This window comes from Trachypithecus francoisi, unplaced genomic scaffold (genome assembly GCF_009764315.1).
Source record: "Trachypithecus francoisi isolate TF-2019V2 unplaced genomic scaffold, Tfra_2.0 Lachesis_group3, whole genome shotgun sequence".
Taxonomy (NCBI): Eukaryota; Metazoa; Chordata; class Mammalia; order Primates; family Cercopithecidae; genus Trachypithecus; species Trachypithecus francoisi.
In genome coordinates, this window is record NW_022681468.1 from 45,812,869 (window position 1) to 46,101,226 (window position 288,358).

The 288,358-nt window shown below is 39.8% G+C and overlaps 1 protein-coding gene and 1 pseudogene across 4 annotated transcripts; one reads left to right on the forward strand and one right to left on the reverse strand.

Annotated features, from left to right (window-relative positions):
• Positions 1 to 10,462: 10,462 nt before the first annotated feature.
• On the reverse strand, positions 10,463 to 194,217 carry DAAM1 (dishevelled associated activator of morphogenesis 1). Of its 4 annotated transcripts, none has more exons than XM_033187876.1 (25): positions 194,060 to 194,217; positions 118,900 to 119,119; positions 91,494 to 91,583; positions 66,487 to 66,558; positions 60,905 to 60,999; positions 58,219 to 58,552; positions 57,498 to 57,608; positions 57,282 to 57,385; positions 56,008 to 56,074; positions 55,668 to 55,785; positions 55,100 to 55,238; positions 54,756 to 54,814; positions 51,377 to 51,564; positions 50,555 to 50,854; positions 50,142 to 50,249; positions 41,862 to 41,968; positions 34,113 to 34,197; positions 29,110 to 29,216; positions 27,783 to 27,871; positions 26,723 to 26,891; positions 22,643 to 22,750; positions 20,962 to 21,022; positions 18,067 to 18,198; positions 14,253 to 14,423; positions 10,463 to 13,194 (listed from the first exon to the last, which is right to left on the reverse strand). In XM_033187876.1, the coding sequence occupies exons 2-25, from the start codon at positions 119,080 to 119,082 to the stop codon at positions 12,985 to 12,987; spliced, it is 3,207 nt and encodes a 1,068-aa protein (XP_033043767.1). In that variant the 5' UTR covers positions 119,083 to 119,119; positions 194,060 to 194,217; the 3' UTR covers positions 10,463 to 12,984. The 4 variants fall into 4 exon arrangements, with proteins under 4 accessions (XP_033043767.1, XP_033043769.1, XP_033043768.1 ...); XM_033187878.1 differs by having other exon boundaries at positions 193,914 to 194,176; XM_033187877.1 differs by lacking the exon at positions 194,060 to 194,217 and adding an exon at positions 138,348 to 138,515.
• A 53,524-nt stretch (positions 194,218 to 247,741) lies between these two features.
• Positions 247,742 to 249,508, forward strand: LOC117071166 (annotated as a pseudogene).
• Positions 249,509 to 288,358: the final 38,850 nt, after the last annotated feature.

Consider the following 288,358-nt stretch of genomic DNA (forward strand, 5'->3'; position numbering starts at 1 on the left):
TGTCGGTGGGAATGAAAATTAGCACAGTCACTATGGTAAACAGTATAGAGCTTCCTCAAAAAATCAAAAATTGAACCACTATATGATCCAGCAACCCCACTGCAAGATATATACCCAAGAGGAGGGAAATCAATATATCAAAGAGATATCTGCACTTCCATGTTTATTGCAGCACTATTCACAACAGCCAAGACTTGGAGTCAACCTAAGGATCCATCAATAAATTGATGGATAAAGAAAATGTGGTGGCCAGGCACGGTGGCTCATACCTGTAATGCCAGCACTTTGGGAGGCTGAGGCTGGTGGATCATGAGGTCAGGAGTTCGAGACCAGCCTGGCCAAGATGGGGAAACCCCGTTTCTACTAAAAATATAAAAATAAGCCAGGCGCGGTGGTGGGCGCCTGTAACCAGCTACCTGGGAGGCTGAGGCAGGAGAATCGCTTGAACCCGGGAGGTGGAGGTTGCAGTAAGCTGAGATGGTGCCACTGCACTCTAGCCTGGGTGACAGAGCAAGACTCCGTCTCAAAAAAAAAAAAAAAAAATTTGGTACATATACACATTGGAGTACTATTCAGCCATAAAATGGCCATGTCATTTGCAATGACATGGATGAACTGGAGGTCATTATGTTAAGTAAAACAAGGCAGCCATGTTTTGGAGATAGAAAGTAGTATGCTGGTCACCAGAGGTTGGGGAGGGTAGTCTGAGGGGAGGAGAACAGGGATGGTTAATGGATACAAAAATATAATTAGATAGAATGAATAAGATCTAGTATTTGATAGCACAATAGGGTGATTACCATCAACAATAAATTAATTGTACATTTAAAAATAATTAAAAGTATAATTGGATTATTTGTAACTCAAAGGAAGGGTACATGCTTCAGTTGATGGATACCTCATTTACCCTGATATGATTATTATGTATTGTATGCCTGTATCAGAATATCTCAGGTACCCCATAAATACATACACCTACCATGTGCCTGCAAAAATTAAAAATTAAAAAATCAGTGAGAATTAGGAGGCAAAACCTGACTAAATCTGAAAGAAAATGGAAGCAAATTAATCTAAGGGCATTTTTTGTGGCTACTATAACCATACTGAAGAAGAAGGACAAAGAAAAAAGAACAAATTCAAGTAACTTATGAACAGTTTTTAATTATATAATCCTTGTTCTGGACCAGCGTGGGATGTGGGGAGGGGATGTAGAAGGGGGAAGAAGTACGAACAAATCCTGAACTTTTTTTAGTAGGTTAGTTTTTAGTAGTGTTACACAAGAAACGATTTTGAAACTCTTTTAGATTAATATAGAACTGAGCAAATGAGTACATGTGTCGATGTGTTTGGAGTTAGGATTCTCGCTGTGAAAGAAGGAACATACAAATATGGAATGGGGTAAGGCAAGGAAGAATGCTGTAGGGATGGGGTAGAATTTGAGGTATCGATGTGAACTCATCATTCCTAAAACATGTACGTAGGTGTATGCGCATGTATATATGTATGTGTTTATATTTGTATGTATGTTATGTGTATATCTACACATATATAGATTTTCTCCCTCTGTGGAAAATGTTAGAAGCAAAGTTAATCTTGATCTTTAATAACATTTTCCACTAAAAGGCATCAGAGTTCCTTGGAGAAGTGGCTGACTCCACTACCCTGTGGCAGGGTAGGTATAAAATAAACCTGGAACCTTTTGTTATGCCAGACAGTGAGAAAATGCTTTTCTAAAGATGGGGGCTTATTATGAAGATACAGGAGAAAGCTTGAGAGGGCTCTGCCTAGTCAAATCTAGAACCATTTGAGCATAAAATAATTAAGACCATGAATGAATTTTAAACTCCTGGGGGAGAAATTCACGAGCTGAGGAATTCATAAGCCCATACTCATAATAGGTAAATTAATTAATAGAGGAGGTGAGCGGGTACTCACTGTAGAATGCCAAGGACCACTCGGTAATTGTGGAGAGAGTGTTGGAGCTGAACAATCATCATTTGCAGCCATCATAGTAAAGATTGGTTTGGACAAGAATCATCAGTGGATGCTAAATCTAGGAGAAGTTTTAGATGAGGAGCAGACCACGTGTTAATTGTAAGAGAGAAAAAAAAAATCATGTAAATCTACACGAAAGAAATTGGGCAACACGTTGACTGAGTGATCAAAATTTATGTCACCTATGGGAGACAGATGAAAATTGTGTATCCCAAGATAGGACACCCTGATACCACCTCTGCTGTATTCCAGCTGAGAATGCATAACTTCAAACTAATAAAAAGAAGTATCAGACAAGCACTAAACAAGGAACATTAGAGTTTAAAAAAAGATGGCAGGGAGGACTTGTATTCCTTGGCTCGTGGTCCCCTTTGCATCTTCAAAGACAGCACTCACATTACTCTCACCTCTGTTTCCATCCTCACGTCTCCTTCTCGCCCTCTGACTCTCCTGTCTCTTTCTCATAAGGCTCCTTGTGATTACACTGGGCCCACCTGGATAATCCAGGATAATTAATCTTCCTTTCTCAAAATCCCGAACTTTGTCACATCTGTAAAGTCCTCTTTGCCATATAAGGTAATATATTCACAGGTTCTGGGGATTAGGACATGAACATTTTTGGGGGGCCATTATTCTGCCTACCATTGGACTATAATTCAAAAATGTCAATGTCATGAAAGACAAAGAAAGCCTAGAGAGCATGAGAGGCTACAGAAATATGACAACTAAACGCAATATCTGATTTTGATTAGATCTTTTTCTGGAGCAGGGGAAACACTATAAAGAATATGCATTATTATACCAATTGACATAATTGGAACATGGATGGTATGATTAGATAAATGTATCAATATGAATTTATGAAGTTGATACATGTACTAAAGTTGTGTAAGAGCATATCTTATTCTTAGGAAGTGTACACTGGCGTATTTAGGAATTAAGAGCCATGATGTATGTAACTTACTCTCAAATGGTTCCAAAAAAAATTATGTGTACACGTACACACAAAGGAAGAGTAAGAGAACAAATGATGAAGTAAATGAACACAAGTTTAAAAATCAGTTTTATCTATAGAACAAAAAAGTGTATCTGGGAAAGTAAAAGGTGTGTGTTGTGCTATTTTTATTTTTGAAACTTTTTGTGAGTTTGAAATTGTTTACAAATAAAAAGGTGTTTTTTTTTTTTGTTTTTTGTTTTTTTAATTGTGTATGCAAACTTCTACATAGCCCTAAACTTTGGACAACATCCCTGATGTGATAGATGGTCACCCCGTATTGGGCATCCAGTCTAGAGATGCGGACGTCTCTAAGGAAAGGGTACTCAGTATCTTATTAGGCAGCCTGTTCAATCGCTGATTAATTTTAGGAGTTTGAAATGTCTCTACGGGTTAAAAAAATGAAATCCATTGGTTGGTGACTTTTACCCATTGATTCTCACCCTGGCTTCTGGTGAAATACAGAATACGTTTTCTTTCTTTTCAAATATTTGAGAAGAGCTATATCTTTGTAATAATTTATTTCGCAGGCTAAAAGTTTCTTGTCAGTGGATTCTTCTGAGTCTGTCTATAAACCTCCTCACCAGGATGCACTTTCATTTGTCAGCACTGCTCTTAGAACACGGTATCCGTGAGAACACAACACTCCAGCTGTGTTCACGCCAGTGAGGACAGCAGTGGGCCCATCCATTTAGTTTGATTTGTTCCTTCCTCTGCTTCCAACCACACTCTTCCTAGGTCACCACAACGGCCTCCACAGGGTAAAGCCATATTAATATTATACATTGATTTTATGACAAAATCAATGCATTGTGGTTTTAGTGCAGCCCAGATGAGTCCCCAAGGATCAGCGTTACCACAGCTACCTAGTAAAAGGAAACTCTGGAATGAGCCTCATTACTGTTGTAATGTAACGTGCTCTAAGCAATTGCCCTTCCACCTTTCCCCTTCCCAAACAGCCAGGGCAAGAAGCCCGAGTTCTTGGCTGTAGCTGATAAACAGTGTGATGAGAACAGTTTGTTTAATTCTTGTTAATGAGTTGGCTGCAGTAAATTCCCAGCAACTAAGGATTGAGGACCTCAGAGGCAGGGCTATAGCATCCTTCAATGGGAAGTTTCAGGGCTGCTCTGTCCAGCTTCTAAAGTGTGAGGAAAAGATGTGTGGCAGACTGAACAAGGGTCACAGCTCATGTCTGATAGCAATACAGGCAGCTCTGGAACTTGGGTCCTAGTGTGTTACTTAGCTGTTTGTGCAAGACAACAGAATAGGCAGATGGGAATTTGGGAGCCGGCTTCTGTGGCGTGTACTTTAATGGCTGTAGATAGTTTCTGGATTGGTCAGGGTCTCCTTTACACAGTCCAGTGGGGGAGAAGTCAATGCCAATTGTCCTACAAGCATTATGTGCTAGAGGATTCTCTCCCCATTGCATTAATTCTTTAGCAGTGAGCCGGGTAAGATAGTAGGGCCTGCATGACCCCCCCCCCCCCCCCCCAGCAGTGCCTCTGGCAGACATTGGAAGCCAGCTTTTAGTGTGAACTCACCAGCCGTAAAAATGTCAGGTCACTGAACAGCTGCTGCTCTTCAGGGTCAAATAGCTCACATTCAAGGCAGAAAGAGAGGACTGTTTTCTGTAAAAGGCATTTTAAGAGAATTCCTAATAATGAGGTCTTCTGATGGGAGAGTAACTAATAAAGGTGGTTTGAGGGAAGGAAGAAGGGGAGGTTGGGAAGGAAGGAGGTCGAGAAGGAGGGAGCAAAGTCTTTTCCTGTGAGCCTTCTAATGACAGTCAACTTGCAAAAATTATCTTAAATTGGAAATCCAAAAGGCTTATAATCTGAACTGCCTGACAGTGACTAGCTCACAAGTGACATGCCCTCCTTATTATTTCTGCCCTCTGGATTCTCAACAGTTAAGATATGATCCTATTAGTCTAAGAGTTAATCAGAACGTTTTAGGGCCAGGGCTGAAGTCTTGAATGGTGGCAGTCTGCATGGAAGTCCAAGGAAGTATTGTGAAAAGCCATCCCATCGAGCTGTTTTATCAAGATATATCCAGGTGTGAATAAACTGGAAAAGTCTAAGGAGCATGAAAAGTTACCAGAGGGAGTTTACATGAGGCAGCCGGTATGTGCAAAGGAGTAGGATGACTTGGCCTGATTGGGTGGGAAGGTTTCTTGGCTACGTATGTAGGGACTTTTCCTTCTTAAGTAGACTTTACATTTTAGAGCAGGTTTAGGGTCATAGCCAAACTGAACAGACGGTACAGAGATTTCCCACAGACCTCCCGCCCCCGTACATGTGCAGCCTCCCCTGTTGTCAATATCCCCAACCACAGCAGTCTATTTGTTACAATTGATGGACCAACTACCAACACCTCATGATCACCCAGAGTTCATAGTTTACATCAGGGTTCAGTCTTGGTGTTATATATTTTATGGGTTTGTACGAATGTAAGATGACATGTAGAGAGTATTTTCACTGCCCTGAGAGTCCTCTGTGCTTTTCATACTCATCCCTTCTTCCTCCTGACCCCTGGTAACCATGAATCTTTTCCCTGCCTCCCTAGTTTTACCTTTTCCAGAGTGGCATGTGAGTGGAGTCATACACTATGTAGCCTTTCCACATTGGCTTCTTTCACTTGGTAATATGCATTTAAGACTCCTCCATGTCTTTTCATGGTTTGATAGGTCATTTCTTTTTAGCACTGAATAATATTCCATTGTCTAGATGTACCACAATTTATCAATTCGCCTAGTGAAAGACATTTTGGTTGCTTCCAAGTTTTGGCAATTATTAAGCTGCTATAAACATCTAGTGCACATGTTTGTGTTGACATGAATTTTCAACCCATTTGAATAAATTGCTAGATTGTATAGTGAGTATGTTTAGTTTGATAAGAAACTTCCAAACTGTCTTTTAAAGTAGCTGTGCCATTTTGCATTCTTACTAGTAATGAATGTGAGTTCCTGTTGCTGCACATCCTTGCTGGCATTTGGTGTTGTCAGGTACTGGGTTCTGGCCACTCAAATGAGTGTGTAGGGATATCTTGTTGTTGTTTTAATTTGCCTTTCCTTGATGACATATAATGTGGAGCATTTTTCTCATATGCTTATTTGCCATCTATATATCTTCTTTGGTGAGGAGGCTGTTCAGATCTTTGGCCCATTTTTAATAATTGAATTGTGTTCTCATTGAGTTTCAAGAGTCTTTTGTATATTTTGGATGACAGTCCTTTACCTGGTATGTCTTTAGCAAATTTTTTTTTTCACAGTCTGTGGCTTGTTTTATCATTTTCTTGACTGTGTCTTTTGCAGGTCACAAAAGTTTAATGAAGTCCAGCTTATCAATTCTTTCATGGATTGTGCATTTGGCATTGCATCTAAAAAGTCATTGTCAAACATAGATGACATTACTAATGTCATCTAAATTTTCAATTTTCTCCCATCTCCAGGAGTTTTATAATTTTGTTTAAGTCTGTGATCCATTTTGAGTTAATTTTTTATAAAGAATGTGAGGTCTTTGTCTAGCTTTATTGTGTTTGCATATGGATATTCAGTTTTTCCAGCATTATTTTTTGAAAAGACTATATTTGCTCCATTGTCTTACCATTGCTCCTTTGTAAAAAAAGCAATTAACTATATTCATGTGGTTTTATTTGTGGGTTATATTATTAGTCTATTTTTTCACAATTACCACACTGTCTTATTTACTGTAGCTTTATACTATGTCTTGAAGTAGGGTAGAATCTGTTCCCCAACTTTGTTCTTTTCCTTCGATATTGTGTTGGCTTTTCTGTATCTTTTGCCTATTTATACAAATTTTAGAATCAGTTTGTCAATAAAAACAAAGTAACTTGCTGGGATTTTATTGGAATTGCATTGAATCTGTAGATTAAGTTGAAAAGATCTCGACACTATCGAATCTTCCTATCAATGAATATGAACTATCTCACCATTTACTTGGCTCTTCCTTGATTTCTCCCGTCAGAGGTTTGTTGTTTTCCTCACACAGATCTTGTATATATTTTGTTAGATTTATACCTAAGTATTTCATTTTGGGGGTGTGCTCATATGAATGGTACTGTATGTTTAATTTTCAATTCTGCTTTTTCTTTGCTGGTAAATAGGAAAACAATAGACTTTTATGTATTAACTTTGTATTCCGCAAACTAATTTTCCTAAGCTGCTAGTAGTCACTCCTTTCCTCCCCTGTTTTTGTCTTCCCATGTCATTGCTCAGCATCACAGTCATCTCCTCTTCAGACACCTCCTCCCATCCTGGAAAGGTCAGCATAGCCCTCAACTTAATTAGACTTAGGAAAGGTTCTCTACACTGGAAGTGACGGGGGGAATATTAACAAGAAATGTTCATAATTATATGAAGGACTGCAGATTCCTTTGCCACAGGAATGTCCTCACATGACCATAATGGGTGTGAATGAGATGAAATAATGTTACTGAAATCAGTACCATTAAACCATTTCCTTTCTTCCTTCTCCCAGCAAAAGAAGCAAGAGAATCAGAAAAATGCTGTATTCAAACAAAATAGAAAAAAATGATATATATTTCTTTTTCCCATGAAAAATGAAAACATATTAAGATTTGATACAAATACGGATCTTCTTTGTCTGAAAACCCTGGGGCGCAGCCCTGTGCTCATTTGTCTGTTTGATGCCATGGAAACGCGCAGTTGATTGCCGTAGATAAAAGCACGTTAGGGAAGAGATCAAAGGGCAGGCCTGAGATTTTCCACAGGATTCAGATAAAAAATAATTCGGATTGGTATTTGCTATGAAAAACACAAAATCCTTATAAACAAGAAACTTGTTCCTCCATGGGCCCCAAACTTTCTCAAACATAAATAATTCATAGGCGGGACACGATGGCTCACGTTTGTAATTCCAGCACTTTGGGAGGCCAAGGTGGGAGGATTGCTTGAAGCCAGGAGTCTGAGAACAGCCTGGGCAATATAGTGAGGCTATATTGTCTCTAAAAACATTTTAAAAATAAAAAATAAAAATAAAAAAGAAGTCAGATTTTAAGTCATCTCTTAATTATAGACTCAAGAGGTTTTTAGACTTCAGTTATTATCAATAGGGGCAACAGGGATATAGAGACTTAAAACAGTATATAGACCACACAAAAAATAAGCACATAACTCGACAGAGTGATGGTTTATAAACACCCCTTGTGAGAAGCCCTAGACCCCTGATTTTAATTCTCTCCATATAGTTCAGTGGTTCTCAAAGATATTGTTTATGGAATTAAATGGTATCAAGTAGCTGTTAAAACTTGGAAGTTGCTAATTTAGGTTTTCCACTTGATAGGAAACAGCTGATGTTATTAAAAAACAAAAACACTCACAGAAAGTTTTACCTTCCAGAACTCAGCCTTTTGAACACAGTAATGCATCACATAATGACGTTTTATCAACTGTGAACCGCATATATGGCGGTGGTCTCATAAAATTATAATGGAGCTGAAAAATTCCCTATCACCTAGTGACACTGTAGTGCAATGCATTACTCATGTATTTGAGGTGATGCTGGCATAAAGCAAGCTAAGCTGCCTGTTTTATAAAACTATAGCACATCCACATGAACAGTACATAATACTTGACAATGATATGTGTTACTAGTTTATTTACTACAAATGTGTTATTTCGAAGTATACTCATTTATTTTTTTTAAAGTTAACTGTAAAACAACCTCAGGCAGGTCCTTCAGGGGGTACTCCAGAAGGCATTGTTATAACGGATGACAGCTCCATACGGACTACTGCTCCTGAAGCCTTCCAGTGGGACAAGATGCGTAGGTGAAGAGAGTCACACTGATGATCCTGACCCCATGTAGGCATAGGCTAATGTGTCTTAGTTTTTAACAAAAAAAGTTTAAAAAGTTAAACAAAAGTTAAAAACCAAAAAAAGCTAATAGACTAAGGATGTGAAGAAAATGCTAATACTTTTGTACAGCTGTTTTAAAGTTATTACATATCAAAACGCTAAATAATAAAGAGTAAGCTAAGTTTTATTAAAGAATTTAAAAAATAAATTTAGTGTAGCATAGATGTACAATGTTGATAAAGCCTACAGTAGTGTATATCCTAGGCCTTCACATTCACTCACCACTCACTGACTAATCTGGAGCAACTTCCAGTTCTGCAAGCTCCATTCATGGTAAGTGCCCCATACAGATGTACCATCTTCAATCTTTCATACGGTATTTTTACTGTATATATATTTTTCTATATGTATGTTTAGATACACAAATACCATTGTTACAATTGCCCACACTATTCAGTGCAGTAACATGCCGTGCAGGTTTGTAGCCTAGGAGCAATAGGCTCCACCATATAGCCTAGGTGTGTAGTAAGCTATGCTGTCTAGATTTGTGTAAGTATACTCTATGCTGTATGCATGGCAATGAAATCACCTATTGGCACAATTTCTCAGAATGTGTCCTTGTTAAATGACACATGACTGTAATTGTGTCTAAACTACAGCATTTTAATAAAGGTTATCCCTTGCCTAACAAAAACTCCACATTATAGAAAACGGGCAAAGTTCTGGATGGATCACAGAACTTGACCCCTCTGTCAGAAGCACATTTCCTTCAGTGATAATTGTTTTGGGGAAACTGAAGACACTGAAGCATATGATCTGAAAATTTCACATTTCCCCTCTTTCTATTAATACACCAAGGTCAACTGAGAATCTAGGTGGTTCTGTACATAATTCCACACCCAAATATACAAATAGGCCGGGGCTGAGTTTGTGGGTTGGAATAGAACATTCGTCTAACACGCAGAAGGGTCTCTCCTATCAGAGTGTCAGCTCCACAGAACGTTGTTACTATGAAGTTATGCAGTGAGTTGATAAAATACAAGATGGTCAGCTATTACAAGAACATCATGAGTTCATTCCAAGGATAAGAAGAATTAGTGTTTGGCCTGCTTGGGTATTCTATCAACCACTGGGGCAGTTTGTTTCCAACTTGACCTTAAATTGAGTTAAGGCAGCAAATGTGATGTAGGACAAAGGGAAAGCTTCGACTTTCAGAGGATACTGATAAAACAAATTTCTTGATCTGTATGGGTGCCATTTCCCAAACTGATCCGTATCAAATTAATTTTTAATAAGAAAAAAATGTCTCAAAACAGAAAAGCCTTTGATTCTAGAGACCAGAGATTATTTTCTCTACTCCAGTTGAGTAATTTCACTAGTAGCCCTATCATATATAACAAGAAATTGTATAACTCATACATAAACCAAGTGTAGAAAGAGGTGGCATATGATAATGTGAACATACTGAATGCTGCCATAATAGAAAATTATATTCTTCTAGGTCCAGTAAGTACAAGTTTAAAAACACGTATATATTTCTGATTCAGTGAACAGTTTGCAAAATTGAAATTCAGTAGTGGAAACTGCGAAGAAGTTTGATGACGCTGTTTTAATAATTCATAGAAAGACATATGTACACCCAATGAATTCATCTCTTTATTGCATATTGCTATTTTTAAAAAAATGTACAGTCTCATAACACATACATTTTTTTTCTCAGTACTATCTAATGACAGTCTTGCACCTAAAGACTAAGTGGTTCCAACTACTAAGCTAATAAGATACAAGACATATAATTAAGTTCACAAATTATGCATTTTCTTTTTGGCATTAATTTAAAAAAACAAACAAACAAAGTTCAAAATACACACCCAAGAGAGAAAAGTGGCTACTTACACCAGCACCAATCTAAAAAGTAGAAAGTAGTTTTTGTTTTGTTTTTCTTTTCAACAATGGCACATGGAATTACCTGCACACAGTTTTTGGGGAAAGAAAGCAAAAATGGAAATGGCAAAGGAGGCCCGCCAGGATGGCCGTATCAAAGGAGGATGATTAAAAGGGGCAAGAGGGACATGCTACACAAACTTGCTCCTTCATGTGACTTTCCCTCCACCTGTCTATTCCTTAAACTGTAAGACAAAGCCATTTTCAAAATACAGTTCCAAAATTGAGCCAGACCAAATTTCTCCTGCTACAAATAGAAAAGAATCTACATAGAGGCACTTGAGTCAAGGAACAGACAACACCATCATTCCATCCCAATCTTCCTCATCTCCAAGCCTTTCTGAGTCAAGTCTCTATCTGCACCTTCAACACGGTGTTATTGCAGACCTGGGTTAACTCGGGACTGGGGGAGGGCAACCTCTGCTTTGTATTTATGACTGTTTTATTTGCTAGTCATTTATTTCCATTTGATGTGTAGAAAGTCACTAAATTTGCAATGAGGAAAAGATGTAAAACCACAGCTCTTGACAACTCTTAGAGCACTATTTCACAGCTTTCACATAGCGCAGATACCTTGCCGTCTGTGCTAAGTGTTATAGTTTATACAAATTATTTTTAAATAGTATGATTCCTGTACAGTGCACACATTGGTATTCGATTCATCCCTTAATATCCCCATTAGAATTTAAGCCTTTGGGGGCAGGGACTCTGTCTTGCTTACCATTGTAGCCTTACTATGCCTGGTACATAGTAGGAACTTAATAAATATTTGTTAATTGATGAAAAACTCAATTTAGTGAGTAAATAATGTTCTAGTGCAACAGGACAAACTACTCTCTCCACAGGAAACCCAACCACAACAGGATTGATAGAAAGAAAAGAGAAAACGTTAGCCCCCATCCCCGACTACAAATAAATAAAGCAAAGCAAGGAAAAAAAAAAAAAAAGTAACAGTCCTCTTTATATATCACATAATTTAAGGATATTAAGAGTTGGTAGGTTAATGGTAAGCATCTATATTTTATTTTCTAATGTTCATTGTTTTTATTCATGTCTCCCTGAGAGCTTTATTTTTTTGGACTGAAATTTTACAGGTAGCTTTACTGACACACAATTTTAAAATGACAACATATAAACAGCAATCACTTCAAATATACTTAGAGATAAATAGATCTGGGCATCTCTGCTGATGTTGACATTTTGTGCATTCTTTATGTGTCCTTTAGTCCAGACCTATATTTACAGAAAATGCAGCTTGTCCTACAAAACAGAAAATAGAAACTATAACAAAGAGGCACCCCATTAAATTTTTTTTTTTTTTTTTTTTTTTTTTTTTTTAGTAATCTTTATCCCTTCAGAGAATTATTCCTTTAAGTTTTGGGTGAGATATTTTATTTTTAAGGTTTATATATCTATAGTGTTAGAACAAGCATACTCTGGCAATGTTGTTCTTTAAAAAAAGCATGGATTGCATTTAGATAGTGTTTTTTCCAAAAATCTGAAGAAATTATCAAGAGCACTTGGCAGAGATAACTTGATGAAATTAGGGGAGAAAATTGATGTCCAACGTTTAAATATACAAAAAATTCTGACTGACATTCTACATAATTCAAATTGTGTGCAAGATGTTCTCAATAAACATTTACAGACTGTATCCTCACACCGATGTCAGAAATCCGAAGCTGGTCCTATCACTGATGCATCTACATCACAATGTCAGCTATCGAAAACCATTTTATATCTGTATTTTTCCAACTCCAGTTCCATCAGTGAAAATAATTTCAAAGGATATCAAGCTTGGAAACAATACAATATTTTGCAAGGTTTTTTTTTCTCCTGTTTTGTCTTTGAATCTAGGGAATGTCTCTGTCATCTCTTTCAGGAGATAGTATTGTGCTTCTGAACAGTCATGGTGTTCGGGGAAAGAAAATGAGCCACACTCAAGGTGAATGCATACACGAAGGGTTTCGGAGCACATACATTAACATAAATCTTTTTAACCATACGTAGAGGTCTCCAGACAACATTCAGACATCTATATACATTTTTTAATATATACACACATACATTTACATACACACACATTCACACATTCACTCACAGATGAAGGAAAAAATTGCCACTGTTTGGATTACAAGGCAGTGTAATGAAACGTTCTAGTCACTTTAGAGGGCCGCTAATGAGCTTTCTAAAATAAAGTATTCATGGAAGATTAGAAATTAAGTTTTGTGACTGGTCTCTCTCTGCTGCTGTCAGTCATCTGGTTGGTAATGCGTTTGCGATTCCGTTTCAATTTAGAAAGGTCTTTGTCAAACACTTCTCCTGAGCGTAAAGCTGAAACAAGGTCATCAAACTCTCCGCTTTCTTCACTATTCTCTTTAGCTTTTCTCATTTTACGTTCCCTTTCACGTTGTTCTTTGAGCTGCAAATAGAAAGAAATAACCTCTTAGAAACATGTCAAAATGTTGCATTTTGTTTTCAGTAGAGATGAATTCTGTGAAACATGGTAATGCTCCAGACACCAAGCTGTGCTCATCCTATAACCCCTTTGGACATCACAAGAAAGGGTAATTGGAACATGGAGTCTCCATTGTGGAAGCAATGGACAACAACAAAAAATAGCCACTGCCTTGTGGTTAGACCCTCACCACCTAGATTCTAGGGAAACTGCATGATATTCTAGTTAAAATAAGAGCAATTGAGGCAATTTGTGTTTTTGCTAATGAAAAAAAAAAAAAGGTATCACTATTACATAGACCCCAAATAACTAAAGCAAATGGTCATCAGGCCATTTTCCTTGTATCAAAGGCTTAGCTTGCATCTACTGTGGAACCCTGAAACCTGATACACAACAGTTACTGTTATTAAAAGCCAACTAATACATGCACATTGTAGACAATTTGGATAATTCAGATAAAAGGAAGGTGGGGGAAGCATCTTTAATTCTACTACTGTGAACTTTTTAGAGGTTTATCTCACCACTATTATTTTCTATATGTATTAACACATCTTAAGAAACAAAACAAAAAAGATTTCATGTAGAAATCACTTTGTAAACTTTTCTGTATCATTATTCTTTAAATACATATCTTTTAAGGACTGCGTAAATATACCATTATATAGCCATTACAACATTTAGAACTCAAGCCCTATTGGTAAACATCTAGGTTGTCTTTAGCTTGGGGCTATTATAAAGAATGCTGCCCTTTTTTGTGTAAATTTATGATTATTTCTTTAAAATAAATGCTAAGAAATGGAATTCCAGAGCAAAGGATGTGGATAATTTTTTTTAAGGCTTTGAAATACACTGTTAAATAGCCCAAGAGAAACAACACCAATTTAAAGTCCCACAGCATTCTAGAAAGTACACTGAAGCCTGCCTTCCTGCCAGCAGGTCAGAGTGCTCTCTAAATACTTTTGACTGGGCTGCAGCCATAGGACTTCTAGGAGGTGGAATTGGTCAATTAATCATCCTCTCACCTGAGCTTCCATGCGAGCTCGACGTTCTTCTTCCTCCTTTTTCTTTCTCATATTTTCGTTTTCTTGTTTGGCTTCTGAAACAGCTTGAAGAAACTGATCAAAAATGCCAAAGAACTCATCTGGTTGTATTTTGCCAGCCTCTTCCCCAAAGTGCTTCACTGCTTTAGTGAACTAGAAAAAAGACGGTTCTAAGAAGTCAATGTTTCATGAGAATTCCATAATCAAATATAAATAACTTTAGAAAGACTAAAGCCCAGATTGAGTCAAGCATAAGTTTTGTTTGCTCATTTATTTTTATTTATTTATTTTTTTTGGAGATAGAGTTTCGCCATCACCCAGGCTGGAGTGCAGTGGCATGATCCCAGCTCACTGCAACCTCTGCCTCTCGGGTTCAAGTGATTCTCCAGCCTCAACCTCCCAAGTCGCTGGGATTACCGGCACATACCACCACGCTTGGCTAATTTTTGTAGTTTTAGTAGAGTAGGGGTTTTACCATGTTGGCCAGGCTGGTCTCAAACTCCTAACCTCAGGTGATCCACCCACCTTGGCCTCCCAAAGTGCTGGGATTACAGGCGTGAGCCACCATACCCGGCAGTTTTTCTTATTTTGTTTTGGTTTTTAAGAGATGGGGTCTTACAGGGTTGCCCAGGCTGGAATGCATATGTTATTGGTTTTTTTTTTTTTTCTCCCAAATTTATAGAGTCTTACATGTTACTCAGGCTGGAGTTTACTGGCTATTCAAAGGTATGATCACAGCAAATTACAGCCTCAAACTCCTGGGCAATCTTTCCCCTTAAGCCTCACGAGTAGCTGGGACTAAAGGCACGTGCCACTGCACCCGGCTGAGTCAAATATAACTGAGGGATTCTAGCGAGCCTATATTTATCTTCAGCTGCTGAACATGTCTATTGATCATTTCTAAAGTAAAAAATTTAATACTCCTTAGCTTTTGAAACCATTTATTCCTGTCTACCTCATTTGAGCTTAACATGTATGATGACCTCCTATGACTTTTTATTAACTAAACAGTAGTAAAAACAAAATATTGTAGAGCACAGCACCCCAGACATAAAACTAACAGCAAACTCAGCAGGGGGAGGGAAACTTGTACTTTTAACTTTTCTTTGAAGTAGTTTAATATCATTTACTGGTGCCATATGGTCAACATAGAAAGCAAATGGGAGCCAGTGCCTCTTAGCTGCTTTTCCCAATCATAAATAATGCTGCTATTGTTGGGATATTTTCAGGGTCTCAATGAGAAAAGAGTAACTGAGTATGGAATCTTTAATGCAACCCAGTGTATGACTGAGAATACAATTTTATTCCAAATTCTTTGTTTTAGAACCCCTTTCAATGCCAATCTTTTTTAAAAAAGTTTTTTTTTTTAAAAAGATATGGGGTATTGCAATGTTACATTGCCCAGGCTGGACTCAAACTCCTAGGCACAAGTGACCCTCCTGTCACAGCCTCCTGAGTCTCTGGGACTATGGGTACATGCAACATGCTCTAGTGTCAATCTTTTTAAATGGCCAGAATGCAACACACCAAGGAAGAAATTTATGAAGTTAGGTAAAAATATATGTATACAGTAACAATAGTATATCCAGTCTCATTTTAGTTCTTCCAGGGGTTATCTTCATAACTCAAGACAGTATGTTTTCAATAGTCTTAGCATTACAACTACCCATATAATATTCAATGTCAAATTGTTTGCTAAAATTATACTTCCTTCTGTAAGGATCTAATGCTATTACTCCTAAGCTACTAAGGATAGTGTTCCTAGCTTCAAAGTCAAATACGTTTTTCCCTATGCCCAATCAGCTACTTAACATTTTCCAGATTTTAAGTTTTCTTCATATTTAGACCACGCTGTGTTTATGCAGTGCCCCCAAACAGTTTATAATTGGTTTTATTTTTATTACTTTACTTGTCTTTGTTATATTGTTAGGTTCTTCTGATATTTCAGTGACACTATCTACCTAAAATATTTTCAACATTTATTTTTAAATAAAACAAGTTTTGGCTTATATTTATATATATATTTTACAGTTACTGTATCTTTAAATTTGTAATAAAAGTGTCCTTTTTACCATTTCTGTCTTCACTGAGGAGTTTTCAATGTTTTACTTATTTGGAAATATTCTATTAGAAAAGAGTTCTTCGGGCAAAAAACATAACATTCTTCAGACACCATATATAATGCTCTAGCTTGCTCCATGGTTTTATATGGTAATTTAGAAAAGTTCTGGTATGAACAAAATAGCAATAGACAGTCTACAACTGGATTTCTAAAACATTCAGGTTCACGTACTTCAAGCCATCCTGAGTGATCTTTTTATCAAGGAATTCTAGTGATCATGATGTCATGTATATTGAAATCGAAAACCAGGCCCAGATTAAAGGTCCACCCCCTACATACACACACACACGCCACAGTCAGTGTGCGAGGGGAAATTTACCAGGTCTTTATGTTCTGCTAGATGATCTTCAACATCAGAGAAGCTTGACGCTGGCTACTGTGATGAACAAGCTGACAACAGCCAGTTCACACACAAAAATGTTTGAGCCCCTTGATGAAGTAGGTGCTATATTGCTCAGGTGGGATATCAGGACAGGGGGAATCTCTTCCTTTATGAAGCACAAACTCTAAAGTGGTGAGGCATACATAAAACATAGATGGGGGCTTTCACAGTGGAGGTCTGAATGGTGGTTGCTGACATCAGTTGACTGATTTCCACTGTGGGATATCAGAGGTTGGACCTCTGATAGCAGCCATTTGAACATATATTATCATTTATTTAATAAGGTTAGAGAGGAGGTTTAATGTTGAGATTAGCTAACGCATGTGAACAGCCTACTCCTGTACTTTAATTGGTATGTGTGTACATTTACGTAAACAATCATCCATATCTACAACCAGACAGGTGACCAGAGAAAAAGAACATCCATTTACCGAAGTTTTGAAACACAAGACTCAAGTAAAAGAGTGTTGTGGCAACTGAGAGATGGGTAGAGTAAAAGAACCAATGGAGGGGGGAGGGCGGGGAAGGGTGTTAATATACTTTATAAAGAATGAGAAGAGGAGAGAAAATGAGAGACTCTGTACATGTCTTGTATATGAATGTGAATGCATTTTGGAAGAGGAAACAACCTGGGATAGAGAGGAGTGAGGTGAAGCTGAGGAGCTAAAGGTCGTGGTTATGAATCAACAAAAATTTCTCTTCTAAGGGAACACAAAATGTGAAATAGCAGAAATCATAAAAATAAATGTCTTACTAAAAAAAAAATAACTCTTGCAATGAGACTGTGAATTAAAATGCATCTTTTTTAACAAGTTCTGCTGGAGATTTATACAGGTAGCATCCTGTCCTCCAAGGCTGTATCTCAGATGAGCATATTACGTAATAAGGCACATGGCTTTAGTAACATCGAATTGCACATTTGATTCTACCCCTGGTTTTCATCATCTACTCTTTTCTGGCTCCCAGAGATAAGTACTTCAAGCCAATTTCAACCAAGAGAGAACTGTCAAAGTATCTGCTGGTCTCATACCATTCAAAGCTTTCAAGGTCTTTCAACATAGGCCAGTCAGACAAAAACGGTGTGTTCAGATTCATCACAGTCTTGGAAATGAAAACACACCTATGTCATACAAAACAATGGAATCTGGAAAGTAATTATCTACTACTTTATTTCCTGCACCACGAAGTTTAGATCTCACTCCTGCTATTTCCCGTACACAATAATAACTGAAAGTATCACAACGAAGCCCAGTCCACTCAAACAACAGTCAGTGCACAAGGGGGAAACTTACCAGGTCTTTAGCTTCTGCTAGAAGATCTTCAACATCAGAGAAGCTGAAGCTGGCTACTGTGATGAACTGGCTGACAACAGACACAAACTTATCTCCAGGCTGTGGGGGCTGAGACTTCTGATATTCCAGCTCCTTAAACACAGGAAATGAATAATGTCAATGCAGGCTTCAAATACAGACATGAGACACACCTTGTCTCATATTTCACATGCCTTAAATTTAATAAATGAGAATGGTAAACGCATCAAAACTTGTTCTAAAACATTTTGTTATACTCTAGTGCCTCTGCCCTTCCTCCCACCATGCCAGAGCCATGCCCATGTGCACACGCATATTTGCCAATAGCAATTTACCAACAATCTAAGTACTTGATCTATTACTCTTTCAGACTTTAGAAAGCAAGCAGATTTGCATTTGGATAAAATTAATAGAAGTTAAACAAATAGTGGGGGCAAACTGAACTCTAAGGGCTTGTGAGTGAAAACAAGAGACTCTGCTTGTCAATATTCCATGCTTAGAATTCTGGTGCCTTGATTTTTTCCTTCTTTTCCTCTCAGCCAAGTCTATTTACTTCTTAAACCGTGGGATATGGGTCAGCAGAATTTTGGCTGCAGCATTTGGCACCATAATCTTCTACCATTTTTCTCTTGTCCATACCATATTGGTTTTTGTAAACAGGCTTGTAGGGGAATTAGTCTCTTGCTAATTATCCATATTCCCCATTACCACAGCAACGAACACAGATGATCCAAATCTAATGTTATTAGTTAAGTTAATCATTGCCAGATGCACATTCTTATTTAAAGTTCACAACATCCCTATAAGTGAGGGATCACTAGTCCCATTATACAGATACATACATTAAGGTTTGAAGGGATATATTACTTGCCCTGAAATAGTGCTGACCAGTGACAGAGCCAATTTGAACTCAGGCCTGCCTGACTCTAGAGTCTTGGTAATAACTATGTTGTACACCAATTGACTTAAACTGGATGCTCCCTTATTTTCTTGCATTGGCAGAGATCTTCACAAGCAGGAGTGTAGTCATCACAGTTTACGGGTTCTGACTCAGCTCTACCACTGATTTGGTTCTTAACCATGGTATGTTGCTCTGGGCCTCAGTTTATTGATTTTTTTTTAAGGGGGCAATATCCACATCATCACTAGACTCAAATGAAATAACAGAAGTGAAAACTCATCAATTAGGGAGCTGGCACTGATTGGAAGAAATTGCCATAATTCTAGTACTTTAGCCTGGAAAGTAAGTGTATCTGTGTTCAGTGTGGGGATGGGAAAGGCATTTGAAAGTGTTTCATTAATGTATAATTTCATAAATATTCATCTTTGATACCTTCAAACAATATAATTAATTTGTGTAAAGCACAATTAGAAGACATATATATTTGGCCAGGCCAAGCTCTGCCCCCTGCTATTTTATTAAAATACCACACCTACCTCCAGGGGTAGGGGAGGCTTCTATATCCCCTTTCCTATAAAAAGTGTGATACAGTGTATATGACAGTATATATAGAGTGATTTCAGCAAAACTATCCTTTAATAAAGCAGCAACACAAAATTTCCCCAGAAGCCCCCACCCCAGGCCTTGTTTTGACCTGGCTCAGAAGCAGGGGTCAGAGCCAGGCTTCAGGGTCATCATAATGACCATGGACCCTCTGACGCTGGGAGAAAAAGTTCAATCAGTTTATTTTTTTTTTAATACTGCCCCCCACTCCCTACATTAAAAAAAAAAAAAAATGAAAAAAAACCTCACAGGTTCCTTAATTTATTGAAAACAAAAAATTAGACATTGTGACTTTAATTTTTATTAGACATATGTCTTTAATTAGTTCAACTACTTTCTTTGGCAGTTTTGTGATTAAAAAAAGAAGGGAGGGTTCTCACAGCATTACTGATAAATGATCTGAGATACTTATGAGAGGCACCTGTCCAAGCTGCCTGCCTATCCATCTCCTTCACCCAAAGGAGGCCCGAGCTATGTCTGCTCCGAGCACGGTCACAGGGACGCTGCTCTGCCAGCCTGTTCTCATCCCTGCCCCCTCTCTCGCTGGCAGCTACATCTGCACAGTACCCACAGGGCACTGTGCCAAAAAGCACGTTTCATCCTACCAGCTCGTCTGCCAGCCTGACCGGTTTTCCTTCCTCAAAGGCCTGGGCCCAGGTTGTCTTGTATGCCTGGGATAACCTCCCTCTATGCACCTAAGTTTACCCCACGCTCCGAAGCCACAGCTCAAACAACTTCTTTTCCAAACGAGAAGTTTCCTCTAATAGGGGCCAATTGTTCCACATGTCTCCAAAGTACCCTCAACCTGCTGCCTTCCTTAAGGCACCTCTGTAATCACTCTGCTATCTGGACACGGCCAGGCTGAGGGAAGTGGCTGCTCACATTATTGCAACACCTGGAGGACAAGGATTCTGAGTCATCGTGACCCTCGGCTAGAGCATGTACTACAGTGTCTGCTTAGTAAATACTACCCAAAGGACCAAGACAAAAACAACAGAGAAGTTCTATTGCTCTACCGAAAGTGAACACCATATATTAGCAGCACTTGGAAATTGAGAGGGTCGCTGAAGACCATCTAGCCCAATCCACTCATCCTGATGAATCCTGCCTCACAGATAAATTGGTGGCACGCTAGGTCCAGTTTTCAGTTCCTCCTGCAGTGACTCACCCACGACCCCTGCTGCCTGCAATCAAGTTGCCAGGCTGAACATAACCTGCCTTTGCTTCTTGTGGTGGTGGTTCTTATTTTTAATCAACAAATGTTTATTCTGGGCATACCACATGCCAAGACAACCAGCAACTCATCTGCTGGAAACCACCAGCACTAGAGATAGTGAAGAAACTAGGAATTAGAACAAAAAACAAATACTCACTGTCTCTACTGCTTTCAAGCCACTTCTCAAGGTACTTATTTCTTTGTCCAGCTCAGTCATGCTGTTGTAAATAGCAATGTTTTAGCAATCAACATGTGACTTACACATATTAAATATAAGATGGGTTTAAATATTTCATGCTTGGAAGTCCATACTAGTTTAATTTAAATGTTTAAAATTCCCTTCCATGCTCAGATCTCAAAGACAGACAACAGTATTTTAAACTCATGAAATGTAGGTATAAAATTACGTTTCTTGGCTGGGCGCGGTGGCTCAAGCCTGTAATCCCAGCACTTTGGGAGGCCGAGACGGGCGGATCATGAGGTCAGGAGATCGAGACCATCCTGGCTAACACGGTGAAACCCCGTCTCTACTAAAAAATACAAAAAACTAGCCGGGCGAGGTGGCGGGCGCCTGTAGTCCCAGCTACTAAGGAGGCTGAGGCAGGAGAATGGCGTAAACCCGGGAGGCGGAGCTTGCAGTGAGCTGAGATCCGGCCACTGCACTCCAGCCCGGGAGACAGAGTGAGACTCCATCTCAAAAAATAAAATAAAATAAAATAATGTTTCTTGTTTTCTGTAGCCAGCAGGTATATTTTATAGGTCAAAAATAGCAGAATAGAAATATCTTCCATCTGTACAAGAATATTTTATGTTTCAAACTCAAAAAAATCTCACTTCAGCAAATTACTCCATGTAGAAATAAATCTCTTGCTATACTTGGCTCCCTTTGAAAACAAAACAAAAATAAGTTCATCTGCAATCATGTTCACATTGTACTCTATATAATCAGTGTTCTGCTTTTCACTAAGGCCCCAATAATATGAACATTACAAGGTAATGGCTTAGGTAGTAATCAACAATGATTTTTCTTATATTAACTAGTTTTTATTTTCATCTTTTTTTTTTTTTCAATAGAGAAAGGTTCTCGGGCTTCTCCCATACATAACACTTTGTATTTCATGGCTTTTAAACATCAGAGCTTGAAACTGAATTCTCCCAGATAATTTACAACATATAAAAAAAACTCACCAGTACTTCATTTAATTTCATGCCTTATATAGTATATTTCTACCAGATTCCATGAACAGAGGGAAAAAATAAGCCTGCTCATTATACTTTTCAAATTCACTGCAAAAAGATGCAGTTTATGTTTTAAAAAAAGAGCCAAAAGAGGGAGGGAAAAACAGCAAGGAAAATTGCCTGCTTCTCAGTCTCTGAAACGTGGTGTGAAGTTTGTGGTAAAAATCTGGCAACTTTCCATTTTATTTTTAGTTTCTTCATTTGCATAAAGACTGCTTCCCATTAAAGAGCCGCCTTGGTTTCTGGGCATATGTGTGCACATGTGAAAATTATTAGCAACGCCCTGACACTTAGGTCTTCTATTTGCTTAGTCATGCATCTTTATTTAACTAAGGGTGCTCTTACCTGTGTTTAAAACACCTGCCCTTTAAAAGTATGAAAGTTAAAAATTTCATGCAGTATTCCAAAGAAGCTAGAACAAACATATATTCAAAAATTTGTAACACATTTGAGTGATTTGGATGAGATTCAAACTTTATTTCATACAATGTTCAGGGGAAAACAAATAGAAAGACTGACTTCATGCAGTGCTAACTACCTCAATGGCTAACACACAGTCCAAGTGATTTAAGAAGCTAACACTCACTGTAAGTACTTACTTTACTTTCGCAGCTTGAGGAATATCCCGCAATTCTTCATTTAGATTCAGAACACTGGGGTACTTATTTTCCACAATAGTGATGAGATAGTGCAAAAGGGTAATGTTTCTACAATTGAAGAAGAGTATTAAACATTTAAATTATTTTCATTTAAAGTACATAAATATATGAAGAGTTAATATCTGCATATGATTTATATGCTCAAATGGTAGAACCCACAATAATGCTATATTACCTGCATTAACGTTAAAATTTGGAGGTTCATGTAAGGCAGGGATTCTCAAGAGATGAGAATAATGGGAGAGCCTCCACGGGGATTACATAGATATATGTCAGTTTCTAAAAAGAGGGTAAGAATTACATTTTGGGCCCATAATGAGCATCTTTCAAAATCTGGGTAATGGGATGGGTGGTCTAAGTGAATCTGAACCACTGCCAGTGGAGATAAGCTCAAGTTTACCTTCCCACTAGATCCACCCTAAAATGGGGTGTGCCCTGCAGGTTCATAACTAATAGGCGGTGGAGTGGAGTGGGATGGGGTGGAGAGTGAGGGATGTTTATTCCACTGAAAAGGGCAGCTATTCTTGAGTCTAAAGTACAGAGCAGCAACTCACTGATGACAATTATTGATACTTTTTTGTTTTTTTGAGTCGGAGTCTCTGTTGCCCAGGCTGGAGTGCAGTGGTGCAATCTGGGCTCACTGCAACCTCCGCCTCCTGGGTTCAAGTGATTCTCCTGCCTCAGCCTCCCGAGTAGCTGGGATTACAGGTGCCAGCCACCACATCTGGCTAATTTTCGTTATTTTCAGTAGAGACAGGGTTTCACCATGTTGGTCAGGCTAGTCTCCAACTCCTGACCTCAGGTGATACATCCGCCTCTGCCTCCCAAAGTGCTGGGATTACAGGTGTGAGCCACCGTGTCTGACCTATTGACACTTTTTAATAAGGTTTCACCCAAAGGGTGGTCAGAAAGTTAGAAAGCCCCCTTTCTCGGGGCTGAACCTGGAAGCGGGCCATAACTGTCACCATGTGATATCCTCGCAACCCTGAATCCACTTCCTAAATTAGCAACACTTCAACTCCTAACTGCATAACTCTTAGTAGTTAAAACAGTTGGTTGTGCCAGCTCCCTCTCTGGTGGTGACAGGGCTGAACTCGGACTGACCTGGATTGAAAAGGCGAGCACGTAGGAAACAGTATCTATTAGGCAACCTGTGTTCCTCTGATCCCATTGTCACTGACTGCTACACATTCCTATCACCTGGACTCCAGATGCCTGGGCTAACCCCAGAGATTCATTTAATTGGAATGAGGTGGAGGCAGGCATGGGCATTCTTTAAAACTCCCTGTTGATTTTATCAAGCAGCCAGGATCAAGAACTACTTGTCTGTTGAGGTTAGAATTAGGAGGGTAAAAATACATTCCTTTAAAAAACATTTCCATAATTTAGGCAGTTTGCTAATTCACAGTGCTAAACCCCAGTACTCCCACTCATCTTTAACCAAAGGAATCAGAGTTTTCAAACAATTTCTTTTCTATAACAATGAAAACCATTTCTAGTTACCCTTGCCTTTCATAGAGACAATGCAATCCTATAAATCCTCATTTTTCTCACTCTCAGTCTCTCAATAATTAGAAAACAATTGCCCACCAAAGCAAAACAGTGGCCAACAATTTTGGCCACTTATTTTCATATGTTCATGTGCATCCTTCCATTTCATTTTTTTTTTTTTTTTTTTCCTGAGATGGAGTCTCGCTTTGTAGCCAAGGCTGGAGTGCAGTGGTGGCGATCTTGGCTCACTGCAACCTCAGCCTTCTGGGTTCAAGCGATTCTCCTGCTTCAGCCTCCTGAGTAGCTGGGACTGTAAGCGCATGCCACAACACCCGGATAACTTTTTGTATTTTTAGTAGAGACGAGGTTTCACCGTGTTAGCTAGGAGGGTCTCCATCTCCTGACCTCATGATCCTCCGGCTTGGCCTCCCAAAGTTCCGGGATTACAGGTGTGAACCAGTGTGCCCAGCCTCCATTCCAATTTTGCTCTTCACAGAACCTACCTGTCTGCCCATGTGATTCTTCCCTAAGGGGCACATGGAGCGAGCAAAATGCCAGCCACCATCACAAGAAAGAGTGAGGCTATTTTTTTCATTTTTTAAAAAGAAATGCTTTGCTATTGAGAGACATTTCAATTAATTTCCTTAACCATACACGCCTTTCTTGCTATAGAAAGGTTTAAGATGACGTCTGATCTTCCATATTTGTTTGCGATCCAAATAATACCTCTTTGAGTAAATGCAAATTCTTAAGGAAGGAACAACAGCAGCCACACATTTGATTCTTCCCTGGTCATTACTAGTAACTGAGCCTTCAATGCTGAGTGAATGCACCCTTCCTGCTGACTGTCCCACGATCTACACTATCTGATTAGATTCAATGGAACAACGTTCATGGGTGACTGCTTACAGGCAAAGCACTTTGCTAGGCATGCAGGTGTATAAGGCATGGGCGCTGCATTTGGGGACCAAATACTAAAGGCAGGAAAAAAAAGAGGAAAAAGAAAGATCAGAAATAGTTGTAGATTGTTCTTTTGAAAAAGCTTGTACATTATATAAATTCTGTAGTAACCTCAGTAAATAAGCAGATAATCATGTAAGTGCCAGGTTATTGGTAAGTACTGAGGGTAGCTGATTGCTTTTGCGTGTGTACAGTTGAAGAGAATGCCCTTCCTTAAAAAGGTAGCTGGCTCTTTAGGCACAAATAAGATCTGCTATTCCCCACTACAACCTCCACATAAGATCCTTCTGTTGCTAATAGAGCTGTGAATGGACCAACAACACAGGTGTCAAATACCTGTGAGGCCGAATACCTTGCTTGTTGTAACCATAGGCAAGCTGAATGAGCCACCTGACCCTGAGTCAGTTTCTTACCTGACAACAGGTGACAACAGTATTTGGCTTACGTACTTCACAAGCTAGTGGGACAATCAAATGTGAAAGTGCTCTGAAAAGGATCAAGTGTTTACGTTAAAAATAGGTGGCAGGGCTATCACAAGAGCTGCTCTTCATTAATCTATCTCTACATGATGCAAAAACAACAAATTCACACACTGCTTATTTCTTCTAGGATGGATTTAGGGTTGCCAGAGCACTATGCTTCACGAACCCTATAGAAAATATAGGGTAAAAGCCCTTATTAGTTAGAAATAATTAGGGTGAACAGCCCATATTTCTAAAAAGAATTTGGGTATGGAGAAGCTTACCTTAGAAACAATTGTGCAAGTTCCTTTGAAGTCAGTGAGAACCTCAGAGAAACAAAGCTCTCAGGGAAACTCGAGTTAATCTGCCTAATGACCCTACCCTGTTAATGACACAAGAACGTTTTCACATCTTTAGTGAGAATCTGTTCACCTAAAATGCAGCATTGAACACTTTCTAGGAAGCATTTTAATGAGACCTGCAATGAGCAACTGAGTATTAATAGCCAAAATGCATTTATACCTAAGTTTTTAATATAGTTGCCAGCTCCACTGTATAAGGAAAAATATAACCTAAAAACCCCAAAAGCTTCATATTCTAGCACCAACTATCAATTTTTTTCTTTTCTGTGGAACACAGTTTTCTATAGAGGGGTCATGGGGAGATGTCGAATGCTGGTAACATTCTGTCCTTGAGCTGGGCGCTGGTTGCACAGGTGTGTTTAATTTGTGAAAAATCATCAAGCCCAACATTTGTGATGACTGACCTCTTCTTAGTATATTATACTATAATAAAAAGTTTACAAAAAACTAATTTTTTAAAAAGGCAGGACAAAACAAAAACAACAGCAAAACTTAGAACAGATGATGTCCCTGTGGACCAAAAATGGATGAAGGATAATTGGTCCAACAGGAATATGGGAGATGCCTGCGGTCATGACAGAGGTTAGAGAAGAATCAAGGTCAGAGAAGGGAAGAAAGCAGTGAGAAAGAGAAGTTCTGACTGAAGACTGCAATGTCATGAAGGCTGAGGAGGACCAGAGGGGCACAAATCTGAGCCTGGACCTACATACCTGGCTCCCCCAAGTGTTGGAAGATCCCATACTTACTTGTCGATGCTGGATTTTGTGTCAGCAATTTTGTTTAGACTAGATATCTTGAAACCATATGCATTCCCTCTTTGACCTTTATTCATATAATTTCCAAATGCCAAAACCACCTCCAGCAACTGCTTGAGGGCACTGCTCCTAAACACCTCTTCTGAGCCAGAACGAATTGCTTCAAAATAAAACACATAAAAACACAACGATTACCAAGTGTTTCGTTGTTTGAAATCAAGACGTTTCAGTGATACCCATTCTAAATTCACACACCTAATAACAGATATTGAAGATGTAAGACTAAGTTGTTGGGTTACCCTGACCACTTTCAAAATGCTTAAACCAGAAGCAAAAACAAGGATAGGGAGAGCCAACTCAAGTTGTTACTAACACCCATAGACAGCTGCAAAATCCTATCCTTTCTCAGGCCTTTTTTGGCTGACTCATCAGTCATAAGCACTGAGGAATATCTAGAATAGCAATCCCATCTCCAGTATTTCTTTACAAACACTTACTTGTCTGGTATGAGTCAGGTTAACAGGAGTATTGATCAATTCCACTGATAGAAAACTGGTCAAATGTGTTACATGTTATAGCTTACAGGTGTCATAACAGGGATCAGAGCTTAGGCTGATGCATGATTCCAGCCTGCATTCTGTGGCTGTGCTCTTCAGTGGCCTTGCCCACATTTCAAACATTTAAAATTTTAAAAATCAAACCACACAACAGCCTCAAATCTTCCCTTTGACAAATCTACTCAGGCTATGTTGTAGGGAAGCTAATTACAGGTTTAATGCTAATAGCAGTGAGATTAATTCCTCACATCCTTGTAGTCAAAAGCCCAACCCTGTAGAGGAGACCAGGAGGCGTGCTGTGAGCTCCCGAGATTAGGGCAGTGCATCAAGCATTGACCTTAAGTAATCATCCCTCAGAATTTTAAAAGATTTTGAGCCAAAAAATAAAATAAAAAATCACCAAGGGGATCTTGTTTACTATACGCACTTGGATTGCACTTTCAAATGCGTTGTAATAATGAACATAATTTCCAATCTAGGCAGCTTGACTTTACCTTCCACTTTAGGTTTCACTTCTGCCACACGCTCTGCAAACTTCTTTTTGAAGTACAGCGATTGCAACCTTTGCTGATAGTGATTAATTCTGTAAGAGCAAACATGTACTAATTGATATTCATTTAAGATATCTAGGTTCACTTAGTGACATATGGAGGTGGAGGTACCTGGAAGCACCTCCCCCAACACCCACCCACACACATACATTAGTTGCTCTCATGGACAGGAACACAGGACATGAAGCCAGCTTTGTCTGGAGAGCCCATTTTGGTCTGACCTACAGGGGCTATTCGGCCTACTGCAGCAGAGTCCTTAGCTCCAATCAAGGCAACTGCTAAAAGAAAGTGGGAGCCTGCTGCTGCTGCTGTTGACTAAAGCCCCTCTCTCCTCCCTCAGAGTCCCAGGAACTCTTTTGAGCATAGAAAAGATAGAAGGGAATGAAAACATAAAGAACATCCTACTGCAAATAAAGGACAGTTCCCTACACTTCTCCGAAATTCCAAATTTCTTAACTTTCCATTTTACTTTCCAAAGTAAAAACTGGTCTCCAGTATCCTCTTCCCACATTGTCCTCTCCTCACTCCCATCTGCAAACCTCCCTCTGTCTTCACAGGGAGGACCCTCTCTGCTCCCCTAAAGGAGAAAGCTGTGCCTTGAGGTTCACTGAGAGTTTCAGGACCACTGGTCCTTCTCTAATGCGGAATCAATTTTCTAGGCCTGAGATAGCAGATCGACTTAGCTCATATGCCAAACCTAATTATGAAGCTGTGGCTGCCTCAGGGCTTTCTGGAGAAGGGTTCAGAGAGCTTGCCAAGGCTCCGTGGGAAGAGTGCCATGATCGATTAGTGATGTCTGCATGTGTCATGATTTGACATCTAGACCCTGGTTGTTCAGTTACATGGGCTTCAGACTGACATTGTCAGAATCTGTCCATATATATATATTTTTTCCTTTTTTTTTTCTATTTTACAACCACCTTGCCATCCTAAGCTACTTGGAAGTATGAGACAATATCCCAAGAAATCAAACTGGTGAGGAGAATGATACTGACTGGAATCAAGAAAAGTTATTACTTGATAAGGCCAAAGGGGCCCAGAAACAGAGATAATTGTGAAAAAACCCTCACCCTGGCTCATCCACAGGCAAGAACTGACATAAACAGAACAATGAAATTCCACATCACTCAGACTTGAGAAGATTTTTAGAATGAAAAAGCTTTCAAGTTAAGCCAGGTTAATTAGCCCAAACAATTCCACATGAATTGAAAATTCATGAAGCTTAGAAAGGGAAGGGACATCTTCACATTCTAAGCATTTTCAAACTCACCGGCTCATCTCAAAAAGAAATCTATCAGCCTTGGCCATCCGATCCAGTTCGTGTCTATGTTCCTCCAACAGGTCAATGTCACTTTTTTCGGGAACAAATTTCAAGAGCTGAAAAGTACACATGAATATTAAAACCGGGTTTATCACTTAAATCCATGTAGTAATTTTTCACCCTTTCAGTTAATTTGTCCAAAGATAAAATGTTAACTCTTGTTGAATTTATAAGCTCTGCTCACAGGTTAAGATACAACAGAAATGATGAAATCTTTTCATTTTTACTTGAAAGTAGTTAAATGGGTATAAGATTCATCCCTGGCACTTTTCTGTTCTCTACTGCCTCTCAAATCAGAATTGTGGGAGTTCTCTACTGGAACCTCTTTTTCACAGACCACTAGAAGCACCTCAGAGAGTCAACCTCATCAGAAGATGATACAACTGAGGTCCAGAGAGGGTAAGCCACTCACCCAAGATTACAAAGCAAGTTTGTGTAGTGATTAGAAATAGAACCTAGGTCTCTTGACTCCCAGCTCTACGCCTTTTTCTGTTACATCATGCTGGAATGAATAATTCCATTTGTAGTTTCCATTCCATTTTCTTATTTTTCTGGTTTATCTAATTCAATCTTTTTTTCCCCCTTCCACGTAGAGGTGGGTGAGAGGAACACAGTGGGATTTGATGTTTTTAATTTCGTAGTTTATTTTGAAGGAAGAAATGAGCATGGGATGTGGAAGAAATAGTAACAATATTTAAAACTGAAACAGTGCTTCTGTATGTGTCTTATTTCCTTTCAAGGTACACATGTTTTGGATGTGTATGCAAGACCTGTGGACTCAGGCTGTTTTGGAGATCAAATGCCCTTAGCTTTTTTTTTTTTTTTTTTTAAACATGACCTTCTTGACTTTGAGGCTCTCCCCAGAATTTGATGCTGGAATTAGATGATCCATTTAGTAACTTTTCAAATGTTTGTTGGATTTAACTGAGGGACCTCAGAAAAGTCAGTTAGTCAGGGTGTCATCAGCAGAGAGGGAGAATTGGAATTACAGGCAAGTGTTCTGTGAGGCTAGAATACATTCCAGGCAGAGGGTATACTGTGTGCCGGGGCCTGGAATGGGCAGCACAGCACTTATGCAGGTAGAAGGGCAGTGGTAACATCAGTGGGAGAGGGCAGGGTAAGCAAGGGCAGGGAGTAGCAAGGCCTTATAAGAAGTTCTGTCTTTACTTTGAAGGCACTGGGACATACCTTGAAAATCTCATGTAGGAGAGTGAGTTTACATTTTTTAAAAAAAATCGCCGTGCTTGGGGGATGGAAAAAGAATTAGAAGAGATTAAAAATGAGAGGGGGTCATGATTAGATAGTGGCACAGTAAGTAATCTAAGTAATCTGGATAAGAGATGATAGTGGCCTGGATAGGGTGGAGCTAGTGGACAGATTATAAAGCTATTTATGAGACTTGAATGGAACTGTCCTGACTTGATGGATTGTAGTATATGAGGGAGGAAGAGTCAAAGATGACGCCTGGGCTTCTGGCTTAGGCAATAACATAACTGGGACCCAGGAAGAGAAGGCTGGAGGTAGGGTGAGCCAGAATGGGGAGGAGAAGGTGAGTTTAATGTTCAAAATGATTGCATGGAACCAAGTAATGATTTCTATTAGGCAGTTGGACAAATGGGTCTGAAGCCTTAGGAAGATGCGTTTGGAAGCTGAAGCAGGGCATTCGTTTTAACAGGTAGGTTACTGAAGGTGCGGGTGTCAGTGAGATTAGGAAAGGTGCCGTCAAGAGAAAAAAAGCAGGGCTGGAGAGAACCAGTATTCAAGGGGCCAGGACAAGAAAAGGAAAAACCTTTAAAAGGAGGCCACGGAGATGCAGCCAGAGAGGCCTGCATGGCTCACAGGGCCACGGGAAGGCAGCATTTCAGCATGCAGCAAGTGGCCATGGGTGCCAACACCCCCAACAAACTAAGAAAAATGAGGACCCTGCAGTGTCCCCTGGCTCCAGCAACAGGGAAGTTGCAAGTGCCCTTGAGAAGAGCTCTAGGGAGGGGAGGACAGTGCAGCAGAGTGGGTAGAAAGAGAGTGTGGATGGTTTTCAAGACTCTGGCAGTGTCAGAGAGAAGACAGTAGCTAGATGGGGATGGGGAGTCTTGAGAGGGACATGTATATAAGATGTGTATGTGTGTGTAATGGGTGTGTGCATGAGGGTGTGTGTGCACAGTATGTGTGTAGGGGTGTGTGTAGGGTGTGTATGTGTGGTATATGTGTGTAGAGGCTGTATGTAGGGGTGTGTTTATGTGCTAAAGGCTGACACTTGAATGAGCTAAGAGTAGAGAGGGTGGGGCTGCAGATCTAGAAGAGGGGGCAGTCAATCCAGCTGGGGTCCTGACTAGAAGGAAGGAATGGGGCCAGAGCAAAGGGAAGGAACATCCCCTCCTTCCTAACGGGATGGAAGTGGGGGAAGATGGAAGTAGATGCCAGGGAGTTCATAGGTCTGGGGGCCTGATAGCTTCTAGGCATTTCTGCTCCTGAGTTCAAACGGTGACACTGTTCAGGACGTATCTTGTTCTTTCTCAGTGCAGGGAAGGAAGGGAGGAAGGCAAGAAGAAGGGAAGAAAAAGAGAGAGGAAAGCATCACCCCAGCCTCCCTCAGCTTGGATTTTTACAACTGGGCAAGGAAACTGAGTTCTAGCCTCAGGGATCCTTTCACTAATTTGCACAGTCCCCTCTCTCCCTGCAAACTTGTTGTGCTGAGCCCACTTGTCCCCTGTTCAGAATAACACAGTCAGTACATCTCTTTTGTTACCTAAAAGCGCACAGGAGCCACACTAAAACTCAGTTCTCTCTCAAAGGAGAGTTGTGGAAAGGACTGTACATGGGTAGTTTTAAGAGAGGATGGGGAGTCAGGCAAATATCTGGGAATAAGGATAAAGATATGTGTTCCAAAAAAGAAGAGAGCATAGCTCTCATCTGAGATCAGAGCTCAGCAGCTGCAAGCAGCAAGAGAGGAGGGGATGAAAGCATCCACCAGGCACATCCTAAATAGGAGTAAGGAAATGCTGGCATCAACACTTGTCTGGGAAGAGTGTTGTATAGAGGAAACGGAAGTAAAGAACAAACAGTAAAATGGGGAGGAAAAGAAAGAGCGTGGGAGATGATCAGAGAGCAAGACACACACAGAATTATCAGGAGAGGCCAGGTCAAAAAATATCCTACTTGGCCAGATTCTGCTTCAGTAGACTGGTTTTCTCTCTTGCATTTATTTGAAGTACATTCTATTTGCACTGCAGGCCCTTTTGGCAAGATTGTGAAATCCTTTCCCTCAAGGAGGAATTTTGCTGGATGCAATTCCATAGTAAACAGATCTTGTGGAATTTTAAAACATACGACCTTGTCAATAGCAGCTGAAGGCAGGAGGACTAAAGTGGCTTTACACATAGTCCTTCACTCTGGGTTAGCACATTGGGCGCAGCAACTTGAAGGCCAGGGTTACCTGGGAGGGGCAGAGGGAGCTAGGCTCCACTGTCCCAGAGCAAAGACTCTGTGTGACTGGTCTACAGCGAGGGAGGGAAAGGTGTATGGAGGAGCTAGAAGATGCTCTCAAAATAAATTTTATCCCAGGGAATACTTTTAAACCATTCATACACAGAGCACCCCAAGAGACTTGATAACATAATCATTAACTATTTTGATAATTAAATAAAACCTTTAAAGGACAGTATGAAGAGTTTTTCCACAGCAAATGTGAGGATTTTCCCCCAGGACTATTACAGCTGCAGAGGTTGCAAGGAGCGGGCAGGTCCATTAGGGAGTGACTCTGCAAACATCATTCCTCCCTGCATGGTGTCTGAGACCTTCGAGACATCAGTGAGAACCATGGAAAACACACATGCAGATAGACAGGCGCTCTACCCAGAGCAACTTTGCCACTCAGGATTACTGTTAACAACACAAAATACCCTTATTCTCTGCTCTTGGAGCAAGGCACGCCTACAGATGCAACTGGAGTTCGGTCTAGAATCCTAGTTGCTTGTGCCCACAGTTGACCTTAGGTACACCTGGCTCTAACAAATGTGGACTTCTTGACCAAAACCATTCAAAATGTGAGCCCATCCCCAAAACAATGAGACAGAAGGATGGAACAGTCTGACAGCATTCTGAGACTATCATCACAGAGCACAGAAAAGTTAAGGCCCAGACCAAGGGGCAGAGGGCAGAGACAGGTGAAAATCCCTAGAATATGTGCGAGATCAACAACATTGTTATTTGGGGACAAGTAGACAAAGAAGCCAAACAGCCCATGACCCAGTTGCAGTGGCTACAAAGAAATGCTATAAAAATACTGGCTGCTTGGTCATGGATAACAAAAATTATATCAAGATACTATGGGCAAAGATGTATACTGACTGGGTGTAAATCCCATTCTTGCTACCCCTGGCATTTAAATTTACTGCTATTTATGACACAAGAGGGTGCTGTACAATGTACAGAGGTTAGAACTTAGCCCCAAGACATTTACAACTGCCTTGTGACAAACATGTTTGTTCAGATACAGATGACCGTGTGCGGCTTTAAAGTTCATTTTCATGGCTGTGGGTCTGGTGACCAAGACACAAATTAGATTTAGAATTTAGTAATGAATCAGCTTTTGTAGTATCGTTTGCAATCTCACAGTGCTAGTGAGATTCTCAGTGTTCCTGTGAAACACAGACTTTCTTCTAGAGCTAGATTTATATGATTTACTGAGGTATAATGACATAATTGCAGCTTGAGGGATGCTGTGGGTCTCAGGCATTTGACAAACGCGATCTTCCTTCTCACCCATCAGTTTGGGAGGCAATGAGAGAATAAGGTCATTAAGTTTCCTAACACAGTCACATGGGAACTTGGTTCAGCCACCTCATTCATAGATGAGGAAATGATCCACTAGCAACAACCGGATGTTCTCAACATCCCTCTCCCTGTTGATGGTCGCTTTTCACTTCTGCTCTGAGATACATCTGGTGGCTCACCTGTTCCAACATGTCCTTGGGCAGATCTTCCTGTTCGTCCATTGTTAGAATTGCCCGTTTGATTTCATCATTGGATAATTTCAACCTGGAGAAAGAATATTGTTATTAACCATATTGGTTTGAGTATTAAAATTTAACATAATTCATTTTGCTACGCCAGCTGCTGATTTTCAAGTACTTTTTTCTTAAAATCTCTCAGTGAAAGCTTATTTCCTGACAATATTGCACCTAAAAATAGGATTTTAAAACTGCTTTTACATTCTTTCAGGGCTTTGTAATGCTCTGCTAACACAGAGGACAAAGCTGCTATGTTCTATGATTTAGTTTCCTTAAGCAAAGCACTGGAAGATTAGAACTAGGGAAAATACCCACACACAATTGTTTTCTTTTACATTTAGGATCCATGAATTGCAAGTGGGAGGACAGAACTAAGTTTCTGACCTGTTTATAGGTCAGGAGTGTTTAAAGTTTGCTATCAGGTAAAAAATGGATTTTGAGAAGGTTAGAAACTACATGTTATTGTTAAAAAGTTGAGCAACAGATAATATGCAAAATAAAATGTATAAGTACTTCATAGTTAAGGCATTTTTTTAATAGACAGAGAAACTGGGGCCCAGAATGGCCAAGTGATTTTTCCAAGATTAAACATAAAAAACGACAGTAACCACAAACCCACAACTCTTGACTGCCAATCTGAAACTCTTTATATAAAAATCCCTTATCTAGTTAATGTTTCATAGGGAAGGATTTAAGCAAAAATACAAATCTGTTTCCTCATTTTCTGTCTACCATCAGCTTAAATGATTTACTAATTTAATCAGGAATCTGTGTCTTGATTTTCAGAACAACAAAGTATTGACTGTAAAATATAACATATAATGTTAAAATGTATTTTTATTAGATATAACAATAGTCTTACCCAGGGCAAAAAATCTTGATCACATTATTAGCCGCAACAAGAGAATCACTCCTTTGTTTAATTTGTAAGCATTAGACCCAGACTTTTCCTTTTTTTTTTTTGATAGAAATGGGGTCTCACTATGTTGCCCAGATTGGTCTTGAATTCCTGTCCTCAAACAATCCCCCTACCTTGGCCTCCCAAAGCACTGGGATTACAGGCGTGAGCGACCATGCATGGTCTAGACTTATTTTTAAAATCTTACTTCCTTACAACCTAAAACTAATGTGGCATATTAACATGACTTGATTTGTTCTTTGAGTCTATGCTCTTAAAAAAGCATCATCATATTTAGGACTAGAGATAAAGACGTAAACACACAAATACAGAGCAAGATGTACACATGTCACATGCAACTTTTGAAGGTAGGGGCTTTGGTGTGAGACAGGCTGGGTCCGAGTCCTGTCTCCGATACTTCCTGGTCAGTGTGACTAGAGCAAAAAATTTTTATTAAGCCTCAGTTTCCTCATCTGTAAAACAAGGATAATAATAACTACATAACTGCATCCCCCCCTGCCTCCCCCCAGAAAGGGTTTGTGTTTGTATGTGTGCACATGAGGATTAAGCAAATGAATGCACGTAAAGTGCTTAGCAAAGTTCCTGGCCATAGAAAGAATGCAATAAACTATATGTACGTTCTACAAGGCAGAATTTTTTATACTAGAAAAACAAAGTAGCAGTACCTTTGTATCCTTAATGTTCATATGCAGCTAAGAACCCATTAAACAGTGCTTAGTATGGTAATTATGATCACTTTCTAAAGCACTGTCATACCCATTATTTCACCAGGGTTTCCTCTCTGTGTATGACACCCATGAGGCTGAGAGTATTAAGAAGGAAATAGAAGATGAGGTCCTTATTTTAACAGTGATTATAGTCATTGGGAGAATCAGATGATAAGCCAAAATCCTCAAGACACATGCAGATCAAGATGACGGCTGAATAGGTGAAAGCATGCACTCAAAGGCAGCGAAGGAGAAGAGAAGCCCCAGGTGAAGCTGGATGAGGCACCCCACCAAGGATGCCTCTGGCTTGTCTTTTTCTCTAGATTTGGGACCTAATTATGTTAAAACCATCCACCTTGCTATTTAAACTGAATGTTATTTCATGTGCCATTAGGTAGGGAAGAGAAGGAAAAAATTTGGGAATCCTACTGTACTAATACCATTCTCTTCTATTTCATGTTCTCAAACCCAAATGAAGCATCTAGGCAAAATGCAAAATTATTTAAGGTGACAAATAAGGCCCATTCTATCACCTCATCTGAGCTGTGGTGTCGTTATCACCCCTACGCCGTTACAGGAGCCCTTGCCCTGGCAGACTTCTTCAGATGGTTTTTGTCATTGTTGGGACAACCATTTTCTCATGAACATGTTCCCCAGAATATCGTGTTAGAAAATTCCCCCTGCTTAAATGGAACAATTTAGCTAAATTGGCATGGGTAAAGTACACAACAGGGAAAACACCGACTCGCAGCATCAGGGCCTCAACTGGGTAGCCCTAGACTCCAGGACACTAGAAGCCCTTGAGTCAATTTAAGTCCAAACACCATTGTGCGGCCATGCAAGGCCAAGGAATAGTAACAATAGGGAGGGCTGAAACTGCCACTAATGAAAACCAACTGGCTGTGAAAACATCTATAATCATGAGGAGAGCTCTGCTTATAAGAAAAAAAATAAATTAGTTCTGTGTCCTTTTCACACCAAGTTGAAGAAACCATTTTATGGTGTAGTTCTGCTGAGTCCTTCTGTTTTGCATTTAAAAGAAAAGGAGTTGAAAATCAGAGTGAGAACAATACTTGAAGTATCAGATTTGCATTTCATTAGCTCCCCATATGGAGCACAGAACTTCTTGCTTTTGAAATTGTATATATTTATGCTCCTCAACCCCCAGAGGCTGTCTGGACTAAACACTAGCTCTAATTCAAAACAATTTTAGTTTCTCTTAATGTGGCCCACAAAGAGACTGGAGACTTTAATGGCTAGTACTTAAGAAAATCTACCTGTCAACGTAACCCCATGCATGCGGCCTGTTGGATCAAAGAAACCCTACCTTAAGGGAAAGGGAAGAAAAGTATCCCGCCCTCAGCGATGGTTCTATAGGTTGCAGAGTTCTTAGTATCATCTGTCATCCACAGAATCAGTCTCTAATCTCTGTAATTAATTGCTTTTAAAGCTTGGCAGTGTTCTGAAGTGCTGAAGGGTGGCAACTTTTGAGACATGTACTCTAACTTTCTTTACAAGGCAGGAAACAAACCAGCCATCTTAAAACAGTATTCAACTTTAGGTTGCTCTACTCAAGTATTTCAAAAATTTGCCAAGAGAATTGGAACATCCAGGCGTAATTAAAATAAGTTAAGGATGGATGGCTAGATCAGCCTCAGCTCTGCTTCAGTGGATTTAGGCCAAATCCCCCTACTTTAGAGTAGCTTTTTGTGGTTTACTACACCCAGGCTGCCGTGCTAAGTGAGCATCTGGAAAAAAAGAACGGCAGAACACTTCATAAAATTGTGTTTTAGGTGGGTTCATTTTGCAATATAAACCTGCTTCCAAGTTGCTGTCTCCCATACCCCGCCACCCCCCAGCCTTTGGCGGAGAGAGGTCTGTTTTAGTATGTAAAACAGAGTAAATTTTTAATTGCTACATGTCACCCATACACACATAGACAGTAGAAAAGTTGCTTATTCCCTGAGGACCTGAGGAACAAATTCTCTAAGATGTGCCCATTCTACTCTCTTCCCATGAAAGGTACGGTCCCTCGTGCCTGTAGCTCTCCATTCAAATGCACACCTTTTAGGCCATCTCTTTCTGAGAGCTTCGAATGATTTGGTCACTCATGCTGCAAATATCCTACTCACTCAGGCATGGGGAATGCCAGCACCTCCTCCCTGCCTTGGCCTCTTTCCAACTGCCTGCTTGGCTCCAGACAAAGCTGTGGCAGGTGCCCCTGACCTAAAGGTCCACTGACATTTGTAAAATATGAGGAAGACCTTTAAGGTATAATCTTAAATACTGTGAACACAAGCGCTCATTAAAATATAGCGCATGGAATATGCCACAGGCTTTCACTGTGGTGAACTTTGGTGTAATGATGGCATTGCCAGGAAATAAATCCCTAGACAGCAAGATAAGAAATAGGGAAGTTCACCAGCCTTTGGGAATGAAATGATCAGGAAAGAAAGATAGTAAGTGTGGCAAGGTGGGAAATGCTGACATAATCTTTGAAACATTCCTATTCATTGTCCCTAAGCACAAAATCAGCCTTCAAGGGCTTCTTCATCTCTCTCTAGGTTGTCTGTCAGTCATCAGGTCTCACCTGGACAACAGAGACCCTTATCTGATGGCTGCCCTGGTCCAGCTGTTAACCCCTTCTAACCTGTCCTGCGACACCAAAAGACCAAACTAAAAAACCTTATTAAACACACAGTGTCCTCCTCCTGAACAAACGGCACCAGTTCTGATCCCATGGATACATAAACAGGACACTGGGCAGCTCCCATGCAGGCACCCTTCCCAGGGCTGCACACATCCTGGAGGAATTCTCACAAGCCGCTGAAGGGCTGCTACCTTCATGACCTTCATTTTATAGATGAGGAGGTTATGATGTGATCGTGGGCTGACTTATGCTCTTAGAAATGCACAATGCCTGAATCTCGGGCTCTCCTGCCTGGTTTCTTTCAATCCAATTGATAATTCTCTGCCAGGATTGCAGGGCTCTCTTTACTAGCTGTGCTTATGTCCCTCCCACGTCTTTGCTGCTCCACTCCTCCTTGACACTGCCTTCCTGACCCCACCTCTCGTTATATAACAGTCCTTGCCTTTGAGGCCCACTTTCTACAATAAGCCCTGCTAGTGCCCCTCCTACATGGCTGAGCTCCGTGTCCTTCAGTCAGACCAGTGTAAGCCCGGAACTGCACAAAAATCTCACAGGTGTCATTTTTCTTCTCCAATTAGCCACGTGCTTTCAAAGGCAGCAACGTTATCTTAACTTTTGGTACGTCCTGTGGCACTCAGCACAGTGCTGGGCAAAAAAATGCTCCAAAGTGGTGACTAAGGGAATAAGTATTGAAGACGTTTTCATATTTCTTTCTCCTTTCATGTCCCCAGCTCCTTTTCTGCATAGTAATAAATTGCCAACAAAAAGGGAAGAATGAAAAGTAAACTGCTGATTGGTTAAAAAACTAAATAAAATACAAATTATAATTAAATCTGCTTAATTTTTTCACTTTTACCACAACATTTAACTTGTCGTTCTGTGCTTTCCTGATGAGAGAGTAAAACAACTGACCGCTGAGCACAAAAGGATGGGGCACTGAATCATCCATGGGAGAGAGGGCTTCAGATCCTGATCAATGCAGCCCAATGGCCAACAGGTCAAATGGGACTCAAAATTACTTTGTCACACACACTTTTTAATTGTGCTCACTGTAATAACACTTATACACCAAACTGGATTTTACTTGATAATCTGACAGATATGAGGTCAGTTCTTAAAACTGTCTTAAAAGAGTTTAAATACATTCAAGTTCTAAGTCACCTCAAAAGTGTCAGCGCCTAAGGCAACAAGGGAATTTACATACCACAAATATGAACGACTTCCCTCAATAACAGAATGGAGAATCTGCCAGAAAGAGATGTAACCTTATCTATAGCTTGTGTAACTACCCTGGTTGGTACTTAGTACTACTGAATAATCTGTCAATAAGGAACGAGGTCACTGTTTTTACTCTAAAGGCATTTCAACACTACAGAAATTCTGGGCCAGGCACGGTGGCTCACGCCTGTAATCCCAGCACTTTAGGAGGCCGAGGCAGACGGATCATGAGGTCAGGAGATCGAGACCATCCTGGCTAACATGGTGAAACCTGGTCTCTACTAAAAAAAATACAAAAAATTAGCCGGGCATGGTGGTGGGCATCTGTAGTCCCAGTTACTCCGGAGGCTGAGGCAGGAGAATGGCGTGAACACGGCAGGCAGAGCTTGCAGTGAGCTGAGACCGTGCCACTGCACTCCAGCCTGGGTGACAGAGCGAGACTCTGTCTCGAAAAGAAAAGAAAAGAAAAGAAAAGTAAAGAAAAGAAAAGAAAGAAATTCTGTGACAGCTCCCTTTGCCAAGCGTTTTAAAGCATTCATCTGGATGGCACAAGCATAAAATACAGAGAGAAATTCTAGGATGTAAAAAAACTCCACAACTTTCCCAGTTAATTTAGTTTTGCTACTAGGAATACTATTTATAAAAAGGTAACAAAACAAATTGTTTACACTGTACAGCAGTCTTCCCTTATTGGAGGAGAATATGTCCCACGATCTCCCAGTGGATGCCTGAAACTGTGGATAGTATTGATCTTTACGTAGACTATGTTTTTTTTCTATACTTACATACCTATGGTAAAGTTTAATTTATAAATCAGGCACAGTGAGAGACCAACAATAACTAAAAATAAAATAGAACAACTACAACAATGTATTGTAATAAAAAGTTATGTGAATGCAGTTTCTCTCCAAATATCTTATTGTACTGGACCGTGAATAACTGAAACTGCAGAAAGTGAAACTGTGGATAAGGCGGGGACTACTGTAGAAGAAAAATAAGCAGACCTTCAAGTTGTTTTCAGTGGTGTCTTCCTGAGGCAGATAGATATTTTATCTAGCCTGAGCATAGTTCATGGAATAAAAGTCTGAATAAATATAGGGTATGGCCATTTACACAGCTTTCAGCCAGAGCCAGAAATAAAATGCTAACAGGATGGTTCAGGTTACCTTACTAGCTGCATTAAAATTCAAAACTCTCACTAAGGTTAAATTTCTCTTCACTGAAAGAAACATTTGCTCCCTGAAGTAATACATATCTGGCTAAGAATCAACTTCCATGAAAACCAAGCAGCAGTTCTTTGTGTTAAAAGAAATTCATTCTAAGAACATCTAAATAATAAGGACTACTACGTTTCCTCTCTTCATTCTCCCTGAAAAAGAAGTCGCCTTATACCAGCCTCAGTGCATACACAACATTCCTTCCAGAATGTAACTCATCTTTAAAGCCTCAACATTCAGGATTTTTACATCTTCACTCACTCCATAAGCATTCAGGGTCTTTGCCTAATGTGAAAGTTCCTTTTAGAGAAAAGAAGAAACTAGATACAGAAAAGCTATTTGAAATGCCCAGAACAACCTGACAACATTGCCCGAAGCTGCAATCAGATTCCAGGCTCCCAAATTTCCTTTCTTCTTTTCAAGTTCCAAGGCTGTGATGGTTCACTAATTATGAGAAAGATTTCTGAACAGGGCTGAACTGGATAAATTAGCATTTCATGGAGGTTTGAGATTTACATATCCTTTTAGCTATAAAAATGCTCAAAAAGAGCATGAAATCATATAACCTTGAAATGTAAAACGGTGACATTAGAAAGCAAAATAAAACAAAGAGTCTTCATCTGTTGGTCCTGATTCTGTGACAATGCTACTAAATGACCAAAATATCTCTAAGGCCAAGAAGTGTAAATAAAAGTCAAGTCCATTTTACAGGCTTTCTGGGAAGAAAAGATTGACTTATGATGTTCTGCCTTTAAATTTAGAAGTCTGTGGAAATTAAACTTTGAGAAAGAAGGCATCCAGCTCTGATATGTTCCACTAAGAAAAGTAAGCACCAAGAGCTGTTCTCATTTTAACAGAAGGGGATCCAAAGAACTGTACCTCAGCAGAGTACAATTAAAACAAAATCACTAACATGTGGTTTTGAGCCACAGAATGGAAATGTTGGTCCTACTGGAAATGTTTATTCAACATCAACAATACCTCGACAGAAGGATGTTGCAATTCTGAGCTCTCCGACCATCAATCACCGAAAGCTCTTTGACTTTAAGTTTGGAACTCAGAGTGTCATCAATGGCATCTGCTTCTTTCTGTAAAGAGCACGAAAGAAATCCATCAAAGTCCAACAGGGACCTTCAGACTTCAGACACACACTTTCCATTTTTGTTCACACACACATGCACACACTCTACACATACACACATGGGCAAAGCTGAGGTGGTGAGGTGGGGAGTGTGGAGAGATGGTGGAACTGAAACAAAGGCTACAGTCTAGTTGGTAAAGGGAAATAATAAGAAAAGCTGACCACCCACATTTGAAAAAGCATTATTTGGAAGAACAAAGTGCTTCTAAGTTGAAGATGCTAAGTGTGCATAAATTATCAGTGAGTGGTGCCCTCCCTTTGTCCCTCAAATTCCTATGGATTGCAGACAGAAGAACTGTCACTATGAATCAGGCTCAGCTGAGGCTTGCCATTGCCGGTCCAGCCACTTGCAAGGCCCATTCACCCCAGAACCATTTGCATCCTGAGCACTCAAAAAAGCTAAACGATAAAACCTCCCAAACATCTTCATGTACAACAGGAAGCTCCCAAAGCCAGATGGTACCTTTCATTACTCAGGAGCCTGATGGACAATGGGAAGGGGCAGTTTGAGGCATGAGTTCAGTTACCTGAACTAACAAGAAAACACTACTTGCATATTCTGTTGCTGTACAGAAATCTATAAGCTATGATGGCCAGTTATAATTTCAGGTGGAACAGACAAAAAATATATATAATATACTGTTAGAGTAAACTGAGCTTCAGGGGTATTGGTAATAATAAAAAGTTCAAGGCTAACTTGATAAATAACAAGTTTGATTTCATTAGCAGTGAGAATAAATTAAAAAGTTACAGTGTTTTAAAAATGTAAAAAAACTGATTATTAAGTAGCTCTTTCTTTTACAAAGTTGTATCTATATTTTACACAAAGAAAGAATCTTAGCTGAATTCTTCATTCAACTTACCTACAGAGTTTCCTCATTTGATGAGGAGGCTGAATTAAAGTAGTATCTCTCAAGTCTGTTTAAGTTCTAAAAATTCTATGTACTTTCCTACCAAGCAGCGTGAATTTATGGAGAACAGCAAACATTATTGGTTCTACAAACTACAAAATCTTGGATCAGACTGCTGTTTTTAACATGAGTCTGTACTACTGTTTAAATTTTTGCAGTTTAAAAAGAAAATGAATTTGTAGTGACGTGACTGCAATCTGGCTTGCTCAGACACCACGCCTATCAAGCATCGAAATTCAACTGCAGCCTATGCGATCTACAAAAAGTACTTGATTTCTATCAGAAGACAATAGTCCAAGTCTTATATACACCATCAAGCCTTTTTCAGATATTTCCCACTCAGGAATTAGGAGGAAAAAACCAAACAACTATATAAATTATTATAACAATAACAGTAGCATTAAAAAAAATAAGGAAACCAAAGAGCTCTAGAACTGTGTACCAGTTCAGAAAACAAAGGCACCATGGAATTTATCATATGAGGCACAATGTGATCGAATGTCAACTGTCTCACGCTAAAATTTCAGGCGAATCTCTAGATATTCATTTAAGAGTTGAAACCCAAAGTGGAGTTACCTAGACATGAGATTACACTATGTAAAAAACAAAAACAAAAACAAAATCCTGGATAACGAAGAGATTTCAAGCTTATAGTGAGCCAAGGAGTTATATTAAGCAAGCTTTAGGTAGTAGCTCACTTACCTGCTTGGAGTTACTGTTCACAAAGAAATCCTACAGCCATGGCAGAGGCATGGAAAAGGCAAATCAGATATATGCAGTTCAGAAGTCACAGCAACAAATGGGGGAAAGTCAAAGCAGTCAAGGAAACAAGTGATGTAGGGTAAGAGATGATTTACGCCCCTGGGATCATCAATGAGAGTTGATGAAGATGAGAAAGTTTGGCTGAATACCATGAAGAGCACAATACTAAGCATTCAGGGTAGAGAAAGACGATGACACTTGTCGTACCCCATTTTCAATGGTGGAAAATCAAATGCAGAAAAGACACGGCTTAAAACACCTAAGAAAGACCCAAGCTGGGAAAGGAACAAATCCTCTTTGAAATGACCACTGGCTCCATTTATTCAACATGACGATTTTACTTGAAGCAGGAGAATGTCAATCAATCCCATCAACTTGAGGAAACTATTCCTACTGTTAATAGGAAAACCAAAAATATATAAATAAATAAATAAACTTTTTTTGATGGAAATAATCTCCTGTCATCTTATAAGGATGGATTGAGAAAAGACAGGTTGAACAACTCAAGTCAGTAATATTAACCCTCAGCACCCCTATAAAGTGCAAATAATGCCTGTAGGTGCTACAGGTAGGTATGAGGAAAAAGAACATGCAATTAAGAGAAAATCAGTGATACATGTGTTCTGCAGCCATTGGTGGCCCTGTCCTAACTGCCCAGGGCTGTTCAAGCATACAAGGTCAACAGTCTTTTCTGGAAATAGTTTTTAGAAAAGACTTGGAGTGAAAAAGGGAATGAGGAAGATGTAACTGACACGCTGTGAGAAAGTTACAGCATACGTTGCATATTTTTGCAATGCTGAAATGAATAAGGCTTTGGTGTGCAAAACACGCCCCAGTTTTCGGGCCAACAGCTTGCACAACCAGCATTTGCTCAGCAGATTCCTTAAGGTCTCATTGGTCTCAGCAGCACTGCCAAGGCCAATTTTACACAGATGAGCTGTTTCACATAATTCCTCTAGTGGGAAACAGAATGTGTCCTCCCCTTGCTCTAGCCATACAAGGAGGGGCTGCTTTTCTAGAATGGTATTTGAAAAACAATGGATACTCCTCTGATATCCCAGTTTTCTTTTGTCTCTATTATAACTGCCAAGTTGTCTACTCTGAAGCTCCTTAGGACTCTTCCTGTAAAAGCAGTTTCCTTTCAAGGGCAAAAAAGACTATGGTGAAGTGAACTCCATGAAGTCATCTTAACCTATTTTTTTTCTCTTAAAGAGAGAGTTGCTAGTTGAACTTAGATTCTGCTCTTACTGTCTGACCCTCAAAGAAGAAACTTTTTTGAAGTTCACTGGCAACTCATCCTATTTTATAAGTTCCCAGTGTCAGGAAATTAAGACTTCTGACTTCTAGTGTAGAGGCCTGTGGAATCAGGCAACTGTTATTTACTGGGTGTGTGGCTTGGGGCTCAGTCTGTCTGTCTGTAAAATGTGGTTAATTAACAAATGATTGGTGTGAAGATTAAACATGACAATCATGTAATGCATTGTGTAGAGTACCTGACACATAGGTACCTGACACGTACGTATGAGCTCAGTACTTGAAAGCTACAATAATACAATTATTTCATCTTTCAGGCTGATGATCAAGTCCACTTATTCCCCTTTCACTCTGTTTTCAGTTGAGCTGAAAAAACAGCTGGTCAAGATCTCCCATTTGTGACCACCATCAGCAATAAGTATAACAGTTAATAGCTATGTAATATATTTTCTTTCTAGAGGTGAGGATGAAGAATACCAAGCTAGAGTTTCTTCAATTATTACCCTAAAGATTTCACTTCTTTAAAAGTCCTTTACTTGGCACATTAGAAATAAAATAATAAAGCTTACGAGTTCATTGAAAGGGGCATGTTAGAAATAATGATGCTTCCAGGCCTGTTTCAAGAAAGTTAACATTCTTTTTGAAAGCTTATTCACTGAAAAATCAGAGGGAAATAACAAAAGATACTTCTAATTGGCTTGGGTCAAATGTGGTAGAATCACTTATATTTGGCTTCACCTAACGGGATGTCTGGTTTTTCCAGGCAATTTCTAGCATAAAGCTTAGGGCTTGGAGTATAAATAGGAAGTTGGGACTTGCATTTTCAGGAAGCAGTGCTGATAGTGCTATAGATTGAATTCCACAATGGGATGATGACTCAATACTTTAGAGATAATCATAATTCTGATGTGAATGGTTTTTAATCTGTTTGAGAATTTTGTAAATCTGGTAAAAATCAGAATCTCTATCCAGAAAAATTCATACACTATATTTATATAAAACCCTGCATCTGATTAACTCTTACTGTGAGGCCCAGTTATAGAACTTACATTTGGTCTTAAGAAAAAAAACAAAAGACAAAAAACACCACTATTTATAATTCTCTCTTCTGTTTTCATGTGCCATGGCTAAGGATCAAGCCTATTGAAATAAATATCTTAAATCATAAAATTTTTCTATGTGAAAATTATATCTATAGAATAAAAATTGTAAAGGGAATAAAAAAGGAAAATGATAATTTACAAAAAATCAGAAGATATCATTGAATGCTCTAACTGGAGCCCCCAAAATGTCTCGTGTATTACATATAAGCAGGAGAGGTTGGATTCTGGAGCCTGGGACCACAGTTATTCTTTGTTCCTAACCCAGAGCAGAGGCTTTGAAAAGTTTTACAATGTGATGACAATAGGATCCTTAAGGAAGGGCTGTCCTCAAGCAAAGACCAGGGGGAAGGAAGAGATAGTGAGCTGTTAATTTGTTGCTACAGAGATATGACTCCCTTTAGGTAAATGTAGTCCCTTTAGCTCATTTCCCCTCTATTCAATTGTATGGATAGAGAGAAATTAATTTATAGCATCTACGGATGAAGATTTCCCACAAAATGGAGATGAATATTGCTTAATTGTATCTGAAAAGTACTGCTATGCAATGTGCTACCATTTAAATCAGTCTTTTGTGGCTGACCTGGAAATCATGTATAATGTAGTTTCAATGAGGAAAAGAGGACCTGAGATTCAAGACATTGATTTTTCAAACGAACTTTTGGAATGTGAGTGGAGAAATAACTGCCTGCTATTAGATCCCATTTTATGTGGCACATAAGTTTACATCATCAGCTCTGCACATCTCTGATATTTGCACTGAAAAAAAATTCTGAATAGGAATAGTCTTGTTCTTAAAGCTGGAGTTAAAGAAAATCCTATACAAAGTCTGATATTTATAATGAATAAAAACCATGGGGAAGAACAAAGTGAAACTGAGAATTATGTCCCTTTGGAGTCACTAAATACACACCAAGCCATATTTTTATTATCTATAAAATACGAATATCTACTCATAGAGTTGGGGGTGAGCATTAAGGAAGAAAATAAGTATAAGAGCTCCTTGAGAACTAAATCTTAAGGTTGATGAGACTGGGAACTGTGTATATCATACTTGTTATCAGGAATGTACTGGATGCTGAATATTATCATCTTGTAGTCCATATTATAGTTATTTACAGCTTTTTCTCATCTCTGCTTTTATACTATAAGTTACACTGTGGGCCTGTGCAAAAATTTAACACATTTTCGTTCTTTGAATTACTTTGTATACAAAGCAGACAATATAAGTTCTGATTTTAATGATTCCTCAAATCAACTAGATATATTTTATGCAGATATGTGTAAGCGTATATGTATATGTGTGTGCATATACATGTGTATTTGTATATATCCCATAAGTGTCATTTCTCAGTATTCATCTAAATTATACTAATCCGATATTACTGAGATTTTTCCAAAATCTTACTCTGTGCAGGGTTCCTGTTGCATGCATACAGGTAATGGTATTCATGCCATTACCTTTGTAATGTTCCTTTGCCTCTCTGGGAATTGTATCTAGCCAAAAACTGGCTGAAGTCCAGAGAGTTTGAACAGGGTGTCATGACTCTGGAGGGAGGAAAGAGGAGACATCATGGAAAAAAACAGATCTCCAGTATTCATTTGGGAGCAGAAAAGAGAGCAGTTCAAGTGAATTATACAATGCACTGCGAAGACTGAGATGAAAATGCATAGGTCTTGAGTATTCCCATTGGTCATGAGATAAGGGGACATTCAATGACAGGTGCCCCATTTCCTTTACTGTGTCCTATATATTCCAACTACAGTGTCCACATCTTTGGATTTTCTATCAGAATTCAGTAAATTCAATAAAATGGCTCAAATTATCCTTATTTAGAAAATATATTTATAGTTTAAAAATTCTCATTTCAAATTCTTGTACCAAAAGGGAAAACCTACTTGAATTACTCAAGCTGATCAGGAATGCTGAAATTTTTCTCCAGGAAGTGCTATTGAAAATATGGTCACAACTGATTCTACTTACCGGTCTACTTAGTGTTAAGTATAACTGAAATGTTCTGGACTCTCCTGACTGGAATGCCTACTGATTACTTAAACAGTGTTGGTTGCTAGGAGACAATTACCCAATTGCTAGGCTTTCTGCAATCTTGTCTCCCAGAGCTCTTGAGAACTGTCCACATATTTGTCCCAGAGCATTTTGGCAGTATCCTTCTGCACCTTCTGCTGAAAGCCAGTTAATTATGAGTCTTGTAAACTTAGGTCTTTCAACCACCTGCCTTTATAATAAATGCAACCCACATGCTCAGACTTGAATAGCATCATTTGGAACAACTGTTGCTTTTCTTTCCTTTAATTTACTTCTGAACGTTCTTAAATCTTCATATTAGGCAACTGGCACGGAACAGTATCAGTGATCAAAACTGAAGTGGGAAAGCAATGGGACACGTAGCCAGGTTAGAAGATTATTTGAATTATCAGGAAATTTGCTACAATGGCTCAAGATTCCATGTCAAGGCCAAGGAGACACCTTCTCAGGACAGCAGACAGACAAAGAGGCAGCATGTTGCAGCCAATCAGGAATGAGTCTGGTCACAGTCCCTGCCATACGAGGACTCTAAAGACAACTTTTGTCCTTTGAAAGATAAATTGTTTTGCTTTCTATTGGCCAATGCCTTATCTCCATTGTGTTTTTTCCATTTTCCCTTATTTGGTGTGTATAACATTACCCAAGTTTGCCTTTCTACTTACAGTAGGGGTGGGCAGCTGAGGGCTCCTGTTTTAAGGGTTCATGTCACTATGGCAGGCAACTGCCTCTATTTTTGTATTTTATTAAACTAGCATAAAACACATTACAGAAAAGCTTTCCCTTTCTTAAGGGAAAATGTTCACTTAAATATTGGCTTCCTCCCCCCGCCCCCGCCCATTTCAGATGTATCAAAGGCCATTTTGAAAAACAAAACAAAATGAAAGAAAAAACCCTTAGTTTTTGTTCCTCCCCCTAGCCTGAGTCCATCTACTCTTTTGGTGCTCAGTACTTCTTTTCTGATACACTCTTTCTTGGGGACTAAGCCAAGGAAACCAACTAGGAAGTCTGCTGCTTGTTTAAGGATGCTCCACCCATGATTCATCTGGGAGTTAAGGGCCTCTCAGTAAAGCCCAAGGAAAGCCCCGTAAGAGGCCCAGCATTCATGTGTTCCTGTTTAGGATGAACTCTGCTCTCCCCATCATTCCTCTTCTTCAGTCATACTTAAGAATCTTTCTTCTCACACTACTGGACTCAAGTTTTCTCTTCTCAAGACTTTGATGATTTGGGATCCTACTCCACCTTTTCTTTTTTCTTCTGAAACTCTCCAGACCTGGCCACCCTGCTGCATTCTCTTGTGGTCTAACTTTAAGAGGCTCTATCACAATGCCCTCTTGAAGAGCAAGAGGCACTACACAGATGTGACCAGGACTCACATAGTGATGCCTGTCAACGTGGAGCACCAGCAGGCACCAAATCACATGCTTTTGCTACTATTACAAAAGCTTTGCTCACTTTTCAGTAGCGTCTCTGGTCCTATTTGCACCACTGCCATCTCCCCACTTGTTCAGCCTTTACAACCCCACTTCTGTTCATGACATATAGTAAAAACTCCTAAGTTCCATATACTGGCCAAATTATAGTCATTTAAAAACCTTCGTACTTCTCAAAATTCCATCCATTTCACAAAGCATTCTGCTTCAAATGGTAACCATTTGATATGTATTTTTTAAAAATTCAGATGAACCAAAATAGCTTTAGATACAAACATTGTGGGGTGACAATTTAAGTCATTTAACTCTTCTACTTTCTCCTGGTGAACCATTTTGACTAAATACAAGTGACAGCATACAAAATTCTTTACACCAATAGAGACAAGGTCTTAGACATATACCAGATATGAAACTCCCTAACAAGGAGCTTATATACCTTCAACTGTTCACATACAACTGACAGGCACTTGGACAGAGACATGGACATGGACAGGATAGATCCAACAGCCTAGAATTCATATGCCTGTCACATCATGGCCATGGCTGATGGGCCAGGGATCATGCATAAGACATGATTTTTCTACCTTTTTGGTGTCTGGAGGGCATATGCTGTTACCTGCTGTCTTTGATAGGCAGAGAAGGTTCTTTCCAGGTCTTCAAGATCTAGAATTTTGAAGACTTTTGTATCATCAATTTCGGTCCATACTGTTCCTTCCAGTTTGTTCTAGAAACATCAATGTAATAAGTGCTATAGTTTACAGTTATACATAAAAAGAACAGGCATGGTTATTTAAAAAGTGCTTCTATCCCAAATTTTTCAGTCTACCAGACACTTAGAGTGAGTGGGTTTCAAACAATGTGTCATTTATTTCAGAAGCTTTATCACTTAAATATCTGAGCTAGTGAGAACCCTGGGTCCACACTAGAAAATGAAATCATTGAACAGTCAGGGCTGTTTTTCCTTTCAGTGACAACACAGTGAGCTGCTAATGCTATCCATTAGAGGGAAAATTGGAACAAATGGCTTACCTCAGGCAGTTTAGACCAGTTGAAGGATTTCAGGGCATTTGTGGGCTGAGGAATGCTTTTATTCTTGAGTGCCAGGCCCATTGGAGCACCAGGAGGTGGCATGACTGCCCCTAAGGGAGGAGGCCCTGGGGGAGGAGGAGGGCCTCCTGGAGGGAGGGGAGGCGGTGGAGGGGGAAGCATCTCACTTGGTAGAGGTGGGGGTGGTGGGGGAGAAAGGAGAGATCCAGGCACAGAGGAAGGAAAGGGCCCTCCTGGTGCTCCAGGTGAGGGTCCACCTGGGATTGAAGCACAGATGGCCCTCTGAAAAGATAAAAATAGGAAAAGAAAAGATCATTGGAAGAAGTAAATTCATTGAATAATTTGAGAGTCTGTAACTTTGCCTGAAATGTATATTACAGAGAAATTCACCCTTCTGAGAATGTTTAAAAGATCGGTAAAGTCGAATGGACTCTTTTGGGCCTTCACGGACTCCATTGCGTCAACCTTTTGTATCTGACACTCAAGTACTTGTCTGGGATGCATTCATATCTCTCTCACTTCTTGCACCATCACAGACAGTCTGGTTTTCATGAAGTCAGTTTTCACTTTAAGAAGCTAATACAATTTCCTTTGCGCTTAGATTTGTATAGTATTTTAAAATGCACCCCCCAAACCGCCTCCACTGCCTACATGATAGCAGAGGGAGTGATTCTCCTAATTGGGATTAATCATGAGTCATTTCAGATTTTATTCCCCCAGTATGAAACTGTCTACTTAAGGGTGAGGGGCTCTAGGGTCAGTGAGGCCTTGGCAGCTGCCCGTGAGCTGAGCGGACGACCTCACCCTGCTGAGCTCATGGAGCTGTGCTGTGAGGTCCGCCACCTGCTGCTTGACTTGCTTATGCTCAGTAGTCTCCTTTTCAAGTTTCTCTTTCATTTTATTTAAGGTCTGCATCATCTCTTCCTTCTCTTGAGTCTTGGCATCACATTCTCGTTCTTTCTTTTCCAGTTTCTGTTGTAGCTCATTGTGCTCTACACGTGAAAACAATTGGACAAGAAAACAGGAGAGTCTTCAAAGCTGAAGCATTTTCTCTAAAAAAAAAATTGACTGAGGATGATGGCAGAGATTATGAGGATCTTTACTAGGTAAATATTATTCCTCTTCTCCATCAAAGGGAGCAACTCAAGGCTAAACGATGTTTGTACTTTGAGTAAGCTTCGGATGAACAATGTTATTAACTACGTTCTGTAAAGAGACCGAAGAAGTCTATACTCAACAGTTCTAAATACAAAACAGAAGTCTGAGTGACTACTTGTGGAGGAGAATGGTACCTATTTGGTAGTTGATTCAGAATCTTGTCATTAAAATGGTTCTTTAGCAATATGAGGAAAAAAATAAATATTCAAATGGCCTCTTTTCACAAATTAGAAATGAGACAAAGAGTAGTTTGGCTTTTATGAGTTAGGTTTGCCAGCTCACGTCCAACCAGCAGAAAGGCTGGAAGGGAGGATCTTACCTGTGAGGAAGAGCTGCCATCAGACCCAGGGTTTGTCCCCAGAGGGAGTCACTTCTCCCATCTCCCCTCAGAAGGCTACTTGAAGTAAGTGTTTTATGCTTTCAGTAAACAATTATTAAGACATATGAAAGCAAATGTTATCTCAGTATTAAATATCTTAAGGGGAGTGGTGTCAGTAGAACGCGAGAATCATGGTAACATGGGGGAGAAAAACATTGACTCTCAGCTGTAGTTTTACTGACTTCCTCAATCCTGTTATAATAAAACAGGGCATCCAATTCAGCATAATGCATATTCACATTGCCAATGAATATAAGCTTGCTGAAAGGCGTGATGAATTTTGGAAAAGAGAACTAACAAAGTTTAGGCTGCGGATTTTTATTTCAAATACATGGCCCCAATTCCTATTCTTTTTATATCAATAAATCCACTAGAGGTATAACCCACTGGGGCAGAGCTACACTAATAGAGCTGGTCTCTATTTCTGAAATTTGGTAACACATTTAAATTCTTGTTTTCTCTATCTCTGACCTTCTCTCTCCTGAGTTCCCCCAAATTAGAGTTTACAGAGAGGAGTTCAAGCCACTAAAATCCCTGGATTTTGCCAACAATCCACTTCTACCACTCTGTTGCTGCTTCCCTAAGTTCTCTAGAAATACATCTAAAAATGACGTCTCTAGATCCCATTTTCCTTCTTCTATCTCCATTTCATTCTTCTTTCACAATTTCAGGACTAGAAACTTGCCTTCCTCTCACTGGTCATTAGCTTTTGATGAAGCTGGCTGTATTTCAGAATTACCTGAGAAGTTTCAACATTTCAAGACTCCCCAGATACTATTCCAAGAAGTCTATTTTGTATGTAGATGATAGGGCTTAGATGATCCTGATGTATGCCAGGTTTGGGAAGCTCCAGCCTAAATGACTCTCTCCACAAATGGTATCTATTTACCACTCAGTCACTAAGCTTTTATTGAGCACTTCCTGGGTGTGCTGCCCTAAAGAGAATTCTCCCCAAATATTCTCTACCTTTTAGGTCCACAGAACTTCTGTCTCCTTATCACTTCTACCCTTGGACTACTTTATCAAAATATGCCCTCTTTAATACAATTTTGTCACCTGAAGCTTCTAGGAAAAAAAAAAACTAACGTTTAACTATAATCTTTCCTCTTTTAGACTCTACCCATGATTTCACTTTAAAACATTAAAACAACCTGTTCCTCCCACTGACATTGGTGATTTTCTTTTGCACCATCTCAGCCACCTAACTCCTACAACAGTGGCTATCATTTATTGTGCAACTAGTATGTGCCAGACACTATACTAATGTTCTTATATTTGTTTTGCCATTTAATCTTCACAACCATGCTGTGAGTCAGGATTAATCCTCAGGTTGCAAAGGTGGAGACTGGGGGAGAAGAGAGGAAATGACTTAGCCCATCCACAGTTAGTAAGGGGGAGAGTTGAGACTCCGACCCAGAGCTCAGCACAGTGTCTGACACACGCATTCAACAAGTATTCACCGAATGAACGAATGAATGAATGACTCGAAAGCTTACATCGTAAGTGCTCTCCTCAACCTGCACACTTGAGTCTCCATGCTCTAGAGTGTATTCCTAAAATATCCACTCATTGACTATTTTTCGTTTAATCCCTTTACACTGATATTTAGTCAATGTTTCTATTATTTTTGTAGCGGTTTCTGAAATTTATTTTTAAAAATGCATGTGCAGTATCACTTATTTGAGAGCAATCTGAATACATATGAGGAACTTGTAACATAACAGCAGTTAGTTCACATTTGGTATTTTCTGATATCAGTTATGGCCCTGCTTTTCTGCTCAATGGAAATGTGATGAAAGAAAAGGAAATGCTTAGGCATCTCTTGGACCTGCTTTCCAGCACATTAAATATTGGGGTGAACGTTATTGTATTTCATTGGCTGTGAGTGAATAACTTGGAAAAGGAAAAGGAAGTCAATTAACCAGTATGGTGAGAGCATGGTGGCTGGCAGTATGACTGTTTCCACAAAGGCGCCAACTTCAATTTGCTAATATTTTAAAACAGGAAGGAAAATTACATACATTTCTCTGTATGGCTGGCACATTGATGGACATAAATGTCTCTCCTATCATTTGATACTGAGGATTAATATCAAAGACATATTCAAATACACACTAATAGCTGGCCAGCTAATGTTTCATAACACATATCTCAGCAATGGTCACTGGTTTTCTGAATGACTTCTCTTTTTATAACTGGTACCAAATCAAGGTCATGGACAGAATTGGATTATTGAAACCAAGTGACCTGTTCTTCTCTTTGAAAATTTCGGATAATCCCTCAAGTCCCTTATTATATTTCTTAAAACCCAGTATGATTTAAAGAGCCATGACGGATAGGGGAAGGGTTTGGATTATTAGTAGTTAAGAAAATTTGACTTAAGGAATACTGAACAGCAAATGCTATAAGCTTTTCAAAACATTTACATGACTATAATAAAAGGATAAGATATTTGAGAATCAGTATGACAACTAAAATAGCTCAATTTAAGAAGCCCAGTGCAAAATTCCCTTAAAAGATGGAAAAAGAAAGGCTGCTTGCACCAAGTCAAGAAATATCAATGTAAATTTTCAAAATATATGGAAATCAAGGTCACCCAATAACCAATAACACAGCCTCTTCTCTTATCAGGCCCTTATTATTTACCTTTTCTCATTTTTTCCGCTTGTTCTTTCCACTGCTTAACTTCATTTTCATTAACCAACCTGTGTAAGAGTTCAAGGAGCATTTATTACAAAAAATATAAAAGGTCCACTGCTAACTGCATTCTCCCTAGGTACAAAAATAGTCTACTGCAGAGAAAATTGTCAGTGCATGCTTAAAACCCATTTAAGACCAGATGTTACTTAGATATAGTGCAGGTGTATAGTAACTCATATTTGACCCCTAGAACATTTCGGCTCTCCCAGCTGTTACTCTGAAGTAGGATAAAATAAATATCTTACATTGTCACCATTATCTCACAGGCAGCAGAACAAGAGAAGACTTACATTCGTACGACATTCTTAATATTAAAGTTTTCCAAAGGTGTGGAGTCAGGGTCCTGTCCTTTGTCATTTTGGATAACTATCTGCTGTATAATTCTATCTAGTAGTAACCAGTACTGAACAGTGTTGCCACTCCTCTTGTCTAAAAAAGAAAAGAACAGTGAAAAAAAATCTTCAAGTTGTTTCTAAGCTAGGACAAATATTTGTTAATGGTGGTCACCCTTTAGAGCCACCGAACCAGAGAGATGTTTATAACATCTGCACCAATGCTTCCCAAAGTATGGAATTTTGACATGCAACGATCATTTATTTGATTGAGAGGCACCCTCTACCCCTTTCTAAATGGATTGTAAGGCATACTTTTTATTTTTAACATCAAAATTTTAATTTGTTTCATTGAAAAAATTTTGTAACAACCCTTAAGCCGTGTAGACACACATACTTGGCTGTCATAAAACCAAGGCTTGGAATCCCTGGTGTGCATCCAATGTAATCAGCACTGTGCAGGAGCCAGAACCCTTTGGCCAATGTCCAAACATTCAGCACACATGTGAGTCACAAACACACTTACAAGGCATTTGGAGGCAGTGGTGCAGGATGGACATGAAATGTGGGTAAGCTTCACTATGTGTCAGCCTCTTCCTGGTCAGCTCAAACATCTGAGTTGCACTTTTTGTGTCTATGTGAACCTATTTTATAGGAAAAAGAAATCAAATCAAACATCTAAGTTCCTCAATCCCCCCAGTGTAAAGTAAACTCAAAGCAAACAGAAGCTAATCCTGCCACTTAGGAAACAAAACAGAGCGTTGATTTTGCTTTTAGGTAGAATTGGTCCATGTGGACTCTACAACACACAAAAAGAAATAATGTGAACTGATGAGTCAAACCAGAATAATTGTAAGCATACGTACCAGTTCAAATCTTTTGGCAAATTCTAGTTCATCTTCATTTCGGAGCATTTCAAAAAAGTCTAAATGCCTGAAAAATAATGAAAGAAAAGTTATTAAGTAGAACATCCTACAAACACAGGTGCATAAGACCGAGGACATTAATACCAGGGTTTTTCCTGACTTTTCAGCGATATCTCAAAAGAAACAATGTAATAAAATTTGAATTCTTCAACTTAACCATGTTCTTTCTAAGAAAAAAAGATATCACCTGAGTGAAACAGATCACAATATGAGAAAAATTTAAAAGTCTAGGATGCCTAGCATATAGTAAGCAATTATTAAATTAAAACTAAATTTAAAAGCAATCAAGTTCAGATTCCACTATGGATTCCCTTTATAGAAAAACATGCCCATATACCTATACTTAACTTCCAGCTGAATTAAAGATCACAAAAGAAATGATCATGCCATTCATTTATTCAGTCACATATTTATTGAACTCCTACTATGTATTCTACACACCCAGGATACATTTTATGTAAAGTAAATAGAAAATGATGGCAGGTGAGGTAAATAATGTACACACAATGGTTAGAACAGGTCTCTCTCCAGGGAACTAAGGAACAAACAATTTGGACATCTGCAAAAGATATTTCGAAGCTGAGGAAATAGCAAGTGCAAAGGCCCTAATGCAAGAGTGTTTTTGACATGTTCACAGAATATCAAGGAGAAGAGCATGCTGGTGTATATGAATATACAGGAGAGGAGAGACGTGGTAGAGAAAAGCTCTGAAAGCAAGTTGGGATAGCTTAGACATAGTGAAATGAGAGCAAACAAGGAAATGAACAGGTAGTGGAAATTAACATTCACAGAATGCCTATCAAAGGGGCTAAGTGATTCCATAGGTTTTATAGTCAGTTCTTACAACAGTCCTGGAAAATAATTGTCATTATCATCATCACCACCAGCACTATTTTTTTGCAGTTATAAAAACAGCAAAATTCAGAAAAATTGAGTAACTTCACCAGGATACACAGGAGTAAGAGGCAGGACTAGGACAGGATATGAATTCAGGTCTAACGCTAAAACCCACATTAAGTTCTCTACATAATGTGCTGCTTCCCTCATCAACAAAGTCTTACTATAAAGACATCATTAGCTGAACTAACATTCTGATACAAGCTCTTTACGTTACAGACAGGGCACAAGTAACCACAGGCCAGCACTTGATGAGGCACTGCATTACACAGATGGAAAACACCGAAACTTTCTCACATCATAACAGTCTGACTTACCTATCTAATGTTGAATTTTCGTGTTCCCTTAATTTATCTATTACAGGTTGAATTCCTAACATCAGAAATTCATAGCGAAGATGAAGTCTAAAGTCCAAACTCTCCTGAAAATAAAAGGGCAATAAAATATGTATTTGTGGTTTTTAGACTACATAATAATCACTTTTTATAAATTATTCTTTACTAATATATTTTTAATTTGTAGAAGGTTCTTACCACTCCTGCACCTTGGCTGAGCACTGCATTAATGAAGGACATGATGGCAGTCTTGAGACTCACTTCATCTCGATACCGCCCAGTGCTTTTATCCAAGTCGTTAATTAATGTCTATCAAAAATATAAATATAAAAACAAAGGACTGAAACATTACTAACCTTATGTTCATTTTATGAACTTTTTTATACTCAAAAATTAACTTTTAAAATCTTATGTTTAGTCAGGATTACACTGACCCATAGAAAGCCACCCTTTTTCTCCTTAAGAACAGTCCTAAAAACTCTAATTTCAAAATTATTACATGATACATACATGTATACAAAAGCCTTTGCTTCATTACCTCTGCTTGCTTTTTACATCTGAGTAATATAGTGAAATATGAAAAATTATTCGTATTGATCCTAATTCAAGAACGGCAAGCTATAACATTTTCAGGAAACACTCAGTTTGGTGGGTTCAAAAGATGTGTGCTGTATGACATGTAGGATGAAAGGCCACATTTTCAAGTTCTGCAAATCTAAAGGCCCAGATTGATCAACTATTGAAAGTATACTCTATTCTCTGGTTCTTAAACCTAAGAAGGGAATGTTTAAAGTCACACTGTGAGTAATCACCACAAGGGGACATCTCAAGTAATGTTCCCCCTTCAGGGACAGGAAAAGCACGTGTTTGAGCAGACTTTAAAGAAGGGGTGAGTGAAGAAGGCCGAGGGAACACCCACCTGAAAGCGGGTCCTTTCGCTGGCATACTTCTGGTAGTGCAGCATGGCCTGTAGAACCTTCTTGTGGCCCCCGGGAACCAGGCACACAGCGCCCAAGATTTCCAGCACGGCCACCTTTGTTTTAATGTTCTCTGTGCTCAGACTCTGAGCGATTACATTAATACTCTCAGAATGAGCCAGGACATGAGCCCGGCCTTGAGAGTTGTTCATTAATGCCTTTATACAGCCAATGAGAGAAGTATGTATTCGAGACTCTGAGGTCTCATAGTCCATGGTCTTTAGAAAGTTGAGGATACACGACAGGCCATCCAAGTCGATGAATCTGGTTACAAACCTGTCACGAAGAGAAGCGCACCACACTTAAGTGCCTTTGGGGTTTTATAATAGCCCCTAATAGAAAAGTCTGGAGGGTGGGGGAAAGAAAGATTTAGTTCCTAAAGTGCCAAAAGCCTTACACTGATGAAGCCTTTTTCATTCTTTGCCTCTTCCTTGGCACAGACCCAATGGTCAGGTCTAACCAAAAGTGTGAAAAAAAAAACCCCTCCATTTGTGATAAACGTATCTCAATGGGTACAAAGAACCAATCAGAAGCAATGCAGTGAGCCGAGATCATGCCACTGCACTCTAGCCTGGGCGACAGAGCGAGACTCCGCCTCAAAAAAAAAAAAATCAGAAGCAAGAGAATACTCAGAAAACATATCTTGTCTTAGATTAAAATCATCTGCTGCTCCTGTGTTATTCAGTATATAGTTCTCATGCCCCCTTCCCCCATCCTTTTTTTTTTTTTAAGAGAGACAGGATCTTGCTCTGTCATAGCTCACTGTAGCCTTGAACTCCTGGGCTCAAGTGATCCTTCCACCCCAGCCTCCCAAGTAGCCAGGACTACAGGTGCAATCCACCGTTCCCAGTCAATTTTTTTTAAACTTCTTTTTTTTTTTTTTTAAGAGATGGAGACTTGCTATGTTGCCCAGACTGGTCTTGAACTCCTGGCCTCAAGCAAATCTCCTGTCTCAGCCTCCCAAGTAGCTGGGATAGTGAGTGACCATGTCTGGCCCATGTGCTTTTATAGGTTGACTGCTGACGCACTTTTAAGTGCTGATCACTGATCCAAACACCCTATCGATGAAAGTCAAAAGCTTCCTTAAATTCCAGGATATTTGCTTGTTGAACAAATGATAATCTACATCCCTAAGGTTTTGTAACAAAACTATTCTCTTATATGACATGCTACATGGAATCCCAATATTCTGTGTACTGAATACAATAATAAAGCAATACTTTATTGTTGCATATTAACGTTATTAGTATTTCTTACACTTACTGTTAATCAATGAGACTAACTCACAATGCACATGTACATATTAAAGCCATCGAAAAGTTCAGAAGTAACATAACCTGTTTATGTGATAATTTTCCAAATGTATTTAGGCTTGGATATCGATTGACATCTGAGAGTGCAGAATACCATTGAGACAAATGCTGACACAGTTAGGATAGTCTAGATCTCTGTCATATAACTACATAGTATTTTTCATGAATCAGACTTTTCTTAGTTTGCATTTTATAGTCAAATAAAGAAAGAGAATCTTTATTTTCTAGTCTTTTCACCCAACCACATGACCCAGACATAGCCAAGCTTGTTAAACCAGTTGGCTTCATTCATAGTACCTGTGCTCATGAAACATAAGAATCCCAACACCTCACCAAATCCTAGTGGCATTAAAGGAATGAAAGTGCAGGAGGCACAACACAGAAGCTGATTATCAGAGAGGAAATGAATCACTATTGCCAGAAAGTCTATCCATCTTTAAAAAAAAAAATAGTTGTATTGAGAAATAATTCACATGCCATAAAATTCATCCTTTTAAAGTGAACAATTCAGTAGTTTTTAGTATATTCACAGAGCTGTGTGACCAACAACACTAGCTAATTTTAGAACAGTTTAATCACCCAAAGAGAATATTTTCCCTACTTCCTCAGCTCCTGGCAACCACTAATCTACTTTCTGTTTCTATGGATTGGCCTATTTTGGAAATTTCATATAAATAGAATCATACAGTATGTGGTCTCTTTTGTTACTGGCTTCTTCCACTTAGCATATTTCAAGGTCATTTCATGTTGTAGCATGTATCAGTACTTCATTCCTTTTTTTGTAGCCAAATTATTTTCCATTATGTGGATATATAACATTTCATTTATCCATTCATCAGCTGATCAATATACGGGTTATTTCCACTCTTGGCTATCATGAATAATGCTGATATGAACATTTGCATACACGTTTTTGGGAGACATGTCTTCATTTCCCTTGGCTATATTCCTAGGAGTAGAATTATTGAGTCATATGGCAACACTATATTTAACATTCTGAGAAACTGTCAAAACCCTTTTCCAAAGTGGCTTCAAAATTTTACATTCCTAGCAGCAATGAATGAGGGTTCCAATTTTTCTACATTCTTGCCTACTAACTTGCCATTGCTAAAGTCTCTTTTTTTTTTAGCCATCCTAGTGGCTGCCTGCATACCTTTTCACAGAAGAAAATAACTATTAAATGTTAATGATTAAAGTATGTTATTCATGGTTTAATTTTATGGTTTTAACTTAAGACTTCCTAGAAGGTTTGACTCTTGCAAAAAAAGGAAGGATGGAGAGAAAAAAAAAAAGGTGCTCTCCAAGGGAAAATTACCTCATTGGTTTTGTCCTCAGTGCTGTCTTTAAACTCTCTATAGTTTTACTTCTCTCTTCTTCTTCTTCCTTCTCTAAAGCCAGCAGAGATTTTCTCTATGCAAAGAAAACAGAAGTTACTTCTTCAAATTCTATTTTTTAATTACAGTGCAAACAAGACAAACCTACAGATTATTTGCTACTATCACTTTAAATATAAACAATAAATCTATGAGTAAGTAAGTTAAGTCCTTCAAATTTTAAATAAAGCTTTAGGGAAAAGTTTAGAAATCTTAGTAGAGATGATGTTTCCCAAATGTTTGTATAACTATTCTATAATTACCCTTTGATGTAGATACTACTATTTGTATTTGATAGAAATAAGACTGAACCTGTAGTTGGATACAACATTCTGGCAATTAAAGATAATACCATCACATTATTAAAAACACGAGGTGGGCAGCAGTCCTCCCATGCTACCATTCCTATTCCTCAGCCAGAAAGTGTGATCAAGACCAAAGGGATTTTGTTACATCAAATTATTTTTTAAGAAGAACAATTCATTTGGAGCTATTACTAGGATAGACAATTCCTTCAGAGTAAATGCTTAACTTCTAGAAATTATTCAATATCATTTAGAAATCAGGATATGGAGTGTGTGTGTGTGTTTCTACCCAGGGATCTGCTAGAGCAGTGCTTCTCAGACTTTAATGTGTATATGAAAATCACCTGAGGATAATGTTAAACTGTGGAGCCCGGTTTTGTATGTCTGGGGTGAGGTCTGAGAAGTTGCATTCCTGACAAATTTCTAGGCAATGCTGATGCCGCAGGAGCAAGGTTCTATGTAAGACTGTGGTTGTTATTATAAAATTGTGAATGCCAGTAAGGTGTCTAGTCCTTTTCATTCCCTTTGACTCTGTGATCACCCGGTTGTACTAAAGTACCCCCAGTCTTATGACTCCAGGATCCTCCACTCATGGAGCTCCTGGTCCCTTTTCTTCATCCTGTTCTGAACACATGCTTGTCTAGTTTAATCTTTTTACCTATTACAAATTCTGATAGAAATGCTTGGCTGGGAAACAGACTGGGGTAACTGTATTGAAAAAGAAAAGCTTGATTCATATCCATGGGTCTCAATGACCCAGTCTTAGCCTTTCTTTCAGGACCATAAATCATCAAGGGTGACAATCAATAGTATCAGCATTAAGTAACTAAATGTTAACTAAAACCTAAATATGATTTCATAATGAGAAGAGTAAACGTCAAAGCAAAATAAATATAATACACCAGTATCATTTATGGCAACTGAAATAAAACCCAGTAGTTTTTCAGTTTTTAAAATCTTGTGGCCGGGCACGGTGGCTCAAGCCTGTAATCCCAGCACTTTGGGAGGCCGAGACGGGCGGATCACGAGGTCAGGAGATCGAGACCATCCTGGCTAACACTGTGAAACCCCATCTCTACTAAAAAATACAAAAAAATAGCCGGGCGAGGTGGTGGGCGCCTGTAGTCCCAGCTACTCGGGAGGCTGAGGCAGGAGAATGGCGTGAACCCGGGAGGCGGAGCTTGCAGTGAGCTGAGATCCGGCCACTGCACTCCAGCCCGGGCGACAGAGTGAGACTCCGTCTCAAAAAAAAAAAAAAAAAAAAATCTTGTTATTGTTTCTGTAAAGTTGTCCTCTTGCTGGTGATGCTCACGGACAGCTGTAACCAGAGGATGGTGAGGAAGGAAGCTGGGTGCAGAGACAGCCAATGAATTCTCCCAAAGCTCCCAGAGACCCATCCCCTGGAAAATTCACACAAATCCAGCCAAGAACATTTAATCTCCAATGATACAACTGAACTCATTTGGACTCTTATGAAATCACTTTGAATCTGTAGCTCAGAACCAAGCCTTTTATGAAGATCATTCCTTGTTGCTAAGCTTAATGACACAAAACTATTCCCAAATTAATGACTACACATTTTACTGTGGGTCACTAGTACAAATAAAACTGCATGTATTTATCCTTTTAAAAATCTTGGAGAGGGCGGAACATATGAATAGCAGCAGTCTATATTAAGCTTCTCCATGCTAGAGTTGGGAGATTTATGAAATGTCAAAGAAAATTAAATTGGAACTTCCTTTCCCAATACTGTGTAAGGAATATAACCTTTCTCTCAAAACAGAAGAGACGACAACATTTTCTATGTGTGATATATTTTCTATGTGTGATACATTTTCTATGTTCAGATTTGGTTCTGAGGTTATATTTATTGTGGTGAGACAACTCAGGATATGTAGCTGAAGTTGATGTTCTAAATGTGACTTTTCAAAATAAAATAATTTATACAAAATTTAAAGCTTTCAAGCCTCACATTTAGGAAGAAGGTTTAATTTGCAGCTTTTAGGAGATAAGGGAGATGCCTACATTTCTGAAGATGACTACTATGCCAAATATCTAGTATGTGCAGGCCTTGTGGAGGCTTCTTTGAATGCTCTATGCACTTACTAAACACGTGCTCACATGAGAAGCAGACAAAGGACAAAGTGCATCCTTGCAGAGGGTCTTTCTGTCAAAGCTGCTGAGGTGTACATTGGAACACGCAGGTCTGACAGAGATGCACAAATGTGGCCCAGAAGTCATTCCTGCTGGGAGTCTGGAACTTAGCTCCCATTTGAATAGTTTCTTTGGTGGGAAATCAATAAGCCAGCCCACTAAGCATACTGAACTTCACCTCACAGTTTTCTTCCTTGAAAAAGCATGGAGAAGCCACATATAAAGAAAGCCGAGGTCCTTCTAGATGTTAGGTCGCACTCCTTTATTATACTATTTTTCACTCTTTAAAAGTCAACAGATCACTCAGGGGTCCTTTAAAGAACAAAGCATTCTTGTAATGAGGATTACATAAAGTAATTGAACTTGTTCCACAAAAGGCTGGCTTCACAGACTAGTAAGTGCTGCAGTTCTCAACCTGGACTGTGTATCAGACTCTTAAGGCATTAAAGAAAACAGATGCCTGTACCATCTCAGAAAAGTCAGCCTTGCTAGGCCTGGGGGTGGGGAGAAGGTGGGATAACCAGGCCTCTTTCACATGCCACAGGGTTTCAAAAACTGAATTAGTGAGAGGCAAACTGGAAAGGAGTCTTTGGGCTCAGACAGATAGGTTTAAATTCCCAATTAGATGACCACCTCCTAATTAGATAACCTTGGGCAAGGTAACCTTTCTGGAGTCTCAGACTCCTTGTTTATAAATAGCATTTACAGCATAGGATGCTGGTGGGACCTCAAACAACATATAAAGTGCCTGTTACCCTGCTTGTCATGCAGTAGTTGCTGCTGATTCTGCAGACAATGGGTGATGACAATGTGGACAAACACTCCTTCAAGAATGCCCTAAGCAGAGAAGCAGAGTCTAGCTGCTGGGCCATGAAAGGATTTGGAGGACTTGTGTGCCTTTCCATGGCCCCAGGTACAATATTTCAGGACTTCTGCTGTGTGTTATCAAGAATTCTCCAGTACAGACATCATAGTGATTAGCCAGAACTATGTATGCAAGGCGGTGGTGGCAATTAGAATGTTGAGAAAAACAGAAAACCCAGCATAGGGTTTCTGGTCTCATCAGATCTCCTTATTTCCTGAAGTATGCAGGAATTTTGAGGCCTCATTAATTCATGGACCATTAATGCCTTTTACCTTTGACCCTGGAAAGATGCTGGCTCAGTCCTAAAAGGAACATTAGAAAGCTTTCTTAGGTGTTTGACACAAAAAGTGTAACAAAGTCACTGACAATTTAATAGACTTGTGGTGCTCTTGGGAAGGATTTTGGATTAGGAACCAAACACACAGCAGTTAAAATGTAGATCACTCAAGAATGTGGCAAAGAATTGTCCAAGGAGCTGGATGGAGGAGAGAGGAGGCTCTTAAAGAAGGGCCACATGTTGGCACATCACGGACCCTGCAGCACACAAATGAGCCAAGTCTACTCCAGACAAGGCAGGGGTTAAGTCACTAAAGGACAAATTAATCTAACTGTCCTATACTTGAAGAAAGGAAAAATCCACATAGAACTTAGTATTTCCCCATTTATAGAAGGGAATTCATTAACAAATAAGCAACTTCTCTTGTTAGATAACAAACAATGCAGATTTAATTAGAAAGAGAAACAATTCTTTTTTTCCTAACAACCAGGAGCAAGAATTCAGAAAATAGCCTTTATATGCAGGAAATATAAATGGCTCCAAATTATTATTGCTTAGGCAGATGCACAGAAAATCCCTGGTGGTCATCACAAATCTCATGTTCTGTTGGCACATTCACACAAATGCTGAGATCACCCTTTTCTCATCTTTGGCATTGTGTGAGATGCCTTGAATAAGAAGGATTTGGTGGTTATTTTCTGTCCATTTCTGCTATGCTTTTAGATTAGAAACCCTTGGGGAAAAACTTATGTAGTTTCTTCTACAATTTTTATATATACATATATATATTAACCAGGCTGTTTATTATTCATTGTATGACAACAGAAGAAGCATCTTCTAAGAAAAAAGCTAAAAAAGAGGAAGTTACTAAAAGTCAAGACCTCTAAAAGTTTAGGAAACGTGTGAACGATTCACATATTCTAATCAGTTTTTAACTATTCCAGCAGCAGGAAAATGTTATGAGACCATTTAAAATGCTTGTTTTGAGTGATAAGAAATTTATTCTCCATAAAAAGGGAAGGCAGGAAGGAGGTAGAAGAAAGTATTCTCGAAGCTATCATCTACTTGCATGTTATAAACATGAATATAACAGACTGACTCTTAAAATCATGAGTGTGCCCACTGAGACAAAGACTGCATTCTACTGTGGGCAACCTCTGAATCTTATCAGCAGGGATGGGATTTAAGCTACTAAGGCTCAAAGGTCCATGACTTATTTTCTGCTGTGAATTTTAGCTGTGATGAATAGGTGTCCCTCAAGCTGCTGGCAATGCTGACATCACAGACATCCATGCACTTAGAATTCATATTTTAGGCATTGAGAATATATATTAAGCAATTACTGAACCAACAATTCATGTACTAAAGACTTTCCAAGGACATCTCAGCACTACCATTATGATGCCTTTTCATTAAACCACTTACTTCATGAATTCCTGACCTATTATATGAGTAAAAGAGTACTTGGTCCCCTGTAAAATCAAGAAGCCAGGAAATAACCAAGTTCTCAGTAAGAAAGAGAATGGGAGGAATATAGTAAAAAAAATCGCTTAATCATATTATTTTAAAATGGTATTAACTTTTAAAATAGTGTGCCATAACCAAGCTGCAAGTGACTGGTAAGAGCAATTGCAAGTTAAAGTTGAACACAAGCCAGATTTCAGACTACATTTTCACTTACAACATTAAACTCAATTATATTTTAGTGTGTGCTGATTTTATTTAAAACATACTGGAAAAATCACTTTGCCAAGTATCCCTCCTACCCTCTTTCCTTTCCCCAGCATGGAATGTTTAGGATGGAGTTTGGAAAGGTACTGACATTTGGTAGGTCATACTCAATCGAATTTATTGTGCAACTGTGTACTTTGTACTATACTTGCATTTTAAATGATGTGTCAAAGAACATAAAAGTCTACTTACAGCAGCCATGGAATTGAGCTGATCAATGTAGAATTCAGGCCAACTTGTAGCTCCCTTGTTTTCTTCTTGGTCCTAAAAAGGGGGGAAAAAAGTGACATACCACCCAACATACACACACAGCACCTAGAAACACATCCGACTTCCAGAGCACCCAGACAATGACCCACTCAAGCCTTGAGAAGACACAAAGGTACGACATACTTATTTTTAAATGTTGGCTTTAAATGATCGGACTGCCTACTTGACTAGGGTGGTCTTCCCACCTCAATTTCCACAAAGAATGCTGAAGTGTGAGTTAGGTGTAACAAGGGGACGTTTTCTGAAGCGTGGATCAAGAAGAATTTCAGTGGTGTAAAGTTGTTTTCCTTCAGGGGCTATGTCACACTGGACAGTACTGTTAGACTACACACCTGGATGGAATCCATGAGAGAAGGAAACTTGCCTTAAAGGTGACCATAGGATTCAGCCAGTTATTAACCAAACTTTCCCCGTTAGTGTATTCAGACTCCAGCAGGCAGTAAAAACTTGAAGAAGGGTTTCATTTGATGTAGCAAAAAGTAAGTACTGCTTCAGATGAAGAGGGAGAAGAAGAAAGCCTGACACTGAATGGAAGGTAGTAAAATGAACTCACATTAGTCCGAGGCGCAGCCCTCATGCTGTGACAGCTTAGGAGTTTTGATAGAAAAGGTAGTGCCTCTGAGTGGAAAAGAACTGAAACCCAAAGAACTCAGGCACCAATTCCTAAACTGTCCCAGCTAGCCTTGCCTCTTACAGAGCAGGGTGACCTGGAGCCAGTCCCTAAGCTCCCCAGGGCTTCTGTGGATGGGAGATCTATGCCAACCTGAAGCCGAATCTCAAAAACAACAAAAAAAAATCAGTTATCAGTTGGCTGTGGCCTCTGCTCCACCTGAACACCAAGCCCAGCAGAAGATGGCACTGCGGTCAGGGATTTCTATGTATGTTTGCACATCTATGTGGCTGTGAGTCACTTGTGTGATCAAACAGACCTGAAAAGGAAAATTTTGGTTCTTTAGCTTCACATTCAAAGAGCACCTGAGGACAATCGATATCCCATCCCAGTGGAGAAGATGCTGTGCCATGTACACGCAGCTGCTGTCTCATAATGAAGTAGTGACTACCTCCTATGTTTTAACATCTCTTTTAGTAGAGCTCTATATCCTGATGTCAGAATCCCAACCCTCAGGAGAGTGGTTTCAAGGTGGGGCATTTAATTTCAGTCCTATACTGTGCCTCGAAAAAACACTTTCTGTAAGCAAATCTTTCCAGACAGGTCTACACAGGTGGAATAAAAGAAATGTAATTTCAAAACTATTTTTTAAGTAGTCACAACAAGGGGGCAAAGTCGCTTACAGTGCCTTAAAAGCTGGCAGTAACTGATACCTCAACTCAGGCAGTTGTGTGAATTTCATCTGGAGATTAAACAAGCCAGATGATGGGGACTAAGGCTACAGCAGAGGCTTTGAAGTTAGACTGGATTACACTCCCATAGTTTCAAAACATTTAGGAAATCTGATGAGTTTTTAGAAACAGGCCTTGATTATACTTTAACATGTTAATAAAATAGCTATAGTGGTAGTATAAATGCTAAACCCTTCTTTCCTCTTAAAAGGGAGTATTAAAATTAGCAAAATCCCACTCTTACCAATGTATTTAACAAGCCAAAACTCACAGTGATATTCAATGGTATTTGAACCTATAAAATGAAGTAGAAGGTGCCAGATCTCTCCATTCCCCCAAAGTAGGGCAAATTTCCAAAACTAAAACAAAATCAAGTCGCATGTCTGAGGTCCCACAAGAGCCTGTCTGTTGTAAGCTTAATATTTAACAGTTACAGAAGAGAGATCATTCTTGAAACTGAAGATTGGTACACAGAGAGAAGTCTACAGTTTGGAAATGTTTTAATAATGCAAATAGATTAACAGTGCACGTAGATACTGTCATCAAAATAAGGGGAAGAAGGCTTCATTTTTATTTCACATGCCTCAGTGCTGAGAAAACCAAACAAGCTAAAGTATGTGAATGTTTCTTGTAAATGTACTAATGTGATCCTCAAAGTTCTGAATTTGGGCAATGTATCTCCAGTTTCCACTGTGCAATACTGGTTCCTGCATACAGATATGTGCTGCAGGAGCCATGTGAAACTCCCATCTCTGAACCAAAACTCTCTCCTCCTCCTTTGTGAGGCGTTAAGAGTCTGTAGCTCTGTAGAAACATAGGCCAGAAGGAGATGAATGCAATTGTTCTCTGGCAGGAGGAGAGGAGAGGGGGGATCTGAACATTAATTTTATTATTTCTCTAATCCAACTCTTCTTTTTACCTTAGGAGGTTGATAGACACCTATAAGAGAATATTCATGGACAAGATTTCCTGCTGGATGCAATTCACCTTGACACTTCTTGCTCTCAGCCTGCACTAACTACTGTTTTAACTTCTGTTCCAGATTGTATACTTTGCTCCTATTATCCCAAATTCTGTGAATGGGAGAGCCCTTCGCCAGAAAAGAGAACTTGTACAGTACAAAGTGCCTTAAAGAACACTAACTTTTGTTTTTTTAAACATCCAACTCTTTTAAAAGATAAAGAAATACACAGTCTTTCTAGTTTCACCTCATTTCCAAATAGCACATTTTTCATTCCAAATTTCTGGTCAGTAGCTAGTAAAAAATTCTAAGAGATCCTCTCTCATCCTCTTTAAATGTACAAGGATGCATTATTTTTCTCAACATCATTTTGCCCATAAGAATAAATTTTACGTTGTCTCTTAGTTCTCCTTCTTACTGAGGTAGACATTCACAGCTATTTCTGGGACTTCACTATCATCTCTATCACCTCCAAGATGACTGTGATACACTTCTTTCACCACCAATAGCATTTGAACCCTTAGTTACTCACTAGCTGTGTGACTCTTAAGTAACCTCTTTGTGACTCAGTTTTAGTTTCCTTACCTGTGAAATAGGTGCCTGCCTCCTCATAGCATCTCTGTGAGAACTTAAAAAGTTACTACAAATAAAGCAAGCACTGGGAAGAGTATACACAAAACACGCTCAATAAATGCTAGCTCTGACGATAATGATACTGTTCCAGAGTCTCCAGTTATAGCCATTCAGTATCCTTGTAACTGGGACTGTAAAAATTACAGCAACCAGTTTGGAAGTAAATTTTGGTAGTAATTGTTCACATTTAAAATCCATATAGCCTTTGCTCCTGTAAGTTTACTTTCAGGAATTTAGCCTATAATTACATGTTCACACTTGCACAGATATATAATCACGAAAATTTTTCACTACAGCACTGTTTGAATTAACAAACGATACAAAGGGGAACAAATACATACAGAGAGGGGCTAGGTGCAGTGGCTCACACCTGTAATCCAGGCACTTTGGGAGGCTAAGGTGGGAGGATCACTTGAGGCCAGGAGTTCAAGATCAGCCTGGGCAACACAGCAAGACTTCATCTCTCCAAAATAAATAAATAAATAAAACAATTAGCCAGGCTTGTTGACACAGGCCTGTAGCCCTAGCTACTCAGGAGGCTGAGGTGGGAGGACTGCTCGAGCTTAGCAGTTCACCAGCCAGGGTGACATAGCAAGATCCTATCCTCACACACAATAAAGAAAAGACAAGTAAATATATTGTTGGGGAGAGAATGTTTTAGAATATCGTCTTTCCCATCTATAGGGAAAAACATGTATACACTACACACAAACATTTCCAGAAATATTAAAAAAACTTAACAATGGTTACCTCTGGATAGCAGAAGGTTTTTTTTTTTTTTTTCAAACTTGTAAACTTCTATATAATGTAAATTTTTATTTTACCAAGAACATACACTATTTTTACAATTAAAATAGAAGTTAAGTCCTAAAGCATTATGCACTGTCAGGACAACAGCTTTCGTCTGTCTGATGTTCAGGGTGACATGGAACGCATCAAGACCCTTTGGCATCTGGAATGTCTCTGTCCTCCACTCCTGGGGCACCCCTCCACCTCCCACAGCAAATAATTTAAACCATTTCTCTACTAATTGTCTTCTCTTACTGGATTTCTATTTTTAAAACTCACCATAACCTCAATATCAGCTGTTTATGCAGAGAGAGAATCTCTGATTTGGGACAAGATTTGTATACCCAAAGCATGCTAAAATGTTCAAAATATCTACGTTCATATACTTAGAAATTTGTGTGACAATTTCTTGGTAGCAGCTGAAGTCTTCCATTGATATAAGTGAGACTCAAAATACAGTTAGAAAATTAAGTCTTTAAAGAAGAATAACTTCTTCTGAAGTTAGCACAGGACACTTTCTTAATAGGGTCATTTCCCAAATAATAATATAAAAGTATGTCAGAGAATTTTTTTTTTTTCAGTTTAAGATGCTCTTAGTAAGGCCCGAAATAAGCTATGCAAAAGGTCAATCAATTGTAAAGGACATGCTCTGTGGTTGTTCACTAGACCACAAATCACAGGCTGAAGCAACATTCATTTGGCCAGCTAAAGCCATAAATCTCTATGTGTGCTGTTACGAATCGAGGAGGTTCTTAGATAATATCTGTCAAGGAAGAAAGACACAGTCTTTAACTGTCTAGACTGGCTGAAACTTTCTAGCAATGTATAACAATACCATCATCTCAAATATAGTAGAGATATACTAAGGCTTAACCAAACAAATGTCAACAGCAGGAGTATTGTTTCGGTATGACACAAAGTAAATATTACTGTGATCATTTTCATTACAGGGGAAAGGCAAATAATTGCTAATAAAAACTTGTTCTCTTCGCAAAGAACATGCTTTTAGAAATTTCAAGTGAACTGTAATCATACATAGAATGAAAAAATTCTATCCATTGTTAATAAGCAAAATAGTCACCTTGTTTATTAATTAGTCACTACTGGTCAGGCACGGTGGCTCACACCTGTAATCCCAGCACTTTGGGAGACGGAGGTGGGTGGATCACTTGAGGCCAGGAGTTCGATACAAGCCTGGCCAAATGGTGAAACCCCATCTCTACTAAACAAACAAACAAACAAAAATTAGCTGGGCATGGTGACACATGCCTGTAATCCCAGCTACTCAGGAGGCTGAGGCATGAGAATCGCTTGAATTGGAAGGTGGAGGTTGCAGTGAGCCAAGATCGCACCCCTGTACTCCAGCCTGGGCAACAGAGTGAGACCTTGTTTCAAAAAAAAAAAAAAGAAAGAAAAAATATGTCGCTACTATTCTAGGTAAACACCAGTCCAATCCCATATACTAATGAATACAACAAACATTAAGTAAATTCACTTTACCCCTAACATTTATAAAGAAACCTAGGCAGAAAAGAGCAGATAGGCCAAAATAGTTTATTCTGTTAGGTTACGTCTCCATGATGTGTGGCATCTAAAAGAACTCTTATGTTAGAGAACAGGTGCCAACATGAGACCAGGTCTAAGCAACAGGGAAAGAGGAGCAGAGAGGATGAAAGATGTAAAAATATTTGTGGGAGGCCTTGCTAATAATTTCTGCTAACTTCCCCCTCTGGCTCATAACAGTATAAACAGCATCTTCTCGAAGATGGCTATGATAAAGTGTGGAACAATCTGAAATAACCAAGGGTCGCAAACTTTTCCTGTAAAGAGCCAGACAGGAAATATTTTAGGCTTTGCAGACCACACAGTCTGTTGTAACTATTCAACTCTGCCATTGTGTAGTATGAAATCAGCCACAGAGAACACTTGAATGAACAGGCAGTGCCACATTTCAATAACACTTCCTTTACAAAAACAAGTGACTGGCCAAATAACCCCATGGGCCATAGTTTGTCAACCCCCGTGAGCTAGATTAAGCTTGGCTCTCAAGAGGGCTGGATTATATCAAAATCCTAACTTGGTTACCAACTATTTTTCATGCATCAAGCTGCAGCTATAAATTAAGATAAGCTCATAAAGTGTTTGGAATTTGCCCAGTAACCTGAACTTTTTCTAGAGAAGCAGTGACCTACCATGCCTGTGACGTGTACCTTCTTGCCAAGCTCACTGCTCCTTGAATCTATATTTAATCCTACTTTTTGAAAACAGCATAGCATCATTAGGTTCTTTAAATCCTGACATTTGCCCCCAACTCTTTCCATCTTACTCTTCCTTTTTGGGGCAAAAAAGTAGTAGGAGATTTAAAACTTGGAGTTTGGAGACTTGCTTTCCTCACTCCCTCCAATACCTAACTTTAACCCCTGGTGGTGGGCAAAACTATATTCTATATCTGAAGTTTGCCAAAAGAAGGGCAATTGGTTTCAGAAAATAATTCCTGTGTTGTCACATTCCAAGATAGCCATGTGGTCCCTGGGACTGCCAATCCTGGTTACATTTTTTGGCTACTGCCACAACTATATATCAAGTACGTCTGTTGCCAAAATCCGGTTGGGCCCACACAAAGAATGATTACAGAACAGTGGCTTCTTCATCTGCCAGGAAATCCAACACCTCCTCCTAAGCCTCAGAATGTCAGTCATTTTTCTGGAAAGACTGAATGATGACTTGCAATAACAGTGGCTTTCACATGTAGCAGGAGAAATCATGGAAGAAAGAGTAAACTTTCTCCATTATTCCTAATGTTTTAATAAAACATATGCATGTTTTTAAGCAAAGCCATCATAGGATTATACAACTGGTCTTTGACCTTAGAGACAACCTGGGCTGAGTTTCCTCTCACAGGGGTCCCTTATAAGGTTACCAGCAGGTGATCCATCATCTGCTCTTGAGAAGGCTTCTAGAGGTCCACAATCTTCTGGGACTAGCACTCTCATGAACTGTGAAAAAATTCACCCGACACTGAATTGACAGATGTCTCCTTGTAACTTCAAGCACTTGTTGGCCTTAGTTTGGTCCTTGGGAACTACATGGAATAAGTCTAATCTCTCCTATGAACAATGACCCAGCAAATATTTAAACAACTTGAATAAAGTGATTATATCCTTCCCAAATCTTCCCTTTTACAAGCCAGAAATTCTCTACTGGCTGTATAACACAAGTTTATCTTCCTCAATTAATAAACAAATCTCAAATTTTCCATATATTCATCATACCCTCATGTCCATTATTTGCAGGGATAACTTTAACAAACATAACTAAGCTCCTATAAAAGGACTATTTTCACATATTTGTATTAGTATTCATAGTTCTATACAAACTCTACTGAGAGGGAAGATTTCTATCCAAAATGTCTCTCCAAGAAGAACAGAACAAGCTCTCACTCTCCTGATAACATTATCTCACAGATAACATTTATGACTTAGAATAAAAGACACGTCATATTAAGTGGAGGGAAACATGTATAGTCCTTGCTTTATTAAGTATACATATTTTAACAAAGTTGGTCATAAACTAAATAGCAAAATGGGTTTTCTCATTATAAGACTGAGGATGCTTTACCTCTAAAATATAAATCTAAGTTAACAAAATTGAAACTACATGAATAGGACCTTGACTCACCAGCTGTCAAGAAATTTGGAGGGACGTTTAAGTCCCTTTAGAGCGTTATTTTTCACACCTCCAGATGACTTTTGCTATCTCCGCTATTCTCCTGTATAACCATCCATTCACATATCATAGGAATTTCTTCCATGTATGCATATGAAACCTGATACCTCCTCTGACCCTCAGGGCTCTGCTCCTTCCTTTTCTTTGGTTTATGCACGTAGAAAGACTAGTTGAGCCAATAAAAAATGCCATGTTTGCCCAGAGAAAGCCTCTTGCTACCATATCACATATTCAAAAATAAAATATACTTGAGGATTTCAGATCACTTAGAATCAGCTCCCTCTTTATCAATTCTCTAAGTTTAAAATTCTGTATTGGTAAAGAATAATTGTTTAAAAGCATGGCATGAATCCATGTCAAATATTTTACTAAACTTGCTAATAAATCAGAGAACTAGGAAGATGTTACAACTGGTTCAAAGGAGAACCCAAAGAGTAGACTTATGATAAGCATCATGATATTTGAAAGAGTTTACAAACAGATGCAAAACTGGCCAAGAGGGCAAGAGTCAATTGTATCAGACTCAATTTGCCTATCAGGGATAAGAACCATTGGAAGTGCTATCAGGTTTTTAAAACAATAATTTACAGATTTGTGAAAGAAGCTTGAGACAAAAGTAGAGATGAGTCTGAAGAGTGCTATAGACAGGATATTTAGTCTATCTGATATTTACTCCATTTCACTATAACTGCAGCTTAGCAAAACAAAAGATGCATGACTAGTACTTCCTGGTTAAAGAAAACACAATCTATAAAGGTATAAATGCAGAGGCCACACTGCATGACTAACACTCTGCTCTAGACTCCTTGCATCTAAATTACCTAAATGCCCAGGCTTGCCCAAAGCTCTTGCTCAAGAACATTTATTCCATTCTGACCATTACACGTCAATTCTCTTTATTTCTGTTGCCCTGCCTAGGCTGCATGGTATGGTTTCTATCTGTGCATCACTGAGTCTCAAACTTGAGACCACTGAGGTCCTGACCATTCCATTCCATCTCCCTTGGAAGGGAGCACTTGGTCCTCTATCCCCCTCAGGAATTTGTTGGTTAAGTATTTGGGGTATGACTAAGTCTTCCTGCACTATTGATTAAAAATAAAAAATAAAAATAAAAAAAAGCTGTGAACTCAGTGACGTTAGACCCTCCAGCCAGAAAAGAGGCTATCCTCAACTGCTGCTCCCTAACAGTTTGGTCTAGAGCTGGATGCCATGTTAGAGTAACACACAGTCTACTAAACCTCCCAAAGACATGGCAGAATTTTAAAATCTAAATACTTGTGTAGACAGTCAAACTCTGTGGCAGCATTAATACTACACTGCTAAACATAGGGCTTCTCAAGGGCAGGATAGGAGCAGAACTGTTTTCACTAAGCTCGTATCTACAATGCTGAGTGGAATCTAAAATGACATTTGCTTTCCTTCTCATTCCTTTACTCATCTAACAAATATTTATTGAATTCTATTATATAATGAGCTAAGCACTATTCTGGGTGTTGGAATACATGAATAAAAGAACAAAGTTCCCGGCTTTCCTTGTGAGTGATCCCTGAGACAGACTTAGCAGTTCCTAGACTTACACATTTCTGAACTTTAGAGTTGAGAGGTTCTGAGAAGATTCCAAGTTGACTCCGACAATACGTTCTAAGTCTTTGCAAGTATAGCTGCAAAAAAGTATGCCTATTGAAATACTTCACTCTCTCATCATGTTAAAAAAAACAAAAAACAAAAAACAGTCAAGTGTTCGTTAACTCTTCTGCCTTTTTACTAAGCCCTGGTTTTTACCAATGCATCTTCTAACTTCAAAGTAAAGATACGGTGCCAGCATTCCTGAACTCCCCTGGGAAAAATCCTTTGAGACATTTCCCTGATAGCACAAAATGTCACATTAATATTTTCCATATATCACAAACTTTATTTACACTGGTAAAAATCATCGGAGCTTCTGAATGGCCTGAATGAAATAGCACATAGCTATTATTTTTGTTCCCCCCAAAATCACACACCCAGAAAAGCAAGAGAAGAGTGCCACTTTACAGAGACGTAGTCACCCTGTGGGGAAAAGCAGCAAACAGAAGAGCAACAGTATCACCACATTTCTGTAAGAGTTCAGGAGCCCTCTGCTCCAACACCTTCTTTCCTGAACAAGCCTCAGCTGACTTTACAAGGAGTTGTGGGGTGGTTAGAGGGGATGTGGGGGAATACATTTTATGTGCACCTGGTATATCTAAGAAAGCAGCCACAAGCCTTACCTAGAACTAAGAACTGAGATTTTACAGTCCACTTCCCAAACTATGAGACACTTACTTTATTTATTTTAACAAGTCATTACTTTGGCAAAGCACTTCACAGCATGGCATATGACTGAAGCCTAAAATTCTCAATCAGTACAACTCCAACATCTGAAACCAATTTGTATGACAACTCCCCTTCAGTTTCATGGCAAAGAAAAAGAAATATTCTCCAATTATTATTTTCAGAAATGATACAACCCCACATTTCCCTGCAGGCAGGCACTGTGCCTATGACACAACAGTGTGCAATGACATAAAACAAATTATTTCTACATAGCTTGTTAAGAGCCAGATCTTTGATCCACATGTGTCACCATGGAGTGCTATGGACCCAGGTACAATGTGGTCCAGTTGGTTTGTAAATTAACGTATTTGGACACACGCTGCTAAACCCTTATGCAGTGTGCAAATTCAATCAGTGGTGTCAATGGCCTTTGCTGCCTCACATCTTGCTACCACATTTGTAGCTACCAAACCCACCTTTCAGAATGTCATAAAGCAGGTTTTGATGTTCTGGAACCAGCCCATGGGAAAACAATCAAAGTGTGTTTATGATTTCCAATATAATGTTTAACACAAGGCTATAACAAGAGAGGACCCTTTGGAAAAGAGTAATTAAGCTAAAAGGAGAATCGGGGTTAACAGTAAGCACATAAGGGCATATTCCATTCAGGGATGCATCCTCAGAATGAGAAAAAAGTGCTGATGCAAACCCCGAGGACAGTCAGAACTGTATTTCTAATTTTAGACCATTATAAACTCTACAATGTACTCCTGAATTAATGACAGCATTTGTGGCAAAAGAAAGAAAGAAAAGCACTAGTTAGAAGATACCACTGTATCAGAAACATCTCAATATGGAAACATAGGGAAGTACCTCTTAGAAACTGAGAAAACAAAATGCTTTTCCTTATGTATGGGACAAATAAAAGGATACTGCACAAGTCAATGTTGCCCTGTACCACACTGAAGAATAACAGAATTTAAGACTGTAACTTTAGGGTGGTTATTCTTTGGTAGACTCTACTGTAACCATTTCTAGTGCCACAAGTTACCAGGTTCCTAAAGTATAAGGAGTTTTGAGAATCCCAAATTATTAGTGGCACATTCTAATATACAAGAAGCTCAAAGCTTCTCCCTACTCTACAAAGAGGAGGAATTCTGAAATGCATCAAGAATGAAATGATTCAATAGTATTCGGCGTGCTGGAGCTATTAGTGAAAAAATAAATATATATAGGAAAGACACAGGAAAAGTGTTTTTGTTCCTCTTTGATATACCTTCTAAAGGGGCTATTTCTTTCCATATTGATGTCTTTCATAATCCTATCTCCTAGAGTTGGAGTTGGTGAAGTCAGGCAGCCTTGGGGCAGTCTTTCTGTGAAAGTATGGGCCATACCACTTGGAGAGTCAACCGAGAACCAGAGGGAAGCTCAAAGGAAAGCCAGCATGGAATATGCTACTTGAATCTGATTATAATCTAGTGGCAAGAGGAGCTTTCAAGGACAGGGATAGCAAATATTTCCCACATAAGCCACATTCTCCACCATCTGTCATGGCAGATGCTGCTATTTATCTTATTTTATTTTATTTTAGAGACACAGTTTCACTCTGTCACCTAGGCTGGAGTACAGTGGTGCAATTTTGGCTCACTTCAACCTCCTCCGCCTCCTGGGTTCAAGCAATTCTCGTGCCTCAGCCTCACGAATAGCTAGGATTACAGGCACACGCCACCATGCCCAGCTAATTTTTGTATTTTTAGTAGAGATGGGGTTTCGCCACGCTGGCCAGGCTGGTTTCGAACTCCTGACCTCAACTGATCTACCTGCCTCAGCCTCCCAAAGTGCTGGGATTACAGACATGAGCCATCACACCTGGCCGTATTCTTACTGAGATCATTCACAACCTCTGGATGTTTCCCAAAGTGCTCTAGGCATCCACCCCCAGTTGTTCAGAGCTAGCAATCAAAATAAACCTTTATGCCAGTTTTGCTTGAGGTTATTGGTACTCCATTGCTAACCAGGGCAGGAAGCCACAGTTCTAAGGAATGCTGTAACAAAAGGTGTGCATCAATCTAGCACATCTACTGTGCTGTATGTCCCTCGAGGGACCACTGGGCTGGTGGTAACCAGAATGAACAGCTACTTGTGGATTCTCAGACGTGAGATATACATCAGAGACTATTTACTCAAATGACTGAAACTATTTGCTCAGACTCTCTAAAGAAACTCACTCTGAGTTCCACAGGACACTACAGGAGTTCATTTTCATGCCTAGTGAAATTCTGCACTTGCAGATTGAAGAATTTTGGAAATAAAATGGAGCTATGCCCTTGTTCCTCAACACGCACAGGCAAGGTGTTCAAAGGGCCTTGCACAGTCACATTTAGAATTTTGGTTCCACCAGAGCACTGTTGATAAGCATTCTGTGACAACCATGGATGGCTCCAAGACAGTCACAGACTCCAACCTCAGCAACTGACACACAGCCAAATTTGTCCTGCACCAGCTGTTAAAAGGAACCTGCTTAAGAATAACTTAGGGGCTGGCTGGGCATGGTGGCTCACACCTGTAGTCCTAGCACTTTGGGAGGCCAAGGTGGGTGGATCACCTGAGGTCAGGAGTTTGAGACCAGCCTGACCAACATGGTGAAACCCCATATCTACTAAAAATACAAAAATTTGCCAGGCATGGTGGTGGACACCTGTAATCTCAACTACTCAGAAGGCTGAGGCAGGATAATTACATGAACCCAGAAGGTGAAGTTTCCAGTGAGCCGAGATTGCGCCATTGCACTCCAGCATGGGTGACAGAGTGAGACTCCATCTCAAAAAAAAAAAAAAAAAAAGAAAAAAGAATAACCTGGGGGCCAAAGATTGCTGTTCTGTGGCAGTCAAGAACCACTGTCCTCCAGGACTGCCATTCAGAGCTTATGTTCCAAGTCTCCTCCAGGACTTGGAGCCAAGACAGGAGCATTCTTCCTACTGTGCAATACCAATGCGGGCATGAGTGACAAGCCCTGAGTGAATGCTGAGGGAGTGGCTTCTCTAGCCCCCACCTGAGAGGGAAAAAGAGAGCTCCACAGGACAAACTACCCTCACGCTCTCCATGACTCCCCATTAATTGGGTTGTCCAACCAATCTGTCTTACTTTTCCTCAGCTGTATATTGCTAACTTATTTTTGTTATGGTTGGACTACAAGTGAATACAAACACAAGGACATTCTCTTTCATTCTCTTCCAGCCTGGTGTTCCTCAGTTACAGGGAATGCAAGACCTTGAGTGAAGGGGTGTTACTCACTAAAGAAATACAAGTTTGGGTTAACTAAAGTGCTTGGATATTTTGGAATTGTTTCAAATTTTGGATTTTTTTCTTTTAGATTTTGGAGTATTTGCAGTATACCTACCTGTTCATCTTTCCTAATCCAAAAATCTGAAAATCTTAAATCCAAAATGCTCCAATGAGCATTTCTTTCGAGAGTCATGTTGGCACTCTCTTTAAAAGTTTTAGATTTTAGAGTTTCAGATATGGGATGCTCAACCTGTAGTAGAAAGCACAAGGAGAGATGGATCCACAAAGCAGACACATTTTTCACTGGTTTTACAATTCCGTGAAGAACAAAGTATTTACAGGCTAAGGAATCAACAACCCCCAAATCCACAAATTGACTTGTCTGTAGAAATGAGCTCAAAATTTAGGAATGGGGGATAGACAGCAAGTTAGACCTCTCAACTTCTGAATATCCAAAGGAATCAAGGAAGAGGAGAGAGTCTCAAAATTTTTATAAAGAAATGCTCAAGATAAAGTTGCTCTGGCTAGAGGAAGAAAGGGCTGATTGCGTGAGTTCAGCAACAGTCCATCTGCTTGCTTGTGCAGATGTGCTGATTCTGCACCTGCACTTTAATCACCAACCAGGGAAGTGGCAAATGCCTCAGAGGAACTTCCTGTGCTCAGTGATGGCAAGTATCAGTCAAGAGCTTGCTAAAGATGGAAACACAATTTGCCTGGTCTGGAAATCAGGGTGCAAAGAGGTCTAGATGAAAGGAAGAGTAAACTGTACACAGAACAAACCAAATAAATATTGAGCGAATTGTTCATCTGAACAATATGAACAATATGAATATTTGAACAATATGAACAATTCACTCAATATTTATTTGGTTTGCTCTGTGTAGGGTTCACTCGTCTAGACCTCAATATACTTGTAATATTTTGTACTTTTGTACGGCTTTGTATGTATTTGAATAGAATACTTTTCATGTTCTAAACCTTGAGTTTTTTTTTTTTTTTTTTGAGACGGAGTCTCGCTCTGTCGCCCAGGCTGGAGTGCAGTGGCCGGATCTCAGCTCACGGCAAGCTCCGCCTCCCGGGTTTACGCCATTCTCCTGCCTCAGCCTCCCGAGTAGCTGGGACTACAGGCGCCAGCCACCTCGCCCGGCTAGCTTTTTTTGTATTTTTTAGTAGAGACGGGGTTTCACCGTGTTAGCCAGGATGGTCTCGAATTCCTGACCTCGTGATCCGCCCGTCTCGGCCTCCCAAAGGAGTTTTTGTTTTTAATGAGCACTTTATATTACAGTAATTTTTACATCATTTGTGAGACTTATGGGGAAAAACTGAAAAACTTTAATGACAGTTTCTTATACTGGAAACATGTAAACTTTTATAAAATGATTGATCAGAGCAATGAGATATTAGTTTCCTTCCCTCAGACAGTATCAACTCTTCACATGGCTGACAACTAATTCACTGCAGGTATAAGTTATAGCTATTTTGAAGAGCAATTAAAGGTGAAAATGTTCATATCAAACAACTCAGTAACTACACGTTAAGGTGTCTATTCTAGATAAACTCTTGAACATATGCACAAACATGTTCATCACAGTATTTTTTAAACAGTAAGAAAAACTGAAAACAAGCATGGTCTAATGGGGATAAAAATAATTAAACTGTGGCATGTTCATAAAATGGAATACTATACAGCAGTTATAACGGAGAAAGAGCATATATTGTTTAGGAATAAATGCACATGGAGTTAGGCTATAAATATATGGATAAGTAAAAGACAAAAACAAAAACCACCTTCAGAAGAGCAGTCACCTTTGGGCTTCAACTATATTTATGTTTTATTTCTTTTTTTAAAAAAAATCTGAGGTGAATATGGTAAAACGTTATTAGCATTTGTTAAATATGGGTATTTATTATATTCTGTACTTTTTTGTACATTTAACGCTTTCACAATAAAAATTAAATAAACAGAAAGAAATAGTTTATCTCATGAATTGAGAGGAAAATTATCAGAGGTTAGTTTTTTCTTTTAGAAATTTTCAGAGTGTCAATTTATTGGAACCTAGACTAGTTGCTCTGGTAATTAGGTTTAAGACTTCTAATAATAACATTATCTCCAAATGTGCTGAAACGTTATTTTATTATCTTCCCGACACTGAAGTTTTGTTTTGTTCACTTCAGAAATAACACAGCTAGAATGCACTATTGAATTACAATGCTGCAACTTTGAGCAAATTTCATGGCTTAACAGGGTATTTGTAAATCTGGCTCACTCCAACCTAATAACTTATTTGTAAAAATTGGCTTACTTAATGAAATATTTTTGTGTCGGGTCCTATAAACGGATTTTCCCCCATTGCAAACAACAGCAGCAGCAATGTTTTCATCAAAAAATACTTTTATTTCAAAACTCAAGATATTCATCAACCACCTACCTTTTCTAGACAGCAGAGTGGAATTTAAATTTTATTTAAAAAGTAGCCAAACTCACACATACCCACTTTCCAGACTTAACTTCAGTTGGTGTTGACAACTGCCTGCCAAGCAAACCCACTCACGTGAGCTCCTCCATGGGCTACACCTGGTCAGTAGCATGCTGAAGGACTGTGGAGGGCACGTGGCTAAGAGGAAAAAAAATTCAGTGCAGGCTGACTTTCTCTGGACCGGAGACTTCCCTAACATAAATTAAGGGTGTTCCTTAATTCTGGAAATCAGGTCCAGGGTCCCACCCAAAAGCCAACGGACTGCATTTTGTTCACCACTGCCCTACAACTTTTGCCAAATGAGTCCTCCTTTTACCAACTTCTGGTGCTGAGCATAGTGACTTTCTCGGTCTCTTCCCTTATCTATAATAGAACCCCCTAATTTACTATTTCTGCCTCTGAAATATCCTGCAGTTTAACACTTTTGAAATTATCACTATTGTTCTGAGAAAAGCAGACATCAACATCACTCAAGAAAAAGGAGATTAATCCCAGGTCAGCATATGGGTGAATAAGCAGAAACTCAGTTCATACTACTATTACAAGCATAGTCATCACTGTTACCATTGACTATGACAATAGCTAATGTTACCATGCCTCCAAGCTCTCTGATAAGTACTAAATCATATTATCTCATTTAATTTTCACTACAACCCCATAAAGTTAATCTCATTTTACAGAAGAGTGAGAAATTAGAGAGGTTAACATGCCCCAGGTCATGCAACTAGTAAATGGATATATCCTCCCTTCTAAGATTACTTTTTAGATGGCTTTTAACTATGCAAAGTATTTATTTGGCTTCTATTTATCTTAGAAAAAATTGTATTACACATACATCATACTATAGTTTGGCACAATGATGAGGGACAAATGTAATTCAGGAAAGCTACATGAAGATCCCTGGATTGAAAGGCTTTTGGAGAAGATCCATCCCCAAAGAGGACGCTACAGAACCAGAATGTTATACCCTAACAGATGGCTCCAAAAGTTTGTCCACAATTTTGCAGATTTATTCAATTCTCCATGCACCAAAGAGAAAAGACAACTAATCTTTTGGTTCAGCCTATGAGTACATTCACTTACTGCTGCTTTGTTAAGGAGAATGAGCATCTACGGAGAAGCAACATTTATGAAAATGCACACACTGTGAGCACAGGACCATTCTGGATACACAAGGCAGGGGTGGTTGTAGGGACACAGCTGGAATGACACAAGTGGTAAAGCTGACAGGAAAACAAAAATAACGCCCAACACTGGTATCATTAAACAAAGGAATTAGAGGAAGGAGGCAAATAAATATTCAAAAACCAATTGCCTTTTGTTAGACTATAACTTTTTACTCTTTTGACTGTCAGAGGCAGAGAATCTTTGAACAGTATTTCACACTTCACATCTAAAATTTGGTGTTCATTTTAATAGTGCTGACTTTTGCAATAAAGAGGGAATAAAGAAAGGAAATGGGTCACTAGCTTTGAGATTATAGCACTTAGGAATGCAAAGGCAATGAGAAACATGGCCTCAATGGGTTTCTGGGCAGAAAACCGAGGGCATCTCATCAGGACCACATCACTACGTTTTCAGAGTCACTGCCTAAATAGGTAAATGGTGCTAAAAAACTGCGTGGTTTATGGATTAATCTTTGTTTTACTCTCTCTGGGGAAGAGTAAAAAGTGAAAGACAATGAGCGAGAGAGATTGAACTGGACAAAGAAAAATATGCCAACAATGTCTTGACAACACAAGCATTGGCTGCATTTTAAATATTTATTTTTTCCTCCTAATTTTAATGGAAATATGTGGTGGCTTTGTAAGGTTCAAGCTGGCTAAGCTGAACCACATCCATTGAGACAGAGAGAAACAGACCATGTCCCAGTGGTCCTGCTTCTCTGGCTAAAACCTAATATAAAATACACAGCATGCATTTTTAAACAGAGCAATTTTATTTTTTGCAACCAGGAAAAACTACTTTAAGGTAAGAGGGAGAATAATATGCTTCATAAAATTTGGAATCACCCACAATCTAAGCTCACAATTATTTTTCTGTCCACCTACCTCTTTATATACACTTTGGCAGACATTTGATTATACTAATTACAAAGTTTTACACATTAGTCCCCCCTTATCTGCGGGGGACACATTCTAAGACCCCCAGTAGATGCCTGAAACTTCATATTGGATAGTGCTGAACCCTACATACACTTTTTTCCATACATACATACCTATGATAAAGCTTAATTTGTAAATTAGGCACAGTAAGAGATTATCAAGAATAATAATAAAAGAGAACAGCAATGACAATAGACTGTAACAAAAGTTATGTGAGTGTGGTCTCCCTTTCTCTTTGTCAAAATATCTTACTGTCCTGTAGTCACCTATTTTTGGACTTCAGTTGATTGCAGGTAAGTGAAACTGTGGAAAGCAAAACCACGGATGGGAGGGGATGAGACTACTGTATCTTTTTAAAAATCTTGCCATTACACACTGAGCAGATTCCCACGTCATTAAAATTTCTTTAGAAACATGACTTTTCACTGGCTACAAGATGCTCTGCTGTCTGCATGCATAGTGTGACTATGGCTATAGTGTAGCTATACTTCTCTAAGTTGCTTACAGTCATTGGCTTTTAGAGACAACATTGCCAAAAACTTTCTCACACATAATTCCTTTTCTGCATCTCTTATCACTTTCTAGAAGAGGAATGTTCCAAGCTCTGGACACACATTACCAAATGGCTTTGGCCAACGTCTGCAGGCCAATGTTCAAAATGTTGGTCAACCAGTATAACAAGGGGATCCATGAATAATAAGACCAGTGATGCTGTGTGGGAACAGGGCAGCAAAGTTCCTGGCTGTGCCATGCTGGGAGTTAGCCCTTCAGTCCTTAGAATCCTAGGGGAAGACTGGTGGGCCCTTGGGAGAAGGGCCAGATTGGCAAGGTGGTTTTTACTGGGAGGGCTTGGGGCAGCTCCTGTTGACCAAGTGGAATCTGGTAATATTTTGACCAATAATACAGTTCCACTGGAGCATATCCACTGAACCAGTAGATGGAGTTTCCATCTGACTCTCTCTTTCTCAGAATAAACAAGCTTCAATTATTTTAGTCTTCCCCTGCACTGACTTCATTGTTCAAAAGTTCAAGCCTTTTACAGATTTCCTAACAGGCTCTACAAATTGTGTTTAGTAAATATTAGATTCGGTCAATAGTCCAAACTTGACCTTTGAAGCAATGGCAAAAGGGACAGAGAACAAGATAGAAATCAAAAGGGAAAGTGTACAGTACATGGGAACACAGCTCAAATGTTGAAAAGGGAGCCGGTTTCTAGATGATGGGATCAAAGCACAACATCAACTCTCACTGCTGTAACCAATGGTGGGTCAAAGTGGTCAAGGAATGGTTGTCTTGGTCACACATACCCCTAGAGGTTGGTTTCTCCTTCCTCTGTGCCCCAGAGCCTGTCTGCTTACCCTTTTATGGAGCTTATGACAACACTTTATTAATAATTTGATTCTATCTGCTTCTTCTACCAAGACCATCCACTCCAAGAAATTTGGCTTATTTTTTTTTAATCATCCTCAGAATCTAGCCAAGAGTCTAGATTCTCTGTCTAGTTTTCTCTGCCCCAGAAAAGATACTCAATACACATCAAACAAATCACACACTAACTTGCCTTACCCTTTACCAACTGCATTGCTTCGGTGAGTAAAACACCAGATACTCGAAACTTGTTATTTGTTACTGTTTCCATCTGGGCTTATACACAAATCCTCATCTCTCAATGCCAGGGACTACGTAGATAAGACAGAGAATTTCAGAGCCTGCAGAGTCTAGAATGCTGGTTGTCCTGCAGCTACTGTGCTTCCCTTATATAGTCTTTAGAGAGGTAGGGAGGAAAGGCAGACAAATTTCTTTCTAATCATTGCTACTTCTGCCACTTTCTATAAGTTCTTATCACGTAAGAGTACAAATGCCAGTTTGAACCCATCACTGGAGTTAAAAACTCAATTGCAGAAGACCAAACCAGGTACTTCTGAATAAGTCTAGTAATATTGTCACTGAAGTCTAGTTTTTTCCCTTTTACTGGTTCCCTCTCCCAAATCTCCCACCTAACAAAGTGGGCACCTGGAAATCCAGTGCTCACTCTACTGTATATTTAATCAACCACAGTAAAAGAAAGAAGAGGACATGTAACTTATCTTCCCTCTCACATCTTTAGGCCCAGTGCCCAGCCATTGCCTCCCTTCCCAGTTTACCCCTTTTCTCATTAGGATATTGGAAAGAACTAGAAGACCAATGTCTCATCTCATTTCCTCATTTTCCAGCTACTTTGTGTAGAAAATGGATGGTTTCTTTTGTCTTTAATTCCACTACTTTAACATATGTTTCTTTAAATCTGTGTAAATCTGTGTTTTGATCAAGCTACTGCCTCTCTAGCACTGCAAACACAGGAGGGCTTCAGCTCTCCAGGAACTGAAAGAACTGCATCCCAATGGCCACACACAATACAACTTTAATCTTTTTGTGCATGTGGTGAACGAATTCCTTTTTGTGGGTAAGAGTCAGGAATTGATCCAGTCAGGGTATACAAACCAAATTAAGGAATAAATGAAAAGTACTAACTGAACTTTCAGCCACTTTCCCTAGATGTCTTCAGTGTGTACCTAGCACCAGATCAACAGTTTGCAGAAATCACGATAGCTGAGCTGCAGCCAGGATAGGCAAGATTACTGAATGATTTAATTAGGCTAGAATCAAACACACACTCGGCAGCAGAGTAAAAATTCACCTTCCCCAAAGTAGACCTCAAAACATACAGAAATGTAGTATGAACAATCTAATATCATTTACTTAGGCCTTGGCTTTAGAGATCAGAAACAAAGCAGGAAAAATTAGGCACAATCATCAAATCCTGATCTTTCCCTCAAATATCTGCTGTCATCACAGTTAGCAGTGTCTACATCCCCATTTACTTACTTGGCAAACTCTGAAGCCCAAGAAGGGGTACAAGTATTTTCTGGATACTAATAAGGACTGGTTAAGTGATACAGCTTGTACATTTGCTTCTGGGCAGAACAGCAATTAAAGATGATTTCTTCCTGTGCTGATAAGATTGCTGTCAGCATAATACATGTATACACCCACTTTATTTTCTCCTCTCTGAAGACTTATTCCTTACTGTTCCCAGGATTTAAAAATCATGTTAACAATAAGCAAATACAGCATGGCCAGATGCCTTTTGTGGTCAGATGGTTCATTGTTTAAAAAGCTTCAGTTTAAAATCCAAAAGATTGTTAACAGATGCAGTTTCTGGCTAGAGACCGGGAAAAACCTCATTTAAACAAAAGAGTATGTTGTGATTGGAACTAAAAAGGGAATTACCTTTAAAGATAAGAAACACAAACATTTCCTATTTGAAAATACCCCATCCCAACTAACAGAACCCTTTTTGGACCTTTCATGAAAGTTAAAAAAAAAAAAAAAAAAAAAGACAGTGGATTTGAGTCTATGACAAAGCAAAGATGACGAACCAGTTGCGGTACGTTTTAGATTTGTTTGGACTTTCAACAAGGCCTCAACATCCATCTCTTATGCTCCCCCCAGATTACTCAATTAGACAAAATTCCAATTAACTTCTTTTGCATCACTTTAGTCTGAGAAATATTTTCTGCTTTGATTTTGGCTCTGGAAATAGGTTTTCAACCAGGGATATAGAGAAGTTTCATAAATGAACACTGAGCTTGATAAGCAGATAGCTGCTGCCGGGACTCAAGTCACTGTTGGACAGGGAAACAGACACTTGGCTGAGCCAAAGTTGGCCCTGTCTTTAGGTCCCAGGCTCATTGGCCTTCACAATTTCTGTTCATTTTTACATGGAAAATTTGCTTTTCACCAACTCACGCCATCTGTTTCGGTTGGCTTCAGAGGCCCCTTACTCTATGACTTTACTATGTGTGAGAATGTCTGTAATGCCCTGTGTTCTAATCTTGAAAGATGGGAAATGTGACAGAGCCCCGGGAGTGTAGCTTTCCTCCAGTCTGAGAAATGGATGTGGCTTGGCTTGCTGGTGATAAGCCTGATTTGAAAAGGCTATGCGAGAGATGTTCCAAGGAAAATAATCTGTTCTTAATATTAAGGATGGCCACCACGGGGCTCTATTCTGAGAATGGGCAACCTGTCCTTCAGGAAATTACATTCTCTGAAGAGAGGTAAACATAATATCCTTCTCCTGGTTCAGTTTTCGTGTTCTCATATTCATTGTGTATTTCCCAATTTATTGCAGTGCCCAAAAAGTTCAGTTTCAGACCAAAGGCACAGTAGAGTTTTAACAGTGTTAGAAGCTCAAATTAAGAAAATCTTTGGTCAAGCAATGCTATCATCCATTTTAAAGTGAGGCAAATCTAGAACCCATGGGATTCCCTAAAGAGTTAAAATGACTTTCCCACTGATTGCTAAGTCATATAAGGAAGGCAAGCTGTTGGAATGAAGCTAGTAGAAGTGCATTCTCAAAGGTTTGTGCAATCCAGCCAGGTACTAACAAGAAAGGCCCATCAGTCAAAAAGTGGGATTCTGAGGCCAGTGGCCACATCCATATCCCATCCTCCTACAAGAAGCAAACCCCTCATCATGCACACTTGAGATGAGGTTTTCAAGGGGATTCGATAGGTGTGGAAATTGAAAAATGAGCAGCAGCTGCAAGCCCGAGGTCATTACAATTCTCCAGGGTTTGCCTTTTCTAATCTAAGGGGCAGTAGTTTCCATGATTAACTTTCTATTGCTGTCAAGGGTGTAATAAAATCTGGGAAAGAAGAAAACTTTCCCCTCGGTAAGCTGCTCCCATTTTCCTGCCCTTTTCTTTCCTCAAAAGTGAACATTCTCAATCCCTCCTTTGTATTGTTTCCTAATTTTCAGAAAAAATCTACACTAGAATGAGCCAAAATAGACAATGTCCTCTGTGTATACCCGCAACTTGAGGATTTATCTTTCTCAGTTCTAGCAGCAGGTTATTTATTTATTAATTTATTATTATACTTTAAGTTCTAGGGTACATGTGCACAACGTGCAGGTTTGTTACATATGTACACATGTGCCATGTTGGTGTGCTGCACACATCAACTCGTCATTTACATCAGGTATATCTCCTAATGCTATCCCTCCCCTCCTCCCCCCACCCCACGACAGGCCCCGGTGTGTGATGTTCCCCTTCCTGTGTCCAAGTGTTCTCATTGTTCAATTCCCACCTATGAGTGAGAATACGCGGTGTTTGGTTTTTCGCCCTGGCGATAGTTTGCTGAGAATGATGGTTTCCAGCTTCATCCATGTCCCTACACCAGTTAGAATAGCAATCATTAAAAAGTCAGGAAACAACAGGTGCTGGAGAGGATGTGGAGAAATAGGGACACTTTCACACCGTTGGTGGGACTGTAAACTAGTTCAACCATTGTGGAAAACAGTGTGGCGATTCCTCAAGGATCTAGAACTAGAAATATCATTTGACCCAGCCATCCCATTACTGGGTATATAGCCAAAGGATTATAAATCATGCTGCTATAAAGACACATGCACATGTATGCTTACTGCGGCACTATTCACAATAGCAAAGACTTGGAACCAACCCAAATCTCCATCAATGACAGACTGGATGAAGAAAATGTGGCACATACACACCACGGAATAGCAGCAGGTTTTTAAGATGGCAGTGCGAAAAGTTCCCTTGTTTCCAAAGGCTATATAATACCAGTTTCAGAACTGAGCACATTTTATTCCATTTTAAAATTCTTTCTCAGTGTATTATATTTGTTTCTTGAGCCATGACAATCAGTTCAATAAAAAAGAGGTTTTCTAGTTGTTGCAATGTATACAAAGAGAAACAGCAGAAGAGGAGAGGAAGACATTTATTTCACAATGATATTTTACTGGTTACTACTGGATTAAGAATTCTTAAGGCTTCAGTTTGGAAATAACCTGATAGAGGCTCAGAGATCACACTGAGAGGTTATGGCTGACCACATTTCTCAGAAAAGGCCACCAGAACTGAATCTGACACCCAGTTCTACCAATTACAATTGCTCAGGTGGAAAATTAATGTGCTTTAAATTTTTTGACAGTATTCAGTATAACTAATGACAATGCAGTGGTTCAGTCATCATGCATTCATTTCAAAGTGTCAGATGCTGGAGTTACAAAGATGGATAAGACATGATGCCTTTTCATCAGACGCATAAAGTCAGGTGGAGAGCCACTCACATAGGCTCACTGCTAGAGAGAGAATCCCTTTATTGAGTAATGTAAGATGCTCCCAGGAGAGTGGCACAGGGCAATTACACAAGGTAGCAAAGGGGGCAGGCGTGCTGATAGATGCCACATGGGAAAATGGAGGTCCCAAGCTGCAGATTGGTTTCACCTAGTGAAAGGTTTCCCTCATAGTGGTGTCTTGAAAAAATACTGGATTATTGTATACTTTGTTCCTGTTTCCCTGGGTCGGAAGTGAGTCATCAAAGTGTCCAATGCCTGTTGGAGAGTTAGGTGCTAGCCCTGCCCTTCCCACGACCCCATCCTGGTTTAAGTCTCTGCTGGAACAGAAGGGAAAATGGCAAAAGGTGGCCATGAACAGAATTAGTCCCAAAAATGGGTGTAGGGATATCCTCAGAATCTGCTACAGGGTTTAAAAGATGGCAAAGTGCACTCTATTTCAGGAGATACAGTCACCATGGAGTGGTGCCTGGCGCCACAGACACTAGGGAATTAAGGAGAGTTTTGCTATTCACTGTCCTCTATATCCATTCTCCCCATCTCCTGAGGTAATAGAACCCCCAGATCTTAAATGGGAAGTGACTGCCCACAATAAAGACTTTGGTCCTTTCAGTGGATGTGGCCATGCAACTAGCAATGGGATACGAGAGGGAGTTAGGCGTGTAACTCCAGGAATGTGCCCCTCAAAGTGGGAGCGGGGGAGCCTGTGTCTCCTTTCCTTTCTTCCATCATCAGTTTGGAACATGAAGGGGCTGGAGAGTGACCTTGGTGCGTGGGATGGGGCCACACCAGAGAGATGATGAAATGGAAAGTTGTCAGAAGGTGGTTGTAGAGGGCTGTGACCCCCATACCTGGTCCTAGACCACCTGTATACAGACTGCTGTGTTAACAGCAGGGGTGGGGGGAATTTGTCTTGTGTAAGGAAACATTATTTTGGGTCTCAGTTACACATGACTATGAATGATGGTTACAGGTGGAAAAGAGCCCAATGAAGTGTTGACAAAAACAATATGCAGAGAATTGACACTGGCTACATGTAGCACCATAGCCACAACACAACATATTCAACCTGGTTTTCACATTACAAAGAGCTGTCCAATTCTAGTGGTGAAATGGAAAAGCAAATGGAATCAATGATTATTTTCCAATTAACCATAATCACAATGAAAATCTTACCTTTTTCTTGCTACAGTATATTTGCCATTTTTTCTCAGCTGGAAGTGCAAACATGGCTTCTCTGTGTTTGTCTGTGAGGTCCAGTTCATCCTGAGAAGAAAGAAAATAATTAGTGTTTCATAGGTTAAACGTTATTCCTGTAGGGAACGTTATCAGTATCATCAAAGAAGAAAAAAACCGAAAACACCAACACATATTTAAATGAACTTGAAAAGTCAAGAAGCTAAGTTAGGTATGTTTTTTCATCATGAAGAAAGCATGTCCCTGGCAGGGGGCTAGGCATGGGGCACAGCAAGAGGGATAAGGCACAGCCCCACAGTCACCAAAGGTCAGGGGAGAGTGGACCAAGCATGGGCAGAATTATCCTGAGCTACTGTCTACTGTTGACTATGGTCCATTGAGCAACAAAAGGTGTCAAACTTCAGGAGTTTAGAAATATTGGTCACGTTAAAGATGAGGGTTTGCTGGGATGGATTCACAAACACTAACAGGCTGGGCCCTGAAGGACTTGGACATGAGGAGGGGAGAAACAGACAAAGGCTGGGTGTGGTGACAGACAGTGTGTATGTGGGACAATGGTCAGCTTAACGGAAGTACTGGGTTTCTGCAAAGGATCATCAGTTTAAAGGTTGGAGAGGTAGGGAGTGAATAGCGGAAAGCTTTAAATGCCAGACTAAGGAGGTTATTTTCTTGAATGAATTGAGACAATGAAGTTTTGGGCAAGGTAGTGACTCCCTCATTGCATAAACACCAACTGATATTTACTCAGTACACTATGTGCAGGCATGTTCTCATTTACTATAGCTCTCACAACAACCCCAAGTGGTCCACTCATTGCTACATCCACACTGATATAGCTTGCAAAAGTTTAGGCTGAAGATTGGCCACACCAGTTATTCAAGACTGCACACCTAGCAAATAGTGGAGTTGTGTTTTAAGCTTAGAATTGTTTAACTCCAGAGTCCAGATGTTTAGCCTTTCAGATCAGTGTTTGGAAGCATTAACTTTATAGTTATGTACTACTTAGACTGAACCCTAAAGGAAGGCAATTTTAAATGTTAAAAAGTATAATAAAAAAAAAAAAAAGAAAAAAGAAAACACAGCCAATACCAACGTGGAGCCTAGCAAGATGAACAATGGAGAAATAAATTTTTGCCCTGTTTATTCTTTCTCTCTTTGGTTTAATAATAGCCTTACTGAAATATAGTTTTCATGCCATAAACTTCACTCTTTGAAAATTAAAAAAAAAAAAAAAAGTAATGGATAACAATAACAGAATCATGAACATGAAGAGCTTAGGAAAAAGTTATTGGTGTTTAACAAGAACTTGACCCACAGTCTGTTATTTTTTTTTCTACTTTTACTTTAGGTCCAGAGGTACACGTGCAGGTTTGTTACATAGGTAACTTGTATGTCACTGAGGCTTTGTGTACAAATGATCCCATCACCAAGGTGGTGAGCACAGTACCTGAAAGGTAGCATTCCTGCCAACACCCCCACCACCTTCCCGTTCAAGTCCCCAGGTTCTATTGTTCCCATCTTTGTGTCCATGTGTCTTCAAAGTTTAGCTCCTACTTATAAGTCGAAACATGCGATATTTAGTTTTCTGTTCCTGGGATGGTTCACTGAGGATGCTGGCCTCCAGCAGCATACGCGTTGCTACAAGCGACATGATCTTGTTCTTTTTATGGTTGCATAGTATTCCATTATATACATCACATTTTCTTGATCCAGTCCACTGTTGATGAACATCTTGGTTGATTCCATGTCTTTGCTATTGTGAACAGTGCTGCAGTGAACATACAAGTGCATATGTCTTTTTGGGAGAACAATTTATTTTGCTTCATATATATATCCAATAGTGGGATTGTTGGGTCAAATGCTAGTTCTATTTTAAATTCTTTGAGAAATCTTCACACTGCTTTCCACAGTAGCTGAACTAATTTGCATTCTTACCAGCAGTGTATAACTGTTCCCCCTTCTCTGTAACCTCACTAGCATGTGTTGTTCTTTGACTTTTAAATAATAGCCATTCTGACTGGTATAATATCTCATTGTGGTTTTGATTTGCATTTCTCTAATAATTAGTAACTGATATGATTTGGCTCTGCATCCCCACCCAAATCTCATGTCAAATTGTAATCCCCATGTGTCAGGGGAGGGGCCTGGTGGGAGGTTATTGGATTATGAGGGCAGATTCCCCCTCACTGTTTTTGGGATGAGCGAGTGAGTTCCTATTAGATTTGATGGTTTAAAAGTGTGTGGTTGGGCCGGACGTGGTGGCTCAAGCCTGTAATCCCAGCACTTTAGGAGGCCGAGGCGGGCGGATCATGAGGTCAGGAGATCGAGACCAACCTGGACAACACGGTGAAACTCTGTCTCTACTAGAAATACAAAAGATTAGCCGGGTGTGGTGGCACACGCCTGTAGTCCCAGCTACTCAGGAGGCTGAGGCAGGAGAATCACTTGAACCCGGGAGGTGGAGGTTGCAGTGAGCCGAGATTGTGCCACTGCACTCCAGCCTGTGTGACAGAGCGAGGTCCATCTCAAAAGAAAAAGAATAAAAAACAGTGTGTGGTACTCCCCCCTTTGTGCGTGCGCGCTCTCGCTCTCTCGCTCTCTCTCTCTCTCTCCTGCTACCATAGGAAAATGTGCTTGCTTCCCCTTCTGCCGTGATTGTAAGTTTCCTGAGGCCTCCCAGTCATGCTTCCTGTTAAGCCTGCAGAACTGTGAGTCAATTAAACCTCTTTTCTTAGTAAATTGCCCAGTCTCAGGTAGTTCTTTGCAGCAGTGTGAAAACAGAGTAGTACAGTGATTAGCATTTTTTCATATTGGCTGCATGCATGTTTTCTTTTCAGACGTGTCTCTTAATGTCTTTTGCACATTTTTTCATTGGGTTGTTTTTTGCTTGCTGATTTCTTACAGATTCTGGATATTAGACCTTTGTCAGATGCATACTTTGCAAATATTTTCTCTCATTTTGTAGGGTGTCTATTTACTCTCTTGATAGTTTCTTTTGCTGTGGAGAAACTGTTTAATCAAGTCCCACTTTTCAATTTCTGCTTTTGTTCCCATTTCTTTTAGAGACTTAGTCAGAAATTCTTTGCCAAAGCTGATGTGCAGAATTGTATTTCCTAGGTTTTCCTCTAGGGTTTTTATTGTTCTAGGTCTTAGAGTTAAGTCTTTAATCTATCTTGAGTTAATTTTTCCTTATGTGAAAGAAAGGGGTCCAGTTTCAATCTTCTGCCTATGGCTAGCCAGTTATCCTACCACCGTTTATTGAACAGGATGTCTTTTCTCTACTGTTTGTTATTGTCAACTTTGTTAGAGCTCAGGTGGTTGCAGGTGTGTGGCTTCATTTCTGGGTTCTCCATGCTGTTCCATTGGTTTATGTGTCTGTTTTTGTACCAGTACCATGATGTTTTGGTTTTTGTAGCCTTGCTGTATAGTTTGAAGTTGGCTGGTGTGATGTCTCTGGCTTTGTTCTTTTTGCTTAGGATTGCTTTGATGGTCCATGTTCCTTTCTGGTTCTATACGAATTTTAGGTTGCTTTTTTCTAATTCTGTGAAAAATGACATTGGCAGTTTGACAGGAATAGCACTGACTCTGTAAATTGCTTTGGGCAGTATGCTCATTTTAACAATATTGATTCTTACTATCCATGAGCATAGAATGTTTTTCCATTTGTTTATGTTGGCTCTGATTTCTTTCTGCAGTGTAATTCTCATTGTAGAGCTCTTTCACTCCCTTGATAAGCATATTCCTAGGCATTTTATTCTTTCTGAAGCTATTGTATATGGAATTTTGTTCTTTATGTAGGTCTGAACTTGAATGTTATTGGTGTATAGAAATGCTACTGATTTTTTCACATTGGTTTTGCATACTGTAACTGTACTAAAGTTGTTTATCAGTTCTAGAAACCTTCTGGCAGAGTCTATGGGGTTTTCTAGGTATAGAAACATATCATAAAGAGAACAGTTTGACTTCCTCTCTTATTTTGATGCCTTTTATTTCTTTCTCTTGTTTATTTGCTCTGGCTAGCAATTCCAGTAGCATGTTGCATAGAATTGGTGAGAATGGGCATTCTTGTCTTATTCCAGTTCTCAAACGGAAGGCTTCCAGCTTTTGTCCATTCAGTATGATGCTGGCTATGGGTGTGTCATAGATGGCTCTTGCTATTTTGAGGTGTGTTCCTTTGAAGCCTAATTTGTTGAGGATTTTTTAACATGAAGGGATGCTGAATTTTATCAAAGGCCTCTTCTGCATCTATAGAGACGATCATAAGGTTTTTATTATTGTTTATGTGGTGAATCACGTTTACTGATTGGCATATGTTAGACCAACTTTGAAACCAGGAATAAAGCCTACTTGATTGTGGTGAATTAACTTTTTTTTTTTTTTGAGACGGAGTCTGGCTCTGTCGCCCAGGCTGGAGTGCAGTGGCTGGATCTCAGCTCATTGCAAGCTCCGCCTCCCGGGTTTACACCATTCTCCTGCCTCAGCCTCCCAAGTAGCTGGGACTACAAGCGCCCGCCACCTCGCCCGGCTAGTTTTTTGTATTTTTTAGTAGAGACGGGGTTTCACCGTGTTAGCCAGGATGGTCTCAATCTCCTGACCTCGTGATCCACCCGTCTCGGCCTCCCAAAGTGCTGGGATTACAGGCTTGAGCCACCACGCCCAGCCTTGAATTAACTTTTTGATGTGCTGCTGCATTTGGTTTGCTAGTACTTTGCTGAGGATTCTCGCATCTATGTTCATCAGAGATATTAACCTGAAGTTTCCTTTTTTTTCTTGTGTCTCTGCCAGTCTTTGGTATTAGGGTGATGCTGGTTTCAGAGAGTTAGGGAGGAGTCCCTCCGCCTTGAATTTTTGGAATAATTTCAGTAGGATTGGTACTAGCTCTTCTTCATATATCTGGTAGAATTCAGCTGTGAATCTATCTAGTCCAGGGCTGTTTTTGTTTGGTCAGTAGGTATTTTTTTGTATTACTGATTTAATTTCAGAACTCATTATTGGTCTGTTCATGAGTTAAATTTCTTCCTGGTTCAATCTTGGGAGGCTGTGTGTTTCTAGGAATGTATCCATTTCTTTGTGCACAGAGGTGTTTGTAACAGTATCTAAGGACTTTTTTGTTTGTTTCCATGGGGGTCAGTTGTAATGTTACCTTTGTTGTTTCTGACTGTGTTTATTTGGATTTTCTCTGCTTTTTCCTTTATTAATCTAGCTAGCCGTCTATAAATCTTGTTTAATCTTTCCAAGAATCAACTTTTGGCTTTGTTGATTTTTTTGTATGAATTTTCACATCTCAATTTCATTCAGTTCAGCTCTGATTTTGGTAATTTCTTTTCTTCTGCTAGCTTTGGAGTTGGCTTGCTCTTGTTCTTCTAGTTCCTGTAGGTGCATCATTAGGTTAACTTGAGATCTAACTTTTTGATGTAGGCGTTTAGCACAACAGATTTTCTTCTTAACACCGCTTTAGCGCTGTCCCAAAAATTCTAGTATATTTTGTCTTCGCTGTCATTAATTTCAAGGATTTTTTAAAATTTTTGCCTTAATTTCATTCTTTATCAAAAAGTCTTTCAGGAGCAGGTTGTTTAACTTCCATGTGTTTTTATGGTTTCGATAAATCTTCTTGGTATTGATTTCCATTTTTATTCCACTGTGGTCAAAGAGTGTGACTGGTATGATTTTGATTTTTCTGAATTTGTTGAGATTTTGTTTGATAGCTGAACATGCTGTTCATCTTAAGAGTATGTGTCATGTGAGATGAGCAGAATATATATTCTGTTGTTGCTGGGTGGAGTGTTCTGTAGATGTCTATTAGGTCCAATTGCCCAAGCATTGAGTTTAAGTCTAGAATATCTGTTAGTTTTCTGCCTCAATGATCTGTTTAACACTGTTGGTAGGGTGTTGAAGTCCCCTAGTATCACTGTTTGGTTCTCTAAATCTCTTTGTAGGTCTCTAAAATCCTGTTTTATGAATCTGGGTGCTCCAATATTGGGTATGTATATATTCAGGATAGTTAAGTCTTCTTGTTGGATTGGGCCTTTTATTACTATGTTAATGACTTTGTCCTTTTTGATCATTGTTGGTTTAAAATCTGTTTTATCAGATACAAGAATAGCAACTCCTGTTCTTTTTTGTTTTCCACTTTCCTGACACTTCTTTTACTTTGAGCCTATCAGCACCAATACTTGTGAGATGGGTCTCTTGAAGGCAGCAGACAGTGGGTCTCGCTTCTTTATCCAAAGTGCTACTCCATGCCTTTTGAGTGGGACATTTAGCCTGTCTACATTCAGAATCCATATTAATATGTGAGGATTTTATCCTTTCATTGTGCTGTTAGCTGGTTGTTATGTAGACTTGATTGTATGTGCGTATGTAGACTTCATTATCATGGCAGGTATCGTTCTTTTATTTCCATATTTAGCACTCCCTTTAGGAGATCTTGTAAGGCAGGTCTAATTGTAATGAGTTCCCTTAGCATTTGCCTGTCTGAAAAGGATTTTGTTTCTCCTTCACTTTATGAAGCTTAGTTTGGCAGGATATGAAATTTTTAGTTGGAATTTCTTTTCTTTAAGGATATTGAAAATAGTCCCTGAATCTCTTCTGGCTTATAAGGTTTCTCCTGAAAGGTCCACTGTTAGCCTGATGGGGTTCTCTTTGTAAGTGACCTTCCCCTTCTCTCTTGCTGCCTTTAAGATTTTTTCTTTTGCATTGACCTTGGAGAATCTGATGACTATGTGTCTTAGGGATGGTTACCTTGCATAGTTTCTCATACGAGTTCTCTGAATTTCTTGAATTTGCATGTCAACCCCTCTAGTGAGTCTGGGGAAATTTTTGTTGCCTATATCCTCAAATATATTTTCCAAGTAGCTTGATCTCTCTTTCTTTCTGAAATGCCAATAAATATAGGCATTCACATAATCCCATATCTTTGAGGTTTCATTATTTTTTTTACATTCTTTCATTCTTTTTTATTTTTGTCTGCCTGTGTTACTTTGAAGGAATGGTATTCAAGCTCTGAGATTCCTTCCTCAAATTGGTCTATTCTGTTGTTAATGCTTCCAATTGTATTTTGAAATTCCTGTAGTGATTTTTTTCATTTCCAGAAGTTCAGTTTGGTTCTTTCTTAAAAATGGTTATTTCATCTTTCAACTCCAGGATCATTTGACTATTTTCCTTGGATTGGGTTTCAACCTTCTCTTGTATCCAAATGAGCTTCCTTGCCATCAGATTCTGAAAGTCTATATTTTAGCCATTTCAATAAAATATGTAAATGAAACACAGTAAGATTTAGATCTCCACGGAATATTTTAAAAGTCCCCCTCTGAATGGCTCTTGTATATATCTACAGTTCTATAATACTCACGGACATGTAGGCTTAGGATACTGACTTCACATCTTATATTCCTACCTCTATTTAGTCATCAAGTCCTGTTATTCCTTCCTTGAAAAATCTCATTTTTTTCCCCTTTGATTTTCCCTTTGTTTCATTCTCACTGAAACCACCAACACTTATGTCCTAATAACTTCTCCTTGGCTTCTGGCTACAGCCTCCCAGTGTTCCTCTTTGTCTTTCCAATCCTTCCTGCTGAACATGGGCAGATTTCTCCTAAAGAAGTGGTTTTCAAACATGAGCAAGCATCAGAATCACCAGGAAGGTTCCTTAAATCACTTATCATCCAGCATTTAGGATTGAACAGGGAGGAAAAGGTACAAGAAATTGCATTTTCAGTAACTTTCCAGGTGTTGCTGCTGGTCCTAAGACCACATTTTAGAACCACTGCCTTAAAAAGGGAGCACCTGTGCTGTTTTGAGCTCCCAGTTCAAAAAACTTTATTAGTTCCACATTGCCTACCAAATTAATTCTCCACTCCTCAGCCTGCCTTTGAAGTCTTCCATTTATAACCCCAACTGACTTTGCCAGGCTTGCTTCTAGTTATCACCTTACACAGTATCTTGTTAACACCCACACCTCCAGTGCCTAGCTATGGCCTAAAATATGCTAGTTCCCTTGGGAAGTTCATGATCTTTTTAAGCCTCTACATCCTCATCTCCAGGAGAGGTACATCATTTCCCTTGCAAGGCTGTTGTGAGGATTGGCAAAATCAACTAAGCATGCAGTAATGCCTGACACAGAGGTGACACCTGTGCTGTTGTTATTTCATCATTTAAACACAAATCAATTGCTACTTTCAAGGGCAAGGTAAACAGTTATGTCACTAAAACACACACAGACAGTATTACTCCCTAACCACAAAAACTAGCTATTAAGAATTTAAACACAATGAACAACCAGAGAAGTAATGAGGGATTTTTACAGAAAATTCCATTATGAGGGAACATGTTAAAAATGTTAGAATTTTGGCATACAGCTATTATATATGTGAAGTAATTATTTTTCTTCCTTTTTAATTTCCTGTTATTCATACCTGCTCTTAACTATTGATGAATGGGAAAATCATGGTGACATAAATCACTTCTCAACAATCAGGTCAATTATTCAAACAGCTAATAGTAACTTGCTTAGTTTGGGGGTAACGTTTGGTTTGTGTGGGAGAGAACTGTACTATTAGTAGTGTATCCTTTACTACACTATAGCACAGTTTTTGTTAACTGAGCAGAGGTGTAAAGAAACATGTGATTCCTAAAACCTAGACATTCAAAGTAAAGGGTTTTTTTTTTTTTGAGACAGAGTCTCGCTCTGTTGCCCTGGCTGGAGTGCAGTGGCCAGATCTCGGCTCACTGCAAGCTCCGTCTCCTGGGTTTACGCCATTCTCCTGCCTCAGCCTCCCGAGTAGCTGGGACTACAGGCGCCTGTCACCTCGCCTGGCTAGTTTTTTTGTATTTTTTAGTAGAGATGGGGTTTCACCGTGTTAGCCGGGATGGTCTCGATCTCCTGACCTCGCGATCTGCCCGTCTCGGCCTCCCAAAGCGAAGGGTTTTAATATAACTATGTTTTGCTGTTACAGGTGGATAACTTCTGCTTCTGCTGAGATGCAGAAATGACCAATTGTGAATTGAAAGAACACATACAAACTAGGAATTAGGGGCAGGTGATTTCATGCAAGAAGATAATTTTCATTGAGCAAAAAAAAAAGTTACTGTAGGGTCTCTGCATATAATTTTTGATTACAGTAAGAAAATGGAAAGGAATAAATGGGTACTGCTAACAGTAATATCTAACAATTATTGAGCACTTTCTATTTTCTAAATAGTAGTGTTTTATATTGATTAATATACTATATCCTTACAACAATCCTATAAAGTAGGTCATATTATTATACGATTTTCTAGAAAACTGAGTCAGAGTGGATTAAGTAGCTTGCTCAAGGCAACAAAGCTGGTAAACAGTGGAGGAAGAACTTGAGTCTAGACTGTCTGGTTACACAGCCTGTGTTCTTAACCACCACACTGTTCATTCTGTCAACACAGGTAGGTAAAATCACGACACTGATACAAACATGAAAATGCATCCATTTACTGAGTGTCTCTTAGCAAAAAGAGTGGGGGTTTGTTGTCAGATATTCCTGAGTTCCACACCTGGCTTTATGGCTTATGTAACCTTGCACAAGTGACTCAGCCTCTGAACTTCAATTTCTTCATCTAAAGACAGAATAGTCATATATTCCTGATAGTCATCTATCAAAAAAAATGTTGTTGAGTATCTATCTGTTAAATTCCAGGCATTGCGATAGGTGCAGGATTCAAAAAAGTATGGAGCTCAATCCTCATTCAGACAGAGGGGAAAGCAAATAGTCACACTAACTCAAGAATGATCAACACAATGAACAATCAGGGAAGCAATGAGGGTTTTTTACAGAAAATTCCATTATGAGGGAACATGTTACACACTAAGTTTAGTTCTGAGAACCCACTTGTTATGGGGAAAGGTGGGACAGTGAAGAGTTTCCCCAGGAAATGTACAGAGCTTAGAGGTAAATAGGAAGTAAAGAGGTAGAAAGCACTGCAGACAATGAACAGTAGCCTTGAAAGCCACTGTGGACTTAATTCTTTGTCCTAAGAGCAATCTGGATTGGTGGATTCTAAGTGAGGAGAGTGACACAGATTAAATTTGACAATAACTGGGAGAACCTAGGCACAATGACCAGGATGTAATAATAAGACCCCTACCCCTCCATTCCAAAAGTATCTCTGCTTTGACTCATTTTGATTTCATAATACGGCTGAATCAAGCATGTAACACTTTAAGAGACTATCACAGCCTTATGAGATCAATCAACACTTACTCACTGTCCTACCCATTCCAGGACCAGAGCCAGACATTATAAAGAATACAAAGATGAATAACAGATCCTGATTTCAAGGAATTTATAATCTAGTTAGGAAGACATGATGATAGAAAGCTTTACAGGTTCCCATTCTTTTCAAGATAAAGTCCAAATTCCTTAGCAGGTAAAGGCCCCTTCACGGCTTTTGCTGAACTTCCCACCTCCCCTCCTCCTCCTCCAACAGCAGCACCTTCTAGTGTATCCGAAAAGCAGGTTAATTGTTCACTGCATGTAAAGTCCAATTAACAAGAGTGAGGTCTCATAGAAGGCAAGTGAATTTACTCCGTAGCTAGCTTGGGGAAGGGGCACAAAGCATCCTGGCTTTAAATATGCCACTTCACCTTTGGAGCAGAAAGTGGACACCTTTATAAGGTAAGGGGGTAGTGAGCAAGGGCAAGGGGTCCCCCTGCTAGCCTGGTGTCTCATCTACTGAACAGTTGAGTTGGTGCCTTTCTGAGCAGAAATAAGTTGTAAAAGTGGCCAAGCCGGCATGCTTTTGATATGTCCTTCTGGTAGATGAAAGTCCCGAGGCAATCCCCAGAGGGTGAAAGATCTAAGGCTATTCCCTAGAGGTGAACATTCCATAGCGGGTGTGTTTTGGTTTGCAAGTCGACTGTCAACTCTTGCGGAGAAATCTGTCTTGGGACAGAAAGTAAGAAGAACTCGTCCTGCAGGAAATGTCTGGTGAGGGGAAGGTGACAGGTTATATTTGCATTCTGAATGGCTAATAGGAAACAGGGAAGACAGGGAAAGAGGAGAGGAGGAGAGAAAATTAAAAAAAAAAAGTAACTCATTCCCTTTTTCTTAGAAAAACATGATAGCACTTAAAACGAGTACCTCTGATCACAAGTTACCAACTTCTGAAAGTTTGCACATGCTGTTCCCTTTTTTCAAGGAGCCTTTCCCACCATGTCTAAGAGGCAATCCTATTCATCCAAGCTTTTACAGGGCATCAGCTATTCCCTCCAGGTAGCCTATCCTGCCTTTCTGGGGATGAGCAGCTCCTCTGTGCTTTGTGGCATTTATCACATTGCTATAGCTATGTTATTAGTATATCTGACTCTCATTGTGAACTCATTCCCAACAGACATGAACTCAATTTGTTCTATTCATCTTTGCATTAGTTGCCAGTACCTAAAGCAATCTGACATAGCAGAAATGGAAAAAAAAAAAAAAAGGAAGGTGTGCAGAAAGTAGAGAAGATGGGGAAGCTGGGAGGGAGGAAGGGAAGGGATATTGTAAGATATCGTGATGATTACTTGATTACTTTATTGTTTAGAGATAGGGTCTCTCTCTGTCATCCAGGCTGGAGTGCAGTGGTGTGATCACAGTTCACTGTACCCTTGACCTCCTGTGCTCAAGCCATCCTCCAGCCTCACCCTCCCAAAGTGCTGAGATTACAGGCATGGGCCACGGCACATGCCCAGTGCATTTTAAAGATTAAAGCCTATTATTTGAAGTAAAATGCACATACAATGAAATGTACAAATGTTAAGTATACAGTTTCTGAGTTTGGCAAAGGTATACACTGAAGATGTTGTAACACTTAACACCTCAGAATCTAGTGGTACCATCTTATACTCATGTCAACAATACATGGCAGTTCCAGATACTCCACATTCGCATCAACATTTGGTGCTGTTTTTTTTAAATTTTAGCTCTTCTAGTTTCTGTTAAGTATGATCTCAATGTAGTTTTAGTTTACATTTTCCTAATGACAACTGGTGCTAAACATAACTTTTCACATGTTTACTGGCCATTCATACATATTCTTTGTGAAATATCTGTTCGAATCTTTTGCCCATTTTTATTGAGTTGCTTGTCTTATTTTTACTGATTTAAAGGAAGTCTTTATATATCCTGGAAACATGTCCTTTGTTAGAGGTATATATTGAGAATATTTCTCCTAGCCTGTGGCTTGCTTTCTCATTTTGTTAATGATGTATTTTGATCACCACGTGTTTTTTAAAATTTTAATGAAGTCTAATTTACCCATTTTTAAAATATAGTTAATGATTGTAAATCTTCTCTAAGAAATTCTATACCTTACAGGTTAAAAAAAAATTGTATGTTTTTTTCTGGAAGCTGTACGGTTTTAGTTTTAGCTTCTATGTTTGAATCTCCAGTCCCTCTCACAGACCCTTCTTCTGGATAACACCCAGTATTTCTTTAGTTACAAAACAGCTGGATTGTTTTTGCCTCATCTCTTCTAACTATGCATATTCATTTAGATAGGTTGCCAGGCAAGGAGGGCAATGAAAGCAAAGTTGATGGGAGAAGAAAAAAATAATGGATACGAAACAATTTGAAAATCATTCTTCAAATTATTTCAAGGTAATATTTCAGGAGATTTTACATTTTGATAATTAAATACTAAAGGAAGCATTCATGAAGAATAAAGCAATTAGTATCACTATATCTCAATAGTATCTCTTTACATGAATTTCTTAGAAAAAGCAGATGCATAGAGGCAGAAAGCAGATGATTGGGGCTACAGCAAGGGCAGAGATGACAGCAAACGGGCACAAGGGGAGATGGGGTGCTGGAAGTGTTCTAAACTATGGCGGTGATGGTTAACAACTATAAACATTTATTAAAACTCAAACTGTACAATTACAAGAGGCGAATTCTATAACATATAAATTATTCCTCAATAAGGCTGTCCAAAAAAAAAAAAAAAAATCAAGCCTGCTTGTTGGAGCCCCAGGAAAACAAACAAAAAATTCTATGTAGACAAAGTAGAAAAAATACAGCCTTGTATAGATAGTAAGAAAAGAAAATTCTGTTTGAACATTAGATAAACCAAGGAGTTGGTTTAAAAGAGAAACTGATTTGGAAAGAAGCATATGAAGAAGGAGGAAAGAAAACTGTGTACCCCTTTTAAAGTAAGTAGCTCAATCTGGGAAGTGTTACAATTTCAGACACAGCATTCCTTTGAAATCAAAGATCACTTCCTTAAAATATCCTTATCCTTTCTTTGAAAGTTACATAAATTCTATTAGTGTGTATTCCATTTAGGCCAAGTGACAGGCAATGTTTCCCCCAAGGTTCCTTAGTAATTAAGTGATATGTTAATATTAACAAGAAGTCCTTAAGAACCTTTTCAGTTTTTTCTGTTTTCCCCCCAATACTGGCACTACAGAAGAGTACAGTAGTGCTCTCTTATTCTCTAAATCCTGAATTCGCTTTCTGCCATTTCAGTTACCTCCAGCCAACTGTGGTCCAAAAGTATAAATTAAGAATTCTAAAAAAAAAAAAAAAAAAAAAATTCCAGAAATAAAAAATTCCTAAGTTTAAAACTGTGTGCCATTCTGGGTATTGTGATGAAATCTCATGTGGTCCTGCACAGGCCATGAATCACCCTTCATCCAGCATATTCAGGCTGTATACATTCCTTGCTCGTTAGTCATGAATATCTAACCATTAGCATCCTCATGGTTCGAAGATCCAGGTTCACCTGCAGCAGATGATCCTCCTCTTGACACTTCATCTCAAGGTCAGTAGTAGGCTAACACTACCTCTTGATGCCTATGTCATTCACCTCACTTCATCTGATCACACAGGCATTTTATCATTTCACATCATCACCAAAAGAAGGGTGAGTACAGTAAGATATTTTAAGAGAGGAGGAGACCATACTCACATTAACGTTTATTACAACCTATTGTTACAACTATTCTATTATTAGTTATTGTTGTTAATCCCTTACTATGCCTAATTTATAAATTAAAGTTTAACATAGATATGTATGTATAGGAAAAAAACATAGTATATATAGAGTTCAATACTATGTGTGGTTTCAGGCATCCACGGGGGAGGGGAGGGTTTTAGATGGACCATATCCCCTGCTGGTAAGGGAGGACTACTGTACCAGATATCTGTGAGTTAACAGCCACGTTTTTCACTATGACTACAAACAGATGTAACTACTCAAACCCCAGGAAGTACCTTCGTTGAGTATAGAATCTAGGTCTTACTACATCTTAGACTTGGGTGGCCTAGCTCCTTTCATTCGTCACAGAATTTTTTTTTTCATGTTATTCTCTATGGATAGAGTTTTAAAAGTCAAAGGAAAATGATTTAGCAAGCGGTAAAAGGAGAAACCTTTGCATCAAACATCATGCGTCTCCAGAGAAAGTTTCAGTTTCTCAAAAACTAAAACCAACAGATTAAAAGGCTTTTCTTCTTGGAGATGATATTAATTATGCTTTTATATATTTATATGTTTTACGTATTTATAATATTTTGGAGAAAAGATTTTCTTTATTATTAAGAAGAAAGGACCTCTGAGGGAAGCCCCGCTGTGGGAACTAAAGTTCTAGGCTTCATCCGTAACAAAGTGCATTATTAAGCCCCACTTCTAAGAGATTCTGTACAAAGAAACCTCACCAATTCCACACTGTAGAATAAGCAGGCAGTTCTATAGAGAAACCTACTTAAATCAGAAAACAATTGGCATGGTACAAATCAATCGAAGGAAATGGATTGATTTGCTAGATAAAGCAAGGGAAGGAATTTTGAAATAATATACAACAAGGGTCTTGAATGAGTTGAAAGACTAACACTCTGGAACAAAAAGCTCTTTTCAGACATTTTAGCTAAACTGAAATATGGGATCATTTATAAAACCTCTAAAGCAATATGTAAAGCATTTATTATTTGAAATCTAATCATTAGATTTCAATGAGATAACATACAAGTTTTTGGCTAATAAGAGAAGTCACCAAGAAATTCAGGATATCTATTTCTAATAAGTTACCTAACTCTTTCCATACATACAAATATATATTTAGAGAAGGTCTGAGGACATTCAAATAATGCTTGAGGTGGGGGAATGGGTGGGAGGACTAAGAAAAACGAGAGAAAGAAGCTAAGACAGGCCCTTGAGGTTAGTCTGCCAATCAACTCGCTATTTGTATGTGGTTGTGTTTGGGGGTTTTGTCTTTTGTTTTTTCTTTTGTTTTGCTTTTTAATGGTCCTTGATAAGGTACCTGTCCATCTGACTCAATGTACAGAGTTCACAGAATTACCAACCATTTTCTTACTCAGACAAGTCTAACTTGTACTTTTCAAATTAGATACCTCAGATATTTGTCCAGAATAAACAGGCCCAATTCACCTATCCTAACTCCACCCAGAAAGGGTTTCCCACAAGTCCAGCAGGCTGCAAGCCTCCTGTTCATTTCAAGGATACACTCAACATTAGCAGTGCCTTTTCTGAGTTTATCCCTCTCCTCCCACCCCACAACTCAACACTACCAGAAATAAGTTAAGCCCCTGGAAAGGCACCTGGGCAGACCTCAAGTCACATGATGTGGTGATAGTACATCATCAAGGGGAAGAAGCTGTGACCTAAAGACACATGACATGGTGATAAGTACAACATCAAGAGGAAGAAGTTAATGGCAGATTGAAGGGTGATGCTTTGGCAGCAAACAAACAGAAAACATTTTTATAAAATGCATGGAGAAAATGTACTATAAAGCTATGATAATTCATTAAATATATACACATCCAGCCCCATTACAGCAAATGACCATCTCATCTGGCAGTCATGAATTGCCAACGAAGCACTTAAAATTTAACCACAATGACCCTGAGAAAAATATTTTAGTATGATGGTGCTTAGAAATCTGAAAGCTAGATAAGATTTTTGTCAGTTTCCATAGAGGTGCATTCAGTGAATTATTACCTGCTCCTAACCAGTCAGGAAAAACAGAAATGGAAAACAAGAGAGAGCTTTAAGCCCTAAAAGGGATTGGTAAACACAGAGAACAAACCTTGGAGGTTTTCAGCCTGCAAAATTTCTGCCAATATTCTTAGTCATTACATGAAATACCACAATATGACTCACCACCACCTACACAGTAATATTCTCTGTGTCTGATAGACATGTTTTCATTCGATACATAATAAGAAGTGAGAAACACCGCAAGCAAAGGCTGACTAATAGAAATAATTTCTAGTTTCTTACTACCAGCAGTTAAGTGTTTTACACTATTTCCTTTTTTCTCTTAATAGCAAGCAATGCAAACTATATTCAGTTGGCTAGACAAAGTCTGCAGCTAAACACATAGGCTTTTTGTTCAGCTTTTTTACTGTTCAACTAGAAACTCATTAGAGTGACTTTAAGTTTTAATAATCTGCATCACCAGCAGTTTTCTGGTAATCTAAAATAAACTTGCTTCTAAACATGTTAGAATCATCTCCCAATATCAACCCAAATTTCCAGTATTTACACCTATAATCTAGTACAACTTCAGCTGACAAGTCTTACTAAATTTTTTTAAAACTTTTAAGTTCAGGGGTACATATGCAGGTTTGTTGTATAGGTAAACTTGTATTAAAGGGGTTTGCTGTGCAGATTATTTCATTACCCAGCTATTAAACCTAGTACCTATAGTTATTTTTTTCTGATCCTCTCCCTCCTCCCACCCTCCACCCTCTGATGGGCCCCAGTGTCTGTTGTTCCTGAAAGAGAGAATTTCTAAGCAGTGTTTTCCTAATTGAATGGAAGTACTTCATCACTGGGGATATAGCACCAGCTGTAAAGTGACAGACAAGAAAGGCACCCTAAGTCCCCATGGGCAACCAGCCATGAAGCCAAGTTCCACACATGGCCACCTCCTTCGATAGCACCAGTACTGCTCTTGCCGGCCCAGGGCCCTCCCACACCCTCAAGAGGCTTGTTTGGCTGCTCATCTGATACTTTAAAGCTTTAATTGGGTCAAAAGACAATCTACCACAAGAAGTCTTCCCACATTGGAGCTATTTATTTTACCACGTAATATACAGTAGAGAGACTTTTAAAGAGAAAGAACATTTCTTAAACATTATCACCCTTATCCTTTTAATCTGCTAACTTTCATGCCAGCCACTTTGGTGTCCCCATTGTAACTAACATTTTAATGAGAAGGAAGCGTAAAACAGGATGACAGCAGGTGGATAGGGTGCAGGCAGAGTATAACACCAGCCCAAACTTATCACCACTATGAGAATATTAAAATACAAACCCAACCTCTGCAGGATTTAGCAGTTATTAATTCATGCATGCATGCATACATTCATTCAAATACTTATTGTGCATCTCATGTGTTATGTTTCCGTAATTAGTTATGCGTCCATTCATTCAGGCGCAAAACATTCATTGAGCACCTACTCTGAACCAAGCACTGCCCTAGGCCCCCAGGATCCTGAGCATGAGAAAGTCAGATATAACACCCGATCCATTCTGCTCTCTGAAGGTGCAAAGGTGCATATATATAGTGGATTAACACAATGAGTTATTCATATGAGAAAAAAAACTATCTGATTGTTGAAAAGATGGCAAAAGATTCTGACTTTTCCTTCTACGTCCAAGAAATGCCCATTTTTCCTGAAAACAAGTCATATAAATATTATATATATAACATAAATATATATATCAAATATATATATACATGTCATATATATTCTGAGTTTTCAGTTATTGGTTTAATTTAGTTCTTAAATATTGCACTGAGTAATGAAATAAACAGCTAGCAGCTTTCAGATCTTGCCAACAAATTCATTTAAAACTGAACATAAGAAAAAATATTGCAACTTTTTTAGGAATCTGGTTTGCCAAGGAACAAAACTTCTAGTTCTTCACCCATAAGCCAGAAAATCGTAACTAAAAGATATAGCTGGTCAATGAGCTCTTGTAACACGCACCAAGAACAGCTTGAAATTCCAGAAGAATTCTGGGAATTGAAGGTTGGGGTGGGGAGGATTCCAGACACAGCGAGTAAAAATATTCAAGGACAGTTCAGATCTGAAAAACACCATCCATGGTATTGAGCAATTACCTCCCAAAGGCCATGTCACATGTGTTTTCTGAGAGCAAACGATGGTGACTAGATAATTCCCAGAGCATCAAGATATATTCTTATGTACAGTTAATTGCACAAACTACCAGATCCTTCTAGCCATTACTCAAACACATTTTTAAAATTACGTTTAAAAGCTTACCTAAACCACACTACTTATGAAGATCAAATTATTCCTTCAGCCTTTTGACACTTATATTGGCTTATATGAGGACATATAGAGAATGGGAATGTCAGTATACTATATCAACTTTGTATAATTTGCACATGGTAGTATAAGGACTAAGTTAAATAGTCAGATTTTAAATTATAGCTAAAAGCTAAGTAGGTCCATACTATTCAGGGTCTCTTTGGGATTCATTTTAATGAAAATCATCAGGACCAAGAGGATCCATAGCCATTCTGTCAACAGCATTATTAATTCAGAGATGGTTTTATAGTACCGTATTTCTATTTAAATACAACATTTTCATGTTTCTTTCCTCCATCTCTTCATGCCCACTCATTTCAGTCTCCTTGACCTAACATTAAGATAGACGAAGCATCCAGAAATAAATAGTTGAAATGGTACCAAAATAATATGAAGTCAAAGTCCAAATTTAACAGCCTGTAGGAAAGGATATTTGCAATGATCTTGGTAAGATAAAATATAAATTTAGAATTAGAAGGAACAAAATGGTTTTATGGTTGTACCTTAAGCTTTACTGGATGTGTTTAATGAATCAGAGGATTAGAAGGAAACTTAAGCAATCATTTTTACCATCTTACTGTCTCTAAGCAGAGGGGACTTCAACCAGTACAAAGAAATGTATAATGCCACTGAAATCAGTCTACTGCCAACCCTACTGTTTTAGGAACAAAGCAAAGTTCTATTCAGAAGTACAGCAGATATCAGCAAGCAAAACCACTTATGTCAACATCAGCCTATATCATAAACCATCAGTTGTTCTCAGGGCCAAAATAACTGATCAAGTCCTAGATATGAGATCATTTTCCATCACTTTTAAATTGACTGTATCTTGGCAGCAGTTCACATTTACTCCATAGGAATTTTAGCACTGCACACATTTAAGCCCATATCTACATTCCAATTTTTGTTTGTGACATACAGCATATCTTCATACTATTCTGAGCATTTTCTTATGGCACCAAAGTCACCAAGAAGTGCCCCACTGTCAAAGGAAGATCTCTCTCCCTCCCTCCCTCTCTCCTACATATGTACATACATATATATACACACACATATACATATATACATACATATATATGTGTGTGTGTGTGTGTGTATACATATATATATATTTTTTTTTTTTTTTGAGGCAGTCTTGCTCTGCTGCCCAGAGTGGAGTGCAGTGGCCCAATCTCGGATCACTGCAACCTCCGACTCCCGAGGTTCAAGCAATTCTCGTGTCTCAGCCTCCTGAGTAGCTGGGGTTACAAGCATGCGCCACCATGTCTGGCTAATTTTATTAATAGTAAAGATGCGGTTTCACCATGTTGGCCAAGCTGGTCTCGAACTCCTGGCCTCAAGTGATCTGCCTGCCTTAGTCTCCCAAAATGCTGGGATTACAGGTGTGAGCCACTGTGCCCTGCCCGTCACTGCACCCGGCCAATATATTTTAATTCTCTGTCAACTGACTATTTCCTTTAGCTAAACAAAAATTTTCTCTTTTTAAGCTTTATAGGTTTGTCAAATAAAACCAACTTTTAATCTCATGGAAACAGAACAATTTTAATATCAATTCTCTCATTAGATTCTGAATTTTGGCTTCCAGATAACTGAATACTTTGATACTATTGTAGACATACATCTTTGAAGTCTTATATGGTCCAATTTTCTCTGCGTAATTACAGAGCAATCCTTTACACTCTAATAAACAATAGATTAAAACTACGACTCTTTACAACCAGTTTTTTTTTTTTCCTTCTGTCAGTTTAAAATGGAATGCTCCTACTATGCAATTTTTTCATCTTTCTTGGGGACTGGGAACTAAATAGCTCCTGTAGGTTACTTTCTATTGTTAGTCATGGTCTTCACATATAAGGCAAGTTTTAAAAATAAAAAGATAAAAATTGTTAAAATTTTCATTGATTTTGGTAACAACAGAAGTACTTTATTATTTAAGAGAGCTTAAAATAAGCCTCAGTCATAACAGAAATTATGCTGACAGCCTGAGAAAAGGAGTAACAATTCACAAGGCTGGTAGAAGAACAAAATGTGTACCCTGGTAAATCCTTAGGACTAACTTGGGTTCCTGTAGCTCCTTTCATACCAAAGCGACTTCAGAATATATGAAAAATGAAAAGATTACTGATGTAGGCTCTCAAGTGAATTCATTTGGCACAACTTACCTTGACTGTGAATTTATCTAAATCTGATAATATCATCTAAATTCTTTCATTTCTACTATCTTCATTTCTCAAATTCTATGCTGATGACTAATCCTGAGAATGTCCTCAGTACTTAATAACATAGGCCTATAGTAATTATATTTATGATTATATTTTGATGGAACACATCTTATCATCATCCTACAGTATCCACCATCACTACCTTCTCATTGGGATTTTAGTTTTCCTTTTAAATTTTCTTGGTAGTATAAACGGTGGTTTTGTGACCAGTGATGAATTTCACAACAAGTTTAAAATATTTTACATTTCCTGGAAGGCACAGCACTCTATTATCCTCAAACATCAGACCCACTGGCCTAATAAATGGAAGTCTAAGAATTGGATTTGAAAGAAGGCAGATTAACTAGAAAATAGTATAAAATGGAATTGGAAACATTTCAGGCTTAGAAAAACTTGGGTTCATACTGAATATTATTTCCAACTAGCCATAAATTTACAGTGATGTAGCGTATTAGAAATGAAAGCTCTCCTCTAAAACTATGAAATGGATTCCAAATATGTGTGTTGTAAGAGGTGAGACTGACTACAATACACTTCAAGAATAATAACCAGACTTGTTTTAAACCTGGATTTCTTACCTAAAATCTCACACAGGAAAAGCAGTTGGACATTTTGCATGTTTCACCCATTAAAAAAGCTGAGGGTCACAGAAACAAACTGTGAGAAAGACACCCCAATTCCAATACCACTGTTGCTATGAAATATTCTGTAGGAAACCCTTATTCTTGGGGTATGCAGAAGTCTATTGCAGGGGGACTCTTGGTAATTCTCTTTGTCCTTTTCTACTTCAAAATTAAAGTAGCCAAAGGAGGTGCGTGTTGTAACAAAGAGGCACCTCACATCAACTATTGAGCTCAAAGGAAAACACATTCAGAATTGCTATGGTTTGGATGTTTGTTCCCCTCCAAATCTCATATTGCAATCTGATCCCCAATGTTGCAAGTGGGGCCTAATGGGAAGCGTTTGGGTCATGGGAGAAGATCCCTCAAGAATAGATTAATTTCCTCCCTCAGGGTTCTGCTCCATTAGTTCCCTGGAGAGCTGGTTGTTAAAGGAACCTAGCACCTGCCACCCCACCCCCATTGCTTCTCTGGCCACCTGATATCTGCACATGCAGGCTCTTCTTCGCCTCCACCATGAGTGGAAACAGGCTGAGGCCCTCACCAGATTGAGATGCTCAATCTTGAGCCTTCCAACCATGAGAACCATGAGTCATAATTTTTTTTCTTTATAAATTACCCAGCCTCAGGTATTCTCTTTACAGTAACATAAAATGAATTAAGATAAGAATCTACCCAGGGATACATGACACCTATCATTAAACTTACCAACACCTCACAAATACCGAACAGAACCATGGTTATTTTTGTAAATTTAACCAGACAGCAAAATATTTTGATGTACCTCATTATATTTGGTTCACTGAAAAAAATCTGTAAGCAAACAGAGGCACTTTTCTCTGGTTCAAGGAAGAATTTGATATATATGTTTAAGTCAACAATATAATCATCCCCAACACACCTTTCCCAGGCTTGTCTCTCAGAATCTCCAAACCCTGTAGCTTCCTGTTTTTTATGTGTCATCTAAACTGAACTTCTTTCAGTTACCTGAGCCTTCCATGCCTTCTCTCACTCTCTAGCACTTACACATGCTGTTCTCACTGTCTGTAACACTCTTTTCTTTCCTCTGTGCCTGTGCCTGAATGACTCCTTCTTGTTTTTCACGCCTCACATTAAGTCACTTTCCCCAGGAAGCCTTCCAAGACCCTTCACACTGGGTTAGGTAATCATGGGGGTAGGCGTGAGTGAACAGCACCCTCCTTCCCCAGCAAGGGAATAAGCTTCCTCCCAGACAAAATGTACTGCTTGAGCAGCACTCCCATAGCACTTGATCACTTTGAAAAAGATTGCACATTTAGTTGTCTTTCTCTTCTGCTAGACCTTCAGCTCTACAACATTATCAAGGATAGGACCATGTGTGTTTTGCTCACCAGTTACCTCAGGATCGGCAGGCTCTTAATATGCACACATCAAAATAAACCATCAGTCGACTAATGACTCATTCTTCTGTTCATTCCAAGGTAAATTGTCTATTGCTAATATTGAGATGAAAAAAGTTACTTGAATAAGGATGATTTATAGAGTTGTCATGCTTACGACTCTTCGGATAGGTTGCTTGAGATAATTTAAGACCTTTAAAAATCTGTAGAAAGGAATATCACTGAATTTTATTTTAATAGGTGAGTGTTAAACCTCCTATTGGTTATATTTCTTTATTTTGACTGAGGCAGAGAGCAAAGAGGAGGACTGGAAGAGGGGAGGAGGTAGACATGAGAGGGAGAGGAAAAAGTAAAAAAGAATTGATTCCCAAAAGGTATAAATTTTATGGTTAGCAGAGATTAAACAGACTCTTAGTTTTATTTGTAAATATCCCAAATAACTTAAAAACTGTTAGCAGGGAGACTTTAATTCTATTTGACAACTCACACACACACAATTCCCGAGTTATTTTGTCCTCAGTTCTTTAGGAGCTGCAGAACAGCTTTAAAAGCAGTTGGCTTATCAGTTGGTAGGGGGTGAATAAGAACAAGTGTTGGCAAAGATCTGGAGAAACTGGAACCCGCACACATTGCTGGTGGAGATGTAAAATGGTGCAGTCCCTTTAAAACAGTCTGAAAGTTTCTCAAAAGTTCAACACAGTGTTGCCATACGACCCAGTTAATCCCGCTCCTACATATGTACTCACAAGAATTAAAACATGTATCTATGCAAAAACTTACATATGGATATTTATAGTAGCTTTATTCACAAGGGCCAAAAACTGGCAACAGCCCAAATGTCCATCAATGATGAATGGATATAAAAAATGTGGTAGGGGCCAGGTGCAGTGGCTCACACCAGTCATCCCAGCACTTTGGGAGGCTGAGGCGGGCAGATCATGAGGTCAGGAGTTCGAGACCAGCCTGACCAACATGATGAAACCCCATCTCCCAAAAAAAATGCAAAAATAGCTAGGCACAGTGGTGCATGCTTGTAATCCCAGCTACTCGGGAGGCTGATGCAAAAGAATTGCTTGAATCTGGGAAGTGGAGGTTGCAGTGAGCTGAGATTGTACCACTGCACTCCAGCCTGGGTAACAGAATGAGACTCTGTCCCAAAAAAAAAAAAAAAAAAAAAAAAAAAAAAAAAAAAAAAGTGGTATATCCACATAATGGAATGTTATTAGGCAAGGAAAAGGAATGAGGTACTGGTACATGCTATAAGGTGAATCTTGAAAACACTACATGAAGTCAAAGAAGCAAGTCACAGAGGACCACATATTGTAAAATTCCATTTATATGAGCTATCCAGAGTGGGCAAATTCTCAGAGACACAAAGAAGATTAACGTGTTAGGGGATGTTGGGATTAGGCATGAATGAGGAGTGATGGTTTATGGATTTCGAGGTTACATGCTAGGGTGATTGCTAAAAGTGATTTTGGCAATGGTTGCACAATTCTATTAATATGCTAAAAGCCACTGAATTGCACACTTTACATAGGTGAATTATTTCTCAATAAGCCTGTTTTGTTTTGTTAAGTTAAGCAGGATGAGACTAGGAAGACAATGCTAAGTCCTGAGGTAGGACTAATTCTGATTCCCCTGCCTACTGCAGGGAGCCTACTAGAGAACAAGGTGCTCCACGCTGCCCACCTTCTTCAAAGATTTACACAGCTGACCTCCTAGTGAGGCTTGCTTTATTAATGAGGTGATACGGTTTCAGTAAGCAATTCTGAAAGAAATCTACTTGGTATCACTTTTAAAAACATCAAATGAGTGACTCATCAGATGAGGCAAAGAAAACTATCTTACAACAACCGTGATGAGATGCTTTCTAACAGATAGGTTAGACCCACATCAGCCCGCTCACACCAGGGCAGATTTACTTTCAAGAAAAGGAAAAACTGAAATATTTGCTTAGTGTTGTGTCTAGAAGACACTAGAATTATCTCTCATCCCTCTTGCAGTATTAGTCTGTGGGGTGTAAAGCATCTATTAGGTGCCAGACTTTTTAAAGGTTATCTTCTTTCACCTCTACACCAACCCTATCAGCAAGATGGTACTATCTCCATTTTATAGGTAAGTAAACAATTAAAATTCAAACAGAAATCATCTTAAAGGAAGATTTCCTAGGCTACAGAGCGGGCATTTGGGGAAAGTGTTTGACTCTAGAGTCCGGGCACTGTCCACCACCACATGTGGCCTCCCTCTGCTGTACCAGACCAGAGGCAGAACTGCTTCAGCTACTACTCAAGAGAACCTGGGGCAGAGGCTTGCCGCAGCTTTGAGCCTACCTCTCCTGGCCAGGCCACCCCTGACAATTGGATGGATTTGTGGTCTTAGTCCCTGAAGTCAAGAGTAGACAAAAATTCATCCTTCACTCACCAGGACAGATACAAACCTCAAGATAATTTGTTTTCCAATGGTTTCAGCTTAAAGTTCTGGTTTGGCATTGGCTTTCTCACAACTAGCAGCTGTAGGCAATTTTCACACAGAATAGAGACATCAATAAGGCAGACAGTGGAATTTTCTCCCTTATGAATACAGAACAATGAGCTGTCTTCAAGATATACATGAAGCTGCCACCATATGGGCTCCTCGCTCTCATTTTGGGAGACTGACAGAATATGACTGAAAGGACTGTAGACCTGGAATGCTTTGAGGATGCCAGCTCTGTCTACCAGCTCCACTACCACTGAGGGCAGTCGCTAGCTATCAGCAACACCTACGTCCTTTGGTTGACTTTTTTTTTCCTTTTTTTATCCAAGCACCAACTTGAACCAGAGACTTTCAGTTTTAAAACATTTTAAGTGGGAAATAAAACCCTGCCTGTCAATGCATCATTATTGTCCTTCTTGATTGCTATCTTGGTAGATGATTCACTGCCCTCCCTAGAAGAGAACTATGTGTCATCTGCCTGCCCCATGACCTCAGACTTGGCCACGTGACTTGTGGCGCCAGTCTCTACAGAAGAATGATGCCTCCTCACATGCAAACTCAGATGTGGCCATGTGATCTGCACTGGCCAATGAAATGTGGGCACAAGTGACATCTGTTATTTCCAAGCATAAGCTCAGAGCCTATGAGTGGTTTGCCAGGTTTGCCTTTCCTCCTCTACCCTGCCTGGGTATTGGACAGAAAACAGGAAGGAGCAAAACTACAGCAGACCCACAGTGGACACACAGCACAGCAAGCAATAAGCCTCTGCTGTTGTAACCACTGGGGTTTTACTATCACAGCATAACCTAGTTTAAGATGACTGAGACAGTCATTAACATGAATCCCCCCAACTTTTCTTCTCACCTTCAATTCCTGCTGACAGTTCACTTTCTCCAGAAAGTCTTCCCTAACCACCTTCCTCATCTCCTTGATCTACACCACACAACACATATTACACACCCAGGTAATTTGTGATTATTCTTTTGGTGCCACCATATCTTCTTCGTAATGGATCTCCTTTTACTACTGTCAGATCTTTGGGGGGCAGGTTCTGGCTTTTCTATTTCAAACTTCCTTGTTAACACCTGCAACAGAATTATTCATGCAGTGGAGATTCAGAGAAGGAAGAGATTCCTTAAACATGGAAAATATTCAAGATCATACAGTTGGACACATGGGGGGAAACAACACACACTGGGGCATGTGGCAGGGGGCAGGGGGATGGCGGAGTGGGGAGAGTATCAGGAAGAACAGCTAATGGATAGCGGGCTTAATACCTAGGTGATAGGATGGATGATCTGTGCAGCAAACCACCATGGCACATGTTCACCTGTGTAACAAACCTGCACATCCTGCACATGTACCCCAGAACTTAAAATAAAAGTTGAAGAAAAAAAAGAAAGAAGAACTAACTCCATTACAAAATGCCAGTGGTGATCAAGGCAGGATACAGTATTCATGTAACATTTATTAAGCAAGTTTAAAGGCCAGGCACTGAGCCACTCCCAGTGTGTACTGTTCTCACTGAAACATTATATCAAACCTAGAAGATGATGTTTTTTTCTTCAGAAAACAGGATCAGAAAAAGAACATGATTTTTTACAATTATGAAAATAAAGTCAGAGCAGTGATTTGAACCGAAGTCTTCCTAATTCCTAAGCTAGCTCCCTTTAAACTATGCCATAATATCTTCTGAAATACAGAATAGAAACACCAACTGATGCTTGAAAAGCTAAGCTGGAGAATGTACATACATCTCTTGATGAATGGGTCCTGCACTAGATACATCCTTCATTTCAGTACACTTGATTCTAAAATATGATAGTATCTATAAAAAGATTCCCACAACAGTTATTATTCTAATCCTATCACTAGGCTAAATAATGATGCTGTACTTAAGTAATAATGTCTTTCACCAAAGGATCAACAATAGGATGGGAAGTATGACTAATTTTTAAAAAAATACATTAATACTGTATATTCGGTGTGGGGGTAGGGGAGCATTAGGGAATACCGATAGGTGTGAAGTAAATGAAGGATATGCATACATCTATAGACTAAGGATTGGGATGGAGACAAATTAAGAAGGGCAACTTAAGATGCAATACTGCCACATATTTGAAGAACTGAAGGTCTAAATCCCTCCACCCACTTAAAGCACCAGCAAAGCACTTGGATGTGGTAATACTACCCTCTTCTAACTCTTCCTTCTCCATAGGTTTAGTGCTGACGTGAGGGTGCAGACATAAAGATGAATGGGGGCCATTTCACTGAAAAGGAAAAGTCCATGTCAAACCAAACCAACTCATTCACATCCTCTCCTCTTCTCCTCCCCTGGCTCCCCACCAATGCCAGGATAGAAAACTAGGACTCACCACCAGTTCACTGAACATGACATCCAGCTCCTCCACAGGGGGCATGGGCAATGCTGGCTCCATGGTCTGAAGCGCAAAGTTGCTATCGTTTCGCAGCCGATACGTGATTTCTGGGTGATCACTATTTCGGAAACAGCAAAAGATGAATGAAATACCTCGTCCACCTCTCTTTCTTGGGGCCATGGTTGAATTCTGTTCTATTTCTTGATGTGACTAAACTCTGCAAAAAGAGGATATGACTTGGTTAAGAGTACAGGAACAGACAAAATGGTTTTTAAAAGGCCAGACCAACTCAAGAAAGAGCTCCGTGTGCCGGCGACATTGTGTGCACCCTGCAGGGCACAGAAAGAACAACACCGAGTGGATTTAGAGTCCAGTTGGGCAGAGAACACACACCCTTCTATTCATTTGTTGACTGTTTCCTGCAATAACTGCTGAGCAAACAGGACAACTCCAGCCACTCTCCCGACAACATACACTCTAATTACACTGAGCTACTGTCTGTTCTTTGTACATCACATTCCCTTTCCTGCTGACCTAACTTGTTCTCATTACTCTTCTTGAAAGAATGACCTTCTCTTCCTTGCCCCCTAGGAGATCTCCTTCTTATCTTTTAAAGTCTGATTCCAGACTGACTTAAAAGTCTCTTCCCTAAATAGAATTAATAACATATATGCTATGACATATATATCCATTCTAGCATGATCACATTCTAAGCTCTTTATGAGTGTGTCTTCCTGTTAGACTGTGGTAACTGAAGTCAGGGGAAGAGGCTGTGCATCAGGTATTTTGTGGGCCTAGTGCCCTGCACAATGCCAGGAAGAGAGAAGGCACTCCATAATGTTTATTGTATTAACTAATTTAAATTTACAATAAAGCCAGGACTTGAGCTAGAAGGGCCAGAGATTTTCAAACTGAAAAGACAAAATGAATTCACCAATAAGGAAAGGAAATGGTTAAATTCCCAACCCCCCCCCCCCCCACACACACACACTCATCTAATAGAATATTATGCACTAATTTAAAAGAATCAAGGCATTTGTGTATGTAGATATGGGAAAATGTTGAAAATGCTACAGGAGTACATGATTTAAAGAATATGTATTTATACATTGCCTGCTACGCACCCGGACTAGGCTGGGCGTTGGTTTTCCTCCTTGAATTTGGGTGGGGAGGGTGTCCTGGGGTGCTGTGTCTGCACTTGTGTTGCTCTGAGGTCAAGTTGTGGCCCCGAGTCCCTGTCCCTCTGCCAAAGTGAGGGTTTGCCCATTTTCAGGTCAGATTTCCCTTGGGTCCGGGCCTCTAGGAGTGGGGGGCATTCGAAGGGGGCGTGAGCACGGTGGACGCGCGTGGGCCTCTTCCTCTCCCCTCAGCTCCTGGGCTGTGTGTGAAGAGCTGCCCAGCGGAATCACCCTCCTGCCTGGTGTTTCATTCACCAGAAATCGTTCTCACTGTGGACTCTTGAGTCAAATGTAATCCAGGAATGGAACGTGCTGTTGCTGGATGCCACACACAGCATCAGGAGCCTAGTTGGGGATTCTATGATCTTACCCCACACCTTAAAAGTAAAGACTAGAGTTGTCAGGCCTCTGAGCCCAAGCCAAGCCATCGCATCCCCTGTGACTTGCACGTATATGCGCCCAGATGGCCTGAAGTAACTGAAGAATCACAAAAATGGAAATGCCCTGCCTGGACTTAACTGGTAACATTCTACCAGAAATAAGTGAAAATGGCCAGTCCTTGCCTTAAGCGATGATTTTTTGTGTGAAATTCCTTTTCCAGGCTCATCCTGGCTCAAAAAGCTCCCCCACTGAGCACCTTGTGACCCCCCCACTCCTGCCTGCCAGAGAACAACCCCCCTTTGACTGTAATATTCCTTTACCTATCCAAATCCTATAAAACGGCCCCACAGTTAACTCCCTTCGCTGACTCTTTTTGGACTCAGCCTGCCTGCACCCAGGTGAAATAAACAGCCATGTTGCGCTCACAAAAAAAAAGAATATGTATTTATAAATATATGACAGAAAATATTAATCCTCAAAATAATCCTCAGTAATCCTCAAAATAAAAACAGAGGGTTGGAGAATTACTCATTTTTACTTTTACTCTTTTGAATCCAAATTTTCACCACAAAAATATGTTTTTAATGATGATAGACAGTATGTTTTAAGTTACAACCATATATATTGCCTTGGAAAGATTTCCAGTTGATACTGTCTATTGAAAAAAACCAAGTCAAAGAAGAACAATAGGCATAGCATGATGCCATTGTGTCTTTTTAAAAACGTCATACAAAAAGCCATACATAAACATTTATTTCCACCAAAGGGTCCAAAAGGATAGACAACAAATCCCTAATTCCTCTCTTCTGAGAGTAAACTAAGATTAGAAAAAGGCAAGAAAAAGAATGTTCTTTTCATGCTTTTTCAAGAATAGTGGACACATTTAGATGTATAACTGTTATAAGTCTTCAATGTTTAAAAAGAGATGAGGTTAAAAGAAAAAAAAGGTAGGATGAGAATTGATCCTTCAAGAGATGGAAGGGCAGAGGAGGAAAAACGTATCTTGGTCAGGGAAGGTGGTAGAACAAGGCTGTGAATGCATTATTTATACACTTAAATATAGAAGTATACACATAGAAGAAAGACTAAGGTCAAGTTTGCCAACATTTAACAAATCTGGACAGTGAGAAAATAGATGCCTTCTTTGAACTTTTTTTGTTCTTAAGTTTTAAAAGTAAACTCCAACCCATTGACTTATGGCATCTTCCAAATCAGATAATCCAACTCCAAAATCTGTAGCCAATTTCTTGATTTTGTAATTAATACTACTATGTAAAGAAGTAAAAGCACTCATAAACAACTATAATTTCCAGAGACTTCTACAGTCTAGTCCTCAGCTGACTTGAAGTGAAAGTGGTCTCTACTGTTAGGAACTGGGAGGTTCTGTGACGGGGAGGGAGGGAAAGGACAAAAGCAGTGTGTCTATCACAGAGTCCACAATGATGCTCTAAGTGGCTCTTAAACAAAGAATAAGTCAAACATCCAACGTCCTGTTCTGTTGAAGCATATGTCTTCTGGCCTAGGGTGTACTTGTGCAAGGTCACACTGAGACATATGTCATAATTGGGATTCCTTTGGCAAATGTGCATTAATACCTACTATGTAGCAGGAATGACAGTAGTCGCCTAAGCATATGGAAATGAACAGGTCACTCACTAGAAGCTCATAATCTAGTGAGAGACAGTAGTTCACCAGATAGTTATACAAAGGTAATATGCCAATAAGTGCCATGTAAATTGAGCAGGAATTACCTAAGAACCTGGGGGTGGTCCCTGATGGATGAGTGGAGTTTTGACAGAATATGTAAAACAGGGTCTTTAGGCAGAGGGAATAGTACAAGCAAAGGCATGAGGTAGGAAGGAGCATGAAGGATACAGGGAATGAGTGGTATGGTACAGACTGTGCTGTATATATCACCATCTTCTCAGAGCAGAGCTCTGGCTCTCACCTCCCTGCTGAAAATCTGCCAATGGCTCCCCAATACCATTCTAAATTGGCTTTCAGTGGATTTCAGCTCAACTTTTGTCTTTCCTAATTCCTCAAAAATATCCTACACTTTACTCAACAGGCATTTTGCATGCCCCGTAAACATCTTACACTCCTCTCACCTTCCACCCAAGTAGATCACTCATTCCTTCTCGCTCTTGCCTTTGTCTAGCAACATCCTCCCACCCCGAAAGTACCAATCCTGAGAGTACACCCACTGCTGCTGATAGCTGAAATTCAGTTCTACGTTTCCGAAGGGCAATTTATCAAAGTCTTAACGTGGTCACACATTTTGACCTAGTATTTCTACTTCTGAAAAGGTGTGCTTAGGAAATATTCAGAGACATTATCAAAAATGTTTTCACAGAAGTTTCCAAAGCATTATCTATAAGAGCAAATAAGGGCACAGGATAAGTGCTTGTAATGAAGGACTATACAGAAAAGGTAAATAAATTATGGTACAACTAGATAACAGACTACCAAGCAGCCCTTTGTAAAAGAATATTTAATGACATGCAAACACGTAAAGAATAAACAATACAGTGTCCCATTTTTATGAGAAAAAATTTACATATATGAGCAGGCAAAAAGGACAAAATAAATAAAATGCAGGCAGCAGTTAGTTCTGTGACAAATGTAGAGATTACCTTGTTTGTTTTAACAAACAAAAAGATTCTTCTGCACTTCCTAAGTTGGCATATTGAAGACATACTACTTTCACAATAAATAGAGATTTTAAAAACTCATTGATATGATTATCTGCTTATATTAGAGGCGGAAATGAGTATGAGTATGCAAAAATGTTCCTATCAAAAATATCCAAGTTAGGTTAATCTACATACCAGCTTTTCAAACTATCTGTGGTAAAGGACTAGTTGTTTTCATCCAATCTGTTATAAACTGAAATATCTCAGCAATGTCAAATTGCTGTAAAAGTTTACATGCTTAATCTCAATTCATTTTTTTTTTTTTTTGAGACAGAGTCTCGCTCTGTCGCCCAGACTGGAGCACAGTGGCGTGATCTCGGCTCACTGTAACCTCTGTCTCCCGGGTTCACGCCATTCTCCTGCCTCGGCCTCCCGAGTAGCTGGGACTACAGGCGCCTGCCGCCACATCCAGCTAATTTTTTGTATTTTTAGTAGAGACGGGGTTTCACCATGTTAGCCAGGATGGTCTCAATCTCCCGACCTCGTGATCCACCGGCCTTGGCTTCCCAAAGTGCTAGCATTACAGGCGTGAGCCACTGCGCCCAACCTAATCTCAATTCTTGTACCCAACACAGGTAGGCAGCAGCAGTGCTGATGTACATTAGGACATGGGAGTCATGACCTATCTCATTAAAATATAACTGTTAATATTTGTCTCTGGTATGTGTCCTCAGAGCAGGGACCACATCCCACTCGGAAGCCCGGTCAGTGTCACATATCTTATCCTCGGTAAACTAAAGAGAGATCATTCTGGGACGGTATACCAACAAGGTCTGTATGACTGTGGGAGATGGGGAAGTGTTCCCCAGGAAGACAGGCAGGAAGGCAGTGTTCAGGCTACTGGGAAATGAGGGCAAGAAAATAAAGTAGGCTAAAATAGGCAAGGGCCAGCTCATGGTCCTATGGCCCACATTCAGACTTCAAAGCTCATTTCCAGCCATCTCTTTCAGGCAGTCTTGCTAATCTGCCTAACTAGATATGGTCTGGGCTCTCTTAGCATTTTGTGACTTCCATCATGTACAGCCAACAGTTACTGTAAATAGAGGTCTGGGTCTTTATTTCCTCACTGAAGAATCAACTCGTGAGGAAAACTGACATGGTACATGTCATTTAGTGTTTTGCACATAGGGGTACAATCAAAGTATTTACAGAATAAACAAACATAGCAACAGTTTTCCTTTTGCATGTTACAAGTTTCACTTAACCCCAAGTTATATTACATTCTGGCTGTACTGAGGAGGGGTGAAAAGTAGGGGGTAATGTTAAGATCTAAAAATCAGTCCAAAGCATTTTCAAGTCTTAAAAACAAAATCCCAACAGTTCTATAAACAAAAGAATATGAAGATCTTGGCTAGTAGTAAGACACAGGGTCTACTATATTTAAGAACCTAATTGAAATCCTTTTGATAAGTACCAAAATATTGCCTTTGATGGTAATTTGTATATGGAAGCCTCAGTGAAACCCAACAGCCAAGTTTTAATGCTGACTCCTCCACGGATCCCCAAATACAAGGTCCTTTCCTAAACCCATCCCTAAACTGTAGATGATGGCATGTGTTGGTGATTTTCAACAGGCATCCATTTTTTCCCCATATATGGAGCTCCACTATTCCAAGCCTAGTCTCTTAGATATAGACCAAAACAGGAAACAAAAGGAATCATTCCACTGGACCCCTCAGAAGCACCTGCCCACCTTAACTACCCTAGCACTTCACTAACGAGTGATCCTAGCAACTGCCCTGTATATATGATTTAATACGCATATTCGCACCCATCACTTCATTTCATCATCCCCATTTCACAGGTGAGACTTAAGATGGAAGGAGGTGGGCCATCAGGAAGACAGAAGTTTGAGGGGCCACACACTGGAGAGAGGTCTCTGCACTGGCCCTTAACAACTTGATTTTCCAGCCCCCATCTCCCAATACCCTGAATGCTGCCCATGCCCTTACACACTTGATTTGCTGGTAGAGATGTTTATGCAGAGAAGCCCATACATCATAAAAGTAACAACAGCTGCCCTAGCCCATCATATCCATCCATTTCATCATTAAGTCAAATGTTTATCAAGTAAAAATTATGAGCCAAATATTCCAAACACTGTGCTGGGCACTAAGGGAAACGGGATGAAAATGAGAAAAGATGCCTGTGTGCTTTGGGGAAGGCAGGAAAAAAAAATCAAGAAAACTAAAACGTTATTCCTGAAGTTGGCTCATGTTACAGGGGATGCAAAGAAGAAAGTGAAGGGCAATGGTGGTAGTGGTGGGAGGGCAGCTCCTTCAGACAGAATGATCAGGGAGGGCCTCTCCTGACCACAGGCATTTAAGCTGAGACCTGATGGATAAGATGGGACCAGTCCTGCAAAGTGCTGGGGAAGAGGATTCCAGGTTAAAGGAGGTATGTGTGAAGACCAGGGCGGGTGGGGAGCCGGCACATTTTAGTCACTAGGGAAGACCAATGTGGCTGAGGCCTAACGAGCCATGGTGGATGCTGAATCGTGGGGGTGCTAGGAAGGAAGAGGCTGAAGACGGCAGGGCCCAGACCAGAGGAACTACATGCTGGAAGGCGGTCTCTGCCCTGGCCCTTGCCAGCTTTATTTTCCAGCCCACATCTCCCAATATCCTAAACATGCCTCATATGAAGGCATGCGCGTGCACTCATCAGACCTCGGCAATAGTCGCACTTCTTAGCCCACACGTCTACAGTGTCCTCAGCCTGGGGTGTCTTCCTTATCTGACTCTTCCACTCACCATTCAAGATTCTGCTCAAATACTGCTGCTTTGTAGGCCTCCTTCAGTTTCCCAGAACAGTTACACATTTCTTTTTACACGTCTAGCATGATATACATACTTGAGTGTCTTTTTCTTTTTTTTTTTTTTAATGTCCATTTCCCCCACTAGTCTATGAGATCCTGAAGGCAGGGACTAAGTTTTAGGCAATCCCTGGCACGTAGTATATTCTCAACAAGTGTTTGTTGAATGCAAAAGTATAAATGCCTAAGTGAACAGATGGTCTTACCTCTGAATGTCAGAGAAATGTGACTGGGTATTCTTCCCATAGTTGTCTGCAGATCTGTTTTCAAACCCACCAAGACATTTGAAGCCAATTCGATCATCAAGTTCTCCTTAGGCACTTGTCAAGCTTTCTCCTGCTGATAGAAGTCTCATAAATGAATTCCATCCTTGGGATATTTGCAGCTTTCCAGCTTCCCAAGAGCGAGGAGTTTCTGGCCAGACTAGCTGGTGCATGGTTTTTCAACTCATTCCCAAGTAAGTGCCATTGAAAAGAGACTCACTGATAAAATCTTTTAGACATTTCCCCAATATCTTATATTCAGTCAACATTTTGCCCAAGAAAACATTCACTTACTCAGCCATCATGATCTGAACTTCTTCAATACACCCATAGAGTGTTAGGTACTGGAGACACAGATTAAGAAAACTCAAAATGCCATTTGGGGAGATAATAGACTAGTGCAGACATACAGCAGGGAGGGGAGTTGGTCCTTTTCCTGTCCGATGAAGAGGAAATGCATAGTTCCTGAAACTAGGGACCTAGGTTTCCACATCGGTCTCTTTTTAATCAGATCAGCCTGAGGAAGAGGACTAATTCCACCATGACAGCTGGGCGCTGAACCAGAGCACATCTTCTAATCTCAACTTCTGGCATTGTTGCAGAAGAAGAAGTCACTTCTGGGACATCCAAACTGCAATCCATTTGTAACATTACAGATGACTATTGCTATGCTGTGCACAAGGAAACAATTTAAAAAGCTTCTTAAGATTCTGGAGCAGGTGCATTTTCCTTAGCAAAGAGGAAGAAATCCAATCCATCTGTGGCCTAGCTAGAAGTCAGAGTCATTTGTACCGCTCTTTAACAAAACAAGCAAGACTCTCAATGTAGCAACAGTCAAAAACTGAGGCCAAATTTTAGGGAATGTGGATGATGATAATTATGATGGTAAAACTTGGAAAACAACCTGTAGTCCACAAGAAAACCCTCCCTAACACTTTCCTTTGATAATGCCAAGTCATAATATATGTGATATGTAAAGTTTGTTTTCCACAAAGCAAGACACAATCAGTATTTAATACATGAGTGAAATGTTAAGGTTGTCATAACAAAACAGATTTTCGCTGATACGCAGACTATTTTAATTGGTTCATCAGGACTTCTGCCACACATTTATAAGATGACTGTCCAGACTGAGGAATCCAATTGCCAAGGTTTTCCTCTAGCCGGAGGGGTTTAGGGGAAATGGCAGTCAAGATATGCTGGAGGAAGGGAGGGAGGGACAATGAGTTCCTGAGAGCCACCAGCTTGGTTAGAAGTTGTGAGAGTTTTTACATCCACTTGCAAAGGGCAGTGGGAACTGTAATTGTTCTTCCCCACTTCTATTACATGAATCAAGATGGACAGCATTTGACATTGAATTTTCCTAAGAATTATAATGCCAACACTAAAATGTAGTCATTGTTCTGGTACTATAAATGGTCTCTGGAATTTCTGAAACAATAGAATTCATGTCACAACCATAAAAAGAAGGACAAGAAAACAGAGTTACGCAATAAGAGCAACTTTAAAGAGGAAGGTTGGGGGACCCTCCACGTTAGTTGCCACACCCATGTTTTCAGAACTGCAGTTTACCTCACATTTTGCAATTTTCCAAAGGGCCCTGATGTGTAATTTGTGTTGCAACAACACAATAATGTTAACCCAAATTGTCTTATCAAGAAAAATGTGAAAGGAAAAAAATTGCTTTGCTTCTCTCCTTGGCCATCCCTCTCCTCTCTCACATTCCTCATGTCTGGTTTCATTTTGCAAATACACCAGATGCCAAATACTATTTGGAGCTTAAAAAAAAAAAAAATCACGAGATGTAGTCTAAAGCTTATAGGAGAAATGTCTGAAAGGGAATTGTGTTTTCCCCGCAGGTTTCAACATCCTCTCCATCAGGAAACGGAAAGGGCGTTTCTCAGTCAGTGTGTCAGTGGAGGGACAGCCCTGCCCATACACTTGGTCCCAAAAGGATGTTCTAATAGGGCACTTCTTGGAGTGGCTCCTGGAACTTCATCCAGCAGTCGATCCTCTAGACCCAGTAACTTTTCTGAGGCAAGAAGAAAACAATGAAAGCATCTATGGACAGGGAAACCAATATGTAAATGTTCAAAAAAGCCATTAGCACCCTGAAAACACTTTCTACTTCTGTCTGCTCTCTCTGCCTCAGTATAGGCAGGGGACACAGAGTGGAAGCCAGAACTGCCCACTTCCTTCCCCACTTTCTCCCTAGATAAGGGAGGAAGACACCCAGGTGAAGTCCGTGCATACCCTCAGGCCAGACCAGGCCTCAACCAGCATGTAATTAACAGTCCTTCTTCAAACCCTACCAGAAACACTATGCCCAATCCCGCATGTAAACAGCAAAGAAGAGGACCTCCAAGTTTTGATCCTAAAAAGCTGGCAACAACTGTTCTGTGTCACGTAATACCATAACCATGGGTTTAGGGTATAAATCCCTAAAGCCAATATAACAAGGTTCTCGAGTTAGGAAGTTTGTGCTGTTCACGTGACAGAAACCAGAGTGTGGAAGCCAAGACATCTCGTCTAGATCATCTGGGAGAGGAGCCAAATCCAAAGTGTCCTTGGAGCACCCTGAAGACATCACAGCTCACAGAGAGCTGTGCCCTCGCCCTGCTGACCTGTTGCTAGTCTGTGAGTTAAGTCAATAAACAACTGTAAGCTGAAGTCAAAAGAAATGCAAATAATTTTCTCCCTCTGGGTTCCAATCTGCCTCTAAGGGATCCACTCAGATACTGTACAAAGACAAATTTAAATTGTGGGGGCTACAAAAACATAAAACATTACAACTCCACTGCCAGCTTTGTCACATCAAAGCTCTCCCTCTGATCTAAGAGGCCAAGTTTTGTTCTTTACAAATGTACAAAAGAATGCAACTTTCCTGAATCACCAGCAGCTCTTTCAAAAATCTGAGAGTAAGGCCATCAGTCATGGAAAAGAGTACTTGTATGTTGCAAGATACCGGCAGTCACCTGTACCCTACACACACTGCTCCTCTGTGATCCAAGTGTATGATCCCTAAAGTCAGTCTTCACAAATATAGGTGAATGTGGCTGCCTCTGAAAATGTCCCCCTGCCACAACGACCACACTTTTGGTATTTAAGGCTTCAGATCTTCCCAAACAAGCAGTCAACCCTTTAGTGCCATCCACATAGAAAATGCAAATAATGTTAAAAGACATTGTTTAAAAAAGAAATATATTATTAGGCATTTTTTAACTTCCTCACAATTGAAATAATGCAGGCGAATTTTGAGATGTGAAGTTGAACACATATATACTTAATTTCAACAATTATGTTTACCATAACTTGAAGCAAAGTTTACTACGGATTAAAGAAGATACTGGAGGTACTCTGGGCTGAGGGCTCAGAGTCACACTAAGTCCCTCTCCCTGGTGAGGCCTAGACAGGGTCCCCTGGGGAAGTGAGTACTGCTCCCAGTCCTCACAGCCCCAAACCAGATGCTGTTCAATCTTGTTCCTTCTCAAACATTGTAACTGTATTTTATCATGGAGGCATTTTATTGCCAAGGAGGTATAATTTTTATTTCTACATAGGCTTCTGTGGAGAAAAATGGCTCTTGGCATACTTGGTAAATGACAGTTTGCCGAACTGAAAATAAAGAAATAACATTTTGCCCAGGGGACTTTATATGTTCATGTTTAGACTGAAAGCAAATTTTAAAACTCACTAATTACCTTCCTCTTTTTATGTTCTTCTACTTTTATGCCAAGATTACTTTAATACAATTGCAACAGGAGAAAATGAAACATCACAAAGAACAAAGATTCTTGCTTAAAATTAGCCTCACTCTCTGGTAACAATTAAGAAACCTCCAACTTCTCATGCAGATGCCTGTGCTTTCCAGTTAGGGAAAAACTGATAGACACAATATCACATGGGCAGCCGCAGAATTGCAACACAGGTTCAAATAACAGCTCCACCATTTCTTTCTTGGAATGACTTTAGGAAAGAGACTTACATCCTCTGAAACTCAGTTTTATCATCTGTAAAAATAAAGTTGTACATATTTTTGCCTCCCCTCTGTTGTAAGAAAGTGAATTAAGATGGTTTACAATGAAAACAAATTGAGACCAAAATTTTAACACAGAATGAAACACAGAAAGTCAAGGTGGGAGAAACCCAGGGGGCTGTACATGAAAAAAATCTAAGAGTAGGAAAGCTAGAGCACAACACTTCGGTGTGAGCTTCCAAGCAGCCCATGCACAAAAAGAAAATGGATGGATCATGTAGCTCTTACCCGCTAATTAAACGTGCCAATTCATGTTTCATGCCAAGGGGAAGATTCCTTCTTAGCCCAGGCAGAAACTGTTCACAGGCGTAGTCTAAAGGCTAAATGAGATGCTCTGTCTCCTCACACCATCTAGCACCCCGAAGTACTTAAGAAATGTCTGATAGCTTTTGAGTGGACCCTATAAAGGGAAGTGGGAACTACATTAAAAAGTTGGGGGCAAGAATTTATTTGTTAACTACTGTTTGGTGGAAATATGTTAACCAGATTCCTTTCTCTGACATTCCTGTGTGTATCAGCAGAGTAAATTCCTGGCATGAGACTGGTTTAATCTCTATAGGGCAGTTGTCATCACTAAATCAAGGGCTCTGCAGGTTGGTCAGCTTATCTTCAAATTGTGGGAAATTCTCTGAGGGTTTCTGGAGCAGGATGGGAAAAGGCATTTTTTTAAAAAAGCTTTCCTGTATATTTTGAAGAATTCAGCAGGTTTAATATTCCAATCCAACCAATTGTACAAAAACTCTCACATTTGCATACCCAATTTAGTTACTGCAAGGACACTGACATTTGCAACATTGATATGATTCCCCTTGATATCCTGAGTCACTGATCACATCTACTTATCCTTCTACTTTCTAAGTCTGAAGGTATCTTCTCTGGCCAAGAAGCGATTGTGAACTGATTACCAAGATAGAAAATCTACTGCAAACCCTCAAGATATAAGCACCCAGGGCCACTGGCTTTCACACTTTTTCCTCAGAAAGATAATTCTGAACACATGTGGACACTGCCACAATTTGCCTTTACAAATATAAAAAATGTTTAGAGAGAGCTAAGTATATGGTGATTCCTGAGTTTAAAATCACAGTGTGACAAGCTGTTTATTAGAGCTTGAGTCTCTCCACAATGCCTGCTGCTCAGAGGGGCTCATCTGGGGCAGCACACTGAGCTTTGCATCACGGCCAGCACTATACCACACCTCGGTTCCAGCTTTTCTTAATGCGTCCTGCTGATGATGTGGCAAGGAGAAGCCACCCAGAAACAATGACAGAATCACATTATAAAAACTGCAACTCCCTTCAAAAGCAGCACCCTGCCCTTCGTAAAAATTCTACTTACAAATTTTACATAATGGATGTTCAAAAGAGCCATATGGAAAGATGATGAACGCTTCAACTGTATGCAAGATGAAGTATAGAAATAAGGCAATAGAGAGGAGAGTTGCCTCTAATGCTGTCCTGTTTCAGGTGTTGTGTGGCTCTAGGAGGTATTGCTACACATCTTCTCTGATGATTAAAGTAAAGGCATTAAGTTGGTATGTCAGCCTATAAAATTTCATTCCAAAGACACAACATTAAAAAGACTTAGAGAAATAATGCCTTGACACAGAACTTCCCCAACCTCCCTTCATGTTGGGAACTTTCATAAGCATTTAGATATACAACCCACCAAATATACAACAAACTTAAAGAAAAAAAAAAAAAAAATCACCACAGAGTGAAAGATGACTGAGGGAAGAACCTCAGCCCCACAGTAGGCAATCTCATAACCTGTGGATGGGAAAGTCAATTGTATCACCTCAGTGGAAGGCAATCTGACAGTGTCTGTTATTATTTCAATGCCCTGGCCCTTTGACCCACATTTTACACTTTCTAGCTACATGAAAGCAAACTTTCTAGATTGCTTATCTAAAAATTTGACCTACAGATATATTCATACACAGGCACCAAGATGTATCAACAAAGGTGTTCATTACAACCTTGAAATAGAAAACAGGTTTCCTAACTTGTAATAGAGAATCATGTGTCTTTTAGGAGGGGAATGTTTTAATAAATGTTATCTCATTCTTCAACAACAATGCTGTACCACACACCAATAAAATCGGAATCTCTGGTGTTGGGGCCCAGGCATGGGTGTTTTTCCAAGCCCCACAGGTGATTCCAATGTGCAGCAAAGTTTGAGAAATAGTGCTAAAGAACCCTATGCCCGGGGTTACAAAGAACATACTAGGTCCACAGGACTGAGATGAAAAAAATGAACATATTCAGAAGAAAAGACAGAGAAGAAGAAAGAAAGGTTTATAACAATATATATGTAGCACCATTATGTTTAAAAACTGTATTTGCAGCAATATGTATGTACATACCTATATATGGGATGCATATAGTTCCAGAACTGTTTCAAGTATTAACTGAAAGACAACTAAAGTATTTAACCAAGTGCTTAGCCCCCACACACAAGATGTTCAATAAATGTTAGCTATTATTTCCATGTGTACCTAAGTTTGTCTCTGTGGAATCTATATGGAGTTTCAAGTGGCGAATGAACTCTCCTGAGTGCATAATGCAGGTGACAGTATCCTACTGAAAAAAGGGTGTTTGCAAGCCTTCTCAATAACCCCATTAAAACTCTAAGCATACACCTCAATAACTCCTTAGTTGTTATATTGACCCTTTTGTTTAAAATTACAGCTTGCTTTTTGTGCATACTTGAAATTCATGCCCATAAATGCAGACAGTTTCACTGTCAGTATTTTACTTATTTGTAAGTCCACCAAAATGGTCCATTTAAAAGTTTCTCTATGTTAGCCAACAAATTTTAAAACTTCAATGTAATGTTAGATGGAAACTTGATGAAATACAGAGAGGAAGAATGTTCCCAAGGTTGCAGGCACCAGCTACAGGGATAACAATGGGACAGACTTTTAAACAATGATTTGTTTTGTTTTAAATTCTGTATGTTCCAAGAAGTAATTTTAAGAGACTCTGGTTCACTAAAGCCATTATGCCAGAAGTTCTTCAAACAGTCTCAGGGCCAGTTAGAAGGGAACATGGGGAGTTCTACTAATTTTTTCCTTTTATTGGACTTTGTTTCAATTCTAGTTCTATTTGTGGATCAGAAATCATAGTGGTATCACAAATATACCCAAGAGTAAGAGATTTTAGTATGTTCATAAATGAATGAAACTTACTACCTGGCACATTTTAAAGATGCAATCAAATGTATTTAAAATTTATATTTTTATAGGACTGAATTCGGTATAATTTCCAAAACTCTCCTCTACTTCCAGGTACTGTAAAAAAAAGAGTGCATATAAGCCACATTTTATCCTACTTAGACACTGAATGTGTGGCTGCAGCAATTTTAAAGCTGGTTCCCAGTAATTTTCTCAAGTACATGCTCCTAAAGTTCTATCTTTAAAGGGTAAAATGTTTGAAGTTCTCCTTACCAATGAATAAAAAAGTCGTCACACTGTTTATAGAATAAAATGAAAAATGGTGACTGATTTTACAAAGGGAAAGAGATGGTCTTTGAGAATGAGAATGAACTTGTGATTTTTATCAAGAAATATGAAATTGAGGTCTGAATGCTAACAATAGTCCTATAAGATCTCTAATTACCTCCTGAATACACTTCCCAACTTTATGTAGTTGCAACCTAATTCCCTCAAATATGGGTACTTACTATTCATTACAGACAGTTGGAAAGGAAATCAATGATTTTGAGAACAGCAAAATATTAGCAGTTTCATGGTATCAGTCCCAGTGAAATAAAATTGCCTTTGGAAGCAAATACCCATTGAAAAAGAACAATGGATTTTTCTGAAACTGTTACAAACTTCTAGAACATAAGTACACAGGGCTCCCAGGACAAGGATGCCAATGGAACACGTCTATCAAGCTTTGGAAAAATACCTAAGATGCCAGGAATTTGTTCTGCTATGTTAATAGGCTCCTTTGGCAACTGAATTCCAAGTGACTTCTGGAATGACCTAGGAAGAACTGGGTAATGATGTCATTTCCAGGTAGGAGGAAGTCACACGAAAGCAGAGCCTTGAAGAAATATAAAACTGAGGGATGGGCCAGGCATGGTGGCTCACACCTGTAATCCCAGCACTTTGGAAGGCCAAGGCGGGCGGTCACGAGGTCAGGAGATCAAGACCATCCTGGCTAACATGGTGAAACCCCGTCTCTACTAAAAATACAAAAAATTAGCTGGATGTGGTAGCGGGCGCCTATAGTCCCAGCTACTCGGGAGGCTGAGGCAGGAGAATGGTGTGAACCCAGGAGGCAGGCAGAGGTTGCAGTGAGCAGAGATTGTGCCACTGCACTCCAGCCTGGGCAACAGAGTGAGACTCCATCTCAAAATAAAACAAAACAAAACAAAACAAACAAAACAAAACAAAACAAAACAAAACAAATGAGGGATGTACTTTCAGGAAAACAAAGGAGTTTCCTTTTAATCTTCACTTTAAAGCTGCCTACCCTATACAAAATAAAAATAACGCACAGACCCTGAGGATGGAGAAGGGGTAGAGGAAAGTTATAAGACTAGCAGCCAAGAACACAAAAGCACATGTGTTGAGTGGGTAAACTGGTCACATATATAATCTCTTTTCATTAAACAAAGCTAATCATCAACCAAAATAGAAATTACCAGCAGCAGCAAGAAAGAGTGTGTTTTCTCACTGGGGATTCCTCTCCATGTGCTAAATATCCTTGGGAAGTTATTCACATAGCTAAACAAACACTTCTGAAGCTGCAGGAGCCAAACAATAAGCAAAGAAAGATCTTTACTGAATTTTAATTACTGTAAGTGGATTACCACACTCTTTATTTAAGCCTGAGTCAAACAAAACAAAACAAAAAGTCATTCCATAGTCATCAAGAGGGAAATGTGAAGGAAGTTGATACTACCCAATGTGTCCTCTCCACCCAACTGTAATTTTCTAAATAATTAGGTGTGAACACTAATTGCTTTATTGGATAATTTGAGACAACTAAACACTAAAGAGACTGCCTCTCTTGCAAAATTTTTTCTAAGTGAAATAACATGGAAAGTTCTATTTTAAATTATTACTCCTACTCACTTACCAAGCCGGAGTATTTGGATAGAAGTTAATATCTAGACTTCAGATTCTGAGGAATATTGTTAAACAGGCAAAAGTCGTCAGTGGCTAAATACGGGAAGCTTTCAATACAGTACTGCTTAAATGATTTAGGGTACACTCAATTAAAAAATCTTTTTTGGTATGTTAGAGGAGTAACAATATTAAAAACAGTCCAAGTTGCATAACATGGTATATGATAAATGTAAAATGGATATACTTATTTAAACATGCAAAGACATTATTTAGCATGTGATAAAATAAGATACCAAAACCCATTAAGAGTGTCTCCTTCTAGAGAAGGAAATGGAAATTGCTTTCATTGTAATTCTGTTTTTTTTTTTTTTTTAACGTGAGCTTGGATTACATTTTTTCTCCTTAATTATCAACCTGTCTCTGAAAGTTGAGTGGTTTAGCTAATATTTGTTTGTAAACTACTCTTTTTAAAAATTAAACTAACGTTCAACCAAGAAGGTGAAAAGCTTGTACACTGAAAACTAAAAAACATTCTGAAAGTAATTAAAGAAGACACAAATAACATCCCACGTTCACAGACTGGAAGACAATATTGTTACGATGACAACACTATCTAAAGCAATCTACAGACTGAAAGCGATCCCTATCAAAATCCCAATGGCACCTTTGGCAGAAATAGAAAAATCCATCCAAGAAGCCATATGGAATCTCAAGGATTTTGAATAGCCAAAACAATCTTGAAAAAGAAGAACAAAGCTGGAGGCCTTGTACTTTCTGATTTCAAAACAGTACAAAAGTACAGTAATCAAAACAGCATGGTACTAGCATAAAGACAGACACAGAGACCAATGGAATAGAATAGAGAGCCCAGAAATAAACTCTCAAATATATGATTAAATGATCTTTGACAAGGGAGCCTAGACCATTTAATGGGGAAAGGGGTCTCTTAAACAAATGACTGGGAAACCTGAACATCCGCATGCAAAAGAATGAGGCTGGACCCTTATCTTACACTATACATAAAAATTAACTTAAAATAGATTAAAGACTTAAACATAAGACCCCAAACTATAAAACTTATGGAAGAAAATAGAAATAAAAATTTTATGACATTGGATTTGAAAATTGTTTCTGCTACGGAATATCCAGAACCCCTACAATCCAACCACAACAAAAAAATAACTCCATTTAAAAATGGGCAAAGGACTTGAATAGACATTTCTCCAAAGATGACATACAAATGACCAACATGCATATAAAAAAGACACTCAGCATTACTAATCATTACAGCAATGCAAATCAAAACCACAATAATACATCATCTCACATCCATTAAGATGACTACTATCAAAACAAAAAAACAAAATAACAAGCGTTGGCAAGGATGTGGAGAAACTGGAACCCTGTATAGTTGGTGGGATTATGAAGTGGAACAACCGTTATGGAAAACAGTATGGTGGCTTCTCAAAAAATTAAAAATATAATTCTGCATGGTCCAGCAATCACACTTCTGGGAATATATCCAAAAGAATTAAAAGCAGGGTTTTGAAGAGATATTTGCATGCTCATGTTTATTACAGCATTATTCACAACAGCAGAGAGGTGAAAGGAACCCAAATGTCATCAATAGATAAAGAAATAAAATGTGGTATATACATACAATGGGATATTATTCAGCCTTAAAAAGGAAGGAAATCTTGTCACATGCTACATGGGTAAATGTTGAAGACAATATGCTGAGTGAAATAAGCCAGACAAAAAAGACAAATACTGTATGACTCCATTTATATGAGGTATCTAAAGTAGTCAAATTCATAGAAACAAAGTAGAGTGGTGGTTACTAGGGGATGGGGGAGCAGGAAATAGGGAGTTTTTGTTTAGTGGGTATGTAGTTTCAGTTTTACAAGATGAAAAATTCTCAAGGTATGTTTCACAACAATGTGAATATGCTTTGAACTATACACATAAAAATGGCTAAATGGTAAATTCGAAAAATAATTTAAATAACTTTAATTTATCAACCCTCTTCAACATTCTAGGCACTTTCAATGCACTTCAAGTCCATTAATTATCTCAATTAATCAGAGATAAGCAATGAGTTCTTCGGCGTCTCATTTTGTCTTTCTAGAAACACAGGCCACTGTCAATGAATAGCTATGCTCTGAAAGTAATTAAAGAATGGTTTATAGAATGCTCTCATTGCTGCAATTTTCCAGTTTACTACACTCAACTCTACAATTGTTAGTCCTCAAAATGAAAACAATCTGTTCAACTGTACAACACTAATACGAGCAATGACTTTCTTCTTTTAAATTTGTCATCAATTTACAATGGGGTGATGGGGGAAAAGCTACCAAACCATTCACTAGAGACAATTCTGTACGTCAGTGTCACCCCAATTCATTGCTTAGTGACAGAATGCTAGCTGCTCACTTTCACCTAAATGGTATAATTTAGAATTTTCTTAAATCCATTGTATTCTTTTTTGCTACAGAAGTAGATATTACTATCTTTATCCTTAGAACATCTACTTTCTGGGTGGTGGCCCCAGGAATATTATATAAAAGACTAAAAGTGTCTAATTAGGGAATATTTTGTTGGATATTTATTAGAAAGTTTGACTCCACAGGAATAAATTCACTTGGTAATCTCAAGGTCCTGTTTCCTAAAGGCAGATTCTAAAGCTACTGAAATAGCAATACATTGTATCCTGTCACATTCATGGCTTCTGACCCAAACTTAAACAAGTAAGCAACACAGTAATGAAAGCATAAATTACAAAAGGGCACCAAATGGAAACACAGCAGCTGATCACAAACAATAAAGGCAAAGGACACGAAAGTTAATAAGAGGTGATATGACATTAAAAGAGACCTCAAAATAACAAAGGGAGGAAAATTAGTCTTTGCATTTCAAGGATGCATTCGATCTACATGAAGTCACAGTAGAAAAAATGCTTAACTCCTACACATTCATTTCATGATTTCTACATACGTCACCTTTCCCCTGGGTCCCCTGTCCTTTTCCCTTCCGAGATCATCAGCTATCTTACAGGTGCCACTTTCCTTTCCACAAAAATCATCAACCAGGACAGCTGTTCTTCACTGGGTCTTCTCCTACTCATCACCAGCAAGCAGAGCTGTGACAAATGTTCTTGCTAACCTGACTACTAGCCTTTATGGATACTCCTCTTAAAAACACTGCCCCACCTCACTGGGTAGTGTCACATAAAAGCCAGTCCCTTTGTGGAAAAGCATGCTGTTAACAACTGTACTTGCTCATACTGGAAAAGCAACCAGGACAGTGATGCCAGATACTTCACCAACCTAAATACACACACACACCACACGTACACATTCACACAGCTGTCAAACTGGTTTTTCCTCAAAGGGTTGGCAGGCAGTTAAGAATCTCCTCCTGCCCCCAACACACACTCCCAGATTCACAATTCTGCATGTGTGTACTAATTTGTATATTTCCATTCATTCATTTAAGAAGCCAGTGGTGTCCACTCCCCTGTTCATTCTTGGGATATAAGGATAAACAAAAGAGATGTGTGCTTTGCCCTCACAGAGGTTATAATCAGTTCACATCCACATACACCCTTGGCTTCTCAAGCCATCTCAGCATTCCAGGTGCTATGTGAGAAAAGAAACAGTGTAGGAATGAGTGTATGTTGTAGAGGGGGTGGTCTGTTTTTCCATCTCATCTTCAACAAGCAAGAGCAAATATTCTGCTTACTTCAAATACTGTACTAGTCTGTTTTCTGGCTGCTGATAAAGACATAACCAAGACTGGGCAATATATTAAGAAAAAAAAAAAAAAGAGGTTTAATGGACTCACAGTTCCACATGGCTAGGGAGGCCTCACAATCATGGCAGAAGACAAAAGGCATGTCTTACATGGTGGCAGGCAAGAGAGAATTAGAGAGCCAAGCGAAAGGGGAAACCACCCCCATGATTCAACTATCTCCCATCGGGACCTTCCCCAACACATGGGAACTATGGGAGCTACAATTCAAGATGAGATTTGAGTGGGGACACAGCCAAACCATATCAAGTAGCAATTTAGTCTACCAGTAACTTCCATGTTCCCTTAAATAGGGAGCATCAAATAGAAAGAAGTAAAAGGAAGCAAAGGGTGATATCTGTGGTCTTGAGAAACAGGGACATAGAGGTATCCCTGGGATACTAATGTTTGGAACTTCAAGCAAGATGCCAAACTTTCACTTCCAGTCCATGAAGGATTAACTACTACAGGAATTGCTCTCCCACTACAAATAATTAATAAATAGGCAAAATATATGAAACAGCTGTATTCAGTCACTGGACAAAGGTATTACAGACCAGTGATTGCTGAGAGAAAGGAAACATGCAGTAAGGCAAGCCCTAGGATTGCCCTTACTCCAGGCTGTTGTGCAGAAAGACGAAATCCAAACCAAGTTCAAGGGTCTTGTTGAACTGAGGGATCAGAGATAAAAGTTGAGAGAATCAGAGGCAGCCATAGCTCTTGATATTTGTAAAGGAGTTGCCTCAAATTATAGGCTGAGTACTGATCTGCACATTGGATGTGGGGCTCACACAGGGCTGGAAATGACTGGCATTCCCACCAGCCTGAGTAGAAGAACCTTGTAATACATAAACATCAGGAAGAGTATTCAAAAGGGTCCTAGACTCAGGCTGCTCTAGAAAAAGCTTAAAAGCAGCCTGAAAAGGATCTGCGCACCAGAACAAAGTTCAACACTCTCTAAAGAAACTTCTTCAGGCAGAAGGAAATAAAGACCAAACAGAAATCTGGACCTACAGAAAGCAGCGAAGAAAGCTGGAATGACTGATCTATGGGTAAATACAGAATCAGATACTGCCTGGCCTCTGAATTTCCCTAGCCACTCACCTTTTGGATGTGCTTTTATAGGAATCCACCGATGACACTAACCGGGTCAGAGCCCAGGATCAAAGTAGTTTCCAGCCCTACCACTAACTATCCCCCTAACCTTTGTGAGTCTCCTTAAGCTCTCTGAGCTGTGGTTTCCTCAGGAAAATACCATCCTTTATTGTCATCACATTATATAATGAATATGAAAGTGCTCTGAACTTCAAGGATTCACTCTTTTGCCAAATATTTACTGAGTACCTTCTACATATATTTCTAGGCTCTATATTCTGGCAGCCCAATTTTCTCATCTAGAAAATGAAAATAATAATAGTACCCTGCACACAGCGTTTTTGTTCAGATTAAATATATCTCTGTAAAGTACAAATAATAATGTCTGGCCGTAGTAAGCTCTTCTATAAGTGTCTGTTGTTGTTGTTACCATTATTATTACTCTACCCCTGCTGCTGCTTCTAACACTGCTACTAGGCATATAATAATGGAAAAGACCAATTTGGTTCTTGCCTTCAGAGAGATTATATTTGAGATCTATCATAAAGAAAAGAAAGCTGTTGGGATAATTTGTTAAATTTTTTCCCGAGAAAATGTGGATAGCTGGAAAAAAAATATTACTAGTCTAAAGGGAAACCTAGGCTCTAGCCCCAACTCTGTTCCTCTTAGTAGCTCTGTGACTTTAGTTAAGCTACATAGCCTGTTTGAACCTGTTTATCCTTAAAGAGGCAGGATGAGAATCTTCAAGGTCTCTTCCAGTTCTAACACCTAATGAAATAAAAGATAATCCATTTTAGAAGCATATTATTCCTGCATTGATTTGAGCAATTTCATCCTTACAGCATCAAATCCTTGTATAAGTAACAATTAATTTTGAGGAAGAGGGGGGAAAAAAAGAGAGAGAGAGAGAGAGAGACAGTTTGTGATTTAAGAAAGCCAGAAGAAATAAGCCCCGGATCTAAGATTAGTATAAAAGTCTACATGTAATTCCCAAGTCTAGAATGAAGGTCACATGATTTATCCCTCTTAAAACAAAGAATGCCATAGCCCAATTGTTTCTATCCACTGCTGAGTAAACCATTTTGATCCTTGATAAGTTAAATAATATAATTAGAAGACACAGGGAAGCTCTTCCTTCTGCTTCTGATGTTTGAATTGGGTGCAGTAAAGCAGAACTAAGGGGCAAAATGGCAGTACACAGTAGAAGTTCCTTATGCAGAAGAAATAACAAGAAATATGTAAACAGCTAGTTTCTTCTACCCTTTGTGTATACTAGCATGCACCACAACTGGTAAGCTATCAACTACAAACACAAAAACTCCCACAAAAGTAATTAGTTCAAACTTTAAAAAACACAGATAATTTTAGCCAAGTCTCAAAAACCAATGTTTTCCTTTTCACTCTACTTAGTTCAAGAGGTCCCACTGGAAGAAATAGGAAATATCTGAACCATAGGGCTGATGTTCCAAAAACAGTTGTGAAAGGACCTTTTCTAAAATGTTCCCAACACTTTGCAGAAGACAAGCCAGACCTTGCAGAATTTTATAAAGTAAAAATCCCCTAGTAATTTTATTGGAGAGAACATGTTGTATAACATTAACTCAAAAAAAATTTTTTCCTGTACATACATACAAAATGCAGTATATGATTTCAGGAAGTTCTCATCTCCCCTGCAGTACACCACAGGCCTCAGCAGAAGCACACTGAGATTAAAGTAATGCATAACCATAACATACTGAAGATGTCCTTGAAGTACATATGCATGTACACACATATACACACACACAGTAAAACGTTACAGCCAGCTGTATCTGTCTTTGGGAACTCTGATCACTAGTTCTAATGGACATGTCTCTTACCTAGTTGCCTACTTTACCTACCTATGGGAACTAGTCCATCTCCTTCACCATGTGATTCTAATAAAGTGGTTAATCAGGTGGTTCTTCCTCTCCATCTAGAGAGGGGCACATGGCATTGGCTTCGCCAATCAAGTCACTCCATCCCCTGGACAGTGACTGATCTAGGGATGGCACACAACACAAAGGCAACCAGAGGTCTTTATGTGGTTGGATGCTACAGATGAGAGGGTGCCTCTTTTTTGCCTGGAATCATGACATATAAGCACCATATAACACCAAAAATTTACAATAGTTGCTTTTTCCACCATGTGTTAGAAGCTACCCCAAAATGAAGTCAGCATAGATAAAAGCAGAACTGAGAGATGGGACAAGGGAGATGGGGAGGTGAGGAGGTTTTGACGACATCATTTAACTACTAGAACTTTCCATTGAGTGATTCAATGAATTTTTTTTCCCTTTAAGCCAACTTCAGTGGGATTTCTGTCCCATACGGATTTGAAGAACCCTGATTCATGGTCCACTCGACTAAATGAAATAGGAACTAACACTGCCTGAGCACCTCTCAAAGGTCAGAGACTATGTGGGGCCTTCCACAAACATCGTTTCCGCTAATTTGCATACTCATGCTAGGGAGACACCATAGCTTCACAACAAAGAAACATCACGAGAGATGAAGTCATAACAAAAATCCATAGCACTAGGAGCAGTCAGCAAGGACATAAACCCTACCTGTCTCATCTCAAGCCATACCCTCCTCTAGCCACAATCTCACATCTTTCAAGTTACAGCATTATTATTTTCTAAGAATCAAATTAACAGTGAACTGAAAAATCGAGCCATAAATCCAAACACAAATGTCTTGTTTTACAGAAGGCTGTATTGGTTTTACTGTTCACAAATTGACACGAGTAATGTAACACCTCCTTTCTCAAAGGGTTCCCACTTTGGAAACAAATTTTGCCAGACTGACTTTCCAGGAGTCTTAAATAAGCCTATGGGGGAATCATTCCTTGGAGCTTGGAAGTAATTCAAGTCTCGGTATGTATGGTGCTAAAAAGATAAAGAAGTTGCTAGAATGTAAAAGTCATTACTGTTGCTGAGCAGGGAGCTTTCAGAAATAACATTACTACCCGTCCTGGCCTCCGCCCTGTCATTTTCTCAAAGATGGCCATAATCTGAAACTTCAGCCATTCAGGTCCAACTCCATCCACAGCAGAATTTGAGGGAGACAGGCTCTGTGGTAGGGAAGGAATATAACAAGAATAGGGGTGGGGGCGCAGAGGGGAAGCATACAATGTAAGAAAATGTCAAGAATCTAAAAATTCTACCATTGAAACTGTCAAAGAAAAAGAGTACAGGTAAAAGAATCAGGCTAGTTGGGGCAGGGATGGAAGAAACCGATGGAGAACCTGGACTAGGTAAGAGCGTGGTAAATAAAACTGAGTATTCTGCTCTTGACTTAAGATTCACTAGCTACACCTCTCTCTTTTTCCATCTAGAAAAAAACTAGCGTGACAATAAGGAGACTGTGTTTAAGCATTATAATCATTTTTTGCAAGATTTGGGTGTGACAGGTGGAACAGCCAATTGTCCTAATTATAGGTTGGATTACTTATTTTACATAACCACAAAAAAAGTAAGTGTTAGCACCATAGGGCATTACCCTATTTCACAACAGCATAATAGTATATTACCTTCATAAAGTAATTTATGGGTTTCTAAGTACTTTTGTATGCACAGTATCATTTTATTTTCCCAACAACCCTGAGAGAAAGAGAGACAGGCACAGGCAATTATTTATTGCTTTTATTTCTACTTTACAGCTGAGTAACTATCTGAGCACTTATGTGACCTGCATAGGATCACCCACTCCTAAGCAGCAGAGCAGGGACAAATTTATGCTGTCCTTTTTTTGATATTCTGCATTGCCTGACAGCCAGCCCATCTTAGAATTATCTAATAAAGGTTAGCCTTAGGCTCCTTCTCTGAAAGTCTCTGATGTAAGAATACCATTCAAATTATGTTTGAAATAAATGATTACCATGTGTCAGCAATACATTTAATGGTTTTAAGAACAATACATTATCCTTCCAGGAGGTGTCTAGAGAAGCAAAAAAAAAAAAAAAATCATTCAAAAGTAATATTATAGTGTTTCATTAGGTCAGTTACAGCTTTACTCACTCTGTTCATCTAAACAGTCAGCAAACCGCTATATGTCAGGGGTTATACGTGAAGGATCAGGAATACAAAATTGAATAAGCTATACTCTGTGCCTTTCAAAAATCAAGAAGATAAGAAGAGGCTGACCTTGCTTAGCTTGCTCAGGAGTGATCAAAATACACTTTTTCAACTTTCAGTTCTTAGAACTATTTCTCTTAGTATTTCCACAATCCTACAGTACTTACATGCTTGATCAGTATTTAATTTTTCAACAGCTCCTAATATGTATTCCACCACCTGCGGGATGTATCTCTTTTGGAATGTTTCTATCTCCATCATGCTACAAATAGTTTTCACTACACATTCTCTTCTGACAGAACAAGAATAGATGTTCACATTTCCCTAGCTGAAAACTAAATGAACTGAGCTTGTAATCAAGACAACCACTCTTCCAATCTACCCTTTCCACATATATTCCACGATGTGTAGGTTTAAACTGACTCTACACTAGGGGTGTGCAAATTGTGGCCCAAGGGCTAAATGCCAAGTGCCCCCTCACCAACAGTTTTTGTAAATACAGTTTTATTGGAAAGCAGCTAGTCTCCTGTTTACATATTGTCTGTGGCTGCTTTCCGAGTATTTGTCTCAGAGATCTTTTAGCCCCCAAAGCCTAATAAATGTACTTTATAGCCCCTTACAGAAAAAAAATTGCTGATCCCTGCTCTCCACTAAGTACATGAAATAAGAGAGGTTTGGGAAAGTTTTCAAAACCACTTATATTACAAATAAATTTATTTATTCCACAAACTTACACCGAACACCTTTGGGCACTGTTCTAGGTGTTGGAGGCCCAGCAATGAACCAGACAGATGAGCGTCCCCCACCCTGAGTCATCACAGAGGTCACAGTTCAGTGAGAGGAGACAAAGATAATCACTCTAATTTCAGATGGATAAAACAGGATATTCAGAGAGATTGGCCAGAGATGCTAAAGGAGGAGTGATTCTTTAGAAAATGCAAAGTCATGAAGATAACATCTGGGAAGATGCCACTGAAATAATATTGAAATGACAACAAGAAGACAGCCATGCAAAAATCTAAGAAAAGAGTGTTCCAGCCAGACAGCAAATGTTTGAAGGGAGAAAAGGTGAGGTATGCTCAAAAACAAAAAGGCAGCGAATGTACCTGCAGCAGAGTGGACAAGAGGAAGAGGCAAGAAGCCAGGTCACAAGGCTTAGCAAGAGCCAGACCATGTGTGATAAGTAGCAGAGAGCATTATAATTCTAATGATTTCCCATCTTCAGGTCCTTAGTTATTTAAAAAAACAAAACATTACACCTACAAGATAGAAAACTAGTCACTTTGCTACAACTTCTTCCCTTTGATCTACTAAAAATTACCTGAAGCTTCAAAAGCCTAGCAGCTTAAGAAAGAACACTGTTAAATGACACCTCATACTAAAGAGGCAATTCTCCAAAAATAAATAAATAAACAAATAAATAATAAAGTGGGCTCAAGGGAACAAAACTTAGGGCTCTTCTCATTACAAAGCCATGGAGTAACCATTTAAAATGTGATTTTTTTTTTTTTTTAAGAAAGGGAATTTACCATTATTAAGCATATCAAGTCTATTTTCCTAAGTATACCAACCTATTCATTTGACGAAGTGAGGTCTGTCTCCACTCCACCTCTGTGCACCAGCTGCATGCGTGTTCCATCATAACACTTTCAAAGCAGTTGGCTGGTTTGGATGAAATGCAATATATTCACATACCAGAATCTTTGGGACTCAGCTAAAGCAGTGTTAAAAGAGAAATTTATATAACTAAATGCCCACATCAGAAACCTGGAAAAATCTCAAATCAACACCCTAACATCACAATTAAAAGAACTACAGAAGCAAGAGCAAAGAAATTCAAAAACTAGCAGAAAACAAGAAATAACTAAGATCACAGCAAAACTGAAGGAGACAGAGACATGAAAAACCCTTCAAAAAACATCAATGAACCCAGGAGCCGGTTTTCTGAAAAAAATTAAAAAATACATAGACCACTAGCTAGACTAACAAAGAGAGAAAAATCAAATACACACAAAAAGTGATAAAAGGGATATCACCACTGATCCCACAGAAATACCCACTACCATTAGAGAATACTATAAACACCTCTATGCAAATAAACTAGAAAACCTAGAAGAAATGGATAAATTCCTGGACATACACCCTCCCAAGACTAAACCAGGAAGAAGTCAAATCCCTGAATAGACCAGTAACAAGTTCTGAAATTGAGGTAGTAATTAATAGCCTACCAACCAAAAAAAGCCCAGGACCAGATGGATTCACAGCTGAATTCTACCAGAGGTACAAAGAGGAGCTGGTGTCATTCCTCTGAAACTATTCCAAACAACTGAAAAGGAGGGACTCCTCCCTAACTAATTCTATGAGGCCCACATCATCCTGATACCAAAACCTGGCAGAGATACAAAAAAAAAAGAAAACTTCAGGCCAATATCCCTGATGAGCATCGATACAAAAATCCTCAATAAAATACTGGGAGACTGAATCCAGCAGCACATCAAAAAGCTTATCCATTACGATCAAGTTGACTTCATCCCTGGGATGCAAGGTTGGTTCAACATACACAAATCAATAAATGTAACTCATCACATAAACAGAACCAATTTAAAAAACCACAATTATCTCAATAGATGCAGAAAAGGCCTCTGATAAAATTCAACATCCATTCATGCTAAAAACTCTCAATAAAGCTAAAAACTCTCAATAAACTAGGTATTGATGGAATATATCTCAAAATAATAACAGCTATTTATGACAAACCCATACCAATATCATACCGAATGAGCAAAAGCTGGAAGCATCCCTTTGAAAACTGGCACAAGACAAGGATGCCCTCTCTCATCATTTAACACATTATTGGAAGTTCTGGCCATGGCAATCAGGCAAGAGAAAGAAATAAAGGGTAATCAAACAGGAAGATAGGAAGTCAAATTGTCTCTGTTTGCAGATGACATGATTGTATATTTAGAAAACCCCATCATCTCAGCCCAAAAACTCCTCAAGCTGATAAGCAACTTCAGCAAAGCCTCAGGATACAAAATCAATGTGCAAAAATCACAAGCATTCCTATTCACCAACAGACAAACAGAGAGCCAAATCATGAATAAACTGCCATTCACAACTGCTACAAATAGAATAAAATATACCACAGCTTACAAAGGATGTGAAGGACTTCTTCATGGAGAACTACAAACCACTGCTCAAGGAAATAAGAGGACACAAACAAATGGGAAAACATTCCAGGCTCATGGATAGGAAGAATCAGTATCATGAAAATGGACATACTGCCCAAAGTAATTTACAGATTCAATGCTATTCCCATCAAACTACCATTGACATTCTTCACAGAATTAGAAGAAAACGAATTTAAATTTCATATGGAACCAAAAGAGAGCCCATATAGCCAAGACAATCCTAAGCAAGAAAAACAAAGTTGGAGGCATCACGCTACCTGACCTCAAATTATATTTCAAGGCTACAGTAACCAAAACAGCACGGTACTGGTACCTAAGCAGACATATAGACCAATGGAACAGAACAGACCTCAGAAATAATGCCACACATCTACAACCATGTGATCTTCAACAAATCTGACAAAAACAAGCAATGGGAAAAGGATTCTCTATTTAATAAATTGTGCTGGGAAAACTGGCTAGCCATATGCAGAAAACTGAAACTGGACCCTTTCTTACATCTTATACAAAAATTAAGATGGAGAAAAGACTTAACTGTAAAACTCAAAACCATAAAAACCCTAGAAGAAAACCTAGGCAATACCATTCAGGACATAGGCATGAGCAGACTTTATGACTAAAACACCAAAAGCAATTGCAACAAAAGCCAAAATTGACAAATGGGATCTAATTAAACTAAAGAGTTTCTGCATAGCAAAAGAAACTAGCCTCAGAATGAACAGGCAACCTACAGACTGGGAGAAAATGTTTGCAATCTACCCATTTGACAAAGGTCTAATATCCAGAATCTACGAGGAACTTCAACAAATTTACAAGAAAAACACAAACGACCCCATCAAAAAGTCGGCAAAGGATATGAACAGACACTTCTCAAAAGAAGGCATTGATGCAGCCAACAAACATAGGAAAAAAATCTCATCATCACTGATCATTAGAGAAATGCAAATCAAACCCACAATGAGATACCACTTCATGCCAGTTAGAATGGCGATTATTAAAAAATCAGGAAACAAATAGATGCTGGCAAGGCTGAGGAGAAACAGGAACGCTTTTACACTGTTGGTGGGAATATAAATTAGTTCAACCATTGTGGAATACAGCATGGCGATTCCTCAAGGATCTAGAACTAGAAATACCATTTGACCCAGCAATCTCATTAATGGGTATATACCCAAAGGAATATAAATCATTCTACTATAAAGACACGTGCACACATATGTTTACTGCAGCACCATTTACAATATCAAAGACATGGAACCAACCTTAATGCCCATCAATAATAGACTGGATAAAGAAAATGTGGTACATACACACCATGGAATACCATGCAGCTGTAAAAATGAATGAGCTCATGTCCTTTGCAGGGACATGCATGAAGCCGGAAGCCATCATCCTCAACAAACTAACACAGGAACAGAAAACCAAACACCACATGTTCTCACTCATAAGTGGGAGCTGAACAATGAGAACACATGACACGGGGAGAGGGACAACATACACCAGGGCCTGTTGTGGGGTGAGGAGCAAGGGGAGGGAGAGCATTTGGCAAATACTAGTGCATGCAGGACTCAACACCTAGATGATGGGTTGATGGGTGCAGCAAACCACCATGGCACATGTATACCTATGTAACAAGCCTGCACATTCTGCACATGCATCCCAGAACTTAAAAGAAAAGAAAAGAAAAGAAAATTTTGAAAAAAGAAAAAATAATGCAATATATTCCTCTAAAGCCTGTTGACATACACTACGTGGCTTATTTTATCATTCCAAACTAAACGGGACTGTTTCAGGGTACAGAATTTCAACATGTTGGTAAACAGCCACCATATCCATCTCCTTTGTTAATGTCCTTGCCCCTCTGATTTTTTAGGGGATTTACAAGTCTGAAAAGACAACTTTGCATTTTTAGATTCAAGAATAAAGGAAGTCAAAGGTCTTCTGCAGGAAGGCGAAGACAGAGGTTCTCTGACAAAACCATGACTCTCAGTGACCAGTATACATTTAGGAAGAACCAGTAGTTAGACAATATTCTCTGGAGGTGTTACATCCAACTGGCCTTCACTAAGACTTGACAATGCTTGGGTCTGCAGAACAAGCTCTCCTCATGGTAAATGCTGTGTGGTGACAGGTATGGGTATTTATAACCAGACTTGAACAGGCTATACAAAAACAATGTGAGAAATATGCTGAAGTGCCAACCTTTAAGCAGCAGCACTACTGGAGAAATCCAGCGCAAAACTTCCCAAGAGAATTAACTTGCTGTCCGTTTCCTCTCTGTAAAGTGGGGATAAAATAGTAATACCCCTCAGGCTGGCGCATACTTTACTAAGTTCTCAATAAATAGTGTATTTCTCAAATGCGACCACCACATCACATGCTGAGTCCTCATAAAATTACCTCCCAAAGACTCCACCTCCAAATACCATCACACTGGGATTAGGATTTTGACACAGGCGTTTTGAAAGGACACATTTAGTCCACTGCAGAAGTCCATTTACATGCTTTGATAGACTTGCTCAGTGTTGACCAACAATACACTGGCTAAAGTTTGTTAAGTGTGTACTGTATGCCAGGCACTGAGATCTTCTAATGGATTACCTCATCAAGTTCTAACTACAAGCCGGTGATGTGATTTGTATTACTGGCATGTTACACAGTGAGGATCTGAGCCCCAAAATTAAGTATACTGCCAAGGTTGCACAGATAATAAATTGTACAACTGAGATCTGAACCCTGACTGTCTGACTCTAGAGTCAACCTCTTAATCACTAGACAAAACACTTCCCTTAAAAAATAATAATGTGGGCTGGGTGCGGTGGCTCAAGCCTGTAATCCCAGCACTCTGGGAGGCCGAGACGGGCGGATCACGAGGTCAGGAGATCGAGACCATCCTGGCTAACACGGTGAAACCCCGTCTCTACTAAAAAAAAAAAATACAAAAAACTAGCCGGGCGAGGTGGCGGGCGCCTGTAGTCCCAGCTACTCAGGAGGCTGAGGCAGGAGAATGGCGTAAACCCGGGAGGCGGAGCTTGCAGTGAGCTGAGATCGGCCACTGCACTCCAGCCTGGGCGACAGAGCTAGACTCCGTCTCAAAAAAATAAAATAAAAATAAAAAAATAATAATAATAATAATAATGTGTTTTTAAATGTGGTTTTACTGATTGCCAAATAGCTAGACTTTCATTCCCAAGCATCAACAAATCTGATGCTGAGTTTGCCATGGTCCCCACTACTCCTTACCCTTTCTTAACCTCAAGTCTAGAGGTCATTCACTATTTTTCATCATTATTGCTTGCACTTTTCCTACTTAGAAAAATTAGAAGTAAAATATTTCTTGTGCTTGCATTTGTATCAAAGGTGGGGAAATAAAAGATGGTACGCCACATGTTAGTTTGATATAATCATTCTACATTGTATACATATATCAAAACATCACACTGTACCCCATAAATATATACAATTATGATTTGTCAATTAAAAATATTAATTTAAGTGGGAAAATATTATGCTGTGCCATATGTTTGAAGAAAAAGGAAGTGGAAATGAATATATTCTTGTGTGTTTAATACACAAAGTGATATGTACTTTCCTTCCCATGCTCAGTACATCACCTGCCTGCTTGAAATATCTGAATTTCATCTGTCTTAGTGTCTACATAATTTTAAGCAGCAAAAGACACTGACAGTAAGTGCACAGTTGTTCAACAGAGAACACTTTAAATTCTGGCAACAAGGATAATGGAAGGAATCCCACATGCCATATTATAAGGCTTACAAACTTTTTATTTTTAATTTTTGTGGGTACATAGGTATACATATTTGTGAGGTGCATTAGATATTTTGATACAGGCATGCACTGTGAAATAATCACATCATGAAGAATGGAGTACCCCTCCCCTCAACCATTTATCCTTTGTGTTACAAACAATCCAATTACATTCTTTCAGTTATTTTAAAATATACAATTAAGTTATTATTGACTACAGTCACCCTGTTATGCTGTCAAATAGGAGGTCTCATTCATTCTGAGTTTTTCTGTACCCATTAACTTTCTCCACTCCCTCCAAGCCTCCCCACCCCCCCCACCCTTCTCAGCCTCTGGTAATCATCCTTCTACTACTTTCTAAGTCCATGAGTTCAACTGTTTTGATTTTTAGATCCCACAAATAAGTGAGAACTTGCAATGAATAATGCTTTTTACATTCACATAACTTAGTAGTCTCTGGTGAATTTAATTAATATCTGTTATATTTTTTAAGTATTTAATTTGTTTGGATAGAAGGAAACCCAGCCCAGGAAGCGGCTCCATGTTACCCCCATGGCACACCACTGCCTCCTGGGTAAGTGAATCCTAGCTTGTGAGAAAAGCCTCTAAGCATCACCCCCTTGGCTGCAGTGTTTGCTTCCAGTTACAGGAGTCTCTGTGTTGCTCCAATCAGACTTCCAAGTAACAAAGGTTACTGGGAGTCTAGTTCCATTGCAGCCACCTGAGGGGACCCATTTGTAAGGAAGTGGTAAGAAGCACACCCAGGTACCCGCTGTTTCACAAAGAGAAATGATGGATCTGTTGTGTGGTTTGTCTCAACTACATCATAGCTGAAATTCCATTTGCAAGGGTAAGAGAGTTAATAGTGGGACTTAAATTTAAAATCAGCTAAGGTTTATGCTGGTAGGTTGACAGTGCTAAATTTATTTACCGTTATCACTGTTCCATTATCTCAAACATTCTACTATTAAGATGGGTGGTGGTGGGAGAAGCTTATTTGACATTCATTTCAACCCAGTGAACAGTTATTTATAGACAGGAAAATAGCCATGGCCACCTATCAGGATGGAAACCACCAGCCAGAGCCATGCCTTCACTGAAGTGCCTCTGAGGGCTTGCTAAAAGCAGAAACTAACCCACAAGGTGGGATTAAGCCTCCTTCCATTTAATTTCAACCAATAAGTTTAATCAACCAGGTTTTACACTACTTTATTTACTCTTACCATTTTTTTTTGAACCTAGGACTCCACTGTTGGCCATCTCTTAGGAGGTAAATAAAGAAGAAATCTTTCTTCTGGATTTACTGCAAAAATGAGAGTAGAATAAATACACAAAGGGACAGGACAGATAGTAAGTCAATGTAGGTCTTCATTTTAATCTTGTTTGCGTGTTTATTCTTGGTTTTATCTACACCTTCTCTTAAGAGCAATGTGAAGTGAATATATAAATCAAGGATATTATATAGGCGTTTAAAAGGTATCAGTATGTCATAAAGACAAATTAGTAAATACCTGACATGCAATGCTACATCATTTAGGATGATGCTTAGGGTTAAATGCTTGCACAATGAAGTTACGGTTTAGGACTAAAGAGGTAACAACTCACAAAAATCAAAAGCCAAATGACACACAGGCCTCAAGGAAGATCTCCTCTAACCATAATGAAAAACACACTATGAATGAAAATGCATCATTCGCTCAATGAAAAGTGGGAGTGTCTTTGGTAAAAACATACTAAATCAATATCTTCCACTGCTGACAATGTAGGGCTGGGCAAAACGGCACACATGGAAGAAACACCCCGTGAGGAGTCTTCAAAATCAGCCCATTAAATGCTTTTTGGTTTTAATACTTGCTTGCTAATCGGAACTACAATATTGATAACCAAATCCTCATTAAAAGGAATTTGTTGGACTATTTCTCTAACATTTTCTAAACATAATATAACTTTTAAAAGTCAATCAAAAATTGAAGTCTTCAATGAAAAATTGAAGAACTCTGGGAAAAGATGGAAACCGAGTATTCATTCTACCAACGGACTGCCACTAGAATCCAGGTGAAATAAATTTTTTAAAACCATAGCTAAGTCCAAAACAAAGTAACCTTTTGATCTACAACACTTGGGGGAAAGGCAGAGGGAAAAGGTAGGCAAGGAAAATACATGATTTATTCAGATTATAAATGGACATGTGGACTGAGTGTGCTGGCCTCCAGGTGGTTCTGAGTAGAGAATAAGAAAAAGCCATCAAGCACAGAACACACAAATACGACTCTCTGGCCCTGAGGGAAAAGAATCTGAGTGATGAAACCCAAATATATGAGTGAAATCTAAAAATAGCCCTCTGTTTCTACAGAGGTATTTTCCTTTTAACATTCATTCGAAATGTGTGGGAAGACAAAGCAGCTGGAGTTAAGTGAATTTCCAGATTTTGATAAAAGTCAAGTGATACTCTGAACCATTTTCAACCAATAGTAAAAATACAATTTCCCCTTCCTTTAGTTTTTTTCTTGGAAGTTGGGGAGCGGAGGAGGGAGACACAATACTGGTCAAGAGTATCATTTCTAAATTTTCTGAGAAGCTGATATTATCTGTAGGTTACACATCTTTAACATCTAACTATGTCATAGGAAACCATTAGATCCTTGGAACTTTGTCAGTGAAAACCAGCATAATTATTTTTTTCCATAAAGAAAGATGAATAGAGAATGACAGAATGTTGACACTGTGATTACATTTTCCTATCATGCCACAAATTTAAAAGATTTCATTATTACAGCCTAGGAAGTTTTTTCTTCCCTTAAGATTTAGAAGAAAAAAAAAAGTGGTAAGAAAAAACAACTTGTGAGTTGAAACACGTTGTAATTCCAGCACTTCTTCAAAAAAGTTCAAAGGGTTTCTACTAGTAACCAAGTTCTATGCTCCAAGTTGTCTTCAGTTGCAGGTAAACCTTTTCTAGAAGATTCCTGCCTCAACTGTTTCAGTATGTGGCAGAGATACAAATTGGTAGCAACAATTAGGGGTAAGAAGTCCCCAGGTCTCACTGGGACAGCATGCCTGTGGAACAGGGAGTACCATCCATTCATTAGTCCCGGGTGCCCCTATGGGTGCTCTATTGAACTCAAACACATTTGGACTACGTGTCCTCTGTGTGCCCAGCACTGATGTAAACACAACCTATCCCTACCGTCAAAAGAATCAAGTTTCGTGAAAGAGCTTACAATGTGAACAGCTTCTCCTAATCATGTTCTGGAGCACCACATCTGGTCTGGAAAACTGGAAAAACTGGAACAAGCATGAGGTTACAGATAATCGAGATAATGAGACGTGGGGAGAATCCAGGCCTCTATGTGAATCCTCCCATTTTTCTGCATATTTTATTCAGCACAAGATGAACACTATAGGAATATTAGGTGCTAGAACAAATTAAACTTGCAAATCATACTTCTAGTACCTGGCCATCCCAAACAAGTCCTTCAGAACCTTCACACAAATACAGGTCTCACAATCTCATGGCCAGCTGTCTCAGTGAAACTATGTAAGATAACAAGAAGGTGACCTACATAGTCAGTCTGTAATGGGGAACCAGAGACTTTTCCCTTCCTCTTCCCTGAAAGCACACTTTCCAGAATAAGGGGCAAAGAAAAGGAAATGAAAAGGTCCACCACACCATCCTTGTTCACACCATCCTTGTTCACATGTAAGCCCATTTCTGTATAGCAAGTCACTTTATGAAAGCACCAACAGTATTTGTAAGGGAGTCTGTGTAAAGAACCAGAAGCTTAAATTGGAATGTAAAATAAGTACTTTAAAGGTATACCATATAATCATTTTATTCTGGGCAACTCAATATTTTAATTCAAAACAGTCATTAGTTTTACTGGAAATTCTACAGATGTATGCTAGGCATTTTAATTAAAGTAGAAAACAAGGTCGGGGGGGGAATCTGACACACACAGTCAGAGACACGGAAGGTAGAAACTATAACTTCTACAACTCCAGGGGCACTATTCATGCTGCACTTTACGTGACTGGAGTTGGGCAATGACAGCCTATGTAGCCATCCATAGCACTTTAAATAGTATAGGGATGCTATTTAGTGTCCCAGTCCATTCCCAGATTCTAATGAAAGGGCCCTCCTATTGTATTTGAAGGGCAAATGCTTCCCAATCTAGTGATGATCCTTCCCTCTTCCATCTTTCTGAACTTCTACTTAAGCAAAAATGAAAAGGCAGCTTAACCCATGCTAGTGAATAAGCATGTTAAATTGCCTCTAGTTTCAGACAACTGAGAATCCTACTGAAATCTGTTGTTATTCTTCCCTGCCTAGCATACAGAGATTGACTTTACAAGGAACGACCCACCTCCATTCCTTGCACTCTTGGTATCATGTCAGGCCCATCCCACCCCCAATCCTGCTAGAAATGTGATGTTGAGCAGACCTAAGATGGGAGAAATGGACTGTCTTCCTGGAACCCTAAATGCCCAAAGTCTCCTGTGCTTTCCAGTTTTCCTTACAGATACAAAGACTGTCCCATGTTCTTCTGCTATGTACGTATGTGTGTGTGTTTGTCTTAAATTTAGTTTCTCTTGCTTACAACCAAAATAATCCTGATATATCAACTAAAAGGAAAAGAACAAAGAAATATACCCTTTGGTGCTACTTGGTGCCTATTCTATGCTCTTACAGAGGTACAAATCAAGTCAGCAAAGAGAGCAATACACTAAGGAAGCAGGTATCTGTTCAATACCCCTCCATCGAGCTGAAAGTCCCAGGGGACATTCTACCAAATGCATTCCAGTGAAAAGTATTCTGAGTTCCAGTCTGAAACTACTTGAAAATAATAAGAGGTCTCAGGTTGACTATTCAAATATGAAAAAAGAAAATTATCATCAGGCAACTGAAACACATTTTGAGCATATGTTGCATTAAACTCCTTAGAGTTGTTCTTAGTTGCCCCAATGCTGTGGGGCTTGAGTTTCTTGCCACATCAGTAAGAGGGTTCAATTAGCATAAATATCAATTCATAGATATACATGGGCAACATATTACTATTTTTAATAGCAGGATCTTACATTTCATGGTGCTATGCAAAGTGATTCCATGTACTATTTCTCCTTTTATCTACACAAGCACCCTCTCAGTAGTCAGGAACAACAGGCATCTTAATACTTTACAAAAACGGAAACTGGATCAAACCTTGCCCAGAATCAGTACTAGCAGGGCTAAAGCTGGCCCAAGGAAAGCCTCAAATCAAGATCTCTGTCTGCCAGATCTCTGTGAACACTCTACTGCACGACCCTGACAAATCCAGAATCCCAGAGCCCACGTTGTACCTAGCCTCAGGCGTCCTCTCCAGCTAATGGAAGAAGTGGTACTAAACAAATCCATGGAGTAGGTCGGAGGAGAGGCAAATCAAAGGCACAGAAAGAGGAGGCTCAAGTTCCAACTTGCTTTAGAGGGAGAAACACCTTCTTCAGTGTTGCCTCACTAATCACATTTGTTTTTGGCTTCATTGTGAGAGCTATTAACTATATCATCAACAGATTCATAGTCTTAGGCCATTAAAGCTGCTACAACAAATTACCTTAGACTGGGTAATTTTTAAAAAACACAAATTTATGGCTGGACGCAGTGGCTCACACCTGTAATCCCAGCACTTTGGGAGGCAGAGGTGGGCAGATCATGAGGTCAAGAGATCAAGACCATCCTGTCCAATATGGTGAAACCCCGTCTCTACTAAAAATACCAAAATCAGCTGGGCATGGGGAGCACCTGTAGTCCCAGCTACTTAGGAGGCTGAGGCAGAAGAATCGCTTGAACTCAGGAGGCAGAGGTTGCAGTGGGCCGAGATTACGCCATCACGCTCCAGCCAGGTGACAGAAGGAGACTCCGTCTCAAAAACAAAAAACAAAAAACAAACAAACAAAAAAACCCACAGATTTATTTCTTATAGTTATAGAGGTAGTAGAGGTTGGGAAGAATGAGCTGAAGATACCAGTATACTAGATGTTTGGTATGGGGCTGCTTTCTGGTTCATGGAAATGGTGCCTTCTCATTGTCCCCTTACACAGTGGAAGGGGCAAGGAAGTACACTAATCCCATTCATGAGGGCCCAATAACCTCCTAAAGACACCACTTTCTAATAGCATCACCTTGTTGATTAAGATTTAACATACAAATTTGGGAAAATAAATTCAGACCATGGCATTCTGCCCCTACCCCTCCAAAATTCATGTTTTTCTCACGTGCAAAACACATTAATTCCATCTCAGTAGCCCCAAAAGTCTTAACTCAGTCCAATACCAGCAAAAAAGTCTACAGTCCATAGTCTCATCTAAATGCCATCTAAATCAGATACGGGGAAGACTCAAATGTATGATTCGTCTGAGGCAAATTCCCTTCCAGCTGTGAGCCTGTGAAATCAAACAAGTTATGTGCTTACCAAGTATTACAGTGGGAAAGGCCAAATGGACATTAGAACTGCCTCTACCTAGGAAAACGGTAAATCCAAAGCAATACTGCATTCCTCGAGGGTTTACAGAGATGTGCCACCATCAAGGATTTGAAAGTTGCAGGAGTGATGATTCCCACCTATCTTCCAATTCAGCTCTCCCATTTGGCCTGTGCAGAAGACAAACAGATCTTGGAGAACAACAGTGGACTATATCATAAGCTTAACAAACCAGTGATTCCAACGGCAGCTGCTGTATCAGATGGCATCTCACTGCTTAAGCAAATCAACACATCACCTGGTACCTGGTATGCCACTATTGATCTAGCAAATGCCCTTTTCTCCATACCTGTCCATAAGGCCAGTCAAAATCAGTTTGCTGTCACCTGACAAGGCCAACAATATAACTTTTACCACACTGCCTCAGGGGTACATCAACTTTCCAGCCCCACATCATAATTTAGTGTGCAGGGATTTTGGTCACCTTTCCCTTCCACAAGACATCACACTGGACCATTACGTTGACGACATTATGCTGACTGAATCTAGTGAGTGAGAAGCAGCAACTACTCCAGACTTACTGGTAAGACATTTGTGTGCTAGAGTGCAGGAAACAAATCTGACTAAAATGCAGGGGCCTTCCACCTCAGTGAAATGCCTGTGGGGCATGTTGAGATATCGCTTCCAAGATGAAGGACAAGTTGTTACATTTGGCCCCTCCTACCATCAAGAAGTGCAATGACTAGTGGACCCATCTGGATTTTGGAAGCAACATATTCCTCATTTGGGTGTGTTACTCTAGCTCACTTACTGAGTGACCCAACGGGCTGCTAGTTTTGAAGAATGAGGCCCAGAATGGGATAAGGCTCTGCAATAGATCCAGGCTTCCATGCAAGTTGCTCTTCCACTGGGGCCGTATGATCCAGCAGATTCCAACACTGCCTGAAGTGTCTATCAGTGGCAGACAGAGATGCCATTTAGATTCTTCAGCAGGATCCTACAAATGAATTGCAGCACCGGCCTTTAGGATTTTACAGTAAGTTGTTGCCATCACCTACAGATGACTACTCTCCTTCTGAGAGACAGCTCTTGGGCTGGGCCTTGGTAGAAACTGAGCACTTAATCATGGGCTACCAAGTTACCATATGACACAAACTGTCCATCACGAATTGGGTATTATATGATCAACCAAGACACAAAGTTGGGCATGCACAGCAGCACTCCATCATCAAATGGAAGTGGTATATACACAATCAGGCCAAAGCAGATCCTGAAGGCACAAGTAAGTTACATGTCATCATGGCCCAAATGCCCCCAGTCCCCACTCCTGCTACATTGTCTTCTCTAGTCCCAGCCTGCACCTATGGCCTCATGGGCAATTCCCTATAATCAGCTGGCACAGGAAGAGAAGACTCGGGCCTAGTTTGCAGATGATTCTGCACTATATGCAGGCACCACCGGAAAGTGAACCGCTGCAGTATTACAGCCATTCCCTGTGACATCCTCAAAGGACAGTGGTGGAGGGAAATCCTACCAGTGGGCAGAACTTCAGCAGTGCACCTGGTTGTGAACTTTGCTTGAAAGAAGAAGTGGCCAGACATGCAATTATATACCCATTCATGGGCCGTAGCCAATGGTTTGGCTGGATGTCCACAGACATGATTGGAAAACCGGTCACAAAGAAATCTGGGGGAGAGGTATGTTGACAGACCATTCTGAATGGGCTAAAAACATGAAGATATTAGTTTCCCATGTGAATACTTACCAAAGAGTGACCTCAGCAGAGGAGGATTTCGTGGACAGAATGACCCCTTTTGTGGATGCCAGTCAGCCTCTTTTCCCAGCCACATGTCATCACCCAGTGGCTCATGAACAAAGTGGTCATGGTGGCAGGGATGGAGGTTAGGCATGGGCTCAGCAACACAGACTTCAACTCACTAAGGCTGACCTGGCTAGAGCCACTGCTGAGTGCCCAATCTGCCAGCAGCAGAGACCAACACTGAGCCCCCAATATGGCACCATTCCCCAGGGTCATCAGCCAGCTACCTGGTGGCAGGTTGATTACACTGGACCTCTTCCATCAAGGAAGGCACAGTGTTTAGCCTTACTGGAATGGATATTTACTCTGGAGATGAGCAAATCTCCAGAGTAAATACAAAGTAATTTACAGAGTAAATTACTTGCTTTTCCTGCATGCAATGCTTCTGCCAAAACTACCAACCATGGACTTCCAGAATGCCTTATTCACCATCATGGTAAGTATTCTGCATTGCTTCTGACCAAACAACTCACTTCACAGACCACAAAATGAGGAAATGGGCCCAAACTAATGGAATTCACTAGTCTTATGATGTTCCCTGCCATCATAAAGCATCATCCTGAAGTAGCTGATTTGATTGTACAATGGAACAACCTTCTGAAGACTCAGTTACATGCTACGTAGCTGACAACACCTTGCAGGGCTTGAAGCAAGGTTCTCCAGAAGACTGTATATGCTCTGAACCAGCATCCGCTATATGGTACTGTTTCTCCGAGAGCCAAGATTCACACGTACAGGAATCAGGGGTAGAAATGGGAGTGGGTGGCACCACTCACCATTATGCCTAGTGGGTCACTGGTAAATTTTGGTTTCCTATTCCCACAACTTTATGCTCTGCTGGCCTTCATTCTGGAGGGAAGAATGCTTCCAGCAGGAGACACAACAATGATTCCATTGAACTGCAAGTTAAGAACACCAGGCCACTTTGGGCTCTTCATGCCTCTGAGTCAGCAGGCCAAGAAAGGAGTGACCCATCCAGATTACCAAGGAGAAGTTGGACTACTACTCCACAGTGGAGGTAAGGAAAAGTATGTCTGGAATACAAGAGATAATTTAGAGCTTTTCTTAGTATTACCATGCCCAGCAACTAAGGTCAATGAAAAATGACAACAACCCAATACAGGCAGAACTGCCAATGATCCAGACCCTTCAGAAATGAAGGTTTAAGCCATCTGACCAGATAAAGAATCATAACCAACTGAAGGCAAAGGAAATACAGAATGGGTAGTAGAAGCTAGTTATGAATACCAGCTGTGACCATGTGACCAGTTACAGAAAGGAAGACTGTAATTACCATATTTCCTCCCTGTTTTGTTATGAATACATTTGTGTGTACATAGACCTATATTAAGTAAATATCTTTGTTTTCCTTCCTCTCTTATTCCCTTATCATATAAGATATTAATGACTACGTCAGTATTTCAGTAATGATAATTTTCTATTATACTACTTAACTTACAGAGTCTCCGGAGAGGAGTAAACATCACTCAAGGACTTTACCTCCTCTTCTAGAGAAGGGATTAGTATACTTTCAGTTGTACACAGGATCATTGTACCTTGTTAGGTGGAATTATGACCTTGTCATTGTCTTTATTTGGAGATTAAGTATGGTTTAAGGGGATGTGTATGGATGTTAAGTTGACAAGGGGTAGACTTGCGTAATTTGACTGGGTTAAAGGATACCCAGATAGTTGGTAAAACATTATTTGTGGGTGTGTCTGTGAGAGTGTTTCTAGAAGAGATTAGCATTTAATCTGTAGATTCAGGAAGGATCCTGTCTCACCAATGTGCTTGGGCATCATTCAATCGCTTTAGGGCCCGGGTAGAACAAAAAAAGCAGAGGAAGGGTGAATTCACTCTCCTAGAGCTGAAACATCCATCTTCTCCTTCCATTGCACATTGGAGCTCCCCTAGTTTTTAGGTCTTTGGCTCTGGTACTCACACCAGCAGTAAGTCATCCCCGTCCCCCTCTGCCAGCACCACCATTAGCTATTGGCTCTCCTGGTCCTCAGGCCTTTGGATTCAGCTAAATTACACCATCACCTTCCCTGGTTCTCCAGCTTGCAGATGGCAGATGGTGGGACTCCTTGGCCTTCCCACAATAAATTCCCCTGATAGATTTCCTATTGGTCCTGTTCCCTTGAGAAAACCAAGACTAATAAAGTAAGTATTGTTGGGGCAGTAGTTGTGGCTATTGAGGAAACCATGTCATAAGGCAGTTCCTTCTTCAAAACTAGGCGAAACTTATTTCTAAAACAGAATATTTAACTTCTACCTCCCTTAAATGTTGGCAAAAATAAGACCAAACAACAATCCACTCAGCAAACATCGAGCATGTTTCCTCTAGAGTTAATCAATGTGTCACTTATAGATTAAGTGTAGGTAACAAAGTAAAATATATCACCCTTGCCTTTTAGGAGCTTTAAGTTATCCGTTACAGCTGAGAATGGAGCTGCCAATTCTCTGACTTCTGTGTATCTCTTCCTTTATCATTCTATTTCCTGCCAGAAGCTTCTGGCAAAACAAAATCTCAGGATGAGAGACCCTGAAATTTGGTCAAATGCTTAAAATCAAGAACTGAAGCCAAAACAACACTTTTCACTGTAGTTCAGTGACAGGCAATGGATGCCATCCTGGAAAAAAAAAAAAAATCTGTATTTTTCAAAACAAATAGCTCCATAGCAGGAACCACTCTTGAATTCAAACACAATCTATAGCTGGCACCCAAACAAGGTAAATGTGAGCTTTTGAAGCAAGATGTTGGACCACAGCTAAGAATGAATAAAGGCATGTCCAGGAATGGCACTAAAGTCCTCAAGGCAAAGGAGCTGACGCCAAAGGGATATTAGACAAGCAGGATTCTACAGTAAGAAGCCAAGGAGTAAGGGCGGGCTGAAGGACTCAGAACACAGGTTGGTCAAGCTCATGTTCAAATCAAGTATTGCATGTTTATATGATGTTTATGAACATATGAAAGACATTGGCACTAAGCGTTGACTATATCTGAGATCCAATTCTAGAAAGCAGAAATTCCAGTTTTCTAGACTTTACTCTTGGAGGAAAGAGTACCGTGTAATAGTCTATGTACAAATTTACCGTGGACTAAGAAAAAAGCACTACCAACTATAAGTAGGTATTAAACAAATGAATAAATAATATAAAGCAAAGAATGTATAAGCCATCTCTTGAAGTGCTATGCCAAGAATAAAAAGTGTTCTTGCTATACCCAGAAGAAACTGGGGAACAAGAATCAGGATACTGACTACAGCATGCTGATGTCCCCCCAAAGACTTATGCACAAAATTATCATAAAGTAAGTTTTCCTAGCCCTCCTGAAAAGACTATTTTAAAAAAAGAAAAAAACCCACACAACTTAACCTACAAGGTTTCTGAGGATAGGCTGGTGATGGGGTGGTGGTGGGAAGGTAGTAAGTTCCTCTTTGGTATTACAAACTGGTTGTCAAACAGGCTTGAGTTTGGGGAAGACCTTAGATGAAATTTCAGTGTAGACACCATCACCACCAAATGCCAACATTAGAAGGAACACAGGTATACATTCCCAAGCCATTGAGAATTATTCAAGTTAATGGAAATGAAAGAAAGAATGCTCACACAGACTAGAAAGGGTCTTTCCAATAACTGCCACGCCTCTGTCCTTTCACCTGAAACTTCCTAGAGCACTAACAGGTTATGTGTCCATCATATGGCTTGTAATACAGTCCCAGCCCTTGCATATCAGTCATATAAGAACATTAACAGCTTGGCAGTCACGTGTGGAGAGCTGGGGGAAGGGAATATTTGTGCTCCATTCTTCTATTTATAAATTTATAACTTGTGAATTCAAATTTCAAGGTAAAGATAGCTAACAAATGCCAAGACTTAAAAATATCTCCAAAGAATTAGAAACCAACGGACAGGCATTAAAGCCAAAATAAACTCTAGCTCCACCAAAGGACAAAGCCTACATAAGATGAAACTCATACATGTGTGTGCCATTAGCAAATAACAGTGATAATCTAATCTTAGTGTAATTTTAATTTACCTTGATTTCTCTCTTGGACATGGAAGTACCAGTTCTAATGTTAAGGAATGGTAGATAATAACTATTTACATACTGGTTTCAGATTATTTAACTTGCATTTAAATATGATCAAGTCTCATTATTGAATATTCACAGTGCTTTAGAAACAAATGAAATCACAGTAAGGAAACACTACTCAGAGAAAATTGGAGCAAAATGGCACGTCTATTTATCTCTCTCTAGGCTAGGAACAGGCAGCAGCAATTTTCCAGTACCTGAACTCATCTAAGCAAAGCTTCTGTTTTGCTGTGATTAATGTCTTGCTTGGACCCTCTGGGGCAGAAAAAAGTTTATAGTCAGAATTGTCCAGGCTAAAGTACAGAGGCCCAATCATAGCTCACTGCAGCCTCCAACTCCTGGGCTCAATAGTGATGCTCCTTCCTCAGCCTCCTGAATACCTGGGACTACATGCACATGCCAGTATACCTGATTCTTTTTTTTTTTTCATTTTGAGACGGAGCCTTGCTCTGTCACCCAGGCTGGTGTGCAGTGGCATGCAACCTCCGCCTCCTGGGTTCAAGTGATTTTCCTGCCTCAGTCTCCCGAGTAGCTAGGACTACAGGTGCCCACCACCATACACGGATAATTTTTGTTTTTGTTTTTTTTTTTTTTTTTTTTTTTAGTAGAGACAGGGTTTCACCATATTGGCCAGGCTGGTCTCAAACTCCTGACCTTGTGATCCACCCACCTCAGCCTCCCAAAGTGCCGGGATTACAGGCATGAGCCACCATGCCTGGCTCATTTTTGTATTTTTTGTAGAGACAAGGTCTCACTATGTTGCCCAGGTTGTTCTCGAACTTCTGGCCTCAAGCAATCCTCCTTCCTCGGCCTCCCAAAGTGCTAGGATTATAGGCATGAGCCACCATACTAGTCTTTAACTTTAATTAATTATAATTTAAATAGCTATATACAGCTAATCCATACCATAACAACAGCATAGGACATGTTAAATTTTAAAAAATCAAATATCGAACTTTTACCAACTCTGGTTACAAACCACACTGATATAATCGTAAGTCCATCAAGAGTGAAAATCTCAAGACACAAAAGGAAGACCTTCAGTAGTAAAACTATAATGCAGATAATCTATTCACAGTACTCAGGTTGAAGGTGGGTGGTACATGAAGTGTTACGGTGATGGTGCTTGATAAATTCTAAATCCTTACTGCCCTTAAGGAATCAGTCACAGACACACACAGGGAGCAGTCCTAAGGCTTGGCAGGACAAGCAGGCTGCCTCTCCAAGCCCACTGTGGTCAGTAACAAAAAAGGCCCAGATTCAGATTAGGAAGAACCAGCTTACTACTGTACCTCACCCCTGCCTCCATGAAAACCAGCCCATTTCAGACAGTTTTTTTTTTTTTGTCTCCCAAGACCAGGTCAAACAATGCAAGACAAACAAACGTGGATCAAATATCTGTTTTAAAAAACTAAAAACTGCTGGAAACTCCTATGTTGGGGTGTTTGGGGAGGTATTCTCTCTCAACTTTCAAGCATCGCTGGGCCACAAACAAGTAAAAAAAAAAAAACTATATATACATACATATAGTATATACTAAAAATTCAGTTCTTTATAGTTTCAATTGAGGTCACTAAGCCAAATACCTTAATTACGACAGAAATTACACAAAGGATTAGTCAACAGGAAACACATCAAGTGTTACTCTAATTTTAAAGAATTCAAATACTTCATGGTGATATGAAATTGACTTTTTTTTTTTTTTTTTGAGACAGTGTCTTGCTCTGTCCCTCAGGCTGGAGTGTAGTGGTGCAATATCAGCTCACTGCAACCTCTGCCTACCAGGTTCAAGCTATTCTCTGGCCTCAGCCTCCCAAATAGCTGGGATTACAGGCACATGCCACCACGCCCAACTAGTTCTTAGACTTTTAGTAGAAAAGGACTTTCACCATGTTGGCCAGGCTGGTTTCAAACTCCTGACTTCCAGTAATTCACCTGCTTCGGCCTCCCAAAGTGCTGGTATTACAGGCATGAACCACTGCATCCGGCCTGAAATTGACTCTTGAAATTGTTTAGAATCCTTTTTTTGCCTACTCTATGAATACAGACAATGTGCATGAGTATAATAAACAGGCAGCTGTCCAAAAATATCACACACACACACAAAGTCATTTTAATAAAAACATGATATTGACTTGACAGAAATATAGAAACAACACAGGACATTGAAAAACTGTGCCTGAGACAGGCAGCATTAATGGAGAGGAGGTCAGAATGTGGGGTCCTCTCCTCATGTGAGTAAGGCACTTTAGGGAGGGACCCTGGGAAGTCAGAAGAGGTATGGCCAGACGAGACTCAAAGAGAAAATCAGCTCGAATAGGGCTGGGAGGCCCTGGGGACCTCACCTTCTAGACCCCACCTGTGTGTAGCAAACTCCACCCACAAGAAGAGTGACTGGGTCTGCAAGCGTGTGTGAATGGAATGGAAGAAATCTACCCTTGCAAACAAGCCTGTCATTCATATGGTCCTGATCAGCAAGAATAAAAATGGGAGGAACATGAGAAAGGCTGTCCTAAGAGGCCGACCTCTCATGCTATAGTGTCATTTCAGCAGACAAATAATGAAATTGCTTACTGTCACTATATGACCCAAAGCAATCAATTGCAGCCAGAAGGCACTTGGAGTTATCAATTTATGTAACACAAATGACATTCCTTGGTGGTTCCTTCCTTACCTACCTCAACCCCCACTCTAGCCTGCTCCCCACGGCTGTGACACAGGGCAAAGGAGCTGGGATTTTGCCTTTGGCTGGTGTACTGGGACATTTCCAGAGCCACCAGACTTGCCTGCTTACTACCGTGGTGGATTATGAAAGGCCTTGTTATCCTGAGCTCAGACAGGACAAATGCAAACACCTCGGCCTGGTGCAGGCCTTTAACAAGCCTGCAGCGGCTGCCGCCTGCAGAAAACATGGTCAGTGGCGAGCTTGCCAACAGCCCCAAGCCAGTTGACCAGCATCCAGCCACCACTTCTTTTCCAAACACTGACTGAACAAGCCTTGATTCAGCTCTTATGTTACACTCTGGTGAAGAACAGTGCAGAAGCACCAAGAGAATCATTTGAAAGGAACTATTCTGGGCATACAACAAGCACATGTTCCCATGGAATTGTTAATAACTCAGGGGTCCTTTATATTTGTTTGAACCTTCCATGTCTAGCTGCGGAAAAGACATATTTCTTTTTTCTCTCCAGGGAAAATAATGGCAGGAAAGTAAAACTCCTGGTAATGTCATATCCAGTCAAATAGGAAGGTTTGTAGGCTCAGGGCTGAAAGGTTTCCACAGCTACACTGAGCCCATATGAAAATAATTCATTTCACTTTCATCTGTTTCATTTCCTCCAAAATTATCATTCAGGTCCCTGATTCCCTCACCTATGAAGACAAGAGGAAACATTTTGTAAACACAACAGAATATAGTGTTTAAAAAACACATGAGATACGGAGAAAACTGAACTTTCACTCATTGTTGGTGGAAATATAAAATATTGCAGTCACTTTAGAAAACCGTTTGGCATTTCCTCAAAATGTTAAACACCAAGTCTCCTCCGTATGACCCAGCAACTCCATATTTAGGTATTTACTCAAAAGAAGTGAAAACACATGTTCACACAAATATTTAAACACAAGTGTTGTCGGCAGCATTATTCATGATAGCTGAAGAGCGAAAACAAATGTCCATGAATTTTTTTAAAATGTGGTATATCTATAAAACGGAATACTATTTTGCAGTAAAAAAGAATGAAGTACCAATACATGCCATGACATGTATTGGTTCAAATGGATGAACATTTGAAAACATTAAACTACATGAGAGAAGTCAATCAAAAAAGACCACATATTATACAACTTCATTTATATTAAATGTCCAGAATTGGTTGATCCATACAGACAGAAAGCAGATTCGTGGTTGTCTGGATAAGGGTTGAGGTTGATCTGTTAAACTACATGGGAAGAAACAAAGTTGAAACTATTGTCTAAAGTGAGACATCTGGCTTTTCCACAGTTAACAGAAAAGTATCTACAAATAGGATGACCTTCCTGAGGAGAGCAAGGAAGAAAGAATCATGTCAGGAGTCTGCAGTAGCAGCCAGGCCTGCCTTGTACCTGCCAACTTGGAAGAATCTAAATGCCAAACATTTAACATCCCTCATAGTGATCCACATGAACTTAAACCAATGTATACAAGAAAGACAAAGAGGCTTCTCAGGCCAGGCACAGAACTGAGGTCTACACAGCACCCTTTGCAAACTGTCACCAGACACCTGCTCCAGTTATCTTGAATCACCTACAGCCCCAATCTTCCAAAGTAAACTGAAGCAAAGATCCTCGGAATCACAGTGAACTTCAAAGGGAAATTTAGCTTTGTGCTAACGCCTCAGATGAAAAAAGGCAGACCAAATCAAACCAGGTATGTTAAGCGTGATATCTGCCTGATATCTTGGTAGCAAGTTGATTTAATAACGGAAGTAGGTGACCACTGCTGAGAAACGAGCTCTGAGGTTGCCCTTTGATAGACGGTGAAATCCAGGAAAGACGGCAGATTCTGCTTGCCCAATGCTTAAAATCAGGACAAGGCAAAGTATGTCACAAACACAATAGGGAAGGGGTACAGCTCTGGGAGAAAAATAAACTGTCTTCTGACTGCAGCATCAGCTCTTCGGTGTTTTAAAATAAAATTTATAAAAGTAAGCTTCACCTTCCCTCCACCCACCGTAAATAGTGAGAGAAGGCCACACATAGGCAAGACAAGCATTTACATATATGTATACCCTGCAACCCTTTAAGGGCTGAAACAGATTTGAGTCCCCTGGTATTACAACGTAAACAATTTTTCTTTCCATATAAGTACATGCTGCACTCACAGCTGGCGGTGGTGTCAGTTTACATCCTCCTTTAGTTTTAGGAATAGCAGTGGGTAGAGGGATAGTGGCCTGCAAGTCAGACAATCAGAGTCCTCAACCTGGCTTCAACGTTAACTAACAGGATAACCCCAAAATACTGTGGGCATTACATTTAATCATGTGTGAAACAAGGTGGGATTATCAGTGGTTTTCTCTTCCTTTTTTTTTTTTTTTTTGTAGGCTGTGAAATCATTTATACAAATGAAATCTCATGGAAATCCCAATATATATAAGAGCTTGAAGCAGACAGGTTGCTTAAAGCTGGGAGGGATATGGGGGAAGGGAGGGGTCTCCCTTGAGGCATCTCCTGGAATCCTGGAACTCCACCACACATAATATGAAAACCACTGACAAGTTCCCCTGAATACAAAAACTCAATTCCACTTTTAGTAAAATACTTCTTTAGAACTTTAACTGAAACCACAGAAGACAAAATGGAAAGACTAACGGTTTCTAATCCCTGCTCCTGGGGAGGGGGTGGTGTGTGGAATCAGGGGCGGGGGCAGAAGTATTACAAGGGGTCCTTCATTCATAAGCATGTGAATGTCTGGCACATATACATATGCCAATTTTTCCAATGAATTTATATGCTGCGATTGATAAAAGTAAAATTCATTTAAAGTGTTAAATAAATTCAAGGTCATGTGAGAATCTGATCCTTTTTTATTAAAAAGGAACATTCTAAAAGATTGGGAGCCACCACTACAGAGAAATAAACAATATTCCATTTGAAATAAATGATGTAAATAGATCTCTTAAAAACACTAACAACGGCCTTTAAAAAATTTTTTTAAGATTCTTCTACCTACACTGACAAACTAGTTAGATCCCTTGTTTACTAGCTGTGGCTATTAAAATGTTGCTTCAGGAGGATTATGAGGCATGTCCAAGCTGGGTAGGAAAGAATGTCACATTTGATAAGCATTGTCTAGCATGGCAGTGGAGGGAATAGGAAGTGGGGGAAGGGCATGTCTCCTGTATTTGGTGCTCCAAGCTACGTCAATCATTTTTATCGGACAATCACCTAAGATATGACAATTAGCAGAGACCTGAGTTCTAACTTGACTCGGACATTACACTAAAACACTGGAGAGTTTTCAACAGCATAAGCCATAATATGTGCTTCGAAACTTTGACTTAATTACTTATATTTGTTCACCTTGTGACAACTGATAGTATAAGAATTTCCCATTTAATACTATTTAAAAAAAAAAAACAAGTCTGACTTCAAAAAAGTTTATACCTCCCAACCAGCTGACTATACTAAATGAATTATGGCATTATTACGATTACATACTTTGTCATATATTTTTAAGTCTAAATAGTAGAAACATGAGAACCTCAGTAAACACAAGCCAATAATAGCTACCGGTTGTGGTAAAAATGAATGATGCTTTATCTTAGAAACTATGGATCAAAGTTTTATCCACTTAGGATCAGCCTCATTTTTTTTTTTTTTTTTTTTTTTGAGACGGAGTCTTGCTCTGCCGCCCAGGCTGGAGTGCAGTGGCCAGCTCTCAGCTCACTGCAAGCTCCGCCTCCCGGGTTCACGCCATTCTCCTGTCTCAGCCTCCCGAGTAGCTGGGACTACAGGCGCCCGCCTCGTCGCCCGGCTAGTTTTTTGTATTTTTTTAGTAGAGACGGGGTTTCGCCGTATTAGCCAGGATGGTCTCGATCTCCTGACCTCGTGATCCGCCCGTCTCGGCCTCCCAAAGTGCTGGGATTACAGGCTTGAGCCACCGCGCCCGGCCAGGATCAGCCTCATTAAAAAATGAAACCTACATAAAGTAAGTTCCAAAATGTCAATCTAGCAATCACATATTTCACTTAAAATAAGAATTAACAAGGAATGGTTAAATCAGAAAATAACAGGAGTGTTTTGTATTTCTTAAAATTTATCTTTGAGAAGTTCATAAAATAATACGGAACGCCTCACCATTAATGAGAAAAATATGTTTGAATATTTTTAGTCCACAACTTTACTATCCATAGCAGGGGAGAGGCTGTTTAAAATCATCATTCTGTGTTAAAGATTTTTCACAAGATGTTTTTCAGTGCAAAGTCAAGAAAATATAGAAAATTAAGATAAAACATCTCATAATCCATTTTACAGTGGCGGTGTTATTTATTCATAGAATGTGAGTGAAGTGTCTGATTATTTTACTCAGAAAGGCAACTAGCACTCTTGGAAATTCTGTTCCTTTGGTAAATTGTATAGAGTTCAACCATCTGGCATTTGAAGGATACAAGAAATGAACAAATCAACTGGGGAGAAACATTCATTTTTGCAAGCTAGGAAGACAATGAGTTGATGTTTTGGGAGAAGGCAAACGTGACTTCCTCCTCTGCAGCAGCATCCTTACTCCAGAGAATTCTCTTTTAACAACCATTGCACCACTCGGTCAAACATGTTCCCCAAACAAATGCACAGGGACCTACCTGCCAACACCTGCCCTTCCAGAGAGTTCCACAGGATGTATGTGCGTGCATGTGTTTTATTTCTCAAAGACAGATGGAGCACTTTAAAATAGAGTCCCAGAAAATAAAATCTGAACAGAACCATAATACTCAGTATGTCTTCTCTAAAGTATGCTGGGAAACACTGCATTATATTCTATTACTGGAATTACTATAACCATCTAAAATTTTAAACATGAAGCTCTCTATGCTTGGAAGAAGATTTATTTCTCTGTTTAAATTACCTAAAGCAAACCTAAAGTGCTTTACCAAACCTAAAGCACTTAAAAGAAAACCCATTTCTCCTACAATATTGGTTTATGATATATTGACAAAAAGGCAATTGGACCGTAAGTACAGCATTTTGTAAAATTTAGGTGCTGTACAGGAAATGCTGTAAATATTTTAGCCAAGCATTTGGACCTGTTTTACAACACCACATATAAACAAAATGTACTGGGCATAACATTTCTTTTATCACATAAATCATTATAATATAAACTGCTCCCTCTCTCCTCATAATATTTGGATTATTTCATTGTTCTATCTCCTTATTTTCCAAACAAGTTTAGTCCAATGGAAAAACTATGTATCATTTCCCTGGTTTTTATGTCTTCAGAAAAGCCTTCTTTGTAGCAGTCACACGATCAGCAGAAAACTACTAAGATTAAGAAAACACTAAGGCAAACTCCAGGAAATGCAAATTGGCAATAAAATGACAGAATCTAGCCTGAGGTTTCCCTCCAGATAATGAGGAGAGGGTATGTTAAGATAATTAATTATGCAAAAATGAAGCCAGAGACCCTTAATCACAGAGAAATATTTTAGGTCATTTAAAATGTACCTGGAGATATAAGCTTCCTTCCAAAGAGTTTAATCATTGCTTATTTATGAAAGTGTTGGCTTATGTGCATTGCTACTTATTTCCATTTCTGGTCATTTCAAAAATATTGAGATTTAAATAGATAAATTCGCAAACAGGCCATTTAAGAAAGGAAAAATAGGCCGGGCGCGGTGGCTCAAGCCTGTAATCCCAGCACTTTGGGAGGCCGAGACGGGCGGATCACGAGGTCAGGAGATCGAGACCATCCTGGCTAATACGGTGAAACCCTGTCTCTACTTAAAAATACAAAAAACTAGCCGGGCGATGAGGCGGGCGCCTGTAGTCCCAGCTACTCGGGAGGCTGAGGCAGGAGAATGACGTAAACCCGGGAGGCGGAGCTTGCAGTGAGCTGAGATCCGGCCACTGCACTCCAGCCTGGGTGGCAGAGCAAGACTCCGTCTCAAAAAAAAAAAAAAAAAAAGAAAGGAAAAATATAAATGACTTAGGGAGGAAAGTTATATTTAATAAACTGTTAAAATACAAAAATACAATGTGATAGCTTTTGCTAGCTGTCCAATCACAGATAACTGTAATATAATAATACTCATTGTAGGCAATGGTGAAGTGAAAAATGCTTTAATGCTCTTTTACTGTCAAGAGCGTCAAAACTTTGTTGTTGTTTTGGTTTTGGTTGTTTTTTTGTTTTAGAGACAGGGTCTCATTCAGACCCTTGGGCTGGAGCACACTGGCTGTATCATAGCTCACTGCAGCCTCAAATTCCTGGGCGCAAGCAATCCCCCCACCTCAGCCCATACACCCCACAAAGCTGGGACTACAGGCATGTACCACCATGTCCATCTACTTGTTTTCCTTTTTTTAAAAAAATTTTTGTAGAGATAGGGGTCTCCCTATGTTGCCCAGGCTAGTCTAAAACCATAGGCTCAAGTGATCCTCCTGCCTTGGCCTCCCAAAGTGTTGTAATTACAGACATGAGTCACTGTGCCTGGCCTCTGCAAAACCTTCCTTGAGGATGATTTGGTCGTAAAGATGTTCCTTGACTTACAACAGGGTTACATCTTGATAAAGCCATTGTACGTTGATAATACTGTAAGTTGAAAATACATTTAATACACCAACCTGCTGAACACTATAGCTTAGCCTAGCCTACCTTAAACATGCTCAAAACACTTACATTACCCTACAATTGGCCAAAATTACCTAACACAAAGCCTACTGTATAATAAAGTGTGGAATATCTCATGGAATTTATTAGATACTATACTGAAAGTGAAAAATAGAATATTTGTATGGGTATTCAAAGCACGGTCTCTACTGAATGCATATTGCTTTCCCACTGTGGTAATATCAAAAAACTGCAAGTGGAACCATCGTAAGTCGGGGACCATCTGTCCTTTTAAAAAAACAAAAATTACATACCTTTTGTCTCATTTATTTCTATGAATTTATCCTAAGAAAATAATCTAAAACATGGAAAATATGTTCATAATTTTAAAGGAAAAGCGAAAATGGTTATCTTGTACTGTGAACTGAAGAGTCATAAGTTCATAAATTTGGAAAGGAGAACTTTATTTCTCATAAAAGATAACAGCCTGCAGGCTGGCCATCCTGCAAGCACTTGGAGGAGGAGTAAAGGGAACAGAAATGTATGCCGAGAGCGATGGTCAAATATAAGTATTTAACAGATTATATATAGGAGGAGTCCTGAATATTTATGAAAGGAGAAACATGCACATGCATAACTATTCTTCATGCCTGTATTGGCACTTTTTTTATGGCTAACACGGTGAAACCTCGTCTCTACTAAAAATACAAAAAACTAGCCAGGCGAGGTGGCGGGCGCCTGTAGTCCCAGCTACTCAGGAGGCTGAGGCAGGAGAATGGCGTGAACCCGGGGGGCGGAGCTTGCAGTGAGCTGAGATCTGGCCACTGCACTCCAGCCTGGGCGACAGAGCGAGACTCCGTCTCAAAAAAAAAAAAAAAAAAAGAAATAATCTGAGGCTGGGTAATGTATAAAGAAGAGAGGTTTAATTTGCTCATGGTTCTGCAGGCTGTACATGCATGGCACCAACAGTGCTGGACTTCTGGTGAGGCCCAGGAAGCTTACAATCATGGCAGAAGGTGAAGGGGGAAGCCAGGACATCACATGGCCACAGAGGGAGCAAGAGAAAGATGGGGAAGGTCCTAAACTCTTTTAAACAATCAGATCTTGCCTGAACTGAGCGAGAACCCACTTGTCACCAAGGGGATGGTGCTGAGCCATTCATGAGGGATCTGCTCCCATGACCCAAACACCTCCCACCAGGCCCCACATCCAACACTGGGGATTACATTTCAACATGAGATCTGGAGCAGACAAACACCCAAACGATATTGATGCCTATTCCTGGGTCATATGTTCAAAAAATGGTGGTATTAGCATGATCTGAGGGTTGAGTTTTCGGCCCTCTGATGTCAAAAGGCAAAGCAGAGTACGTGAAAACCCTCACTGGACCTCCTGGGAGAGTTGGCCAAAACCTGCCTAGAGATGGTGGTCAGTTTTTAGGAAGGGGCGCTTCATGAAACTGGTGAGCTGCCACATAGAAACTGCAAAGATGGGGAGTCCGGCCATGGCCTCAGATGATTGGCTGAAGGCGATGAAGTTATGACTCATTTGTTTCTTGTTTTTGAGAGCTGGCTTCTGCTTACTCTGTAGGAAGAAATGCTGGTTAAAGGCTCATAAAGGGCATACTAAGATGCATCAAATCTCCCATTCATCATGGCCAGGAATTCAATTTTTAAGGTTTCTCTGGGAGTCCCCTTGACCAACAGGGTGTCTGTTCGGTCAGTTAGGAGGCTTAGGATTTTATTTTTATTTCTCAGTACCATGTATAAAATGAAAATAAATGCAGCCATCTAAGAATTTTATTAAGAGTTTTAATTACGTGAAAAATGCTTATGACAACATTTAATTGGGGGAAGAATGCAAAACAACGCAGGTAATGTATAATGAAAAGCATTTTTAAAACTTCATTAAGATTTTTATCTATTTCTATGTACTTTTCTATGTTTTGTTTTTTTCCCCACAGTGAACCTAAATTAATATTATAACCAAAAAATAAGTTTCTGACTTAACAGTTTCAGAATGGCCTTGAAAATTCCCCATGCTGGGCAGGGCAACATTTCTCAGAGAAAGGAGTACTGTTAGCAAAAAACCCAAGATTTCGAAGTGGGCAAAAGAGATTACTGGGTATCCTCTCAATGGAGTGCGATTTGTGGTGTAAGAGGCCCTCCAGGGATGATTTTTGATTTTTTTGTTTGTAATTAGGTCAGTGGTTCTCAAAGTATGATCTGAGGAGTTCTGGAGAGCCAGAGAACTTTTCAGTGTGTTTGTGAGTTCAAAACTAATTTCATTATAACACTAGGATGTTGTCATTTTCACTCTTATTCTCTCAACAAGCATAGAGTAGAATTTTCCAGGAGCTTTAATAGCCATGATGAAGTCATCATTCACATAACATGAAATAGGTTTCATTATTGATATGTTTTAAATGAAATGAATAGTTTTAAAGCTTCTTAATTCTAATTTCTAATATGATAAATACATTACAGAGTAAAATCTCTTTGGGATCTTCAATTTTTAATAGAGTCAAAGGGTCCTGAAATCGAAAAGTTTGACAACCTGTTTGACCAGTATATCTCACAGCTCTGTAGAGGCAGAAACTCACTTGCAAAAAACATACAATAATGTAATGCTTCTTGTCCATAGCAAAGCAAATGAATTTTGTCTGGTAGTGTTACAATTGCCTTACATGCCTATAGAAAAGATAAGCAAACATTACATTTTACCGCCCTTGAAAATATTAACCAGTGTTGTATAGACTAGCAAATTTATTTCAGCATTTCTGATTATGGATAGACGACAGATACACAGACAGACATATAGATACCTGTTCTTCAAATTCTCCTGTGAACAACCCTTAACATCTTAATGGTTCCCTCATTAATTAATGAATTAAAATTGTTGGCATGTGTTATAAAGTAAATACTTTATAACTTTGAGAATCTTATTTTTTAAATCTTTGAGAATTATTCTTTAGCACCAACTACCTACCAATAGATCAGTTCCTGCATACAGGCCACAACACTAATTAAAAATAAACTAATAATTAATCAAAATATGTTTTAAAACAAACGTAAGCTATGATAAATAAGTTTTACTAATTTAACAAAACAAACCCAGTCAAGACTCTACTTTACTTCCTAAATCTACTAGAGTATTTTTTGCTAAAGGTAGCTGAAGATAATACAAACTGATTTGTCAAAACTTCAGAAAAGTAGACTTGATTTCCAATATTTCTTACTAGTTTTCTCCTCAAAGTAGTTTGATCCTAATGAGTTTCTATTGTTAACACCCTGCATTCTAGAAGCTCTAATCTTTTCTCCAATTAATTTTAAATATTGGAATAAGAGTGGGATACATATATCTTATTTTATAGATGAAATATCTGGCTGGGCTCGGAGGCTTACGCCAGTAATCCCAGCACTTTGGGAGGCCAAGGCAGGCAGATCACAAGGTCAGGAGATCAAGACCATCCTGGCTAACACGGTGAAACCCTGTCTCTACTAAAAATACAAAACATTAGCCAGGCGTGGTGGCACGTGCCTGTAATCCCAGCTACTCAGGAGGCTGAGGCAGGAGAATGGCTCAAACCCGGGAGGCAGAGCTTGCAGTGAGCTAAGATCACACCACTGCACTCCAAGCTGGATGACAGAGCAAGACTCCGTCTCAAAAAAAAAAAAAAAAAATACCTGAGCCCCAGAATGATCAAGTGAACTACACAATCTTACATGTATCAAGAGAGGTTAAGAAAAAATCTCTTCAGAGTCTCCATTTGCACATAGTTTAGAACACTTTGAAGGCCAGGTGCAGTAGCTCATGCCGGTAATCCCAGCACTTTGGGAGGCCACAGTGGGAGAACTGCTTGAGCCCAGGAGTTTGAGACCAGTCTAGGCAACATAGTGAGATCCTGCCTTTATGAAAAATTTTCAAAATTTAGGCAGGCATAGTAGTCCCAGCTACTTAGGAGGCTGAGGTGGGAGGATTACCTTTGTTCAGGGAGGTCTACCCTGAACTCTGTCTCAAAAAAACAAAAACAAATAAACAAACAAAAAAACCCACCTGATCCTTTACAGAAAAAGTTGGCCATCCTCTCTTCTAACCTACTGTATTATTATTTATCTCATCCCAAGGCTGTCTTTTCCTACAAAATGAAGTTTAAGTTAGATAACCTCTTCTATTTTCTTTTAGTGACAACCATATAAAATTATTCTCTTAACACAATATAAAGTGTTACATTTTTAAAAATAGAATATTCCAATGGTAAAGAATTTAAATATAGCATATCATGTCTTCAAGGACAAAAGACATGTCTTTGGAAAGCCTACAGATACGAAATAACTAGCAAAGGCTCACTGTAAAAAAGTAATTATTTCATGACCTCAATTTTTAAATCTGGTCATTTTCCAAAACTCAAAACTCAAATGTCTTTCTCCTTTAAGAATTTTTTTTGTCTTTTAAAGAAGCTAAAACCTGACTCAACAAACACACTCAGGTCAAAGATCTCAGCAAATCCAAACATCACTTAATATACTTACAATATGTTATCTATTTTCTGTAAGAACTTTGAACAAATTAACACACTGTAAATATATACAAACTTAAACTGCTCTCAATAATAGGAATCTGGAAAACCTGACATTTGCTTTCCTGCTAAATGTATATGCATCTTGAAATATCTCTATATACATGGACCTAGTAAATTTTGCCAATACACACTGTTTATCACATAGTTTTTCTACCTCTAGTAACCAGATAGTATAAGACATCAATTACTTTCACTTTAACCAATTTACAGGAACTAGAGGAAACAGAAAATCATGCTGTAACAAGAGTTCCAGACTGTGGAAAGTTCTACAGGACAAAATAACCCGGAGGATTCTCAAACTAGTTATATTAGTTTCTCTATGTATATGTGTAGGAAGCATTCAATAATAAAACGTGGCCAGGCATGGTGGCTCATGCCTGTAATCCCAGCACTTTGGGAGGCCGAGGTGGGCGGATCACAAGGTCAGGAAATCGAGACCATCCTGGCTAACGTGGTAAAACCCCGTCTCTACTAAAAATACAAAAAATTAGCCGGGCATGGTGGCGGGCATCTGTAGTCCCAGCTACTGGGGAGGCTGAGGCTGGAGAATGGCATGAACCCAGGAGGCGGAGCTTGCAGTGAGCAGAGATCACACCACTGCACTCCAGCCTGGGCAACAGAGCAAGACTCCATCTCAAAAAAAATAAAAAAATAAAAAAAAAACATTTAAAAAATCTTCATTTTCACTCCACATAAAACAAAGTAGCAACAGGAAGCAATAAATCTGAAGAGGGGATCATTTCAGGAAGACAGAAGGAGTCGTGAAGCATATTTGTGAGTTGCCATTCATTTTAATTTTTATTTATTTATTTATTTATTTATTTTTTGAGAGAGAGGTTTCACCATATTGGCCAGGCTGGTCTCGAACTCCTGACCTCAAGTGATCCGCCTGCCTTGGCCTCCCAAAGTGCTGGAACTACAGGTATCAGCCACCGCACCAGCCCCATTCTGATGATTTTTTAGATTTTGTGTTTTCATTTTAATAATCATAAAGAGTATAATGGCATGAATGTATGTTACCTGATATGACAGGCAGAACTTTAAATGATACCCCATTACCCTTGCCCTCATATAATCTCCTTCCCCACTTTAAACGTGGATGGAACCAGTCACTATGATGAGATACCACTCTCATGGTTATGTTTCATTATATGGTCAAAAGTAGATTACCTTGGGTGGGCTTGGCCTAATCAGGTGAGCCCTTTAATATCAGTCTTTTCTCCAGCTGATTACACGGAAAAAAATTAGAGATGTTCTCCACCTGGCCTGGAAGAAAGCAAACATCCACACTGTGAACTGCCAATGTGGGCCATGTGGAACAGAATATGGGTGGCCTCTAGAAGCTAAAAGCAGTCCCTGGCCCACAGCTAGTGGTCCTCAGTCCTATGGTCACGGGAAATAAATTATGTCAACAGGCCGGGCGCGGTGGCTCAAGCCTGTAATCCCAGCACTTTGGGAGGCCAAGACGGGCGGATCACGAGGTCAGGAGATCCAGACCATCCTGGCTAACACGGTGAAACCCCGTCTCTACTAAAAAATACAAAAAACTAGCCGGGCGAGGTGGCAGGCGCCTGTAGTCCCAGCTACTCGGGAGGCTGAGGCAGGAGAATGGCGTGAACCCGGGAGGCGGAGCTTGCAGTGAGCCGAGATCCGGCCACTGCACTCCAGCCTGGGCAACAGAGTGAGACTCCGTCTCAAAATTAATTAATTAATTAATTAATTCTGACAACAATTCTTGAGCTTGGAATAAGCCCCTGAACCCCAGCTGAAGACTACAGTGTGTTGGCTGACACCTGGATTTTTGCCTGCTAAGACCCTGGGCAGAGAATCTAGCCATAGCATGTGCAGACTACTAAGCCACTAAGTTTGTGGTAATTTATTATGCAGTAATAAAACTAATAGACCTTCATAAGCATTTTATAACCAAATAACACCACAGTATCTCAAGGCCTACCTTTGCACATGGGTTTATGATCCCATCAACAACAAGTGAGTACCCAAACATTTGGCAATTTAATTTTTAATACAGTGTTTCACAGAGATCATGAATCCAAATTTGAGAAACCTTGAGCTACATAATCCCTGTTAAATAAAATATTTCTTATCCAACACAGTTAGTTTTATAGGCAAGAGTTCATACGTGAATGCTTTTTATAATATGAAGACTTCTATAGCAGAAACATGCTGCAAAATAATCAAATGAACACATTTAAAGCACATTGTGACCAAGCCAAAGGCATCACCAAAATCTTAGCTTGTCATCACAGCAGGTATAAAGTATAACAAAGCTTTTTATCCTCTAATACCCCAGCTCATGATTAGGATGTATGAGAAAAACATGGACCAGATTCCACTACAACAAAAATTTCTTTATAACAAAGATTCCCATATCTCAAGCGGTCCATAAATATTAAGGAATTGCCACAACTATCCTTTGTAATGTCATACTCTGTTTATTTACAGGAAAAAATGAGATGTACATGAAGATAACAAATGGGAAAGTAATATTATCCCTAAGGCCTAAAAAACTAAAATTCTACTTAGTCTGATTCTTTTAAATGTTTTTCAATAATAGCTTTATTTTGAGATATAGTTTGTGTACCATAAAACTCATCCATATACACTGTACAATTTGGTAGGTTTTAGGAGATTCATAAATGTGTCACTACTACCACTACTTTTAGAACATCTTCATCATCTCCAAAAGAAAGCTATTCATGCCTGTAATCCCAGCACTTCGGGAGGCCAAGGTGGGCAGATCACGAGGTCAGGAGATCAAGACCATCCTGGCTAATACTGTGAAACTCCATCTCCCCTAAAAATACAAAAAAAGAATTACTCAGAAGTGGTGGCGGGCACCTGTAGTCCCAGCTACCTGGGAGGCTGAGGCAGGAGACTGGCATGAACCCGGGAGGCAGAGCTTGCAGTGAGCAGAGATCGTACCACTGCACTCCAGCCTGGGTGATAGAGCGAGGCTCCATCTCAAAAAAAAAAACAAACAAAAAAAAGAAAGCTCATGCTCTGTCTTTAACCGTCCTTCTTTCTTTAATATTTAATACTATGTCATGCTAACACATTTCTCTAGTAGCAGAAAACCTTGGGCATTCAAGACTCAAAATCAACATTTAGGAAAGACAAGAACAGGAGGTAGAAGATTTGACCATATGCATATCTTAAAAACTGATTTGGGATTGTAGAACTTCCATAACTGATGCTGTAAACATTCCTTTGAAAAAAAAAAAAAAATGAACATGCTCCAAATAAGCAAAACAAGAAAGCACCTGCCAGGGAAAGCAAAGAGCATTTCATTGGGGAAACTCTTCACGTATTGCACAGGTTATGTTTATTTCAGAAGCTGAAGACAGAGGATGATCTGAGCTTTAGTCAAGTAAAACAAGACTTCTGTACTACAAAGGAAAAAGTTGGGGATTTTTCTAAGAACATACAGCATTCTGAAATGTATATGCTCAACACTAAAAACATTTTTTAAATAGCAAGTTAACAAATGAATGATGTTTTAAGGTGTTGCTTTTATGGTTTATGGGATAGCCCATAAAATGCTAAGTATATTTTCCCCTAAAACTCAGCCATTTTCCTTGCTTCTGCTATGCTTGCTATAAGCCTGGATCTGAAATTCTGTCTGAATGTTTTTTAAAGCCATTTTATTTGATCTCCCACCCGCTTGGGTCATTATAACTCTGGGCCAAAGACAAAGTCCTCCATGAGATGTAGTGCTGGCAACATGGAACAGACAAAGGAGGGAAATGTGAAACAGACCTGCCCACTTCTATGAAGCCAGAGGAGGGTCTCACAGGAAGCTCACAGAGGTAGCTGTGAAAGAACCTAGATCCTTTCTAGATTATTTTAGATCCTTCTCTAGAAGGAAGGCTAAGAAGAGCATTTACTACTACTCTCCCCCTCAATTTTTATCTCAAGGATGCTGATGGTATTGACCATTTGTGAATGGGTAGTTTATTTCCTTCTTTTACACAGTAGATTAAAATGTAAATTGATTCATCTACAGATTTAGAGGTTTTTCAGTTAAACCTGCCAAAATATAATAGAGCTTCAACATTATTAGAAGCATTAGGTTCAGTGTATTAGGTAGTGCACACTATATGTCAGGTAAAAGACCTTTCCTTTTCACAAATTCAAAATTCTAAAAAATCCTTTTTAAATAGTCACACTTAAATGGACTTTTTTTTTTTTTTTTTTGAGACAGAATCTCGCACTGTCGCCCAGGCTGGAGTGCAGTGGCACCATCTTGGCTCACTGCAACCTCCGCCTCCTGGGTTCAAGTGATTTTTGCCTCAGCCTCCCGAGTAGCTGAGACTACAGATGTGTACCACCAAGCTCAGCTACTTTTTTTTTTGGAGGGGGGCAGGGCACGGAGATGGAGTCTTGCTCTGTTGCCCAGGCTGGAGTGCAGAAGCACAATCTTGGCTCACTGCAACCTCCACCTCCCAGGTTCAAGCGAATTCTCGTGCCTCAGCCTCCCGAGTAGCTGGGATTACAGGCACCCACGACCACACCCAACTAATTTTTAGTAGAGACAGGGTTTCGCCATGTTGACCAGGCTGTTCTGCAGCTCCTGACCTCAGGTGGTCCACCCACCTCAGCCTCCCAAGGTACTGTGATTACAGGCATGAGCCACCATGCCCAGCCGGACATGGAATTTCTAAAAACAAAGCTGTGCACTTAACCAGTTAGGCAACCAGACCCAGCCCACATCTGCAACTATAACTACATTTCCCGAACCCAAGATCTTTCACTCTTCTCACCTATTTTCCCCTTTTGTTGAATGTCAGAATTACCTGGGTTTTCTTTTTTTTTCTTTTTCTTTTTCTTTTTTTTTTGAGATGTAGTTTCACTGTTGCCCAGGCTGGAGTGCAGTGGTGCAATCTCTGTTCACTGCAAGCTCCGCCTCCCGGGTTCACGCCATTTTCCTGCCTCAGCCTCCCAAGTAGCTGGGACTACAGGCGCCCGCCACCATGCCCGGCTAATTTTTTGTATTTTTAGTGGAGACGGGGTTTCACTGTGTTAGCCAGGATGATCTCGATCTCCTGACCTCGTGATCTGCCCACCTCCCAAAGTGCATAGCCACTGCGCCCTGACTACCTGGGGATCTTTAAGAATCCTGTAGAATGGGCCCCAACTCCACATTTACTGAGTCAGCATCCCTAAACATCTCTTTTTTAAAATTCACTGCAAACATTCTGATGTGTATCCAGGGCGGAGAACTACAAGACCAGACAGAGCAGAAGAGGCTTGGATATCCTCAGAAATCCCACCTATCCAACTGCGAAGGAACGTTGTTTTACATTTTATATGAAAATATATGCTTCCTTAGGCATTATCTTTGCATTAGTTGCTCAAGAAAAGAACTTGGGTTGGTTTTTAAAACCTTATAACATTTTCGTTTTGTACCCTGAAAATCTTACCAAGGTTTTTTCTGAAAGGCAAGGCAAGTTTCAGTGTTGTCAAAGCCCAAGTTTTAGAGTCAAGTTTAAAAAACATTCTTGTTTTGGGGAGGAAAAAGAATGGAACATCACCTCTTCAGAACCCTTTCCACACTACTGACTTGAGATAAGCTGTCATTTTTAAAGCTTAAGGTTTTTTTTCTAAAGCATTTTGGTGTTTCACAATAATGACAGAGTTGGCCTCCCCTTTCCACAAAGCCTCTTCCTCCTTACCCACAGATAGCATTACTGACCTACCAACACAGGCCATAGGTTTCAAAGCTGTTTACCTACTAGAATTGCTGGGCTTACCCTGACCCAGCATCAGTGTCTCACAAAGTCTCCTGTTGTGACCAAAGACACGTCTTTAAAATGTGGCTGGCCTCCCAGGCTGTGGTCATGGAAGAATGGAGAAGTGACCCTAAAGGGTCTAATCCACTGACCTTTACTTTGCTCTAACCAACTGCCCAAATAAATAAAAACAGCAGGGTGGCACAGTTTCCCAGATGAATTCCAATTTATCCCTAAATATCCAGGCTTGGTTCAATGATTAAAGTCTTCAGACCATCCAAAACTCTGTCAAATAGCTCTCAACCAGGGGTAATTTTGCCCCCAGGGGACATCTGGCAATGTCTGGAGACATTTTGGGCTGTCACAACTGGAGGAGGGGATGTTACTGGCATCTAGTGGGTAGAGGCCAGGGATGCTGTTAAACATCCTACAGTGCACAGCACAATCTGCCTCACAACAAATAATTATCCAGTTTCAAGTTTCAAGAGTGCTCATGTTGGGAAACCCTGGGTTAGAATACAAAAATGGGTCATCTGCCAGCCCACTGCTAGATAAATCTTTGAAGAGACATTCATCCCAATTTAATTTAGTTGAAAATAGGAATCACAAACTCAATGCCTTCAAGGGCCAAGGAGATAAATATCACATAAACTAAGTGGCTGTGCATTAGGCACTAGAGGGTGGTAAGGTCTGTGACAAATCAGAATATAAACGCTCACTAAAATATCACTCCTTTTTAAAAATAATGCTGCGCTGGCCTAGCAAAACATGGACAGCCGGCTACATTCACTCTGTGGACCCCCCCTGGTGGTCAGACTCCAGTTTAAAGTGAGGATCAGCCCAGCACGGTTGCACACGCCTGTAATCCCAGCAACTCAGGAGGCTGAAGCGGGAAGATTACTTGAAGCCAGGAGTTCAAGACCTTATGTCAAATTTTTAAAAAATTAAGTAGAAACTAAAAAAATAAAGTGATGATCAATTTAAAAAGAACTGTATGATCACCAAAAGACCCTATTGAGTTTCATCCCTTATATCCTACAGAACTCCTGAGCTGTGCAGTTGAGAAGAGACTGGGGATCAGATCATGCGGGATTAGCTCCAGCCAAGAACAGGATCTCAGGACACTGTGCCAAGGCAGGGGCGGCCAAGGTTGAAAACTGGAGGCGAAAATCAGAGTTCTCCCTCACTGATCTCCATTTTAGGGAAACTCAATGGATATTACTTTGACGATTACACAATGCCACATAAGTGAAGTCATTATTTTAAGAGGATACTGTCTTCCCAAAAATTTAGAATTTTTATCCAGAAAATAGCTTATTCTATGTGAATACACTGTGAATGAGAAAAGAGAGGCCCAGAGAATTTAAAGGAATTGCCACGATTACCCAAACTGAACCTAAAAATCAAACAGTGTGTCTTTTCCCTCTGTGCAATTGCAAAGCACCAAAAGACAGGTGAAGAGATTTCATTCAAGGTGTCAAACATATGTGATTAAACTCTCTACCAAACAGAAGTTACATGTAAATTAAATCTACATTTACTCAGCATTATCCTCTTTCCTCATTAGAAAAGTCATCCACATTTGTCCCAGATCACTGTTTTAAAATCTCTTTATCCCCTAACAGAAGCATTAAAAGCAGGTTAAGTATCTCCACCCCTCCTTTCAGATCAGGCTGTAGAGAAGAAAGGCAAATCAGCAAACGGTGCCAGGCACGGTGGCTCACGCCTGTAATCCTAGCACTTTGGGAAGCCGAGGTAGGTGGATCACGAGGTCAGGAGTTCGAGACCAGCCTGACCAACATGGTGAAACCCCGTCTCTACTAAAAATAGAAAAATTAGCTGGGCATGGTGGCAGATGCCTGTAATCCCAGCTGCTCGGGAGGCTGAGGCAGGAAAATAATTTGAACCCAGGAGGCAGTTGCAGTGAGCCGAGATTGCGCCACTATACTCCAATCTGGGCAACAGTGCAAGACTACGCCTTAAAAAAAAAAAAAAAAAAAAAGAGAGAGAGGCAAATCAGCAAATGGAAATGCAAGAAGGAAGCCCCGATATGAACGTCCCCGAGTGTACGCATACTTTCTGTTGGAGGAATTCCTGGCCTGAAGAGACAGCATAAACAAAGGCCATCCAGCGGGAAACAAATGATAAGAGAGGTGAAACCCAGTAACTCTCTCTGTCCCCCCCTCTACCTACTTCCCTCAACTTGTTCGTCAGAAAAACAATCTGAGCTTGAGAGAATTACAATCCAAGCCTTCCTCTCCCAGCTGCCACACAGCTCTCATTCTAAGTTAGAGGGTTAAGGGGGGAAGACATGCTTTTCTGTAAGGTCAGTGATGGGGCTCCCAAGATATGGCACTTGGCAGACTGGAAACAACCATCTCACCCTGCCCACAGAGAAGCCACAAGAGCAGAACTGTCAAGTTGCAATGCAGGGAGTAGAGAAGGAAAAGGAAAGGTATGGAAGAAACGTAACTTCAGTCACAGCCTGAAAAGAAATTGGGTTAAATGTAAAACTATATACATTTTTTTAAAAATTTTAACCAGCCCTTAGCAGAAAACATCATAGGCAAGGCAGTTTCCTGCCACAGCTCCTAGAACTTCTATAGTTGGAAGTGTCACCTACTCACAGAATCTCAAGCCCTAAATGGGTCATAGAGTATTTCCAGTTCAATCTCTATTCTTGATTTTTAAAATACGAAAAATATAATAGCAGTCCTGTTCATTTAAACTTCTGAGAATATGGTGCAGTCAGTCTCAGCCACTGGCTTCAATTCCAGCATTTATTTATCACATGTCCTCCGACTTTTAGTTCACATTACTGACAGTGCTGAACAAAGTACCTCTAACGCAGAAATGATTGCCACACAAACAGGATGGGGAAACCAAACAGAAATGGTATTGTTCTTTCTTTTCCACCATCAGCCTAAATCAAATAGCAGCCACTAATAATGGGTTAACTATAGCTGCATTTGAAAAAGTAACTCCAAATGGGTTGCCTTGAACAGAAATGTATGACATTCTCCATATTCACAATTTCACTAACTTTCAAGAATAGAGAATGCAGCAACGTTCTTCTAATAGTTTAAGTTGTCTGTTTCATTTCCTTTAATTTCTTACAATTAGTTTTTTTTTTTTTTTTTTTTTTTAACACAGAATCTCCCTCTGTCACCCAGTCTGGAGTGCAGTGGAGTGATCTCGGCTCACTGTAAGCTCTGCCTCCCAGGCTCACACCATTCTCCTGCCTCAGCCTCTCGAGTAGCTGGGACTACAGGCGCCCGCCACCAAGCCCGACTAATTTTTTGTAATTTTAGTAGAGATGGGGTTTCACCGTGTTAGCCAGAATGGTCTCAATCTCCTGACCTCGTGATCCGCCCACCTTGGCCTCCCAAAGTGCTGGGATTACAGGCGTGAGCCACCTTAACCGGCCAATTTCTTACAATTAATTTTGTAATAAATTCTGGGGATTTAGAAGGGTCTCTGATCTAAACCTCTTGTTACAGAACTGCGGGTTCTAACTTGTGTCTAAACATTTCACTGTTTGGTTTTACCAAATCTCTATGAAACTAATAACAAATTTAAGCTTAGGCACATATGAACAATCTATCTCATCTGGTGAATAATGTTGACCACCATCCTCCACTCTTCTTCTTAGGCACAAAAATCCAGAACTTTATCGAAGAGTAAGCCCAGAAGTAGCACCAAACACACATTGATGGCATCTGTCATTCTGCCAAGAAAGGAAAAAGATCAAGCCTATTGGCTCTGGCAAACTTTTAGGAAGCTGCCCCTAGTCCTGACCTAATCTTCACAGGAGGACAACTGTCAGAAGCATACGGTTCCTTAGCAAGCTGCTGGCAGTCTTGCCTCTCACTTACAGCGTTTCCCTACCAGTTCGCTTTAAAATATGGCACCTTTTTTTGCCCCTCGTAGTGATAGCTGTGCACTGATATGTCCACAATGTACACTCTAGTCCCCAAAAGCATAATTTATTAAAAAAAAAAAGAAACAAAAAATCTGACTAGAATTACAGGTACAGTTTGTGGCTCCAAAACAAGGCAAAGCTAACCCATGCCCTTGACCTGGTTTGTATGTCACTAACAAACTGAGCTTAGCCAAAAAGCCAGAATATAAGAACCCATCTCAGAAAATAAAAGATGGGCATCTGTATTACCGTAACAATGCCCAAAGCTAGGATCTGGGCTATCTACTCCCTAAATTCAGGAAGTCTATCAGATGGGCAACACTTTCCAATCACACTGCAGGTATTTTTTTAGACATAAAAATGACAAACACCAGTTTAATAGGTGACCTTAATTGTGTGCCAGCAGAAATACAGGTAGCCTTAAAACCCCAATCCTGGTGTAATTTATAGAACAGAATAAACCCAGGTTATTACTAAAGGTGAATGACATACTTTAAAAGTTTAACAAGATGAGGCCAGGCGCAGTGGCTCACGCCTATAATCCCAGCACTTTAGGAGGCTGAGGCAGGTGGATCAAGAGATCTCTACTAAAAATACAAAAAATTAGCCAGGCATGGTGGCGGACACCTGTAGTCCCAGCTACTCAGGAGGCTGAGGCAGGAGAATGGCGTGAACCCTGGAGGCGGAGCTTGCAGTGAGTCGAGATCGCACCACTGCACTCCAGCCGGGGCGACAGAGCAAGACTCTATCTCAAAGAAAAAAAAAAAGTATAACAAGATGAATGATTAAGAAAAAAAATCTTCTGAAATCAATGTCTGTTCAAAAAATTTTATGATTGTGTAGCCTAATGGCTAACAAGGCTTTTGTTTTCATGTTTCCCTTCCTGGCAATATGCCGTTAAGGCATAGCTTTCCTATTATTTCCTTGTGTTTTAGTCAATTGTCTTCATTAAATATTGTCTAAGTGGCACAATATCTAGTTTTAAGCCAAAAGGAAAAGATCTATTGTAAGTCAGGAAATCGCACCAACTGCATTGGAAATTGAACTTGCTTCCCTGGTTTTCCCCATTTAATTCACAACTGTGGTTATGGTTTAAAAGAATAGAAATTGTTTATTTGGCACCAAATTTGCTCCACTGTAAAAATAAATAAAAGTATCTCTTCTGAGGTGGGGGGAAAAAAGTTTATTTTAATATCTAAGGCTATCCAATATTAGATTACATGTTTGACTACTACTCAAGTGTTCATTATTTTCTTTTCAAAAGAGCTTTCACAATTTATGTTAAAAGACTACAGGGAAGAGGGAAGCTGAGAAATTATGGGCCCTCTTAACTCTCAATGCAGGCTTCTGTGGCCCTGTTTTGGGTGAGAAGATCTTTTATCAGATGAGGGATTCAACCCAGTGAAAAGTTATCTCACGTAACAAATAGGGTCTAATGCTGGACAGGCTCCAAATAGATCTAGAGCTGTAATATAAGAGCATTTCCCTTTTCAAATAATTTGTCTATCGTTTGCACAGCAAAAGAGAGCTCTAAAGTTTTATCATTTAAATACTCAAAAGCAACATTTTTAATCTCATGCAACATTTTCTGTTTCAGAAAATCAGGCTGTAAGAACCCATGACATGAAGAAGTCATTGTACTCTCAATTAACCCAGGACTTACTGACCCAGCACTGTCTGAGAATTAAGAGACTCAAAGGAAGCTGTGATTCCCCCAACTCCAGTTGCAGAGAAAAGAATAACATGCCAGAAAGTCAGAAACCAGACAACATCAGGATGTATAAAGAACTAGACTGCTTGGGTCCCTAACCTGGTCTGCCACTTACAGGCTGTGTGGCCTAATGGGCAAGTTCTTTAACTTCTCTGTGCCTCAGTTTCCTCATCTAGAACATGGCAATAAAAGTATCTATCTTGTATAATTTTGTGGAGTCAATAACATAGCCCATGGAAAGTATTAGAAAGGGCTTGGCATGAGGTAGGCACCTCACATACAATATCAGTATCAAATTAGCTGTAAGTGTTGTGTGGTCAGGCTAAGTGCGTTAAGGAGGAAGGGCAGGGAAAGCTTCCTGGAAGCTGTGGCACCTGAGCTAGATATGAAAGCACAAGAGAATCCAGACACTCAGAGGGATGCACATTGCAGACATGGACAGCCATTACTGCAGAAAGTCACAGAGTAAAAACCAGGGACACTTAAATATCAATGAGGAAAACAAGCTCCCCAAAGCTGAAGGTGTATTTGGCAACCCCAGATTAATTGGGAGTGATGGGGAAGGCTCTGTACACTTGTTGCTGTGCTTCTAGGACTTCACATTCAGTTCATTTTTAGACACATGTTCTATGTATGCAAACTTGTGGACTATGAATGCAAACTCTCCCTGAAATGCTCTGTTCTCCCCCTGCTCCTGGAACAGTGGAAAGGATACTAGAAAATTAAAAGGTAAAGGTAACCTTTTATTTCTGGAAAAAAAAAAAAACAAAAACATCTGCTGGAGTGAAATACAGGTCACTAAAATCAACTTGAATCTCATGTTCGTCTGTCCCTGTTTCAGTGGGGCTACAAACAAGGTGACAGCTCAGAGAAAGGGGGTCTGATTCAGATCCACGCTTCAACGCTGGTCTCTATCAGCAGCCTCAGCCACTCTAAATAATACAATCTACATAAAAGACAGTACACTTGCTAAGTGAATGCATCTTCAAGAGGGGTATCATCCACCCTAGCCTGATCTGTCAACCAGACATTACCTCCAAGCCACATACAGAAATACAGAAAATGCTCTCAGTACCAATTTCTTAAGTAGTACCTGTGCAATCAATTTCCTCTAAACTTTGAGGTCTTGAAACCACTACAACAGATGCTGTGCATATTTAAGATAGGTATTCATTTAGAAGATTACCTCTATCACCAAGTTAGAAATTGTAATACCAAAATAAGTCACCATATTCCTCATCCAAAGAGAAAAAAATCACAACAGAATATAGAACTTTCATTTTGACTGGTGTCCCCTCTAGAGAGAAAACAAGTTTGCTAACCCACGTTGGACACCTTGCTTTGTTTCGGGCAATATAAGGATAGACTTAACACTGGAAATACCAGAGCAGGGCTTGAAGCCAGGCAGGGCCCCACAGCAGTTACAAGCTCTGTGATTATTTCCTGAACCAAACACCTAAGGCACTCAAGGGTACCAAGCTTTGTTGGAAAAGCATGTTTCCTCTGGTCCAACAGCTGCAACTTTAAAGTGTTTTCACAGAAGACCTCAAGCTTCTCTTTATGCCATCTCCCAAATATTTACAAAATGAAACACTTTCAATCAGAACTGTTTTGTTTGTAAACACCTTATTTGTTTTAAGGACCATAGTGCCAACACTAAAAGCAGCCTTTTAAACAAAGTAGCTCAAAACCACACACACACACACACACACACACACCCCTTAAGACGCAGAACATGTCCACAAAACAAGAAAACCAGGATTCAAATTCCTTAGCACCTACTCATGGAGCTCCTGTAAGCACCACCCAAGGATGTGACCGACCACACCCTCTTCATTATCACACCTCCTCACTAATTTACTAATTTATGCTCCTGAAAACCCACAGAATCCGACTACTGGATGGTAACATGTTACAAATATTAGGCAAATGTTCTTTGCCATTTCCTTCACATCAACCAGCCTGAAACAACTGATCCTGTTTACAGAACGGCTCCACCTCAGGTGCGAGGACTATTGTCTCCCAGAAGAGCTGGGAGACACTGGTGGCCTGGCAAAAACTTCTAGGTATCTTTCTCTTGGTGCCTCTCCCTAATCACGTGTCATACACCTCCTGGGAAGATTATCTGGGCCAAGGATAGTGCAACTGAGAGAAATCTAGAAATGCCTGGTTCAAGGGTAATAAGAAATTGTAACTAGAAAGAAACAGTCTATGTGAGTGAATGTATTCTAAAAGCAAATAATTAGGAAATATGTCTATTTCAAACGCACAGAAGGCCTTTTATGCCGACAAGTTTTGGTTTATGATTAAATGAAACTGCTTGATAGAAAGCTAAGGGGAATGAATATTACCACAGATGACAGAACTAACAGTGGAAATAATACACACCTTGGATCGCCAATCATAGTTCTGCTAGTTAATATTCATTTAACAAATATTTATTAAAGACCTACAAATCAACGAACTGCTCTAAACATGCTGGGGAGATAGAAAAGGACAAAACAAAGACCCTACCTCAAGGAGCTTATAATCTAGTAGGGTAGACAAGCAGAAGAATGAAGGAAATTTTCATTTAATGATAAGTTCCAGGAAAAAAAAAGTGACAACTTCTGATCCTGTTTCCTCATGGGGATGTAGCTACCTACTTAAAATAAGATAGTGTCAACCACCAAGCACACAGCAATCCCAAGCATTTACCTGACTACAGATACACATGCATAGACACTCTCACATACACACCTTCCCCCTGAATTGCAACATCTGTGATAAGGCACATTGGTATAAAATGCAAGCAGAGGGGAAACAAAATATTTGTATAAGTCAATTACACTTAATGCAATTAAAAATAACTGCACTCATTAGGAATCTATAAAAAGGCAAAACCTAAACCATTATTTATAATACTAAAGTATAACTAGAAGGGTCCAGATACTGGAATAATAGTAGTAGTAGTATAAACAGTATTACAAATAGTCACATAGCTGCCTTGCCCATATAACCCGATGGCACAGTATCAGAAGCTAGGTTTAAACCCTGAACTTCAGATAACTTTGAGGGGGAGAAAGGGGGAAGAAAAAGGACAATGACCAAGTCTATCTTAGAATCATAGGCTATTGCACCTAGAATTAACGTTAGGAAATGCTCTATTCTATAGCCTTTCCCGACATTACCAAAGAGAAAACTGAGGTCCAGAGGTCAAGGGTTAACCCCAGCGTGGAGTAGCTAGTGACTGACAGAGCCAGAGTAGGACCCAAGGCTCCTGGTTATGGCCCTGCATGCTTCGCCCTAAAGGACCTGCACCCTCTAGCCTGGCTTTAGATTTTATGAGAACCACAAGGGACTGCAGTGACTTCCAACCGTTATTAATTTTCCCTAATCACTTCCAATCAGCTGCACCTAGAGCAAATTGAGAGCCTTTACTGGTGACCAGGGAACTCTCTTTATGCAGAACACGTAAGGGCGCCTTTCATGACAAAGCTGCCTCCAACACCATAAACTACCTTATTGGGGAAATGATGCGGCTAGCCCGAAAGAGGGAAGAGATTTTTCAAATGATAATTTTCAGAGTTTGCCTCAGGAAAAAGGCGCCAAACAATTAGTTTCAGGGAGGGAGGTGGTGTGCTGAGGTGTGGCACGGGGAAGGGAAAGGGGTCTAGAACTGTGTGCAAGCTATTTAGGAGAGAAAGGAGAGAGTCCCAGGCTGTGAAAGGGGCGAGGAAGAGAGAGCAGCTGGGCCAGGGCAAGCGTTTGACCACACCCACTAGCCACTCCCTCCCAGCTGCCCGCAGAGCCACATCGAATCGAAACAGCAGTGGCAGCAGCTAAGATTCCGAAGGCAGGAGTCGCCATGGCAACGGGATTCATCTTGCAGGCAACTCCGCTTCAATTCACTAGGTCCTGCTCGAATCTCAAGAAACTACCAGCTCTACGAGAGCAAAAACGGTCACGGGTGGCATTTGCTCTTGATGCCCTCCAGAAAGTGGAGATAAAGGAGAGGGAAATGGAGTTCAGGCATCACTGAATATGTTATGGGGCGAGAGGTAGCTCCGCAAAGCCAGGCCGTGAACAACTTGAGACCTTAGCAGGGTTTGATGAATGAGTAAACGAACAAATGAAGGTACTAGGGAAAGGGAAAGAACATCCAGAGGACTGAGAGCTCTGGGCCTCGTGCACATCTCCAGTCAAAGGGCAAGCCGATCACGAGCAGTTGGCTTTCAGCACCAGCTGGGTAAACCCGATTATCCAGCCCTTCTGCTCCACAGCCAGCCTAATCATTAGATTATCCGACACCCCCACCCCCGCGCCACCACCTCCTGGCCCAGGGCTTCAGGGCAGGCGCTTCGCCCCAGCCCAGGTGCTCTATGCCAAGGGACCGTGGAGACTGAGATGCGCCCTCTCGAGAGGGACGGGCGGCAGGAGCCCTCTGCAGTGCCTCACAACCGGATTCGCAGGCGGCGCAGCTTCTCCGGCCGCCAACACCCCGCTCTCCCTCCGCAAAGTCCGATCGCCCTTCTCTCTGTTTTGAAACATTTAGGTCCAACTTAGTCTGAATTACAGGCGCTCCGTCCCTTTCGAATGGGACTGGAAGTGAGGGTGCCAGGGGTACTGGGGGCTCTGCTCGGACGCGAACGAGTACACGAGTCCCTCCTTCCCTGTCGCCACCGCCGTGTCCACCAAGCCTGCCTCGGGGTTCTCCCTCTCGAAGCCCCCGGGCCGGGAGCTCCCGGACGCCGCTGCAGTACCCGCGGCCCCAGCCCCGGGGAGTCTGCAGCAATGCAGCGAGTGTTACCCCGCCGGCTCCCCGGCCAGCTGGGCGCCTTAGAAAGAAAGAAGGGAGGGACCCCCGTCCTTGGGGGCGTCTTCCTCCCTGCTGCCACGGTTTGCGTTGAGCTGCAGCCATTTTCCCACCCCCAGCTAGGCAGCCGAGAGCCGTCTCGGTCCCGTTCCCACCCAGACCCAACCTGAAGGACGGGTTTAATATTTACCTACTGGCCCGGGAGCTCCGGGGAGGCAGCGGGAGGGCGCGCCGCGAACTCAGCGCCCGGCCCACGGAAGCACGCCCACCCCCGCACCACTAAGCGGTGCCACTTAATGAATGAGTGCGGCGGGCAAGGAGGCGCGTCCCCCTTACCTGAGCAGCCCCTGCATGCTGGAAAGGCGGCTCTGCACTCTGGGTACAATGGGATCCGGTTAAACAGTTTCCTTCACAGCCGCTCGTAGGTTACTAACTCGCAGGTGACATCACCCTCTCCTCGCCTGATAGGATACAAAGTGGCTCCCACTGCGCATGGACACTCCGGTAGGGCGCGCAGACTCCTGGGAGTAGTAGTTCCAATCTATTAGCTGGGCCGGGACAGCTTTGCTGTTAGGACTCGTGGAACTACACCTCCCGACATACTCCTCGGCTCCTCTGCCCCGCCCCTTTCCCCTCCCCCTTCAGGACCCGCCCCCTCCCAGCCTTACAGCCTTGCAGTGTTAGCGGTGGTCGTTCCGAACCCGAGCTGCGGACCGCACGGGAGAGTGGGAGGGCTGCCCTGTGGTCCAGCCTGTTGACTTGACCTCTAGTCTGCCCGGCGCGGGCTCTGAAGGATCGGAGGGGTCCGGGGCTCGCGTGATCCGGCCAGGCTCGCTCTAACTGGTCTTTCTTGGTCCCTATTGGGAAGGGGCGATTAAGACTTTTCTGCCTTCCCCAGGCGTAGCAGCTAATTCAGAGGACTTAGTGTTTTCTGGGTTAAGTACGGTCCTTGAATTCTCCCCGCTCCACACTTCCCAGAGGATGGGGCGACGCCGGTCCCAAAGCGGAGGAATCTCCTTGTATCCCACTTGGCTCAATTCACCTTTATCTTTTCTCCTCCCCGTTTAACGGAGACAAGGTGACCAGTCAGAACGCAGGGAACCACTTAGTAGGCTGAGCTGACAGAATAACGGAGGTTGTCACTACCAGAAATGTGGTGTGATAGACTAGACAGTCGCCGCAACCCTCCGTCAGGGCGCTGCTGCTGCTGCTGCAGCAAAGATAATACTATCGCGCAGCCATGCTTTTGTTCATCCCTGCAGCGGACTTCCCGCCCTGGTGACTCTCCACTCCCAGGAAGAAAACGTCTTGTCTAAAGTTTTAATAAATTGTATATCTATGTATACACATGTTTTTAAATACACCACACTCTCCCTTCATTTTCCATACCTTTCTTTTCAAATATTTTTATAAAGACATTAAACCAAACAACATCGTGCCGTTCAAGAATTGCCCTGCTCTTAACACAACTAAATGTTTATTTAAAGGTAAGCAAAAGGTGTGTAGCAGAATTCTGACTTTAGGCAGGTTGTAAATACATAATTTTTTTCCGTGGCATTTTTCATTATTCAGTGAATACCAAGTGTCTTTTAATATGAAAAGAATCAATGCATTTAGTTACTCGAGTTGTAAATGTAAATTTTAATGGCATTTGATGTTTCTCAATTCCATATAAGGATCAGCTCACATACCCGTTCCACTAGCAAAATCTGTAGAAGACTGTGCATCTTGTGAAAAACAGGTTCACAATTAAGATTTCAGACAACTCCCTACTGAAGTGTTGGTGGAACTCTTCTTATTCATTTTCTCCTTTGATTCTGCAACATTAAGTTGGGTTCAAGTGAAAAAATATTTATGAAACTAGTTGAGGATCTCAGGGGAGAGGAAATGCTTTGTTTTGCTCAGAGATGTTTAGCGATGAATTCTGATTTTCTTTTAACAAGCCTGTTCTTTATAGACAAGACCCACTTTCCTCCCCTGAAAGAAGATAGCTTTGAATGTTGCTCTTCTGTCCTCAGCTATTTCGTCCATTTCAAATATTATCTAAAATGAACCCTGACAATATAAATATTCCCCTGGCCATCAGATCAGGGGTATAATCACTGATATTCTAACTAATGGGTAGACTTAATGTAATGCAGTTCATGGTGGAAAAATATTCAGAGAGAAACTTGACCTGGGATGATTCTAAAGGCTCTTCCAGTTTTATAACTGTGTAAAGCTTTTAGATTGAAACATAATCAGTGAGCCTGAAATTTATTGAGTCAATAAATTGAATGTGGAGCCTTTCTGTTAAGACGGGGCTTATCCTTGTAGATAAAAGTATGTTATTGAGGCACACTCTGAGGAGTAATTTTAATGGAGAAATCACCTTACAACAAGTTCTCTTAGCTCTTCAGTAATGAAGGAGAAGATGCAGTCTGTCTGAAAACAAAAATTCCATTTTCTTTAACAATATTATAGGGATGTGCCATGTGACATAGTCATCCGTGTATAAAGGACAGCATACACAATAGACTGTAAGCACATAAATGTGGAGAAGTGCACATGTGAACTGCTCTTCCTATCAAATAGCTATAAATATAGATAATAGATATAGAAAGAGGGCATTGTGTTTGGAAAAATTCTTTGCAAGTGGTGATGGATTTGAACTGATCCCTGCACAGTTTCATTGACAACCAAGGGAAACAAAGGCAGCTCTTTAACATGAGAAATACAGTCTGTAGAACTAGTAGCAGAGGAAGCTTAACCACTTCTATGGAGACAGAAGGGAACTCACACACACACTCTCACTCACTTTCATACACAATCATTGTGCATGTCTGCATTTAATTTTTTCTAGGCGGCCAAGTAGTCTCATAAATCATCAAAGATACGCACTCTGTCTAGCTAATTGATATTATCAGTCAAAATGGGTTTCTTTACTTTCTATCTTTTCATTTTACATAACTGCTGCTGTTCTGAAGACCTTATGAAAAGCCCTGCCTCATCCCATAATCGTGGCCTATTAATTAGGAACCTGTGAGACCACTAAGAATAGATTTAATTGACAGTCTATACAGGTAGGGGATGAGGAGAAGGCACCAGTAAGCGATGATCTTTTAAAATCACCTCTGTCAGTGCTGGTTACAAGGTTTTACTCTAGATATTGAATTTTAGATAAGGGAGGAAATGAGGTATCAATAGAGAGAAAGAATTGAAAGTTTGTAGCCTTGCGTGTACTTTCATGCAATAGCTTGGTGTTTTGCAACAATCAAGGTTGTATACTAAGTCCAGGTTTGGGATTGTGCCATTCCATTATTTGTGATCCATGTTACTTTGCATATTTGTGTTATTTATTCTGTCTGAGCCTGTTTCCTTATTTATAAAATAAGGTTAACAATAATATATATTTCATGAGGTTTTTGAGGATTAAATTAAATGAGGCATGTAAAAATATTTTTCAAACTGAAAAGCACTATACAAATGTTAGTTCTTGATGTCATTTGCAATTTTTCCCAAAAGATTATCTCAGAAATGTCACGCCTAATTATGGAACAAGGTAATAAAAACCCATTTAAATTAAAAATTCTTATTAACAGAGACTATTGGAAAGAATATAGTATGCACATATTATCTCAGTCTAATTGGTAAGTAGGCAAAATGTACTTTGTAGACTAAAATGAGAAATTCAGTGTTGAACAGTGCCAGTCCTTGACTTGTTCTCAGATCTATATGTTGTTCTTCTTCAGCATCCCCCTGCTGTCCTCAGTAACATAGGGGGCTTTTCCCAAGCTTCCCAGCATGGAGAGGCACTGCTGGGGGATTGGAGGCATGAGGAGAAGCTAGGGAATTTCTTCCTCAGAGGTGCATTAGGGTGATGTTTCTGGCAGCATTTTCCTTGTTGGACTGGTCTGTTGTGGTTCCAGCTTCTTTCAGGTCACCCTGGCCTAGTAACACCACCTTCTGCCTTTGTCCCTCCTACCTGGCAGTAGAGATAGCTTCCTGCTCTTGCTAATCTCTGCGTTGGGTGTTTGGCTTCGCAGATCTTCTATCACAGTATGGCCAATTCTCTGGACCACATTATCTCAGTTTAAATACTTCTTAGGATCGTTTCTGTTTTTTTGGTGGAACACTTTAACTGACATACTCATGCTTTAGTTAAAGTTCTTTTAGGGGCAGACAACAAAAATTTTCTATGGCCAGTTTATGCAAAACAAAGAATGTAATGGGATTTATCAGAAGGATTAAACAATCAAGGCTCAAGACAAACAGGAACCCAACAAACTAGGAACCTAAGCACTGGTAGTTTTCAGACCTTCTCTCCAGAGCACTGGTCTACAACACTGGGACTCCGAGCTCTTTGTTCCAAATTTCAAATTCCTGAGAGAAGCTTATTGTCCTATGTCAGGCAACAGTCCCTGACTTCATTATCTACAGCTGTGGTTCTTAAAGTACAATCCCCAGACCAGCAACATCAGTATCACCTGAGAACTTGTTAGATATGCAGATACTTGGGCCACACCTACACACCTACTGGAAAAGAAGTTTTAGGGATGGGTCCCCACCACCTGTGTCTTCACAAGTCCGCCAACTGATTCAGACACACTTGAACGTTTTTGAACCACGGATCTACAGCAAGCATAACAAGATTGTGTGGCTCAAATATGACCACTCAGGACCTATCCCCGTGTGTCTGGGAGTCTTCCCAAAAAGGAGAAAGTGTGAACCTGGAGGCCACCCCAAGAGGTGTCAGGTAAAGCTGGTAAATCTATCAGGATCTTAATGGTAAAACTTGGTTGTTCCTGAGGGAGAGGACTTTGTAGCATTCTGAGCCAACTATTCAATTTAGTCACTAAAAAGGCACTTGGAAGAGATTCATTTCACTGTGTTTAATTGAGAGCTCAGAAAAACTGACAAACCAGCATCAGAACAGAACAAGGGAGATTGAATAATACAGAAATGTGAGAATGGCAGCAATAGGCACAGTAAGAGGAGGGGTGAAAATACCTCCAGCCACCCAAAACTCTCTCCAGACCAATCTTATTTGAACAGCTCCTCGGAGTTCAGAAAGAGAAACTCTCCGTTAACATATTTTAGCAGGTCTTCCTGTATCAGCTTCTTCATAACTGGCTTACTCTTAGCCCATCTGTGAGACATGCGCTGTTCAATTCTGTAGTCACTGGCCTCATGTGGCTACTTAAATTTCAATTAATTAAAATTGATAAAAATTTAAAACTCAATTACTCAGTCACAGTAGCCACATTTCAAGTGTTCAAGGGCTGTGTGAGGCCAGTGGCTACCATACAGGACATCACAGATACAGAGTATTCCCATTACTTCTTTGGAAAGTTCTATTGAACAGCACTGTTACACACTCTTTCACTAATGACTGTTTAGATTCTTTCATGCTGAAACCCACTTTCTTTTCTTCTTCTTCCCCAAGTCAAATTCCAAAGAGAGAGAAAATGAAGAGACAAAGAGAAAGGATATATAATTGCTCTAGTTCACTAACTGAAGTTTGATCATATAATAAATCACTGGTCACCATGAAAAAGACAGCCCAACTAATGCTTAAATTCATGAGTCAGCAGGAATATATAAATTAAGACTATAATGGGATACGACTACATACCCATCACGTTGGTTAAAATTAAAAGGACCAACTATACTAAGGATTGCCAAAGATAAGAAGTCTTACACTGCTAGTGAAACTGTAAACTGGTAAAACTGCTTTGGAAAAATCTTTGTTAGTATTTGCTAAGCATGAGCCTACACATCCTTCATGGCTGAGCAATTTCACTGCTAGCAATATACCCAACAGAGTTGTGTATACGCGTTCACCAAAAGACACCTATTCAAATGTTCATAGTTATGCTATTCATATATTCATATATATATTCACATAGCCTAGGGTTGCCATGCAATATCTGGGATATACTTACACTAAAAATATTATTTATTGTTTGTCTAAATTCAAATTTAAGCAGATATTAGGCATTTTTATTTGCTAAATCTGGCAACTCCATGATAACCCCAAACTAAAATCAACACAGTTGCTCATCAACAGTATAGTGGATAAATAGATTGTGGCATAGGCACATAATACTGTATCACAGGGGTTGGCAAACTGTTTTCTGTAAGGGGCCAGATAGTAAATATTTTAGGCTTTGAGGGCCATATGATCTCTGTTACAATTACTCAATGCTGCCATTGTAGCATGAAAGCAGTCGTAGACATAAAGGAATGAGTATGGCTGTGTTCCAATAAAGCTTTATTTACAAAACAGTCAGCTGGCCTATAAGCCTGTAAGCCACAGTTTGCCAACCCGTGCTATCTGGCTATGAGAATTAACAAGTTATGTCTACATGTGAAAATTTGGAGGAACCGCACCAAAAACATTGAGTAAGAAGAGTGTATACTGTATGATTCCACTTACATAACATTTTTTAAAGAGGTAAAGCCATTGATAGTGTTAGAAGACAGAGTAACAGTTATCTTTAGGGAATAGTAATAGAAGAGAGCATGAGAGGTCTCTGGCATGCTGGTATTGCTCAATTTTTTTATCTGGGTACTGTTTATGTGGCTACTTTATTTTGTGAAAATTTATGCTGTACACTTAAGATTTGTGTTCACTTACATATATACTTATTAAAATAAAATATTTATATGAATTAAAAACTAGGCCAAATTATCTCAAGATCATTCCCATAAGAAATTGTTTTATGAATTCTGGTACCCAAGTTTTTTTTATATTTTTCTAATTATAATGGTTATTCATGTCTTTTGTAAAGAATTTAGAAAATATTGCTACTTAAGGCCGTAAAAATCACCCGTGAGCCAACAAACGAGGGAGAAATATTAACATTTCTCCACATTTCTCCCTCTACTCCCCGCCATCTCCCTCTCATTGGATGTTTTTACATCATTAGCATTTTGATTGCTATGTGATATTTTATTTTGGGAAGATAAGCATTTGTTCTTGTTATTTAGCTTTTATTTCATAATTATAAACTTAACTCTGTAATCCAGCTAGACTTAGAGGGGAATAAGGAAAATATGGAACCCAAAGAATTGCAACAAGAGCACAAAGATAATGGGCATTGCAAGCAGATGGGATAGAGGGATAGTCTCTTGAGCTACAGAAAGAACAGTGTGGTGGTTAAGATAAAACACAAGCCAAATTTATTAGACTTGTCCACAACTGGCAATGGCCATCTTCTTGTTGGTCTTGCCATTTCTGGACCCAAAGCACTCTGTGCCTTCCAAGATATTCCTTCCCTCTTTACCTTGCCAAAAAACCACATGCTTGCCATCCAACCACTCAGGCCCAGCTGTGCAGATGATAGACTGGAACCGTTTATGTTGGGTTCAGAATTTGCTATGGACAAGATGCCAGGACCTGTATGTGTTAGGATGAAGTTCTCATCCTCAAATTTTTCCCCACAGATGAACTTGTGTCAGTACCACTAAGGCATGTGAAGTCACCATGCTGGCATAAAACCCCTGGAATAATTCTGTGAAAGCAGGAATACTTCTTTTCTCTCCAGTGCTCAAAGATCTGGGGGGTTAGGACTCTAGTATATGAGTCAACATATGAATTGGGTGTGGGGGAATACAATTTGACCCATAATAGCCAGAGTACAAAAGTTGTCTGCTATCTTTGGAACTCTGTCTGTGCACAGCTCAAGGAAGGAGATGTGGCCCCAGGGCTTGCCGTCCACTGTGATGTGGAAGAACAATGTGGCTCTATAGCATATGTTAGGTGTATTGGTTTGCTGGGGCTGCTGTAACAAAGTACCACAGAAATGTATTGTCTCACCATTCTGGGGGCTACAAGTCCAAAATCAAGCCCTGTCTGCAGGGTTGGTTCCTTCTGAGTGCTATCGAGGAAGGATGTGTTCCAGGCCTCTCTCCTTGGCTTGTAGATGGCCATCTGCTTTCTATTATCCTCCTTCTATGCATGCCTATCTCTGTGACCAAATTTCCCCTTTTTATAAAGATACTAGTCATACTGGATTAAGACCCATCCTGTCCAGGGGCAATGGTCCATGCCTGTAGTCCCAGTGCTTTGGGAGGCCGAGGCAGAAGAATTGCTTGAGTTCAGACGTTCAAGATCAGCCTAGGCAACAGCAAGATCCCATTTCTATAAACAATACAAAAATTAGCCAGGTTTGGTGGTCATGCCTGTGGTCCCAGCTATTTGGGAGACTGAGAAGGGAGGATCACCTGAGCCTGGGAGGTTGAGGCTGCAGTGAGCTGAGATCATGCCACTGCACTCCAGCCTGAGTGACACAGTAAAACCCTATCTCAAAAAAAAAAAAAAACCAAACCAAATAAACAACAAAAGACCCACCCTAATGACCTCAATTTAATTTGACCACCTCTGTAGAGACCCTATTTCCAAATAAAGACACACTCTAAGATCCTGGGGGTTAAGACTTTAGCATATGAGTCAATATATGAATTGAGTGTGGGGGAATACACATCAACCCATAATACTCAGTTAACAGAAATAAGGGAAAACTGGCTTTCTAGGTCTCAGCACCGGTGTTTTAGATATAACATCTATATCATAGTCACATAGATGTTAAAGCTGTTGAACAGCTGATTAGGAAATATAGGTAGGATCAAAAAACTGAATATAGCAACCTGAACCTTTTCAAAAATAATGGAAACAAAAAACAGAGGGTGCTTCCTGAGTTATGTGGAGGCTGTGGTGCTGTTTTGGGGTGTGAAGACTGAGGTCTTGCCTCTAGGTATCCAACCCTGTCACTCTTGATCAGGAATTCTCAGATGAAGACTCTACCAACCTTCCATTGGTAAAAATTCCCTGGTCATACATTTTAGACAAACCATCCCAAGTTAGCTTTCAAAATATCCCCTATTGAGGGTGTCATACAATTTTCATTTTCTTTTTCTCTTTAAAGGTCAAATCTCTGCATGGGCTCTTTAACCCTAAAATGGGCAGTCCCTGTGTGGCAAAACCTTGTCTACAAGTAAAAGATGGGGTGAGTGGAAAGAAGGAATTCTGTTTACTCTTTTGGTTTCTGTAACTTTCTTTGCTGGGAATTATCCTGGCAAATGTATTCTGTTTTGTGGCAGAAATATTACAGCGTGTAGGATTTATATAAGAGGCTTGTTTCACAGCAGGTTGTGCTAGCACTTAGACACTGGATTTGAAGATTAGGGGCGACTTTAGTCCTGTATTACATGAGAACCTTGTGATGTGGAATTTCTCATGGAAAGCCACGCTTCAATACAATATGTCACGGCATATTATCTTTGAGAGTATTTTCTCTTCACCAAACTGTGATTGTAACCTTTTCTCTCAGGTTGTCTGTGCCCTCTCCATGTCTCAAGCTCCTAAAATAATATTTTAGGTTGTCAGAAGACTAACCACCCAGCTAAAGGGGAAAGGGAGATAGTGGAATGCTTGTTTCTGGCTTTGCTTTCCTGCAATTAACAGGTTTTCTTCTCTGGGATTTATGTTATTGTTTTAGAAAATTATACTCATTTAAATCTAAACATAGTTAACACAAGCAAAATATAACCCCATTACTTTTCACACACGTGTAACAGTGATTCTGAAATAACAGGGTCAACTCCCTCTTGACTTATGCACGTAAGTTAACTATGCTTGAAGCTACACTACCTCTGGATACAAGCCCGCTAGAACTTGCAAGTTGAGTAGCTTTGAGTAAGGTCAATGCTAGGGTGGGAATCTCTAACAAAAACCCAGATGTATCAGAGATGAACATAGGATTTTAAGTGTTTGATTGTGTCCCAATTCACTTGTGGCAGATCCTTACAGCCATCATTTCAGAGAGCCTTGTCACAAGGCACATCCCTACTTAACGTGCAGGTGAAGAGTTCCCTTCTCAAGGTGGATGCACATCGGTGGTGTACTGGGAACCCATGGCCCTGCCTCACAAAATCCATTGTCAAATTTCAGAAATTTTGTCAGCCAGTTGTTAAACACAGCTGATATTAAAAATTAAATGGTATAAACATAATTAAATTATATTGAAAACAAAGGTAATAAATATTCTAAGCTCATCACTTGTTAATTGTTACTCATTTTACTATTATTTGTGCTCTTGTGGTCCCTCTGAATCTGGGTGCTGGAAGTACTGTCATGATGTGCTGCTGTATATCCTCCCCAACCTCACATTCAGTGATGTCACACTGGTGGCAAGACATCAATCATAATGGGAGTATTTCCAACACAGAAATCTGCAAATGCTACAAATTAGGGCTTCCCTCACAGATCCAGTTGTTAAATACTTACTGGCATCCCCATCCCCTTGTATTTGTTTTTTGTTTGTTTGTTTGTTTAAATAATTTCAACTTTTATTTCAGATGCAGGGGATACAGGTGCAGGTTTGCTACATTTGTAATAGAAGAGAATAACCCTCCTCTAACTGCCATGCAATGCTCTGCATTTTTCCCTTGTGATTTCATTTTGCTGTTGGGTTCTAGAAATGGAGATGCTAAGCATGTGTCATTGTACTCAATTTGGGCAGAAGTAAGGGTGACATTGTATCATGAACTGAGAGGAGCCCAGTTCCTTAGTGGGTTCAGGAGCTGAGCATTTTCCCTCAAACAGGAAAGAGGCATTTGGTGATAGGTTTTGCAGTGGGTAGGGGTTTTGAACAGGAAGAAAAGGAAGTCAGCTTGAGACTGGTGTAGGTATCAGATGGAAAGCAGAGAAAATTCCCAAACGGCGGCACTAGCACTGAGGCTGCCTGACCACACAGCACCCTATATGCTATCCTTAAAAAAATTTTCATGAATCTGCAAAATAATGATGAAAATAATCTTAAAAAGACAATGTAGAGAATTTTTTTTAATGAAATGAAATGTTTTTAAAGGACTATCTTTATTCTGGGATCATAGGTTAATTATGTCAAGACTTACAAAACTACTTTATTAGAAAGCCTGAGGCTATTAAGAGGATGAAAATTATATACAGCCATGTGCCACATAACAATAGACCACATATATGATGGTCCCATAAGATTATAATACCACATACTTTATATGACAGTCCATATATGGTGATCACATAAGATTATAATACCATCCCATAAGATTAAAATACTGTACCTTCTCTGTTTAGATACACAAATACTGTTGTATTACAATTGCCTGTGGTATTCAGTACCATAGCATGCTGCACAGCACAGTCACATGCTCCTAATGCCTAGAAGCAATAGGCTATACCACATAGCCTAGGTGTGTAGTGGGTGAAACCATCTAGGTTTGTATAAATACACTCTATGATGTTCACACAATGAAATCATCTAATGATGTATTTCTCAGGATATATCTTGTCGTTAAATGATCTATGACTGTATATGGGTTGTTTATATCTTAAGAATTATTTTGTCCTAAAAGTCCATTTTATGCCCACTTCCCCCACTTGCATTAGGGAATATCTCTTTTTTCTTAAAAAAAAAAGATCAGTGTTACAAATGGTGATCAAGTTCCCAGGCTAGAAAACAAAGCAAATGCATCCCAGAAGAGTTGAGTCATAGCATTGATCTTGTTTGCCTGAGGTCTGAATGGTTGGGGAAGGGAGAAGTCCTTGTAGGAATGACAGGCATGAGGGAGGAAACAGCATACATTATCCTTCTTCTAAGCCAATGTATGGTACCCTAGGAAAACTGGAACCAGGTGGAGTTTGTCCTCAACATTCCCCTCACCTCCCTTTATGCCTTGCTCTCAGCAGCTGCTATGACTTCTCACAAGGCCCTCATTCCCTCCTGGCACTCTGCATTCTCCACTGTGGCACCTTTATAGGTCTGTCTGAACTCCTAAAGTGCTACAAATTCCAAAAATTACTTGCTCCCTTCTCCCCGCAGTCAGCCCATCCATTTATTTTTCCAACACAACATCTCAGGTGTTATTGAACAGACTTACACAATTATGTGAAGGACTGATAGCATAGCCCCTAAATTCACAGAACTATTTTTATTTTTAGGAATCTTATAATTCAGGTTATCTCCAATTGGCAGTATATTATGAAATTAAAAAAACACACACACAAGACAGAGTAAGAGTTTGGGAGCAAAGAATATTGGAATAGGGAGGAACAGGGCAGGTCCCACAGAGAGGCACATTGGTAATGAATTGCTTAATCCCTCAAAAAGTGTTTGTGATTTTCAAAAACTCCTCCCTTTGACCCACAGATTTTCCTGAACTGGCAAAAGCTGGATTTTAGCTAATCCTTGTTTTGATAATTGTTCACTGGTACAAGCAGCCCCAGAAAAACAAATGTCTCAAGATTAAACATTACAATCCTCTAAACTTTTTCAGATTCTTACTTGAAAAGCTTCACATTTCCCATAAGGGGTTCTTATGGAAATGGTGAAGCCTCCGGCCATATAAGGAGGGTGATGTCAGGTGAACTCTACCTGTGTGTGTGTGTGAGTGCACATGTGCACATATATGTGCTGGGGTATGTTGCAGACGTATGGATACATGCGCAAGCTATTTATCATTTTATAAGAAGTGCTCAATATGTAATTAAACACACAGAGTTACAACGGCTTCTGGCTTTCCCCAGTTTGGAAGATACGTCTTAGCTCTAAAATCCATACTCACATCTGAAATTCTTTCTGTCCAGCTATTACCTTCCTAGATCAAGGTCTTCCCTCTACGATTACTGAATGTATATTCTATTTATAGTTCTAATCTCATTGCTTCTTTTTTTCTAGTTAAATATATTCTGACTGGCGCAGTGGTTTATGCCTGTAATCCCAGCATTTTAAAAGGCTGAGGCAGGCAGATCACCTGAGGTCAGGAGTTTGAAACCAGCCTGGCTAACATGGTGAAACCCCGTTTCTATTAAAAATACAAAAAATTAGCCGGGTGTGGTGGCACGTGCCTGTAATCCCAGCTACTTGTGAGGCTGAGGCAGGAGAATCGCTTGAACCCGGGAGGCAGAGGTTGCAGTGAGCCAAGATTGCACCATTCCACTCCAGCTTGGGCAACAAGAGTGAAACTCTATCTCGAATATATATATATATATATATTCTTATTCCCCAAGTTTTCTACAAAACGGTGTCTTTTGGTGCTTAAATTGCCTTGAGCATTATTGTTCAGCGTTAACCAGAATTCTAGTACCATCTGTAGATCAGATTTACTCATTAGTAATAAATGCTCATCAACTAGCAATAATTCTTCATCTACAAATGTGAACACTAATGAAAAACCACAAATACTGATGAGCAACCATCTGGCGGAACCAATAGAAGAGAGTGTGCACTGATGGTGATCACGTGGTTCATCTCTGATGTATGGCAGATCTTTATCTTGCAGGCATAGTGGCTGAGCAGCCATGCAACGAACACATAGAGTACAACATGGTCCCCGATCTTGAGGAACTGAGAGACTGAAAACAAGAGTGCATCTCTCATTTCACCACAGAAAACTTCAGCAGAGAAAAGGAGGGAAATCTCTTAGCAACTGCAGTGCAAGTCAGATTGAGACATTTTCAAAAGGAAACCATGTTTCTGTTTGGGCTAAGTTAAATGGCAATGGAGTGGCCACTGTCTATTATATTTTTTTTGCTAGGCAGCACCTGCTTACTTTTCAGTCGAGAGGATTGTTGTCAGAAATATAATACAAGCCGCCACATGTGTACTTCAAGATTCTCTAGTAGTCATGTTTAAAAAGTACAAAGAAACAGAAGAAATCTATTTTAATAATATATTTAACCAGATATATAAAAAATACTACTTCAACATACAATTTTAAAATAATGAAATCATTTACACTTTTTTTTTTAACTAAGTCTTTAACATCTGTTTGTTTTTTATACTCGTAGCACATATCAGTTCAGACCAGCCGCATTTCAAGTGCCCAGTAACTTCATGTGGGCAGTGGGTACCAGAGGGAGCAATGCAAGTCTAGAACATTCCACCCCAGAGGGTGCTCCGTGTGTACCGCTGCTCACATTTACTGAGGATGGAGCACTTCGCTTTCTTGTTCTATCGCCACCTCCTATAGCCAGAAATTGGCTGCAGGCAGGAAAGGGATAGTGAAAACCTCTTTTTTTTTTTTTTTTTTTTGAGATGGAGTTTCACTCTTGTTGCCCAGACTGGAGTGTAATGGCGCGATCTTGGCTCACTGCAACCTCGGCCTCCCGGGTTCAAGTCATTCTCCTGTCTCAGTCTCCGGAGTAGCTGGGATTACAGGCGCATACCACCATGCCTGGCTAATTTTTGTATTTTTTTTTTTTTTTTTGAGGCGGAGTCTTGCTCTGTTGCCCAGGCTGGAGTGCAGTGGCCGGATCTCAGCTCACTGCAAGCTCCGCCTCCCAGATTTACGCCATTCTCCTGCCTCAGCCTCCCGAGTAGCTGGGACTACAGGCGCCCGCCACCTCGCCCGGCTAGTTTTTGTATTTTTAGTAGAGACGAGGTTTCACCGTGTTAGTCAGGATGGTCTCGATCTCCTGACCTCGTGGTCCGCCCGTCTCGGCCTCCCAAAGTGCTGGGATTACAGGCTTAAGCCACCGCGCCCAGCTAATTTTTGTATTTTTAGTAGAGACGGGGTTTCATCATATTGGTCAGGCTGGTCTCAAACTCCTGACCTCAGGTGATCCACCTGCCTTGGCCTCCCAAAGTGCTGGAGTTACAGTTGTGAGCCACCACGCCAGGCCAGTAAAACCATTTAAAACATCTTCATAAGGGCCGTTTAGCAATGCTTGTTATCATCTTAAAGTGCATAATACTGAAGAGGGTCCTTTGTCAGAAGCAGACTTTCTTTTTGGTGGATCAGAGGCATTCTTTGCATTCTAGGGAGTTTGATCCATGTCCTGGCATGTTCATCACCATTTGATGGGCCTGGGTCTGGCTTTTTACACAGTCTCCTCTGTGGTTTGGATGCAGAGAAATCCCCTCACCCATATTATCTTTCCTATCTAGGACTACTTAAAGATGATCCACGCTGGAAGCATTTCCTTCAGTCTCTGGTCCTCTTTAAAATGAAACTCCACCTCTGAGACAGTATGACTGATAACAATAGCTTCCACTGGTATTTGGATTTTTTAAAGCCAGCTCAAGGGTTCTACTGTGTATCCTCCTCATAACAATTAGTTAGGATCAGAACTTTAGTGAAGAATCAAAGTTTCTTTAAAAAAATCACAGCAATTTGAGATGAGTCTTTGGCACAAATTTTCAAATTTTAGTGTGCATAGGAATCTGTGTGTAACAGGGCCTAGCACATCCTAAGAGTCAGGCCCCAGCTGGAGCTTCATTTTTAACAAGCACTCTAGGTCATTCTGGGGAAGGAGGTCTGGCTCTCTATCATTTAGAAATAACTAGTGAGGACCAGAACTCAGGTTCCTATACCTGGAACTTGTTGTTCTATGTTGTCAGTTGTCTCATGTGAGGAGGTAGCACAACAAATCACTTGCATTTTAGTAGAAAATTTTGTCTCAAATTATTTTTGCTCATTAGAAAGTTTCATTTGGCAACATGAAATTCTGTGTCTCCATGGGAAAAGCCGCTGCTAGACAGGTTTTTAAAATGATAATGAAAGGAATTTATAGAAGCTAAATTAAAACATTGAGTATCACCTGGGGTGATACTAGGTTTAATATTGACTTCTCTTTTTTCCCCTATTCTCAATAGACTATTTATTTCTTTGATTAACTTTATTACTTAATTAGTAAAGCTCTCTTTAGAGAAGCACTTGAAATGTGGCTAGTCTGAACTGAGATGTGCTGCAAGTATGTGCAAAAAGGAAGTTACCCACGGACTCATCACTTGGAAATGTTTGCTTGTTTTTCACAAAAATGGATTCCTAACATAAATTCTGTTTGCACTTGCTTTTTAAAACTTATAATTATGTTAAACTTTGCTTTAGTTTTTAAATGTCTGCATCTGTATTATTATTTATTTATTTTTGAGACAGAGTCTTGCTCTGTCGCCCAGGCTGGAGTGCAGAGGTGCAATCTCGGCTCACTGCAACTTCCGCCTCCCCGGTTCAAGCAATTTAACTGCCTCAACCTTCCATGTAGCTGGGACCACAGGCGCACACCACCATGCCAGGCTAATTTTTCTGTATTTTAGTAGAGACAGGGTTTCACCATGTTGGCCAGGCTGGTCTCGATCTTCTGACCTCATGATTCACCACCTCAGCCTCCCAAAGTGCAGGGATTACAGGCGTAAGCCACTGTGCCTGGCCTATTATTTTTAATAATAGTTTCTTCTATGGTATAAATAATTTAATTAACATACTATTTTGGAACTTTTAAGTTGTTTTAAATTTTTCTTTTGTTTTCTTTTTTTTATAGAGACAGGTTCTCGCTGTATTGCCCAGACAGGTCTCGAACCCCTGGGCTCAAGCAAAAGTGCTGGAATTATAGGTGTGAACCACTGCCTATGGCCTTATTTTCTTTTTATTAACAAGGCTGTGGTAAAGATTTTTCATATGCATCTCTTTGGGTGATGAGCTTGGATTTTTAATAAACAAAAATGTAGAAGGAGAAACTAACAACATTCAATTTCCACTACCCAGAATTACGACTGCTAATGTTTCAATGCATCATTTCCCAGCCTTTTCATATATATAAATATACAAATGTCCTTCCTTTAAAAAATACAAAAATATACAATTTTTTTTTTTTTTTTAAAGGTGAGACTGTTCCAGGTAAAATGAAAATTCCCTGTGGCCACCACTTGCTATTCTCGTCCCCTCCCTTGTCTCTTCAGAGGAAATAACTGAGTTGCTACATAGTGCAACCCACTTTTATACATTTGTATTATATATGTATCAAAAACATTTACTAATGCCTTGTGTTTTTTACATAAGTAATGTTGTTCTGCAAATATGATTCTGCAATTTGCTTTTCCTGTTCAGAAATTTTTTTGAGATCCATTCCCATGTAGTTATACATATATGTAATTCATTCCTTTATCATATGACTTCATATCTCTTACTGATCTGTCTCTTACATGTGGAAATTTAGGCTGCCCCCTGTTTTTTTCTATTACAAATAATACATGAACATGCATGTGTTTATATGTTTTTCTTTGTGAATGTGTATATTTTTTCTAGGTTAGACACCCAAAAGTAGAATTATTGAGTCATAGAGTATATTTAGGATTTTTTTAAATAGGCAGTGTCAAATTTGTCTTCCAAACTGAGTACAGTCATCCCCCCTTATCTGTGGTTTCATTTTCTGTGGTTTCAGTTACCCACAGTCAACCTCAGTCTGAAAATATTAAGTGGAAAATTCCAGAAATAATTCATAAGTTTTAAATTGTGCATCATTCTGAATAGCATGATAAAATCTTGCACTGTCCCACTCCTTCCCACCTGGGACATGAATCGTCTCTTTGTCCAGTGTATCCATGCTGTATAGTATGTACATAGAGGAAAAAGCAGTATATATAGGATTTGGTGTGATCAAAGGTTTCAGGCATCCACTGAGGGTCTTGGAACGTATCCCTCACAGATAAAGGGGGACTACTCTATACCAATTTAGCTTTCAAACACCAAAATATATCTATTTTCAGAATCTTGCCAGTGCTTGACATTGCAAAAACTTAAAATTTTTGACAGTCTTATGGATGAAAGATAGCATATTGTTTTGATTGGAGTTTCTCAGATTAGTAGTGTAGGGAAGCATCTTTTCAATCTTTGTTAGCTAAACATACACTACGTACAATTATCTAATTATATTCTTAGAAAAAAATTCTCAACTGGTCAAAAGCTATATTTTAAGGCTTTCAGAATATAGTTGGAAATTTCCATCCCCAAATTTTGTAACTGTTTATACTGTATTTATCTTGTCAAAACCATGATAAATAATCCATTTTCCAGACTCTGACACAACTCTGGATTATTCACTTTAATCTTTGCTCATCCAACAAGTACAAAGTGTAAATTACTTTAATTTTTTCATGTCTTTGAGTACTGGCAAGGATAAGTATTTTTTTCTATTCAAAAATACATTCACATTTCTTCTTTTATATATCACAGTTCATTACTTTAGCCAGCTTTTATATTGGGGTATTCTTTTTCTTATTTACCCACTGACACATAATTTATGGATATCTTTCCAGTTTGACTCCTCTTTTAACTTTGTTTCTGGAAGTTTTGTTATATCTATATATTTTTAAATGTTTAGGTATTTAAATATTAATATAGTTCCATAATATTTTCTGCTTTCTTTTATTTTAAAGAACTTTTATTTCTTATCTCAAAGTGCATTTTTATTATAAAAAAATGTTAAAGGCCAGGCGTGGTGGCTCACGCCTGTAATCCCAGCACTTTGGGAGGCCAAGACGGGTGGATCACGAGGTCAGGAGATCGACACCATCCTGGCTAACATGGTGAAACCCCGTCTCTACTGAAAATACAAAAAATTAGCCAGGCGTGGTGGCGGGCGCCTGTAGTCCCAGCTACTCGGGAGGTTGAGGCAGGAGAATGGCGTGAACTGGGAGGTGGAGTTGCAGTGAGCCGAGATCACACCACTGCACTCCAGCCTGGGTGACAGAGCGAGACTCTGTCTCAAGAAAATAAAAAGTTGAAAGCCAGGTGTGGTGGCTCACGCCTGTAATCCTAGCACTTTCGGGGGCCAAGACGGGTGGATCACGAGGTCAGGAGATTGAAACCAGCCTGGCCAACATGGTGAAACTCCATCTCTACTAAAAATACAAAAATTAGCTGGACATGGTGGCACACACCTGTAGTCCCAGCTACTCAAGGAGGCTGAGGAAGGAGAATCACTTGAACCCAGGAGGTGGAGGTTGCAGTGAGCCGAGATTTGCGCCACTACACTCTAGCCTGGTGACAGAGCAAGACTGTGTCTCAAAAAAAAAAAAAAGAAAGAAATGCGTGTGTTTGTATATATATGTGTGTATGTATATGTATATACACACATATATACACACATATTATTATACATGTTGTATGTACATATATTTAGCTTTATTGAGATAGATTTTGCACACCTTAAAATTCATCCACTTAAAGTGTATCATTCAGTGACTTTTAGTATATTCCTAGTTATGCAGCTCTCACCACAAGCTAATTTTAGAACATTTGATCACTCCTAAAGAATACCCTATATCCCTTAGCAGTCAGTCCCCATTCTCCATTCCCCTTAACCCCTGGCAACTACTATTTTACTTTTTTGTCTACAGTTTTGGCTCTTCTGGACATTTCACATAAATAGAAACATACAATATGTGGTCTTTGTGACTGACTTCTTTCATTTAGTATGATGTTTTCAAGGTTCATCCATATTTTAGCATGTATCAATACTTTATCCCTTTTTATGGCTGAATAATATTCTGCTGTATGGCTATACTACATTACTTTTATCCACTCATTAGTTGATGGACACTGGGGAGGTTTCTACTTTTTAACTATTACGAACAATGCTGGGGCCAGGCGCGGTGGCTCACATCTATAATCCCATTACTTCGGGAGGCCAAGACAGGGAGATCACCTGAGGTCAGGAGTTCAAGATCAGCCTGGACAACATAGGGAAACCCCATCTCTACTAAAAATGCAAAAATTAGCCGGGCATGGTGATGCGCACCTGTAATCCCAGCTACTCCGGAGGCTAAAGCAGGAGAATTGCTTGAATCTGGGAGGCAGAGGCTGCAGTGAGCTGAAATTGCACCACTGTACTTCAGCTTGGGCAACAGAGCAAGACCTGTTTCAAACAAAACAAACAAACAAACAATGCTGGTATGAACACTTATGTACAAGTTTGTGTGTAGACATATGTTTTCAATTCTTTTAAAGATGGAATTTCTGGGTCATATAGTCATTCTATGCTTAAGCGTCAAACTGTTTTCCAAAGTGATTGTACCATTTTACACTCCTATCAGCAGTGTATGAGGGTTCCAATTTTTCCATATCCTCCCCAGCAGTTATTGTTTATATTATTTTTAAATAACAATTTTTTTAAATTGTATTTTTTAAATTGTAGCTATCCTAGATTGTGTGATAAGGCATCTCATTAGGGTTTTGATTTGCATTTCCCTAATGGTTTAAGAAGGTTAAGCATCTTTTCTTATATTTAATGGCCATTTGTATGTTTTTTTTTGGAGAAATGTCTATTCAAAATTCTTTATATATTCTGGATACAAGTCCCTTCTCAGATTCATGATTTTCAAATATTTCCTCCCATTGCTTGGGTTATCTTTCACTTTCCTGATGGCGTTTTTTGAAGCACAAAAATATTTAATTTTGGTGAAGTCCAATTTACCTATTTTTCTTTGGCTGCATATGCTTTTGTTGTTGTATATCTAATAAATCATTGCTTAACTCAAGGTATATATTAATCTGCTCTGGCTGACACAACAAAATACTATAAACTGTGTGGCTTAAACAACAGAAATTTATTTTTTCCACAGTTCTGGAGGCTAAAAGCCCAAGACTAAAGTGCCAGCAGAATTGGTTTCTTCTGGTAAGGCCTCTCTTTAGGACTTCCAGATGACTACCTTCTCACATGACCTTTCCTCTGTGTGTGTGATGAGAGAGATAGCTCTCATGCCCTTTCTTCTTCTTATAAAGACGTCAGTCCTATTAGATAAGGGCCCTACCTTCATGACTTCATTTAACCTTAATTACCTCCTTCAAGACCCTATCTCCAAATATAGTCATGTTGGGAATCAAGGCTTCAACATACAAAGTTGGAGGGGAACACAATTAAGTCTATAACACAAGGTAATTAAGATTTACTTCATGGTTTCTTCTAAGAGTTTTATAGCGTTAGCTCTTACATTTAGGCCTTTGATTAATTTTTAGTTAATTTTTGTGTGTGGTGTGAGGTAGGGGTCCAACTTCATTCTACTGAATGTGAATATTCAGTTGTCCTAGTACCATTTATTGATAACACTATTATTTCTCCCATTGAACTGTCTTGACACCATTGTTAAAATCAATTGAATATCAAGTTAAGGAATTCTGATACTTTAATTTTTTTTTTTTTTTTTTTTTTGTAGAGACAGGATCTTGCTCTTTTGCCTAGGCTGGAGTGCTGTGGCATGATTTTGGCTCACTGCAGCCTGTAACTCCTGGGCTCAAGTGATCCTCCCACCTCCGCCTCCCGAGTAGCTAGGACTACAGGTGCATACCACTATGCTCAGCTAATTTTCATTTTTTGTTTTGTTTGTAGAGAAGGGGCCACACTATGCTGCCCAGGCTGGTCTTGAACTCCTGGCCTCAAGCAATCCTTTTGCCTTGGATTGCCTATAATCCCAAAGTGCTGGGATTATAGGTATGAGCCACTGCACCCTGAAGAGACTTTATATATATAATGTTACTATAGCAATTATTAATATAATAGAATGTAAGCTTTCTGAATCCAGAAATTGACCATGTATGATGACGGAGGTAGAGCATAATGCTGAACATAAAATGGTACTCAATACGTAGTCAATATTTAAATATATCTTATGTTTTCACTGTTAAAATGCAAATGATACCTGGGAAAGGACATAATTCTGTAACATGAAATAGGTTTCATATTAAAAGATAAAAAATTCTAGGAAAGGAGACACAGGATAGATGGGTTTGATGGATGAGAAGAAAATCTTTAGCATTTGGTTTTGCTTGGCTAAAGGAATACCTTGGACAATTAGCAGTGCACGTTCTGGTGTTGGGTCTTTGAGAGGAGCTGTGACACTAGAAAAAATACAAATTAGGATATGACAAGAAGGAGCTGAAGAATAATTTACCTAATTGACAGCCTTATCAAGGGCTCATCCGTTTTGGGGGAAGGCAAAAATCGGAAAGTTGTGAAAAGAGATTTGCCTTTTCTCTCTCTCTCTCTCTCTCTCTTTTCTTTCTTTCTTCTTTCTTCTTTCTTTCTTTCTTTCCTTCTTTCTTCTTTCTTCTTTCTTCTTTCTTTCTTTCTTTCTTTCTTCTTTCTTTCTTTCTTCTTTCTTCTTCTTCTTTCTTTCTTTCTTTCTTCTCTGTCATCCAGCTGGAGTGCAGTGGTGAAATCATGGTTCACTGCAGCCTTGATTTCCCCAGGCTCAGGTGATCCTCCCATATCAGCCTCTTGAATAGCTGGAACTATAGGCATGCACCACCACACCCAACTAATTTTCGTATTTTTAGTAGAGTTATGTTGCCCAGGTTGGTCTTGAACTCCTGGGCTCAAGCAATCTGCCACCTCAACCTCCCAGAGTGCTAGGATTACAGGTGTGAGCCACTGTGCCTGGCCCTGGCTTTTCAATTAAGATGGGATCATGAATACTTGAGAAACAACCCTTGATTATCTACTTAATTGAAGTGAATATGATGGTTAATTGTATGTGTTAACTGGACCATACCATGAGGTGCCCAAGTACTTGGTTAAACATTATTTTGTGTGTCTGTGAAGATATTTTTGGATGAGATTAACATTTGAATTGATAGACTGAATAAAACAAATTCCCTTCCCAAATGTGGATGGGCCTCATTCAATTTATTGGAGGCCTGAATAAAATAAAAGGTGGGGTAAAGGCAAATTCATTCTTTCAGCCTCACTGTTTTTGAGCTAGGACATTAATCTTCTCCTACACTCAGACTGGAACTTACACCATGGATTCTCCTAGTTCTTAGACCTTTGGATTTGGACTCGAACTCTACCAGCAGCTCTCCTGTGTCTCTAGCTTGCAGACCACAGGTTGTGGGACTTCTCAGCCTCTATAATTGTGTGAGCGAATTCCTTATAATAAATCTCTTTCTATACAGATGTGTATGTGTGTATATAGCCTATTGGTTCTGTTTCTCTGGTGAGTCCTGACTAATACAGACAATAATGAGTTTAAAAATAAACATAGAGGTAATACAATTAAGAATCACAGCTCTATTGTAAGTCCAAACACTAATACAATTTTAGCATACTTTATAGCTTCATTTAAGATTCAGGTATTATAAATCAAGGCAAACAAAATCCTCTTGCCAAGTTTTGTTTTTCAAAATCATTTCAGCATTCCTTACCTCACTGTTAATGTGTGGTACTTTAAATTGTCTCTGAATTAGTTGTACTTTCTTATTGGTTGACTCTTAATGAGTTGAATACAATTTTTTAGGCTGGGCACAGTGGCTCACGCCTGTAATCCCAGCACTTTGGGAGGCTGAGGTGGGCTCCCAATTACGAGGTCAGAAAATCAAGACTACCCGACTAACATGGTGAAACCCCGTCTCTACTGAAAAAAAAAAAAAAAAAGTAGTCCCAGCTACTCGGGAGGCTGAGGCAGGAGAATGGCTTGAATCCTGGAGGCAGAGCTTGCAGTGAGCTGAGATGGCGCCACTGCACTCCAGCCTGTTCGACAGAGCGAGACTCGGTCTCAAAAAAAAAAGAGTATGTGTTAATTTTATATTTCTTTGGAAGTCATGATTTTATCTTCCTTCTTTCTTCCACCCTTCCCTTCCTTTCCCTTCCCTTCCCTTCCCTTCCCTTCCCTTCCCTTCCCCTCCCCTCCCCTCCCCTTTCCTTCTTTCTTTCTTTCTGTTTTTTTCTTTTCTTTTCTTTTTTTTTGACGGAGTTTCACTCTTGTTGCCCAGGCTGGAGTGCAATGGCATGACCTTGGCTCACTGCGACCTCTGCTTTCCGGGTTCAAGTGATTCTCATGTCTCAGCCTCCCAAGCAGCTGGGATTACAGGCGTGTGCCACCACGCCCAGCTAATTTTGTATTTTTTAGTAGAGACGGGGTTTCTCCATGTTGGTCAGGCTGATCTCGAACTCCCGACCTCAGGTAATCCAATCTGCCTCGGCCTCCCAAAGTGCTGAGATTACAGGTGTAAGCCACTGCACCCAGCCGACTTTATCTTCTTTCAAAAATTATTCTCGGTCAGGTGCTGTGGCTCATGCCTATAATCTTAGCACTCTGGAAGACTGAGATGGATGGATTGTTTGACACCAGCCTAGGCAACATAGTAAGATCCCATCTCTGTAAAAAATAAAAATTGGCCATATGTCATGATGTGTGCCTATAATCCTAGCTACTTGGGAGGCTGAGGTGGGAGGATTGCTTGAGCCTGGGAGGTGAGTGAGCCATGATTGCACCACTGTACTCCAGCCTGAGTGAGAGGGCAAGACCCTGTCTCCAATATATACATATTCTTTAACACATGCAACACTAGGAATAGAATCTCCCCACTTTACGTCATATGATTTTTGTGTCCCACTCACAGGATGGGAAACAATAATTTTTCTAAACTGCAGAATAAAAATTCATTTTTATCTTTTCATTCTTTTCAGCACCTCCTGTTTGGAAGGGGATCATTAATTACCTCACAATCAGCTACTTTGGGTACTGGAAATAATTCCTGTCTATAAACCTTTAAAAGGGAAATTAAAATTTTTAACATAGTAACAGATTTCAGTTTTGTCCATCTTAAAAGTAAGATAATTTTATTTCCTTAGTTTTTTTTCTCTTCATGTCTCAACTCTCTTGGCTTTGCTCTTAAGATTCTAATTTCCAAAGGCTCTTTTGTTGTTGTTGTTCTCTAAATTTTTTTGTTTTGTTTTGTTTTGTTTTTGAGACAGAGTTTCGCTCTGTCACCCAGGCTGGAGTGCAGTGGTGCGATCTCTGCTCACTGCAAGCTCCGCCTCCTGGGCGCATGCCATTCTCCTGCCTCAGCCTCCCAAGTAGCTGGGATTACAGATGCCCACCACCACGCCTGGCTAGTTTTTTGTATTTTTAGTAGAGACGGGGTTTCACTGTGTTAGCCAGGATGATCTCAATCTTCCTGACCTCGTGATCCGCCCGCCTCGGCCTCCCAAAGCGCTGGGGTTACCGGCATGAGTCACCGCGCCCGGCCGTTCTCTAAAATTTTTATAGCCTTCTGTTCTTGTTTCATGGGTATGGTATCTTCCATAATCGCAATCATAATATTTAATCATGATTTTTAAAGAGTTCTCTTTGTCCTATTTGTATTTCCTTAAAGTTGTTTTTTGTTGTTGTTGTTGTTTTTTTTTTTTTTTTTTCTCAGTATGTTTCTATGTTTAGGGCTCAGTCTTTCATGTTGGGAGCTTCCCCCAGAGGGTGGCAATCCCTGGGTGCTTACGTTTGAGAGCAGGGAACTGAAAGGTGCTTTAGAAGCTCTAGGTATGTTGTATTTACCCGGCATTTCTTCCCTTCCCACCCCTACCCAACTCCTTAACACACTTTCCACTCTCTCCTACTCCTAATCTGGTTGATTTGTCTTTCTCTCAAGATTCAACTCGAGCATTGCCTCTTTTTGGAGAGCGTTTTTGGTGTCCTACTCTGCTGCAATACTTTAATATACCCCCTTAGCACTCCACATAGATTGTGAACTGCTTGAGTGTAGGGACCCAATTCTAGCTCTCCTTTGTGCCCCACTATGTATGGCATAGTCACATACATATTGCCAGTACTCAGTAACTGTTAGTGGAGAAAATGGATGTATGAATGCTCACCTCCACCATGCACTTTATGTGCATTACCTATTTTTATCCTCACAATAACTCCATGCCTTTCTGCTTTTTTCATGGTTTGCCTTCAAATGTGAAAATATGGGAAGAAAAGACAAACAACTGATGAAATGTTGAGTAAGTGAATGTATTGATATGCAAATGAACAGCCCTTATATTGCCATGTAGGTTTAAAGCAGAGATGTAGGCTGGGTGCAGTGGCTCATGCCTATAATCCCAGCACTTTGGGAGGCCAAGGAAGGTGGATCACAAGGTCAGGAGATCCAGACTATCCTGGCTAACACAGTGAAACCCCATCTCTACTAAAAATATGAAAATTAGCCAGGCGTGGTGGCAGGCGCCTGTAGTCCCAGCTACTGGGGAGGCTGAGGCAGGAGAATAGCTTGAACCTGGGAGGTGGAGGTTGCAGTGAGCCGAGATCGCGCCACTGCACTCCAGCCTGGGCGACAGAGTGAGACTCCATCTCAAAAAAACAAAAGCAAAAAACAAAACAAAACACAGTGATGTAAATAACAAGGGAATGAAATTGATGAGAGAGAGAAAAGGTTTAATATGTACTTGGCACTGTGCTAAGTAAGCAATTTGTATATTTTATCTGTTATTTCTCAAAAAATCCATTAATTTATAGATGAGAAGTTGAGGTTTAGAGAGATTGAGTAATTTGTGCCAGTTCACACAATTATGTTTTAACATCAGATCTCTTTGGACCCCAAGCCTATGCTTGGTGGATCAAGACAGGAAAGATGTTCACTTTGGTTGGACTTTTGGTACCCTAACAGCTCACCCAAGTCCCTTGTGCCTGCACTTAGCGCCCTTACGTACTTTTTATTTAGAATGTTGCTCTGCTTCTAGACCAAGTCTGTCAGAAGAGCCAGGCAAGCAGCCTAAGTCACTTGTAGTGGAAACCCCTGATTTGGTTCTGTGTTTCCACCCTTGTGAATATCTGAACTGCTCAAGGCATAATGCCTTATAAATGCCAACTTTGTATTTATCAGCATGATTATTAGCTATAGTAATCGATAAGATATACCCTTCTTTTGCTAATGGCTACATTAAGAGGCATCTGTCCCTTTGCATTAAGAAATCACATTATACTTGTGTGCCAATTGACCGAAATAAAGCATTTCCAGTAGCTGTATCTGTTAAAATGCTGCTGCTTTTCCTTTGGGTTCGATACTAAAAATGCAGGTAAGATCAACAGAATGAGACTTCTCGTTCCCTCTCCTCACCTGCTACTTACGTGGGCACTGACCATGGATCTAAACTAATAAATAAGCTTTTCTGGCATAAATGTCATGTGCAGCACTTCAGACATCTAGGAAAATTCTAGAACTCTTTTCTACAAGCCATTTCTCCACTTAGCATTGTCAAAGAACTCATCTAACATATGTGATTGAACCCGGGAGCCCAAGGAAATGGAATATTTATGTTATGGATCATAATTTTTAATATTTTTTTATCCCCACATCATTGAATGTAGGTCCGACTTAATTTGAGTAGGTCCAAGGCTCGACTACAGTTATGATCTTCATTAGCAAAGCAATATTGTATATTCTCCTCATAGCTGATTAATGGATTGTTTCCTTACATATATTGTAACTTTCTCTATTTTTTTCAAGCCATTATTCATTTAACCTTACCCTCAGGCATGAGACAAGGTTTTATTTTTGCGCTTCTTAAGAGTATTCTTTAGACAGAATAAGTCATAAAGCTCAAATGCATTCATTCTCTTTTCAATTTGTGGATTTAATCCACCATAAAGCATTCTGACTACATAAAGAAATGAACTGTGTTAAAAGCAAGTATTATTAATGTAATACTTCCTCTGGGCACATTTGCCAACCAAAATATTAAACTTCCTTTAAAGAAATTCTTGAGAATTATTAGTTTGTCATTCAATTAAGGGCTTACATGTGTAAAAATATTCCAACCATGATAATATGCCCTGCAATGTAATGTCAGATGTAGTTTTCCAAAAGGGATATTCAGGGTCTATAATTTCCCATATTTTGGAGGTGGCCTAATTTTTCTCAATTAATAGAATATTAGAAAAGTGTGCCTTTAGCATTGTAGGCTAGTATTGGATACAATAGTCAATGTCCCTTTATGTTGAAAACATGAATGCCCAAATGGAATAGTTTCTATTTACCACTTTTCTGTGTGAACGTGTGGCCCACATCTGCTATAATAGTAAATGAAATACACTAAAGTGTTTAAGCCCAAATAAAAATCACTACCCTAATTTCTTTTCTATAAATGCTCAGAGTATTAATTCTAGCTCCCTCTCCCACCCTGTTCCCTTCCTCTTTATTTGCTTAGAACTAAACATGAAAAGTCATCTGTTCTTTTTTAGTCTAGAAATAGAAACCACCCTCCCACCCTGTGCTCAGCCCAGGCAAGGTTACGGTGAGTTTGTGGCTGAGCAATGCAGGGGCTGACCCTATCTATGCTCCTGGAGGGGGATGGACAGGCACTGCCCACACAATGCAACAGCTGTTGCAGAACAGTCTCTTTCTTTCCCAGCAGAACACGGAGGGGACTGAGTCTCACTAGCTGCACTGGACATCTACATTTTAGTTTCTCTGAAAGGACAGGTGGTCCTAATACAGCCTGTCTCCAGCCCACGCTTTTCCCCTTTGTTCCTGTGAACATTGGTCTGCCCATCCCCAAGTGGTGTGTTAGTCATTCAAGGCTTTGGGGTGAAATATGATGCAAGAGGAGGAAGGGCAATCTTAGACACAGAACAAAGCCATTTGAGAACTGTCACATCAGCCTAAGACTTTGATTTTGTGTGTTTTTGTCTTAAACGCCGGTTACTATAGCTACCGTGAGCAACACATATAAAGGAGCCAGGCAGTGGCTTTTCAGAATTGTGTAATACATTTTCTTTTTGAGCTTTTCTTGCACTGAATGTCAAGTCAAGGATACCTACTTTAATTAATGGTTAAATTGGAATTGAAAATGAATCATAATTAAGTACCTGACACTGATCATCTACAACCTCAGAGTAAGATTTTCAGTACTTCAGTTTTCTGCCAGATGTAGAAGTGTGCATGATACAGTTAATCAGGAAGAATCTCAGAAACCCATTTAAAGCTTATTAACATTGTTATTTATTCAGTTTTTAATACCCAATGTTGTATCTATTCTGTTAATTTCAAGAAACAATTGGTAGCAATCACCCTTTTCTCTGCTCTTCTTAAATGATTAGATAAGCATTTTTTCCCGTATCATTAGACATTGCAAAGGTTCAAGAGTATGAACCATGGAATCTCATGTAGAAGTTATAAAGACTGTTTATAAAAGCTGAAGATCAGCCTGCAACTTTAGCTATTTCTCTATTTTATAATCTACTTTCTCTTTAGTGGCCTGCACACTGTCTAAATAGCCATTGCAAACTCTTAATTTCCCTTTTGCTGAATTACCCTGCTCTCTGATCAGAGGCCATACTATCTGTAAAATTTTGCTTTAGAAAAGCCTGCACTGCAAAACCAAACAATACAGAGATGTATAAAAGATCTCCTCAATCTTAACAGAGAAGCAAAAAGCAAAACATCTTCTTTGCTCCTGATGGAAATGATTACCAATTTAAGATTTCCCACAGAGAAGCCTCTCTCCATGATGCATGGAAAAATTTCCAGGACATAATCTAATAATAGCAAAATAAATAGAAATACTAAATAAATACACCGACAAACCCATGGCTGATATCACTAATGGAAATCCAGAGTGCTGACAGTATGTGGGTTTTTCCTGTGACCCAGAGCATGTAAGAGGTATACACCCAATCTCAGTGATATCATATCGAGGTGTGGAATGTCACTGTGCTTTTCCATATGGAAAGAGTGAGGTACAGAAACGGGATATGGCTTGTCCATGGTTATCTTGCACACAAGAGAGTTTATTATGGAGGTAAGCATCCTAGTGTTTGGCTGAGGCTTCTAATATATTGCCTGTTCTAGCACGTAAACTCCTTTTACTGTGAAGCCTTATTATGCTTTTCTTACATCTCACTGAGCCTACTGAGGTGATCAGGAACTAATTACTCTTATAGTAGCTTTTAAAATGTATGCAAATAATACATATTCATGATAGAAATAACTGAAATTATATTGTAGAAAAAAGAAAATAAAACTCAACTGTAATTCTATCACTTGCATTTTAGTGCATATCCTTTTAGATATTTTCCTTGGCATATTCATTGTGTATATATAATATATAAACTTTTTTTACAAAAATGAGACTGTACAGCATAATTTTATTCTTTTCTTTTTGGCACATCTAGACTGCTAATATGTAAATATGTTAATAAATGTATTTCTACAACTTCATTTTTAATAGCTAAATAGCAATCTATTATTACACATAAATTCAGTAACTAAGTTAACCAATTCCTTAGGGGCCGTGCATTAATTTGTTTCTACCTTTTTTATGAAGTAGAAACACTAAAAAATACTACAGTGAACATTTTTATAGTTACTGTTTACAACCATGCTTAATTACAAATACATAATTTTTGGTTGATTAGTATTAGTCTAATGATGTTTCCTCGCCCAGCAACTTGCAGGCCATGCATGACATAAAGCACATGCCTTTGAAGGATCCGTATCCTACCTCCCAGTGGCACCATACAAATAGGTATCTGTTGAAAGCAATTTTGAACTTTGCAGTCATTCCTACCTTGGTAATATTGGCAGGCAGGATTTTAGCACTGGGGAGAGGAGGAAAGAAGAGTTAAAAGTTCTGACTAAATAAAAAGATTTTTCATTAGTGGAAGAGTCCAATTCCATTCTCTGCAGCAAATACTGAACAGGAATAGTCTCTAAATGCTCATGTGATAGAAAACACTATCTGTGCAAAGGGACAAATTGTGGGGAATAAACTGTGAAGGTCAGATTATCTTCTAAGAAGCCACATGGAGAAAGAAAACCCCTGATGACAGAATCCCATCAACCAGTAGTAGATCAGCCTTGAAATATGAACTTTCATGGGATATCATGAATCCTTCTAGGAACTGCAAATCTCCTTGATTTTTCTGCCTGCAGTGTTTTGGAGATGTTTACAGTAAAACTGTAACCTAAGACTTGCCTTTCAGGAAAAGAGTAACTGGTAATCTGATCTTAGAAAGCTTTCTGCACTGGGTTTTCTAAATAGTAAGCGAGTAGAGAGATTTTCCTCTCACCATGCACCATAAAGGGAAAGGGATGGGAAGTAACGTGCATTCAGTCACTTACTCCGGGCCAGGCACTATGGTAAACATTCTGTGTGCATCATTTCATTGCTTCCCTCCAACAACCTCATGAGTGCCTCATTATTATCCAGTTTTATATAAGAGGGAAACACATTTAGAGAGATTAAAAAATGTGCCTCAAGTTATAAAGCTGGTTGGTGGCAAAGACCAGATTTGAACACAGTCCTGCCAAACTGTAAATCACATGTTTTTCCTATCATACATACGTGTTTTAAAAATCTTCCCTATAACTTTCTTGCTTAGATCTTGTTAATTCCTCTTTGACATAAAGCACATGCCTTGGCTAGCCAGGCACAGGCAACTTTGTGAGTCCAGAGCCTACTCTTCCTCATGGTGGCAGCCCTCAAAAAATAGGCACAAGGTCACCTCTGGCTTGAATAGAACCCCTCCTTCTCCAGTCTCTTCAGATTCAGAGGGGGTCATAAGCCTGTGTATTTTGTAAGGGCACTTGTGTAGGAGCCTTTAAATTGGAGGCTGCTGATGGTTGTTACTCATCTGAGGCAAGGCCTGCTGGTGTACTGGGTTTTCTTTGCTAACTTGGTAGAGACACAAGGCCCTCATTTCAACTTTCTGTTTCTAGAAAGAAGCTTACAGATAGACACATGTTGAGGAAGACCCTTACAAAACTCTGATGAAAGGATTACAGAAAAATAATTAAATATTATTTCAATGGTTTATTTCAGTAATTCAATCAAGTAATGATAACTCTAATAATAATAGTAATTAAAAGCAATAGGCTGGGCATGCTGGCTCATGCCTGTAATCCTAGTACTTTGGGAGGCTGAGGTAGGAGAATTGCTTAAAGCCAGGAGTTCAAGACCAGCCTGGGCAACACAGCAAAACCACATTTCTTAAAAAAAAAAACAATTAGCCATGTGCAGTAGCTGTTATCCCAGCTACTTGGGAGGCAGAGGTGGGAGGATTGCTGGAGGCCAGAAGTTGGAGGCTGCAGTCAGCTATGATTGTGCCATTGCACTCCAGCCTGGGCAGAACAAGACGTTGCCTCTAAACAAAATTTAAAAAATATTTTTAAGCAATATTCACACATAGCTTTTATTGAACTCTTACCACATGTCGGGTACTCTCTTTTTTTTGAGTCGGAGTCTCGCTCTGTCACCCAGGCTAGAGTACAATGGCTCGATCTCGGCTCACTGCCAGCTCCGCCTCTCAGGTTCATGCCATTCTCCTGCCTCAGCCTCCCGAGTAGCTGGGACTACAGGTGCCCGCCACCACGCCCAGCTAATTTTTTGTATTTTTAGTAGAGACGGGGTTTCACCGTATTAGCCAGGATGGTCTCGATCTCCTGACCTCATGATCCGCCCGCCTCGGCCTCCCAAAGTGCTGGAATTACAGACGTGAGCCACCACGCCTGGCCATGTCAGGTACTTTTTTAAGTATCGTATACATATTCCAAGATCATCTGGTCTATTGCCTCCAACTTAAAGGCTCCTACACAAGTGCCCTTACAAAATACACAGGCTTATGACCCCTTCTGAATCTGAAGTGACTGGAGAAGGAGGGGTTCTATTCAAGCCAGAGGTGACCTTGTGCCTATTTTTTGAGGGCTGCCACCATGAGGAAGAGTAGGCTCTGGACTCACAAAGTTGCCTGTGCCTGGCTAGCCAAGGCATGTGCTTTATGTCAAAGAGAAATTAACAAGATTCAGTTCTGGCATTAACCTCCTAAAGTTGATGCAGACCCCACAAGTTGAGGGCTCAGTCCTCCACAAGACTACCCTCACTGCAGATGCCAGCCACACTTCAAGGGTCCCTGGGATACCCACACTTCTGACTGACTGGCTACAAATTCAGAGATTCTCATAACCCCTTCAGGTTTGATAATTCATGAGAACAACTCCCACAACTCAGAAAAGCACTGCACTTATGATTAGAGTTTCATTATAAAGAATGGAAATCAAGACTAGCTCAAAGAAGATACACAGGGCAAGATCTGGAAGGGTCTCAAATGCAGAGCTTCCATGCGTTCTCTTTCTGGGATCAGGATGTGTCACCCTCCTGGCACATCCATGTGTTCATCGACCAGGAAGATCCACTGAGCTTCAGTGTCTAGTTTTTTTTACTGAGGTTTCATTACATATTGAATCATTGGACACACAACTGAACTCAATATCCAGCCTTCTCCTATCCCCAGAGATCAGATTGGTTGATATCACAGGGCTCAAAGCCCCAACCACCTAACTACATGGTTGGTCATTCTGATAACCAGTACCCATCTTGGACCTTCTCTGTCTCATTAGCATAAACTCAGGTGTGACCCGAGGGGCTCATGAAAATAACGAAGACAGTCTGACCACTGGGGAAATTCCAAGAATTTTAGGAGCTTCCTGCCAGGAATCTAGGACAAATTCTTTATTATACAACAATACACATTATTTAATGTGCCCCTCATACCAGTTTATGAGGAAAGAATTATCTTTGTTTTATAGGTAAGAAAATGAATGCTTCCAAAATGTATAGAGTTAGTCAGTTAGAGATGCAGGATCAACTCAAACTCAAGTCTTCCTAGCCTCAAAATCTACCTTTGATCCATCTTAGCCATTAAGGAATATTGCCTTACATATAAGCCCCTAATATGTCTTAAGAATGCTTGTGTATGACTATGTACACACACACACACACACACACACACACACACACACACACATTCTGATGCTTGTCATCCTTAACTACTATGGGAGAGAATGCCAGCTAAATCCCCAAATCCATTCTCCTTTGAGCAGGGAAATGCTTGCGTTTTAGATGGACACCTGACTGTTCAGTGTCAGAATGACATTTCCCAGCTCCTTTGTGTCTAGCTGTGAGCATATGTGATGTATGCAGTTTCCAGAGCATGTCCTTGAAAAAGATGTTGGTTGCCCTCTCCTTTTTCATTCCCTGCTTCTGAGAGCTGGAACTTGGTCTGGTGCTGCTAATGAACCACCATCAGTCATGAGGCTGAGGGCAACACCTTAACAGAAGGTGGAGCAACAAAAGCAAACCTGGTTCCCTGTCTGTCCTTGAAACAGAGCCACCTACTTGCCCCAAAATGCTCAACTATTATACCTCTGGGCAGTAATCTGGGAAAAAAGCAAACTCCCATCTTACTTAAAGCACTGGATTTGGGGGTCTCTTGGTTACAGTATTTTGGGCTCTATTCTAACTACCACAAGTACTAGGATAAAGGCTTCCTACAGGCTTCTAGCATTGCATACTAGTGGGAATACTTCAAATGTTCTTCTTATTCAGCATTGGGGTCAGGCTGCATTCCTACCTGTTTTAATCTACCCTTGTTTTATCAGCTTGAAATGCTTATGTATTGAACTGTTTATCTTCAGGATGAAGTTCGTTATTTCTTCTGTATAAATGCAGTTTATCATATGACAGTTACATTCTTTTTCCCATTGTGAAACTCTGCTAATAAACCTCAACATGGAGAAAAAAAGGCTATAAACTTTTCTTCCCACAGTAATTCAGATTTACACTCAGATGCTATTTTGTTAAATATTATTTGTGCAGTTATTGTTTTGTATCATGGCCCTGTCCCTAAACTGAGTTTGGCCTGACACTAAGTTAAGCCAGTTGGGTAACTTTTGCTCTTAGAGTTTAAAGTTTGCCTGCAACCAGTATCCTTGCCTTTTGTTTTTATTCTTTTGTATAGGCTCAGACACAGACACACTTTAAAATAGAACCTAACCCAATGTATCTCATTGAAAAAGAAAGAAGAAATCTAAAAGACACAAGATCACAATTTGTTTTTGTTTTTTTTTTTAAGATGGAATCTCGCTCTGTCACTCAGGCTGGAGTGCAGTGGCACAATCTCAGCTCACTGCAACCTCTGCCTCCTGGCTTCAAGTGATTCTCCTGCCTCAGCCTCCTGAGTAGCTGGGATTACAGACATGTGTTACCATGCCCAGCTAATTTTTTGTATTTTTAGTAGAGACAGCTTTCTACCATGTTGGCCAGGCTGGTCTTAAACTCCTGACCTCAGGTGATCCACACGTGTTGGCCTCCCAAAGTGCTGGGATTACAAGTGTGAGCCACCGTGCCTGGCCAGCACAATTTTTAAATGTATAAAGTTTGCAACACTAAAAAAAAAAACGGAAAAAAAAAAAAAAGAATTACCTTGCCTTCCCAACCTTTTCTTTTCTTTTCTTTTCTTTTTTAGAGACAGGGTCTCACTCTGCATCCAGGTTGAAGTCCAGTGGCACCATCATAGCTCACTGCAGCCTCAAACTCCTGGGCCTGAGGGATCCTCCTGCCTCAGCCTCCCAAAGGGCTGGTATTATAGAGATGAGCCACCAGGCCCAGCCTTGCCTTGGCCTTTTAAAACTCAACTTTTGTTTGCCCCAGTGAATTATTTTATTGCTGCACATTAAAAACAAATACTAACAACATGGTATGGGGCTATTTTTAAATTGAGTTCAATGAAAAAACAGCACACATTTTCAGTGCTGGCCTTTCCTTTCCAAAGGGTCTTTTATGGAAGTAGTTTGTGGATATTTTAAACTTAGAGAAGGGTGTGGTTATTTACATAGTTTGGGATTCCCAAATTACCTACAGTATCTAAAACCAGAAAGATTATTATATGTATAAGAGTAGACAAAATGAAGTAAAAAATCAAAGCTTTTTTACATTCTGTTTGGGTTTCAGAGGGACCATTTCATGGGAATAGATGAAAGAGTAACTCTTTCTGAGGTCTACATATAAGATCATCAAAGCACAGTCACATTTATATTAGAAAGGCTAAGATTAACCAGTTAGAAAGCGTATTGCAAAGTATGCAGTAAACAGGAAGGTGGGGAGGCATTCTTTCAAAGGTGGGGTGCACAGTTGTTCTTCCTGTTTATCTGTCATGAAAAAGTAGATTACCATGGAGAGGACCACTGAGAAGCCTATTTTATTCTTTTTCTTCCGTATTTAATCGGATACTCTTTTACAATATAACATTAATGTGGATGACTTTCATCAGCTAGATTCATTTCTAGCTAAGGAAAATATTTTTGAAATGGAGTAGGGAAAATGAGAATGGCAGTATTTTATATAAATTATTTTATAGGATACTTGGAGAGGGTGGTGGGGTGTGAAACCTCAGTGGGGTTTCAATAAAAGGTTTTGCACAATGGAAGATAACTTGAAGCTCAGTATAGAAAGTGTTGTGTGGATGGTAGGCCCAGGGTCAAAAAAGAGGTGAGAAGGCAGGAAAGACAAGCTTCCTCTTATTCCAGTAAATTTTGCCAAGTCTCTGATGGTATCAGAGGTTCAACAATCTCTGGTTTTGTCTGTTACTATAAAACACCTTCACCTTAGCATTGACTGTTTAAAGAAGGCAGAATAAACATCAAGAAAGGTTTTTTTCTGTTTGTTTTTGTTTTTAAATTATGAAGGTAGGTTTAAAAGCAGATTAACAATGCATAGAAAATGCTGCTTGCATATAGGTTGGTTGTTGTTGCTATTAGAAATGCAAGTTTGGTGAATTAAAATTGCACGGAAGTATCTTTTCCTTTAAACAGTGTAATTATGGTGGGTTCATCTTTATAAAATGGGCAAATGAAATGAATAACAGCCCAGTTTAACTGAAATATTCAGGACATATAATCGTAGACCAAATTGGTTTATTTTGGCTTAATCCGTTTGAATAATTACATTAGTTCTTCCATCGATTTAAATGTGAAATCAATCATTCTGTCAACCCATGCATTGTTCTGGAGTTTCCCAACTCTATTCTCCATACTGAAGGATTTACTTATATACAACTGGTAGGCATCTGCACTTAGAAAACCCTCTACCATTACAACATATAACATTATTAACAAGTAAAAGTCTGAGATGAGTTTTATGTATAAATAAGAGCAAACCATTGAGGAGATGTTCCTCTATACCTCCATTGATGATACTCTCTCAGCCTTGGGCAAGAAAATGATCAACATCATCAAATATTTATTGGCACCCATAGGAGTGCTGCTTCAGCACTGGGATTGCTGCCTGCTCTCTTCTGGGGGTTAAATAGAGTTGAAACTTCAATCCCTCAAACAAAAACTAAAACTTTATGTGTGAACTGAGCTTTAAAAATGAGCATTTTTGCATACTTCTATCATATACACACTTATACTGGAGTCAAACTCAAAACTCCAAATCCTTAAAACCATCGGAAGGTAGATTTCCTTGTTTAAATATCAGATGATTGAGAATTTTCAGACTATGATTCTTTGGAATTAGAGTGGTGATGAATGTTCAGGGTTGAGGGAAGCAATCAGGGCTCTGGATAGTCTATCTCCACTATCAATTTTATGTTTTTATACATGTATAAGGTATGTGTGTGTGTATGTGTGTGTGTGTGTGTATATATATATATATATATATATATTTTTTTTTTTTTTTTTTTGAGATGGAGTCTCGTTCTGTCGCCCAGGCTGGAGTGCAGTGGCACGATCTCGGCTCACTGCAAGCTCTGCTGCCTCCCAGGTTCACGCCATTCTCCTGCCTCAGCCTCCCGAGAAGCTGGGACTACAGGTGCCTGCCACCACACCTGGCAAATTTTTTTTGTATTTTTAGTAGAGATGGGGTTTCACCGTGTTTGCCAGGATGGTCTCGATCTCCTGACCTCTTGATCCGCCCACCTCGGCCTCCCAAAGTGCTGGGATTACAGGCGTGAGCCACCGCGCCCGGCCGATATATAATGTTATATATCATAATATGTTATATATATACATAATCATTATATGACTCTGCTGTTGATACCTTATTGAGTTTTAAATGTTTCTGAGCATTCTTTTTTTTTTTTTTTTTGAGGTGGAGTCTCGCTCTGTCACCCAGGCTGGAGTGCAGTGGTGTGATCTCGGCTCGCTGCAAGCTCCGCCTCCCAGGTTCACACCATTCTCCAGCCTCAGCCTCCCGAGTAGCTGGAACTACAGGTGCCTGCCACCACGCCTGGCTAATTTTTTTGTATTTTTAGTAGAGATGGGATTTCACTGTGTTAGCCAGGATAGTCTTGATCTCCTGACCTCGTGATCCCCCTGCCTTGGCCTCCCAAAGTGCTGGGATTACAGGAGTGAGCCACCGTGTTTCTGGGCATTCTTAGGGCCCATCAATACATAACTTTATTCTCACTGAATTATCATCAGTTGTGTGTAATTACCTGCCCTCATCAGGCCAAGTGAAATTCCAATACTTGAGTCTTTTCTTCATAAGAATAGTTTATTTCAAGACTATTCTTCCTCCTCTTGTTGTGAGATCCACATTGGTGATTTGGAATGGTTAAGCTTAACCAGGACAGCATGGGAAAGACTAGAAAGGGAGGTGGGCCTAGGATGAACCCTACTTCCAGATGCAGTGCCAACCCTGGGAGGCAGACCCTGCAGCAGTGCTGGGAGGAAGCCAGGTAAACAGAATGCATAACCTGGAGTGCTCATGAAAACCACTAGCACAGCATGTTACAAACATGAATTCCCAGACCCTACAGCTAGAGAGAGATTCTGATTCAGTGGGGTTATGTGGATGAAAACAAACCACATTGTAAACAGTACTCCAGGGTGATTCTGCTGCAGGTGGTCTCTGGATCACATTTTGAGAAATACTGATCTAGTGGGTTGCAAAATAAGTGACAGCTGATAGGGAAATCAATTGGCAACAGGTATGTCACATCCTAGGAATGGGGCATTGTGGGGGCTGGACAGACCCTTGGCTGAGGATTTCAGATACAGAGAATATTTTGAGAGCTGAACTGGCAAGCAGTGGCAGTAGGAAAGTCCCAAGGATCCCATCTCTAGCCTTTGGAAGAAGGGCTGTGAAGAACCAGGCAGTGCCATATCACGGAGGACAAGGGCTCAGGCCCAGGCTTCAAAGCATCCATCTGACCCAGAGCATCAGGGGAAAAATGGGGCTTGGAGTGAAAAAGAACTCTTGTTTTGGGTTGAATTTTGTCCCCCCAAAAGATACGTTGGAGTCCTAATCCCCAGGACCTCGAAGGTAAGCGTAAGATTACAGTGGTAATCAAGCTAAACTGAGGTCATTAGGGTGAGCTCAAATTCGGTATAACTGGTGTCCTTATAAAAAGGAGAAATTTAGATACAGAGACAGACACACGGAGGGAAGGTGGAGGTGAAGACACATAGGGAGGAGACAGTCCGTGTGAACGGAGTGGTGCACTTGCAAGCCCGGGAGAAACAAGGACGGCTGGCAAACACTGGGAGCCAGAAGAGGCAAGGAAAGGTTCACCCCAGAATTGTCAGAGGAAGCATAACCCTGCCGACATCTCAGTTTCAAGCTCCCAGCCTCCAGAACTATGAGATTGTACATTTCTGTTGTTTTAAGCCACCCAATTTATGGCACTTTGTTACTGCAGCCGTTGCAAACTAATACAACCCCTGTACTTCTTCCCTTCCCCATTGCCACTATCCTGGCTCCAGTCATAGGACCCTCTGAGGCAGCTTCCTGATGAATTCCTCCCCAAAATCTTTGACTGACTCCTCTCTATTCTCACTTCTGTGGCCGGAGTGGTGTTTTTAAACACAAACTGATCAGTTTATTTGCTTGTTTCAAACTTGGTGTCACTTCCCATTTGTCTAGCTTAGGATAGAGTCCAAACTGCATAGCTTGTGGCTATGCAGTTTGGACTCTATCCCATGGCTTATGGCTGTCTTTGGACTGGCCCTTGCCACTTCCCCATCCTCATCTCTTGAGATTTACTCTCTTTCTCTTACCCTTCACTCCTCACATTCTACCCCCCAAAACTGACAGTTTTTAGAATATGTCATATTTTCTTTCCTTCTGACCTTGCTTAGGAGTCTTTTCCCCTGCCTCTTTTGCTACCTCAGTCATATCGTGCTTTAGGTCTTGTATCTATCAGTGCTCTCCAGATAAACAAACAATAAGTTAGATGGATGGAGAGATGGAGAGAGTAGATAGATTGGTAAAAGGAGATTTATTATGGGAATTGGTTCATGCAATTATGGAGCTGAGACGTGCCACCATCTTCCATCTCCAAGCTGGAGAACCAGGAAAGCTGATGGAGTAATTTGGCCCAAGTTCAAAGGCCTGAGAAACACAGAAGCTGATGGTGTAAATCCAAATCCAAGGCCAAAGGCTTAGGAACTGAGGGGGCTGCTGCTGCAAGTTCTGGAATCCAAAGGCCTGAGAACCAGGAGATCTAATGTCCAAGGGCAGGAGAAAATAAGAGAGAGAGAGAATTCAAGAAGAGAGAGAGAATTCACTCTTCTACTTCCTTCTTGTTCTATTCAGGCCTTCACTGGATTAGATGATATCCACGCACATGGATGAGGGTGGCTCTTCTTTACTTACTCTACTGATTCAAATGCTAATCTCTTCCAGAAACAGCCTGACAGATGCACTGAGAAATAATGTTTTACCAGCTATCTGGGCATTGCTTAACCTAACCGAGTTGCACAAAATTAACCACCACGGGCCTCATTTTGGATGTCATTTCTCTGACACTTGGATTTGATGTCCTTCTTGAGCATTCACAGTACCATGTAATGCCATAGTCAGAGCTTGGGCAGTACGGGGTTGTCATTGACTGCTTACTTGTTGGTGCTTGACCCACTAAATCTAACTTCTGTGAGTACAAGAATCAGATCAGTGGTAGTTCCAATGTCTCTACAGGAGAGAATTTGAGTGACAATTTAGTGAAAAGAAGGGCTAGGAGTGGCCAGGCGTGGTGGCTCATACCTGTAATTCCAGCACTTTGGGAGCCCAAGGCAGGTGGATGGCTTGAGCTCAGGAGTTCAAAACCAGACTGGCAACATGGTGAAACCTCATCTCTACAAAAAAGACATAAATTAGCCAGGCATAGTGGCACACATCTGTAGTCCTGGCTACTTGGGGGTTTGAGGCAGGAGGATCGCTTGGGCAGGGGAGGTCAAGGCTGCAGTGAGCTGTGTTTGTGCCACTGCACTCCAGCCTGGGTGACAAAGTGAGACCCTGTCTCAGAAAACAGAAACAGAGACAAAGAAGGACTAGGAGTTTATTTGGGTTGAGGAAGGGGCTAATGGAGATTATGGTATGTCTAAGGCCTCCCGAAACTATCCCTTGTATTGCCTCTAGCAGGCATTATGTCTATCTTGTTTACTGCTGTGTCTGGCACATAATGGGTGCTCAAAAATGTTAAGTACACGAATGACACTGAATACATGGGAAGTTTCATGATCAGTTATGCCCAAGGTCAGAACCAGATGCACTAATTTCAAATGGTACAGAAACATCTTAAAATTCTTCTTGCGTAAGCTCAGGATTGGTCATAGGTAACACAGGCTACTGGAAGAAGAGAGAGGCAAAAACTAGGAGTCAGGCTAAGCTCCATTATAAGAAAGGCTGACTAGCCATTCCTCATCAGTTCCTCTGACCTTGGTCTTTTCTGTTGTTCATTGAAAGTGCAGCTCTTATTATCTACTATTTACCAGCTGCTCTCTTCTTTTGTAGCAAAATGGAAGAGCACCATTTCTCTAAGATAGATAGTCTATGTAAGAATGATTTTATTTCTGTCTAAAGATGCTTTATGCAGCACTCACCCTCTTGCATGCTTATTTAATGGACTTGCCTCAGGCATGGCCATTCCAAATCCCATGAAATGGTATCTTTTTAGGGAATGGTAACAAAGCATTAAAAGGGGACATTAAAATAGAAAGGAACTGGAAGGGAGAATAAGCATAACTGAATGATGGCTAGTGAAGGCAAACTTTGGAGGAAGGATTTAAATGGGTTTTGAAGAGAATTAGACTTACTAAGAGCATAGAATCCTGACAATTACATTGTTAAATAGCCACAGGTATTTATTATCTTCAAGGAGTAGTATCTCAGAAATTACGGAGGACATGGAAAAGGAGTGAGAATTTTCCTAAGCACATTGTATACATTAATGGAAGATATACAATGGGAAAAATTTATGTGTAGCTAATACTGCATTTCTATGATGTATACTTGGGAGAGAAATAGATCAGAGGAAGAGACTAGCAGCCATGTAACATTGTACTGTTCCCTGCATTTATCTTTTCCTGTGGACATGTAGGTTGCTCTCTGGGCCAGGAAGGCAAATTGGTTTCATCTTAAGTGCCATCTAAGAGAGATAATAGCTCATATCAGCAGTAGTAGTGTGGGGAAGAATTCTGAGAGTACATCTAGGCTCACTGAGAAAATAGTGTCATAATTAATTAGTGATATCTGCCAATTAACAGAGGGAAAGGAGGGAGAACAAAGGCATTATATATTTGCATAAACTTGCCATCCCTGTTCCAGACCATTGGCAGAAATCTGAGTATCCTCAGGGGCTTTCAATTCCTGTTTTCTTCTTTAAGTATAAGCCAGAAGTTTGCTCTTCCAAGACACTCTTTTGGTGAGATAAAAGATCTTGTCTTCTAGGTTGAAAAATACGAGCTTCAGTAAAAAATTCACATATACTTATCCTAATTCCCAATTCAATAAGATTGCTCAGTAATAATAAAATAAATTTTTAAAAATGCTTTAAAACACCTATCAAATATTAAAGATGGAAAAGGGGAAAACAGCATTATTTGAGGAAGTTTAGGGAATTGTATAATCTCATACAATACTGACTAAAGTGTAATTTGGCATAACCTTTCTGGAAAGCCATCAGGTAATATATATTAAGAGCCCAGAATATTCATATCCTTTCATTCAGTGATTTTAGTAACCACAACTTCTCTTAATCATGTAATCAATTAGAAACACAGATTCACATTTAAAGATATTTAATACAGGTTGTTTTTTTAATAACAAATAGTTGAAAATAAACCTAAATATCTAACAAGATGGGATTGATTAAATAATATTATATACATTTAGCATATTAATATGGCAGCCACCAAAAAGTCATGAAAGATTATTTTTTTAAATGTTGATATTATCTATTAAGTGAAAAATACAAGCTAGAAAGTACAATGTGGAGTATGGTTGTAATTTACTAAACACATTTTTTTCTCTTTAAGAGTGTATTAATCGTGTGTCACAAGCACATGCACACACACACACACACAACACACAGACTGAAGGGACTTATACCAAATATCAGCAGGGATGATGGGTGAATTTTTATCTATTTATCTATTTTTATTTTTTGTACTTTCCGATTTTTTCACAATAAAATGTAAAACAGGGAAAGAAGATAATTACTTGTTAAAAATTTACCAGTGTTCCGAGTTACGTCTGGGTGGTCTAGCCTGTCCATTTGTCTCCAGCTAAGACGAACAGAATTCTTCATCATAGTTTGCTATCTCAGCATACATTGTACAAAGCATGCTACAAATAATTTTCCCTGTGATTTCTATAGACAAAGGGATTGTAACATTGGAGGGAAAGAGGGGGCATAAATAATTAGGGTAAAGCCAGGCTGCAAGTCATTGGCAAAGCCTTAAAGAAAATTCAAGACTCCAGCTTTCTAGCCCCAAACTTGAATCCCTCCACCACACTCTGTTCTATTGTTCGAACTCATTTGGCTGTCACATGCCCTCTAATCAGTTAGAATTCAGTCTTTGCAGAATTGGAACGTGAATGAAAAGGGTTTTTTCTCCTTCTGTTTCAACGCTGTTGTTGAAGTCATCTCCTCTGAGGCCTTCAAACTAAATGGCTTTCCAGCTTTAAAGAGCCCTCCTATTTTGTGTGACTACAGATTGTTAGCATCTGGGCTTGCTTCATGTGGCCATTTTATTTCCAGTCGACGTCAATGTTAACTTCGTTAACATGTTAATATTGAGCTATTACACGTCATTGGCGTATGTAATTTTGAGGTAACAGATACTTCTAGATGTCGATTTTGTAAGATAGTTATCTTCCTAGTTGCTGCAACTGAAAATGACAAAATGAGGACTTCTTTTTATATATAAACAACTCATTTCCATCAAATTGGTAGAGCTGGTTATGGGTAGAGAGCAGCCTATTTGTGGCGTAACAAAGAAGGAAATAATAGAGCTGGAAGCACAAAAATCTGTCCATTCTTTGTCTGATTTAATCTCTAACTTGCCTACTTGCCTATAACTCAAGTTGTTCTTTTCAGTTTCTCAGAGACCGAGTGTCTCAACTGTAAAACAGCATAATTTATGTCCTTCACATAAAACACAGGATTGGGCTAGGCAGTTCAGTCAAAGTGAAGATTAGCTCAAAGTAACACAAACGCCTTGCAAGTTCTATCAGCTTAAAAGAGTATATCAAATAGTAAGGTGTCATTAAGTGACTTCAACATTTTGATTAAAGATAGTACTAATACATCTTACATTTGCATAAAACTTGTTTTTGGCCAGGTGCAGTGGTTCACTCCTGTAATCCCGGTACTTCGGGAGGCCGAGGCGGGTGGATCATCTGAGGTCAGGAGTTGGAGACCAGCCTGGCTCACATGGTGAAACCCTGTCTCTACTAAAAAATACAAAAATTAGCCTGGCATGGTGGCGGGTGCCTGTAATCTCAGCTACCTGGGAGGCTGAGGCAGGAGAGTTGCTGGAACCTGGGAGGCCGAGGTTGCAGTGAGCTGAGATTGCGCCATTGCATTCCAGCCTCAGCCGACAACAGCAAGACTCTGTCTAAAAAATAAACAAATAAACAAACAAAAAAACCCAAACCAAAACAACAACAAAAAACTTTATTTTTAAAGTAATATAGTAAAGTAAAAATATGTTCTCTGTTAAATTTGTCAAATACTAACTTCTAAAAAGCCTTTCTAAGCATTTAACATATAAAGTAACATGAATTTAAACACTATGGGTACATTTTATGTGAATTTTAATTATTTCAATTTAAAATTGTGTGGTATAAAAATAAACTTTTCTTTGATGCACAAAATTTGAGATCATGAGAATCCCCAAATTAAACATTAATCACAAATCACATGATTTAAAAACTGGCAGACCCAGTGGGTCATTGGTACTCTTTCATGGCATGTGATGGCTTCATTTTAGCTGATAAACAAAAGTATGTTCTCCGTCCCATCAGGACTAGTTCTGAATGATGGAGCTCTTGACATAATGTGAGTACTAAAGTAGTCAAGGTGTCTGGACATATATTCTTTGTATATAACATGCTCCAATGGCTTATATAAAAACAACTATGGGATATCAAGCATTTATTATCTAAGATGTCTCACTTTAAGACTTTGAATTAAAATTTTAAAAAGAAACAGATCAAGCAATGCCAGTGTCTGGAATCAGCTAACCACATAGTTCTGAATTTGTAGGAACACCAAATGTCTGGCCTATATATTTTTAAGAGCCATAGTAAGACTCTGACAGCCTTCTTCCAGCACAAAAGTAGTTTATTTCTAATCCCAAACAGGCTCTGATGACTCTGAGATGACATTGACTTCCATTGCTCCATATCTACTGTGCTAATGGCTTTTTAATGCCTAAATCCAAAGAGCTATATTGGATCCTTTTTTGCTTGGCTTCCCTGTACATTTCCTTCTTGAACTGCCTCCTTTTGCTTCCTGAGTACAGCACTTTCCAGTTCTCCTACCACTCAGTCCTCTGCTTCTGTGAATCTGCTGCCTACTCCTCTTTCTCTTTCTCTGCCCAGGCCTTAAATGCTGATATTCCACAGGGTTCTTCCAGCTACTACTTTTTTTTTTTTTTTTCCTCTTCTAACTCTATAAACCCTCCCTGAGTGATTTCACTTGTTCCCTTGATTTTAACCTCTATCCACATGGTAATGACTCTTACGACTATCATTAGCTCTGCACATAAAACTGAATGACCCCAGGCACCAAAACTGAATTCACTGTCTCCACTGGCCTCTTCTCAGCCTTTTTGTCTTCCTGTACTCTCCCTTCCATCGGTGGCATCACTCAGGCTCCAAGCCAGAAGACACAGGGTCATCCTTAATAACTCCTTTTCCCTCACCCCTTACTATGCAGTTTCTCATCTACACTTACTCATATTATTATAAAATATATTTAAAGTTCATTCCTTTTCTCCATCTCCACTGCCCCTGCCTAAATAGGGGTTTTCCTCACGTTTTGCTCAGACTTGTGCAGTAGCATCCTAAGCAGTGTCCCTGATACCAATCTCTTCCTCCACATAGTCCATTTGTTACTCCATTGCAAAGCTTTATAAAAAACAAATCTGATTACTTTTTAAAACTTCTGCTGGCTGTTTGATCAACAGAAGTGTTTGTCTGAATGAATGAACAATGGATTTCTTTAATAGAAAGTTCACATTGTATAATAATGAAGAATTCATATTCTGGAGTCAGACGTGGTTTGACGCAGGAGTTTTTCTGTGTATCATCTGAGTGACTGTGGACCATCTCTCTAAGCTTTAGTTAGACATTTATAAAAATGAAATAAAAATATTACCCACTTCATAAGTTATTGTGAAGATTAAATGGGATAATGTGTGTAAGGTACTCAGCATAGTAAGCGCTTTGTAAATGGCAACGTAATAGTTATTATTAGACTCTCAGACATGGGGGCTCAGTTGTTTTACTTAGCACTTTTCATGAATCCCAGTGTGTCTAAGTTCAAAGTATAAAACATTTGAATTTACCATTATTTCCCCTCAGCTTTGTGACCCTAATGACTGTGTAATGTTTTTCCTGATGCTTATTCACTGGCAGAGTTTTATGTAATATAGATTATTTCATACAAGGTGATTTCATTACTGTGGTACTTTTACCCTGATTTTTGAGTAGAACTGTATCTAATCCCTTAAAACTTTAGCTAATAAATCAGATTCTGGAATCTTTTTTTGGGCTCAATTTTGAAACAAAATGAATTTTTTTTAATTCAAAGGATTAATTTACTTTGTTTCCTTGTACACATTAAATGGAAAAATAAACCCAAACTACAAGGCAAACATGCTGCCAATTTTTTGTAAAATTTAATATTTAAAATACAGACATATTTTGCATATTACCTTAAAACAATTTCTCCCATGACCAAATTAGTTCAAATCCTCGTGAAGTAACGTCCATAAAAGCATCCAGACATATTCAAAAGCTCCTTTTTATATCACTGTAATGTACATTTCACTGCAATGTACAACTGTAATGCAATAACATCTTACAGGTAGGAAAATTTTAGAACTGTTAAAATTGATAGCATGCATTTCATATTAGGGATAAAGAAATGAAGTGGAAGGCCAAGGTATGGCTCATTATGCCATACCAGCATATGCTTGGATTTCCCAAGGAGCTGATTATATAGAGAAGGATGGGTACAGCAGAAAAAGGCATTTTTAAGAGGGCTCATTGGCATCAGCTATGTTCGATTTGCACTGGATGTACCATGCAAATACTTAATGATGTTTATTTATACAGAAAAGAAAAACTAAGTTTTCCAAACGGCCATCAGTCATGTAGACTCTTTTCCCCCAGGGTTATTATTTAGGAATGAAAGTCTTAGTTCTGTTTGGTTGCAAATACATCTATTTGATCAATTTGCCAATGCTGTCATTCTTTTGGGGGTGGAGTAGAGGTGGGGGTGGGGGGAAACACTGCAAACCTTGACCTGCAAAGGGGTTTTAGCAATAGCTTTTGGGACTTCTTTTTTGTTTTGTTTTTGAGATGGAGTTTCTCTCTTATTGCTCGGCTCACCACAACCTCTGCTTCCCGGTTCAAGCAGTTCTCCTGCCTCAGGCTCCCAAGTAACTGGGATTACAGGTATGCACCACCACACCCGGCTAATTTTGCATTTTTAGTAGAGACAGGGTTTTTCCATGTTGGGCAGGCTGGTCTCGAACCCCCAATCTCAGGTGATCCGCCTGCCTCGGCCTCCCAAAGTGCTGGGAGTCTAGGTGTGAGCCACCGTGCCCAGCCTGCCTTTGGGACTTCTTTGGAAGCCACATGCACTGAGTAGCAGTTTCTAGTGATGCGGCATGAGATTACGGGAAAGGGTACTAGATTTTGTTCAAGTACTGGCTCTGTTCCTATCGGTGTGATGTTGGGCAAACCACTTTCTCTTTTTGAGCTCCCATTTTATTCTACCTTATCTGTAGGACTTTGATGTCTGCCTTCTTAAGGCCATTCTTTAAAACATCTTTTCAGAAAATTTCTCTCTCGATTCTTGTGTTCTCCTCCTCCCACTTTCCTTTCTTCCTTCTTTATTTTCTTCCCTTCTCTCTTTTCATAGGTTTTGTTAATTTAGCACAATTTAAGCTTTGTATCATCAGAGAACATGGTAAAGATTTTCATTCACTTTAGTCTTTCATAAGCATGGGTATGGTATTATATTTCTAGGGTAACCACTAAAAGTACAGAAACAAAAAGTACAACTTACTAAAGCAATAGAAGAAAAAAAAATTCAAAAAAGAAGAACCAAAATAGAGTTGGGGAGAAATTGTTTATTTTAGTAACTGTCTGATCTTTTTCAACTTTGGAGATGGAATAAGTTAACAATTTGCTTAACTTAAAAAACTTTTTTCTTCCTCCTTTCCTCTCTCCCTTCCTTCCTTCCTCCCTTCCTTCCTCCCTTCCTTCCTCCCATTGACTCTTCTTTCCTTTTGTTGCTTTTTCTTCTTTCTCATATTGATCTCTTTTGCCACGTAGGTGCAAAGCAGCCCTTTTGACTGCTGTGCAGATGAATAGTTATTAGAATGTAGTTCTGTGATTATACCATAGAGTCAACTTGTAGAGTTCTTAGTTGATATAATGCCTAGCCAAATAAGTTTCAGAAATAAAAGAAAAATTGTCAAAGGAATGCGATTAATTGAAAACCACCATAATTCTGGTTGCATGTATCCTCACCCTATCTTTTCAGTCACAGTACGTACTCATTTCCAAAAGGTAATCAAGATCCGAAATGTTCATATATTTGTTATAAATTTTACAAGGACTTAGCTGTTTCTCAGAGGATTACAAGCACTTATTGAGACACTAGCTCATCTTTCTTTGCTCCGCTTCCAAATACATTTCTTGCACATAGCTCTGCAGTCATAAATCATCCTGAGGATCTCAGGTCTGGAGTCTCCAGAGCTGTAGATCATCACCTGAACATAATTCTCAAATCTCTGGGCGCCGCTCTGCGTATTCTAGCCCCATGTTACTTTGACCTTTCCTTTGATGTCCAGAATTTATCATCTTCATGTGAACATCCTCAATGATTTTGTTTTCATTTTTGGAGAGGAAGGTGTATTAATGTATTTATAGACAATTACATTTCTCTCTTTCTTTCATTCGTTTGTTCGTTCTTTCTTTCTTTCTTTCCTCTTTTTTCTAAATCTGTCACCCAGGCTGGGGTACAGTGGTGCGATCTTGGCTCACTGCAACCTCTGCCTCCCGGGTTCAAGCAATTCTCCTGCCTCAGCCTTCTGAGTAGCTGGGATTATAGGCACATGCCACCACGCCCAACTAATTTTTGTGTTTTTAGTAGAGATGGAGCTTCTCCATATTGGTCAGGCTGGTCTTGGACTCCCGACCTCAGGTGATCTGCCCACCCTGGCCTCCAAAAATGCTGGGATTACAGGAGTGAGCCACTGTGCTTCGGCCCCTTCCTTCCTTCCTTCCTTCCTTCCTTCCTTCCCTCCCTCCCTCCCTCCCTCCCTCCTTCCTTCCTTCCTTCCTTCCTGCCTTCCTTCCTGCCTGCCTTCCTTCCTGCCTTCCTGCCTGCCTTCCTGCCTTCCTTCCTTTTTTCTTCTTCTTTTCTTCCTTCCTTCTACATTTCTTTTTCAGCAATAATTTCTATTCAGGAATTATTATGAGGCATTCACTGTTTTGGCATAATCTTTTTTTTTTTTTTGAAACGGAGTCTAGCTCTATCGCCCAGTCTGGAGTGCAGTGGCATGATCTTGGCTCACTGCAAACTCCACCTCCCGGGTTCACACCATTCTCCTGCCTCAGCCTCCTGAGTAGCTGGGACCACAGGTGCCCGCCACTGCGCCCAGCTAATTTTTTTGTATTTTTAGTAGAGACGGGGTTTCACCATGTTAGCCAGGATGGTCTCCATCTCCTGACCTCGTGCTCCACCTGCCTCGGCCTCCCAAAGTGCTGAGATTACAGGCGTGAGCCACCGCACCAGGCCTGGCACAATCTTTTAATGAACTTAGAGTACAAAACAGATGAGCTAGAAGGGGTCTTACGAGACTCTCTGATCCAGTCCTCTGCCTTTTAGCAGTCGTCATAGCCTTTTCTCTTTGGGAAAATTGGATGATTTATTTGTTTCTGCCACACCTGATCAGCATACAGTTTAGTGCAAAAAAGGTTCAAACTAGTTTAAGAAGAAGTGGGCTTTGGTCAGAGGAAAGGCCATATACTTTATGTCAAAGGAAATGGATGTTGGGAGTAGATGAGCATATATCACAGGTCTGAGCAACATGTTTCCCCAGGGTGGACTGGAATTCCAGTGGTTCATGATCCTGTCAAAATCAAGTGGTTGAGAGAAATGGGCTCCAGATTTCCTCTGTTACAACAGAAACTTGCAGATACTAGTCTGTGTTAAAATGAGAAATAGTAGGACCTCGGTTTTCTCTTGAGTAAATTACTATTCAGGAAGGAAAATAAAGATTATTGATCATTGGGTTACAGCTTCAAAAGGAACAGGTGTTCTGTGGAGAAATCAGTTTGATTTTGTGTGGAAAAGCAGACCATCCCGGGAGCAACGGTGCTAATACCTGCTAAGCCACGTGGTAAAAGAAAGCAAAGTCGTTAGCCATATGGGATCAGTCAAGGGAATCTGATTGTTTTATAAAGGTCTTGGTGTCAGTCCAGGACTATTTGATAGGGTCTCTAGTACCTGATGCTGAGGTCTTTTATGCATTTCTTGCACATTTACCATCTGCTTGAGCCTGTGTTTTTGGAGTTAATTTATTTCACATGGAAGAAACCTTAGAGATCATCTGGCCTCTTGGTGGCCCATTAATGTACCTTTAAGGGCCAGAAACTGATGTAAATGTGTAACACTGCTGGGTATAGATGAGAGAAAGTGGGGGGCTGGGCTGGACTGGAGAGTGATACACACACACAATGCATGTCTAAGCTTATATGGGGCCAGATTTGAACCACAGGCCACAACTTAGCAATGATTAAGCCTCTAACCCCCTTATGCTATAGACAGAGAAACTGAGGTCACCTGTATAGTTGATGGCAAAGCCGGGAATAGAATCTGTGCTCTGTCTCCCAACCAGGAGGTTTAGGGGATTGTGTATAAGACATATGTACAAGACACAGTCATGAGAGCGTGTTATCACCCAGAAATACCATCACTTGGTGTGGCTGGTGTGCAGGCTTCAAAGAGAGAGAAAAGTGATAGGAGAGGGGCTAGAGATGGAACCAGTGGCTGGACCCTGAAGAGTCTTCTCTGTCATTGAATTTGGACCCAATCCTGGGAAAAAAAATCAAAACAAAACAAAGCTCTGGAAACCACTAGATTTCAATATAGAAACTTGTCCCTGAAGGAATGCTACAAGGAGAGACTACTCCTTCACCATTGGCCAACCCCATAGAGTGTGACAGGAGAAGTCACCCTTAGACCAGGCTGGGAGGCCAATTTTCAGAGGGTGTTCTCTTCTCTTCACAGACTTTGTTCAGCCCCTCAGGCCAGTGCACAGGCTCAGTCTCCACTATGCCAGTGGAGTTAGACACTGAACCCAACGCACAAGCAATCTTCCTTGTTGGTAGTGTTGGGCAGAAGGGCTGCTGGGGGATGAGAATATCACAGATCATAGCTAATATTCTTGAAATTAGAAGCAGACAACTTTAAAGATTCATTGGTCCTAAAAACATGATCTATCCAAATAATTTATTATCCCGAGGTGAAAATTCTTCGAATTTGTTTTCTAAGGCTCTCATTATTCAAAGTCTTCTTATTGCCTCCATCCTAAAATAAAAATAATGTTCTTTTATAGGGATAACTTTATTTACTATAAGGAGAATTATAAAAGTAAATGTACAGGAAAATGGCAAAGTATGAATTGTGTAAGAATGTTACAACCTCTGTCTCTTATTTAGTGTTACTCTCTTGCAGTTTGGATGACGAAAAAACCATGGCTTATGGTAAAGTGATTAAAGCTTCCCCAGGAGCTCCAGCTGTCAGTGTAGTGACAGCACTTCTCATCATGGATTTTCTCTTTCCATACTTAAAGTGTGTTCTTTTTGTTTTTTTGTCCACTGTGGGCAGACATCTGTGAATAATGGGGCACATGCTTATAGCTGCTATGGGCAACATTCTATGACCTAATCAATCTGTGGAAATTTCAGTGTTTAATTAGTATCAAAGAAATAGCAAGCATTTCTGGGCCATCATTTACAAGAAAACACTGCTTTTTGTTTGTTTGTTTGTTTGTTTGTTTTTGAGACAGAGCCTTGCTCTGTCACCCAGGCTGGAGTGCAGTAACACGATCTCGGCTCACTGCAAGCTCCACCTTCCCGGTTCACGCCATTCTCCTTCCTCAGCCTCCCCAGTAGCTGGGACTACAGGCTCCCGCCACCATGCCCAGGCTAATTTTTATTTTTGTATTTTTAGTAGAGATGGGGTTTCACCATGTTAGCCAGGATGGTCTCTATCTCCTGACTTCATGATCTGCCCACCTTGGCCTCCCAAAGTGCTAGGATTACAGATGTGAGCCACTGTGCCCAGCCCGAAAATACTGCTTTATGGGAGATTATAGATTATTGTTTTCTTCTCCATAAAAAGTTATGATGAGAATAAAAATATCCCCTAAATTTGCCCTTTATTTTTTTTCTTTCTTTCTTTTTTTTTTTTTTCTTTTTTTTGAGATGGAGTTTTGTTCTTGTTGCCCAGACTGGAGTGCAGTAGCACAATTTCAGCTCATTGCAACCTCCGCCTCCCAGGTCCAAGGGATTCTCCTGCCTCAGCCTCCTGTGTAACTGGGATTACAGACACCTGCCACCATGCCGAGCTAATTTTTGTATTTTTAGTAGAGACGGGGTTTCAGCATGTTGGCCAAGCTGGTCTTGAACTCCTGACCTCAGGTGATCCACCCACCTCGGCATCCCAAAGTGCAGGGATTACAGGCGTTGAGACATGGTGCCCAGCCTAAATTCGCCCTTTCTAGGACTTGCTATAAGCACTCTTTCTATATAGGTCCTGTTATTTGAGTTTATGGGATCTCCTACCTATTGATCTCTGTATTATTCCTACCTGTGAGACGCTATGTCTTTACCTTTCTCTTGAATTTGGCTTAGATTTTACTGCCCATTGTTCCAATGTCACTCTTGCTCACTCCCTTGTCAGTCTTCTTTAGTTGCACCCGAACTGATGAGTGGTTCATAACTGCTGTTGCATATCACTGGGAAACTTCCTCAGAACACAAATGTCCTGGCCAACCATCAGGTTTATGAAGCCTGGAATCTCAGGGACATAGTCCATGCATGTGTGTGAGTGTTCCCAAAAAATTCCCAGTATGATTCTGACACAAATCCCAGTTAAATAACCACTGATCCTAACCAAACCCTCTGTTGGCTAAACTAGCTATTTTGTCATCTCTGTGATTGTATCAGGCAGCTGAGAAGTGCTGGGGAGTTATCACATATAGGCTGCCCATTGTCACTACAGTTTCATAGTCACCAGCCTCAACTGGGCACTCCATGCTGCCCGTGCATCCTACCAAATTGATTTAATTGACTGGCCCACCACTCTCTATAATTGCCATTTCAAATCTTCCACACTCTCTGGCTTCTCTTCTCTTCCTCTCAATTTCTGCAGATGATTTTTTGCTTCCTAAGTGGGAAATTCACAACTTATTGCAATATGATTTATAAACCTACTTGTATTAGCACCTATTCTCTTCTCTCCTGTTCCAGTGGAGGAGGAATCTCTTTCATCTAAAGCGAATCCTTTCATGTGTTCTCTGGATCCCATTCCTCCCCACCTCCCCTAATAGACAAGAAGCAGAATTCAACTCATCTGTACATTTAGCTTATCACCTTGATTTCTTAGGGCATTTTACACAGTTGACTCTGTCCTTCTTGAGCTCCTCTGTCCTTTTTTGTTAGTTGTTGTGATAATATACACTCTCTTGGTGTCTTTAGTACCTTGCTGTCCCTCTTCCAAGTCTTTCTTTCCTTTTTTTTTTTTTTAAGACAGAGTCTCACTCTGTCATCCAGAGTGGAGTGCAGTGATGCAATCTTGGCTCACTGCAAGCTCCACCTCCCGGATTCACGCCATTCTCCTGCCGCAGCCTCCCGAGTAGCTGGGACTACAGGTGCCCACCACCATGCCTGGGTAATTTTTTCGTGTTTTTAGTAGAGACAGGGTTTCACCATGTTAGCCAGGATGGTCTCGATCTCCTGACCTCGTGATCCGCCCGCCTCGGCCTCCTAAAATGCTGGAATTATTGGTATGAGCCACCGCTCCCGGGTTCTTCCAAGTCTTTCTTTACTGGTGTTTCCTACCTAACCTTTAAATATTGAAGTTTCTGTGCATGTTTCTGGGAAGTGGTCTGGGAAGCACTGCATCCATGGCCAGCCACCTTGTGCTCAACAATGGCACGAAGATGGCCATCCTGGGGCTGGGCACCTGAATGTCCTCTCCAGGCCAGGTGGCCAAGGCTGTGAAGGTGGCGATTGATATCAGGTACCGCCACATCAACTGAGCCCAGGTACTAGAATGAGAATGAGATAGGGGTGGCCATTCAGGAGAAGTTCAGGGGGCAGATGGTGAAGCATGAGGAGCTCTTCATCATCAGCAAACTCTGGTGCACGTACCATGGAAAGGGCCTGGTGAAAGGAGCCTGTCAGAAGATGCTCAGTGACCCTAAGCAGGGATACCTGGACTACTACCTTGTTCTCTGGCCAGCCAGCTGTAAGCCTGGGAAGGAATCCTTCCCATTGGATGAGTCGGGCACATGATTCCCAGTGACACTGACATTGTGGACACATGGGTGGCCATAAAGAGCTGGTGGATGAAGGACTGGTGAAAGCTACTGGCATCTCCACCTTCAACCATCTCCAGGTTGAGGGGATTTTAAACAAACCTGGGTTAAACTATAAGCCAGCAGCTAACCAAATGGAGTGCCACCTGTGCCTCACTCAGGAGAAGTTAATCCAGTACTGCCACTCTAAAGGCATTGTGGTGACTGCCTGCCTGTGGTCCCCTTGGCTCTCCTGACAGCCCCTGGGCCAAGGCTGAGAACCCTTCCCTCCTGGAGGATCCCAAGATCAAGGTGATCATAGCCAGGCGATCCAGGTTGGGATCCAGTTCTCAGGCAGAGGAACTTGATGGTGATCCCCAGGTCTGTGATACCAGAATGCATTGCTGAGTCACAGACTTTGAAACGAGCAGCCAGGATATTACCATCTTATTCAGCTACAACAAGAACTGGAAGCTCTGTGCCTTGGTAAGCTGTGCCTCTTACAAGGATTACCTCTTCCATGCAGAGTTTTGAAGGGGTGGATGCCTGCTCAACCCCAGTGACCTACACTTGTTTTTCCTGCTCATTTTTTTCTTGCAAATGTAGCATGGCCTGTGTCACTCAGTGGTGGAACAACAACCTCTAGACTGACCAGCCAGGGCTTGCTTGTCTAGCTTGATGTTGGATCTGAGGAGCAGTGTCAGTGGAGGAGAAGTCTATTCCAGTTTCCTCTGCCCTTTTTTTTTTTTTGTTTTTTCACCCAGCTGGGGAAAGTGCAGCCTGTACACCCTTTTGTTGACCAAGGAGAAGCAAAAACTACAAGGTCAAAATAGTGCCACTAACAGTCACATTTTGACTGCTTGTAACTTTTCGGCAAGACTTGTTTTTGCCTAAAAAAAAAAGTGCTGTTGTGAGCTTAAAATTTTTTTGACATTTCTCAGGGCTGTCTACTACCATTTTAACTTCCACTCCCCTATGTTCTTCAAACCTCCATCTTTGTGTTATTGTGTGTGTGTGTTCAGTTATAGGAATTTGGGTGTGCAAAAGTGTAAATTTCCTTTTTAAACATTTCTCATATTCTCATTTCTGCTGATAACTCAGTTACTTTGGCACAGGGTTTCTCAACATCAATACTCTTCACATTTTGGACAGGATAATTCTTTGTTGTGAAGGTTGTCCTACATGTTTTGCGATGTTTAGCAGCATCCCTGGCCTCCACTCACAAGACGCCAGGAGCCTCCTGCCCTTCCTAGTTGTGCCAACCACAAAATGTCTCCAGATCATATCAAATGTCCCTGGAGGTATAAAATTGTCCTTGGCTGAGAACCACTGCATTTAGCTTAAACTCAGTCTTTTTGGGGGTACCTAGGCATTTTGTTTCACCTCACCTTCCTTTTCCTTCCCATCTCCCTGGGGGTGGTCAGAGGCTCTGGAAGACTTACGCATAACTTTGACATTGGCAGAGAAACCTTTGATCTGCAATTACTTCTCCACTGGCATCCACTGTTGCTGTCACTCAAAGCCTCTTCTCGCAACAGGCTCACTGCAGGACAATAGCTCTGCTGGTTGGCATCTCCCCTGTTGCTTTCCCGTACTTCCTGCCTCAACATTGGCCAGTGGCTCTCTAGCTTCTGAAACTCAGTAACATTTTCCCATCTCATCTCTGACTGTGGCTGCCCATCCCACAGCCTCTATTGTGGGACTCTCTCTTCCTCTTCTGCAAGTTGATATTTTAGTTCCCTCTGTGCTCATTCAAGTCCCTGATCACTTGCAGGGGCTCCTTCAATGTGGCATCTGAGTATGAGGTGGGGTCTCATCTCCTTTCTCCTTGAACCTGCCTCATCCTTTCCATTTTACTGCAGCTACTCCATGTTGGCATGGGGTGCCCTGAAAGGCGGCTTCCTCCCAGCAATTCAGACACAGAGTCTTCCTGCATCTTTCTGAAGGTTTCCATCATCCCTTCTTTCCCAGGGTTTTGGATCCAGAAGGAGCAGCATGTGGAACCCTCTTACAGAGACCACATCACTAACTCCCTTTAGCTGATTGACTCCCCATGTTCTCCCTCCCTCAAGTCTTATCATCTCTCTATATTTTGGGACAAGTACTTTTGCAGTTAGAGATTAGACTGTCATAAAACACTATGTTCTGAGAGCTTCATGTACTTTTCCTTCTGGAGCTTAAGAAACCTTCCCCCAATCTCCTTCAAATCTGTCTTTGCCATAGGCCTAAAACCTATTTTTGGAACTCAACATAGGCTTTCGAGCCCATTATTTGATTCTTTCATTCGTGCTAAGATTTTTAGTGTTCCTTCTTCACTGGGATAATAAGCCCTAGCATTAAGGTTCAGTAGAAATGATAGAAGTACTGGACAATAAAAAGAAATTACCAAGAAGAAAAAAGATATCAACTATTATTCCACTACCTATGTCTGATTGTTTAACTTTTGCACTTCCTTTTGCAAAAGCCCTATTCAGGGCTCACCAAATATTTCATTTCCATCAGAGCTTAACCTTTTCAGAGGAAGAAGGTAATACTACCTATTGCTGACTTTGAATGGGAGTTTGGGGATATGAGAGGCACAGAGAGATGATTACTGCCCCCTTCCTCCAAACTGTGGAGCTGACCATGCCATAAAACAGTTTCAGTCACCAAGAATGAGCTTCCAGAGGAACCACTGGTGTAGAACTTTCAGTCTATGTGGACATAACCAATAAAAAATGCGGAGGGGGTGTAAAGTGTACGTATATGTGTTTAAAATGTTATTGGCAAAGCCTGGTTGTTTTACTGCCAGTAATGGTCATTCATTTTTTTCCCCTGTAATTCTATTCAGCTTCATTCTGGACTGATTCAAATAGGAAGCCGACACGATGTCAACCAAAAATCATTTTAATCTCCAAGTCCCATAAAACAATATAAAATACTCATATAACTCACTTTCCTGGAATGAAGTTTATAGCAACTAAAGTGCTTCCAATTTTATTTTTAGAAACTGGTTCATGTATTTTACATTGAATTAAGTCTAGTTCTTTTCTGTGACAGTTGGAGAGATATTTTAAATCTCAGCCAGTGGGCAAAGAATAATTTGTTTCTGATCTACATTTTTGCTTTGAAGAAACCATCGACTCTATTAATAAAACAAATGCTGTTTTCTTTTTCTTGAGAAGCCACAACCTGCACAGCCTCTGCTTGACAATCTGAGACAAAATATATGTGATAAAATGGATTTTATATTAACATGAGCCAACCTGACATGAAAGTCAAGGGACTGGTCCCAAAGAGTGACAATTACATTTACTACATTCCACAATCAGCAATGCATTATGGTCCCTGCCTGCAAGTGCTTCTGAATGGAATTTCAAAGCCCTTGCAGATCCATATGTAGCCTTTCAAGATAAACTGTACATCAGCTGGTTCCTAAACCTCAAAACTACTGCCCACAGACAAAAGCATAATTTAGAAAAGAAACTCCCATAAAAATACACAGATGAAATATAGGTTGAAAATGGTGTGTAATTACTGGTACGTTACTGGTCATTACTGGTGTGTTAAGAGTCTGCTCTGATTAAAGAGATAATAAATCTTCAAGGAATTAAATAATTCTTAAAAGGCAAAATGACACTTAATGATGGATTTCTATGACCCACTAGGAAAAACAGAAAACCACATTGTATGTGGGTAATTAAAAAAAAGTTTCTTGAAAGACAGGATAAACACTGACTATCATATTTGCTGCAAATGTGGAGATCAAATGACAAGTAAATCTTTGGTAAACCCCTTGCAGTCTGGAATCAGCTCAGAAAAAACAGAAAGGAGAATTCAGAAAAGCCACAAGGATGAGAACTGTGGGCTGACAGATGACAACCCCCAAAATACAACTGCTGAAGAGGTTTAGATGCAAACCTCAAACCACTTGTATTAACTAATTGACCCTCAGCATGTGGCACTGATCAATCATTTACATCCTGACTGGTGAGTTCTTTTAAAATGATTGTTTTTATGGTTGTATTTATTGTCCTCAACTTTTTATTTTGGAAACTTGCAAACCTCCAGAAATGTTGAAAGAATAGGAGGATAAAAACCCTTATATCCTTTATCTACATTTACTGATTGTTAACATTTTATCACATTTGTGATACATTTGTGCACTCTTTGTATATATTCCCCCAATCATTTGTAAGTAAGTTACAAATATTGGACTCTTCCTGTTCTACATACTTGAGTATATATCTCTTTAGAGCAAGGACATCCTCTCACATAGCCACAACACTGTTATCATACCAGGAAATTTAACATTGTTATAAATTTACTGTCTTTTATACAAAACATATTTGCATTTCCCAAATTGTTTCCAAAATGTTCCTTATAGGATTTTTTTTTTTTTTTCTGATCTAGAACCATTAAGAATCATGCACTGTATTTGGTTGTCCTGTATCTTTTGCCCTTTAATTTAGAACAAGGGTGAGCAAATATTTTCTGTAAAGGGACAGATATGAATACAAATATTTATATATATTATAAATAGCATATAATAATATAAATATTTTAGGTTTTGCAGCCCATACTGTCTCTGTTGCAACTGCTTAACTATGGTGTTGTAGCACAAAAGCAGTCATAGACAATATGTAAAGGAATGAATGTAATTATGTTTCAATAAATTCACATAATTTTCAAGTGCCATGAAACATTTTTCTAATTTTTTCCAGCCATTAAAAAATATACAAACCATTTGTAGATCACAGGTCATCAAAAGCAGTAGGTGGCAGGATTTGCCCTACAGATCAGAATTTGATGATACCATATCTAAAACAATCCTCTGCCTTTTTGTTAAAGGAAACATTTTACTGACGTATATGGAAATGCACACACTTCTAAGTGGAGAGCTTGGCGAGTTTTCACAAGGTGAACAGGGTCATGGAACACAACTCAGAATAAGAAATAACTGTGACTTTATTTCATTTTTTAAAAACTCCACTTATTTATGTTATGTATGTGGATTCAAAGGTGGTTAGCACCAGGTCTAAGTGTGCTATTATAGAACCCTTCCAGAAATGGTTTTAACTGTTATTATTAGAGTCCTCATCCTCTGCAGTGAACTGAATATCTCAGTCTTGACAACGATCCTGCCCTTTGGGCCAGGCCAGCTAATATGTGTGACAAAGTCATGCATGGAACCATTTCAGAAAATATGCCAATTCCTGTAGATTCCATGAATGATTTCACCCCTTTTTGTAGAGTTCTCTTCCGGCTCTCTGCATTACCTCGGAGGGTGCCCAGGCCTGATAGGCAGGAAGATGCTGCTTAAAGAATGGGCTTAAGAAAAGGTAGACGTCAGCAGGGCCTGGGATCTGGGAGGTCTAGCTTTGTTCACAGGCTGGAGGGTAGCCAGGAGCTGTCATCCCTGGTGGGTAACTGGTTGATGAGACTACCTAAGACAGTTTTTTTTTTTTACCTTGTTTGCTGCATTTTATTTCCCATGGGGGGCAAAATTTCTTGCCTTTGTAAAAGCAAAACTTGGAAAGTTTCCTTTAGACATGTGAATGGTCATGAGTGACTCATGGGATCTCCTCCTGATATGGAAATAAGCTGCCGCACAAGTTTCTAGCTTTTCTGTTTACTCCAGGCATCTTCAATATGTTTATAATATTTCTAGAGATTATCCTTAGTGTGAAGTGGGGATTAATCCATTTTTTTTCGGGACACAGAGCCAAACATCAATTAGCTTTTCTGAAAATGGCAGAATTTCTTGGATGATATGTGCCCTAGGCATATTGATATCAATATGTGTCCTAAGCAATCATCCAAGGATACATAATTTTTTTTTTTTTTTTTTGAGATGGAATCTCACTCTGTCACCCAGGCTGGAGTGCAGTGGCGCGATCTCGGCTCACTGCAAACTCTGCCTCCCGGGTTCATGCCATTCTCCTGCCTCAGCTTCCCGAGTAGCTGGGACTACAGGCACCCGCCACCACGCCTGGCTAATTTCTTGTATTTTTAGTAGAGACGGGGTTTCACCGTGTTAGCCAGGATGGTCTCGATGTGCTGACCTCATGATCTGCCTGCCTCGGCCTCCCAAAGTGCTGGGACTACAGGTGTGAGCCACCGCGTCTGGCTGGACACGTAATTTGAGAGAGGTAGAATCAAATAAATAGTGGTTTTGCTTTGAGGCTTAGCATGTGGGTTCAGTTACTTTCACATTGGTGAATGTGTTTGAAGAAGCTTAATCCCACCACTGCAGATTTACAATATTCTCCTAGGAATCTCACACTCACATTTCAGAATAAAGACCCCTCTGGAGGTCTAACTTTGAGAGACCTGAATCAACACTGAAGAACTGAACAGACTCAGAGTCAGCTTCGCTCCTGGGGTTCTCAGGCCCTTTCTTTTTTTCTACTCTCAGATCTAATTTTAATATCCATCACTGCCCTCTCCCTTAAACTATTCCTACTTGGCTGAAGGCATTTAACTATTAATTCTTCGATTTTATTGAAAATTTTTTTCTATGTTCACATTCCAAATACTAAAATGGCACAATTAAGCTAATCAACATGGCAAAGGACCTATCCCTACTAGAGAACAGAAACCGGTGGCTCAAGCCTGTAATCCCAGCACTTTGGGAGGCCGAGGCGGGTGGATCACGAGGTCAGGAGATCGAGACCCTCCTGGCTAACACGGTGAAACCTCGTCTCTACTAAAAATACAAAAAACTAGCCGGGCGCGGTGGCGGGCGCCTGTATTCCCAGCTACTCGGAGGCTGAGGCGGGAGAATGGCGGGAACCCGGGAGGCGGAGCTTGCAGTGAGCCGAGATCGCGCCACTGCACTCCAGCCTGGGCGACACAGCGAGACTCCGTCTCAAAAAAAAAAAAAAAAAAAAAAAAAAAGAAACCAGTCAGACAGTGCATTCCAGGCTGGGAAGGAAAAAAGATGCCATGAATCCTGATAGCTTCTTCTTTTTAAGTTTGTTTATGATGATGCAGCTCGAAAGATGATTGGCTTTCTTCTTGTAATTTATAAAAGGACAAAGTTATCTGTTGTTAAGTAAATCCCTTTCTCTGGCTTTCTCATTTAGCTTGTGTTTCCAGGATCAAAGCATCATAAATAACCAATGAAGAAAAACACCACCTAAACATTAAGAGACAATTTCCATAAACGTTCACATTAAAAATGCATGATTGGTATGAAGATTTAATTGCAGCCACAGTGTAGTTTCTGTCTTTTGCTACAGTCATATTTTCCTTTGTGTTGTCTGTCCTATTTAACTTTGAAGCCCACTAAAGATGAGAAATGGGCATTCATGGAGCAGGCGCATATGGCTTTAGCTGTTTGGTGGTGGAGCTGGTGTTTTCCCCTCTGTAGCATCAGCCTTTGTGTTCTCAGCAATGAACTTTAATAAAACAACCTCAAATCTGAGAGATGGTGGACAGAAGAGAGAGCAGTAGATGTTAGCTGACTTTAGTATTTGTTTTGTCTGTAAGCGTGGTAAAATAGACTAATGCACAACTAACCACTCCTTCTATCCCCACTATGTCATTGCCAGAGTTATGTAAAATTGTGTCAGAGACACTCAATTAATGAGCTTTCTGATCCATGGTAGTAATATAGATGTGGTGTTCATACGGTGACTTTCACGTAATCACAACCAAATAAGAACTCTTGCATGATAGAGAAAAAACCCTACAATAGACTACTGATTACTGTTATTGTTGTTGTTGTTGTTGTTGTTGTTGGAGCAAGCTGAGGAGAATGTAAAGAATACTAACCATTCTTTTTTATAACATATTAGTAAACATACTAACATGTAGTTGTGAAACGGTTAAAGTTGTGGGGAATATAAGCAATATAAGCCTTTTTATTTTTATTTTTTATTGTTGGCTGCTAAATTTTGTTCCATGTAGATAGGCTGCTGGGGTTTCTGTGGGAAATGTCACATTGGCTAGTAAGCCTTGGGAGAATTGCAAGGCTCAAGTCAGGCATCCTCCCAAGATCTCAGAGTTCAGAACTATTTGGCTGTCAGGGAAGAAGGGTTGAAAAATGTCCCCTTGATTTCCACTGGAAAGGGCTACCTCGAGACTTGTTTTCTTTGCCTTCCAGCACCAGAAATGTAAAGTGATGAGATACTTCAAGTCAAAGAAGTGAAAGGGTTAAATAAAGCATGGCTGTGATAGGCTAAGGATGAAGAGAGACCTAAGTGTTAGATGAGAATTGACTAGTTTGGTGTCTAAGAGGAGGAAAGATCTAGAAGCGTCTAATTAGATTGGGGCCAGGAATTTTAAATGAGAGACATTTCGATGATTTTATGAATATAGTTTTTCTTCCCAGGTATATCCCAAATTCCATAAAGGAATTTAAAGAACCTTATAAAGATCCTTTATTTCCATTTGTCTTCCACATAGAACTTCAGCAGGAAGACTTGCACAAAGTGATGGATCAATACATTTCTGTCAACTCATATTATACTTTAAAAGAAAAATATTTTGATGATGTTTTGCCTCTGTGTATATTTTGGGAATTATTTCATATGAATCTTGCAGTAGATTGAGACCATATTGTTTATTGTATATGGCATGTGAGAATTAACTGTAGAATGGGTCAAGAAATAACCTCACCTAGTTTTTAATCCTGACATTCTAGATTCTGTCTGCCCTGTGAGATGTTTGGAGAAACAACACTGCCACCTTCTGGTAGATATATGTCATCTTTCTCTCTGCCCACCAATGGCACCCTGGCTCACCTATGTTTACATCAATACAGACCTAATTTGATTTGAAATTTTGCAAACTTTAAATCAAGTCTAAATAAAATCTTAGATAATAAGGCTGAAGATTAAAGGCACGGAAAGAAGGCCTCCAGCTTGTACATTTTTTGGAAAGGGTTATGATTTTGCTATCAAAGAAAATCTTATCCCAGTTCTGTGATGTGATATTGTCTTTAACTTACTACTTTACTGGGGTGTTCTAATAGACCTTCAAATGAACAAGAATGCTCCAGCCTTAGAGCTGGGGATGATGGGAGTAGGCGGAGCAAGAGTATGGGGAAAAATTCACAGACAAGTTGTATCAGCCATGAAAAAACAAATGGGTGAGTAAACTGCCTAAGTGATGAACAGGTGAATAGAATTTTCTACACTGTATTTTTGGATTGGTAGTTTATCTTGTTTGGTGTTAAATGTGTGTAGTCATGGTTACTTGACTAGTTCACTGGAAACCCATGTAGACCCACAGTCTTCTAGAGTGGGGCATATAGTAGGTGTCAATAAGAACTAGTTACATTAATTAATAAATGAGAACATATCTTTGCTTTTGAAATTTTTATTTATTTATTTATTTATTTTTGAGACGTAGTCTCACTGTGTCACCCAGGCTGGAGTGCAGTGGCACGATCTCGGCTCACTGTAGCCTCCACCTCATGGGATCAAGCGATTCTCCTGCCTCAGCCTCCCGAGTTGCTGGGAGTACAGGTGCATGCCACTACACCTGGCTATTTTTTTGTATTTTTTTTTTTTTTTTGAGATGGAGTCTCGCTTTTGTCGCCCAGGCTGGAGTGCAGTGGCCGGATCTCAGCTCACTGCAAGCTCCGCCTCCCGGGTTTACGCCATTCTCCTGCCTCAGCCTCCCGAGTAGCTGGGACTACAGATGCCCGCCACCTCGCCCAGCTAGATTTTTGTATTTTTAGTAGAGACAGGATTTCACCATGTTGGCCAGGCTGGTCAACTCCTGACCTCAGGTGATCTGCCCACCTCGGCCTCCCAAAGTGCTGGGATTACAGATCTTTGCTTTTATATTTCATCTCTGAAATACTGTGCTGAGAATGAGGCTGGAGAAGGTAAATTTTGATTTTTCTAATCTTTCTTACTCATTCCCCAATCCAAACCCTATGGCAACTGCTCATAAAGGTAGGCCAGTGCTAACGAATCAGTTCTATTAATTTTTTCACCACTTGATCCATGTTAGGCAACAAAATTATCTGGGTGTAGTGGCACATACTTGTAATCCCAGCTACTCGGAGGCTGAGACAGGAGAATCATTTAGAAGTCAGGAGACGGAGGTTGCAGTGAGCTGAGATCTTGCTACTGCATGAACAATTGCTTGGGCGACAGAGGTAGACTCAGTCTCTAAAAAAAAAAAAAAAAAAAGACATTGGAATATACAAACAAACAAGATTAATCAGGATTAATGTCTTTTCAAGGTACTATTAAAGGTAATGCTATAACCACTGCTGGGGATTATGTTCCTATCAGAATATGCACCTTTGTCTTTGACTAGGCTATTTTACAATTTTGTAGAGATAAAAGTTAACTTGTACAAAACTGATAGCAATGCAAATATGTCCATAGACATATCAATAAATTCTGTCCAGTGGAAAGTTAATTGACTTCTCCCCCTGTCCACACACAAAAAAGCACCAATTTTGTTTCCATTTCCAAATCCATTTCACTCTTCCTGATCTATAAATGTCTCTGCTTTTTGGCTTCCTCTGAACCTGTTGTTAATGAAGCCTTATTCTCTCAATCACCAAGCAATTGAGCTATGGGATTTCATGTTGAGTTATTAGCTTCTACTACTATTTTACCTGCTACCTCGTTTAATTAATGAGTTAAATGAAAGTTTGACATAAGTATGTTTTATATTTGCATGAGAATCATGATTGTTCCTCCTCCCATCCCCAAAGATCCTTCAGCACCCAATATTAAATAACAGGCTGAAGGAGGAGTCTGGGGGGCTTTTCTTATTTGGTTTTTATGGGAGTTGCACCACTGGTAATCCAAAGTTTTATTCCCTTCCCCTCCCTGAAGTAGAGGGTGCAACTGAGAGTGACTGAGACTACCCACCTTCCCACGTGGTCTTCCCATGTGATCGATCACTTGGTGATCCTGTGTTTGTGCAAACCATTTCTGAAACTCCTCTGCTGGAAGTACCTTCAAAATCTGCTGCAAAGTCTTCAGATTTGCAGCATGGTGTGAAATTCACTAGACATCGGGCTTTGGTATTGGTCAGACCTGCTTCAAATTCTAGTTCTCCATGCACTAGGTGGAAGTTATCAGATGTTTCTGTTTACTCATCTGTAAAACAGAGCTGTTACAGAGTGAATGAAACAATGTGTATTGTACCTGGCATGTAATATGTTCTCCATAAATCTTACCTATTATTGCTACATAGAGAGAAAATCATAGGACCTCCTTTCTTCCTTGGTCCTGCTGACGTGTAGCTCTGCGGTAACATCTCTGGTGCTGATGTTTGGGGCCCGGTTGACATAGACAGGACTACACCCATTTAGGCCTGTGTAGGGCCTGAAGGATGTAGGGGTCTGGGTGTATTGGATCTGGAAATTTCCTGGAGTGAGTAGACCCGGATTTGACCTTTCAATTTCTTGATTGTGAGAAAGCCAAGGTGTGGTGAGTGGCAGATGGTAGCTAAGGGCAGTGGCCACATAACATAACATCTGCTATGGAAATTTTACAAATTTAATAATTGGTATGGCACTGCTGAGTAAAACAAAGCCCTGGGAGAGGGTAGGTGAGCTGAACTGGGGGCAAGGGGACATCTTTCCAGACACCCTTAAAGTGGATGCCAAGATGGTCATAGACAGCCAGGTCACCAAGCAAAGAATTTCTTTGCTTTCCTTCTGATGGGTTTTGTCTGATGGGAACAGCTAATATGGAGAATTTTTTCAGTTGTGGGCTCTACCATACCACCCTCCTAATATAGATTTCAACTGCTGGTAGATTTTACTATTGAACCAGGACAGAAACAAAAAGGAAGCTTAAGTATCACAGCAGCCAGTGACACCGCTGTTCCTTTGAGACACCTCAAAGGTGACAATTATACAAACTACATTTATTCACTCCTTTTCCCTCAGCAAATAATTTCCAAATAATATGAAGAAGTGACTCTGAAATTTGCATTTTTAGGCAGAAAAAGGAATTCTGATATCAGCGAACCAATGTATCTGAATTTTTATTTAAAGAGGCTGTAAAAGAACATTCTGGATATTATGTGTATCATTATTTTGGTTACTTTGCAGTGTTATTGATATTGAACTTCAAATATCCAGTAGAGGGCATGAAAGGAATTGGTTTTGTTTGGGCTCACTATGTTGAAGATAGAATTTGAATAGAGGAAATGAAAAAGCGAATGGATTATACATTGCAGCTTTCAGACACGGAATGACAAATAATCTTTAGATATCAACCCAATATATATTGCAACCTTTCTTTTCTCTTATATCATATCTTATATCCTTCATTTAAAATTACTTAATCCTTAAGAATTAGATTTCCTAAGCTATTGAACAAAATACATATGAAATCATTAAATATCGCTGATTTGTATTAACATCTATTAGAGACAAACCTGAAGAATACACCGAACTTTAGTACATAATGACAAGTGTCCATGAAAAGCAAAGTTCTACCTTCTGGCAGAAACCCTTCATCTTTAGAATGCAAGACTGCTCTCAGCATCCCCTTCCTCCTTCAGATCTCAAGTCAGGCACTGGAAGCAGGACAAGAACCTTTCACAATCAGCCTTGGTGCCAAGCTTGACTCAAGATTGACTTACCAGTTGTTGCTTTCTCACTCATTTGTGACTTTGGTGGAAAAACAAAAGAAAAGCACATACCTGCACTACATTTAATGAGTGCCTGCAGTGTGCTAGATACTATATTAGATACTTGAAAAATGATTTTAATCTTTATAAGAACCCTACAAAGCCAACTTTATTATCCCCATTTTTCTGAGGCTCACAGAGGTTGCAAATTTCACGGCATTTCCCTGCATGCCAGTCTGCTCTATTTCTCATAAAATCTTCGGGAAGGAAGAAATAAATCTTTGTGAAAAGATTGGGATCTGGAATTCTTAATTTAAATGATAAAATAACAAACCAGGTCACTTCTATATCTATATATTTTGGATATTATCTTCCCCTGTATTTTTCATAATCCAGTCCCACATTTGGTTGATAATAATGTGTGCTTCTATTTTTGTCGTTGTTTAAATTTCTCTTTCTGATTAGCTTCTATAGTAGCTCTTCAAATTAACTGGCACCCCTACATTTTGTAAAACTATAAGTCTGCTCTAGAGTGGCCACCTTGTCACTGCTCTTATATCATTCTTTTTATAGTTTTTATTATTTCCTAGTGTTCTTCAGATGAGTTTTAAGGACCACCAACATTTAAAATATTTTCAAGAGTTTGTTTAAAATAGAAATTATTGGGCCTCAACAAAGATCATTTGAACTAGAATCTTCTGGGCTGAAGCTTAAGAGTCCACATCTTCACATACTCCTCAGGTATCTCTCATAAACATGAGATTGATGCACTGGCTTAGAAAATGAGAATGACTGACTTCAGGCAGCACTCAGTAAACCTTAGTTGTCAATGACTACGACTTAGGTTTCAGGCCACTTCACTTTCCATGTGTTATGTGTTGGCTACCATGCCAACCACACAGGTTAGTAGAAAAAGCATGGCTTTAGGAAGCAAATGTACCTAGATGTTGATCATTTATTTAGCTTCAGTTTCCAACACAGTAAAATAATGTCTAATTTGCACTAAATTTTGAAGATAAAATGTAATAATATAGGTTTACCACAAAACTAGCACAGTATCTGGTCCATATTGGAGTCTCAAATAATGATAGGTTCTATTAATAAGCATGATATCCCATTAAATAGATACAATACTATTGCTTGGCATTTGAGAGAATAAAGCTCCATTTATAAAGTGAGATGTTTATTGGGAAAGCATGTTATCATTTGCATTAAATTTGAATTCTAAAGAAAGACCATAATTAAGTATATCTTCTGGAAACAGTTTTCCCAGTAAAGTGATATATAAGTAGAATTTGCTTCTTTTATATATATACAGGTTGCCAAATGTTGGGAGATAATTCTTAGAGGATTTCTCACATTGCAGCATGTTTTGTGAGCAAGGTATTGGTTGCCATTTGTTCTGGACTGTCTCTTCAAGGATATTTGTATAGCAAACAGCCTTGGCACATAGAATGCCTTCCCCTAGAGCAGGCATGCTTATTGCCCATTGTAAAAGATTCAGGTTCCCTAAACTCAAGAATTCCTATCCTGAAATGCAACTGTGTTCAGGCTTCCTTCTGGGTGCATGTGTGTCACTCCTGTACAGCACAGGAGCAAGAGGTGCTGATTCAAATATGCCAACTCTCATGCTGCTTGCTCTGCTTGCCTCTGACCCAGGAATCTCGTTTTTGTCAGCATCCATGACATTGTGGCTGACCAGCTTGTTAGATTTCAAGTTGGGTAAAATCTCAGATCCATTCATAGTCCTTGACACTATGTAAAAGTACCTTTAGCACAGGTTTGCTACTTTTTTTTTTCCTAGCCTAAGTACTTGTCTGGTGAAATCCACAATGACAACTGAAGAAGGAGGTGACTTGACTCAGATTACAGAGCAAGTTCTAAGCTGAGTCTAACCCCTGGACTCATGCTTTTAGCTTTCTGCTCTTTTCTTCAGGCATTGACACCTGGCTAAACATCCAAGGCAAAGAATATGCAGAGAGAATATGAGTTTATCAGGCTAGGTAGACATTCTATCATGGAAAAAGAATGTTTTCTATTGAGCTATTGGGACTTGGGCAAAGCCATCCTTGGCTAATTCTTTTGCTCGCGTTTCCATGAAACAATTGATGGACTGTACTTCTTCGGTGGTGTTTTCATAGAAATTCAAGTTCATGAATTGCCCAATGATATACAGCACCAAAGTCGTATGATGGAAAGCAGAGTTACCAACATTGCCAACAAGCCTTGGGATAAATGGATGTGCTAAGCTAGTACATAAGAAAGGAATTCTGGGTTCCATTGGAATCAGCGGTGATGGAATTCACAGGTACTTAGTGGATGGACGGTGGGAGAGAGGACAGGTTATGTTTGGGGTGGATGGTGCTGAGGGCCACCTAAAATTAGGAGGTAAGTACAAGAAATAATTTCACTCAAAATACCATTTCCTTATAAGCTGTTCAGTGCATTTTGGTCCAAAAAAGAAAAAGTTAAAATCTTGAAAGTGAAAACAGCTGGAGATCATTAAGCAATCACCAAGAGTTGGCAGACCACGGGAGCAAGAGGTTGGGATAGAGTTTCGAAAACAGAGAATGCTTGATTTAAAGACCTGTCAGGGAGCTTGGCTGTGTTTTGGACATTGCCTTTACGTAGGTCTTAGAGTTCCAGTCAATAAAATAAATGCATATTCTTTACTTAAGCTGAGTGAGATATTCCTGTGCCAGTAACATTCTCTGAAAGGACAAGGAGAGTCCTTTAGTTTAGTATAATTAGTTCATCAGGCATACAGAGGCTCCAGACTGAACAGACATGGAGAGTACAAATGGTGCAAAGTGTCTCTGTCCTTCCATAGCTTACAGATCAGTAAAGGGAACAGACATATAAGTACATAATCACAGTAGAGTGAGATGTGCAATAATAAAAGTATTAATAAGATGCAGAAGTAGATCATAAGGAGCATTAATTCTATCTTATAGTAAAGAGTAAAGAAAAGCTTCACAAAAGAGGGGACATCTTATGTTGATTTTCTTGTTTTCCCTATTTAATATGAGCCACTAGTAGATCCTTTGTTTCCTTCTTTTAATACGACCTAAAATGAAGGTCCTTCCTATTAACAGGGGAGACCTAGTCTTCCCTGTTAGTAGCATAACCCTCTTAAAAAAGTAGATGGTCTCTTTCTTCATTTCACTTTATGGAGGAAATAATTTAAAGTATATAGTAAGTTTTTTGCCTATTTGAAATGTTTTTCAACTGTACAGATTTAATAAATCAATACTTTGTGCATATGATTACAGTTTCTGAATGATTGTACAATATGAGTTATTTATCGAGACAATTCACTTCTTTGGCATAACTATGCTGAAGACCAGTTTATTTACTGTGCGTGGGTTCGAATTGAGCTTAACAGGTGAGCCACTGAAACTTAGGGACTGTGAAGATCCTACAATATCTTTTGGAACTAAAGTCTCACACCACAGGTACCTCTGATCTTGATGATGAATGTTCATTTGGGTTCCACAGAAACATAAAAGTTGCTAGCATTTTTTTTTTTTTTTCCATTTTAGTCAGTGTAATCTCACGTACACTCTCCACTTCTAACCACAGAGGGTTGGATTGGAAGTGGATTGCATTCTGTTAACAGAAAAGCAATTACTTTAACGTATAAATTTATAAAGGAGACTTTATTTCTTATAAAGGGTTACAGCCTGCAAGGTGGCCATTCTGAAAGGCTGGGAAGTATAGCCTCTGGCCAAAGCCCAGACACAGGCACTTCAAGGGAGAGAAAGAGGAGACAGGAATTTATGCTGATTTCGATTGTTTGTGATAGTGCTGAGTATTTTCATAGATAATCTTCCCCTTTGCTTTTGGGAGCGTCCTCTGGGTAAAATGTCCAGGCACTTGGAATTCACTTCCTCAAAATTCTTTTATTTTTCCTAGGGACTTTAAAAGCATAGCAAGAACCTTATTTATTTGTTATTTCTCTTCAACTTTCTTCATCAATTTTTTCCACAGTTTGTCCATGTAAGTGTTTGAAGATTGACTTGTTCTCCTGGGAGTTTAGGTTAAGGGGAGATGGGCGGGAAAGGCATTCCAAGGAGAAGAAACAGGATGCACATACACGTAAGGAATTTTTTTAAAAAGCAAGGCATTCAGTAATACCGGGGAACATTACGCAAGGGGTTGAGCAAAAGGGGGGAAATAGGGCCAGAAAGGGAGGCAGGGACCAGTTATGAAAAACCTTGTAAACTATTTCGACCATGACATCAACATAGGTTTCTAAGATGGGGATTTTTAGAATCAGATTTGTGTTTTAAAAGATTGCTGTGATGGTAATGTTGTGACTAAGATTAGGCAAAAAGTGGGAATCGTCTGGGGAATAGCAGGGAGAGAATTCCAGTCCTTTAGTTGAGAGACAGTGAAGCCTTAACTAAGGCAATGGAAATGAGATCAAGGAGGGAAGGACAGGTTTGAAAGCTACTTCAGGAGGGCAAATAAGAAGAGTTTTATAAGAGAATTGGTTTAAGTGGTGAGTGAGGGTCAGGTGGGAAAGATCATCAGGTTTCTGATTTTGGTAAGTGGCCAAATGGGGAAACCATAAAAAGGAAGAAATATGGAAGGAGGTACAGGCTTGAGGGACAAATAGGCCTGACATCACTGTGGAGTGTCTAGTTGAAGATCAGAGGAAGTTGGAAATGCAGGTCTGAAATTGAGACTAGAACTTCGGTTGACAATATATAGGTGTGGAAAACATTAGCAGTGGAAAACATAGGAGGACATCTGCTCAGCCAATGAGCTAGGCATCAGGAATTATGTCTTCCTAACCACAGCCTCTGCTGTAGAGGTGAGCCTTAGACAACTTTGTTCATCATTTCACTTTGTTATGAACTTTGTTCATAATGAAACCATTATTTCAACATTCACTTGACAAATGCTTTTTGAGTCCCTATTGTGCCAGGCATGAGTGATTGTGTGGTGATGGAGACAGACAAGGTCCCTGCTTCCTGGAGTCACATTCTAGTTCATGATACAGGTGGCAGGAACAACATATGCAGTGGGCCTTAAGCAGAAAGAATCTGACATGGTCTAGGAACTTCATCATGAAATGAATGAAGCTTGAGAGGTGGGCCAGGGCCAGATCATTTGGGGCCTTGTAGGCCATGCTAATGAGAATAGAGTTCTTTCTAAGTCTCTGAGGATTTGCAAAAAGGACAGTGTTGAAATGAGCTTTATCACATGTTCGTCTCCACTTCTAACCACAGAGAGCTGGATTGGAAGTGGATTCCATTCTGTTAACAGAAAAGCAACTACTCAATTTATAAATTTAGAAAGCAGACTTCATTTCTTATAAAGGGTTACAGCCTGCAAGGTGGCCATTCTGAAACACCGGGAAGCATAGCCTCTGGCCAAAGCCCAGAAACAGGCATCTCAAGGGAAAGATGAGACAGGAATTTATACTGAACAGGTTGGCCAAGTATACATATTCAATGGATTACAGAGGAGCTATGAATATTCATGATGAGGGTCATCATGCACATTCAGGTTGAATAAACATGTATGTTACATACAACCCATGTTCACCCTGAGGTGGAGACTTAACATTTAAATGCATTACAGTTAGGCCAGATATGTCAAAAGGTGAAGCAGAGACACGAAGGCACTCAAGTACACAGCCTGTAAAACCTGCCAGAGTCAGTCCATGGCTGGTGGTCTCTAATCAGGAGAAAGTTACAGAAATCAGTCTCTTGTTCAATCAAAACTGTAGTTGTGGCTTGTGAATCAGGGAATCAGTCAGCGTCTGATGGTGGGTGAGCTGCAGTTGTTTCAATATTGCTTATCTTGAGGTCAGTGCTTGTTTAGCTTCAGAGTAAGGAAAAACCTTGTGGCAGTTAGAACCTAGTTTATTCTTTAAGTGTAGGAGTGCATGACTTAACCCTTGCCTGGTGTGGCCTTAGGTCCTATTTAGAATTTTGTATCTTATTGCCATAAAGAGTCCATTCTGTCAGCCTTATTTTAATATTAATGCTGGCAAGTTATGCCTAAACTTCAAAAGGGAGAGGGTATGATGAGACTTGTCTGACCTCCTGACCCATCATGGCCAGGAACTCAGTTTTTAAGGCTTCTCTGGGGTCCCCTTGGCCAACAGGGGGTCCATTCAGTGGGTGGGGGGGCTTAGGATTTTATTTTTCGTTCTCAATCCTTAGGCTAGCTGGTGATTGCTGACAAAGCCTAGTGCAAAAAGATTATCTGGACCAATCAAGACTTTTTTTTTTTTTTTTTCCATCAGGAGTTTACACTGATAAACATTGAGTAAATATGGCAATTGGTAGAGGTTGCTGAAACTGACAAGATGCTGCAAGATAGAGAAAGAACCATTATGGACTGTGTGCAAACTGAAGTTGTGAGAAAGTAGAAAGCATCATGCAGCGTAAGTGATGTGGCACAGGAAGACAGAGCACACCCCTGTTCTTTCGTTCCTGTGAGACACCTTTGTTCTTTATTGCCCATGTGTGTCATTACAACAAACTCTTCCTTATTTGAATTGTCTCTGTGAACCTCTCTTATAAGTGAAGAGGCCCAATTAAAACACCTAGGAAAAGAGAGAAGGGGACAGAGTTCACTGCTTTACCCTCTGTGACCCCGTGGATGAGTCATATTTTTATTGTAGCACTTAGAGGTTCGATTATACTTCTTTATTTGTATGCTTCTCCCACGATTTGCATGACTTATTCATTTTGGTACCTACAGTACTGACCATCATGCCTTGCACATTATTTGATGCTCAAAAGTGCTTATTGAGTTGAATTAAGCATGGAACCCTAAAATGTTTTGAAGGTTGAACTAAGGAGGGAGAATAAGTACAAAGAGCAGTTTTACAAGAAGGAATTACAGTAGCTGAACACGGGGAACCAAATGGAGTGGCATCTGGAAAGAGATGGATATGAGAATACCATAAGAAGGAGTGGTCAAAAGGACCAAGTGCTGTAGAGAACTTAAAATAGCAAGGACTAAAAATGCCTATTGGATCTACCAATGGTTTTATAACAGAGATAGAAGGAAAGGTCATATTGTCATCTACTGAAAAAGCATAGTCAGCAGGGGTGGATGATATTTAATAATTTATCACAGCATATGCTGATCTTATTGATTCCCCAAAATCGAATTATGGACTTCCATTTATATATAACTGCAAACCAAAGGATAAAGCTTTGGTCACTGAAAGGAGATGCATAATATTTTCTGTAAATAAACAAATGAAACGAACATTAAAGATTCAATATGCTCAGATTAATATGCATGCTCATCAATTTTTTAGGCTTTATTTTTTTAGAACAGTTAACATTCAAAGCAAAAGGAAGAGAAAGGTAGAGAGATTTCCTAATACCCCCTGCCTCACACATGCATAACTTTCCTCATTATCAACATCCCCTTCTAGAGTGGTACATTTGTTACAATTGGTGAACCTATATTGACATGTCATAGTCACTCAAAGTCCACAGTTTATATTAGGACTCAATTTTGGTGTTCTATATACAGGTTTGGACAGTTATGTAATGACACATATCCACTGGTATAGTATCATGGTGTAGTTTAACTGCCTTAAACATACTCTGTGCTTCTCCTACTCATCTGTCCCTCCCCACTAGCCCCTGGCAACTGTTGATCTTTTTTACTGCCTCCATAGTTTTATCTTTTAGAGGATATCATAGAGTTGAAATCGTACAGTATGTAGCCTTTCAGATTGGCTTCTTTCACTCAGTAACATGCATTTATGTTTCCTCTATGCCTTTTCAAGGTTTAATAGCTCATTTATTTTGAGTGCTAAATGATATTCTATTGTCTAATGTTCCACAGTGAATTTATCCACTCACTTACAGAACATCTTGGTTGCTTCCAAGTTTTGGCAATTATGAATAAAGCTACTATAAACATATATGTGCAGGTTTTTGGGTGGACATTTTCAACTCCTTTGAGTAAATACCAAGGAGCATGATGGCAGGATTATATGGTTAGGGTATGTTTAGTTTTGTGAGATATCTCAAAATTATCTTCCAAAGAGGCTGTGCCATTTTGCCTGTTCTCAGCAATGAATGAGAGTTCCTATTGATCCTCATCCCCCAAGCATTTGATGCTTTCAGTGTTCTGGATTTGGTCATTTCACTAAGTATGTAGCGGTATCTCACTGTTTTAATTTGCATTTTCCTGATGACATATGATGTGGAACATCTTTTCATGTGATTATTTGCCATCTGTGTATCTTCTTTGGTAAGGTATCTGTTGAAGTCATTGACTCATTTTTAATTGGGCTTTTTTATTGTTGAGTTTGAAGAGCTTTTTGTATATTTTTGATAACAGTTCTTTGTCAGATGTGTCTTTTGCATGCATTTTCTCCCATTCCGTGGCTTTTCTTTTCATTCTCTTGACATCGCTTTTGCAGAGCAAAAATTTATTTTAATGAAGTCTAGTCTATCAATACTTTCTTTCACAGATCATGCCATTTGTGTCATATCTAAAAAGTCACTGCCATACTCAAAGTCATTGCCATTCCCAAAGTCATCTAGGTTTCCTCCTATATTATCTTCTAGGAGTTTCATGGTTTTGCATTTTACATTTATGTCTATAATCTATTTTGAGTTAATTTTTGTGAAGGATGTAAAGTTTGTGTCTAGATTCTTTTTTGCATATTGATTTTCAGTTGCTCCAGCATTATTTGTTGAGAATACTCTTTGCTTCATTTTATTGCTTTTGCTTCTTTGTCAAGAATCAGTGGACAATATTTATGTTGGTCTATTTCTGGGCTCTCTATTCTGTTCCATTAATCTATTTGTCTATTAGTTCACCAATACCACACTTTCTTGATTACCATAGCTTTAGAGAAATACATGAAGTTGGGTAGTGTTAGTCCTCCAACTTCTCTTCATTTTTTGCCATGCTATCTGAATCCTCACTCCTCCTTTGGCTCTCTTTTCAAATTTGTTTGTTTGTTTTTGAGACAGAGTCTCACTCTGTCACCCAAGCTGGAGTGCAGTGGTGTGATCTCGGCTTACTGCAAACTTTGTTTCCAGGGTTCAAGCAATTCTTATGCCTCAGCCTCCCAAGTAGCTGGGAACACAGGCGTGTGCCACCACATCCAACAAATTTTTGTAGTTTTGGTAGAGATGGGGTTTTGGCATGTTGGCCCGGCTGGTCTTGAACTCCTGACCTCAAGTGATCTTCCCATCTTAACCTCCCAAAGGGCTGGGATTACAGGTGTAAGCCTAGCACCTGGCCTCTTAAAATTTGTATAATTTTCTGCTGAATATTATCAGAAAGTTCTGGGAGAGAAAGTTCTGGGAGAGAAAGTTCTGGAAATGGAATATATGTGGAAGATTAACCTTTGTTAATCTTTGTTTTTTGTGTTTTTCCTGCAGGCTTTCATCTAATGAAGGAGGTTGTGCCTGTATCTAAATGCAGGAGGGTTCCTATGACTCTGGTCTTGCTATGGAGTCACCATCTATAATCAGCCTCTTTTCTTTCAGATATTATTCGACTTCAAACTTTTTAGCTTTTAGTTGTTTGCTTGCTTTGTTTCCTCCTTCACTATGACAAGGAATGCCACATCCTTTTTAGACCTGCAACTTTGGTTGCCTGTTTTTCTATTTTATTGCTTTGCAATCTTCTGGGGCTTTGCATCCAACACATGGCTCTCCTGAATTTGTCTTTTTCTAATATAAAAACGATCATGCACTTGGGTTTCTTTCCATGGCACCTGAATTTCTGGCAGGTGATTTTCTCAAGAGTGTGCTGTAAGTGAAATAGCCCTCAGCCATTAATGTCATTTGCAGAAGGTTCAAATCTGCTATCAGGTGGCTCTAGCCTTATTTATGTTCTGCTTGGGTTTTAATCTTTTTTGCTGTATTTTTCTATTTCACCTCACTTGGATAAATGGCAGTCCGCTGTGGCTACCTCTTTGTAACTAGATAAAGCTGACCAACTTCATGCCTTCAGGAAGTTTCTCCTCTGCTTTTTTAATGAATAGAAGTTTCTCTTTGTTTTTCCCAGCTTTTCTTTTCTCTTCATAAGCCAAACTTAAAGAGAAAAAATGTATAATTTCAGTAGACTCCCACAACCTTGTGTGGGAGTAGGAGTTGAAAGGGTGTTAGGGAGGACCTCAGGTAGGTGGCTCACAGGGATCTTCCATAGGACTCTGTAGCGAAAGTCCTTCTCTTGACCCCAGAGACAACTCTGATGCCACTCTTCCACTGCTATCAGCTTTTCACTTACTTTAGCTGTGAAGAGTCAGCAGTTGCCAGAGTGGATACAAGGTTAAGGAAGAATATTACAATAAGGAATACTTGAACGTAGCTGGAATCTGGAAGAATCCAATAGAGAGGGAGAACCTGAGATGGAAGAGAGTCCTATCAAAACGGTTGAGTACCTAGCCCAGGAATCAACCTGAGCTAGTAATTAAGATGCCTTCACACAGCAACTGATCTCTTGCCCATATCAGTAATTTTATCACTACTACTACTATTAGTTGGGTGGCTTTGGGGAGTTAATGAAGATTATGGGACGAGAACTAAAGATTATGATGATGCGGGTTGTCTGTTTACTCTGCTGACTATTCTTTTTTGCTGTGAAAAAGCCCTTTAGTTTAATTAAGTCCCAGCAATTTATCTTTGTATTTATTGCATTTGCTTTTGGGTTCTTGGTCATGAAATCCTTGCCTAAGCCAATGTCTAGAAGGGTTTTTCCAATGTTATCTTCTAGAATTTTTATAGCTTCAAGTCTTAGATTTAAGTCCTTAATCCATCTTGAGTTGATTTTTGTATAAGGTGGAGATAAGGATCCAGTTTCATTCTCCTACATGTGGCTAGCCAATTATCCCAGCACTATTTGTTGAAAACAGTGTCCTTTCCCCACTTTGTTTTTGACTGCTTTGTCAAAGATCAGTTGGCTGTAAGTATTTATTTCTGGGTGCTCTATTCTGTTCCATTGGTCTATATACCTGTTTTTATACCAGTACCATGTTGTTTTGGTGACTATGGCTTTATAGTATAGTTTGAAATCAGGTAATGTGACGCCTCCAGATTTGTTCTTTTTGCATAGTCTTGCATTGGCTATGCAGGCTCTTTTTCAGTTCCATATTAATTTTAGAATAGTTTTTTCTAATTCCGTAAAGAATGGTGGTGGTATTTTGATGGGAATTGCATTGAATTTGTAGATTGCCTTTGGCAGTATGGTCATTTTTACAATATTGATTCTATCCATCCATGAGTATGGGATGTATTTCCATTTGTTTGTGTCATCTATGATTTCTTTCAGCAGTGTTTTGTAGTTTTCCTTGTAGAGGTCTTTCACCTCCTTGGTTAAGTGTATTCCTAAGTTTGTTTTTTTGCAGCTATTTTAGAAGGGGTTGGGTTCTTCATTTGATTCTCAGTGTGGTCACTGTTGATGTATAGAAGAGCTACTGATTTGTGTATATTAATTTTGTGTCTGGAAACTTTGTGGAATTCTTTTATCAGTTCTAGGAGCTTTCTGGAGGAGTCTTTAGGGTTTTCTAGGTAAACAATCATATCATCAGCAAACAGAGTTTGACTTCCTCCTTACTGATTTGAATGCCCTTTATTTCTTTCACTTGTCTGATGGGTCTGGCTAGGACTTCCAATACCATGTTGAAGAGGCGTGGTGAGAGTGGGCCTCCTTGTTTTGTTCCAGTTCTCAGAGGGAATGTTTTCAACTTTTCTGCATTCAGTATTATGTTGGTAGCGGGTTTGTCATAGATGGATTTTATTATGTTGAGGTAGGTCCCTTGCATGCCAGTTTTGCTGAGAGTTTTAATCATAAGGGGATGCTGGATTTTTTTCTAATGCTTTTTCTGCTCTATTGAGATGATCATGTGATTTTTGTTTTGAATTCTGTTTATGTGGTGTATCACATTTACTAGCTTGCATATGTTAAATCATCCCTGCATCCCTGATATGAAATCCACTTAATCATGGTGAATTATCTTTTTGATATGTTATTGGATTCGGTTAGCTAGTATTTTGGTAAGGATTTGTTAAGGAAATATATGTTCATCAGGGATACTGGTATGTAGTTTTCTTTTTTGGTTATGTACTTTCCTGATTTTGGTATTAGGGTGATATTGGCTTCATAGAATAGTTTAGGGAGGGTTCTGTCTTTCTCTATCTTGAGAATAGTGTCAATAGGATTGGTACCAATTCTTCTTTGAATGTCTTGTAGAGTTCTGCTGTGAATCCATCTGATCCTGGACTTTTTTGTTGTTGGTAATTTTTAAATTACCATTTCAATCTTGCTGCTTGCTATTGATCTGTTCAGGGTATCTAATTCTTCCTGATTTAAGCTAGGAGGGTTGTATCTTTCCTAGAATTTATCTATCTCTTGTAGGTTTTCTAGTTTATGCACATAAAAGTGTTCATAGTAGCCTTGAATGATCTTTTGTATTTTGGTGATGTCAGTTGCAATATCTCCCATTTCATTTCTTACTCAGCTTATTTGGATATTCTCTCTTCTTTTCTTGGTTAATCTTGCTAATGGTCTATCAATTTTATTTATCTTTTCAAAGAATCAAGCTTTTTGTTTTATCTTTTGTATTTTATTTGTTTGTTTCAATTTCATTTAGTTCTGCTCTGATCTTGGTTATTTCCTTTCTTCTGCTGGGTTTGGTTTGGTTTGTTCTTGTTTCTCTAGTTCCTTGAGGTGTGACCTTAGATTGTCTGTTTGTGCTCTTTCAGACTTTTTGACGTAGGCATTTGGGGCTATGAACTTTCCTCTTAGCCTGCCTTTGCTGTGTCCCAGAGGTTTTGGTAGGTCATGTCACTATTGTCGTTCAGTTCAAAGAATTTCTAAATTTCCATCTTGATTTGATTTTTGACCCAATGACCATTCAGGAGCAGGTTATTTGATTTCCATGCATTTGCATGGTTTTGGAGGTTCCTTTTGGAGTTGATTTCCAGTTTTATTCCACTGTGGTCTGAGAGAGTACTTGATATAATTTCAATTTTCTTAAATGTATTGAGGCTTGCTTTGTGGCCTATCATATGGTCTATCTTGGAGAAAGTTCCATGTGCTGTTGAATAGAAAGTGTATTCTGAGGTTGTTGAATGAAATGTTTTGTATATATGTGTTAAGTCCATTTGTTTCAGGGTATAGTTGAAATCCATTGCTTCTTTGTTACCTTTCTTTCTTGATGACCTCTCTAGTGCTATCAGTGGAGTATTGAAGTCCCCCACTATTATTGTATTGCTGTCTATCTCATTTATTAAGTCTAGTAGTAATTGTTTTATAAATTTGGATGCTGCAGTGTTAGGTGCATATATGTTTATGATTGTGATATTTTCCTGTTAGACAAGGCCCTTTATCATTATGTAATATCCCTCTTTGTCTTTTTTAACTGTTGTTACTTTAAAGTTTGTTTTGTCTGATATAAGAATAGCTACTCCTGCTCACTTTTGGTGTCCATTTGCATGAAATATCTTTTTCCCCCTCTTTGCCTTAAGTTTGTGCAAGTCCTTATGTGTTAGGTGAGTCTCTTGAAGGCAGCTGATAGTTGGTTGGTGAATTCTTATCCATTCTGCAATCCTGTATCTTTTAAGTGGAGCATTTAGGTAATTTACATTCAATGTTAGTATTGAGATGTAAGGTACCATTCCATTCATTGTGCTACTTGTTGCCCGTATACCTTGGTTTTTTGTTTTTGTTTTTTAATTGTATTTTTGTTTTATAGGTCCTGTGAGATTTATGCTTTAAAGAAGTTCTGTTTTGATGTGTTTCCAGGATTTGTTTCAAGATTTAGAGCTCCTTTTAGCACTTCTTGTAGTGGTGAATTGGTAGTGGTGACTTGGTAGTGGCGAATTCTCTCAGGACTTGTTTGTCTGAAAGACTGTATTTTTCCTTCATATATGAAACTTAGTTTCACTGGATACAAAATTCTTGGCTAATAATTGTTTTGTTTGAGGAGGCTGAAGATAGGGCCCCAATCCCTTCTAGCTTGTAGGGTTTCTACTGAGAAATCTGCTGTGAATCTGCCAGGTTTCCTTTATAGGTTACCTAGTCCTTTTATCTCACAGCTTTTAGGATTCTTTTGTCTTCACTTTAGATAACCTGATGACAATGTGCCTAGGCAATGATCTTTTTGCAATGAATTTCCTGGGTGTTCTTTCTGCTTCTTGTATTTGGATGGCTAGGTCTCTAGTAAGGCTGGGGGAGTTTTCCTCGATTACTCCCCCAAATATATTTTCCAAACTTTTAGATTTCTGTTCTTCCTCAGGAACACTAATTATTCTTAGGTTTGGTCATTTAACATAATCCCAGACATCTTGGAGGCTTTGTTCATATTTTCTTCTTTTTCCTTTGTTTTTGTTGGATTGGGTTAATTCAAAGACCTTGTCTTTGAGCTCTGAAATCTTTCTTCTACTTGTTCAATTCTATTGCTGAGACTTTCCAGATCATTTTGCATTTCTATAAGTGTGTCCCTTGTTTCCTGAAGTTTTTTTGTTTTGTTTTTTGAGAAGGAGTCTCACTCTGTTGCCCAGGCTGGAGTGCAATGGCATGATTTCAGCTCACTGCAACCTCCACCTCCTGGAGTCAAGTGATTCTCCTGCCTCAGCCTCCTGAGTAGTTGGGACTGCAGGTGTGTGCCATCACACCTGGCTAATTTTTTGTATTTTTAGTAGAGATGAGGTTTCACTGTGTTAGCCAGGCTGGTCTCGATCTCCTGACCTCATGATCCACCCACCTCAGCCTCCCAGAGTGCTCAGATTACAGGCATGAGCCACTGCGCCTGGCCTATTTCCTGAAGTTTTTATTGTTTTTTATTTATGCTGTGTATTTCCTTGGATATTTCTCTCTTCACTTCTTGTATCATTTTTTGGATATTCTTAAATTGGGCTTCACCTTTCTCTGGTGCCTCCCTGATTAGCTTAATAACTAACCTCCTGAATTCCTTTTCAGGTAAACCTGGGATTTCTTCTTGGTTTGGGACCATTGCTGGTGAGCTAGTGTGATTTTTTTGGGGGGGTGTTAAAGAACCTTGTTTCATCATATTACTAGAGTCGGTTTTCTGGTTCCTTCTCATTTGGGTAGGCTCTGTCTGAGGGAAGGTCTAGGGCTGAAGGTTGTTGTTTAGATTCTTTTGTCCTATGGGCTGTTCCCTTGATGTAATACTCTCCCCTCTTTTCCTATGGATGTGGCTTCCTGGGAGCCAAGCTGTAGTGATTGTTATCTCTCTTTTGGATCTGGCCACCCAGCAAGTCTATCAGGCTCCAGGCAAGTATTGGGGGTTGTCTGCACAGAGTCCTGTGATGTGAACCATCTTTGGGTCTCTCAGCCATGGACGTCAGCACCTGCTCCGGTGGAGATGGCAGGGGAGTGAAAAGGACGCTGTGAGGGTTCTTAGCTTGGTGGTTTAATGCACTATTTTTGTGCTGGTTGGCCTCCTGCCAGGAGGTGGCGCTTTCCAGAGAGCATCAGCTGTGGTATGGGGAGGAACAGGTGTTGGGTGGGGCCCAAGAACTCCCAAGAGTATATGCCCTTTGTCTTCAGTTACCAGGGTGGGTAGGAAAGGACCACTGCATGGGGCAGGGTTAGGCATGTCCGAGCTCAGACTCTCCTTGGGTGGGTCTTGCTGTGGCTGCTGTGAGGGATGGAAGTGAGGTTCCCAGGTCAACGGAGTTATGTTCCTAGGAGGATTATGGCTACCTCTGCTGTGTCGTAGAGGTTATTAGGGAAGTGGGCGAAAGCCAACAGTCAAGGCCTCACTTAGCTCCCACACAATCTGAAGGGCTGATCTCACTCCCACTGTGGCCCTCCCAACCCAACAGCACCAACCAAGTTTCCAGGCAGTGGGTGGGAAGGGCTGAGAACTTGCCTCAGGCCACCCACCTCACAGCTGCAAAAGCAAATATGGCTTTCCTTCTTCCCCAGCTTGTGGAGTCTGCACATTGGATTCACAGCCTCCCTGGAGTTCTGGCCAGGAGGCTTCCCAATCAGTTTAAAATTTTTACAAAATTCAGCTGGAGAGTTCCTTCTGCCTGTGGCCTTTTGCCCAGCATGTCTGGCTGCCCTCCTTGAGGACCCCTGGGAGGCCAGGCAGAAAAGGGTTGCTAGGGGACCCAGCGAGCTCCCAAAGTTTTCCTGCTGCTTCCTCTACCCCTGTATTTTGTTCAGCTCTCTATATTGACTCAGGTCCAAGTAAGGTTAAAATCTTCTCCCATAATCTAGGCCTTCAGTTTCCCCAGTGGGGGGGTGTGTTTGGGGGTGGATGATCTCCATTTCCTACTTCCATGTTTGGGCACTCACAGTATTTGGGGTGTCTCCCGGGTCCTGCAGGAGCAGTCTGCTTCCTTCATGGGGTCTATGGGTCCTCTCAGGTTTCTTGATTTATTCCTGCAGTTGTTCTGGAGCCAAAATTCACTATGCGAACCTCCACACGCTGCTCTGTCCATTCGAGTCAGAGTTGCAATCTAGTCCTGCCTCCCATCTGCCATGATCCCTCCAATCCAATACAACTTCATGATGTCTTAGTTCCTTGACATATCACGTCCAGTGATCTTATTCACTGCTCCTCAGCCACTCTCTCCTAAGGTCATTTTCTTGCTTACAATAGTCTACTTGGATGAATTAGTTTTTGACTACCTCTTTGTATACGGCAGCTCCATCCCCTTCACTGTCTTTGCTCCAGTTTTATTGAACATTTTTCACTTCCTATAAACCATGTTATTCCCCAGCTCAAGGCAACATTTGAGGGAACACATGTTATCTTTGCTTCAAACAATTCCTCCTCCCAACACCAAGATTCCAGCTATTTATTTAGCTTCTGCTTACTCATTAAGTTTGAGCTTAAGCAGTGCTCTCTTAGGAAAGCCTTCACTGACTCAAATGACAAGGTGAGGTCTCCCTGTTTTATGTTATCAAAACATTGGATGTTCATCTCACAACTTGGATGAATTACTTATAAAATGACCTAATTTTGTCCTGTCCCATCCATGCTACACTGTAAGCTCCACAAGGGCTGGAACTGTACTCTCAACAAGTGGAACTCGTTCACTGTTGCATACTTAGCCCTTGGCATAGTGGCTGGTATACAGTATACTCAGCAAATATGTGTTAAATGGACAAATGAATCAGTGAATGAATGGTGAGTCTGAAGTTACAGGAGAAAGAAGGAATCTATTATTAATTTTAACATGAATATGATCTATCAGTTTTATTCACATTGTCACTAATTTTACATGTGCTTATTCTTGTGTTTGTGTGTTGTAGTTCTATGAAAATTTACCATATATATAGATTTGTGTGACCATTGCCACAGTCACGATACACAGTTCCATCACAAGGAGTCCTCATGCTGGCCTTTCATAACCATAGTCATCTCTCTCCTTACCTTCCCCTTCTCTAATCATTAGTAATCACTAATCTGTTCTCCATCTCTATTTTTAAAAACCAAGCTTATTGAGGTATAATTGACATACAATTAACTGCACATATTTAATGTGTGTAATTTGATTGGTTTGGACACATGTGAACACCCATGGTAACATCACGATCAAGGTAACAGACGTATCTAACACCTCCCAAAATTTCCTTGTGTCCCTGTTTTTTATTTTTATTTTTTATGGTTAGAACACTTAACACAAAATTACCTTCTGAACAAATTTTGAAGTGTACAATACTGTATCATTAACCATAGGCACTATGTTGCTCTCTAGAACTTAGAACTTATTAATATAGCGTAACTGAAACTTTATATCCATTAAACAAGTCCCTGTTTTCTCCTCCCCTCAACTTCTGGCAACCACTATTGTATTCTTTGCTTCTATGAGTTTGACTGGTATAGTTACATCATGTAAGTGGAATCATGCAGGATTTGTCCCTCTGTGACTGTCTTATTTAATGTCTTCAAGGTTCATCCATGTTGTCCCACATGACAGGATTTGCTCATTTTTTTAAGGCTAATATTCTATTATATATGTACCATATATTCTTAATCCATTCCTTTGTCAATGGACACTTGAGTTGCTTCCATATCTTGCCTATTGTGCATAATCTCACAATGAACATGAGAGTGCAGATATCTGTTTGAAATTCTGATTTCAGTTATTTTGGATATATACCCAGAAGTATATTACTGGATCATGTGGTAATTTTGTTTGTAATCTTTTGTGAAATCTCCGTACAATTTTTCATAGCTGTTACACCATTCCCACCAGTGATGTACAAAGTTTTCAATTTCTCAACATCTTTGCCAACATTTGTTATCTTTTTTTTTTATAGTGGCCATCCTAACAGATGTGAGGTGATATTTCATTGTAATTTTTCATTACATTGTACAATGATTTGTACAATAATTTGTACATGTACATTGTACAAATCATTGTACAATGATTTTCATTGTAATTTCCCTTTCTTTGATAATGATGTTGATAATCATTTCATATACTTATTGGCCATTTCTATGTCTTCTTTGGAGAAATGTCTGTTCAAATCTTTCACACATTTTAAAACTCAGGTTACTTATTTTACTTTTTGCTATTGAGTTGTAGAAGTTCCTTATGTATTTGGGAAATTAACTCCTTTATCAGACAGATGGTTTGCAACTATTTTCTCCCATTCTGTAAGCTTCCTTTTCATTCTGTTATTTCTTTTGCTATGTAACATCTTTTTAGTTTGATGTCATTCATCTTTTTTTACTTTTGTTGCTTATACTTTTGATATCATATCCAAAAAATCATTGCTAAGATTAATGTCAATAACTTTTCCCCTTGTTTTCTTCTACAAATTTTACAGTTTCAGTGTTATATTTAAGCCTTTAATCCATTTTGAGTTGATTCTTATGTATGGTGTAAGGAAGGGGTCCAATTCCTGTTTTTTCTCTTTTTATGTGTGTAGATACCCAGTTTTCTTAATATCATTTGTTGAAGAGATCATTTTTTTTCCCATTGGGCATTCTTGTCAAAGATCAGTTGGCTGTATATTCATGAGTTTATTCTATGCTCTCTAATCTGTTCGATTAGTCTATATGTCTGTCTTTATGCCACTTCCAATCTGTTTTCATTATTGTCACTTTGTAATGTATTTTGAAATCACAAAGTCTAAGACATCCAACTATGTCCTTTTTCAAGATTGTTTTGGCTATTCAGTATTCCTTGAGATATCATATGAATTTTAAGATGGATTTTTATTTCACAAAATAATGCCTTTGGGCTTTTGACAGAGATTGCATTAAATCTCTGGGTCACTTTGGGTCATATTGACATCTTAACAATATGAAACCTTACAATCCATGAACACAGGGTGTATTTCCCTTTATTTGCATCTTTAATTTATTTCAGCAACATTTTATGGTTTTCAATGTGCAATCCACCTCTACTATTTTGTCATTTTCAGAATGCTGTGTTAATGAAAAGTATAATGTATTGAGATTGGCTTTTTTCATACACAATTCTCCTGAGAACTATCCAAGTTGTTATGCTTATTGTTATTTTTTTCTTTTTATTGCTGAGTAGTATTCCATGGTATGGATGTACCACAGTTTGTTTAACTATTTACCAGTTAGAGGTATTTGTTTTTCTTATTTTTTGGCTATTATGAATAAAGCTGCTATAGACACTCATGTACAGATTTGGTGTGAACATATATTTTATGTTCTCCGGAATAAATGCCTAAGAGTTCAATTGCTGAATCATATGGTAAGCACATGTTTAGTTTTGTAAGAAATGGTTTTATCACAGATATGCATACATTAACAATATTTTGCTTAAACTTGCTAGTATCTGTGCTATATAAAAATAGAATTAAACCATTCATAGTCTTCTGGGACTTACTTTATGACCCAACATTAGATTTCTAGGATTTTTCCATGTTGCATGCACCTGTAGTTCATTCATTTTCATTGCTGTATAAATGTTTCACTTCGTGACTACATCACAGTATCCAGTCAATGGTGAATTAAGTTGTGCCATTTGTGAACAAAGTGCATCATTTTATTAATGAGGTATTGTTCATGTGCAAAAATCTCTTTGAACATCTTTCTAGGAATGGAGTTGCTCAGTGTTATGGAATTTTAATTTGAATATTCAGCTTTCAGATGAAAGGCTGTATTGGTTTTCTAGGGCTGCCTTCACAAATGACCACAAACTCAGTGACCTAAAACAACAGAAATTTATTCTCTCACAGTTTTGGAAGCCAGAAGTCTGAAATCAAGGTGTCGGCAGGGTTGGTTCTTTCTGGAGAATCTCAGGGAAACATCTGTTCCATGCTTCTCTCCCAGATTCTGGCACTTGCAAGCCATCTTTGTCATTTCTTTTTTTTTTTTTTTTTTTTTTTTTTTTTTTTTTTTTTTTGAGGTGGAGTTTCGCTCTGTCGCCCAGGCTGGAGTGCAGTGGAGTGATCTCGGCTCACTGCAACCCCACCTCCCGGGTTCATGCCATTCTCCTGCCTCAGCCTCCCGAGTAGCTGGGACTACAGGCTCCTGCCACCACGCCCGGTTAATTTTTTTGTATTTTTTTTTTAGTAGAGACGGGGTTTCACCATGTTGGCCAGGATGGTCTCAATCTCCTGACCTCGTGGTCCACCTGCCTCGGCCTCCCAAAGTGCTGGGATTACAGGCGTGAACCCCGCGCCCAGCCAATATTTGTCATTTCTTGACTTGCAGATGCATCACTCCAATCTGTGCCTCCATCTTCACATGACATTCTCCCATTTGTGCGTTGAGAAATTTTTATAGAACAAAAACCTAGAAGTGGTGGAAGGGATATAATCCAAAAACAGGTAAGTAGAGATGGAGAAGAATATTGCAAATTGTACCACCGTATAAAATGTTCACATTGTCTTAACTCAAACCAATCCTATGAAGTAGGCATTATCTCAATTTATATGATTGGAACTGAAACATTTTCAGAGCTGGGCTCTCAGAGCTCAAATCTAAGCTTTCCCAGGATTCAAGTTGGATAATGTCCATATACACAAAACTTAGACCTGTTTTGCTGGATTGCCATTTGGATATTTTGATGTGTGAAATATCTGGTAATATTAACTGTTTAAAATAGACTTTGCCATGTTCTGCTTGGCGATAAGTCTAATGTCTTTTGACTCTGTTTGATAACAATTCTGAAAGCAATGGCACTACGCTCAGTATAAACTGAAAATGGCAGGGACTTGAAACTGAGACCACACCAGGGATAGCAGAAAGCTTTAGAGAGCCAAGCTTTCCTGCTGCAAAGCATTGTTTTTCTCAGATTTTCCATGGATGCCACTTCCATATTTCCTCACCAAAGACTTGATTTACCTCATAGCTATGTGAAGTGTGTGGTTCATCTTGTACTTCTTGAATTCTTCTGCAGATAGGTAAGGAGCAAGCCCAACTCCAAACATGAAGAATTTCTCAAGTTTTCTCCAAAACAATATTTAAATGATCAGGTTCCATTGGCTCACTGAATTTCTGCTACCACTTCTTAAAAGATATCTTTTTTTTTTTTTTTTTTTGTTTTTGAGTCTGAATCTCACTCTGTCACCCAGGCTGGAGTGCAATGGCACAATCTCTGCTCACTGCAACCTCTGCCTCCTGGGTCCAAGTGATTCTCTTGCCTCAGCCTCCTGAGTAGCTGGGATCACAGGTGCCTGCCACCGCACTTGGCTAATTTTTGTATTTTTAGTAGAGATAGGGTTTCACCATGTTAGTCAGGCTGGTCTTGAACTCCTGACCTCAGGTGATCCACCTGCCTTGGCTTCCCAAAGTGCTGGGATTACAGGTGTGAGCCACTGTGCCTAGACAAAAGATACCATTTTAAAAACATTTTTCTTTGCTAAATACTGTAGATCACAGCATCTGATTTCAAATGAAGTTAGCAAAATATTCAAGCATTTCTTAAATCTTTATAAGAAGTACTTCTGGTTTCTTCTACTTTAGAGACGAGCAATAGTCTATTGTGAGGATGCAACACAAGAAGTATTAGAAGGAGCATGTGGCTAGGTTTTTCTCATCTGGATTTGGGTCTAGCATTTGTTGCTTTGGAGAAAAAGAGGAATAATTAAGAAGGATACTGTTCACTTAGTTACTTTTACTTGACAGAAAGGAGAGACACTTCTATTACTAGTGCATATAAAATGTTCTATTAGTAATAACTAAAACATGTTAACCACGACATCAAATGGTCTTGAAGTCCTGGGACAGAGTCTTTCCTTCCCACTTTTTTTTTTTTTTTTTTTTTTTTTTAGTGGAGTCTCGCTCTGTTGCCCGGGCTAGCATGCAGTGGCGCATTCTCGGCTCACTGCAAGCTCCGCCTCCCAGGCTCACGCCCTTCTCCTGCCTCAGCCTCCCGAATAGCTGGGACTACAGGTGCCTGCCACCATGCCCGGCCAATTTTGTGTATTTTTTAGTAGAGACAGGGTTTCACCATGTTAGCCAGGATGGTCTCTATCTCCTGACCTCGTGATCCGCCCACCTCAGCCTCCCAAAGTGCTGGGATTACAAACCACTGCGCCTGGCCCTTTCCCTCCACTCTTTTGTTCCCTGCTATTTTGTTATTTTCTTCATCTTAGTACTTTTATATTTTTACTTCGCTGAGATTTTGAAGGGACAGAAGGTGAAAGAAAGCTTGTGTCTAGCTTGCCATCTTAAACCAGAAGTTTATCTTTTTTTTTTTTTTAAATAATGTATTTATGCCTTTATTTTTAGTCCCATTAGTTCAGTCAGTATTTCAGATCTTCTCTATGTAAGATGGAACATCAGCTACCTGACCCTCTCTCAACCATTCCCCCTTAGTTCCCCCTCTTACCTTCTATTAGTAATAACTTTATATTTATAACATATAGCAGTGGTCCCCAACCTTTTTGGCACCAAGGACTGGTTTTGTGAAAGACAATTTTTCCACAGATGACAGTGGGGATATGATTCAGGATGAAACTGTACCGCCTCAGGCATTAGTTAGCTTCTCACAAGGAGTAGGCAGCCTATGTCCCTCACATGAACAGTTCATGATAGGGCTTGTGCTCCCATGAGAATCGAATGATGCACTGATCTGACGGGAGGCAGAGCTCCGGTGGTAAAGCTTGCTCACCGGCCATTTACCTCCTGCGGTGTGGCCTGGCTCCTAACAGGCCACTGACTGGTACTGGGCCATGGTCAGGTGGTTGGGCACCCCTGATATGTAGGTCTTACAAATTTACATTCTAATTTTCCACAGATGTTTATATCATTTGGAAGGGAAGAAAATAAAGAAGCAAATGGTGAAGGTGAAGAGGGATTAGATTGTCAGTGGCCTTGGGCTGTGTCACTTGCTGTTTCTTCTACTTGCTACTACTTGCTGGTTCTTTCTATTCACCTTTCACGTCTGAGCTGAATGCATTTCTTCAGTATGGCCATTTCAAATACCAAATCTTAATTTCAATCCCTGTTATTGTCTCTCCTAGTAACCTGCTTTCCCATAGAGCATCTATCACACATTGCAATTACATGTCTGCTGGTGTTATCTTTGTCCCTTCCACGAAACTGTAAACTCCAAAAGAGCAGGGATCCTGTCTCTTTGGTTCACCATTGCAAACCTATTGCTTCATTTAGTGTCTGGCATCTAAGAAATATGTATTGAATCAATTAGTAATTTTAAAGCACGCTATGAAGAATTAATGGGACCTAACTTGGCAGAGGGTTTTTTACACCCTCTTAGCCATTATGTCACAGCAGTACAGTTTGGGGAGTTGGCCTCTGCTTTCAGGATACATGCATATTAGTCTAAGTCACACTAGTAATTCCATGCCTCTTGTCACATATGGCATACTTCTGGTGACAGTTATTTGTTGAGCAACAGAGACCCCATGACTTAAATTGGCCCCGTCAAATTGAGGGGAAGAAATGTTGTTTCATGGCTGGGGAAAAGACACCCCTCTCTCTTCAACCAGACATGAACAAGGAAGCATGTTGCCACACCCTGCCAGCAGCCATCTCATGCCTGTAAGAAGAACCTAGTTTAGGATGAAACAGAGGCTGTGGATGGCACAACAGAGAATGTAAAGAGCTGGGTTTTGGATGATATTTATGTGGCACTGCATCTGCAAATTCTGATGCCTGACCTGTCTCAGAGAAGCAGGGAGAGGAAGCATGTTCCAGACAGAGAGAACTAGTGAGGAAGGGCCACATGTTTGAGAAACATGAGACTGGTGTGGCTGGATTATTACCTCGGGGAAGAGTTTCCTGAGATAAAGATGAAGAGGTGAGGAGAAACCAAATCATACAGGGGCTTGCAGGTCATATTGAGTATCAATTATGAACTCAATCTCTGGAATCAAGCAAATCTGGGCTTAAGTCCCAGTTCTACTATTTCCAGCTGGGTGATTCTGGAATGCTACTTAATCTTCTCTCTAAAGCTCAGTTTCCTCTCACGTAAAAGGATGGTATGTAGTATCTTTTTCATGGTATTGTTGGGAAGATTAAATGAAGTACTGCAAATAACTTAGCACCATAGGAGCTCAACAAATGAACCAAATAAATGAAACAAAAAGCTATGACTATTACAGTTGCTACTGTCATTATTATTTTGGAGCAGAATTAATGTGAGATGATGATATTAACTATAATGATTCTGGACTTTCTGAAAGGTTAAGCAGAGAGGCATCATGATCAGATTTCCATTTTACAAAGTTCCTTCAGACTGCAAAGCAAGTTGGGGGCAAGTAAAGAGGCAGGGAGATTGGATAGAAGGAGCTATCGAATATTTCAGGCAAAGATGTTGGAGGTTTGGACTAAGGTAGAGATGATAAAGATGTAGGGAAATAGATGAATTCGAGTTACTTAGGAGGTAGAATTGACACAATTTGGTAATTGAATATGGGGGGGTGAGATAGAGGGAAGAGACAAAGATGACTCTTAAATTTCAGTCTTGGTGCATTTATTAAGCCAGGGAACCTGGTAGGGGAAATAGGCTGTGTGTGAGTACCTGGGGAGATTAGTGGGTGGAGTAGATAACTTGTGTTTTAAACAAGATAATTTTGAGTTACCTGTGAGCCATCTAGGGCAGGGGTCCACAATCCCTGGGCCATGGACCAGTACCGGATCATGGACTGTTAGGAACGAGGCTGCACAGCAGGTGAGTGAGGGAAGCTTTATCTGTATTTAAGCTGCTCCCCATCACTTGCATTATCACCTGAGCTCCGCCTCCTGTCAGCTCAGTGGCAGCATTAGCTTCTCATAGGAGTGCAAACCCTGTTGTGAACTGCGTATGCTAGAGATCTAGGTTGCATGCTCCTTATGAGAATTTCATGCCTGATGATCTGTCACTGTGTCCCATCACCTCCAGATGGATACTCCTAATTATAGGAAAACAAGCTCAGGGCTCCTATATATTCTACCTTATGGTGAGTTGTATAATTATTTCATTGTATATTACAATGTAGTAGTAATAGACATAAAGTGCACAATAAATGTAATGTGCTTGAATCATCCCCAAACCATCCCCTAGACCCAGCCTGTGGAAAAATTATCTTCCACAAAAACCAGTGCTTGGTGCCAAAAAGTTGGGGACTGCTGATCTAGAGGAAATGCTGAGTCAGCAGTCGCATACATATGTCTAGACTTTAGAGGCGAGGTCTGGTCTAGAAATATAATTTTGGCTGTCAATACATAAATGATCAGCACTGGAAACATGTGAGTGGATAAAAAATGGGAGGAGAAAAATGGCCAGGACTGACCCTAGAGGAAGTATAAAGATTAAAGGCCAGTTAGTGAATCAGAAACAGTGAATTTGGATGCAGATAATCAGACTAATTCAGACAGGCTTGAATAGTAAAAGGTTATGTAATGTAAAAGCCCAGTGGCAACACGGGCTTCAGGGTTGATTCCATTCAGCAATTTAATGATGCCATAAATTTTCCAATTTCTTCCCATTTCTGGGCACTGCCTTATGTAGTATTAGCTTCCTCCTAAAGCTGACTCCTTTACCTAGTTGCGAGATGGCAGCTGTCTACAATTTCCAAGGCTAATATTCCCTTTTCCACTCTGAGAAAGGAGAGTCTGACTGTTGATGTCTCAGAGGAAGAAGAAGGCTTTTCTCTTGGAAACCCCTAGTAAAGCCTTTGTTTTTGTTGACCAGAATTGGGTCACATGCCCTGCCCTGAAATAAAATTTGCTAAACCTCAGAATGGGATTAGGCTGATGAATGTGAAGCACATAAAACTCACGCAAATATCGAGAATGGAGTCAAGTTTCCCACTGTTCGTTGACCGTGACACTGAAACCCAAGATCTCAATATCTGGACAATACTGGTGTGTGATTTTCTTCAGGCATATTTAACTGCCCATGTTAAGGAATGAGGAAGTTGAATAGTCAGATTTGTTAGGATCTAATGAAAGGAGAGAAGGTCAATAGGATTTGAGGAATAATTAAGAAGAATGACTATCACAAGAAGAGAAAACCAAACACTGCATGTTCTCACTCATAGGTGGGAACTGAACAATGAGATCACTTGGACTCGGGAAGGGGAACATCCACACTGGGGCCTATCATGGGGAGGGGGGAGGAGGGAGGGATTGCATTGGGGAGTTATACATGATATAAACGTCATGCACATGTACCCTAGAACTTAAAGTATAATAAAAAAAAATAATAAATAAATACACTTTCTATAAAAACAGTAAAAAAAAAAAAAAAAAAAAAAGAAGAATGACTTAAATGAAAGGCCCTGCAATCTAAGCCTGCTTGGTTTCTGAGGAGGTAATCACAATGCCCACTAGAATCAAGCAGTAGAGCAGACTGGGAGACGGCTAGTGACTCGAGAAGAAAATGAGGAGAGCGCAATGCTTTGTGTTTCAGGATGGAAGGAGTGGTCTGCTGGGACACACACTGCTGAGAGACCAAGCAAGATGAAAAGAGAAAGGGAACATTAGCTGGTGAGTGTAGTAGGATGGGGAGCCTCGTAGGGAGCAAAGGGAGATAACATGATGGAGTTAGAGACTGTAACAGCTTTTTGAGAAGCTACGGTAATAAGGAATAATGTGTGGTGGAGGGAGCCTTTTGTTTGCTTGTTTATATGCTTGTTTTGAAGATGGTAGAAACTTTAGCATACTCAAAATCTTATTGAAATAATCTACTATAGAGGGAGAGGCTTTATATGAGTGGGGCAACATGCTTTTGAATATTACAATGTACCACATTGCTGGATCAGTATGCCTTGACATTCTGTCTGACAGATTCCATCATGACAGTAAGTTTTGAGTTTTGAACATGGTAAGTTTGAGTTACTTGTCAGCCATCTAGGGGGGAATGCTTAGTCAGCAGTTGCATATATATGTCTAGACTTTAGAGACAAGGTCTGGTCTAAAAACATAATTTTGATGGTCAACACATAAAGGGTCAACACTGGAGATATGGGAATGGATAAAAATTAGGAAGAGAAAAATAACCAGGACTGACCCTGGAGGAAGTCTAAAGATTCTGAAGTAGAGGGAAGAGACAAATTGAGTTGACATTCTGTCTAACTGATTCCATTATATCAGTAAGTGTCCTCCATCATAGCAAAGATATTTGTCTGACAGGTGTGTGAAGAGTTTAAGAATCCGATGTGAGAGGGATGGGCTCCTGGATGTGGAGGGAGGGATTGCTTTTGGGTAGCAGGCCTGCCTCCTCCATTGTGGTGAGATGAGAAGAGAGTGAGTCTGACCATGCACAGTTGAGGAGCTCTCACCGGTGATTCATATTTTATCTAAACAAGGAG

Coding starts and splice junctions, on each gene's coding strand:
- DAAM1 (XM_033187876.1), bottom strand. CDS start 119,082: ATGGCCCCAAGAAAGAGAGGTGGACGAGGTATTTCATTCATCTTTTGC. Junction 57,386..57,497: donor TCAGCCAAGGTGCAGGAGTG/GTAAGAACCTTC, acceptor TTTTATTTTCAG/GAGAGTTTGGACTTTAGACT. Junction 18,199..20,961: donor GCTTGAAAGCAGTAGAGACA/GTGAGTATTTGT, acceptor CCTGTGTTTAAG/GAGCTGGAATATCAGAAGTC.